We start from the raw sequence: 288,358 nt of genomic DNA on the forward strand, positions 1-288,358 counted from the left end.
GCCATTATTATTGTTATTATTCCCCGCCCACAATAAGCTTACAGTCTAGAGGGAGAGACAGGCCTTAATAGAAATAAATAAAATGACAAATATGGACAGATATGTGCAAAGCACTGTACTAAGTGTTCGGGAGAGCACAATATCACAATATGACAGACACAAGCACTTAGCAAATGTCGTTATTATTGTTATTATTCCCCACCCACAATAAGCTTAAAGTCTAGAGGGAGAGACAGGCCTTAATAGAAATAAATGACAAATATGGACAGATATGTGCAAAGCACTGTACTAAGTGTTCAGGAGAGTACAATATCACAATATAACAGACACAAGCACTTAACAAATGCCATTATTATTGTTATTATTCCCCGCCCACAATAAGCTTACAGTCTAGAGGGAGAGACGGGTTTTAATAGAAATAAATAAAATGACAAATATGGACAGATATGTGCAAAGCACTGTACTAAGTGTTCGGGAGAGCACAATATCACAATATGACAGACACAAGCACTTAACAAATGCCATTATTATTGTTATTATTCCCCGCCCACAATAAGCTTACAGTCTAGAGGGAGAGACAGGCCTTAATAGAAATAAATAAAATGACAGATATGGACATAAGTGGTGTGGGGCTGGGAGGGGGGATGAATAAGGGGAGAAAGTCAAGGAAATGCAGAAGGGAGTGGGAGACGAGGAAAGGAGGGCTTAGTCAGGGAAGGCCTCTTGGAGGAGGTGAGCCTTCAATAAGGCTTTGAAGCCGAGGAAAAGTAATTGTCTAGAGTCTAGACCGTCTACAGGGGCAGACAGGCATTAATATAAATAAAACAATCGCGGCTCGAGTCCAAACGGAAAAGTCTACAGAACTGTAGTTCCGTCAGCATCATTCAGGGGCCAAAATCAGCGTCAGATGATAAGAAAATCTGAAAGAGGAAGTTCTGTTATATAGACAGTCTCCTAACATAGAAGCTACGTTCACCTTCGTTGCGGGCGGGAACGTGTCTACCCCATTGTTTATTACAGTGCTTGGCACACAGTAAATTCCATAAAAAAAGGAAAACAGGGCCAAACACTGCAGACATTAATAGCAATATACAAGGAACAACTTTTTTGCGCACACAAAGCGGCCGGGACAATGGATCCTACAGTGGCCTTTTCAGTCAATTTAGTGGCTAGAGCTCAGGCCTGAGAGTCAGAAGGACTCGGATTCTAATCCCGGCTCCGCCACTTGTCTGCTGTGTGACCTTGGGCAAATCACTTCACTTCTCTGGGCCTCAGTTCCCTCATCTGTAAAATGAGAATTAAAACTGTGAGCCCTCTGTGGAATGGGGCCCGTGTGTCCAACCCGATTTGCTTGTAGCCAACCCAGCCCTTAGAACAGAACCTGGCACAAAGCAAGCGCTTAACAAATACGGCAATTATTATTATTCCAATCCGCCACTGCTCGAATCCTTTCTCGACCCCATTTCCCCATTCTGCAGCCAGGGAGGACAGGACGGATTCAACCGCGGGTTAGGGAGATACCCGTGTGAAGGAACTTCAGATCAATAGGAATTAGCCGAACTCATTTAAGAGCAGCAAAAATCCAAGAGTTGGAGGAAAGAAGAAGATACTTCCCGCAGCAGAACCATGAGAACCGGGGCAACGGGAGGAAAAGGGGGCGTTTTCAGGCCCACGTAAAGACACTGGATTAAATGGAGAACAACAGAAAGGTTATCAGAGGAGGAAATTTAGCCACCAATTTAAGGATTACACGCAAAAGACCCAATATTTGCTCACAGGATCAAACTGGCTGAGGGAGAAACTGATGGATAGTTTGCCTAACGGCCACCCTCCCTTTTTTCTTTCCTTTCAGATTCGTTTCTCTCAAACCAAGGTCCATTTAAAAGCAGCAGTTATTTTGCAACAGTCAGATTACTCAGAGCTGGAGAGGCAGAGCTGACTAGTGGGTACAGCAAGACATGGGAGCCGGAATAATAATAATAATAATAATAATAATAATAATAATAATAATAATAATAGTAGTATTCGTTAAGCACTTAGTATGTACCAAGCACTGTTCTAAGCACTGGAAGAAATACAAGGTAATCAGGTTGTCATTCATTCAATCATATTTATTGAGCACTTACTGTGTGCAGAGCCCCACGTGGGGCTCACAGTCTTTCATTCATTCATTCAATCGTATTTATTGAGCGCTTACTGTGCGCAGAGCACTGTACTAAGCGCTTGGGAAGTCCAAGTTGGCCACATAGAGAGACGGTCCCTACCCAACAACGGGCTCGCAGTCTAGAAGGGGGAGACAGACAACAAAATAAAATGTGGAGACAGGTGTCAAAATCGTCCCAACACATAGAATTGAAGTGGGAAGCGGGAGGTTCTTGGGAAGTTATCTCAGCAGGATTAATCCATCGATGGTATTTATTGAGGATTTATTGTGCGCCCAACCCTCCGCTAACCACTTAGATACAATGCAATCACATCATACCCAGTCCCTATTCATTCATTCAATCCTATTTATTGAGCGCTTACTGTGTTCTAGACTGTCTTCTAGACTGTGAGCCCGCTGTTGGGTACGGACTGTCTCTATGCGTTGCCAACTTGTACTTCCCAAGCGCTTAGTACAGTGCTCTGCACACAGTAAGCGCTCAATAAATGCGATTGATTGATTGATTGATTGACCCAATGAGCTAAGTGCAAACTCTCCAAAAGGCATCATCATCAATCGTATTTATTGAGCGCTTACTGTGTGCAGAGCACTGTACTAAGCGCTTGGGAAGTACAAGTTGGCAACATATAGAGACAGTCCCTACCCAACAGCGGGCTCACGGTCTAAAAGGGGGAGACAGAGAACAAAACCAAACATACTAACAAAATAAAATAAATAGAATAGACAGAAAAAAATCGGATTATACAGGAATTGGAAAAAATTTACAAAGATTCTTTTTTAAATAAAAGGTCAGTAGACGTTAATCCCATGAAGATAAACAATGAAAATTCTCAGGTTCAGGACCAGGAGAACCTACCCAACAGTGGGCTCAACACTTACTGTGTGAAATGCGCTATACTAAGCACTTGGGAGAGTACACTACAATCAATCATATTTATTGAGCGCTTATTGTGTGCAGAGCACTGTACTAAGCGCTTGGGAAGTACAAGTTGGCAACATACAGAGACGGTCCCTACCCAACAGTGGGCTCAACACTTACTGTGTGAAGAGCGCTATACTAAGCACTTGGGAGAGTACACTACAACGATAAACAATCACATTCCCTGCCCACAAGGAGCTTACAGTCTAGAGGGGTATTCTCTCCCAGCGCTTAGTACAGTAAACGCTCAACAAATATCACTGATTGATTGATACTACTTCCTCTTGCTCTCCAGTCTGGGGGGATCGAAGAAGAAAAGCGGGTTCGAATCCCGCCTCCCCCCCATGTCTGCTGTGTGACCTTGGGCAAGTCACTTCACTTCTTGGAGCCTCAGTACCCTCATCTGTAAAATGGGGATGATGACTGGGAGCCCCACGCAGGACAACCTGATCACCTTGTATCCCCCCAGCTCTTAGAACAGTGCTTTGCACATAGTACGTGCATAACAAATGCCATCATTATTATTATTATTATTATTATTAAGAAAAACGACCCAACGAGCCAAGTGCAAACTCTCCCAAAGGCATCCATTCCCTTCCAGTAGACAGAAAAAAATCTGATTATACAGGAATTGGAAAAAATGTACAAAGATTCTTTTCTAAATAAACTCCATGAAGATAAGCAATGAAAATGCTCAGGTTCTGGCTCAGGAGAAGCGAATCTTGGGCTGGAATATTTTCCATTCATGTTCTGGGAAGCCCCTTTATCGGTCTGGATAGACAAACGAGTTCTAAAAATAGTAGGCGCGCTTGGAAACCGGCTCTAGCTGATGGCCAAATAGCAGAGAGAGCTGGAACCAGTATCCAGGAATTAGCTTCCATCCTGGATGGTTTCCCAGTTTAGATAAATGGCACTGCCTTTACCCCAGACTAGCTTAATTTATTTCTGTAATAATAATCATGGTATTTGTTGAGCACTTACTGTCCAACCCAATAGGCTCGTATCCCCCCACCAGAGCTCCCCAGACTGGCGTCTTAATTTATTTCTGTAATAATAATCATGGTATTTGTTAAGCACTTACTGTCCAACCCAATATGCTTGTATCTCCCAACCAGAGCTCCCCAGACTAGCTTCTTAATTTGTTTCTGTAATAATAATCATGGTATTTGTTGAGCACTTACTGTCCAACCCAATAGGCTCGTATCCCCCCACCAGAGCTCCCCAAACTAGTGTCTTAATTTGTTTCGGTAATAATAATCATGGTATTTGTTAAGCACTTACTGTCCAACCCAATAGGCTTGTATCCCCCCACCAGAGCTCCCCAGACTAGCTTCTTAATTTATTTCTGTTATAATAATCATGGTATTTGTTAAGCACTTACTATCCAACCCAATATGCTTGTATCCCCCCACCAGAGCTCCCCAGACTAGCTTCTTAATTTGTTTCTGTAATAATAATAATGGTATTTGTTAAGCACTTACTGTCCAACCCAATAGGCTTGTATTCCCCCACCAGAGCTCCCCAGACTAGCTTCTTAATTTATTTCTGTAATAATAATCATGGTATTTGTTGAGCACTTACTGTCCAACCCAATAGGCTTGTATTCCCCCACCAGAGCTCCCCAGACTAGCTTCTTAATTTATTTCTGTTATAATAATCATGGTATTTGTTAAGCACTTACTATCCAACCCAATATGCTTGTATCCCCCCACCAGAGCTCCCCAGACTAGCTGCTTAATTTATTTCTGTAATAATAATCATGGTATTTGTTGAGCACTTACTGTCCAACCCAATAGGCTTGTATCCCCCCACCAGAGCTCAGTACAGTGAGCACATAGTAAGCGCTTAACAAAATACCAAAATTATTATTATTACGCGCCAGGCTCTGTACTATGCACTGGGGGGTAGATAATAATAATAATAATTCATTCATTCATTCATTCAATCGTATTTATTGAGCGCTTACTGTGTGCAGAGCACTGGACTAAGCGCTTGGGAAGTACAAGTTGGCGACATGTAGAGACGGTCCCTACCCAACAGTGGGCTCACAGTCTAGAAGCACTTAGTACAGTGCTCCGCACACAGTAAGCCCTCAATAAATATGATTGATTGATAGAAGGGGGAGACAGACAACAAAACAAAACATATGAACAAAATAAAATAAATAGAATAAATATGTACAAGTAAAATAAATCGAGTAATAAATACGTACAGACATATACATATATACAGGTGCTGTGGGGAGGGGAAGGAGGTAAGGAGGGGGAGGCGAGGGAGAGGAAGGAGGGGGCTGAGTGTGGGAAGGCCTCCTGGAGGAGGTGAGCTCTCAGTAGGGCTTTGAAGGGAGGAAGAGAGCTAGCTTGGCAGATGTGCGGAGCGCTTACTATGTGCAAAGCACTGTTCTAAGCGCTGGGGAGGTTACAAGGTGATCATGTTGTCCCTCAGGGGGCTCACAGTCTTCATCCCCATTTTACAGATGAGGTAACTGAGGCCCAGAGAAGTGAAGTGACTTGCCCAAAGTCACACAGCTGACAGTTGGCGAAGCCGGGATTTGAACCCATGACCTCTGACTCCAAAGCCCGGGCTCTTTCCACTGAGCCAAAAATCAATAATATTTACTGAGTGCCTACACGTTGTGGGCAGGGAATGTGTCTGATTATTGCTATATTGTACTCTTTCAAGAGTTTAGTACAGTGCTCTGCACACAGCAAGCGCTCAATAAATCCCCGCTCTGCCAACTATCAGCTGTGTGACTTTGGGCAGGTCACTTAACTTCTCTGTGCCTCAGTTCCCTCATCTGGAAAATGGGGATGAAGACTGTGAGCCCCACCTGGGACAATCGGATTACCTTGTATCTTCCCCAGCGCTTAGAACAGTGCTTGGCCCATAGTAGTAGTAATAAGCGCTTAACAAATCCCATCATTATGATTATTTTAAATAAGAAAACGCTCATTGATCAGGGTGTCTTGCGGATGATTGCCAAGAGGTGGCAGCATTCATTCATTCATTCAGTGGTATTTATTGAGCGCCTACTGTGTGCAGAGCACTGTACTAAGCGCTTAGGAAGTCCAAGTCGGCCACATATAGAGACGGTCCCTACCCAACAACAGGCTCGCAGTCTAGAAAGGGGAGACAGACGACAAAACAAAACATGGAGACAGGTGTCAGAACACATTGAATTAAAGTGAGAAGCAGGAGGTTCTTAGGAAGTTATCTCAGCAGGATTAATCCATCAGTGGTATTTATTGTGGATTTATTGTGAGCCAAGCCCTCTGCTAACCGCTGAGATAGATACAATGCAATCACATCATACCCAGTCCCTATTCATTCGGTCGTATTTATTGAGCGCTTACTGTGCGCAGAGCACTGTATTAAGCGCTTGGGAAGTCCAAGTCGGCCACATATAGAGATGGTCCCTACCCAACAATGGGCTTGCAGTCTAGAAAGGGGAGACAGACAACAAAACAAAACATGGAGACAGGGGTCAGAACACATAGAATTAAAGTGAGAAGCAGGAGGTTCAAGTTATCTCAGCAGGATTAATCCATCGATGGTATCTATTGAGGATTTATTGTGCGCCCAGCCCTCTGCTAACCACTGAGATAGATACACAATGCAATCACATCATACCCAGTCCCTATTCATTCAATTGTATTTATTCATTCATTCATTCAATCGTATTTATTGAGCGCTTACTGTGTGCAGAGCACTGTACTAAGCGCTTAGGAAGTCCAAGTAGGCCACATATAGAGACGGTCCCTACCCAATAACGGGCTCACAGTCTAGAAGGGGGAGACAGACAACAAAACAAAACATGGAGACAGGTGTCAGAACACATAGAATTAAAGTGAGAAGCAGGAGGTTCAAGTTATCTCAGTAGGATTAATCCATCAATGGTATTTATTGTGGATTTATTGTGAGCCAAGCTCTCTGCTAACCGCTGAGATAGATACAATGCAATCACATCATACCCAGTCCCTATTCATTCAGTCGTATTTATTCATTCATTCAATCGTATTTATTGAGCACTTACTGTGTGCAGAGCACTGTACTAAGCGCTTGGGAAGTCCAAGTCGGCCACATATAGAGACGGTCCCTACCCAATAACGGGCTCACAGTCTAGAAGGGGGAGACAGACAACAAAACAAAACATGGAGATAGGGGTCAGAACACATAGAATTAAAGTGAGAAGCAGGAGGTTCAAGTTATCTCAGCAGGATTAATTCATCAATGGTATTTATTGAGGATTTATTGTGCGCCCAGCCCTCTGCTAACCGCTGAGATAGATACAATGCAATCACATCATACCCAGTCCCTATTCATTCAGTCGTATTTATTCATTCATTCAATCGTATTTATTGAGCACTTACTGTGTGCAGAGCACTGTACTAAGCGCTTGGGAAGTCCAAGTCGGCCACATATAGAGACGGTCCCTACCCAATAACGGGCTCACAGTCTAGAAGGGGGAGACAGACAACAAAACAAAACATGGAGACAGGGGTCAGAACACATAGAATTAAAGTGAGAAGCAGGAGGTTCAAGTTATCTCAGCAGGATTAATCCATCAATGGTATTTATTGAGGATTTATTGTGCGCCCAGCCCTCTGCTAACCGCTGAGATAGATACAATGCAATCACATCATACCCAGTCCCTATTCATTCAATCGTATTTATTCATTCATTCATTCATTCAATCGTATTTATTGAGCACTTACTGTGCACAGAGCATTGTACTAAGCGCTTGCGAAGTCCAAGTCGGCCACATATAGAGATGGTCCCTACCCAACAACAGGCTCGCAGTCTAGAAGGGAGAGACAGACAACAAAACGAAACATGGAGACAGGTGTCAGAACACATAGAATTAAAGTGAGAAGCAGGAGGTTCTTAGGAAATTATCTCGGCAGGTTTAATCCATCAGTGGTATTTATTGAGGATTTATTGTGCGCCCAGCCCTCTGCTAACCGCTGAGATAGATACTATGCAATCACATCATACCCAGTCCCTATTCATTCATTCAATAGTATTTATTGAGCGCTTACTGTGCACAGAGCACTGTACTAAGCGCTTGCGAAGTCCAAGTCGGCCACATATAGAGATGGTCCCTACCCAACAACGGGCTCGCAGTCTAGAAGGGAGAGACAGACAACAAAACAAAACATAGAGACAGGTGTCAGAATACATAGAATTAAAATGAGAAGCAGGAGGTTCTTAGGAAGTTATCTCGGCAGGACTAATCCATCAATGGTATTTATTAAGGATTTATTGTGCGCCAAACCCTCTGCTAACCACTTAGATACAATGCAATCACATCATACCCAGTCCCTATTCATTCATTCAATCGTATTTATTGAGCGCTTACTGTGTGCAGAGCACTGGACTAAGCCCTTGGGAAGTATCCCACATGGAGCGCGCACAGTCTAATGGAGATGGAAAATGGGTATTTAGCCTCTATTTTGCTATTGAGGAAGCCGAGGCCCGGAGAAGTGACTACACAACAAGCAAATAATAAGAATAATGGCATTTCTTAAGCGCTTACTATGTGCCAGGCACTGTACTAAGCACTGGGTGGTTACAAGCAAATCAGGTTGGATACAGTCCCTGTCCCACGTGGGGCTCACAGTTTCAATCCCCATTTGACAGATGAGGGAACTGAGGCCCAGAGGTGTGACTTGCCCAAGGTCACGCAGCAGACAAGCGGCGGAGCCGGGATTCAAACCCATGACCTTGTGACTCCCGGCCTGTCGACCCACTATACCCTGCTTCTGGCAAGGCAGGGACTAAAACCCAGTTTCTTCGTGGCTCAGTGGAAAGAGCCCAGGCTTGGGAGTCAGAGGTAATGGGTTCTAATTCCGGCTCAGCTACTTATCAGCTGTGTGACTGGGCAAGTCATTTAACTTCTCTGAGCCTCAGTTTCCTCATCTGTAAAATGGGGATTAAGAATGTGAGCCCCAAGTGGGACAACCTGGTTATCTTGTATCCCCCCAGCACTTAGAACAGTGCTTGGCACACAGTAAGCGCTTAACAAATGCCATTATTATTATTATTATTTGAACCTTGCTCTTTCCACTAAGCCACCCTGCCTCCCTCAATAGTAATGATAATAACAATAATAATAATAATATTTGTTAAGAGCTTATAGTGTTCATTTGAGTATTACTGAATTTCAATACTGCTGCCATTCTTGGAGATAAAACTGCCAGGTTTATCTTGTCCTAAGCATCCCTTCCCTTTGAAGTGTTTTGACTGAACAAAATCATAAAATGATTAGAATGCATTTTAATTTAGCATAGATCAGAATAACAAATAATAATAATAGTAATGGCATTTATTAAGCGCTTCCTATGTGCAAAGCATTGTTCTAAGTGCTGGGGTGGTTACAAGGTGATCAGGTTGTCCCACGGGGGGCTCACAACCTTAATCCCCATTTTACAGATGAGGCAAATGAGGCACAGAGAATCAATCAATCAATCAATCAATCATATTTATTGAGCGCTTACTATGTGCAGAGCACTGTACTAAGCGCTTGGGAAGTACAAATTGGCATCACATAGAGACAGTCCCTACCCAACAGTGGGCTCACAGTCTAAAAGGGGGAGACAGAGAACAGAACCAAACATACCAACAAAATAAAATAAGTAGGATAGAAATGTACAAGTAAAATAAATAAATAAATAAATAAACAAATAGAGTAATAAATATGTACAACCATATATACATATATACAGGTGCTGTGGGGAAGGGAAGGAGGTAAGACGGGGGGATGGAGAGGGGGACGAGGGGGAGAGGAAAGAAGGGGCTCAGTCTGGGAAGGCCTCCTGGAGGAGGTGAGCTTTCAGCAGGGCCTTGAAGGGAGGAAGAGAGCTAGCTTGGCGGATGGGCAGAGGGATTGGGGGCATTCCGGGCCCGGGGGATGACGTGGGCCGGGGGTCGATGGCGGGACAGGCGAGAGCGAGGTACAGTGAGGAGATTAGCGGTGGAGGAGCGGAGGGTGCGGGCTGGGCTGGAGAAGGACAGAAGGGAGGTGAGGTAGGAGGGGGCGAGGGGATGGATGGACAGCCTTGAAGCCCAGGGTGAGGAGTTTCTGCCTGATGCGCAGATTGATCGGTAGCCATTGGAGGTTTTTGAGGAGGGGAGTAATATGTCCAGAGCGTTTCTGGACAAAGATAATCCGGGCAGCAGCATGAAGTATGGATTGAAGTGGAGAGAGACACGAGGATGGGAGAAGTGAAGTGAAGAGAAGTGAAGTGAAGTGACTTGCCCAAAGTCACACAGCTGACAATTGGCGGAGCCGGGATTCGAATCCATGAACTCTAACTCCAAAGCCCACGCTCTTTCCACTGAGCCACGCTGCTTCCCCCAATAAACAATAAGAGCAATAAGTGCGCTATTGCTCTTTATGGGTTTTCTTTGGCTGTTGAAGATTACATTTGGTAAATTAAGTACTGTTATTCACTCTATATAGCAAAAATTTATTAAAAATATTTCATGATTGGTACATCTCCCTATCGATATTAATCATGCAGCTTTAGCTATTGTGCTTTCTTTCATCTCTAATTTGTAAGGTTGCTTTTTGGGGGATCGTGGAAAGCAATTAGGGAACATTGTATTACTTGGGCTTTTCAGTTTTCCTAAGGAAAACTATACTTCTTAGTCTTAGACGTTATTTTCATTAATGTGAAGGTAACACAACCATTTAAGGAAAGAAAAACCTGGAGATTCCTCATGCCCTAATTTCCTCCTCTTTCACATTTTTGTGAAGCACATTGCATGGAAACCCCACATGCAGACTTGAAATCAGAATACCATTTCTCTAGAAGTCCCTGCCCTATGGGCCCCGTAGAGAAGTCTATCAATCAGTAATAATAATAATAATAATAATGGCATTTATTAAGCACTTACTATGTGCAAAGCACTGTTCTAAGCGCTGGGGGGGTTACAAGGTGAGCAGGTTGTCCCACGGGGGGCTCACAGTCTTCATCCCCATTTTACAGATGAGGGAACTAAGGTCCAGAGAAGTGAAGTGACCAGCCCAAAGTCACACAGCTGACAATTGGCAGAGACGGGATTTGAACCCGTGACCTCTGACTCCAAAGCCCGGGCTCTTTCCACTGAGCCACGCTGCTTCTCAGTAATATTTATTGAGCTGGGCTACGCTACGCTTTGAGGATGGTGGAAATAGTGGGCGGCCAAATGGGAAGGAGGAGGGAATTTGGGCACGAGGAAAGAGTCTTCAGTTTCTCCCTTCCTCAAATGGTCGCGTTACTTTTTCATTTTAATCCCACTATATCTTTAACTGATGAACAGATTTTTCAAGCACCAAATACCATCACTGTCTGACAGAGGCAGATGCCAAAAGGCAGTGGATCTTTTTCCCCAGACCCAAATCGCTTTGGATTTGTTGAGCTTGTGGCTAGCTGGTTCTGCTTTATGACAGGGAACAGATGCCCCGTGATGTTTACTCTATTGCAGAATATTTTTATTGTTATTTGCCTGACACGCCGTACAGCGATTAAATTAATTGGGCTCTTCCTATTGGACAAAACGGACGTAATCCCTACGTCCTCAATTGGGATCACATCGATGCCGGAACATCAGCAGTGGAGCAGCGTGATGTAATAATAATAATAATAATGGCATTTGTTAAGCGCTTACTATGTGCAAAGCACTGTTCTAAGCGCTGGGGAGGTTACAAGATGATCAGGTTGTGGGCTCACAGTCTTCATCCCCATTTTACAGATGAGGTAACTGAGGCACAGAGAGGTTAAGGGACTTGCCCAAAGTCACACAGCTGACAACTGGCGGAGCCGGGATTTGAACCCATGAACTCTGACTCCAAAGCCTGGGCTCTTTCCACTGAGCCACGCTGCCCACATCCCTACGGAGGATGCATCTCCTCCAGACTAACCCCCTCTTTTCCTCTCCTCCCACTCCCTTCTGCGTCGCCCTGACTCAATCAATCAATCAATCGTATTTATTGAGCGCTTACTGTGTGCAGAGCCCTGTACTAAGCGCTTGGGAAGTACAAGTTGGCAACATATAGAGACAGTCCCTACCCAACAGTGGGCTCACAGTCTAAAAGACTCGCAACCTTGGTCCTTCCCCCTCCAAGCCCCACACCACTTACGTCCACATCTGCCATTTATTTATTTGTATTAATGTCTGCCTCCCCTCCTCTAGACTGTGAGCCGGTTGCGGGCAAGGATTATCAATCAATCAATCGGATTTATTGAGTGCTTACTGTGTGCAGAGCACTGTACTAAGCGCTTGGGAAGTACAAGTTGGCAACATATAGAGACAGTCCCTACCCAACAGTGGGCTCACAGTTTAAAAGGGGGAGACAGAGAACAAAACCGAACATACTAACAAAATAAAATAAATAGAATAGATATGTACAGGTAAAATGAATAGAGTAATAAATATGTACAAACATATATACATACTGTGGGGAAGAGAAGGAGGTAAGATTGGGGGGATGGAGAGGGGGACGAGGGGGAGAGGAAGGAAGGGGCTCAGTGTGGGAAGGCCTCCTGGAGGAGGTGAGCTCTCAGTAGGGTCTTGAAGGGAGGAAGAGGGCTAGCTTGGCGGATTGGCAGAGGATTATCTGTCTTTATTGCTGTATTGCACTTTCCGAGCGATCGGCACACAGTAAGCGCTCGATAAATACGATCGAGGAATCGCTGCGCCATCCGTGTCAGGAACGGGCGTCCGCACCTCCGGGAGCCTGTGTCTTTTTATCCGGGGCCTTTCCCCAGAGGACACCCTGCCTCCCTTTAAAAGAGGTAAACACAAATCCTGCCAAGCCGGTCAGCAGTCCTTATGACGCTACTTCGTGACTTTCCCATTTACCTTTGTTTCCCAGAACCTAATTTATGACCGTTCCCAAACCCTCCAGCAGCTATTTCTGGAGAAGAAGTCACCACATGTCAACATAATGAGCCCTCCGAAGGCGGGGATGAAGGCGATGGGGGTGGAGAGGAAGGGCTTGACAGTGCTTCCCACCATTTCCCAGCCCATCCTGGGATCCTTCCAGATGGGCGTCTCCCCCAGCCCCAGCGAGACCCACCAGGGAGGCTACTGGATACCCCGCGCCGGCTGGTGGAACTGGCCCACCTCCATCTGGAACGGGCGCCCAGCAAGATGCCCCGTGAGGAATTTCCTTCTACTTGCTCATCACGTGATCCCCCCGCCGTCATGTTAGAACAAGACGGAGAGAGGAACCACCGATCCATTTTGGCTCCCTGCTTAGCCCAGATAATAAAGCTCTTTCTCCCGAGGAGCTCAAAGGACTGCTTTCATCCACCACCACCACCCTCCCGGCCCCCTTTTCCAGACAAACAACTCTGTGGTCCGTTGGGACACCACCCAGGAGTCCCTTCCAGTAACGATAATAATAATTATGGCATTTTTAAGTGCTTACTAGGAATGCTCAGCACACAGTAAGGGCTCAATACATACGACTGAACGAACCAAGGCACCATACTAAAGCAAATCGGGCCGGACGCGGTCCCTGGCCCACGTGGGGCTCAGGGACCGGGATCCATCCCGGGACCACGTTTCTCCTGCCGAGGAGACCTAAGGGGAGCACAATTCCAAGAAAAATCCTATCTTGATTGGGGATGTTTGCGGGGGGAAAAGACAGAGAATCAGGTAGAGAAGGGTTCTCCCATCATCCTCAATTTTAAGACAGGCCCTTTATTTTCCAGAGTCTGTTCAAGTGACACGTGAGGCACAATTGTTGTCGTCGTCTTACGCTGTCGAATCGTGTCCGATGCATAGCGACGCCCTGGACGCATCTCTCCCAGAACAATCCCCTGCCATCCACAATCGTTCTGGTAGCGTATCCCGGGAGTTTTCCTGGTAAAAATAGCATATCCGAGAGTTTTCTTGGTAAAAACTATGGAAGTGGTTTACCACTGCTGCCTTCCGCGCAGTAAAAGAGCGTCTGCCCTCGACTCCCTCCCGTGACGCTGCTGCCCAGCATGGGGGAGTTTTGACTTGTAGGTGATTGCCTTCCACTCGCTATTCATTCATTCAATCAATCGTATTTATTGAGCGCTTACTGTGTGCAGAGCACTGTACCGAGCGCTTGGGAAGTCCAAGTTGGCAACATCTAGAGACGGTCCCTACCCACCAGTGGGCTCACGGTCTAGAAGGGGGAGACAGAGAACAAAATAGTAACAAAATAAAATGAATAGAATAAATATGTACAAATAGAATAGAGTAATAAATACGGACAAACATATATACATATATACAGGTGCTGTGGGGAGGGGAAGGAGGTAAGGCAGGGGGGATGAGGTAGCTAGCCACTGCCCAAGCTAGGAATGAAATGGACTCTGCTCGACTCTCCCTCCCAAAGCCGAGACTGGTAAAGTACTGGAAACTCTCCAGCTGCGACCCTGAGACGGGGTGAGGCACAATAGGACAGGTATTCATTTACTCCATCTTCCTCGATGAATCAGATAGTCAATTGTACTTATTGAGCACTTAATGTGTGCACAGCACTGTACTAAGCACTTGGGAGAATGCAACACTAAACAGACACATTCCCTACCCACAACATGTATATATGTATCAATCAATCAATCAATCAATCGTATTTATTGAGCGCTTACTCTGTGCAGAGCACTGTACTAAGCGCTTGGGAAGTACAAGTTGGCAACATATAGAGACGGTCATAATATATGCATATATATATAAATACATATATATGTTTGTACATATTTATTACTCTATTTATTTATTTTACTTGTACATATTTATTCCATTTATTTTATTCTGTTGATATGTTTTGTGTTGTTCTCTGTCTCCCCCTTCTAGACTGTGAGCCCGCTGTTGGGTAGGGACCGTCTCTAGATGTTGCCGACTAGTACTTTTCAAGCGCTTAGTCCAGTGCTCTGCACACAGTAAGCGCTCAATAAATACGATTGAATGAATGAATGAATGAATGCACAAGCTCATATTCATTCAATCATATTTATTGAGCGCTTACTGTGTGCAGAGCACTGGAATAATCAATCAATCAATCAATCAATCGTATTTATTGAGCGCTTACTGTGTGCAGAGCACTGGACTAAGCGCTTGGGAAGTCCAAGTTGGCAACATATAGAGACAGTCCCTACCCAACAGTGGGCTCACGGTCTAAAAATAGTCTAGAGGAAACAGAGGCCCAGAGACGTGCCTGAGTACTCTTTCCCAGTGTTTAGTACAGTGCCCCCCACACAGTAAGCGCTCAATAAATACTAGTACTACTGCCAAAGTGGCTTTCCCGAGGTCACACAGCATGCAAGTGGGAGAGCTAGGATTAGAACCCAGGACCTCTGATTCCCAGCCTCGTTAAGGCCATGCTACTTAGACTGCAAACGCCATACTGGACAGGGACTGTGTCTAACTCTTTTATCTTGTCTCTACCCTTGGGAATGGTAAAGTACTTGGCAAATAATAATAATAATAATAATAATAATAATAATGGCATTTGTTAAGCACTTACTATGTGCAAAGCACTGTTCTAAGTGCTGGGGAGGTTACAAGGTAATCAGGTTGTCCCACGTGGGGCTCACAATTTTAATCCCCATTTTACAGATGAGGGAACTGAGGCCCAGAGAATAATAATGACATTTGTTAAGCGCTTACTACGTGCAAAGCACTGTTCTAAGAGCTGGGGAGGTTACAAGGTGATCAGGTTGTCTCACGTGGGAATCACAGTTTTGATCTCCATTTTACAGATGAGGTAACTGAGGCCCAGAGAATAATAACAATGATAATGACATTTGTTAAGCGCTTACTATGTGCAAAGCACTGTTCAAGCACTGGGAAGGTTATAAGGTGATCAGGTTGTCCCATGTGGGGCTCACAGTTTTAATCCCCATTTTGCAGATGAGGTAACTGAGGCCCAGAGAATAATAATAATGACATTTGTTAAGCGCTTACTATGTGCAAAGCACTGTTCTAAGCACTGGGGAGGTTACAAGGTGATCAGGTTGTCCCACGGGGGGCTCACAGTCTTCATCTCCATTTTACAGATGAGGTAACTGAGGCACAGAGAGGTTAAGGGACTTGCCCAAAGTCACACAGCTGACAATTGGTGGAGCCGGGGTTTGAACCCATGACTTCTGACTCCAAAGCCCGGGCTCTTTCCACTGAGCCACGCTGCTTCTCTGGCACATATTCAACGCTTAACAATTACCACAATTATCATTATTGTTATTATTAGGAAATCAAGTGATTCTCAGAGCCCAGGTAGAGGATGAGAATGATCCAATTTGGGGCAGTTCTTAAGGAAGCAGTGGATGGCTTTCCATTCATTCATCCATTAAATCATATTTATTATTTTTTTTTAACGGAATTCATGAAGTACATACTATGTGCAAGGCACTGTTCTAAGCGCAAGGTAATCAGGTTGGACCCAGTCCCTTATCCCACATGGGACTTAATCCTCATTTACAGCTGAGGTAACTGAGGCACAAAGAAGTAACTCGCCCACACTCATGCAGCGGACAAGTGGCGGAGGCAGGAGTAGAAGAAGGATTAGAGAAGCAGCGTGGCTCAGTGGGAAGAGCCCGGGCTTTGGAGTCAGAGGTCACGGGTTCGAATCCCGGCTCTGCCAAGTGTCAGCTGTGTGACTTCGGGCAAGTCACTTCACTTCTCTGGGCCTCAGTTCCCTCAACTGTAAAATGGGGATGAAGATTGTGAGCCCCCGTGGGACAACCTCATCACCTTGTAGCCTCCCCAGTGCTTAGAACAGTGCTTTCATTTATTCATTCATTCAATCGTATTTATTGAGAACACTGTACTAAGCGCTTGGGAAGTACAAGTTGGCAACATAAGTGCTTAATAAATGCCATTATTATTATTATTATTATAACCCAGGTCCTTCTTAGAACAGAGCTTTGCACATAGGAAGTGCTTAACAAATACTTAATACTTAAATACTTAAATACTTAATACTTAAATACTTAAGCGCTTAAGTGCTTAAGCGCTTAGTACAGTGCTCTGCACATAGTAAGCGCTCAATAAATATGATTGATGATACTATTATTATTATTATTACTATTATTATTACAGGCCCGAGCTTTTTCCACTAGGCCTCGTCCCACCTCCCGACAGCCTGCCCTCCACCACCCCACAAGCGGCACTTCCGCCAACTGAGCGCTTACTATGTGCAAAGCACTATACTGAACGCTTAGGAGGGTACAATATCAAAATAAACAGAGACATTCCCTGCCTTCAATGCAGGGCAGTGTGATGACCTCATCGCACTGAGTCCATGATGGGACTCATCCCATCCCATCCCAGTCGGGATGAGAAAGGAGAGGGAAGGGGAAGAGGGAGGGAAAGAGGAGGCTAGGGGGAAGTGGGGAAGGGGTGAAAGAAGGGAGGGAGAGCAGGAAGGAAAGGTGGGAGAAATGAGGGAAGGCCTAAGGACTTCCTTTTCCCCTGCCCCCTCCCCCAGGGACAACTCCCACCCCTATTTCACCTTGCTCAGTGATTCATTCATTCAATCGTATTTATTGAGCGCTTACTGTGTGCAGAACACTGTACTAAGCGCTTACCACACTCAAAACGCCGCCCCCTTTGGCTTTCAGATTGTTCTCCAGTCTTCCTATTATGGCCCGTGACCATCCTCCTATCGCCGGAGCCCCAGGACACCGCACAGTGTTACGCACACAGTAAGCACTCAATAAAGTACCTCGGTTACCTCATCTGTAAAATCGGGATTAAGACCCTGAGCCCCATGGGGAACAGGGACTGCGGCAGAGCAGTCAGACAACTGCGTCAGACAACCTGATTGTCTTGGAACCTCCCCAGCGCTTAGGACAGTGCTCTGCACATAGTAAGCGCTTAATAAATGCCATCATTTTTATTATTATTACATGCAGAGCACTGTACTAAGCATCTGGGAGAGTGTCCAACCTGATTAGCTTGTAAGTCTCCCAGTGTTTAGAACAGTGTCGGGCACATACTATGAGCTTAACAAATTCTGTTTAAAAAAAAGCGCTTAACGAATGCCATCATTATTATCATTATCATTATCATTATTATTATTATTATTACTATTATTATTATTACCTCCACCAGGCAGGGCCAGGAGCTTGGTATGGTGCTTTGCACACAGTAAGCGCTCAATAAATACGAATGAATAAAAAAAGGGAAAAGATCAAACGGGGGCAGAGATTTGAACCGAGAAGCAGACAGGCGTGAGGAATGGCCCTGGTGAATGGTAAGCAGGCTTAGAGAATCAGCGTGGCTCATTGGAAAGAGCCCGGGCTTTGGAGTCAGAGGTCACGGGTTCAAATCCCGGCTCCGCCAATTGTCAGCTGTGTGACTCTGGGCAAGTCACTTCACTTCTCTGGGCCTCAGTTCCCTCATCTGTAAAATGGGGATTAAGACTGTGAGCCCCAAGTGGGACAACCTGATCACCTTGTATCCTCCCCAGTGCTTAGAACAGTGCTTTGTACGTAGTAAGCGCTTAACAAATGCCATCATTTTTTATTTTTTTTTTAGAAAATAATTTAGTGTCCTTCCAAGCCTACTCAGAAGCTCAGGGGTCTTCACAGTTAGGGGTCGGGCCAATGGTTTGACGGAACGAATTGGTGGAACTGATAGAGAATCCAGTGGTTTTCACCCCAGCTGGAAATCTGGGGTGGGAGGGCACCTGTCCCCAACATCCCTGCAGGGGCTGAGGAGGAATCCAGGGGGGAAAACCAATCCCCAGATCCTAGTCTGGCTCCTTGGAGGCTGGGAACAGGGATAGATACCATGTGGTTTCTCTGAGAAGTGGAGAGTGGAATCTTGGAATATGACCGGGGCTCTGGGAAGTCTTCCTGAAGGACAGCTTATCATCATGGCATTTATTAAGCGCTTACTAGGTGCAAAGCACTGAACGGTGCAAATCTGAGGGCGAGTGAAGTGACTTGCCAAAGGTCACGCAGCAGACAATAATAATAATAATGATGGTATTTGTTAAGCGCTTACTATGTGCAAAGCACTGTTCCAAGCCCTGGGGAGGTTACAAGGTGATCAGGTTGTCCCACGGGGGGCTCACAGTCTTCATCCCCATTTTTACAGATGAGGGAACTGAGGCCCAGAGAAGTTAAGTAAGTAACTCGCCCAAAGTCACACAGCTGACAAGTGGCGGAATTGGGATTTGAACCCATGACCTCTAACTCCAAAGCCCGGGCTCTCATAATTCTTTGGAAACCGGAGAAAAATCTCTTCAGTTCCTCTTCGGTCCCAAGGGAAATAATAATAATAATAATTAAGTGCTTACTATGTGCCAAGCACTGTTCTAAGCACTGGGGGGATACGTGGTAATCAGGTTGTCCCGCGTGGGGCTCACTGTCTGAATCCCCATTTTACAGATGAGGGAACTGAGGCCCAGAGAAGTGAAGTGACTTGCCCAGAGTCACCCAGCTGACAATTGGCGGAGCCGGGACCTCTGACTCCAAAGCCCGGGCTCTTTCCACTGAGCCACGCTGCTTCTCATGAGGGAAGCACCCAGCTAGCAATTCCCAAACACCCGGGGCTCGGGACCCGGGATTGTCCCAGCCCGGATAGCCATAATTCAGCCACCGTCCTTCCCAGGCTCCCCGGGGGATCCGGTGAAGCTCACGGAAAGGAAACTGGACCTTCTCCGGGGGAGATTTCAGAGAGCGGCTGGGGTCACCTTTCTGTGGGCTTGGCCTTGGCAGAGAAGGCCCGGGAAGGGCGGAGGAGGCAACGGGAACATTTCCTTCGGGAGGTAAAACAAACAGCTGCCCCTGGGTCTCTTGCATAAGATGGAGTTGAGCCCAAGGAAGATGTTTCCTTGCACAATCTCGCCCGATAGTCCGTTCCTTACTCTCTCCGGAGCGCCAGCCATTTCGGAGGGTTGGTCAGAAACCACCGATCCACCTCCACTGTGAGGCAAGGGAAGGAGGCAAGGAGGTTTTCCTGATCCTTGGAGGGGTTGAGGCTCTGGGTTCTGGGTGGATCCTGATTCAACGCCACTGTCGCCATGACTGAGCCTAAGATTCCGTGGGGGAGCACGTTAATAGACACAATAATAATAATAATGGCATTTGTTAAGCGCTTACTATGTGCAAAGCACTGTTCTAAGCGCTGGGGAGGATACAACGTGTCTGCTGTGTAACCTTGGGCATCTGTAAAATGGGGATTAGAATTGTGAGCCCCCCGTGGGACAACCTGATCACCTTGTAACCTCTCCAGCGCTTAGAACAGTGCTTTGCACATAGTAAGCACTTAACAAATACCAACATTATTATTATTATTATTATGGTTCTAATCCCGGCTCTGCCAATTGTCAGCTGTGTGACCTTGGGCAAGCCACTTCACTTCTCTGCACCTCAGTTCCCTCATCTGTAAAATGGGGATTAAGACTGCGAGCCCCCCGTGGGACAAATTGATCACCTTGTATCCCCCCAGCACTTAGAACAGTGCTCTGCACATAGTAAGCGCTTAACAAATGCCGTCATTATTATTATTATTATTATTACAAGGTGATCAGGTTGTCCCATGTGGGGCCCACAGCCTTCATCCCCGTTTTCCAGATGAGGGAACTGAGGCACAGAGAAGTGAAGTGACTTGCCCAAGGTCACACAGCTGACAATTGGCAGAGCCAGGATTTGAACCATAATAACAATATTGGTATTTGTTAAGTGCTTACTATGTGCAAAGCACTGTTCTAAGCGCTGGGGTGGTTACAAGGTGATCAGGTTGTCCCACGGGGGGCTCACAATTCTAATCCCCATTTTACAGATGAGGTAACTGAGGCACAGAGAAGTGAAGTGACTTGCCCAAAGTCACACAGCTGACACTTGGCAGAGCCGGGATTTGAACCCGTGACCTCTGACTCCCAAGCCCGGGCTCTTTCCATTGAGCCACGCTGCTTCTCTAAGGCTCACAAGGCTCCATTCCTAGTGAGAGGGTCCCCAGGGCTCCAACTACTTCTCCATTTTCCAATTTGAACTGTACAACTTTGCTTATACGGTGGTATCGCTGCTGTTCGGTCAATCGCTGGTATTTACTGAGCACTCACTTTATGCAGAGCTGTGTAGTGAACTCTTACAAGAGCACAATAAAACAAGCAGTCACAATCCCCGCCTTCGAGGAGCTTGTAATAATAATAATAATGATAATAATAACAGTATTTGTCAAGTGCTTATATGTGCCAAGCACTGGGGTAGAGACAGGATAATCTGTACCATACTCTGTTGTATGATACTCTCCCAAGCACTTAGTACAGTGCTCTGCACACAATAAGCGTTCATAATAATGATGGCATTTATTAAGCGCTTACTATGTGCAAAGCACTGTTCTAAGCGCTGGGGAGGTTACAAGGTGATCAGGTTGTCCCACGAGGGCCTCACAGTCTCAATCATCATCATCATCAATCGTATTTATTGAGCACTTACTGTGTGCAGAGCACTGTACTAAGCGCTTGGGAAGTCCAAGCTGGCAACACATAGAGACGGTCCCTACCCAACAGTGGGCTCACAGTCTAGAAGGGGGAGACAGACAACAAAACGAAACATATTAACAAAATAAAATAAATAGAATATGTACAAATTAGAGTAATAAATATGTACAAACATATATACATATATACAGGTGCTGTGGGGAAGGGAAGGAGGTAAGGTTGGGGGGATGGAGAGGGGGAAGAGGGGGAGAGGAAGGAGGGGGCTGAGTGTGGGAAGGCCTCCTGGAGGAGGTGAGCTCTCAGTAGGGCCTTGAAGAGAGCGAGCTTGGTGGATGTGGGGAGGGGGGGCATTCCAGGCCAGGGGGTGTCTGGCGGATGTGTAGCGGGCCAAAAGCGAGGAAAATTGAGGAGCTGGATGTTCCCCAATACTGCAGGTGCGAGATCCAATTTTTCTTCATCAAACCGAGTAACTAAGCCGAAGCCATCATGAGGCCAAAATGAAAGGGTCCTGCTGAAGCGGTAGCAAGCCCAGACTAGATGGCTCCATCTTCCCGCCTCCTAAAGATGATTTCTTCAGGCATTGACTGAAAACATTTGTCTGCGGGGTGTGAGGAAACCGATCCAATCATCTGTTTTTACCGCCCAACTCCTCCTCTAAACTCCCTGTGGGCAGGGGTCCCATCGACTGACTCGGAGTGGACCCTCCTGAACGTTTTGGGCGGGGCTCTCCACAAAGCAAGCGGGCGCTCAGTACGTACCAGAGATCAATCGATAACCATCGATAGATAAGCAGTATGGCACGGGGACGGGGCACGGGCCTGGGATTCACAAGGTTTGCTGCCATTTGTCTGCTGCATGACCTTGGGTGAGTCACCTAACTCCTCTGTGCCTCAGTTCCCCCATCTGCAAAATGGGGATGGAGACTGTGAGCCCCACGTGGGACAGGGAGAGGGTCCAACCCGATTAGCCGGTTTCCACCCCAGCTCTTAGAATGGTGCCTGGCACGTGGTAAGTGCCTAGCAAACAAATTAATAATAACAATAATGATGGCATTTAGTAAGCGCTTACTATGTGCAAAGCACTGTTCTAAGCGCTGGGGAGCCCACTGTTGGGTAGGGACTGTCTCTATATATTGCCAACTTGTACTTCCCAAGCGCTTAATACAGTGCTCTGCACACAGTAAGCGCTCAATAAATACGATTGATGATGATGATCAGGATGTCCCACATTGGGGACAAGGACTCTGTCTGGTCTGTTGATCTTGTATTTACTGCAGTGCTTAGTACATTCATTCATCTCATTCAACCGTATTTATTGAGCGCTCACTGGGTGCAGGGCACTGTACTAAGCGCTTGGGAAGTCCAAGCTGGCAACATCTAGAGACGGTCCCCACCCAACAGCGGGCTCACAGTCTAGAAGGGGGAGACAGACAACAAATCAAAACATATAAACCAAATAAAATAAATAGAATAAATATGTACAACTGAAATAAAGCAACATCTAGACTCAGCTTGGTGTACTGGCTAGAGCCCGGGCCTGGTGCAGTGCTTGCCACATAGTAAGCAGCGGGCTCACGGTCTAGAAGGGGGAGACAGACAACAAATCAAAACATATAAACCAAATAAAATAAATAGAATAAATATGTACAACTGAAATAAAGCAACATCTAGACTCAGCTCGGTGTACTGGCTAGAGCCCGGGCCTGGTGCAGTGCTTGCCACATAGTAAGCAGCGGGCTCACGGTCTAGAACGGGGAGACAGACAACAAATCAAAACATATAAACCAAATAAAATAAATAGAATAAATATGTACAACTGAAATAAAGCAACATCTAGACTCAGTTTGGTGTACTGGCTAGAGCCCGGGCCTGGTGCAGTGCTTGCCACATAGTAAGCAGCGGGCTCACAGTCTAGAAGGGGGAGACAGACAACAAATCAAAACATATAAACCAAATAAAATAAATAGAATAAATAGGTACAAGTGAAATAAAGCAACATCTAGACTCAGCTCGGTGTACTGGCTAGAGCCCGGACCTGGTGCAGTGCTTGCCACATAGTAAGCAGCGGGCTCACGGTCTAGAAGGGGGAGGCAGACAACAAATCAAAACATATAAACCAAATAAAATAAATAGAATAAATATGTACAACTGAAATAAAGCAACATCTAGACTCAGCTTGGTGTACTGGCTAGAGCCCGGGCCTGGTACAGTGCTTGCCACATAGTAAGCAGCGGGCTCACAGTCTAGAAGGGGGAGGCAGACAACAAATCAAAACATATAAACCAAATAAAATAAATAGAATAAATATGTACAACTGAAATAAAGCAACATCTAGACTCAGTTTGGTGTACTGGCTAGAACCCGGGCCTGGTGCAGTGCTTGCCACATAGTAAGCAGCGGGCTCACGGTCTAGAAGGGGGAGGCAGACAACAAATCAAAACATATAAACCAAATAAAATAAATAGAATAAATATGTACAACTGAAATAAAGCAACATCTAGACTCAGCTTGGTGTACTGGCTAGAGCCCGGGCCTGGTGCAGTGCTTGCCACATAGTAAGCAGCGGGCTCACAGTCTAGAAGGGGGAGACAGACAACAAATCAAAACATATAAACCAAATAAAATAAATAGAATAAATAGGTACAAGTGAAATAAAGCAACATCTAGACTCAGCTTGGTGTACTGGCTAGAGCCCGGACCTGGTGCAGTGCTTGCCACATAGTAAGCAGCGGGCTCACGGTCTAGAAGGGGGAGGCAGACAACAAATCAAAACATATAAACCAAATAAAATAAATAGAATAAATATGTACAACTGAAATAAAGCAACATCTAGACTCAGCTTGGTGTACTGGCTAGAGCCCGGGCCTGGTGCAGTGCTTGCCACATAGTAAGCACTTAAATACCACAGTCATTATTATTATCTGTCTCCCACTTTTAGACCGTGAGCCCACTGTTGGGTAGGGACTGTCTCTATATGTTGCCAATTTGTACTTCCCAAGCGCTTAGTACAGTGCTCTGCACATAGTAAGCGCTCAATAAATACGATTGATGATGATGATGATTCCATTCTAATTAGGGCCAGCACACTCAGTGGTACCCCATCTACCCAACTCCAAAAGACCCTCCTCTCCAATAGCTACTTTAGGCTCCAAAAACACTCCCTTCCCCTGAAATATTTAGATGGCCAAGGTCAACAGTCGCAGCGTTCGTTTTTCCTGAACCCTCAGGAGAAAATAACCCTAAGATGACTGCGGAAACCCGACCCCCAAGACGTCCAGAACCCAAACATCGCCGGGATCCTAGAACCCTTCCCAGAAATTTTGTTCATCCCCCAAACAGGGAGAAGGTGCATTAAGCCACTTATAAATATTTACGTTTTCTTCTCACTAGATAAAAGCCCCAGCACAAAGATTTCAACTGTTCTGTTCCAGGTAGGCTTTAGAAAGGACAATGAAAGTCACTTTCTTTTGACCCTTTCTTTCCTGCTAGCCTTCTGCCCGCTGCCAAAGACAATAAAGAAATGGAAATAGAAGGGAAAAAACAAATGCCCAGGAAAAGCAACTGTATTAAAAAATGATCATTATCACGGCTAGAGAGAATCATCTGAATGGCAGGGCAGAGTCCGGAGCGATTCTGAGGATGCTGGGTGTGGGGGTGATGCTTGGGTAGGGACCATCTCTATATGTCGCCGATTTGTACTTCCCAGGCGCTTAGTACAGTGCCCTGCACCCAGTAAGCGCTCAATAAATACGATGGAATGAAGGAATAGGAGAAGTGAGGCCAAGAGAAAAGGGAATCAGACAGGGAAGGAGTGGGGCTGAATGAGAAAAGCCTGGGGCAGGGCCTCTGGTTTGGGGGCACAAAGGGTCAGGGAAGGGGATTCCCCCATCAATCAGTCGTATTTTTGATCAATCATATTTATTGAGGGCTTACTGTGTGCAGAACACTGTACTAAGCACTTCATTCAGTCATTCAATCGTATTTATTGAGCGCTTACTGTGTGCAGAGCACTGTACTAAGCGCTGGGGAAGTACAAGCTGGCAACACATGGAGATGGTCCCTACCCAACAGTGGGCTCACAGTCAGGGAGAGTACAGCGTGGCTCAGTGGAAAGAGCCCGGGCTTTGGAGTCAGAGGTCATGGGTTCAAATTCCGGCTCCGCCAGTTGTCAGCTGTGTGACTTTGGGCAAGTCACTTAACTTCTCTGGGCCTCAGTTTCCTCATTTGTAAAATGGGGATGGAGACTGTGAGCCCCCCGTGGGACAGCCTGATCACCTTGTATCCTCCCCAGAGCTTAGAACAGTGCTTGGCACATAGTAAGCGCTTAACAAATGCCATCATCATCATTATTATTATTATGCTATAACAGAATTGGCAGACACGTTCTCTGTCCACAAGGCTCTTCTAACATCCCTCGCTTTTCCCATTACTATCCCAAGTAAACATTTTCCCCCCTTTAAGCCCCCAAACACCACGGGTCAAATGCATTTCAATCAATCAATCAATCAATCGCATTTATTGAGCACTTACTGTGTGCAGAGCACTGTACTAAGCACTTGGGAAGTACAAGTTGGCAACATATAGAAACAGTCCCTACCCAACAGTGGGCTCACAGTCTAACTAAACCCTTCTCGACTAACGGCACAACTTCCTTTTTTTTTTTAATGGTATTTGTTAAGTGGTTACTATGCACCAGGCACTGTACTGAACACTGGGGTAAATATTATTAATTATCATTAATTTTTAGTCGCTTAAGTAATACCATTATTATATAGCTGGTCAGGTTGGACACAGCCCATGTCTCCCATGGGGCTCAAAGTCTAAATCCCTGTTTTACAGATGAGGTAACCAAGGCCCAGAGAATTATTATTATTATTATGGTACTTGTTAATAATAATAACAACAATAATAATAATAATAGTGTTTGTTAAGCACGCTGGGGGGATACAAGGTGATCAGGTTGTCCCACATAGGGATCACAGTCTTAATCCCCATTTTATAGATGAGGTCACTGAGGCCCAGAGAAGTGAAGTGACGTGCCCAAAGTCACTCAGCTGACAAGTGGCGGAGCTGGAATTAGAACCCACGACCTCCGACTCCCAAGCCCAGGCTCTTCCCACTGAGCCACGCAGCTTCTCTGTTAAGTTAAGCACTTACTATGTGCCAGGCACTGTTCTAAACCCCGGGGTAGATACAAGATAATCGGATTGGACACAATCCCTGTATCACAGTCTTAATCCCCATTTTACAGATGAGGTAACTGAGGCCCAGAGAAGTTAACCTTGGGCAGGTCACACAGCAGAGATGGGGCAGAGCCAGGATTAAAACCAGGCCCAGGCTCTATTCACTAGGCCAGGCTGCTGCTTAACACTTTCTGGGACAATAAGCTCTCCAGGTGAAAATCAGAATGATGCCAGGGGAAGAAGAGCCCAGCAAAGAGTCTCTCCTGAAGTCAATCAATCAATCAATCGTATTTATTGAGCGCTTACTGTGTGCAGAGCACTGTACTAAGCACTTGGGAAGTCCAAGTTGGCAACATATAGAGACAGTCCCTACCCAACGGTGGGCTCACAGTCTAAAAGGGGGGAGACAGAGAACAAAACCAAACATACTAACAAAATAAAATAAATAGAATAGATATGTACAAGTAAAATAAATAAATAAATAGAGTAATAAATATGTACAAACATCTATACATCTATACAGGTGCTGTGGGGAAGGGAAGGAGGTAAGATGCGGGGGATGGAGAGGGGGACGAGGGGGAGAGGACCAGCCAAGGAGACCTAGAAAATCCTACCACTCTTTGCCTCTCATGACAGCTGACTGTCTGGGGAAGGTGAAAGAGGAGGATGAAGAGGTCCAAACAGTTCCGGATTTGAATGTCTAGAATTTGTCTGTCACGGAACCAATCAATCAATCGTATTTATTGAGCGCTTACTGTGTGCAGAGCACTGTACTAAGCGCTTGGGAAGTCCAAGTTGGCAACTTATAGAGACAGTCCCTACCCAACAGTGGGCTCACAGTCTAAAAGGGGGAGACAGAGAACAAAACCAAACATACCAACAAAATAAAATAAATAGAATAGATATGTACAAGTAAAATAAATAGAGTAATAAATATGTACAAACATATATACAGGTGCTGTGGGGAAGGGAAGGAGGTAAGATGCGGGGGATGGAGAGGGGGACGAGGGGGAGAGGACCAGCCAAGGAGACCTAGGAAATCCTACCGCTCTTAGCCTCTCATCATCATCATCATCAATCGTATTTATTGAGCGCTTATTGTGTGCAGAGCACTGTACTAAGCGCTTGGGAAGTACAAGTTGGCAACGTATAGAGACAGTCCCTACCCAACAGTGGGCTCACAGTCTAAAAGGGGGAGACAGAGAACAAAACCAAATATACCAACAAAATAAAATAAATAGAATAGATATGTACAAGTAAAATAGAGTAATAAATATGTACAAACATATATACATATATACAGGTGCTGTGGGGAAGGGAAGGAGGTAAGATGCGGGGGATGGAGAGGGGGATGAGGGGGAGAGGACCAGCCAAGGAGACCTAGAAAATCCTGCCGCTCTTAGCCTCTCATCATCATCATCATCAATCGTATTTATTGAGCGCTTACTGTGTGCACAGCACTGTACTAAGCGCTTGGGAAGTACAAGTTGGCAACATATAGAGACAGTCCCTACCCAACAGTGGGACAGCTGACTGTCTGGGGAAGGTGAAAGAGGAGGATGAAGGGGTCCAAACAGTTCCGGACTTGAATGTCTGGAATTTGTCTGTGTCACGGGACCAGCCAAGGAGACCTAGAAAATCCGACCGCGCTTTGCCTCTCATGACAGCTGACTGTCTGGGGAAGGTGAAAGAGGAGGATGAAGAGGTCCAAACAGTTCCGGATTTGAATGTCTAGAATTTGTCTGTCACGGGACCAATCAATCAATCGTATTTATTGAGCGCTTACTGTGTGCAGAGCACTGTACTAAGCGCTTGGTAAGTCCAAGTTGGCAACTTATAGAGACAGTCCCTACCCAACAGTGGGCTCACAGTCTAAAAGGGGGAGACAGAGAACAAAACCAAACATACCAACAAAATAAAATAAATAGAATAGATATGTACAAGTAAAATAAATAGAGTAATAAATATGTACAAACATATATACAGGTGCTGTGGGGAAGGGAAGGAGGTAAGATGCGGGGAATGGAGAGGGGGACGAGGGGGAGAGGACCAGCCAAGGAGACCTAGGAAATCCTACCGCTCTTAGCCTCTCATCATCATCATCATCAATCGTATTTATTGAGCGCTTACTGTGTGCAGAGCACTGGACTAAGCGCTTGGGAAGTACAAGTTGGCAACGTATAGAGACAGTCCCTACCCAACAGTGGGCTCACAGTCTAAAAGGGGGAGACAGAGAACAAAACCAAATATACCAACAAAATAAAATAAATAGAATAGATATGTACAAGTAAAATAGAGTAATAAATACGTACAAACATATATACATATATACAGGTGCTGTGGGGAAGGGAAGGAGGTAAGATGCAGGGGATGGAGAGGGGGATGAGGGGGAGAGGACCAGCCAAGGAGACCTAGAAAATCCTACCGCTCTTAGCCTCTCATCATCATCATCATCAATCGTATTTATTGAGCGCTTACTGTGTGCAGAGCACTGGACTAAGCGCTTGGGAAGTACAAGTTGGCAACGTATAGAGACAGTCCCTATCCAACAGTGGGACAGCTGACTGTCTGGGGAAGGTGAAAGAGGAGGATGAAGGGGTCCAAACAGTTCCGGACTTGAATGTCTTGAATTTGTCTATGTCACGGGACCAGCCAAGGAGACCTAGAAAATCCGACCACGCTTTGCCTCTCATGACAGCTGTCTGGGGAAGGAAAGAGGAGGATGAAGAGGATAAGGCAACCAGCCAAAATCAAGTGTCATTGCCTGGGTCTGCAGCTTTGAACTGAACCTTCTGTCTTGTGTGTGTGAGTTTGCTTATCCTTGGGCGAATTTGATTTCCTTGTTGCAATGAACAAAGGTTTAAAGGGCCCCCAAAGCCCTTTGGCTATAAAGTGGGAAACTGGGCCAGGAGGCCAACAATTACCCTCCAGTGCCTCCACCCCACTCGAGGACTGTCTGGCCGGCCACAAAACGGGGCTTCTAGCCAAGACCGGGAATGAGCCAAACCATGGAGGGCATTAACAATAATTCCGGTACTCAAGTACCTCCCAAGCGCTTGGCACACAGTAAGCGCCCAATCAATACGATTGAATGAATGAATATTTGTACGGATTTATTACTCTATTTTACTTGTACAAATTTCCTATTCTATTAATTTTGTTTATAATAATAATAATGTTGGTATTTGTTAATGCTTACTATATGCAAAGCACTGTTCTAAGCACTGGTGTAGATACAAGGTCATCAGGTTGTCCCACAGGGGGCTCACAGTCTCAATCCCCATTTTACAGATGAGGGAACTGAGGCTCAGAGAAGTTAAGTGATTTGCCCAAAGTCACACAGCTGACAAGGGACGGAGCCGGAATTTGAACTCACAACCTCCGACTCCAAAGCCCATGCTCTTTCCACTGAGCCACGCTGCTTAATGATGTGCATCTAGCTTTACTTCTATTTATTCCGATGACCTGACACCTGTCCACGTGTTTTGTTTTATCGTCCATCTCCCCCTTCTAGACTGTGAGCCCGTCGTTGGGTAGGGCCCGTCTCTATATGTTGCCAACTTGTACCTCCCAAGCGCTTAGTACAGTGCTCTGCACACAGTAAGTGCTCAATAAATACGATTGAATGAATGAATGAATATTTGTACGGCTTTATTACTCTATTTTACTTGTACATATTTCCTATTCTATTTATTTTGTTAACGATATGCATCTAGCTTTACTTCTATTTATTCTGATGACCTGACACCTGTCCACGTGTTTTGTTTTATCGTCCGTCTCCCCCTTCTAGACTATGAGCCCGTCATTGGGTAGGGCCCGTCTCTATATGTTGCCGACTTGTACCTCCCAAGCGCTCAGTACAGTGTTCTGCACACAGTAAGCACTCAATAAATACGATTGACTGAATGAATGAATATTTGTACGGCTTTATTTATTTTACTTGTACATATTTCCTATTCTATTTGTTTTGTTAATGATGTGCATCTAGCTTTACTTCTATTTATTCTGATGACCAGACACCTGTCCACATGTTTTGTTTTATTGTCCGTCTCCCCCTTCTAGACTGTGAACCAGTCGTTGGGTAGGGACCGTCTCTATATGTTGCCGACTTGTACCTCCAAAGCGCTTAGTACAGTGCTCTGCACACAGTAAGTGCTCAATAAATATGATTGAATGAATGAATGAATAATAATGGCATTTATTAAGCACTTACTATGGGCAAAGCACTGTACTAAGCGCTGGGGAGGTTACAAGGTGATCAGGTTGTCCCATGGCAGGGGGGGCTCACAGTCTTCATCTCCATTTTCCAGATGAGGTAACTGAGGCCCAGAGAAGTGAAGTGACTTGCCCAGTCACCCAGCTGACAATTGGTGGAGCCGGGATTTGAACCCATGACCTCTGACTCCAAAGCCCGAGCTCTTTCCACTGAGCCACACTGCTACTCATTAAGCACTTACTATGCGCCAAGCTCCGTTTTAAGCGCTGGGGTAGATACAAGTCAAGCAGCTTGGACGGGGACTGTCCCACATGGGGCTCACGGTCCTAATCCCTATTTTACAGACGAGGGAATTGAGGCTCAGAGGATGATTCATTCATTCAATCGTATTTATTGAGCGCTTACTGTGTGCAGAGCACTGTACTGAGCGCTTGGGAAGTACAAGTTGGCAACATGTAGAGACGGTCCCTACCCAACAGTGGGCTCACAGTCTATAAGGATGATGATGATGGTGGCATTTGTTAAGCGCTTACTCTGTGCGAAGCACTGTTCTAAGTGCTGGGGGGGATACAAGGTGATCAGGTTGTCCCACGGGGGGCTCACAGTCTTCATCCCCATCTTCCAGATGAGGTAACTGAGGCACAGAGAAGTTAAGTTCTTCTAGACTGTGAGCCCACTGTTGGGTAGGGACCGTCTCTATATGTTGCCAACTTGCACTTCCCAAGCGCTTAGTACAGTGCTCTGCACACAGTAAGTGCTCAATAAATACGATTGATTGATTGATTAAGTGGCTTGCGCAAGGTCACACAGCAGACAAGAGGCAGAGCAAAGCCACCCAGCAGACACGGGGAGGAGCCAGGATTAGAACCCATGTCCTTCTGACTCCCAAGCCTGTGCTTTAATAATAATAATGGTATTTGTTAAGCGCTTACTATGTGCAAAGCACTGTTCTAAGCGCTGGACACTCCAGGAATCCCAGCCAGGTGGGAGTTGAGCCCACACGTGGGCCACGTAGGGAAGAGGACCAGGGCCACAGAAGGAGATGGGCCCCATGGAGCTCAATAAAACACGGCGGGCATTTAAGCTCATCTCTAGACTGATGGCAGGGAATGTGTCTGGTAGTTCTGTTGGATTGTACTCTCCCAAGCGCTTAGTACAGTGCTCTGCATAGGCGCTCAGTAAATACCATTTTTGGATTAACTGTATCGTGTGTCAGTGTGCCCATATACATTCATTTAATCAGATTTATTGGGCACTTACTGTGTGCATTCATTCACTCAATCGTATTTACTCATTCATTCAATCGTATTTATTGAGCGCTTATTGTGTGCAGAGCACTGTACTAAGCGCTTGGGAAGTACAAGTTGGCAACGTATAGAGACGGTCCCTACCCAACAGCGGGCTCACAGTCTAGAAGGGGGAGACAGAGAACAAAACCAAACATACTAACAAAATAAAATAAATAGAATAGATAAGTACAAGTAAGATAGAGTAATAAATATGTACATCATCATCATCATCAATCGTATTTATTGAGCGCTTACTGTGTGCAGAGCACTGTACTAAGCGCTTGGGAAGTACAATTTGGCAACATATAGAGACAGTCCCTACCCAACAGTGGGCTCACAGTCTAGAAGGGGGAGACAGAGAATCAATCAATCAATCAATCAATCGTATTTATTGAGCGCTTACTATGTGCAGAGCACTGTACTAAGCGCTTGGGAAGTACAAATTGGCATCACATAGAGACAGTCCCTACCCGATAGTGGGCTCACAGTCTAAAAGGGGGAGACAGAGAACAGAACCAAACATACTAACAAAATAAAATAAATAGAATAGATATGTACAAGTAAAATAAATAGATAAATAGAGTAATAAATCTGTACAAACATATACACATATATACAGGTGCTGTGGGGAAGGGAAGGAGGTAAGATGGGGGGATGGAGGGGGGAGAGGGAGAGGAAGGAGGGGCTCAGTCTGGGAAAGCCTCCTGGAGGAGGTGAGCTCTCAGTAGGGCCTTGAGGGCCTTGAGAGCTATACATGTACAAACATATATACATATATACAATATGTACAATATGTACAATATATACAATATGTACAATATGTATATTGTATATATGTCACCAAACATATGCACAAACATATGTACAATATGTACAATATGTATATTGTATATATGTCACCAACTTGTACTTCCCAAGTGCTTAGTACAGTGCTCCGCACACAGTAAGAGCTCAATAAATATGATTGAATGAATGAATAAAGACCATCACTATTATTATCGCTATTATCATTTTCATGCGGTGAAAAAACACACATTTCTACAATTTCCAGGACAATATCACCGGAACATCTGCTGGCCAATTGCCCGACTGGCAGTGGGCTGATCCAACCCTCCCTCCATCCCAGCCCAAGCGGGTTTTGGAGGCTTTAGCTGGGGGCTGGATTTAGTGCGGAACAATAAGCTCTTTGATCATTGTTTTCTATGTATCTGTGTTCATGTTGTAATAGTAAATAACTGTGTCGACCGGGTCGTTCATTCAGAATATTAATTGGCAGGCTCCAATACTTGAGGCCTCCAGGGATCACTACATCACGAAAAGAAGAAAGTCAGCTCCTTTGTCAGAGAGTTTATTCTCCACTTGGACTCACTTCATTGGTTTTGATCCCGTCCCCGCCATGGGTCTGCTGTGTGACCTTGGGCAAGTCACTTGGCTTCTCCGTGCCTCAGTTCCCTCATCTGTAAAATGAGCATTCAAAGTGTGAGCCCCACGTGGGACAACCTGATTACCCTGTATCTACCCCAGTGCTTGGCACATAGTAAGCGCTTAACAAATATTATTATTATTACGTGGGACAGGGATTGTGTCCAACCTGATCTGCTTGAATCCACCCCAGCAGTTAGTACAGTTCCTGGCACATAGAAAGCACTTAAATAATAATAATAATGATAATCAATCAATCAATCAATCAATCAATCGTATTTATTGAGCGCTTACTATGTGCAGAGCACTGTACTAAGCGCTTGGGAAGTACAAATTGGCAACACAGAGACAGTCCCTACCCAACAGTGGGCTCACAGTCTAAAAGGGGGAGACAGAGAACAGAACCAAACATACCAACAAAATAAAATAAATAGGATAGAAATGTACAAGTAAAATAAATAAATAAATAAATAAATAGGGTAATAAATAATGGCACTATTTAAACTCTTGCTATGTGCAAAGCACTCTTTAAAACACCGCAGTTATTATTATTATCAGGATGGAGATTTGGGGGGGTGGAGGCAACATCTGCCCCATAACTCAGTCAATGGTATCTGAGCACTGTACTAAGAAAAATACTATAGATTTGAAAGGCAGAGTCCCTGTTTTCAAGGCACTTACAGTTGAGCAAAAATACTCAACCGTATTTATTGAGCGCTTACTGTGTGCAGAGCACTGTACTAAGCGCTTGGGAAGTACAGGTTCGCAACATATAGAGAAGCAGCGTGGCTCAGTGGAAAGAGCCCGGGCTTTGGAGTCAGAGGTCACGGGTTCAAATCCCGGCTCTGCCGATTGTTAGCTGCGCGACTTTGGGCAAGGCACTTAACTTCTCTGGGCCTCAGTTGCCTCATCTGTAAAACGGGGATTAAGACTGTGAGCCCCATCATCATCATCATCAATCGTATTTATTGAGCGCTTACTATGTGCAGAGCACTGTACTAAGCGCTTGGGAAGTACAAATTGGCAACAAATAGAGACAGTCCCTACCCGACAGTGGGCTCACAGTCTAAAAGGGGGAGACAGAGAACAAAACCAAACATACTAACTTGGGACAACCTGATCACCTTGTATCCTCCCCAGCGCTTAGAACAGTGCTCTGCACATAGTAAGCGCTTAACAAATGCCATCATCATCATCATCAAGGCACTTACAGTTGAGCAAAAATTCACTACCTGTTCCTATCCATGTTAATCAATAAATGTGACCAACAACAGATCAACACTCTTTCCATCTTCAAAGACCTGCTGAAATTATACCTCCTTCAGGTTCTCTAGACTGTAAGCTCATTGTGGGCAGCGAATGTGTCTGCTTATTGTTGTATTTTACTCTCCCAAGCGCTTAGTATGGTGCACTGCACACAGTAAGCACTCAATAAATACGATTGTCTGACTGAAGACTTCCCAAACTAAACTCTCATTCCCTCAAGCACCCCTATCTTCCCTCCCTACTGCCTCTCCAGCCCTTAGAGAAGCAGCGTGGCTCGGCGGAAAGAGCCCGGGTTTGGGAGTCAGAGGTCATGGGTTCTAATCCCGACTCCGCCGCTTGTCAGCTGGGTGACTCTGGGCAAGTCACTTCACTTCTCTGGGCCTCAGTTACCTCATCTAGAAAATGGGGAAGCTCCATGCAGCCTGATTACCTTGTATCTCCTCACCATTGGCTTTAAAGTCCTCAATCACCTTGCCCCCTCCTACTACTTGTACTTCCCAAGCGCTTAGTACAGTGCTCTGCACACAGAATTATAAAGGTATGTAAATAACAAATACCGAAATTATTATTATTATTATTATTTACATACCTTTATAATTCTGTGCTTCCCCTGCCTGTAGTTTATTTTAACGTCTGACTCCCCATTTGAACTGTTTTTTTCCCCCCATACAAAAAACGTTCAGGCCATGTTTCCCCACTCCTCAAGAAACTTCAGTAATTGCCCATCCACCTCTGCATCAATCAATCAATCCATTGTATTTATTGAGCGCTTACTGTGTGCAGAGCACTGTACTAAGCGCTTGGGAAGTACAAGTTGGCAACATATAGAGACGGTCCCTACCCAACAGTGGGCTCACAGTCTAGAAGGGGGAGACAGACAGCGAAGCAAAACATATTAACAAAATAAAATAAATAGAAGAGATATGTACAAGTAAAATAAAGAAAAACTCCATTGGCTTTAAAGTCCTCAATCACCTTGCCCCCTCCTACCTCGCCTCACTACTCTCCTGCTACAACTCAGCCCCCACGCTTTGCTCCTCTAATGCAGAAGCATTGAGAAGCAGCGTGGCTCAGTGGAAAGAGCCCGGGCTTTGGAGTCAGAGGTCATGGGTTCAAATCCCGGCTCCGCCACTTGTCGGCTGTGTGACTTTGGGCAAGTCATTTAACTTCTCTGTGCCTCGTGACCTCATCTGTAAAATGAGGATGTGAGCGCCCAGTGGGACAACCTGATCACCTTGCAACCTCCCCAGCGCTTAGAACAGTGCTTGGCGCATAGTAAGCGCTTAATAAATGCCATCATTATTAATGCCAACTTTCTCACTGTACCTTGACCACTCTACCCAAGTCCTGCTTTTTTTTTTTAATGGCATTTATTAAGCGCTTGCTATGTGCAGAGCACTGTTCTAAGCACGGGGGAGTTTACAAGGTGATCAGGTTGTCCCACGGGGGGGCTCCCAATCTTCATCCCCATTTTACAGATGAGGTAACTGAGGCACAGAGAAGTAACTTGCCCAAAGTCACACAGCTGACAATTGGCAGAGCCAGGATTTGAACCCATGACCTCTGACTCCAAAGCCCAGGCTCTTTCCACTGAGCCACGCTGCTTCTCGCTTCTGGCCTGGACACCCCCCTACCCTCCTCAAATGCAACGGACAACGGCTCTCTCCCCCCTTCAAAGCCTTATTGAAGGCACGTCTCCTCCAAAAGGCCTTCCCTGATTAAGGCCTTCCCTCTTCTCCCTCTCCCTTTTTGAGTCGCCCATTCATTCATTCATTCATTCAATCGCATTTATTGAGCGCTTACCGTGTGCAGGGCACTGTACTAAGCGCTTGACGTGCTCCCTTCATTCGACTCCCTCCCCTCCCAGCCCCACAGCATCTATGTACATATCTGTAATGATAAATAAATACAACCTGATCACCTTGTAACCTCCCCAGCGCTTAGAACAGTGCTTTGCACAGAGTAAGCACTTAATAAATGCCATCATTATTATAGTATGTTTGGTTTTGTTCTCTGTCTCCCCCTTTTAGACTGTGAGCCCACTGTTGGGTAGGGACTGTCTCTATATGTTGCCAATTTGTACTTCCCAAGCGCTTAGTACAGTGCTCTGCACATAGTAAGCGCTCAATAAATATGATTGATGATGATGATGATTATTCTCTAGACTGTAAACTCGTTGTGGGCAAGGGACTTGCCTACCAGCTCTGTTAGATTGTATTCTCCTGCACGCTTAGTATCCTGCTCTGCACACAGAAAGCGCTCATTTGATGTCATTGATTGATTTGCCAAATGCTTCTACCCAAGCCCCCAGAATCCTCTTTCAGGAAGGAATTTCTTTCATTTTTTTTTTTTTAATGGTATTTGTTAAGCTCTCACTATCTATCAATGCCTGTCTCCCCTTCTAGACCGTAAACACCTTGCGGGCAGGGAATTTGTCTGTTATATTGTCCTCTCCCAAGCACTTAGTACAGTGCTCTGCACACTGTAAGGGCTCAGTGAATAGGACTGAATGACTGTAAGGTCCTCGAAGGCAGGGACTCTGTTTACCAATTGTATGGCATTCTCCCAAGTGCTTAGTACCCAACTACATGTCAATAAAAACCACCGATTGACTGATAAGGAAGAGGTCTCCTGGGGGGGATTGAGGCATTGTATATATGTTTGTATAATAATAATAATAATGGCATTTGTTAAGCGCTTACTATCAATCAATCAATCAATCGTATTTATTGAGCGCTTACTATGTGCAGAGCACTGTACTAAGCGCTTGGGAAGTACAAATTGGCATCACATAGAGACAGTCCCTACCCGATAGTGGGCTCACAGTCTAAAAGGGGGAGACAGAGAACAGAACCAAACATACCAACAAAATAAAATAAGTAGGATAGAAATGTACAAGTAAAATAAATAAATAAATAAATAAACAGAGTAATAAATATGTACAACCATATATACATATATACAGGTGCTGTGGGGAGGGGAAGGCGGTAAGGCGGGGGGATGGAGAGGGGGACGAGGGGGAGAGGAAAGAAGGGGCTCAATCTGGGAAGGCCTCCTGGAGGAGGTGAGCTCTCAGCAGGGCCTTGAAGGGAGGAAGAGAGCTAGCTTGGCGGATGGGCAGAGGGACTGGGGGCATTCCAGGCCCGGGGGATGACGTGGGCCGGGGGTCGATGGCGGGACAGGCGAGAGCGAGGTACAGTGAGGAGATTAGTGGTGGAGGAGCGGAGGGTGCGGGCTGGGCAGTAGAAGGAGAGAAGGGAGGTGAGGTAGGAGGGGGCGAGGTGATGGAGAGCCTTGAAGCCCAGGGTGAGGAGTCTCTGCCTGATGCGCAGATTGATCGGTAGCCATTGGAGGTTTTTGAGGAGGGGAGTGATATGTCCAGAGCGTTTCTGGACAAAGATAATCGGGGCAGCAGCATGAAGTATGGATTGAAGTGGAGAGAGACACGAGGATGGGAGATCAGAGAAAAGGCTAGTGCAGTAGTCCAGACGGGATAGGATGAGAGCTTGAATTAGCAGGGTAGCGGTTTGGATGGAGAGGAAAGGGCGGATCTTGGCAATGTTGCGGAGCTGAGACCGGCAGGTTTTGGTGACGGCTTGGATGTGAGGCGTGAATGAGAGAGCGGAGTCGAGGATGACACCAAGGTTGCGGGCTTGTGAGACGGGAAGGATGGTAGTGCCGTCAACAGAGATGGGAAAGTCAGGGAGAGGACAAGGTTTGGGAGGGAAGACAAGGAGCTCAGTCTTCGACATGTTGAGCTTTAGGTGGCGGGCGGACATCCAGATGGAGATGTCCTGAAGGCAGGAGGAGATGCGAGCCTGGAGAGAGGGGGAGAGAGCAGGGGCAGAGATGGAGATCTGGGTGTCATCAGCGTAGAGGTGATAGTTGAAGCCGTGGGAGCGAATGAGGTCACCAAGGGAGTGAGTGTATATTGAGAACAGAAGGGGACCAAGCACTGAACCTTGGGGAACCCCCACAGTAAGAGGATGGGAGGGGGAGGAGGAGCCTGCAAAAGAGACTGAGAAAGAACGACCGGAGAGATAAGAGGAGAACCAGGAGAGGACGGAGTCTGTGAAGCCAAGGTCAGATAACGTGTTGAGGAGAAGGGGGTGGTCCACAGTGTCAAAGGCAGCTGAGAGGTCGAGGAGGATTAGGACAGAGTATGAGCCGTTGGATTTGGCAAGCAGGAGGTCATTGGTGACCTTTGAGAGCGCAGTTTCCGTGGAATGAAGGGGACGGAAGCCAGACTGGAGGGGGTCGAGGAGAGAGTTGTTGTTGAGGAATTCTAGGCAGCGCGTGTAGACAACTCGTTCAAGGAGTTTGGAAAGGAATGGTAGGAGGGATATGGGACGATAACTAGAAGGTGAGGTGGGGTCAAGAGAGGGTTTTTTACTATGTGTAAAGCACTGTTCTAAGCGCTTTGTACATATTTATTACTTCCCCACAGCACCTGTATATATGTATATATGTTTGTACATACTTATTACTCTATTTATTTATTTATTTTACTTGTACATATCTATCCTATTTATTTTATTTTGTTAGGATGTTTGGTTTTGTTCTCTGTCTCCCCCTTTTAGACTGTGAGCCCACTGTTGGGTAGGGACTGTCTCTAGACGTTGCCAATTTGTACTTCCCAAGCGCTTAGTACAGTGCTCTGCACATAGTAAGCGCTCAATAAATACGATTGATGATGATAATGATTATTTATTTATTTTGCTTGTACATACCTATTCTATTTATTTTATTTTGTTAGCGTGTTTGGTTTTGTTCTCTGTCTCCCCCTTTTAGACTGTGAGCCCGCTGTTGGGTAGGAACTGTCTATGTTGCCAACTTGGACTTCCCAAGCGCTTAGTACAGTGATCTGCACCAGTAAGCGCTCAATAAATACGATTGATTGATTGATTTCTTTATTTCCCCGTTGTTCCACACAATAGCAGCTCAGAAGTTCCAGGTCTCCAGCAGGTCCAGCCCCTGGCTCCCTCCTCCCCAACTTCTCCCACCCCACCCCTGGGACCTGGAAATTCCCTTTTGCTTCATCCATGCACCTTGATCGGTGACCTTTGAGCATTTGGTATTCACCCCACCCTCAGTCCCACAGTACTTACCTACCTTTCTTTAAATTGTTTGTATTTATGTCTGGCTCCCCCCTATAACAACAGTGGCATTTCTTAAAGCGCTAACTCTGTGCCAAGCAATGTCCTAAGCCCTGGGGTAGATACAAGGTGATCAGGTTGTCCCACGGTCAGAATCCCCATTTTACAGATGAGGTCACTGAGGACCAGAGAAGTGAAGTGACTTCCCCAAAGTCTCAGGGCTGATAAGTGGTGGAGGCCGGATTAGATTTTTAGACTGTGAGCCCACTGTTGGGTGGGGACTGTCTCTATATGTTGCCAGTTTGTACTTCCCAAGCGCTTAGTACAGTGCTCTGCACATAGTAAGCGCTCAATAAATACGATTGATTGATTGATTGATTGATTGATTGGTTAGAACCCACGGCCTCCGACCCCCAAAGCCGGGCTCTTTCCACCAAGCCATGCTGCTTCTCTGGCTCTGCCAATCGACCTCGACAAGGCTTTGTTGCCTAGTGTGGAACAACGGGGGAATAAAGAAAGCCATAGGGAGGGAACTAGGGCAGACTACTAGCCCACCCAGCCTCAATCAATCAATCAATCGTATTTATTGAGCGCTTACTGTGTGCAGAGCACTGGACTAAGCGCTTGGGAAGTACAAGTTGGCAACATATAGAGACAGTCCCTACCCAACAGTGGGCTCACAGTCTAAAAGGGGGAGACAGAACAAAACCAAACATACTAACAAAATAAAATAAATAGAATAGATATGTACAAGTAAAATAGAGTAATAAATATGTACAAACACATATACACATGTATATATATACATATATTGATATATATACACATATATATGTATAGATTGATATACATATATCAATCTGCCCCCGCCCCCCCCAGGATACCTCTTCCTTCTCAGCTGTGTGACTTTGAGCAAGTCACTTCACTTCTCTGGGCCTCAGTTACCTCATCTGGAAAGTGGGGATTAAATGTGAGCCCCCAGTGGGACAACCTGATCACCTCGTAACCTCCCCAGCACTTAGAACAGTGCTTTGCACATAGTAAGGGCTTAATAAATGCCATCATTATTATTATTATTCTCTAGACTGTAAACTCGTTGTGAGCAAGAGACTTGTCTACCAGCTCTGTTAGATTGTATTCTCCTGCATGCTTATAATAATAATGGCATTTATTAAGCGCTTACTATGTGCAAAGCACTGTTCTAAGCGCTGGGGACGTTACAAGGTGATCAGGTTGTCCCACAGGGGGCTCACAGTCTTAATCCCCATTGTACAGATGAGGTAACTGAGGCACAGAGAAGTGACTTGCCCAAGTCACACAGCTGACAATTGGTGGAGTCGGGATTTGAACCCATGACCTCTGACTCCAAAGCCCAGGCTCTTTCCATTGAGCCACACGTAAGCGCTCATTTGATGTCATTGATTGATTTGCCAAATGCTTCTACCCAAGCCCCCATAATCCTCTTTCGGGGAGGAATTTCTTTCATTATTTTTCATTTTTAATGGTATTTATTAAGCTCTCACTATGTATCAAGCACTGTCCTAAATCTGGGGTAGATCTGCATTTAGCTTTAATTCTATTTGTTCTGACGACTTGACGCCTGTCCACATGTTGGGTTTTTGTTGTCTGTCTCCCATCTAGGCTGTGAGCCCGTTGTTGGGTAGGGACTGTCTCTATATGTTGCCAACTTGGACTTCCCAAGCGCTTAGTACAGTGCTCTGCACACAGTAAGCGCTCAATACGATTGAATGAATGAATGAATCAGGTCGGACACAGTCCCTGTCCCACGTGGGGCTCACGTCTAAGTAAGAGGGAGAACAGCGTGGCTCAGTGGAAAGGGCCCGGGCTTTGGAGTCAGAGGTCATGGGTTCAAATTCCACCTCCACCCCTTGTCAGCTGTGTGATTTTGGGCAAGTCACTTCTCTGAGCCTCAGTTACCTCTTCTGCAAAATGGGGATGAAGACTGTGAGCCCCCCATGGGACACCTTGTAACCTCCCTAGCGCTTAGAACAGCGCTTTGCACATAGTAAGCGCTTAATAAATGCTATCATTATTATTATTAACAGGTATGCACATAGTAAACACTTAATAAATGCTATCATTATTAACAGGTATTCATCAATCGTATTTATTGAGCGCTTACTATGTGCAGAGCACTGTACTAAGCGCTTGGGAAGTACAAATTGGCAACATATAGAGACGGTCCCTACCCAACAGTGGGCTCACAGCCTAACTGAATCCCCATTTTGCAGTTGAGGAAACTGAGGCACAGCGAAGTTAAGTGACTTGTCCAATAAACGAGTATATAAACAGTCTGAGCTCATCAGTTCCGGATGGTTTGGTCATGGATTTGGCAATTCATGCCCCTCCGTGCTCTTCGCAGGGAAGTCCACACCAGGTTCATGGACTGGGTCACTTGAGGATTCTGTACTTCCCAGGTGCTTAGTTCAGAGTACCCCTCCACGTAATAATATTACTGAAATGCAGTGGGTTTTGGGCAAAAAGCACGGGCTTGGAACTCAGAGGACCTGGGTTTTAATCCCACCTCCCACATCTGTCTGCGTGACCTTGGGCAAGTTACTTCACTTCTCTGGGCCTCGGTTACTTCATCTGTAAAAGGGGGATTGCAACTGAGAGCCCCACTTGGGACAAAGACTGTGTCCAACCCCACTTGCTTGTATCCACCCCAGGGCTTAGTTCAGTGTCTGGCACATAGTAAGTGCTTAACAAATACCATCATTATTATCATTATTACTATTTAATACCCAAATTATCTCAATTGTCAGCTGTGTGACTTTGGGCAAGTCACTTCACTTCTCTGGGCCGCAGTTCCCTCATCTGTAAAATGGGGATTAAGACTGTGAGCCCTCCGTGGGACAACCTGATCACCTTGAAATGTCCCCAGCGCTTAGAACAGTGCTTTGCACATAGTAAGCACTTAATAAATGCCATGACTAAATACCATCGCTATCATTATTACTATTTAATACCCAAATTATCTCAATTGTCACCTGTGTGACTTTGGGCAAGTCACTTCACTTCTCTGTGCCTCAGGGACCTCATTTATAAAATGGGGATAAAGACTGTGAGCCCTCCGTGGGACAACCTGATCACCTTGTAACCTCCCCAGCGCTTAGAACAGTGCTTTGCACATAGTAAGCACTTAATTAATGCCATCATTAAATACCATCATTATTATCATTATTACTATTTAATACCAAAATTATCTCAATTGTCAACTGTGTGACTTTGGGCAAGTCACTTCACTTCTCTGTGCCTCAGGGACCTCATCTGTAAAATGGGGATAAAGACTGTGAGCCCTCCGTGGGACAACCTGATCACCTTGTAACCTCCCCAGCGCTTAGAACAGTGCTTTGCACATAGTAAGCACTTAATAAATGCCATTATTATTATTATTATTATTTATTACTACTACTATTACTACCTGGCAGCTAAAAGATGACTCATCTCTGCAGAATAACCTAAGTGAAGATGCACAATCAACGAATGAATATTTACTGAGCACCTGTATTCAGAGCATCATCAATCGTATTTATTGAGCGCTTACTATGTGCAGAGCACTGTACTAAGCACTTGGGAGAGAGTGCAATCTAACACTATAACAGAGTTAGCAGCGCATGACCCTGCCCACATCAAGCTTACAGTCTAGAAGGGGGACTTAATGAAACTTACTGAGCGCTTACTGTGTGCGCAGCACTGTACTAAGCGCTTGGGAGAGGACAATGCAACAGAGGTGCTCACCCCATAACGGATCACCTATAGTCATTATTGGTAATAATCACAACCAGCACCTTCCATTGAGAAGGCATTTTAAAATGGGAATTGATTAATAAATCAAAGTTAATGAGTAATTCAGCAATATCAACACACTTCTTGCCAACTCTGTAAGAGTTCAGTTGGAAGAGGGAAGGAAATAGATAAGAACCCTTTCCTTCTTGGAATCGAATCATCCAAGGACACATCATCATCATCAATCGTATTTATTGAGCGCTTACCATGTGCAGAGCACTGTACTAAGCGCTTGGGAAGTACAAATTGGCAACATATAGAGACAGTCCCTACCCAACAGTGGGCTCACAGTCTAAAAGGGGGAGACAGAGAACAAAACCAAACATACTAACAAAATAAAATAAATAGAATAGATATGTACAAATAAAATAAATAAATAAATAAATAGAGTAAAAAATATGTAGAAACACAACATGAAGGAATATCAGGATGAGACGGAAGAAGGTTTGCTCCTCAGAGCCAGAACCCAGTTGGAGCACAGATAATAATAATAATAATGGTATTTATTAAGCGCTTACTATGTGCCAAGCACTGTTTTAAGCGCTGGGGAGGTACAAGGTGATCAGATTGTCCCATGTGGGGCTCACAGTCATCATCCCCATTTTACAGATGAGGGAACTGAGGCCCAGAGAAGTGAAGCAACTTGCCCAAAGTCACACAGCTGACAAGTGGTGGGGCCAAGATTTGAACCCATGACCTCTGACTCCAAAGCCCGGGCTCTTTCTATTGAGCCACGACGCTTCTTTCTCAAGCGACTCTCCCTTCCACATGATATCTATTTTTTTTTACTATATTTGTTAAGCCCTTACTGTATCATCATCATCACCAATCGTATTTACTGAGCGCTTACTGTGTGCGGAGCACTGTACTAAGCACTTGGGAAGCACAAGAATGGTTTGAAAAGAAGAAAAAAGAAGAAAGGAAGAATGTATGTCAAGCACTGTTCTGAGTGCTGGGGTAGATCATCATCAATCGTATTTATTGAGAGCTTACTGTGTGAGAGCACTGTACTAAGTGCTTGGGAAGTCCAAGTTGGAAACATATAGAGACAGTCCCTACCCAACTATTGGGCTCACAGTCTAAAAGGGGCAAATACAATCCAATCACTTTGGATCTTTACTTATTTATTACTCTATTATTACTCCATTTATTTATTTATTTTTCTTGTACATACCTATTCTATTTATTTTATTTTGTTAGTGTGTTTGGTTTTGTTCTCTGTCTCCCCCTTTTAGACTGTGAGCCCACTGTTGGGTAGGGACTGTCTCTATATGTTGCCAACGTGTACTTCCCAAGCGCTTAGTACAGTGCTCTGCACACAGTAAGCGCTCAATAAATATGATTGATTGATTGATTGATTGATTTATCTCCATACAGAGCTCACAGTCTTAATCCCCATTTTACAGAGGAGGTAACTGAAGCACAGAGAAGTTAAGTGACTTGCCCGAGTTTATATAATAATAATAATGATGATGATGATGATGGTATTTATTAAGCGCTTACTATGTGCCAAGGCACTGTTATCAGACAAGCGCTTAGTACAGTGCTCTGCACATAGTAAGCGCTCAATAAATACGATTGATGAAGTGGCAGAGCTGGAGTGATAACCTAGGTTCCTCTTACTCCCAGTCCTGGGCTCTTTCCACCAGGCCTGCCCTCTCTCTTTTTCTGCAATTTCACATTTCCTCCTGCCTTCAGGACGTCTCTACTCCCTGTGGGCAGGGAAAGTGTTTACCAACTTTGCTATAGAGGACATAGCATATACATATGTATATTGTTTGTATGTATTTATTACTCTATTTATTTTATTTGTACATATTTATTCTATTTATTTTATTTTGTTAATATGCTTTGTTTTGTTCTCTGTCTCCCCCTACTAGACTGTGAGCCCACTGTTGGGTAGGGACCGTCTCTAGAAGTTGCCAACTTGGACTTCCCAAGTGCTTAGTACAGTGCTCTGCATGCAGTAAGCGCTCAATAAATACGGTTTTGAATGAATTGAACGAATGAATAGAGGATGTACTGTGCTCTGTACAGAGTAAGTGCTCAAATACCACTGATGGATTGTAGGTCAGCTTTCATTCATCCAGTCCTATTTATGGAGAAGCAGCGTGGCTCAGTGGAAAGAGCCTGGGCTTTGGAATCAGGGGTCATGGGTTCGAATCCCAGCTCTGCCAATTGTCAGCTGTGTGACTGTGGGCAAGTCACTTCACTTCTCTGGGCCTCACTTCCCTCATCTGTAAAATGGGGATTAAGACAGTGAGCCTCCCGTGGGACAACCTGATCTCCTTGTAACTTCCCCAGCGCTTAGAACAGTGCTTTGCACATAGTAAGCACTTAATAAATGCCATCATTATTATTGAGTGCTTACTGTGTGCAGAGCACTGTACTAAGCGCTTGGGAGAGTACAACCTAGCAATAAGCAGATACTTTCCCCGCCCACAATGAACTTTCTGTGCTATGGTCAGGGCAGAAGTGCTCCTGTTTCTCATAAGCTGCTCTGAAAGATGGGCAGGCATTTAGCAGTGTGGCCTCACTGAACGACCACTGGCTTGGGAGTCAAAGGCTCTGGGTTCTAATCCTACCTCTGCCACTATCCCGCCCTGTGACCTTGGGCAAATCACTTCACTTCATAATAATAATAATGGTATTTGTTAAGCACTTACTTTATGCAAAGCACTGTTCTAAGCAATGGGGAGATTGCAAGGTGATCAGGTTGTCCCACGGGGGGCTCACAGTTTTAATCCCCATTTTACAGATGAGGTAACTGAGGCACAGAGAAGTGACTTGCCCAAAGTCACACAGCTGACAGTTGGCGGGGCCGGCATTTGAACCCGTGACCTCTAACTCCAAAGCCCGTGCTCTTTCCACTGAGCCAAGCTGCTTCCCTTATTTCCTCCTCTAGGAAAAGGAGATTCAAGACCTGTTCTCCCTCCCGGCTTAAATGGGGAGCCCCATGTGGGATAGGGACTGTGTTTGACCTGATTAGCTTGGATCTACTCAATTAATCATATTTATTGAGCGCTTACTGTGTGCAGAGCACTGTACTAAGCGCTTGGGAAGTACAAGTTGGCAACATATAGAGATGGTCCCTACCCAACAGTGGGCTCACAGTCTTAATACGGTGTTTGACACGTAGTAAGCGCTTAACTATTCCGGAGTTATTACCATCAATCAATCAATCAATCGTATTTATTGAGCGCTTACTATGTGCAGAGCACTGTACTAAGCGCTTGGGAAGTACAAATTGGCAACACATAGAGACAGTCCCTACCCAACAGTGGGCTCACAGTCTAAAAGGGGGAGACAGAGAACAGAACCAAACATACCAACAAAATAAGATAAATAGGATAGAAATGTACAAGTAAAATAAATAAATAAATAAATAAATACATAGAGTAATAAATATGTACAACCATACCATCATACTGATGCAACAATTCAGCTAGGTTCCAAGTTTGGCCTAGGAAAATTCGGTTTGCCTTCTGACCTAGAGAAGCAGTGTGGCCTAATGGATGGAGCAGAGTCACGGAAATCAGAAGGATTTGGTTTCTTAACCCAGCTTCTATCTACCCAAACATCTAGAACAGTGCTGGCCCATAATAAGTGCTTAACAAATACCTCAAATAAGCAAATAAATCTTCCTACTTTGAATGCAAAGCCTTTGTATCGAGAGCAATCGCTTAGTGGCCCTTGAGGGCAGAAGTCTACCAACTGCATTGTGTAGTACTCTCCCAAGCCCTTCCTTCAGTATACAGTAAGAGCTTAATAAATACCATGGATTGATTGATCACCCCCAGGGAAGAGATTATGCATCACCCCGAGGTCCGGAAGGAGAATCATCTGATTGATCCAGGGTGGAAAACTATAAAAACATTTATAAGAACACAGCAAATGTCAATAGTTTACAAGTACCAAATGCATCCAACTGTTTTCTCAAGCAAACAAGCAAACAAAGAGATGACCCTGAGCCACCCTTTGTCAAGGAATACCTTTATATATGTATACGTTTGTACGTATTTATTACTCTATTTTATTTGTACATATTTATTCTATCTATTTTATTTTGTTAATATGTTTTGTTGTCTGTCTCCCCCTTCTAGACTGTGAGCCCGCTGTTGGGTAGGGACCGTCTCTATATGTTGCCAACTTGGACCTACCAAGCGCTTAGTACAGTACTCGGCACACAGTAAGCGCTCAATAAATACGATTGAATGAATGAAGGGAAACTGAGGAAGAAGGGCTATCGCCTATGTTAAACAATACTGAGAGAGCTGACACCCCATTCATTCAATGGTATTTATTAATAATAATGACAGCATTTATTAAGCGCTTACTATGTGCAAAGCACTGTTCTAAGCACTGGGGAGGTTACAAAGTGATCGGTTGTCCCACGTGGGGCTCACAGTCTTCACCCCCATTTTACAGATGAGGTAACAGGCACAGAGAAGTGAAGTGACTTGCCCAAAGTCACAAAGGTGACAATTGGCGGAGCCGGGGTTTGAACCCATGACCTCTGACTCCAAAGCACGGGCTCTTTTCCACTGAGCCATGCTGCTTCTCTAGTAAGCACTTAACAAATCCCATTATTATTATTACTCTGTGTCAAACACTGTTCTAAGCACTGGGGTAGGTACAGGTTAATGAAGCCCATGTGGGGTTACAGTTTAAGTAGGAGGGAGATGGGGTATTTAATTCCCATTTTACAGTTGAGGAAACTGAAGCACAGAGAATTTAAGTGACTAGTCCAAGGTCACACAGCATACAATTGGAAGAGCTGGGATTAAAACTCCGGTTCCCTGAGAATTTAAGTGACTAGTCCAAGGTCACACAGCATACAATTGGCACAGCTGGGATTAAAATTCTGGTTCCCTGAGATTTTGAGTGACTAGTCCAAGGTCACACAGCATACAATAGGCAGAGCTGGGATTAAAACTCGGGTTCCCTGATTCCCAGGCGGCTTCCCCACTCTTTCTCATCCTTTCCCTCTCTCGTCTATTTTTTTTGTCTACTCCACCTGCCCCTTTGACTATCCTCTTTCTCCACCCCAACTTCATCTATCTCTTCCTCTTTCCTTGCCCTGCCTGTTCCTTTCATTTTTCTCACATCTCTGACACTCCCCCATTGACATGCCACCTCAGCCCTTCCTTTTCCCTTAGGAAAATATGGCCCTGTTAAATTATTATTAAGACTGTTTTGAATCACTCCACCTAGTCCCTGAGAATTTAGGACATTTTCTTTTTCCGTATGCTTACCTTTCAAGTCCTCAGCCCTACGAGAGGTCAAATTAGTTTGTTTTTTGGGGGGGTATTCAGAGATATTCCTTTCTGGTTTGAATTCTTCACAGGATATGAAAAGGGAGCTATCTCGCAGGAGGGTTGTGGTCTCTGCAGGTGGGAGCGATCTCTCCTGATGGGAAGAGTCTCTGCCCATGGGTGCAGTCTCTCTAGATCAATCAATCGTATTTATTGATTTATTGATATACTAAGCGCTTGGGAAGTATAAGTTGGCAACATATAGAGACAGTCCCTACCCAACAGTGAGCTCACAGTCTATATCATATATACTATATATAATATATAATATAATATAGATGGGAGCAACAGAGAGGTGAAGTAACTTGCCCAAGGTCACCCAGCGGGGTATTGGAAGACTGGGATTAGACGCTCTTTCTGCTCTTAATAAACTCATAGTGCGGAATAAATACTATTGCCACTATTACTGACAATGGACGTGATCTTAATTCAAGAAAAATGCACTCCGGCTTTTTAAAGGGCAGAGATTCACATTCTGCACAGCTGCAGAAGGTAAACACCTTGAAATCACTATGATCTTCTCATTGACACACCTTTTCCATATCAATGAAAATATGGCCCTGTTAAATTATTATTAAGACTGTTTTGAATCACTCCACCTAGTCCCTGAGAATTTAGGACATTTTCTTTTTCCATATGCTTACCTTTCAAGTCCTCAGCCCTCCGAGAGGTCAAATTAGTTTGTTTTTGTGGGGGGTATTCAGAGATATTCCTTTCTGGCTTGAATTCTTCACAGGATATGAAAAGGGAGCTATCTCGCAGGAGGGTTGTGGTCTCTGCAGGTGGGAGCGATCTTTCCTGATGGGAAGAGTCTCTGCCCATGGGTGCAGTCTCCCTAGATCAATCAATCGTATTTATTGATTTATTGATATACTAAGTGCTTGGGAAGTATAAGTTGGCAACATATAGAGACAGTCCCTACCTAACAGTGGGCTCACTGTCTATATCATATATACTATATATAATATAATATAGATGGGAGCGACAGAGAGGTGAAGTTACTTGCCCAAGGTCACCCAGCGGGGTATTGGAAGACTGGGATTAGATGCTCTTTCTGCTCTTAATAAACTCATAGTGTGGAATAAATACTATTGCCACTATTACTGACAATGGACGTGATCTTAATTCAAGAAAAATGCACTCCGGCTTTTTAAAGGGCAGAGATTCACATTCTGCACAGCTGCAGAAGGTAAACACCTTGAAATCACTATGATCTTCTCATTTACACACCTTTTCCATATCAACGAAAATATGGCCCTGTTAAATTATTATTAAGACTGTTTTGAATCACTCCACCCAGTCCCTGAGAATTTAGGACATTTTCTTTTTCCATATGCTTACCTTTCAAGTCCTCAGCCCTCCAAGAGGTCAAATTAGTTGGTTTTTGGTGGGGTATTTAGAGATATTCCTTTCTGGCTTGAATTCTTCACAGGATATGAAAAGGGAGCTATCTCTCAGGAGGGTTGCGGTCTCGGCAGGTGGGAGCGATCTCTCCTGATGGGAAGGGTCTCTGCCCATAGGTGCAGTCTCCCTAGATCAATCAATCGTATTTATTGATTTATTTATATACTAAGTGCTTGGGAAGTATAAGTTGGCAACATATAGAGACAGTCCCTACCCAACAGTGGGCTCACAGTCTATATCATATATACTATATATAATATAATATAGATGGGAGCGACAGGTGAAGTAACTTGCCCAAGGTCACCCAGCGGGGTATTGGAAGACTGGGATTAGATGCTCTTTCTGCTCTTAATAAACTCATAGTGCGGAATAAATACTATTGCCGCTATTACTGACAATGGACGTGATCTTAATTCAAGAAAAATGCACTCTCCGGCTTTTTAAAGGGCAGATATTCACATTCTGCACAGCTGCAGAAGGTAAACACCTTAAAATCACTACGGCCTTCTCATTTACACACCTTTTCCATATCAACCACGTCATCAGAGCCACCAGAGCACTGAGTAGGCCCTTAAGACCCATAAGGAAGCAAGAGTTGTTATCTTTGTCTAATGGACCTGATCTAATGTGTTTGAACAAACTCAGTCAAGATTATCTTCCTGAAAAGTTATGCTGTTCCTTCATTCGGAGTATTTATTGAACGCCCACTGGGTACAGACGAAAGACGAGAATGAGTCACGGGGATTAAGGTGTGAGGGAGGTGAAAGGAAGGGAATTTAAGGATGGATTGAAATATCAGAGGAGGAGCAATGGCTTGGGAGGCGGAGGTGCCTGCTGTGTGACCTTAGGCAAGTCACTTCACATCTCTGTGCCTTGGACTTCCCAAGCGCTTAGTACAGTGCTCTGCACACAGTAAGCGCTCAATAAACACGATTGATTGACTGATTGATCTGTGAAATGGGGATTCAATCTCTGTTCTCTTAGACTGTGGGTCAATCAATCGTATTTATTGTGCACTTACTGTGTGCAGAGCACTGTACTAAGCACTTGGGAAGTACAAGTTGGCAACACATACAGACAGTTCCTACCCAACAGCGGGCTCACAGTCTTGTGTGGGACAGGGACTGTGTCCCACCTGATTAACTTGTATCTGTGCCATAGCTTGCAATGGTGCCTGACACATTTTATAATAATAATAACAATAATTAAGAAAACATGAAAGGGATGAGCAACAAAAATTTGAGCAGCAGATTGGAGATTATTCTATATAATAATAATAAATAATAGTAATGGTATTTGTTAAGCAGCGTGGCTCAGTGGAAAGAGCCCGGGCTTTGGAATCAGAGGTCATGGGTTCTAATCCTGACTGTGCCACTTGTCAGCTGTGTGACTTTGGGCAAGTTTCTCTGGGCCTCAATTCCCTCATCTGTAAAATGGGGATGAAGACTTTGAGCCCCCTGTGGGACAACCTGATCACCTTGTAACCTCCGCAGCACTTAGAACAGTGCTTTGCACATAGTAAGCACTTATTAAACGCCATCATCATTATTATTATTAAGCACTTACTATGTGCAAAGCACTGTTCTAAACGCTGGGAGGATACATGGCGATTAGGTTGTCCCCCGTGGGGCTCACAGTCTTCATCCCCATTTTCCAGATGAGGTAACTGAGGCCCAGAGAAGTGAAGTGACTTGCCCAAAGTCACACAGCAGACAAGTGGCGGAGCCGGGATTCGAACCCATGACTTCTGACTCCCAAGCCCGGGCTCTTTCCACTGAGCCACACTGCTTCTCATCGACTGTAGACTTCATGGCGTAGTAGGCAGAGCCCAGGCCTGAGAGTCAGAAGGTCATGGGTTTTAATCCTGGCTCCGCCATTTGTCAGCTGTGTGACCTTGTGCAAGTCACTTCACTTCTCCGGGCCTCAGTTCCTTCATCTGGAAAATGGGGATTGAGACTGTGAGCCTCACACGGTATAAGGACTGTGTCCAACCCCATTTCCTGTACCCACTCCACCGCTTAGTACAGTGCCTGACACGTAGTAAGCACTTAACAGATCCCACAACTATTACTATTGGGGTCTTGGCTCAATTCTGCTGCTGTGTGGCAACTTGATGCCAGTCACAAACTCTCTGGGCCTCAGTTTCCTCATCTGTAAACTGGGGAGGAGGAGACCTATCAATAATAATTAGTAATAGTAATTATGGTTCTTGTTAAGTGCTCCGTGTCAAGCACTGGGGATAATAATAATAATAATAATAATGGCATTTATTAAGTGCTTACTATGTGCAAAACACTGTTCTAAGCACTGGGGAGGTTACAAGGTGATCAGGTTGACTCATGGGGGGCTCACAGTCTTAATCCCCATTTTACAGATGAGGGAACTGAGAGGTCCAGAGAAGTTACGTGACTTGCCCAAAGTCACACAGCTGCCAATTGGCGGAGCAGAGATTTGAACCCATGACCTCTGGACTCTAAAGCCCGTGCTCTTTCCACTGAGCCACGCTGCTTCTCTATGTTTATTCATTCATTCATTCAATCGTATTTATTGAACGCTTTCTGTGTGCAGAGCACTGTACTAAGCGCCTGGGAAGTACAAGTTGGCAACACATAGAGACGGTCCCTACCCAACAGTGGGCTCACAGCTAGAAGATAATGTTCAAGTTAATCATGCATTCATTCATTCATTCAATCGTATTTATTGAGCGCTTTGTGCAGAGCACTGTGCTAATCAATCAATCATATTTATTGAGCGCTCACTGTGTGCAGAGCACTGTACTAAGCCCTTGGGAAGTACAAGCTGGCAACATATAGAGACGGTCCCTACTCAACAGTGGGCTCACAGTCTAGAAGATAATGTTCAAGTTAATCACGCATTCATTCATTCATTCAATCGTATTTATTGAGCACTTACTGTGTGCACAGCACTGTACTAAGCACTTGGGAAGTACAAGTTGGCAACATATAGAGACGGTCCCTACCCAACAGTGGGCTCACAGTCTAGAAGATAATGTTCAAGTTAATCATGCATTCATTCATTCATTCAATCGTATTTATTGAGCGCTTACTGTGTGAAGAGCACTGTGCTAATCAATCAATCGTATTTCTTGAGCGCTTACTGTGTGCAGAGCACTGTACTGAGCGCTTGGGAAGTACAAGCTGGCAACATATAGAGACGGTCCCTACCCAACAGTGGGCTCACCGTCAATCAATCAATCAATCAATCGTATTTATTGAGCACTTACTGTGTGCAAAGCACTGTACTAAGCGCTTGGGAAGTACAAGCTGGCAACATATAGAGACGGTCCCTACCCAACAGTGGGCTCACAGTCTAGAAGATAATGTTCCAGTTAATCAGGTGGGACACAGCCCCTGTCCCATATGGGGCACACATTCTTATCCCTATTTTCCAGATGAGGTAACTGAGGCCCAGAGGGGTGAAGTGACTTACCCAGGGTCACGCAGCAGACATACGGCAGAGCCTTCTGAAGCCCAGCCAGCGCTCTATGCACTAAACCACAGTCTTCCTAGTTCGCAGGGTTGTGGCAGGGGGGTCATATAGGGTAAACCTACACTTTAGGGAAATAAATGTGTTATCTACACGTAAGACTGTGAGCTCCACCTGGGACAACATGATTACCTTGTAATCAGGCCCTTAGAACGGTGTTTGGCACATAGTAAGCACTTAGCAAATACCAAAATTATTATTATTATTATTGTATTTATTGAGTGCTTCCTGTGTGCAGAGCACTGTACTAAGCGCTTGGGAGAGTGCAATAAAATAAACAGACTCATTCCTTATTTGCCTCCGGCCTGGTATGCCTTCCCTCCTCATATTCTAGTGGGTAGAGCACAAGCTTGGGAGTCAGAAGGTAATGGGTTCTAATCCCAGCTCTGCCACTTGTCTGCTGTGCGACCTTGGGCAAATCACTTTACTCCTCTGTGCCTCAGTTCCCTCATCTGTAAAATGGGGATTAAAACTGTGAGCCCACCGTGGGACAGTGCTTAGAACAGTGCTTTGCACATAGTAAGTGCTTAACAAGTACCATTATTATTATTATTATTATTATTATTATTATTATTATTATTATTTCCCTCATCTCTAAAATGGGGGTTGAGACCATATGGGGCAGGCTCTGTGCCCAAACTGACTTGCTTGTATCCCTCCCAGTACAATGCCTGACACACAGTAAGCGCTTAACAAATACCATAATTATTATTATAATTTTTAATTACTCCCCGCTCCCCCCACTTCAAAGCCTTATTCATTCATTCATTCATTCATTCAATCATATTTATTGAGCGCTTACTGTGTGCAGAGCACTGTACTAAGCGCTTGGGAAGTACAGGTTGGCAACGTCTAGAGGCGGTCCCTACCCAACAGCGGGCTCACAGTCTAGAAGGAGGAGACAGACGACAGAACAAAACATATTAACAAAATAAACAGAATATGTACAAATAAAATTAATAAATAGAGTAATAAATACGTCCAAACATATATACATATATACAGGTAAGCACTGTATTGAAGGCCCATCTCCTCCAAGAGGCCTTCCCTGACTAAGCCCTCCTTTCCTCTTCTCCCACTCCCTTCTGCGTCACCCTGACTTGCTCCCTTTATTGATTCCCCTCTCCCAGCCCCACACCACTTACGTCCCATACCTGTCATTTATTTATTTATATTCATGTCTGTGTCCCCCTCTAGATTGTAACCTCACTGTGGGCAGGGAATGTGTCCATTTATTGTTCTATTTTCCTCTCCCAAGTGCTTGGTCCAGTGCCCTGCACACAGTAAGCGCTCAATAAATACGATTGAATGAATAAATGAATTAATAAGTGGTCCCTCCCACCAGATTCTGGCCCGACTCCCTCCCTCTGCTCGACCCCCTGTGTGTATATATACATATTTATTATTCTATTTATTTTATTAATGATGTGTATATATCTATAATTCTGTCTATTTATATTGATGCTACTGATGCCTGTCTACTTGTTTGGTTTTGTTGTCTGTCTCCCACCTTCTAGATTGTGAGCCCGTTGTTGGGTAGGGATTGTTTCTATATGTTGCCAACTTGTACTTCCCAAGCGCTTAGTACAGTGCTCTGCACACAGGAAGCGCTCAATAAATACGATTGATTGAATGAACGAACGAATACCCCTGCCACCAGACAGCTCTTCGCTTCTTCCGGAGCCAAGCCCTTTGTGAGCAGGGGTTATGCCTATCAACTCCGCTGTATTGTAGTCAGTCACTTAATCATATTTATTGAGCGCCTACTGTGTGCAGAGCACTGTAGTATCATCATCATCAATCGTATTTATTGAGCGCTTACTGTGTAGTGAGCGATCGGGAGAGTACAATATAACAATACAATAGACACATTCCCTGCCCTCGATGAGAAAGCAAGGAGGAGGCCAGGGTTTGGGTGGGAAGATAAGAAATTCTATTTTAGATGGAAGCCCGTTGTCGGTAACGATTGTGCCTGTTTTTTGCTCCGTTGTGCTCTCCCAAGCGCTTAGTGCAGTGCCCTGCATGCAGCAAGCGCTCAATAAACACGACTGAACGAAGGAATGAAAGTTTGAGGTGTCAGCAAGCGCTTAGTCCAGTGCTCGGCACACAGTAAGCGCTCAATAAATGCGATTGATGATTATGATCTAAGTCGAGACGTCTTGAAGACAGGAGGAAACGCGAGACTGCAGAGAGGGAAAGAGATCACAACTGGTGATGGAGATTCGGATATCATTCATTCATTCAATCGCATTTATTGAGCGCTTACTGTGTGCCGAGCACTGTACTAAGCGCTTGGGAAGTACAAGTCAGCAACATATAGGGACGGTCCCTACCCAAAAACGGGCTCACAGTCTAGAAGGGGGAGACAGACAACAAAACATGTAGACAGGTGTCAAAACCGTCAGAATAAACAGAATGAGAGCTATATGCACATCATTAATAAAATAGAGTAGTAAATATGTACAAGTAAAATAAATAGAGTAATACATCTGTACAAATATATACTAGCGCTGCGGGGAGGGGTGGAGGTAGGGTGGGGGGGATGAGAGGAAAAAGGGGGCTCAGTCTGGGGAGGCTTCCTGGAGGTGGTGAGCTCTCAGTAGGGCTTTGAAGGGAGGAAGAGTATCCGCATAGAGGTAGTTGAACCCTATGTTTAGAACAGCGCTTGGCACATAGTAAGCGCATAATAAATACCATCATTATTATTATTATTGCCAAGCACTCAGCACAGCGTCCCGCAGACAGTAAATACTACTGATGGATTGGTCAGTCCATCAGTCGTATTTATCCAGGAAACGGGTCCGCACACTTACTGTGTGCAGAGCACTGTACTAAGCGCTCGGGAGAGTACATTATACCAATACAATCCTCCTTGCAGAGGCTTAATGGATTTCAGTTCCCTCCCGGCCCGGCCGGAGCGGCCCCCGGGTTGGATTTCCGGGGCATCCGGGGCCATCGGAGGGGCCTCGGCATTTGGACCAGACGAAAAAGAGACTCGTGTGTGAACTGTGATCGGAATAGCAATGAGGCAGAAGCCGCAAGTGCAAAATTTCCCCTCTCCCTGACTTCCTGGAAAGGAGATGACGTGGCAGGGGTGAGGAGGCCAGCCAGGAGGAGGCTCCAAGGAGGCGGTTCACGCGCCTCCACCTCACCCCTCATTTCCTCGTTGATTTATTTCTACGATCAATAAGAATAATGACCGTAGTAATAATAATGATGGCATTTATCAAGCGCTTACTATGTGCAAAGCACCGTTCTGAGCGCTGGCGGGGGTTACAGGGTGATCAGGTTGGCCCACGTGGGGCTCACAGTCTCCATCCCCATTTTTACAGATGAGGGAACTGAGGCTCAGAGTAGTCAAGTGACTTGCCCGAGGTCACACAGCAGACTTGCGGTGGATCCGAGTTCGAACGAAGCCCGTGCTCTTTCCACCGAGCCACGCTGCTTCTCAACGGTGGTATTTGTTAAGCTCTTACTATATAATAATAATAATTGGCATTTGTTAAGCTCTTACTATGTGCAAAGCACTGTTCTAAGTGCTGGGGACGATAAAGGGTGATCAGGTTGTCCCACGTGGGGCTCACAGTCTCCATCCCCATTTTTACAGATGAGGGAACTGAGGCTCAGAGAAGTCAAGTGACTTGCCCGAGGTCACACAGCAGACTTGCGGTGGATCCGAGTTCGAACGAAGCCCGTGCTCTTTCCACCGAGCCACGCTGCTTCTCAACGGTGGTATTTGTTAAGCTCTTACTATATAATGATAATAATTGGCATTTGTTAAGCGCTTACTATGTGCAAAGCACTGTTCTAAGCGCTGGGGGAGGATACAGGGTGATCAGGTTGTCCCACGGGGGGCTCACAGTCTTAATCCCCATTTTACAGTCTTATATTCCAAGCGCCGCTCTAAGCGCTAGGGTAGAAACAAAGTAATCCGGTCAGACACAGTCCCTGTCCCACGGGGGGTTCACAGTCTTAATCCCCATTTTACAGATGAGGGAACCGAGGCTCAGAGAAGATAAGTCATGTCTGTCTCCCTCTCTAGACTGGAGGCTCTTGGTGGGCAGGGAATGCGTCTGTTATAATGATGATGATGATGATGATGGTGTTTGTAAAGCGCTTACTCTGTGCCAAGCGCTGTTGTATTGTTGTTTGTACTCTCCCAAGTGCTCAGCCCAGTGCTCTGCACATAGTAAGTGGTCAATAAATAAAATTGATCGATTGTTGATTGCCCTCTCCGCCCTCCTCTCTGCCTCCACTATGTACTTGGCCGGGCAGCCCTTGAGCCCTTTGATAATAATAATAATAATAATAATAATAATAATAATGATGGCATTCGTTAAGCGCTTACTATGTGCAAAGCACTGTTCTAAGCGCTGGGGGGATACAGTGTGATCAAGTTGTCCCACGTGGGGCTCCCAGTCTTAATCCCCATTTTTACAGATGAGGTAACCGAGGCTCAGAGAAGTTAAGTGACTTGCCTAAGGTCACACACCAGACTTGTGGTGGAGCTGGGATTCGAACCCGTGACCTCTGACTCCAAAGCCCGGGCTCTTTCCACTGAGCCACGCTGCTTCTCTATATACTGATACTCACTCCAACCCCACAGCACTTGTATAAATATCCTTTTTCTTCAACATTTCCCCTATCTGTAATTTATTTTAATGCCTGTCTCCCCCCGGGGAATGTAAGCTACTTGTCAGGAAGTCTGTCATATTTATTGAGTGCTTAGAGACTGTGAGCCCACTGTTAGACTGTGAGTCTTTTAGACTGTGAGCCCACCGTTGGGTAGGGACTGTCTCTATATGTTTCCAACTTGTACTTCCCAAGCGCTTATTCCAGTGCTCTGCACACAGTAAGCGCTCAATAAATACGATTGATTCATTAAATACGATTGATTGATGGCAGAGCACTGTACTAAGTACTTGGGGGCATACCATATAATCATATAACAGGCACATTTCCTTCCCACAACGAGTTTACAGTCTAGAGGGGGAGACAGACATTAATAGAAATAAATAAATGTAGTGCTGTTTATTTATTTATTTATTTTACTTGTACATATCTATTCTATTTATTTTATTTTGTTAGTATGTTTGGTTTTGTTCTCTGTCTCCCCCTTTTAGACTGTGAGCCCACTGTTGGGTAGGGACTGTCTCTATATGTTGCCAACTTGTACTTCCCAAGCGCTTAGTCCAGTGCTCTGCACACAGTAAGTGCTCAATAAATGTGATTGATTGATTAAGTACGACTGATTGATGGCAGAGCACTGTACTAAGTACTTGGGGGAGTACCATATAATCATATAACAGGCACATTTCCTTCCCACAATGAGTTTACGGTCTAGAGGGGGAGACAGACATTAATAGAAAGAAATAAATGTAGTGCTGTTTATTTATTTATTTATTTATTTATTTATTTATTTATTTATTTATTTATTTTGCTTGTACATATCTATTCTATTTATTTTATTTTGTTAGTATGTTTGGTTTTGTCTCCCCCTTTTAGACTGTGAGCCCACTGTTGGGTAGGGACCGTCTCTAGAAGTTGCCGACTTGGACTTCCCAAGCGCTTAGTCCAGTGCTCTGCACACAGTAAGCGCTCAATAAATACGATTGATTGATTAAGTACGATTGATTGATGGCAGAGCACTGTACTAAGTACTTGGGGGAGTACCATATAATCATATAACAGGCACATTTCCTTCCCACAATGAGTTTACAGTCTAGAGGGGGGAGACAGACATTAATAGAAAGAAATAAATGTAGTGCTGTTTATTTATTCATTCATTTATTTATTTATTTATTTATTTATTTTGCTTGTGCATATCTATTCTATTTATTTTATTTTGTTAGTATGTTTGGTTTTGTCTCCCCCTTTTAGACTGTGAGCCCACTGTTGGGTAGGGACTGTCTCTATATGTTGCCAAATTGGACTTCCCAAGCGCTTAGTCCAGTGCTTTGCACAGAGTAAGTGCTCAATAAATATGATTGATTGATTACATACGATTGATTGATGGCAGAGCACTGTACTAAGTACTTGGGGGAGTACCATATAATCATATAACAGGCACATTTCCTTCCCACAACGAGTTTACAGTCTAGAGGGGGAGACAGACATTAATAGAAAGAAATAAATGTAGTGCTCTTTATTTATTTATTTATTTATTTATTTATTTATTTTACTTGTACATATCTATTCTATTTATTTTATTTTGTTAGTATGTTTGGTTTTGTCTCCCCCTTTTAGACTGTGAGCCCACTGTTGGGTAGGGACTGTCTCTATATGTTGCCAACTTGGACTTCTCAAGCGCTTAGTCCAGTGCTCTGCACACAGTAAGCCCTCAATAAATACGATTGATTCATTAAATACGATTGATTGATGGCAGAGCACTGAACTAAGTACTTGGGGGTGTACCATATAATCATATAACAGGCACATTTCCTTCCCACAACGAGTTTACAGTCTAGAGGGGGGAGACAGACATTAATAGAAAGAAATAAATGTAGTGCTGTTTATTTATTTATTTATTCATTCATTCATTCATTCATTCATTCATTCATTTATTTTACTTGTACATATCTATTCTATTTATTTTATTTTGTTAGTATGTTTGGTTTTGTCTCCCCCTTTTAGACTGTGAGCCCACTGTTGGGTAGGGACTGTCTCTATATGTTGGCAACTTGGACTTCCCAAGCGCTTAGTCCAGTGCTCTGCACACAGTAAGCGCTCAATAAATATGATTGATTGATTAAATGCGATTGATTGATGGCAGAGCACTGTACTAAGCGCTTGGGAAGTCCAAATTGGCAACATATAGAGACAGTCCCTACCCAACAGTACTCCCAGTACTTGGGAGAGTACCATATAATCATATAACAGGCACATTTCCTTCCCACAACGAGTTTACAGTCTAGAGGGGGAGACAGACATTAATAGAAAGAAATAAATGTAGTGCTGTGGGGCTGGGAGGGGGGGATCATCATCATCATCATCAATCATATTTATTGAGCACTTACTGTGTGCAGAGCACTGTACTAAGCGCTTGGGAAGTACAAGTTGGCAACATATAGAGATAGTCCCTACCCAACAGTGGGCTCACAGTCTAAAAGGGGGAGAAAAAAGGGGGATGAGTAAAGGGAGTGAGTCAAGGTGAAGCAGAAGGGAGTGGGAGAAGAGGGAAGGAGGGCTTAATCAGGGAAGACCTCTTGGAGGAGGTCTGGTCCCTTCTGGGACCCCAAGAGGGCCAGGGGAATTTGTTCTTTCCCTTGTGCTCATGAGAAGGACCCCCAGAGTCCCGGGAGCCCAGGAGGGGAGAATCCAGTCAACATCAATACTTTATTCTCGTCCAACCTTCAAAACAACCGAAGCATTTCCAGAACGTTCGGTTTAGAAAACAAAGAAAGAGAGAAAAACTCCCAGGCCTCCTTCGGCTCCCGGCTTTCCTCCCAGGAGAGCTGCCCAAAGCCAAGAAAACCTATGGAGCCCGGATCTAGAAGCAGCTTGGCTTAGTGGAAAGAGCTCGGGCTTTGGAGTCAGAGGTCGTGGGTTCAAATCCCAGCTCCGCCACCTGTCAGCTGTGTGACTTTAGGAAAGTCACTTAACTTCTCTGTGCCTCAGTTCCCTCCTCTGGAAAATGGGGATTAAGATTGTGAGCCCCCCGTGGGACAACCTGATCACCTTGTAACATCCCCAGCACTTAGAACAGCGCCTTGCACATAGTAAGAGCTTAATAAATGCTATTATTATTATTATTATTATTATTATTATTATTATTATTATTATTATTATTATTATTCTCTGGGCCTCAGTCACCTCATCTGTAAAATGGGGATGAAGACTGTGAGCCCCATTTGGGACAACCTGATCACCCTGTAACTTCCCCACCGCTTAGAACAGTGCTCTCTGCATATAGTAAGCGCTTAATAAATGCCATTATTATTATCATCTTTCGGACCCACAAAGGCCGGGAAGAGGAAGGGAATGGAGCAGGAAAAGCTGACCATGTCCCCCAAAGAAGGGCAAAATCATTCCCTGGACCTTTTTCTTTTTTACCCCCAAGCTGATGGAGTCTTGCATGAGCGAATAGGCTCGTTTTAAAGGTTAATTTGTGCAAATGAATGTTCCGCCAAGCGCATAAGCATCTCATAAGAACTCTCTCTTCCCAGTCACAAAGTTGTATAAATTCCTCTTATGAAACTTTTCCATTGTCGGGATGTGGCGGCTCCCAACTTAATATTCCCGCATTGAAAATGAGCTCATGCAGGCCACTTCGGCTGAAAGTCTGCTTTCTAGAGTGTGCCTTTTTAGAGTCAATTTGACTTCTTTAACAATTCTTTAACAGATTCTTTAACAATCTGAGCGGCGGGGTGGACAAAGGGGCTTTTTGATCAGAATTTTCATGTGGTTTCGGGCCTTAGGAGAAGCAGCGTGGCTCATTGGAAAGAGCACGGGCTTTGGAGTCCGAGGTCACGGGTTCAAATCCCAGCTCCGCCAATTGTCAGCTGGGTGAGTTTGGGCAAGTCACTTAACTTCTCTGGGCCTCAGTTACCTCATCTGTAAAATGGGGATTAAGACTGTGAGCCCCAAGTGGGATAACCTGATCACCTTGCATCCTCCCCAGCGCTTAGAACAGTGCTTTGCACATAGTAAGTGCTTAACAAATCCCATCATTATTATTATTATTATTATTATTAAGAGAGGCAAGACTTTGGTTGGTAGGATGGGCCCAGGGTAGATGAGGTGAGGGAGGACAACAACGGGCTCACAGCCTAGAAGGGGGAATGTGTTCTAATCCATCTACACTCACTCGCTTGGTGAACTCATTCATCCCACAACGTCAACTCCCACTGTTGGGTAGGGACCGTCTCTATATGTTGCCAACTTGTACTTCCCAAGCGCTCAGTACAGTGCTCTGCACACAGTAAACGCTCAATAAATACGATTGAATGAATGAATGAACGATCATCTCTACTGGGACGCAACCCAAATCTCAATCTCCTTCCCTGTTCTCCCTCCCTCCCTCCAGGCTCGCATCTCCTCCTGCCTTCAGGACATCTCTACTTGGATGTCTGCTCCCCATCTAAAACTCATCCTGTCCAAGAAAGAGCTCCTTATCTGCCCTCCTTTTCCCCATCTCCCTCCCCCATCATCCCAACTCATTCCCTTTGCTCTACTCTTCTAGACTGTGAGCCCACTGTTGGGTAGGGACCATCTCTCTATGTTGCCATCTTGTACTTCCCAAGCGCTTAGTACAGTGCTCTGCACACAGTAAGCGCTCAATAAATACGATGGAATGAATGAATGAATACTCCCCTCCCCACCACATTCATTCCATCGTATTTATTGAGCGCTTACTGTGTGCAGAGCACTGTACAAAGCACTTGATAATGATGGTATTTGTTAAGCGCTTACTCTGTGCAAAGCACTGTTCTAAGCGCTGGGGAGGTGACAAGGTGATCAGGTTGTCCCACGGGGGGGGGGGGGTGCTCACAGTCTTAATCCCCATTCTACAGATGAGGGAACTGAGCCCCAGAGAAGTTGTTATGTTGCCAACTTGTACTTCCCAAGCGCTTAGTACAGTGCTCTGCACACAGTAAGCGCTCAATAAATACGATTGAATGATTGATTGATTAAATGACTTGCCCAAAGTCACACAGCTGACAGTGGGCGGAGCCGGGATTTGAACCCATGACCTCTGACTCCAAAGCCCGTGCCCTTTCCACTGAGCCATGCTGGAGAGCAATATATATATACATACATATCTATAATTCTGTTCATTTATATTGAGGCCTGTTCACTTGCTTTGAAGTGTATATATCTTTAATTCTATTTATTTAATTGATGCCTCTTTACTTGTTTTGATGTCTGTTCCCTCCCCACCCCCCTTGTAGACTGTAAGCCTTGTGTGGGCAGGGATTGTCTCTCTTTATTGCTGAAATGTACTTACCAAGCGCTTAGTCCAGTGCTCTGCACACAGTACGCGCTCAATAAATACGATTGAGTGAATGAATAATCCCAACTCCACCATTTGGCGACTTTGGGCAAGTCACTTCACTTCTCTACGCCTCAGTTCCCTCATCTGTAAAATGGGGATCGAGATTGTGAGCAAAAGAGGGACATAGACCGTGGCCATCCGGATGACCTCGTATCCACCCAGTGCTTAGCACAGTGCTCGGCACTAAGTGCTTAACAAGCACTGCCTCAGTTCCCTCATCTGTAAAATGGGGATTAAGGCTGTGAGTCCTGTGTGGGACAGAGACTGTGTCCTAACTGATTTGCTTGTATTTCCCCGCCCCGGGCTTACTACAGTGCTTGGAGCATAGTAAGCGCTTCACAAATACCACAATTATTATTATAATTAAGTAGTTAAGGGGCACAGGCCCAAATGCATAGGCGATGCAGAAGGGAGGATGAATAGAGCCTTAGTGAGGATTTACAAAACACTCCCCTGGAAAATGCAAAAAACAAACCCAGGCCTTGCTCTCCTCCTGCTTGAAGTCTGGACTTTTAGACTGTGAGCCCACTGTTGGGTAGGGACCGTCTCTATATGTTGCCAACTTGTACTTCCCAAGCGCTTAGTACAGTGCTCTACACACTGTAAGCGCTCAATAAATACGATTGATTGGACTGCAGGGGGAAGCTGAATTATCCACATGGTTTAAGCTACTCACGAGCACTAATCTAGCCTCCACTACTTGTCTGCCCTGTGACCTTGGGCAAGTCAAGGAAGACACGCAAATCTGTATGTTTGTACATATTTATTACTCTATTTTATTTGTACATATCTATTCTATTTATTTTATTTTGTTAGTATGTTTGGTTTTGTTCTCTGTCTCCCCCTTTTAGACTGTGAGCCCACTGTTGGGTAGGGACTGTCTCTATATGTTGCCAATTTGGACTTCCCAAGCGCTTAGTACAGTGCTCTGCACATAGTAAGCACTCAATAAATACGATTGATGATGATGATGATGATGGTGATGAGGGGTCCCATATTTTTTTCTGTAATTCATTTATTTATGTTCAAGTCTGCCTCCCCCTTAAGAATGTGAGCTCACTGTGGGCAGGGAATGTGTCCATATTTTTTTCTGTAATTCATTTATTTATAGTCAAGTCTGCCTCCCCCTTAAGAATGTGAGCTCACTGTGGGCAGGGAATGTGTCCATATTTTTTTCTGTAATTCATTTATTTATAGTCAAGTCTGCCTCCCCCTTAAGAATGTGAGCTCACTGTGGGCAGGGAATGTGTCCATATTTTTTTCTGTAATTCATTTATTTATATTCAGGTCTGCCTCCCCCTTAAGAATGTGAGCTCACTGTGGGCAGGGAATGTGTCCATATTTTTTTCTGTAATTCATTTATTTATCTTCAAGTCTGCCTCCCCCTTAAGAATGTGAGCTCACTGTGGGCAGGGAATGTGTCCATATTTTTTTCTGTAATTCATCTATTTATGTTCAAGTCTGCCTCCCCCTTAAGAATGTGAGCTCACTGTGGGCAGGGAATGTGTCCATATTTTTTTCTGTAATTCATTTATTTATGTTCAAGTCTGCCTCCCCCTTAATCAATCAATCAATCGTATTTATTGAGCGCTTACTATGTGCAGAGCACTGTACTAAGCGCTTGGGAAGTACAAATTGGCAACACATAGAGACAGTCCCTACCCAACAGTGGGCTCACAGTCTAAAGAATGTGAGCTCACTGTGGGCAGGGAATGTGTCCATATTTTTTTCTGTAATTCATTTATTTATATTCAAGTCTGCCTCCCCCTAAAGAATGTGAGCTCACTGTGGGCAGGGAATGTGTCCATATTTTTTTCTGTAATTCATTTATTTATGTTCAAGTCTGCCTCCCCCTTAAGAATGGGAGCTCACTGTGGGCAGGGAATGTGTGTCCCTTTTTTAATTAGTCCCATTTTTAATTCCCATTTTACAGATGAGGTAGCTGAGGCCCAGAGAAGTGAAGTGACTTGCCCAAAGTCACACAGCTGATAAGTGGCAGAGCTGGAATTAGAACCCAGGACCTCTGACGCCTAGGCCTGTGTTCTTTCCACAACACCATGCTGCTTCTCAAGCTCCTCGTCAACTCCTTGTGGGAAGGCAAGAGATCCACCTACCCTACGATACTCTCTCTCGAGTGTTTACTACAGTGCTCTGTACATAGTAAGCACCTAAAAAAAATCCTAGAAGCATCATGGCTGAGTGGAAAGAGCACAGACTTGAGAGTCAGAGGTCGCGGGTTCAAATCCCGGCTCCGCCACTTGTCAGCTGTGTGACTTTGGGTAAATCACTTCACTTCTCTGGGCCTCAGTTCCCTCATCTGTAAAATGGGGATGAAGACTGTGAGCCCCACGTGGGACAACCTTGCATCCTCCCCAGCGCTTAGAACAGTGCTTTGCACATAGTAAGCGCTTAACAAATGCCATCATTATTATTATTATTAGCACGGTGCTCTGCACGCGGTAAGCGCTCAATAAATGTGACTGAATGTGAGCCCACTGTTGGGTAGCGACTGTCTCTGTATGTTGCCAATTTGTGCTTTCCAAGCGCTTAGTACAGTGCTCTGCACACAGTAAGCGCTCAGTAAATACGATTGATTGAAGTCACAACTTCTCTGTGTCCTCATCTGTAAAATGGGGGACTAAGAGTGTGAGCCCCACGTGGGGCAGGGACTGTGTCCGACCTGATTAGCTTGTATCATCATCAATCGTATTTATTGAGCAGCAGCGTGGCTCAGTGGAAAGAGCCCGGGCTTTGGAGTCAGAGGTCATGGGTTCAAATCCCGGTTCCGCCACTTGTCAGCTGTGTGACTTTGGGCAAGTCAATTCACTTCTCTGGGCCTCAGTTTCCTCATCTGTAAAATGGGGATGAAGACTGTGAGCCCCCCGTGGGACAACCTGATCACCTTGTCACCTCCCCAGCGCTTAGAACAGTGCTTTGCACATATTTATTACTCTATTTATTTATATATTTTACTTGTACACATCTATTCTATTTATTTTATTTTGTTAGTATGTTTGGTTTTGTTCTCTGTCCCCCCCCTTTTAGACTGTGAGCCCACTGTTGGGTAGGGACTGTCTCTATATGTTGCCAATTTGTACTTCCCAAGCGCTTAGTACAGTGCTCTGCACATAGTAAGCGCTCAATAAATATGATTGATTGATTGATTGATTTGCACATAGTAAGCGCTTGATAAATGCCATTATTATTATTATTATTGAGCGCTTACTGTGTGCAGAGCACTGTACTAAGCGCTTATATCTTATGTACTATGTACAGCTTATGTATAAGCTATGTATAGCTTATGTACTAAGCGCTTGTATCTACCCCAGTGCTTAGTACAGTGGCCAGCACGTAGTCAGCGCTTAACAAATAGCTTTAAAAGAAACAAAGAGATAAAAATCAGGGAGCCCTGTCTCTTTGTGCTTCCCCTGCCCAAAAGTTTTTGGTTTGGTTTAGCTCTCTTGGTTCCCCTCCCTTCAAGCGTTTAAAGAGAGGAGGCTGAACCTCCAAAGACCCTCAGCCAGCAGGAATCCTCCTCCTGGGAGGCCAATCAGTAGGTCAATAGTATTTATTGAGCGCTTACTGTGTGCAGAGCACTGTACTAAGCACTCTAGAGAGGACGATACAACAATAAACAGACCCTTTCCCTGCCCACAGTGAGGCAACGGTCTAGAGGGGGGAGACAGGCATGAATATACATAAATAAATGGCAGATGAGAAGCAGCGGAAAGAGCCCGGGCTTTGGAGTCAGAGGTCATGGGTTCGAATCCCGGCTCCGCCAATTGTCAGCTGTGTGACTTTGGGCAAGTCACTTCACTTCCCTGGGCCTCAGTTCCCTCGTCTGTAAAATGGGGATGAAGACTGTGAGCCCCACGGGGGACAACCTTGCATCCTCCCCAGCGCTTAGAACAGTGCTTTGCACATAGTAAGCGCTTAACAAATGCCATCATCATTATTATTACTAGCACGGTGCTCTGCACGCAGTAACCGCTCAATAAATGTTACTGAACGTGAGCCCACTGTTGGGTAGGGACTGTCTTCGTATGTTGCCACCTTGTGCTTCCCAAGCGCTTGGTACAGTGCTCTGCACACAGTAAGCGCGCAATAAATACGATTGATTGAATTAAAGTCACAACTTCTCTGTTTCCTCATCTGTAAAATGGGGATTAAGACTGTGAGCCCCATGTGGGGCAGGGACTGTGTCCGACCTGATTAGCTTGTATCTGCCCCAGTGCTTAGTACAGTGGCCAGCACGTAGTCAGCGCTTAACAAATAGCTTTAAAAAAAACCAGAGAGATTAAAAATCCAGGAGCCCTGTCTCTTTGTGCTTCCCCTGTCCAAAAGTTTCTGGTTTGGTTTAGCTCTCTTGGTTCCCCTCCCTTCAAGCGTTTAAAGAGAGGAGGCTGAACCTCCAAAGACCCTCAGCCAGCAGGAATCCTCCTCCTGGGAGGCCAATCAGTAGGTCAATAGTATTTATTGAGCGCTTACTGTGTGCAGAGCACTGTACTAAGCACTCTAGAGAGGACGATACAACAATAAACAGACCCTTTCCCTGCCCACAGTGAGGCAACGGTCTAGAGGGGGGAGACAGGCATGAATATAAATAAATAAATGACAGGTGAAAAGCAGCGGAAAGAGCCCGGGCTTTGGAGACAGAGGTCATGGGTTCGAATCCCGGCTCGGCTCAAGGGGGAGACAGACGACAAAACAAAACATATTAACAAAATAAACACAATATGTACAAATAAAATTAATAAATAAATAGAGTAATGAATATGTACAAACATACATACATATATACATAATAAATAAATAATAAAATATATAAATTCATTCACGGGCGGGCTGAAGAGATATATAACTTGTACTTCCCAAGTGCTTAGTACAGTGCTCTGCACACAGTAAGCGCTCAATAAATATGATTGATTGATTGATTGAGCGCTTACTGTGTGCAGAGCACTGTACTAAGTGCTTGGGAAGTCCAAGTTGGCAACATATAGAGACGGTTCCTACCCAACAGTGGGCTCACAGTCTAGAAGGGGGACAGACAACAAAACAAAACATATTAACAAAATAAATAGAATAAATATGTACAAATAAAATAGAGCAATAAATACATCTATCTATCTATCTATCTATCTATAAATAATAAATAAATAATAAATAATCAAATATATAAATTCATTCAATCGTATTTATTGAGTACTTTGTGCAGAGCACTGTACTAAGTGCTTGGGAAGTCCAAGTTGGCAACATATAGAGACGGTCCCTACCCAACAGCGGGCTCATAGTCTAGAAGGGGGAGACAGAGAACAAAACAAAACACATTAACAAAATAAATAGAATAAATATGTACAAATAAAATAGAGTAATAAATACGTACAAACATCTATACATATATAAATAATAAATAAATAATAAATAATAAAATATATAAATTCATTCAATCGTATTTATTGAGCGCTTACTTTGTGCAGAGCACTGTACTTAGTGCTTGGGAAGTACAAGTTGGCAACATATAGATACGGTCCCTACCCAACAGCGGGCTCACAGTCTAGAAGGGGGAGACAGAGAACAAAACAAAACATATTAACAAAATAAATAGAATATGTACAAATAATCAATCAATCAATTGTATTTATTGAGCGCTTACTGTGTGCAGAGCACTGTACTAAGCGCTTGGGAAGTCCAAGTTGGCAACATATAGAGACGGTCCCTACCCAACAGTGGGCTCACGGTCTAGAAGGGGGAGACAGAGAACAAAACAAAACATATTAACAAAATAAAATAAATAGAATAGATATGTACAAGTAAAATAGAGCAATAAATAAATAAATAGAGTATCCCCCCCGACCCCGAATCCTTAAATCCATCCAGATACTTCAACTGCTCTCCCTCTCTTTCCCCCAGCCCCTTCCCTAGTTCCCACCAATTCCCTGGAAAAGGGCAAATACAAAAAAAAATAATGTCGTCCCAACCTTTGGTAAGCACTAGTTGCCTCGGAGCAAATCACGGTCTCTTTCCTTCTTCCTCACTCACACTGAAGCTCTACCTACGTGCAAACATATATACATATATAAATAATAAATAATCAAATATATAAATTCATTCAATCGTATTTACTGAGCACTTACTGAGTGCAGAGCACTGTACTAAGCGCTTGGGAAGTACAAGTTGGCAACATAGAGAGACGGTCCCTACCCAACAGCAGGCTTATAGTCTAGAAGTGTTTAATAAGTACCACAATCACTATTAATTATTTTTGGAGATGGAGCACCATGGCAGGGAGGGAGATCTGATCTGTGCGGAAGGCAGGGCGAGGAAGTTTGATTGTGCCAATAAACACAACATGACCCCCAAAACTATGCACAAAACTTGCGTAGGCCACGTTGATGAGCTTTGCTAAGTGGAAAATCCCCGGCACGTTAGTCACGTTTTCAAGAGGATTCACCCAATGTCATCACTCCCCTCTCTTCCCTGGCTTAATTTTTATCCCTCGAAAATAACTAAATAAATTCAAACCGCTCCGGGATGTCGCCGGCCTGACCGGAAAAACGTTACGAGTCGCGGAACGAAGAAAACTCTACTGTCCAGTCCGGCGGGCTCGCGGTAGGCTGACGGGGTCAGAATCAATCAATCAATCGTATTTATTGAATCAATCAATCAATCAATCGGATTTATTGAGCGCTTACTGTGTGCAGAGTGCTGTACTAAGCGCTTGGGAAGTACAAGTTGGCAACATATAGAGACGGTCCTTACCCACCAGTGGGCTCGCTAGTTCTAACCCCAGTTCCTCCACTCAATCAATCAATCAATCAATCAATCCTATTTATTGAGCGCTTACTGTGTGCAGAGCGCTGTACTGAGCGCTTGGGAAGTCCAAGTTGGCAACATATAGAGACAGTCCCTACCCAACAGTGGGCTCCCAGTCTAAAAGGGGGAGACAGAGAACAAAACCAAACATACTAACAAAATAAAATAAATAGAATAGATATGTACAAGTAAAATAAATAGAGTAATAAATATGTACAGACATATATACTCATCTGCTGTGTGACCTTGCCAACTCACTTCGCTTTTCTGGGCCTCTGTTTCTTCACCTGTAAAATGAGGATGAAGACGGTGAGCCCCATGTGGGACGGAGACTGTGCCCAACCCAATTATGTTGTGTCTACTCCAGCCTGCTATGTAGTAAGCGCTAGACTTCCAGACTGTGAGCCCACTGCTGGGTAGGGACTCATCATCATTATCATCCTCAATCGTATTTATTGAGCGCTTACTGTGTGCAGAGCACTGTACTAAGCGCTTGGGAAGTCCAAGTTGGCAACATATAGAGACAGTCAATCAATCAATCGTATTTATTGAGCGCTTACTGTGTGCAGAGCGCTGTACTAAGCGCTTGGGAAGTCCAAGTTGGCAACATATAGAGACAGTCCCTACCCAACAGCGGGCTTACAGTCTAGAAGGGGGAGACAGAGAACAAAACCAAACATACTAACAAAATAAAATAAATAGGATAGATATGTACAAGTAAAATAAATAAATAAATAGAGTAATAAATCTGTACAAACATATATCATCATCAATCGTATTTATTGAGCGCTTACTGTGTGCAGAGCACTGTACTAAGCGCTTGAGAAGTCCAAGTTGGCAACATATAGAGATGGTCCCTACCCAACAGTGGGCTCGCAGTCTAAAAGGGGGAGACAGAGAACAAAACCAAACATACTAACAAAATAAAATAAATAGGATAGATATGTACAAGTAAAATAAATAAATAAATAAATAGAGTAATAAATCTGTACAAACATATATCAGCATCAATCGTATTTATTGAGCACTTACTGTGTGCAGAGCGCTGTACTAAGCGCTTGGGAAGCACAAGTTGGCAACATATAGAGACGGTCCCTACCCAACAGCGGGCTCACAGTCTAAAAGGGGGGGACGGAGAACAAAACCAAACATACTAACAAAATAAAATAAATAGGATAGATATGTACAGGTAAAATAAATAAATAATTAAATTGAGTAATAAATCTGTACAAACATATATCATCAATCGTATTTATTGAGCGCTTACTGTGTGCAGAGCACTGTACTAAGCGCTTGGGAAGTCCAAGTTGGCAACATATAGAGACAGTCCCTACCCAACAGCGGGCTCGCAGTCTAAAAGGGGGAGACGGAGAACAGAACCAAACATATTAACAAAATAAAATAAATAGGATAGATATGTACAAGTAAAATAAATAAATAGAGTAATAAATATGTGCATACATACATATATACAGGTGCTGTGGGGAAGGGAAGAAGGTAAGATGGGGGGGATGGAGAGGGGGAAGATGGAGAGGGACTGTATATGTTGCCAACCTGTACTTCCCAAGCGCTCAGTACAGTGCTCAGCACACAGTAAGCGCTCAATAAATACGACTGATTGATCAACAAATATCGCAATTATTTTTACCGCATTGTCCCAGAAGCATCCCTCTCCACTTAAGGAAACCCCCAAGCTTTTCCATCTTGCTAGAGGACAATCCCAGTGTTTGTACTATATTACTTTGTACTACATTAGTAAGCGCTTAACAAATACCACCATTATTATTCCCTCTCCTCCTGCCAAATCTGCTCCTTGGCACCATTGTGTTTGCCCATTGTTTTCTTCCTCCGTATCAGCTCCACCGATGTTTGTTCATCTTCTTAAGGAGATAATCCTGATCTTCAAAGAATATCAGCAGCAGAGCGCTTGGTTGGGAACCAGGGATGGCAACCTTCCCCAAGGCCTTGTTTTTTTTTTTTTTTGTCGTTAATGGTATCTGTTAAGCGCTTACTAAGTGCCTGGCACTATCAATCAATCAATCAATCAATCGTATTTATTCAGCGCTTACTGTGTGCAGAGCACTGGACTAAGCGCTTGGGAAGTCCAAGTTGGCAACATCTAGAGACAGTCCCTACCCAACAGTGGGCTCACAGTCTAAAAGGGGGCAGACAGAGGACAAAACCAAACATACTAACAAAATAAAATAAATAGAAAAGATAGGTACAGGTAAAATAAATAAATACAGTAATAAATATGTACAATAAATATGCACTACACTAAGTGCTGCAAGTTAATCGGGCTGGACGTTGAATCCAGTCCCTTTTGTGGGGATCATGCTCTTAAGTCCCATTTCACAAATGAGGCACCCGATGATGATGATGATCGCATTTATTAAGCACTTACTATGTGCAAAGCACTGTTCTAAGCGCTGGGGAGCTTACAAGGTGATCAGGTTGTCCCACGGGGGTTCACAGTCTTCATCCCCATTTTACAGATGAGGTAACTGAGGCCCAGAGAAGTGAAGTGACTTGCCCAAGGTCACACAGCAAGCAAGTGGCAGAGGTGGGATTAGAACCCGGATAATAATAATAATAATAATAATAATAATGTTGGCATTTATTAAGCGCTCACTATATCCCACCTCCCCCACATGTCTGCTGTGTGACCTTGGGCAAGTCACTTAACTTCTCCGTGCCTCAGTGCCACATGGGACAACCTCATCTCCTTGTATTCCTCCCAGCGCTTAGAACAGTGCTTTGCACATAGTAAGCGCTTAACAAATACCAACATTATTATTATTATTATTATGTGCAAAGCACTGTTGTCTCCCTCTTCTCGACTGTGAGCCCACTGTTGGGTAGGGGCCGTCTCTATATGTTGCCAACTTGGACTGCCCAAGCGCTTAGTACAGTGCTCTGCACACAGTAAGCACTCAATAAATACGATTGATTGAATGAATGAATGAATGAATGAATGTTCTAAGCGCTGGGGAGGTTACAAGGTGATCAGGTTGTCCCACAGGGGGCTCACAGTCTTAATCCCCATTTTACAGATGAAGGAACTGAGGCCCAGAGAAGTGAAGTGACTTGCCCAAAGTCACCCAGCTGACAACTGCTGGAGCCGGGATTTGAACCCATGACCTCTGACTCCAAAGCCCGGGCTCTTTCCACTAGGCCACACTGCTTCTCCTTCTGACCTTTCCCGCATAAGATCGCCCGGGTTCCGGTACTTGGCTGAAGGAGTCCGGGCCTTTCCTTCGGTCTCTGAGCCTTTAATGATGGCATTTATTAAGCGCTTACTCTGTGCAAAGCACTGTTCTAAGCGCTGGGGAGGTTACAAGGTGATCAGGTTGTCCCATGGGGGGCTCACAGTCTTAATCCCCATTTTACAGATGAGGGAACTGAGGCCCTGAGAAGTGAAGTGACTTGCCCGTAGTCACACAGCTGACAATTGGCGGAGCCGGGATTTGAACCCATGACTTCTGACTCCAAAGCCCGGGCTCTTTTCCATTGAGTCACGCTGCTTCTCTAAAGCCTGCTTCTCTGAAGCCTCCATCTTCAGCAGCTACACCGAAGCTGCCGGAGAGGGAGAAACCCAACCCTCAACTTTGATTCATTCATTCAATCGTATTTATTGAGCGCTTACTGTGTGCAGAGCACTGGACTAAGCGCTTGGGAAGTACAAGTGGGCAACATATAGGGACGGTCCCTACCCAACAGCGGGCTCACAGTCTAGAAGGGGGAGACAGAGAACAAAACAAAATATATTAACAAAATAAAATAAATAAGACGGCAAGGGGCTACTAGATTTTGATCTTTCAAAGGGAATCACTTTCATTTAATCGCTCATTAGTGGTCCTGTTGGCTCAGGGGGTGACAGCCAGCCCATTTCATTCAATTCATTCAATCATATTTAGTGAGCGCTGACTGTACGCAGAGCACTGTACTAAGCGCTTGGAAAGTACATTTCAGCGTGGCTCAGTGGAAAGAGCCCGGGCTTGGGAGCCAGAGGTCATGGGTTCTAATCCCGGCTCCGTCACTCGTCAGCTGGGTGACTTTGGGCCAGTCACTGTGCCTCAGTTACCTCATCTGTCAAATGGGGATGAAGACTGTGAGCCCCACGTGGGACAACCTGATCACCTTGTATCCCCCCAGTGCTTAGAACTGAATATTTTTTATTTCGTCGTCTGTCTCCCCCTTCTAGACTGTGAGCCCGCTGTTGGGTAAGGGGCCGTCTCTATATGTTGCCAACTTGTACTTCCCAAGCGCTTAGTACAGTGCTCTGCACTCAGTAAGCGCTCAATAAATACCATTGAATGAATGAATGAATGAATGAACAGTGCTTGGCACACAGTAAGCGCTTAACAAATGCCATCATTATTATTACAATTCAGCAACAAAATTTCACTTGCTTTGAAGATTAGTTTGCTCTCCCGTCTTCTTATAATAATAATAATTACGGTCTTTGTTAAGCACTTACCCTGTGGCAGCCACTGTACTAAGCGCCAGGGTTGGACACAGTCCATGCCCCACATGGGGCTCACAGTTTTATAATCCCTATTTTACAGATGAGGTGACTGAGTCGCAGAGACTTCTAGAGTCCCTTCTAGACTGTGAGCCCACTGTTGGGTAAGGGACCGTCTCTAGATGTTGCCAACTTGTACTTCCCAAGCGCTTAGTACAGTGCTCTGCACTCAGTAAGCGCTCAATAAATACGATTGAATGAATGAATGATAAGAGAGCATAGAACAAGTGCTTCGCACATAGTAAGCGCTTAACAAATGCCATCGTCATCATCCTGAGAGAGGAATTAATGCCTAGTGGCTTCGTTCTTGTCAACGAAGCCGTTGGCCAAGGTCATTCATTCATTCATTCATTCAGTCGTATTTATTGAGCGCTTACTGTGTGCAGAGCACTGTACTAAGCGCTTGGGAAGTACAAGTTGTCATTCAAAAATAGCACTTCTCGTGGCTTAACATATTTGATCCCGGAGGGAGTCTAGACCGTGAGCCCACTCTTCTAGACTGTGAGCCCACTGTTGGGTAGGGACCGTCTCTATTTGTTGCCAAATTGTACTTCCCAAGCGCTTAGTACAGTGCTCTGCACACAGTAAGCGCTCAATAAATACGATTGAATGAATGAATGAATAGTAACACCTGTCTCCCCCCCCCTCTAGACTGTCAGTTCATTGTGGGCAGGGAAAGTGTCTGTTATATTGTTAAATTGTACTCTCCCAAGCGCTTAGTACAGTGCTCTGCACACAGTAAGCGCTCAATTCATTCATTCATTTAATCGTATTTGTCGAGCGCTTACCGTGTGCAGAGCACTGTACTAAGCGCTTGGAAAGTACAATTCGGCAACAAATAGAGACAATCCCTACCCAACAACGGATTGACTGATTGACATGGACCACGGGCAGGATTTGGGAATTGGTGACATTGTACTAAGAGAAGCAGCGTGCCTCAGTGGAAAGGGCTCGGGCTTTGGAGTCAGAGGTCATGGGTTCAAATCCCGACTCCACCAATTGTCAGCTGCGTGACTTTGGGCAAGTCACGTCACTTCTCTGGGCCTCAGTTACCTCATCTGTAAAATGGAGATTAAGACTGTGAGCCCCCCCATGGGACAACCTGATCACCTTGTAACCTCCCCACTGCTTAGTACAGTGCTTTGCACATAGTAAGTGCTTAATAAATGCCATCATTATTATTATTATTATCATTATTACTAAACACTTCAGCTCATCGTGGGTGGGGAATGTTTATACTGTACTTTCCCGAGCGCTTAGCACAGTGGTCTGCGCACAGGAAGCGCTCAATAAATATGATGGAATGAACAGGTGAATTAATTAAAAATACAACAGAGTTGGTAGACGCCTTCCCTGTCCGCACCGAGCTTACCTCCGAGCGAATCCCGATCACGTCCGGAGCGGGTGTTTCGACTTTATTTCTGTTCCAGTTGGGAATAGACTTTTAGACTGTGAGCCCACTGTTGGGTAGGGACTGTCTCTATATGTTGCCAATTTGTACTTCCCAAGCGCTTAGTCCAGTGCTCTGCACATAGTAAGTGCTCAATAAAGATGATTGATGATGATGATGAGTAAAATCTTCCCTTTCTTTTCTTTCACCTTTTAACTGGGTCTTTTCTTATCTCTCCGGCATCTTTCCTTATTGACCGTCCGGACCTATTTCCAAGTGAAAGGAAAAGCCAATCTCATCTAGGCAAACAAATCTGTTTCCCATGGATTACTCGGAGGCATTCATAAAGTCGGAGAACCCTGTTCCTTGTGTTGAGGAAATAAGAAGCTCCAGTGGTGGGGTGGGGACGCCCCGAAACTGGTCTGGTGAGGATTCGTGGCCTTGTAGAAAGACCCCGGGCCTGGGAGTTGGAATAATAATAATAATAATAATAATAATAATAAAACAACAATAATAATAATAATAATAAAATAATAATAATAATAATCGTATTTGTTAAGCGCTTACTATGTGCAAGCACTGTTCTAAGCACTGGGGAGGTCACAAAGTGATCAGGTTGTCCCACGGGGGGCTCGCAGTCTTCATCCCCATTTTACAGATGAGGTAACAAAGGCCCAGAGAAGTGAAGTGACTTGCCCAAAGTCACACAGCTGACAAGTGGGGAGCCGGAATTTGAACCCATGACCTCTGACTCCAACGAATAATAATAACGATGGCATTTATTAAGTGCTTACTATGTGCAAAGCACTGTTCTACGCACTGGGGAGGTCACAAAGTGATCAGGTTGTCGCACGGGGGGCTCGCAGTCTTCATCCTCATTTTACAGATGAGGTAACTGAGGCCCAGAGAAGTGAAGTGACTTGCCCAAAGTCACACAGCTGACAAGTGGGGAGCCGGAATTTGAACCCATGACCTCTGACTCCAATGAATAATAATAACGATGGCATGTATTAAGTGCTTACTATGTGCAAAGCACTGTTCTACGCACTGGGGAGGTTACAAAGTGATCAGGTTGTCCCACGGGGGCTCGCAGTCTTCATCCCCATTTTACAGATGAGGTAACTGAGGCCCAGAGAAGTGAAGTGACTTGCCCAAAGTCACACAGCTGACAAGTGGGGAGCCGGAATTTGAACCCATGACCTCTGACTCCAACTAATAATAATAATGATGGCATGTATTAAGCGCTTACTATGTGCAAAGCACTGTTCTAAGCAGTGGGGAGGTTACAAGGTGATCAGGTTGTCCCAGGGGGGGTTTACAGTTTTAATCCCCATTTTACAGATGAGGTAACTGAGGCCCAGAGAAGTGAAATGACTTGCCCAAAGTCACACAACTGACCATTGGCAGAGCTAGGATTTGAACCCATGACCTCTGACTCCAAAGCCCGGGCTCTTTCCCCTGAGCCACGCTGCTTCTCTACCTGGGTTCTAATCCCAGCTCTGCCACTTTTTTGCTTCGTGACCTTGAGCCGGTCACTTAACTTCCCTGTGCCTCAGTTTCCTCATCCGTAAAATGCCTATTCTCCCTCCTACTGGGAGCCTCATGAGGGATGGGGACTATAGCCAACTTGATAAGCTTGAAGCAAGAGAAGCAGCGTGGCTCAGTGGAAAGAGCGGGGGCTTTGGAGTCAAAGGGCATGGGTTCAAATCCCGGCTCTGCCAAGTGCCAGTTGTGTGACTTTGGGCAAGTCACTTCACTTCTCTGTGCCTCAGTTAGCTCATCTGTAAAATGGGGATTAAGACTGTGAGCCCCTCGTGGGACAACCTGATCACCTTGTAACCTCCCCAGCGCTTCGAACAGTGCTTTGCACATAGTAAGCACTTAATAAATTCATTCATTCATTCAATCGCATTTATTGAGCGCCTACTGTGTGCAGAGCACTGTACTGAGCGCTTGGGAAGTACGTCGGCAACATATAGAGACGGTTCCTACCCGACAACGGGTCACAGTCTAGAAAGGGAAGACAGACAACGCAACAAAACATGGGGACAGGTGTCAAAATCGTCAGAACAAATAGAATTAAAGTTATATGTACATCATTAACAAAATAAAAAGAATAGTAAATATGTACTAAACGTTTTCCAATGGCTGTTAACACTGTCCAAATATTTCCTAACATAGTGCCATCATGATTATTATTAATCTGGATTCTCTGTACTAAACCTCAGTGTTTAGTACAATGTTTGGTGCAAAGTGCTTAGCAAATACTACTATAATTGTTATTATCATTATTATTATTATTATTGCTCCTTGGAGAATGGGCTGCTCAGGTTGAGAACACTTACTGCTCTGTCAAGCAATCAATCGTTACTTATCCTTCAATCAATCCTTCAATGGTATTTATTCGTTCATGCATTCATTCAATGGTATTTATTGAGCGCCTACTGTGTGCAGAGCACTGTACTAAGCGCTTGGGAAGTACAAGTCGGCAACATATAGAGACGGTTCCTACCCAACAACGGGCTCACAGTCTAGAAAGGGGAGACAGACAACGAAACAAAAAATGTGGACAGGTGTCAAGTCGTCAGAACAAAAAGAATTAAAGCTAAGTGCACATCTTTAACAAAATAAATAGAATAGTAAATATGTACAAGTAAAATGCACATATAGAATTAAAAATAGAATAGAAGGCACAAAGAGAATTAAAGCTAAATGCACATCATTAACAAAATAAATAGAATAGTAAATATGTACAAGTAAAATGCACACATAGAATTAAAAATAGAATAGAATGGACAAATAGAATTAAAGCTAAATGCACATCATTAACAAAATAAATAGAATAGTAAATGTGTAGCAGTAAAATGCACATATAGAATTAAAAACAGAACAGTCTAGAAGGGGGAGACAGACAACAAAACAAAACACGTGGACGGGTGTTAAGTCGTCAGAACAAATAGAATTAAAGCTAAGTGCACATCTTTAACAAAATAAATAGAATAGTAAATATGTACAAGTAAAATGCACATATAGAATTAAAAATAGAATAGAATGCACGAAGAGAATTAAAGCTAAATGCACATCATTAACAAAATAAATAGAATAGTAAATATGTACAAGTAAAATGCACACATAGAATTAAAAATAGAATAGAATGGACAAATAGAATTAAAGCTAAATGCACATCATTAACAAAATAAATAGAATAGTAAATGTGTAGCAGTAAAATGCACATATAGAATTAAAAACAGAACAGTCTAGAAGGGGGAGACAGACAACAAAACAAAACACGTGGACGGGTGTTAAGTCGTCAGAACAAATAGAATTAAAGCTAAGTGCACATCTTTAACAAAATAAATAGAATAGTAAATATGTACAAGTAAAATGCACATATAGAATTAAAAATAGAATAGAATGCACGAAGAGAATTAAAGCTTAAATGCACATCATTAACAAAATAAATAGAATAGTAAATATGTACAAGTAAAATGCACATATAGAATTAAAAATAGAATAGAATGCACAAAGAGAATTAAAGCTTAAATGTATATCATTAACAAAATAAATAGAATAGTAAATACGTACAAGTAAAATGCACCTATAGAATTAAAAACAGAACAGTCTAGAAGGGGGAGACAGACAACAAAACAAAACACGTGGACGGGTGTCAAGTCGTCAGAACAAATAGAATTAAAGCTAAGTGCACATCTTTAACAAAATAAATAGAATAGTAAATATGTACAAGTAAAATGCACATATAGAATTAAAAATAGAATAGAATGCACGAAGAGAATTAAAGCTTAAATGCACATCATTAACAAAATAAATAGAATAGTAAATATGTACAAGTAAAATGCACATATAGAATTAAAAATAGAATAGAATGCACAAAGAGAATTAAAGCCTAAATGTATATCATTAACAAAATAAATAGAATAGTAAATACGTACAAGTAAAATGCACATATAGAATTAAAAACAGAACAGTCTAGAAGGGGGAGACAGACAACAAAACAAAACACGTGGACGGGTGTCAAGTCGTCAGAACAAATAGAATTAAGGCTAAGTGCACATCTTTAACAAAATAAATAGAATAGTAAATATGTACAAGTAAAATGCACATATAGAATTAAAAATACAATAGAATGCACAAAGGGAATTAAAGCTTAAATGCACGTCATTAACAAAATAAATAGAATAGTAAATATGTACAAGTAAAATGCACATATAGAATTAAAAATAGAATAGAATGCACAAATAGAATTAAAGCTAAATGCAAATCATTAACAAAATAAATAGAATAGTAAATACGTACAAGTAAAATGCACCTATAGAATTAAAAACAGAACAGTCTAGAAGGGGGAGACAGACAACAAAACAAAACATGTGGACGGGTGTCAAGTCGTCAGAACAAATAGAATTAAAGCTAAGTGCACATCTTTAACAAAATAAATAGAATAGTAAATATGTACAAGTAAAATGCACATATAGAATTAAAAATAGAATGAATGCACAAAGAGAATTAAAGCTTAAATGCACATCATTAACAAAATAAATAGAATAGTAAATATGTACAAGTAAAATGCACATATAGAATTAAAAATAGAATAGAATGCACAAATAGAATTAAAGCTTAAATGCACATCATTAACAAAATAAATAGAATAGTAAATATGTACAAGTAAAATGCACATATAGAATTAAAAATAGAATAGAATGCACAAATAGAATTAAAGCTTAAGTGCACATCATTAACAAAATAAATAGAATAGTAAATATGTACAAGTAAAATAAATACAGTAATCAACCTGTACCAATATATATGCATGTATACATATATACATGCATACATATATACATGTATACATATATACACTGCTTGGGGAAGCAGCGTAGCTCAGTGGAAAGAGCCCGGGCTTTGGAGTCCGAGGTCATGGGTTCGAATCCTGGCTCCGCCACATGTCTGCTGTGTGACCTTGGGCAAGTCACTGAACTTCTCTGAGCCTCAGTTCCCTCATCTGTAAAATGGGGTTGAAGACTGTGAGCCCCCCTTGGGACAACCTGATCACCTTGTCCCCCCACCCCCAGCGCTTAGAACAGTGCTTGGCACATAGTAAGCACTTAACAAATACCATCATTATCATTATTATTAATTAAAACGCGATGATGATGATGATGATGTTCTATATTATTATAGGGATTATTTCTATCTGTTGGGGAATTGTACTTTCCAAGCGCTCAGTACAGTGCTCTGCCCACAGTGGGAATGAAGGAATGAAGGAAGGGTAATGCCATTATTATAAATGCACAAAGTAAGCGCTTAATAAAAATGCCATTATTATTATCATTATGTTATATATTATTATAGGGATTATTTCTATCTGTTGATGACGATGGTATCTGTTAAGCTCTTATGATGTGCAAAGCACTGTTCTAAGCACTGGGGGAACTGTACTTTCCAAGCGCTCAGTCCAGTGCTCTGCACACAGGGAGAATGAAGGAATTGAATGAAGGAAGGGTAATGCCATTATTATAAAAGCACATAGTAAGCGCTTAATAAAAATGCCATTATGATGATGATGATGTTATATATTATTATAGGGATTATTTCTAGCTGTTGGAGAATTGTACTTTCCAAGCGCTCAGTCCAGTGCTCTGCACACAGTGGGAATGAAGGAATGAAGGAAAGGTAATGCCATTATTATAAATGCACATAGTAAGCGCTTAATAAAAATGCCATTATCATTATTACGATGATGTTATATATTATTATAGTGATTATTTCTAGCTGTTGGGGAATTGTACTTTCCAAGCGCTCAGTCCAGTGCTCTGCACACAGGGGAATGAAGGAATGAAGGAAAGGTAATGCCATTATTATAAATGTACATAGTAAGCACTTAATAAAAATGCCATTATCATTATGTTGATGTTATATATTATTATAGGGATTATTTCTATCTGCTGGGGAATTGTACTTTCCAAGCGCTCAGTCCAGTGCTCTGCACACAGGGAGAATGAAGGAATGAAGGAAGGGCAATGCCATTATTATAAAAGCACATAGTAAGCGCTTAATAAAAATGCCATTATGATGATGATGATGTTATATATTATTATAGGGATTATTCCTATCTGTTGGGGAATTGTACTTTCCAAGTGCTCAGTCCAATGCTCGGCACACAGTGGGAATGAAGGAATGAAGGAAAGGTAATGCCATTATTATAAATGTACATAGTAAGCACTTAATAAAAATGCCATTATCATTATTATGATGATGTTATATATTATTATAGTGATTATTTCTAGCTGTTGGGGAATTGTACTTTCCAAGGGCTCAGTCCAGTGCTCTGCACACAGGGGAATGAAGGAATGAAGGAAAGGTAATGCCATTATTATAAATGTACATAGTAAGCACTTAATAAAAATGCCATTATCATTATGTTGATGTTATATATTATTATAGGGATTATTTCTATCTGCTGGGGAATTGTACTTTCCAAGCGCTCAGTCCAGTGCTCGGCACACAGTGGGAATGAAGGAATGAAGGAAAGGTAATGCCATTATTATAAATGCACATAGTAAGCGCTTAATAAAAATGCCATTATCATTATTATGATGATGTTATATATTATTATAGGGATTATTTCTAGCTGTTGGGGAATTGTACTTTCCAAGCGCTCAGTCCAGTGCTCTGCACACAGTGGGAATGAAGGAATGAAGGAAGGGTAATACCATTATTATAAATGCACATAGTAAGCGCTTAATAAAAATGCCATTATCATTATTATGATGATGTTATATATTATTATAGTGATTATTTCTAGCTGTTGGGGAATTGTACTTTCCAAGGGCTCAGTCCAGTGCTCTGCACACAGTGGGAATGAAGGAATGAAGGAAGGGTAATGCCATTATTCTAAAGGCACATAGTAAGCGCTTAATAAAAATGCCATTATCATTATTATGATGACGTTCTATATTGTTATAGGGATTATTTCTATCTGTTGGATTATTTCTATCTGTTGGGGAATTGTACTTTCCCAGCCCTCAGTCCAGTGCTCTGCACACAGTGAGAATGAAGTCACTGAACTTCTCTAAGCCTCAGTTCCCTCATCTGTAAAATGGGGTTGAAGACTGTGAGCCCCCCCTTGGGACAACCTGATCACCTTGTTTCCCCCCCAGCGCTTAGAACAGTGCTTGGCACATAGTAAGTGCTTAACAAATACCATTATTATTATTAATAAAAATGCCATTATGATGATGATGATGATGTTATATATTGTTATAGGGATTATTTCTATCTGTTGGGGAATTGTACTTTCCAAGCGCTCAGTCCAGTGCTCGGCACACAGTGGGAATGAAGGAATGAAGGAAAGGTAATGCCATTATTATAAATGCACATAGTAAGCGCTTAATAAAAATGCCATTATCATTATTATGATGATGTTATATATTATTATAGGGATTATTTCTAGCTGTTGGGGAATTGTACTTTCCAAGCGCTCAGTCCAGTGCTCTGCACACAGTGGGAATGAAGGAATGAAGGAAGGGTAATGCCATTATTATAAATGCACATAGTAAGCGCTTAATAAAAATGCCATTATCATTATTATGATGACGTTCTATATTATTATAGGGATTATTTCTATCTGTTGGATTATTTCTATCTGTTGGGGAATTGTACTTTCCCAGCCCTCAGTCCAGTGCTCTGCACACAGTGAGAATGAAGTCACTGAACTTCTCTAAGCCTCAGTTCCCTCATCTGTAAAATGGGGTTGAAGACTGTGAGCCCCCCCTTGGGACAACCTGATCACCTTGTATCCCCCCAGCGATTAGAACAGTGCTTGGCACATAATAAGTGCTTAACAAATACCATCATTATTAGTATTATTAATAAAAACGCCATGATGATGATGATGTTCTATATTATCATAGGGATTATTCCTATCTGTTGGGGAATTGTACTTTCCAAGGGCTCGGTCCAGTGCTCCGCACACAGTGGGAAGGAAGGGTAATGGTATTATTATGAATGCACATAGTAAGCGCTTAATAAAAATGCCATGATGATGATGATGATGATGTTCTATATTATTATAGGGATTATTCCTATCTGTTGGGGAATTGTACTTTCCAAGGGCTCAGTCCAGTGCTCTGCACATAATGGGAATGAAGGAAGGGTAATGGCATTATTATAAATGCATATAGTAAGTGCTTAATAAAAATGCCATGATGATGAGGTTCTATATTATTATAGGGATTATTCCTATCTATTGGGGAATTGTACTTTCCAAGGGCTCAGTCCAGTGCTCTGCACATAATGGGAATGAAGGAAGGGTAATGGTATTATTATGAATGCACATAGTAAGCGCTTAATAAAAATGCCATGATGATGATGATGATGATGTTATATATTATTATAGGGATTATTCCTATCTGTTGGGGAATTGTACTTTCCAATGGCTCAGTCCAGTGCTCTGCACATAATGGGAATGAAGGAAGGGTAATGCCATTATTATAAATGCACATAGTAAGTGCTTAATAAAAATGCCATGATAATGATGAAGATTATGTTATATATTATCATAGGGATTATTTCTATCTGTTGGGGAATTGTACTTTCCAAGGGCTCAGTCCAGTGCTCTGCACACAGTGGAAATGAAGGGCAATGCCATCATTATAAATGCACATAGTGAGCGCTTAATAAAAATGTCATGATGATGATGTTCTTTATTATTATAGGGATTATTTCCATCTGTTAAGGAATTGCACTTTCCAAGGGCTCAGTCCAGCGCTCTGCACACAGTGGGAATGAAGGAATGAAGGAAGGGTGATGCCATTATTATAAGTGCACATAGTAAGCATTTAATAAAAATGCCATGATGATGATGTTCTATATTGTTATAGGGATTATTCCTATCCGTTGGGGAATTGCACTTTCCAACAGCTCAGTCCACTGCTCTGCACACAGTGGGAATGAAGGAAGGGTAATGCCTTTATTATAAATGCACATAGTAAGCACTTAATAAAAATGCCATGATGATGACGTTCTATCTTATCATGGGGATTATTCCTATCTGTTGGGGAATTGTACTTTCCAAGGGCTCAGTCCAGCGCTGTGCACACAGTGGGAATGAAGGAAGGGTAATGGTATTATTATGAATGCACATAGTAAGCGCTTAATAAAAATGCCATGATGATGATGTTCTATATTATCATAGGGATTATTCCTATCTGTAGGGGAACTGTACTTTCCAAGGGCTCAGTCCAGTGCTCTGCACATAGTGGGAATGAAGGAAGGGTAATGCCATTATTATAAGTGCACATAGTAAGCGCTTAATAAAAAATGTCATGATGATGATGATGATGTTCTATATTATTATAGGGATTATTCCTATCTGTTGGGGAATTGTACTTTCCAAGGGCTCAGTCCAGCGCTCCGCACACAGTGGGAATGAAGGGTAATGCCATCATTATTAGTGCACATAGTAAGCGCTTAATAAAAATGCCATGATGATGATGTTCTATATTATTATGGGGATTATTCCTATCTCTTGGGGAATTGTACTTTCCAAGGGCTCAGTCCAGTGCTCTGCACATAGTGGGAATGAAGGAAGGGTAATGCCATTATTATAAGTGCATAGTAAGCGCTTAATAAAAATGCCATGATGATGATGATGTTCTATATTATTATAGGGATTATTCCTATTTGTTGGGGAATTGTACTTTCCAAGGGCTTAGTCCAGCGCTCCGCACCCAGTGGGAATGAAGGGCAATGCCATCATTATTAGTGCACATAGTAAGCGCTTAATAAAAATGCCATGATGATGATGTTCTATATTATTATGGGGATTATTCCTATCTGTTGGGGAATTGTACTTTCCAAGGGCTCAGTCCAGCGCTCTGCACATAGTGGGAATGAAGGAAGGGTAATGCCATTATTATAAGTGCACATAGTAAGCACTTAATAAAAATGCCATGATGATGATGTTCTATATTATCATGGGGATTATTCCTATCTATCTGTTGGGGAACTGTACTTTCCAAGGGCTCAGTCCAGCGCTCTGCACACAGTGGGAATGAAGGAAGGGTAATGCCATTATTATAAGTGCACATAGTAAGCGCTTAATACAAATGCCATGATGATGATGCTCTATATTATCATAGGGATTATTCCTATCTGTTGGGAAATTGTACTTTCCAAGGGCTCAGTCCAGCGCTCCGCACACAGTGGGAATGAAGGAAGGGTAATGGTATTATTATGAATGCACATAGTAAGTGCTTAATCAAAATACCATGATGATGATGTTCTATGTTATCATGGGGATCATTCCTATCTATCTGTTGGGGAACTGTACTTTCCAAGGGCTCAGTCCAGCGCTCTGCACACAGTGGGAATGAAGGAAGGGTAATGCCATCATTATTAGTGCACATAGTAAGCACTTAATAAAAATGCCATGATGATGATGATGATGATGTTCTATATTATCATGGGGATTATTCCTATCTGTTGGGAAATTGTACTTTCCAAGGGCTCAGTCCAGCGCTCCGCACACAGTGGGAATGAAGGAAGGGTAATGGTATTATTATGAATGCACATAATAAGTGCTTAATAAAAATGCCATGATGATGATGTTCTATGTTATCATGGGGATTATTCCTATCTATCTGTTGGGGAATTGTACCTTCCAAGGGCTCAGTCCAGCACTCTGCACATAGTGGGAATGAAGGAAGGGTAATGCCATTATTATAAGTGCACATAGTAAGCGCCTAATAAAAATGCCATGATGATGATGTTCTATATTATCATGGGGATTATTCCTATCTATCTGTTGGGGAATTGCACTTTCCAAGGGCTCAGTCCAGTGCTCCGCACCCAGTGGGAATGAAGGGCAATGCCATCATTATTAGGGCACATAGTAAGCGCCTAATAAAAATGCCATGATGATGATGTTCTATATTATTATGGGGATTATTCCTATCTGTTGGGGAATTGTGCTTTCCAAGGGCTCAGTCCAGCGCTCCGCACCCAGTGGGAATGAAGGGCAATGCCATCATTATTAGTGCACATAGTAAGCGCTTAATAAAAATGCCATGATGATGATGTTCTATATTATCATGGGGATTATTCCTATCTATCTGTTGGGGAATTGTACTTTCCAAGGGCTCAGTCCAGCGCTCTGCACATAGTGGGAATGAAGGAAGGGTAATGCCATCATTATAAGTGCACATAGTAAGCGCTTAATAAAAATGCCATGATGATGATGCTCTATATTATCATAGGGATTATTCCTATCTGTTGGGGAATTGTACTTTCCAAGGGCTCAGCCCAGCGCTCCGCACACAGTGGGAATGAAGGAAGGGTAATGGTATTATTATGAATGCACATAGTAAGCGCTTAATAAAAATGCCATGAGGATGATGTTCTATATTATCATAGGGATTATTCCTATCTGTTGGGGAATTGTACTTTCCAAGGGCTCGGTCCAGCACTCTGCACACAGTGGGAATGAAGGGTAATGCCATCATTATTAGTGCACATAGTAAGCGCTTAATAAAAATGCCATGATGATGATGTTCTATATTATCATGGGGATTATTCCTATCTATCTGTTGGGGAATTGCACTTTCCAAGGGCTCAGTCCAGCGCTCCGTACACAGTGGGAATGAAGGAAGGGTAATGGTATCATTATGAGTGCACATAGTAAGCGCTTAATAAAAATGCCATGATGATGATGCTCTATATTATCATAGGGATTATTCCTATCTGTTGGGGAATTGTACTTTCCAAGGGCTCAGCCCAGCGCTCCGCACACAGTGGGAATGAAGGAAGGGTAATGGTGTTATTATGAATGCACATAGTAAGCGCCTAATAAAAATGCCATGATGATGATGTTCTATATCATCATGGGGATTATTCCTATCTATCTGTTGGGGAACTGTACTTTCCAAGGGCTCAGCCCAGCGCTCCGCACACAGTGGGAATGAAGGGTAATGCCATCATTATTAGTGCACATAGTAAGCGCTTAATAAAAATGCCATGATGATGATGTTCTATATTATCATGGGGATTATTCCTGTCTATCTGTTGGGGAACTGTACTTTCCAAGGGCTCAGTCCAGCGCTCCGCACACAGTGGGAATGAAGGAAGGGTAATGCCATTATTATAAGTGCACATAGTAAGCGCTTAATAAAAATGCCATGATGATGATGATGTTCTATATTATTATAGGGGTTATTCCTATCTGTTGGGGAATTGCACTTTCCAAGGGCTCAGTCCAGCGCTCTGTACACAGTGGGAATGAAGGAAGGGTAATGGTGTTATTATGAATGCACATAGTAAGCGCCTAATAAAAATGCCATGATGATGATGTTCTATATCATCATGGGGATTATTCCTATCTATCTGTTGGGGAACTGTACTTTCCAAGGGCTCAGCCCATCGCTCCGCACACAGTGGGAATGAAGGAAGGGTAATGCCATTCTTATAAGTGCACATAGTAAGCGCTTAATAAAAAATGCCATGATGATGATGTTCTATATTATCATGGGGATTATTCCTATATAAAAATGCCATGATGATGATGTTCTATATTATCATGGGGATTATTCCTATCTATCTGTTGGGGAATTGTACTTTCCAAGGGCTGGAGCAGCCAGTGGGCAGGAAGGCCGGGAGTCCGGGTGGCAGGCAGCGGTGTGCCCGGGCGGGGCTGGGCCGGGGGAGGGCCGGGCCCGGGCTGGTCCCGCCCCCCCCCCCCCCCTCTCCCGGCCCCCGGGCCCCCCCACCAAAATAAAAGGCTCCGGTTCCCAGCCGGCCGCTCCTTGCCGTCCTGCGGGGTCCCGGGGCCCAGCGGAGCGGAGGGCAGGGCGCAGGGGGCCGCGCCCAGGCCATGGCCCCGCCGGCCCCGGCGCTGCCCCGGCCCCAGCCCCAGGAGGGGCCTGGGTTCAAATCCGGCGGCGGGCCCGCGGAGCCCCCCGGCTACCAGGTGGTCACCTTCAAGTGGCATCACGTCCAGGACCCCTACATCATCGCCCTCTGGATCCTGGTGGCCAGCCTCGCCAAGATCGGTGAGTCCTCCCGGACCCCCCCGGGGGGGGGGGAGCGCTTACTACAGTGCTCCGCGCACTGTAAGCGCTCAATAAATGCGATTGACTGATTGATTGATTGGTATACGATTGACATGGATGGATTGATGATTGATTGATTGGCTGCCAGTCCCCACCCCCAGGGCGCTGCTGCCGGGTGACCTTGGCCAAGTCCCGGCCCCGCGCCCGGCCTCGCTCTTCTAATCTGGAAAGTGGGTACGGGGCAGACCCCCTGGGCTTCGGCCCGTCCCAGCGCTTGGAACGGGGTCTGGCACACACGAACCGCTCAACGGCGCTTAGTACAGTGCCTGCCACCTAGTAAGCGCTCAACGGCGCTTAGGACAGTGCCTGCCACCTAATAAGTGCTCAACGGCGCTTAGTATAGTGCCTGCCCCCTAGTAAGCGCTCAACAGCGCTTACTATAGTGCCTGCCACCTAGTAAGCGCTCAACGGCGCATAGGACAGTGCCTGTTACCTAGTAAGCGCTCAACGGCGCTTAGTATAGTGCCTGCCACCTAGTAAGCGCTCAACGGCGCTTAGTACAGTGCCTGCCCCCTAGTAAGCGCTCAACGGCGCTTAGGACAGTGCCTGCCACCTAGTAAGCGCTCAACGGCGTTTAGGACAGTGCCTGTTACCTAGTAAGCGCTCAACGGCGCTTAGTACAGTGCCTGCCCCCTAGTAAGCGCTCAACGGCGCTTAGGACAGTGCCTGCCACCTAGTAAGCGCTCAACGGCGCTTAGGACAGTGCCTGCCCCCTAGTAAGCGCTCAACGGCGCTTAGGACAGTGCCTGCCACCTAGTAAGCGCTCAACGGCGCTTAGGACAGTGCCTGCCCCCTAGTAAGCGCTCAACGGCGCTTAGTATAGTGCCTGCCACCTAGTAAGCGCTCAACGGCGCTTAGTATAGTGCCTGCCCCCTAGTAAGCGCTCAACGGCGCTTAGGACAGTGCCTGCCATCTAGTAAGTGCTCAACGGCGCTTAGTACAGTGCCTGCCCCCTAGTAAGCGCTCAACGGCGCTTAGGACAGTGCCTGCCACCTAGTAAGCGCTCAACGGCGCTTAGGACAGTGCCTGCCATCTAGTAAGTGCTCAACGGCGCTTAGTATAGTGCCTGCCCCCTAGTAAGCGCTCAACGGCGCTTAGGACAGTGCCTGCCCCCTAGTAAGCGCTCAACGGCGCTTAGTATAGTGCCTGCCCCCTAGTAAGCGCTCAACGGCGCTTAGGACAGTGCCTGCCACCTAGTAAGCGCTCAACGGCGCTTAGGACAGTGCCTGCCACCTAGTAAGCGCTCAACGGCGCTTAGGACAGTGCCTGCCACCTAGTAAGCGCTCAACGGCGCTTAGGACAGTGCCTGCCCCCTAGTAAGCGCTCAAGGGCGCTTAGTATAGTGCCTGCCCCCTAGTAAGCGCTCAACGGCGCTTAGGACAGTGCCTGCCATCTAGTAAGTGCTCAACGGCGCTTAGTATAGTGCCTGCCCCCTAGTAAGCGCTCAACGGCGCTTAGGACAGTTCCTGCCCCCTAGTAAGCGCTCAACGGCGCTTAGTATAGTGCCTGCCCCCTAGTAAGCGCTCAACGGCGCTTAGTACAGTGCCTGCCACCTAGTAAGCGCTCAACGGCGCTTAGGACAGTGCCTGCCCCCTAGTAAGCGCTCAAGGGCGCTTAGTATAGTGCCTGCCCCCTAGTAAGCGCTCAACGGCGCTTAGGACAGTGCCTGCCATCTAGTAAGTGCTCAACGGCGCTTAGTATAGTGCCTGCCCCCTAGTAAGCGCTCAACGGCGCTTAGGACAGTGCCTGCCCCCTAGTAAGCGCTCAACGGCGCTTAGGACAGTGCCTGCCCCCTAGTAAGCGCTTAGAACAGTGCCTGCCCCCTAGTAAGCGCTTAGTACAGTGCCTGCCCCCTAGTAAGCGCTTAGTACAGTGCCTGCCACATAGTAAGCGCTCAGCAGCGCTTAAAGCAGTGCCTGGAACATACTAAACGCTCAACAAACAGCGCTTAGAGCAGCTCCTGGCCCATACTAAGCGCTGTTTAGAACAGTGCCTGGAACGTACTAAACGCTCAACAGCGCTTAGAGCAGTTCCTGGCACATACTGAGCGCTCAGAACAGTGCTTGGCACCTAGTAAGCGCTTCACAACGCTTACAACAGTGCCTGGCACATACTAAGCGCTCAGTAAACAGCGCTTAGAGCAGTGCCTGGCACAGCGCTTAGAACAGTGTCCGGCCCATAGTAAGCGCTTAGCAAACAGCGCTTAGAACAGTGTCCGGCCCATAGTAAGCGCTTAAGAGCGCTTAGAACAGTGTCCGGCACATAGTAAGCGCTTAACCAATATTATTATTATTATTATCGTTATTAGAAGGGGGCAAGTAGGTCGCCACTCTGACCCCTCCTTCCCCTCCCTGATCGGGCATCCCGACTGGTGGTCAGTAATAATAATAATAATAATAATAATAATAATAATAATAATAATAATAATAATATTTGTTAAGCGCTTACTATGTGTCAGGCATTGCACTAAACGCTGGGGTGGATCCAAGCAATCTTAAGCGTTTACTATGTGGCAGGCACTGTACTAAACGCTGGGGTGGTTCCAAGCAATCTTAAGCGTTTACTATGTGCCAGACACTGTCCTAACCGCTGGGGTGGATCCAAGCAATTTTAAGCGTTTACTATGTGCCAGACACTGTCCTAACCGCTGGGGCGGATCCACGCAATTTTAAGCGTTTACTATGTGCCAGACACTGTCCTAACCGCTGGGGTGGATCCAAGCAATCCTAAGCGTTTACTATGTGCCAGGCACTGCACTAACCGCTGGGGTGGATCCAAGCAATCTTATGCGTTTACTATGTGCCAGGCACTGTCCTAACCGCTGGGGTGGATCCAAGCAATCTTAGGCGTTTACTATGTGGCAGACACTGCACTAAACGCTGGGATGAATCCAAGCAATCTTAGGCGTTTACTATGTGCCAGACACTGTCCTAACCGCTGGGGCGGATCCAAGCAATTTTAAGCGTTTACTATGTGCCAGGCACTGTACTAAACGCTGGGGTGGATCCAAGCAATTTTAAGCGTTTACTATGTGCCAGACACTGTCCTAACCGCTGGGGTGGATCCAAGCAATGTTAAGCGTTTACTATGTGCCAGACACTGTCCTAACCGCTGGGATGGATCCATGCAATCTTAGGCGTTTACTATGTGCCAGACACTGCACTAAACGCTGGGATGAATCCAAGCAATCTTAGGCGTTTACTATGTGCCAGACACTGTCCTAACCGCTGGGGTGGATCCAAGCAATCTTAGGCGTTTACTATGTGGCAGACACTGCACTAAACGCTGGGATGAATCCAAGCAATCTTAGGCGTTTACTATGTGCCAGGCACTGTCCTAACCGCTGGGGTGGATCCAAGCAATCTTAGGCGTTTACTATGTGCCAGGCACTGTCCTAACCGCTGGGGTGGATCCAAGCAATCTTAGGCGTCTACTATGTGCCAGACACTGCACTAAACGCTGGGGTGGATCCAAGGTGATCAGGTTGTCCCTCGTGGGGCTCACAGTCTCACTCCCCATTTTACAGATGAGGGAACTGAGGCCCAGAGTAGGGAAGTAACGTGCCCAAGGCCACACAGCTGAAAGGGGCAGAGTCGGGATTAGAACCCATGACCTTCCGACTCGATCCACCACCACATTTAACAATTACCTGTTGCCGAACTGTACTTTCCAGGCGCTTAGTACAGTGCTTTGCACACACAGTAAGAGCTCAGTAAGTACGACTGAATGAATTTCTAGACTGTGAGCCCGTTGTTGGGCAGGGACCATCCATATATGTTGCCGGTTTGTACTTCCCAAGCGCTTAGTACAGTGCTCTGCACACAGTAAGCGCTCAATAAATACGATTGAATGAATTATTGTTATTATTATTATTATTATTGTTGTTATTCGAACTGGCGGAGCTCAGATAGCCGGGAGTCGGTACCGCTAATGCCTTAGACTGGGAGTTCCTTGTAATAATAATAATAATAATAATAATAATATATCATTATATATTATATATGTATAATATATTATATATTATATAATATATTATATAATAATAATATATTATTATTGTTATTATTATTATAATGGCATTTGTTAAGCGCTTACTATGTGCGAAGCACTGTTCTAAGCGCTTGGGGGGAATACAAGGTGATCAGGTTGTCCTACGCGGGGCTCCCAGTCTTCATCCCCATTTTCCAGATGAGGTCACTGAGGCCCAGAGAAGTGAAGTGACTTGCCCAAAGGCACCCAGCTGACAAGGGGCGGAGCCGGGATTTGAACCCATGACCTCTGACTCCCAAGCCCGTGCTCTCACCACTGAGACCTTCCCCTCAATCAATCAATCGTATTTATTGAGCGCTTCCTATGTGCAGAGCACTGTACTAAGCGCTTGGGAAGTCCAAGTTGGCAACATATAGAGACGGTCCCTATAACCTGCTTCTCCAGTAATAATAGTGGTATTTGTTGAGCGCTTACTATGTTCCAAGCGCTGTGCCAAGCGTTGGGGGAGATACGAGGTCATCAGGTTGTCCCCCATGGGGCTCACAGGCGTAATCTCCATTTGACAGATGAGATAACTGAGGCACAGAGAAGTGAATAATAATGATAATAATAAATAATGATGGTGTTTGTTAAGCGCTTATTATGTACCAAGGACTTTGGGGCTCACAGTCTAAATCCCCATTTTACAGAAGAGATAACTGAGGCACAGAGAAGTGAATAATAATGATAATAATAAATAATAATGGTGTTTGTTAAGCGCTTATTATGTACCAAGCACTTTGGGGCTCACAGTCTAAATCCCCATTTTACAGAAGAGATAACCGAGGCACAGAGAAGTGAATAATAATGATAATAATAAATAATAATGGTGTTTGTTAAGCGCTTATTATGTACCAAGGACTTTGGGGCTCACAGTCTAAATCCCCATTTTACAGAAGAGATAACGGAGGCACAGAGAAGTGAAGTGACTTGCCCAAAGCCACACAGCTGACAAGCGGCAGAGCGGGATTAGAACCCAGGACATCCGACTCCCAAGCCCGGGCTCTTTCCACTAAGCCAACCTGCTTCTCCAGTCATAATAATGGCATTTATTAAGCGCTTACTATGTGCAAAGCACTGTTCTAAGCGCTGGGGGAGATACGAGGTCATCAGGTTGTCCCACGTGGGGCTCACAGGCATAAATCTGTCCATTTGACAGATGAGGGAACTGAGGCACGGAGAAGTGAAGGGACTTGCCCAAAGTCACCCAGCTGATAAGTGGCGGAGCCGGGATTAGAACCCACGATATGACGATGATGATGATGGTATTTCATCCTCCTTCCCCACAGCACCTGTATATATGTTTGTACATATTTATTACTCTATTTATTTATTTAACTTGTACATATCGATTCTATTTATTTTATTTTGTTAATATGTTTGGTTTTGTTCTCTGTCTCCCCCTTCTAGACTGTGAGCCCGTTGTTGGGTAGGAACCGTCTCTATATGTTGCCAACTTGGACTTCCCAAGCGCTTAGTACAGTGCTCTGCACACAGTAAGCGCTCAATAAATACGATTGATTGATTGATTGATTGTTAAGCGCTTGCTACGTGCCAAGCACTGTTCCAAGCACTGGGGAGGACCAAGGCGATCAGGTTGTCCCACGGGGGGCTCCCAGTCTTTATCCCCATTTTACAGATGAGGGAACTGAGGCCCAGAGAAGTGAAGTGACTTGTCCAGGGCCACCCAGCTGACAAGTGGAGGAGGCAGGATTAGAACCCACGACCTGCTCTTGCCACTGAGCCACACTGCTTCTCATAACGCTGCTCCTCTGTCCATTTCCCAGGGTCTGGGGGAGGGGGAGAGAGAGAGAGGGGGGCCTGTTGCAGGGGTTTGGGGTTAGGGGCTCCCCTCCTTCCCCTCAATCAATCAATCAATCAATCAATCGTATTTATTGAGCACTTACTGTGTGCAGAGCACTGTACTAAGCGCTTGGGAAGTCCAAGTGGGCAACATCTAGAGACGGTCCCCACCCAACAGTGGGCTCCCTCCCCACGGCACTTGTACATATCCGGACATATTTATTACCCTATTTATTTGTACATATTTATTATTCTATTTATTTTATTAATGATGTGTAGATAGCTATAATTCTATTTATTCAGATAGTATTGACACCCGTCTACTTTGTTAATAATAATAATAATGTTGGCATTTATTACACGCTTACTATGTGCAAAGCACTGTTCTAAGCACTGGGGAGGTTACAAGGTGATCAGGTTGTCCCACGGTGGGGCCCACAGTCTTCATCCCCATTTTCCAGATGAGGTCACTGAGGCACAGAGAAGTTAGGTGACTTGCCCAAAGTCACACAGCTTTTAGACTGTGAGCCCACTGTTGGGCAGGGACTGTCTCTATATGTTGCCAATTTGTACTTCCCAAGCGCTTAGTACAGTGCTCTGCACACAGTAAGCGCTCAATAAATACGATTGATGATGATGAAGTGGTGGAGCCGGGACTTGAACCCATGACCTCTGACTCCAAAGCCCGGGTTCTTGGTCCGTCTTCCCCTTCTAGGCTGTGAGCCCCTTGTTGAGTAGGGACCACCTCTGTATGTTGCTGATGTATCCTTCCCAAACGCTTAGTACAGTGCTCTGCCCATAGTAAGCGCTCAATAAATACAATTGAATGAGTGAATGAATGAATGAAAGCCTTCCTGAAGGCCCATCTCCTCCCAGAAGCCTTCCCAGACTAAGCCCCACTTTTCCTCATCTCCCACTCCCTCCTGACTTGCTCCCTCTGCTCTTCCCCACTCTCCCCACCCCATAATCAATCAATCAATCGATCGTATTTATTGAGCGCTTACTGTGTGCAGAGCACTGTACTAAGCGCTTGGGAAGTCCAAGTTGGCAACATATAGAGACGGTCCCTTCCCAACAGTGGGCTCACAGTCTAGAACACTTATGTATGTATCTGTCATTATATTATTAATATATTATATTTATATTATTTGTATTGATGTCTCCCCCCCACTTTGTGGGAAGGGATTATCTCTCTTTATTTCTTCATTCATTCATTCAATCATATTTATTGAGCGCTTACTGTGTGCAGAGCACTGGACTAAGCACTTGGGAAGTCCAAGTTGGCAACATATAGAGACGGTCCCTACCCAACAGTGGGCTCACAGTCTAGAACACTTATGTATGTATCTGTCATTATATTATTAATATATTATATTTATATTATTTGTATTGATGTCTCCCCCCAACATTGTGGGAAGGGATTATCTCTCTTTATTTCTTCATTCATTCATTCATTCAATAGTATTTATTGAGCGCTTACTGTGTGCAGAGCACTGTACTGAGCGCTTGGGAAGTCCAAGTTGGCAACATATAGAGACGGTCCCTACCCAACAGTGGGCTCACAGTCTAGAACACTTATGTATATATCTGTCATTATATTATTAATATATTATATTTATATTATTTGTATTGATGTCTCCCCCCCACATCGTGGGAAGGGATTATCTCTCTTTATTTCTTCATTCATTCATTCATTCAATAGTATTTATTGAGCGCTTACTGTGTGCAGAGCACTGGACTAAGCGCTTGGGAAGTCCAAGTTGGCAACATATAGAGACGGTCCCTACCCAACAGTGGGCTCACAGTCTAGAACACTTATGTATGTATCTGTCATTATATTATTAATATATTATATTTATATTATTTGTATTGATGTCTCCCCCCAACATTGTGGGAAGGGATTATCTCTCTTTATTTCTTCATTCATTCATTCATTCAATAGTATTTATTGAGCGCTTACTGTGTGCAGAGCACTGGACTAAGCGCTTGGGAAGTCCAAGTTGGCAACATATAGAGACGGCCCCTACCCAACAGCGGGCTCACAGTCTAGAAGGGGGAGACAGACAACAAAACAAAGCATATTAAATAGAATAAATATGTACAAATATTGTACTTTCCCAAATGCTTAGTCCAGTGCTCTGCACACAATAAGCGCCTGGCTCAGTGGAAAGAGCCCGGGCTTTGGAGTCAAAGGTCATGGGTTCAAATCCCAGCTCTGCCAATTGTCAGCTGTGTGACTTTGGGCATGCCACTTCTCTGTGCCTCAGTTCCCTCATCTGTAAAATGGGGATTAAGACTGTGAGACCCCGAGGGACAACCTGATCACCTTGTAACGTCCCAAGCACTTAGAACAGTGCTTTGCACATAGTAAACGCTTAATAAATGCCATCATCATCATCATTATTATTAATAAATAGGATCAAATTGAATTGCATGAATGAAAAGGGGCTTGTTGCAGGGGTTTGGCCTCATTCATTCATTCATTCATTCAATTGTATTTATTGAGCACTTACTGTGTGCAGAGCACTGTACTAAGCGCTTGGGAAGTAAAAGTTGGCCACATATAGAGACAGTCCCTACCCAACAGTGGGCCTCACGACTTGTGATCCCAAACCATAATGATGGTATTTGTTAAGCGCTTACTGTGTGCCAGGCCTTGTACTAAGCGCTCAGGTGGATACAAGCAAATGGAGCTGGACACAGTCCCTGTCCCACGTGGGGCTCCCGGTCTCAATCCCCATTTTACAGATGAGGTCACTGAGGCACAGAGAAGTGACTTGCCCACGGTCACACAGCAGACAAGTGGAGGAGCGGGATTAGCGTGGCTCAGTGGAAAGAGCACAGGCTTTGGAGTCAATCAATCAATCGTATTTATTGAGTCAGGGGTTCGAATCCTGACTGCCAATTTTTCTCCCCCTCTCCAATCAATCAATCGTATTTATTGAGCACTTACTGTGTGCAGAGCACTGGACTAAGCGCTTGGGAAGTACAAGTTGGCAACATATAGAGACGGTCCCTACCCAACAGTGGGCTCTCCATCCCCCCGCCTTGCCTCCTTCCCCTCCCCACAGTACCTGTATATCTGTTTGTATGTATTTATTACTCTATTTATATATTTATTTATTTTATTTGTACATATTTATTCTATTTATTTTATTTTGTCAATATGTTTTGTTTTGTCGTCTGTCTCCCCCTTCTAGACTGTGAGCCCGCTGTTGGGTAGGGACCGTCTCTCCAAGTTGCCAACTTGGACTTCCCAAGCGCTTAGCACAGTGCTCTGCACACAGTAAGCGCTCAATAAATCATCATCATCATCATCAATCGTATTTATTGAGCGCTTACTGTGTGCAGAGCACTGTACTAAGCGCTTGGGAAGTACAAATTGGCAACATCTAGAGACAGTCCCTACCCAACAGTGGGCTCACAGTCTAAAAGGGGGAGACAGAGAACAAAACCAAACATACTAACAAAATAAAATAAATAGGATAGATATGTACAAGTAAAATAAATAAATAGAGTAATAAATATGTACAAACACATATACAATAAATACGATTGAATGAATGAACCCAAGTCCTTCGGACGCCTGGGCCCATGTTCTAGCCACTATACCATGAGTGCTTTTATTATTATTATTATTAAATAATAATAATTATTATTAAATAATTATTATTATTATTATTAGGACTCGAATTTTAGTAACCCTGGCAGAGCTTAGTGAGCTGGGAGTCGGTACCTCTCATGCCTTAGACTGGGCACACCTGGTAGACAGGGCACGTGTCTACCCACTCGATTATTGGGTACTCTCCCAAGCGCTTAGTACAGTGCTCTGCACATCGCATAGGGAAGCAGCATGGCTCAGTGGAAAGAGCCCGGGCTTTGGAGTCAGAGGTCATGGGTTCGAATCCCGGCTCCGCCACATGTCTGCTGTGTGACCTCGGGCAAGTCGCTTCACTTCTCTGAGCCTCTGTTCCCTCATCTGGAAAACGGGGATGAAGACTGTGAGCCCCCTTGGGACAACCTGATTACCTTGTAACCTCCCCAGTGCTTAGAACAGTGCTTTGCACACAGTAAGCGCTTAATAAATCCCGTCATCATTATTATTCATCGCAAGCGCTCAATACAGATCGCTGCCAATGCCGGCGAAAACCCCTGGCTCCGGCCCCTTGGTGTCCGGAGATGGGAATTTCGGGACGGGAAGAAAGTTATGAAGTCAAATGACCTTTCTTCTATTTCTCCTCTCCTCACAGCTCCCTTCCCACCCTCCCTAGTTCTGTTTTCTCTGAGGATGCTGAATTATAATAGTAATAATAATAATGTTGGTATTTTTTAAGCGCTTACTAGGTGCCAAGCACTGTATTAAGCGCTGGGGTAGATACAAGGTAATCAGGTTATCCCGCGTGGGGCTCAGCCTTCATCCCCATTTTACAGATGAGGGAACTGAGGCCTAGAGAATAATAATAATGATGGCATTTATTAAGCGCTTACTATGTGCAAAGCACTGTTCTAAGCGCTGGGACGTTAAGTGGCTTGCCCAAGGTCACACAGCTGACAAGTGGTGGAGCTGGGATTAGAACCCAGCCCGTGCTCTTTCCACTGAGCCACTCTGCTTCTCTTAATTATACTTCCCAAGCGCTTAGTACAGTGCTGTGCACACAGTAAGCGCTCAATAAATGCACTTGATTGAACGAATGAATGAATATTCCCCATTTCTCATCTTATCCAGTGCGGCTCAGTGGAAAGAGCCCGGGCTTTGGAGTCAAAGGTCATGGGTTCAAACCCCGGCTCCGCCACTTGTCAGCTGTGTGACTTTGGGCAAGTCACTTCACTTCTCTGTGCCTCAGTTACCTCACCTGTAGAGAAGCAGCGTGGCTCTGTGGGAAAGAGCTCACGGGCTTTGGAGTCAGAGGTCGTGGGTTCAAATCCCGGCTCCGCCAATTGTCAGCTGTGTGACTTTGGGCAAGTCACTTCACTTCTGGGCCTCAGTTACCTCATCTGTCAGATGTCTCCCCCATTTAGACTGTGAGCCCACTGTTGGGTAGGGACTGTCTCTATATGTTGCCAATTTGTACTTCCCAAGCGCTTAGTACAGTGCTCTGCACATAGTAAGCGCTCAATAAATACGATTGATGATGATGATGATGATGGGGATGAAGACTGTGGGGGCAACCTGATCACCTGGTAACCTCCCCAGCGCTTAGAACAGTGCTTTGCACAGAGTAAGCACCATTATTATGATTATTATTATTATCCCAGTGGCTTTTTCCTGTCTCTCCCACTGCTCCACTCCTCCCGGCTCCCAGCTCCTGCCCGCTCTGACCGTCCACTTAGCTCCCGCGGGGGCCGAGGACCAGGGCGGACTTAATCAGGGGTGGACCCTTCTATCCGTCAGTGGGCCGGCACCGTGAACTCTCCTTCCTGCAGAGAGGACTGTGGCCCTTGAATCTGGAAATGATTTCTGCAGGGCTCAAAGTGCTGGGCGGATCCTCCGCTCTGCTGAAGGAACATCATTCAATTCCAAGCAATTCCATAAAATAGGTCAGAGACCTGCCGGAAAATGGGTCCTATTTTCTCCCTCCCCACCCCTATCTTCCTCTCCCTGCCTTCCCTTTCTTCCACTCTCTCCGCCTCTTGTCTTCTCCCCTCCCTTTATTGGAACTAAGCTAGAAAATGATTTCCCTCAGGACTTTCCTTTGCTTTTTCCTTCTCCATTCCGGACTTTCTCACCACCCCACAGTGCCAAGGATTTGGACTTTAGTGGAAAGAACCAAGTCTGAAAGTCAGGAAGCCCTGATCCTCTATTTTTTTTAATCTCTATTTGCTAAAACACTATGTGCCAGGCTCTGAAATACGCCCTAAGGTCGATGCAAACTAATTAGGTTGGACACGGGCCCTGTCCGACATGGGGCTCACAGTCTTAATCCCCATTTTACAGATGAGGTCACTGAGGCCAGAGAAGTGAAGTGACATGCCCAGGAACCATGTGTCCATTTATTGTTATTTCTAGACTGTGAGCCCACTGTTGGGTAGGGACCGTCTCTATATGTTGCCAACTTGTACTTCCCAAGCGCTTAGTACAGTGCTCTGCACACAGTAAGAGCTCAATAAATATGATTGATTGATTGATTGATGTTGCCAACTTGTACTTCCCAAGCGCTTAGTACAGTGCTCTGCACACAGTAAGTGCTCAATAAATATGATTGAATGAATGAATAGTGTACTCTCCCAAGTGCTTAGTACAGTGCTATGGACACAGTAAGCGCTCCACAAATAGGATCAAATGAAGGAAATGTCTTAGCCTCTCTCTATCTGGATTCTGAGACTATCTGACCCTCCACCGAAGCAGCAGAAAGAACCCGGGCTTGGGAGCCAGAGGTCATGGGTTCTAATCCCGGCTCCGCCATTTGTCAGCTGTGTGACTTTGGGCAAGTCACTTCGCTTCTCTGGGCCTCAGTTACCTCATCTGTCAAATGGGGATTAAGACTGTGAGCCCCCGTGGGACAACCTGATCACCTTGTAACCTCCCCAGTGCTTAAGAACAGCACATAGAAAGTGCTTAACAAATGCCATCATCATCGTCACTAGGCCAGGCTGCTTCACCTAATATTAATCATAATAGTGATGATGATGATGGTCAGTATTGTTGCCTTGTTGCCACCGGGCCTCTATTGACCCTAGTGTCCCAAAACAGACCAGATTGGGGGTCACCATCCTTTATTTCACCAATCGCAGGATACCTGGCGGGGAGGAGGGGGGCTTTCTGGAACCCAGGCAGGTGCTCCCTTGGGCCCTGAATGAAATCTGGGAAAAGACTCGGATTGGATGTAGGGTGGCCCCTGGCAGGACTCAAATAAACCTGGAAGTAACATGGAATTATGTTGGGTGTGTTACTGGAGTTGCGTACTGCAGTGACCTCATGGAACCGTTTGTGGAAATCCACAGGACTTAAAGTGCTTAGTTGGGAGAGGCCCCGGACCACCTCCATCCCCAACTCACTCCAGAACCATAGGAATTCTCCATCAGGGTGTCTCCACAACCGCGGAAGTTGAGGGAGAGGAAAGCTCGGTACCGAATCCAGAATCTGCATCTCCCGCCCCAATCCCTCGGCCCTTCCTGTCTCCAAACCTCCCCGCAAACAGCCACCACCCTGGTCCAAGTTCTTTCCAACTCACAGTTCGATTCCTGGGTCACTGATCTCCCTATAGTAGTAACAGCATGGATTAAGTACTTTCTGTGTGCAGAACGCTGAACTAAGCACCGAGGAGAGAGTACGCCCGTGGAAATTAAGACAGGTTATAGTCTCTGTCCCTTAAGTGGCTTGCAACCTAAGAGCCCTCTCTCACCACTTCAGGCTATGTGATTTTAGGAGGGCTTTGAAGGTGCAGCAGAGAGAGAATGTGGGAAATGTGTCAGCGGTGAGATGAGAATGGGGTACAGTGAGTAGACCAGTGTTAATAATAATAATAGTGATGGTATTTGTTAAGTTCTTACTATGTGCCAAGTGTCGTTCTAAGTGCTGGGGTAGATATAAGGTAAGCAAGTTGTCCCATGTGGGGCTCACAGGCTTAATCCCCTTTTTATAGATGAGATAACTGAGGCACAGAGAAGTTAAGTGACTTGCCCAAAGTCACACAGCCAGAGCTGGGATCAGAACCCAAGACTCCAAGCCCCTGCTCTTTCCACTAAGCCACGCTGCCTCTCTTCTGGTTAGGGGAGCAAAGTGTGTGGGCTGGGTTGCATTAGGAGATTGATGTAAGGTGGGAGAAAGAGAGCTGATTAGTGCTTTAAAGCCAATGGTAAGGAGTTCCTTTTTGATGCCAAGGTGGATCTGGGGGGTTTTTGAGGAGTGGGAAGACATGGACTGCACAGTGAGAAAAATGATCAGAAAAAATCCAGGCAGCAGAGTGAAGAATGGACTGGAAAAGAGACGGTGGGGGGGATGGAGGAAGTCAGAGAGGAGCCTCGATGCGGTACTCAAGGCAGGTTATAAGTGCTTGAATCAAGGCTGTAACAGTTTGGATGGAGGTGAAAGGGCAATTTCTAGAGATGTTGTGGAGGTAGAACAGATAGGATTTGGTGGCAGATTGAATATGTGGGTTGAATGAGGGATATCGAGGGTAAAGCCAAAGTTAAAAGGGCAATTTCTAGAGATGTTGTGGAGGTAGAACAGATAGGATGTGGTGACAGATTGAATATGTGGGTTGAATGAGAGATATCGAGGGTAAAGCCAAAGTTTAGGGTTTAGGAGATAGGGAAGACAGTGATGTTACCTACAGCAATGGGAAAGTCAAGGGAAGGAAAGGATTTGGGTGGGAAAATGCAGGGATTATCCCTCACAAATTCCAGAATTTGTCGATGACTCTCTAGGTGACAAGAATCCCTGCCTAAATGAAATCTCTGCCTCATTATTTTATCATCATCATTACGTTCTATCATCGGTATTGAGCATCCCTTACGCAGAGCATTGTTCTAAGTGCTTGGATCAGAGGACCAACCATTCCTGACTTCAGGTCATTGACAGTCGAGAGGGGAGACAGACACTTTATATATGGGAGAAGGGAAAAAACATGCAGCTACACCACCTGGATTGGGAGAGCAGGAGTTTAAGGAGGAGGAAGGACATGTGTAATGGATGAGAAATAAGAAAGTCAAGCGAAGAGCAGGTAGGAGGTTTATCTAGGGCAGGTGTCTTGAGACAAGAGAACAGAAAACTATTCCTGAGTAACTAAATGATTATGGTTTTAGGCGCTTACTATGTGCCCAGCACTAGTCCTCCCTCCTACTTAGACTCTGAGTTCCACGTGGGACAGGGGCTGTGTCCAATCTGATTATCTTGCATCTACCCCAATGCTTAGAACAGTGCTTGACACATAGTAAGTCCTTAACCAATATGATAACAATAATAATAGGAGGGAGAGCGGGTATCGAATCCCCATTTTACAGAATAGTGAATTGAGGCCCAGAGAAGTTAAGTGATTTGCCCGAGGTCACACAGCAGGGAAGTGGAGGATCTGGGATTAGAACCCAGATCCTCTGACACAAAGGTCCATGCTCTTTCCACTAGGCCACACTACTTCTCATCAGTGATGGTCTGAGGGGCTTTTTGAGGAAACCGACCTGAGGTCAGCTTAACTGGGGAGGAAGAGAAGAGTTGCTTTCAAAATGGCATGGACTGCCCTCACGGATCCAAATTCCTCCCCGCCCCCGACTCCCTTTCACCCTCCACCCTACATGCCCGCCTTGGTCCTCCCACTTTTTGAGTCCCGGAGCAGCTGGCCACGGTCTCCTTTCCCACCCTGAGAATAAAATACTTCCTCCTGAAAGCCCAGCTCAATTCAAACTAAAGGAAAGCACACCTACCCTGCCATGAAGGCGAGGAAGAAGTTTCCAAACAACAGAGCCCGGACTCTGAAAAGATCACAAAAGGCTCTGGCTTTAAGGTGGCACCTCGTGATTCTTATTTTAAATCGACAAGGCACGCCCTGCGAAAAAAGCTCTGATTGCGTTTGCTAACCATCCTTTTGCACAAAAGCTATTATACCGGTGATAAAAGAGAACTTTCCACTCCTACGTGTAATAAGCCCATCCCAAGGTGGCTTGGGACAAAGCCTGGTCTCTGCAGGTCGGCCGGCCCTGCCCCGCTGCCCGAAAGGGACCAAACTCCCGGGATCGATGAGAAACCAGTTCCAAAGTCAGTTCCAAAGGCTCCCGTCCTCCCCCGTTGCCCACGGATGGTCCTGGAGGCTGGCATCTTTACCAAGTTGGGGCAGGAAAGGGGTGGGATCTTGGAGAAATGGCATCTTTGGAAACAGGAAGTCCAGGGTCCAAGATCCTCCGAGGTCCAACCCTAACTAGTTCTGGATATGAGCACTCAATCACCTCATTTAACCCCTGCCCTTTTCCTCCATCCAAACTGCTACCTTGTTAATCCAAGTACTTATCCAAGCCTAACTCGATTACTCAATCAATCGATTGTATTTATTGAGCGCTTACTGTGTGCAGGAGCGCTTGGGAAGTACAAGTTGGCAACATATATAGAGACAGTCCCTATCTAACAGTGAGCCTACAGTCTAAAAGGGGGAGACAGAGAACAAAACCAAACATACTAACAAAATAAAATAAACAGAATAGATATGTACAAGTAAAAGAAATAAATAAATAAGCCTCCTTGCTGACCTCCCGGCTTCCTGTTTCTCCCCACTCCAGGCCATACTTCCCTCCGCTGCTCAGACCATTTTTCTACAAAAATGGTCTTTTAGACTGTGAGCCCACTGTTGGGTAGGGACTGTCTCTATGTGTTGCCAATTTGTACTTCCCAAGTGCTTAGTACAGTGCTGTGCACATAGTAAGCGCTAAATAAATACGATTGATTGATTGATTACAAAAACGTTCAGTCCGCATTGCCCCCCCCCCCCTCCAGCTGTTGCTTATCCACCTTCACATCGAACAAACTCCTCGCCAACGGCTTTGAAGTAGTCAATCGCCTTGCCCCCTCCTACTTCGCTTCGCTGTTCTCTTCCTCCAACCCGGCCCGCACACTTCGTTCCTCTAATTCATTCATTCAATCGTATTTATTGAGCGCAACCTACTTCCCGTACCTCGATCACATCTATCTTGCCAACGTCCTCTCGCCCACGTCCTCCCTGGACAGTGGGAAGGGTTTTGGAGTGGCAGGTGTCACAGTGCTGATGGGGCAGAAAGAACTGCCCCAAACACAAACACCTCTGATCTTATCAGAGCCCTGGTGGGAGGGATGTTGGGGGGAGCGATAATGAGTACCCCTATCGTAGAGAGAAATCACCGGGGGCAGAAGGAGCCCATCACCCCGTGGAAATGGCACCCCTAAATCTTTCCCCTCTTCTCCTGACATTCCCTGGGGCCAGTTGCTGATTCAAAAGGATCAAATCAATCAATCAATCAATCGTATTTGAGCGCTTACTGTGTGCAGAGCACTGTACTAAGCGCTTGGGAAGTACAAATTGGCAACGTATAGAGACAGTCCCTACCCAACAGTGGGCTCACAGTCTAAAAGGGGGAGACAGAGAACAAAACCAAACATAGTCCCAAACCCTCTTGGGGCTGGTTGGATTCAGTCAATTAATCACTTATTTATTATTTATTGAGCACTTTATTGAGTGCTTACTACTGTAAGTACTAAGCACTTGGGAGAGTCCAATATAGCAATAAAACAGTCACAGTGCCTGCCCCCAATGAACTTACACTCTAGAGGGGGAGACCGACATGTGGGTAGGGAATGTGTCTGTTTATTGGTATATTGTACTCTCCCAAGTGCTTAGTACAGTGCTTTGCACAGACTGTTCAATAAATGCAGTTGAATGAATGAATATAAGTTACAGATGTGCATAAGCGCTGTGGGGCTGGGAGGGGGATGAATAAAGGGAGCGAGTCAAGGTGATGCAGAAGGGAATGGGAGAAGGGGAAAGGAGGATTTAGGACACAAGCTTCCATCTGAGCTGAGGGAGGCTTTCCTCCGGACTTGGAGGAGATACCGATTCTTTCGGGATTATCGGTCACTTGATATTTGGGCTTTGCTCGGATCTCGGGTAATATTTCCATGCTCTCTCTCCTCCTCCTCAGGGCTTCCTTAAGGAGCGCAAACCTCCTCAGTTGGGATTGCTGATTACTTGTACTGTGGCAGGGTCAATCAATCGTATTTATTGAGCACTTGTGTGCTTGGAAGAGCACAATACTGTAGAGTTGTTAGACATGTTCTTTGCCCGCAGCTAGCTCAGCTCAGACGACCATCAGCTCATCTTGGGCAGGGAATGGGTCTGTTTTATTGCTGTATTGGACTCTCCCAACCTCTTAGTAATAATAATAATAATGATGATGGCATTTATTAAGCGCTTACTATGTGCAAAGCGCTGGGGAGGTTGCCGCGTGATCAGGTTGTCCCACGTGGGGCTCACAGTCTTCATCCCCATTTTACAGATAACTGAGGCCCAGAGAAGTGACTTGCCCTAAGTCGCACAGCTGACAGTTGGCGGAGCCGGGATTTGAACCCGTGATCTCTGACCCCAAAGCCCGGGCTCTTTCCACTGAGCCACGCTGCTTCTGAGACCTGGCATTCCCTCGTGTTTCACTGAGCCTTTCCATCCCGGCAAATCCCCGGGTGAACTCCGCCGCCCCACTTTTGTAGGATTCTGGGACTTCTTACCCGCTGCCGGAACGACATGCATTTCGTATGGGTCCCAATGTATAACTGCGGCGAGTTAAAGTTAAACCTTGCCTCAAGAACAAGGGAGGGGGACCAAGGTCCTCTCCACTTTTTAATGTACAACAAGATGCATCCAATCAGATTCATAAACCACCCTCTGGTGCAAGGGGCATATATATAATTGGAGTCCCGGATCAAGTTGAGCCCCCTTGACCAAGGTCAGACCTACAGAAATGGATGAGATTTTTAATGGTATTTTTTAAGCGCTTAGTATAGTGCCTGGCACATCGTAAGCGCTTTAAAAATACCATTAAAAATCTCGTTTGTCAATCAATCAATCACTCAATCGCATTTATTGAGCACTTACTGTGTGCAGATCACTGTACTAAGCGCTTGGGAAGTACAAGTTGGAAACATATAGAGACAGTCCCTACCCAACAGTGGGCTCACTATACTATACTAAGCACTGGGGTGGATACAAGCAAATCAGATTGGTTACAGTCCCTGTCCCAGGTGGGGCTCACAGTCTCGATCCCCATTTTACAGGCGAGAGAACTGAGGCACGGAGAAGTGAAGTGATTTGCCCAAGGCCACACAACAGACAAGTGGCAGAGCTGAGATTAGAACTCATGACCTTTTGACTCCAAAGCCCGGGCTCTATCCACTGTGTCATGCTGCCTCCCCACTTATTATATATATTAGAGTTATATATATCTATTATATATATATTATATATAATAGTTATATTATACTCTATATGTATATATATATTATATATAATAGAGTTATATTATACTCTCCCAAGAGCTTAGTACAGTGCTCTAATAATAATAATAATAATAATGTTGGTATTTGTTAAGCACTTACTATGTGCAAAGCGCTGTTCTAAGCACTGGGGAGGTTACAAGGTGATCAGGTTGTCCCACGAGGGGCTCACAGTCTTCATCCCCATTTTACAGGTGAGGGAACTGAGGCCCAGAGAAGTGAAGTGACTTGCCCAAAGTCACACAGCTGACAAGTGGCGGAGGCAGGATTTGAACCCACGACCTCTGACTCCAGAGCCCGTGCCCCGCTGCCTCCTATTCCACGCTGCTCTATTCTATTTATTTTGTTAGTGGTGTGCATAGAGCTTTAATTCTATTTGTTTTGACGATTTTGACACCTGTCTACATGTTTTGTTTTGTCGTCTGTCTCCCTCTTCTAGACTGTAAGCCTGTTGTTGGGTAGGGACCGTCTATATGTTGCAGACTTGTACTTCCCAAGCGCTTAGTACAGTGCTCTGCGCACAGTAAGCGCTCAAAAAATACGACTGAATGAATGAACTCTCTGCAAATAGTAAGCACTCAGAGTTGAATGAGTGAATGAATGAGCCCCCCACCTCCATCCCTCAATCTAGCCCACAGTGGGGCTCACAATCTAGCCCATTCCCATTTTACAGACGAGGAAACTGAGGGCCAGAGACGTTGTCCATGGTCACACAGGAGGCCGAGGGTGGAGAAGGGACTAGAGAAGCAGCGTGGCTCAGTGGAAAGAGCCCGGGCTTTGGAGTCAGAGGTCAGGTTCAAATCCCAAAGCTGTGTAACTTTGGGCAAGTCACTTCACTTCTGGGCCTCAGTTCCCTCATCTGTAAAATGGGGATTAAAACTGTGAGCCCCCCATGGGACAACCTGATCACCTTGTAACCTCCCCAGAGCTTAAAACAGAGCTTTGCACACAGTAAGCACTTAACAAATACCATTGTTATTATTATCATCGTTATTATTATCATTATTATTATTATTAGAAGCCCAGCTTCCTGACACCCAGCCCTGGGAGCTCCACTGTCTTTCAGTCTTGAATTGTTGGGCAAGTTAGGAAATCTCCCTTTTCTTTGGGAAAATTTGCCCCAGTATCATGGGGAACTGGGAAGGAGAATTTGATCTACAGCATCAGGGCACCGGGCAACCAGCTGCTCCATCCTGCCCAGTCTGGAGGGCCTGGAATTAGGCGTCAATCCAAAGGTCCCCCAGCTCCTGCAGGACTCTCACCTCTTGGACCAGATAATAATAATAATAATAATAATAACAATAATAATAGCACTTATTAAGTACTTACTATGTGCAAAGCACTGTTCTAAGCACTAGGACATGGAGATCAGGTTGTCCCTTGGGGGGCTCACAGTCTTAATCCCCATTTTCCAGTTGAGGGAAATGAGGCAGAGAGAAGTTCTCATCTGTAAAATGAGGATTCAATACCTACATTCCCTCCCCTTTAGACTGTGAGCCCCATGTGGGACAGGAACGGTTTCCAACTTGATTATCTTGTAACTAACCTGGTGTTTAGTGCACTGCTTGGCACATATTACTTAAATACCACACTATTAAAATAATAATAATAATAATAATGGCATTTATTAAGCACTTACGATGTGCAAAGCACTGTTCTAAGCGCTGGGGAGGTTACAAGGAGATCAGGTTGTTCTACGGGGGGCCCACAGTCTTAATCCCCATTTTCCAGATGAGGGAACTGAGGCAGAGAGAGGTTAAGTGGCTTGCCCAAAGTCACACAGCTGACAATTGGCAGAGCTGGGATTTGAACCCATGACCTCTGACTCCAAAGCCCGGGCTCTTTCCATTGAGCCACGCTGCTTCTCCAATGCGCTTCTGCAGATGTTCTCCTGACCTCCCTTCTGTTTCTCCTGGAACTCATCAGGAGAAGCAACATGGCCCAGTGGAAAGAGCCCGGGCTTGGGAGTCAGAGGTCGTGGGTTCTAATCCCTCCTCAGCCACTTGGCAGCTGTGTGACTTGGGCAAGTCACTTCTCGGTGCCTCAGTGACCTCATCTGGAAAATGGGGATGAAGACTGTGAGCCCTACATGGGACAACCTGATTACCTTGTATCTACCCCAGTGCTTGGCACATCATCATCATCATCAATCGTATTTATTGAGCGCTGACTATGTGCAGAGCACTGTACTAAGCACTTGGGAAGTACAAATTGGCAACAGATAGAGACAGTCCCTAACCAACAGCGGGCTCACAGTCTAAAAGGGGGAGACAGAGAACAAAACCAAACATACAAACAAAATAAAATAAATAGAATAGATATGTACAAGTAAAATAAATAGATAAATAAATAGAGTAATAAATATGTACAAACATATATACATATATGCAGGTGCCGTGGGGAAGGGAAGGAGGTAAGATGGGGGGGATGGACAAACATATATACCTATATACAGGTGCTGTGATTTTGCATGGGACTAGGCATTTGCATAAGGTCTGCTTGTTACTACAAAACAACTGTACACTTTAAATGATCATTATAATAATCGTTAGGGTGTTTGTTAAGCGCTTACTATGTTCAAGCCACTGTACTAAGCTCGGGAATTGTCTAAGGAGAAGAGGAGGCTGCGTAAACTGGAATCTCAATCTCATAGTAAGCACTTAACAAATACCATTATTATTATTATTATTATTATTATTAATAATAATAATAATAATAATAATAATAGAAAGGTCCTGCCACTTCAAAAACTCCAGGAAGCTGGGTGATTTGGGGGAGGCTCCCCAGGTACCTTGAGCCCAGGAGAAGCAGCTTGGCCTAGTGGGTAGAGCACAGACCTGGGAATCAGAAGGACCTGGGTTCTGCTGTGTGATCTTGGGCAAGTCACTTTTCTTCTCTGTGCCTCAGTTCCCTCATCATCATCATCATCATCAATCGTATTTATTGAGCGCTTACTAGGTGCAGAGCACTGTACTAAGCGCTTGGGAAGTACAAATTGGCAACATATAGAGACAGTCCCTACCCAACAGTGGGCTCCCAGTCTAAAAGGGGGAGACACAGAACAAAACCAAACATACTAACAAAATAAAATAAATAGGACAGATACGTACAAGTAAAATAAATAAATAAATAAATAGAGTAATAAATATGTACAACCATATATACATATATACATCTGTAAAACAGGGATTAAGACTGGTTTAAGATTAAGATTAAGGAATCCGAAGCAGAAATGAAGCGACTTGCCCAGGGTCCCTACGTGGGACAGGGACTCTCTCCGACCTGATTTGCTTGTATTCCCCCTCAGCGCTTAGTACAGTGCCTGGCACGTAGTAAGCGCCTAACTAATACCAACAAGTTATTATTATCTTGACTCGGTTCTGGGCTGCCTCACCCCCTGAGGAAAAGTACAGAAAGTACAATTCATACCACAGGCCATCCGTCAAATGCTCAAACCCCCTTTGGGGTAGTGTCGCCTGCACCGCGGGGTGGGGAGGGAGGACAGCATTTGCAACCGGTCACCTGGTACTAACCCCTGAAACCACTCTCAAGTTGTCAATAATAATAATAATAATAATAATAATAATAATAATAATAATAATGGTATTTGTTAAGCACTATTATGTGCCAGGCATTGTATTGAGCACTGGGGTGGTTACAAACGTTGGACACAGTCCCCGTCCCCCATGGGGCTCAAAGTTTCAATAAGGGATGCTTCGCCTGCAGTAGTGTGACCTAGTGGGAAGAGCATAAGCTTGGAAAGACCTGGGTTCTAATCCTCACACCGCCACTTGTCTGCTGCGTGACCTTGGGCAAGTCGCTTCACTTCTGCTGCGGATTCCTTAGCTAGAAAATCAATCAATCAATCACCACGGAGTAAAGCCGGACACCAGGGCCCACCGACAGCAGCTCCCATTCATTCATTCAATCGTATTTATTGAGCGCTTACTGTGTGCAGAGCACTGTACTAAGCGCTTGGGAAGTACAAGTTGGCAGCATATAGAGACAGTCCCTACTCAACAGTGGGCTCACAGTCTAAAAGGGGATTTCATTTTCTAAAAGAAAATGAACTTTCTTTTAAGAAAATGAATTCAATTTCATTTTCTAAAAGAAAATGAGGATTAAATGTGTGTTCTCCCTCCTACTTAGACGACGAGCCCCTTGAGGGACATCGTCTGACCTAATTATCTTGTATAATAATGATGGCATTTGTTAAGCGCTTAGTATGTGCCAAGCACCGTTCTAAGCGCTGGGGAGATTCAAGGTCATCAGGTTGTCTCACGTGGGGCTCACAGTCTTAATCCCCATTTTACAGATGAGGGAACTGAGGCCCAGGGAAGTGAAGTGACTTGCCCAAAGTCACATAGCGGACAAGTGGTGGAACCGGGATTAGATTGTACAATAATAATGGCATATGTTAAGCGCTTACTATGTGCAAAGCACTGTTCTAAGCCCTGGGTTGGGGGGGATACAAGGTGATCAGGTTGTCCCACATGGGGCTCACAGTCTTAATCCCCATTTTACAGATGAGGGAACTGAGGTGCCGAGAAGTTAAGTGACTTGCCCAAAGTCACTCAGCTGACAAGTGGCGGAGCCGGGATTGGAACCCACGACCTCTGACTCCAAAGCCCGGGCTCTTTCCACTGAGCCACACTGCTTCTCTGTTTTGAGACTAAGATTAAGACTCTGCCCACAGTCTTAATCCCCTTTTTACAGGTGAGGTCACCGAGGCCCAGAGAAGTTAAGTGAGTGGCCCAAAGTCACAACAGCAGATGAGGGGCAGAGCCGGGGTTGAAACCCAGATTTTTCTGATTCCCAGGCCTGTGCTTTTTCCACTAAAACTACGCAGCTTCTGAGACAAGTATTGAACCCTGTGGCACTGCACTCTGAGCGGGCAGAGATCTCAAAAACCTGAAGCACCATTCTTGGGCCACGTTGGCATGGCTTCGTGAGGGGGTAAAACATGCCAACGTTCATTCCTCTCTTCCTCCCTTCAAGGCCCTGCTGAGAGCTCACCTCCTCCAGGAGGCCTTCCCAGACTGAGCCCCTTCCTTCCTCTCCCTCTTGTCCCCCTCTCCATCCCCCCATCTTACCTCCTTCCCTTCCCCACAGCACCTGTATATATGTATATATGTTTGTACATATTTATTACTCTATTTATTTATTTTATTTGTACATATCTATTCTATTTATGGTCTGGTATGGTATGGTCTGAGATTACAACGAAAGCTTAGATTCTTTATTTTATTTTGTTAGTATGTTTGGTTTTGTTCTCTGTCTCCCCCTTTTAGACTGTGAGCCCACTGTTGGGTAGGGACTGTCTCTATATGTTCCAATTTGTACTTCCCAGGCGCTTAGTACAGTGCTCTGCACACAGTAAGCGCTCAATAAATACGATTGATGATGATGATGATTCAATCGTATTTATTGAGCGCTTACTGTGTGCAGAGCACTGGACTAAGCCCACATGCCAGTTGTATGAGAATGTATGGTAGAGAAGCAGCATGGCTCAGTGGAAAGAGCGCGGGCTTGGGAGTCAGAGGTCATGGGTTCGAATCCCACCTCCCCACATGTCTGCTGTGTGACCTTGGGGCAAGTCACTTCACTTCTCTGTGCCTGAGTTCCCTCATCTGTAAAATGGGGACTGGGACTGTGAGCCCCACGTGGGACAACCTCATCTCCTTGTGTTCCCCCCAGCGCTTAGAACAGTGCTTTGCACATAGTAAGCGCTTAACAAATACCAACATTATTATTATTTTTATTACTGTACCCTGAGCCGACATGGATCAAGGTGAATGTGTGTTAGGTGGAAAGCCCAACACAGCTCAGGGAACAAGGGGAAAATGTTCCTGCCACCACCCTTCCGGGTTCCTCATTTCCCAACATCCCCTCACCCCCTCATGTACTAAGCGCTTAGTACAGTGCTCTGCACACAGTAAGCGCTCAATAAATACGATTGAGTGATCCCGAGGGCGGCATCCATGGCAGTCCTCAGCAGCCAGGCACTGACCAGGAACATTTTTTAAGGTAATTTATTAAGCACTTACTACGTGATGATGATGATGAGGGTACTTGTTAAGCATTTACTATGTGTCAAGCACTACTGTAAGTGCTGGGGTTAAGCACTTACTATGTGATGATGATAATGATGGTATTTGTTAAGCACTTACTATGTGTCAAGCACTAGTACTGGGGTAGATACAAGCTAATCAAGATGGACACAGTCCATGTGCTTCGTCCCCATTTTCCAGATAAGCTAACTGAGGCCCAGAGAAGGGAAGTGACTTGCTCAAGGTCACAGAGCAGACAAATGGCAGAGCTGGGATTAGGCCCAAGTCCTTTGGACTCCCACGCCCACGCTCTGCTTCTCAGTCTTGGCCATGAGGGGAAAACCCCCAAGCCATTTCCTCCCCTCCTCATCAAACATGTTAAGAGCCCTTCCGACCAGACTGCTCCAGTCTCTGAGCTGGTTGGATACCCTAATTATTTTCTGTGCCGCTTGTGTTTCAGGAGCCCGTAAAAACCCAAATAATCTTGCCCTTGTCTATTCTTTATGGCCCGTGATTTACTGTATAGCTCTTTGCCCTCTTGCAGCAAAGCATGAATATCAAAACTCCTGGAATCCATCACCATCACAATAGGTTGCAAATTCTGATCTGCAGGGAAAATTATTACATTTCTCAGCTGATTTGCTAGACAACTGCAGGCAACTGGAAGCCAACAGCCCTGGTTTCAGATCTGGTTTATCCAATCACCGCCATCTTGCTATCTGGAAGATTTCTTCCGGGAAAATTGTCGGGTTGGGTAATAATTTCAACCCACTTATCTCCACGAGGAAGGAATCTGCCAATTATTCATTCATTTCATTAGAAATGAATGACTAAGTTCCTTGGGCAATTCTCTCCTGCCCTTAGTACAGAGTGCCGTGCTCTGCCCAGAATAATCACTTAATAAAAGCCACTGGTTGGAGATTTTCTTCTGCCTAAGTACTTTGAGGCTCTACCATTGTTCCCACTATTGTCATTGCACGTAATCACTGACCAAAAGTGCCAGAATCCAAGGTGGATGCATTTTCCAATTCCCAAAGATTCCCTAGACTGTAAATTCATCGTGGGCAGGGAACATGCCTGCTAATTCTGTTGCATTGTACTCTCCCCAATGTTTAGTACAGTGCTCTGCACATAGTAAATGTGCAATAAATAGGATTGATTCCATGTGTTCTAATTGCAACACAGAGTTTGAAAAGGAAAACCTCCCAAAGCAGCTCTCCCCCTAAGCCTCTAATAATAATGATAATGATGGTATTTAGAATCCAAGGTGGATGCATTTTCCAATTCCCAAAGATTCCCTAGACTGTAAATTCATCGTGGGCAGGGAACATGCCTGCTAATTCTGTTGCATTGTACTCTCCCCAATGTTTAGTACAGTGCTGTGCACATAGTAAGCGCGCAATAAATAGGATTGATTCCATGTGTTCTAATTGCAGTACAGAGTTTGAAAAGGAAAACCTTCCCAAAGCAGCTCTCCCCCTAAACTTCTAATAATAATGATAATGATGGTATTTAGAATCCAAGGTGGATGCATTTTCCAATTCCCAAAGATTCCCTAGACTGTAAATTCATCGTGGGCAGGGAACATGCCTGCTAACTCTGTTGCATTGTACTCTCCCCAATGTTTAGTACAGTGCTCTGCACATAGTAAGCGCGCAATAAATAGGATTGATTCCATGTGTTCTAATTGCAGTACAGAGTTTGAAAAGGAAAACCTTCCCAAAGCAGCTCTCCCCCTTAGCTTCTAATAATAATGATAATGATGGTATTTAGGTGCTACTAAGCTATGGGGCAGGTACAAGCTAATCAGTTTGGGCAGAGTCCCTGTTCTCAGTCTCAGTCTTAATCCCATTTTACAGCTGGTAACTGAGGCCCAGAGAAGTTAAATGACTTGCCCAAGGTCACACAGCGGATAAGGGACAGAGCCCGGATTGTCAAGTAAATGAAGGTGGCCCTGGGCTACCTGGCTTTCCCAGGCCCCATGATCCCTCCTTCAAGCTCCCAGGACCAAGTTCAGCCACCCTGATGTATAGTAGCTCGTACTTCCCAAGCGCTTAGTACAGTGCTCTACACACGGTAAGCGCTCAGTAAATACGATTGAATGAATGACTAGTAGCTGGAATAACAATCCAGCCACTCTGACATTCCTTGAGCTGAAACTGAGCAATGCTTCATTCATTCGGTCGTATTTTTAATTGAGCATTTACTGCATGCAAAGCGTTGTACTAAGCGCTTGGGAGAGTACAATGCAACAATAGAGAGAAGCAGCATGATTCATTGGAAAAAGCCTGGGCTTTAGAGTCAGAGGGCATGGGTTCAAATCCCGGCTCCGCCAATTGTCAGCTGTGTGACTTTGGGCAAGTCACTTCACTTCTGGGCCTCAGTTACCTCATCTGTAAAATGGGGATGAAGACTGTGAGCCCTCCGTGGGACAACCTGATCACCTTGTAACCTCCCCAGCGCTTAATAAATGCCATTATTATTAACAAACAGACACATTCCTGCCCACAAGGAGCTCAGTCTAGAGGAGGAGCTCAGAGATTAGACCCTCCTTATTACTCAGCTGTGAATGTCCAACATTCAGCAGACATTTGTTCTCCTCAAAGAGGCCTTTCCTAACGAAGCCCTCCTCCACTCCTCCCTTCTGTCACCCTGATTTATTCCCTTTATTCATCCTCCCAGACCCACAGCATTTAAAACTACATACCTGTAATTTATTTATATTAATGTCCATCTCCCCCTCTAGTTTATAAACTCATTGTGCCTAGGGAGTGTGTCTGCTATCTTGTACTCTCCCCTGATCTTAGTAAAGTGCTGTATGCATAGTAAGCGCTCAGTAAATACGACCGACTGGATGAATGAACGAATTGGGCTCACTCACGGGGGGCCAATTCTTTCAAAGAATGGCCAACCGGGAGTTGTGGCTGACAGCTCAGCCCATTGCTAGACAGTTGTGTTCAGGTTGCTTGGGATGAGATTGTAAATTTGGCTGCTTTACTCCCTCTACTATGTCTCACTCAGTAGTGATAATTGGTTTTATTGACTGGATAGATTTGACTGCCAGCTCCCTGGGGATTTAAGATTTGATTTTTTTAAAAAATGGTACTTGTTAAGGGCTTAGTATGTGCCAGGCATTGTACTAAACACTGGAGTAGATATGTACTAATGAACACAACTTGAGGTTCGGTCTGTCTCCCCCTTCTAGACTGTGAGCCCGCTGTTGGGTAGGGACCGTCTCTATATGTTGCCAACTTGTACTTCCCAAGCGCTTAGTACAGTGCTCTGCACACCGTAAGCGCTCCATAAATACGATTGAATGAATGAATGAATCCCCATTTTGCAGATGAGGTAACTGAGGCACCGAGGAGTCTAAGTGACTGGCCCAAGGTCACACCGTGGATATGTGCCTGAGCTGGGATTAGAACCCACATCCTTTGATTCCCAGATCCCTGCTCTAACCATTAGGCCATGCTGCTTCTCTAAGATCCATCCCCCTTTTTCAGAGTTATGGCTTTTCTTCTCAATATTGCCGATAAACCTAAACCTGTAGACACTTCCTGTTATGAACTTTGCAAAACTGATCTTTCTCATGCCCTAGATGTACCCATGCAGTTGTAGTTCATATTGTCAGCTCCAACAACCGCCGGATAATCCGAACCTGCAGCAGAATGGACCATTCCCGGGTTTTAAAGTTGCCGGGATTCATCTCTGCAGGGGCTTTTGTGTGTGTCTCTTGCTGGGGTGCAGTTAAAGGCTCTGCAAATGATATGTGCTCGATAAATAGCATCGAAGAGTGGCGTTTCAGGTCTCGTTTTATGTCTCCCGCTGGCTGGGGAAGGGGTTCTCGGAAATATTATTCACTCTGGCCGGGTGTACGTGAAGTGAAATGGGCGATCGAGACAATTATCCCGATAATTCAGGCCCACAATCATTACCTGCTTCAGTGTCTCAGGCCACGGTTTACTTCCCCTGAACCGTTGAGGTAATGGCCTCCGTTCCCCTTGGCGAGGGTAGGCCCGCCTGGTCTCTCACCGTTTAAAAATGGAGTTTTAACTTTTCAGCGGCCAAATACGTTAAAGTAAAACCAAAGATTTACCGGACTATTCCATTTACGGGGATTCAGCTAAATCTGCCAATTAGCGCCAAGGATCACCTGAAGCCAAATGAGTTTCTCTGCGTAGCTGTGCCAGAGCAGAGCTCAAACGGTTCTAAATGGCGTCTTAATTAGTGATGGAATATTCTGATATTCTTTATGGAGACCTCAGGCAACCATTTTAGCAAAAACTGCTGCCCGGCCTTTGCAATTACTGCCCAGTACTACATTCGGTTATTACTGACCTTTTAACACCAGTTAGCGAGGTTTGTAATTAGAGCTAAATGCTTTGTTATCCTGTAGTTACTATACTGCAGCTGGACTACTTTGTGTTTAATTAGCTGTAACTCTTTCTTTCAGGACTCTTGCGTACAATAAGTTACTGCAAGGCTTTCTGGTTGTTACTTATTATCATGTCTGGATTTCCAGCTCCTCTGTTTGACTTTCAGGTTTCCTTAAACTCCGCGACTCAGCAAAACTCCCTCAAGAGAAAAGGACTTTTCAGTCATTTTTTCGTTCAAAACGACGAATATTATCAAGAACCCCACTGTTCTAAGCGCTGGGGTAGATACTGGATAATTATCGTCATCATCATCATCAATCGTATTTATTGAGCGCTTACTATGTGCAGAGCACTGTACTAAGCGCTTGGGAAGTACAAATTGGCAACATATAGAGACAGTCCCTACCCAACAGTGGGCTCACAGTCTAAAAGGGGGAGACAGAGAAACAAAACCACACATACTAACAAAATAAAATAAATTAGGTTGGACATAGTCTCCGTCCCACAAGGCCTTACAGTCGACGGAGGGGGAAAACAGGTATTCAATCCCCATTTTGCAGATAAGGTAACTGAGGCCGTGGGGAGTTAAGTGACTTGCCCAGAGTCACACAGATGACAAGTGGCAGAGCCGGGATTAGAACCCAGGTCCCTGCTCTTTCCACTAGTTCATGCTTCTCTGTCTCCCACAGTTCCCCGTAATACCTTTTCCCCATGGACGGTTCCACTTCTCTTCCTATGGAAAGCCTGCGAAACCAGAGAGTCTTATGCTTGGCCTAGGTTTTCCTGAAGAAAGGAGTCACCCCATGATTCACGTCTACATGCGAGAAGGAAATGGTGTCCCGGGGAGGAGGGCTAAGAGCAGATTTTGCTGAATTATCCTGATTCCTTCAGGATAAAATCAATCAATCGTATTTATTGAGCGCTTACTGTGTGCAGAGCACTGTACTAAGCGCTTAAAACTCCCAGAGGGCCAGTCTGCCAGCTTACTCCCTGTGGAGTTCATTAGCTCCCCTGCCTTCAACTATCCCTTCTACATGGATGACTCATTTACCTCATGAACTCTGACCTAACTCAAAGCTACATCTTCCCCAGCCTCCAGGATAGCTCTCCATAACTCAGTGCATTCAAAACTGCACGCCTCGCCTTCCCTCCCAAACCTCCCTACCTACCCAACTTTCCCATCGTAGTTGGCAACATGGCCACCCTACCCGAATCAAAAGCCCATAACCTCTGCGTTGTCCTTGATTCATTCATTCAATCGTATTTATTGAGCGCTTACTGTGTGCAGAGCACTGGACTGAGCGCTTGGGAAGTACAAGTGGGCAACATATAGAGACAGTCCCTACCCAACAACAGGCTCACAGTCTAGAAGGGGGAGACAGGCAACAAAACAAAATATATTAACAAAATAAAATAAGACGGCAAGGGGCTACTAGATTTTGGTCTCTCAAAGGGAATCACTTTCATTCAATCGTATTTATTGAGCGCTTACTGTGATTCTCCCCTTCTGTTCAGACTCCATATTCAGTCTGTCACCATATCCTTCCCTCGGCATTTCCAGAATCCACCGCTTCCTCTCCATCCAAAATCACCACCAGCACGGTCCAGGCACTCTTCATTCATTCATTCATTCATTTAATCATATTTATTGAGCGCTTGCTGTGTGCAGAGCACTGTACTAAGCGCTTGGGAAGTACAAGTTGGCAACTTATAGAGACGGTCCCCACCCAACAACAGGCTCACTGCCTAGAAGGGGGAGACAGACAACAAAACAAAACATGTGGACAGGTGTCAAGTCGTCAGAACAAATAGAAATAAAGCTAGATGCACATCATTAACAAAATAAATAGAATAGTAAATATGTACAATCAATCGTATTTATTGAGCGCTTACTGTGTGCAGAGCACTGTACTAAGCGCTTGGGAAGTACAAGTTGGCAACATATAGAGACGGTCCCTACCCAACAGTGGGCTCACAGTCTAGAAGGGGGAGACAGAGAACAAAACCAAACATATTAACAAAATAAAATAAATAGAATAGATATGTACAAGTAAAATAAATAGATTAATAAATCTATAAAAACATATATACCCGCTGTTGGGTAGGGACCGTCTCTATATGTTGCCAACTTGTACTTCCCAAGCGCTTAGTACGGTGCTCTGCACACAGTAAGAGCTCAATAAATACGACTGAATGAATGAATATGCAAACATTTGCACATATATACGCCCTTTCCTCTCCATCCAAACCGCTACCCTGCTAATTCAAGCTCTCATCCTATCCCGTCTGGACTACTGCACTAGCCTTCTCTCTGATCTCCCATCCTCGTGTCTCTCTCCACTTCAATCCATACTTCATGCTGCTGCCCGGATTATCTTTGTCCAGAAACGCTCTGGACATATCACTCCCCTCCTCAAAAACCTCCAATGGCTACCGATCAATCTGCGCACCAGGCAGAAACTCCTCACCCTGGGCTTCAAGGCTCTCCATCACCTCGCCCCCTCCTACCTCACCTCCCTTCTCTCCTTCTACTGCCCAGCCCGCACCCTCCGCTCCTCCACCACTAATCTCCTCACTGTACCTCGCTCTCGCCTGTCCCGCCATCGACCCCCGGCCCACGTCATCCCCCGGGCCTGGAATGCCCTCCCTCTGCCCATCCGCCAAGCTAGCTCTCTTCCTCCCTTCAAGGCCCTGCTGAGAGCTCACCTCCTCCAGGAGGCTTTCCCAGACTGAGCCCCTCCTTCCTCTCCCCCTCGTCCCCCCCTCCATCCCCCCGCCTTACCGCCTTCCCCTCCCCACAGCACCTGTATATATGTATATATGGTTGTACATATTTATTACTCTGTTTATTTATTTATTTATTTATTTTACTTGTACATTTCTATCCTACTTATTTTATTTTGTTGGTATGTTTGGTTCTGTTCTCTGTCTCCCCCTTTTAGACTGTGAGCCCACTATCGGGTAGGGACTGTCTCTATGTGATGCCAATTTGTACTTCCCAAGCGCTTAGTACAGTGCTCTGCACATAGTAAGCGCTCAATAAATACGATTGATTGATTGATTGATTGATTGACATCCCAACTGGGCTTCTGCATCAACCTCTTTGCTGCCTCGCTTCCAGTCTTACCTCTCCAGGCCACATTTCACCTGTTGCCTGGATGGTTTTTTTGAAAAACAATTCTCTGAGCACAGCTCCCCATTCCTCAAAGACCCACAATTGCGGACGTCAAAGAGAAACGCCTAGCCATTACCTCTAAGCCTTCTTCCTCCACTACGCTCCTATCCACATTCCTCTCGCCACAACCCAATTGACAAGCTCTCCCCGTCTCAAGCCAACCTACTCACTGTGCCTCATTCTTGTCTCTCGCCGTTGACCTCTTGCTCCCGTCCTTCCTTCTGCCCGCCCTCCCCCTTCATATACAACAGCCAGCTGCTCAAATTCTACTACAACCATCCTTCCTCCAGGAGACCTTTCCTGATGAATCTCCCCATCCCCAATCCCACCAGCTACCTCTTCGGCACGTCTAGTTTCTGCCTCTGCCACTGAATCGTCAGCTCGATACGGGCAGGGGACGTGCCTGCCAATTCTGTTGTAATGTACTCTGTCAAACGCTTAGAGAAGCAGCGTGGCTCAGTGGAAAGAGCCCGGGCTTTGGAGTCAGAGGTCAAGGGTTCAAATCCCGGCTCCGCCTATTGTCAGCTGTGTGACTTTGGGTAAGTCACCTCACTTCTGGGCCTCAGTTCCCTCACCTGGAAAATGAGGATGAAGACTGTGAGCCCACCATGGGACAACCTGATCACTTTGTAACCTCCCCAGTGCTTAGAACAGTGCTTTGCACATAGTAAGTGCTTAATAAATGCCATCATTACTACTATTATTAACAGTGCTTTGCACATAGTAACTGCTCAGTAAATACCTCTGATTTTATCTCCTTAAACAAGGATCTTGCCTGTCTATTCTATTGTACTCTGCCAATAGAGTATGTGTCCTAGATTTGGGAGCACCTCGGGCAGGGATCACGCCTTCTTTATAATACACTCTCCCAAGGGTTTAGCACAGTGCTCTGCGCCCAGGAGCTTAATAAATGAATCTATTGACCGACCGATTGACTGAAGTCTGCGCTTTAGTCGATGAATAAAGCAAACTCAAACGCTTAGGTCGATGAACGCGGCAAATGACCCGAACGCTTTAGTCGATGAATGCAGCGAACGACTCCAAACACATCAGTGGATGAATAAAGCAAACCCGGGAGTTGGGCCCCGTCTCTGTTCACTAGAGCCTCTGTTCCAGCATGTTCTGTCACCTGCAAGAGGGCACTGGTTTATAAAGCCCCTGGGGGCAATCGGGAGAGTTCAGATTCCTTAGCAAGTACAGGTCAGAAGTTAGTGACTCTCTGAAGGCCTGGCGGTGCCTTAGGCTTCGGAGTCCAACCAACCATCCCATTGAAAATGCTTTTCTCTTCGGTCATTTCATTTTGATGAAAAGCCTCATCTTGCCACTTCAAAGGGGCCACGAGGAGGGCGGTAGGCACCCGAGAATGTACCGAAGGTACTGAAAGTTCCCGAGGAATAGAAAGTAGTGTCGGGCAAAGTTTATGGTGACCGCAGGCAGAGATGAGCAGGATTTCCACGTGCCTTTCCCATCGGGGGCTTCCACGGACGAGTCCGGGGAGCGGGCGGGCAGCGGAGGTCAAAGGTGATCGGCGCGCATTGCTAAGCCACTCGGCCATAGGTGAGCCCTGGGCTGCTTATGTTGAGCCTTTTGTATTAGCCAAACTAGATGGGACATTTCTTGAACTCCTTGCCCCGTAAAAATGGCTGGGACCTCGCAAGGAGGAGGGAGTATTGAGGAGAGGGTAGAAAGCAGATAGCAGTGAAGCAGAGTTCAAAGGCATGCTGTCCCTCAGAAGAGCCTCTCAAGCGTGGATACGTATTCTCAGTCAATGGCACTTGAGCGCTTACTATGTGCCAAGCGCTGTACTAAGCACTTGGGAGAGCTCAATACAAGTTAGTAGTTAGTACTCCCTGCTCACAGTGCATTTACAGTCTACTGTGAGGCCCTCATGGGACAGGGACTGCGTCTGACCTAATTATCTTGTCTCTATTACCACCGGTCTACCAACTCTACTATAGTACTCTCCCAAGCGTTTTAAGACAGTGCTTTGCACACAGTGAGGGCTCAGTAACGAAGATTGAATTACTGAAGATCGGAATGAGCGAATTTGAGATCCTTTCCTTAGGACAGTGCTGCTTTGCACACAGCAAGGGCTCAGTAACGAAGTTTGATTTACTGGAGATCTGAACGAGCGAATTTGAGATCTTTTCCTCAGTCCCCATTTCCACTTCTAGGAAACCAGTTCCCCGTCTGCTGAAAATATTGGGCAAAGGTTTTGATTTCTTAATGTCTAAGTCCTTGATTGCAAACTCTGTCTCTGGATTACTCACTTTTGAACCTAGAAATTGCCAAAGGGCCCCTCACTCCCTAGGCCTTAAAGATAATGGAGCTTTTAGGGTACTAATCCGAAGATCCTGAGAGATTCCCCACCACCTATTGTTTTAAGTTCTGCTACTCTGACCCGTCACTGAACTTCTCCCCACAACTCTTCGTTTACCATTTTCCCAAGCATTTTGCGTCACCACACTCAAACAAAAACACGCTTTGCTAATTATGCATGTTTCTTTTCACTTTGATGTAAAAAGAGTTATAAGACTGGGCACAGAAGGAGATTGTGGTTGATGCAATGGCCTTAAACTAGTGATTCAGTTTTAAGAATTCAAGACAGGCTCAAGGTGGGGTGACCATCAATTCCTTTGACCCTCCTCACACAGGACTCTGTATGAGATACCACTTAAGCTGAACGGGAGCCCAAGAGAACATTAGCAGTTTTCATTTTATCTTTCTCTGAAGACGTCAGAGATCTCATTCCGGCCTTTTTTATACAGATGACGAGCCGATCAAGAACTCAGCTAGAGCTTTGTTTTAGACCCAACATTCAAGCTATGAAATATAACTCACCATCAGAAAGCTACCTCAGGATTTATTTCCTTCACCTTTAAAATGGTTTAAGTTCTCTGACTGGTGGGTATAATTTACCCAGGAGGTTTTAACCTCTTTCTGGCCTCTGAATGATAAATCTCCTGATCCCTCAGGTCAGAACTGGCTTTAAACTCTCTTTAGCCCCTTTCAAAGGTCCTATCAGTTCTCTCCTCCTACTTAACAACTCTCCCCTCTCCCCTTTTCACGCTCTTTGCTCTCCCTAAGCCCATCTTCTGCCCTCGTTTTTAAAATTATTATTACTACCACTACTAACAGTGGTATTATTAAATAACATATCTGTACATAGTAAGCTCTTAAAAATGTCATTATTTTAATAATAATGAGTCCCTGCCCCACATGGGGCCCAGTCTCTCCCCATTTTACAGATGAGGTAACTGAAGCACAGAGAAGGTAAGTGACCTCCCCAAGGTCACACAGCAGGCAAGTGGCGGGAGCCGGGATTAGAACCCATGACCTTCTGACTCTGAGGACAATTCTCTAGCCACTACACCAAGCCGCTTCAAGTGCTGCTTTAGCCTTAGTGGATCTTATTATTATTATAAATTATGATACTTGTTAAACGTTTACTACGTGTCAGGCCTTTTTCTAAGTGCTGGGGTAGATGCAAGATAATCAGGTTGGACCCAATCCCTGCCCCACGTGAGCCTCACACTCTTCGCCCCCATTTTCCAGATGAGGCAACTGAGGCCCAAGGGGCAAGGGGAGGATCCAGGATTAGAACCCAGGTCCTTCTAACTCCCGGCCCATGATCTATCCACTAAGCCACGCTGTCTCTTGAAGGGCGAGCCAGGTCAGCCTGAGAAGGAAGCAAGGCCGACATAAAATCTCTGGAAGCTTCCCTTAGGAGACGCTTATTCTCCTGGGCCTCAGTGGGAGCACTGGATTTGCCAGACTGAGCAGCGTGGGCAAGCGCTGGGCGTTCTGAACCTTAGATCAGAATCAGCCGTCCTTGGGTAGAACATCTGCTTCGAAATCTTTGTATTTCTGGCTGGCCTTCCTTCCCTAGCTAGGAACACTTTACATACTTTAGCTCCTTCATTCTTGGCATTATTTCGGGGACAGCAATGCAAGTTCAGGTTGCCATTTTCATTTTAGAGACAGGGCGATTGAAGCAGCAGAGGTCAAGGGACTGGGCTAAGGCGACCAGGTGGGTCAGGCAGTACAGAAGAACGACTGACGTCTCCCTGCAGAGTAAGCAGTTTCAGTCAGTCATTTATGGAGCGTTCACGCTGTGCAGAGCGCTATACTAAGAGCTCGAATTAACCCTCCCTCCACGATTCCTTTGAGGAACGAATGATAGAATTATTTATCAGTTCCAGAGAAAACCAATAGCTGTCCCTTCTGAACTCTGAAGAATGAGATGATCCATTAGTTCATACTAAGAGCTTGAATTACCCTCCCTCCATGATTCCTTTGAGGAACTAATGATAGAATAATTAATCAGTTCCAGAGAAAACCAATAGCTGTCCCTTCTGAACTCTGAAGAATGAGATGATCCATTAGTTCATACTAAGCTTGAATTACGCTCCCTCCATGATTCCTTTGAGGAACTAATGATAGAATAATTTATCAGTTCCAGAGAAAACCAATAGCTGTCCCTTCTGAACTCTGAAGAATGAGATGATCCATTAGTTCGTACTAAGAGCATGAATTACCCTCCCTCCATGATTCCTTTGAGGAACGAATGATAGAATAATTTATCAGTTCCAGAGAAAACCAATAGCTGTCCCTTCCGAACTCCGAACTCCGAACTCCTAATGATCCATTAGTTCAAGGCCTCACTAGATTTTTAACAATGGGCATTAAGATCTGGCTGACTAAACTGGTTTGTAAGGGCCCATATCTCAAGGTTCATTCATTCAATCGTATTTATTGAGCGCTTACCATGTGCAGAGCACGGTACTAAGCACTTGGGAAGTACAAATCGGCAACATATAGAGACGGTCCCTACCCAACAACGGGCTCACAGTCTAGAACACTTATGTATATATCTGTCATTATATTATTAATATATTATATTTATATAATATATAGGAGTTTGGGTAGATAGAAAAGCAGTGTGGCCTAGTGGAGAGTCCCCGGGCCTAAGAGTCAGAAGGACCTGAGTTCTTGTCTGCTGCTTGACCCTTTGGCAAACGTAGCTGCCCAAATCTCCAGAAAAGTGCTTTTCCAGCAGGGAGAATTTCAGCCCCAAAGGTGTGGACAATGAGGCAGAGGGGCAAGATGGATTGAAATCAAGCATTAATGCAACCCCCAGACTGTTAAGCTTGTGATGTGCAGCGAATGCACCTGCTAATTCTGTTGCATTGGGCTCTCCCGAGCTCTTAGCTAAGTACAGTTGAGAAGCAGCGTGGCTCAGTGGAAAGAGCCCGAGCTTTGGAGTCAGAGGTCATGGCTTCAAATCCCGGCTCCGCCAAGACTTTGGGCAAGTCACTTCACTTCTCTGGGCCTCAGTTCCCCCATCTGGAAAATGGGGATGAAGAGTGTGAGCCCCCGGTGGGACAACATGATCGCCTTATAACCACCCCAGCACTTAGAACAGTGCTTTGCACATCGTAAGCACTTAGTAAATGCCATCATTATTATTATTACAGTGCTCTGCACATAGTAGGTGCTCAATAAATACCATTGAATTCTACAGCCCAGCCCGCACCCTCTGCTCCTCGGCCGCTAATCTCCTCACCGTACCTCGTTCTCGCCTGTCCCGCCATCGACCCCCAGCCCACGTCATCCCCCGGGCCTGGAATGCCCTCCCTCCCAACATCTGCCAAGCTAGCTCTCTTCCTCCCTTCAAGGCCCTGCTGAGAGCTCACCTCCTCCAGGAGGCCTTCCCAGACCGAGCCCCTTCCTTCCTCCCCCCCTCGTCCCCCTCTCCATCCCCCCATCTTACCTCCTTCCCTTCCCCACAGCACCTGAATATATGTATATATGTTTGTACATATTTATTACTCTATTTATTTTACTTGTACATATCTACCCTATTTATTTTCTTTTGTTAGTATGTTTGGTTTTGTTCTCTGTCTCCCCCTTTTAGACTGTGAGCCCACTGTTGGGTAGGGACTGTCTCTATATGTTGCCAATTTGGACTTCCCAAGCGCTTAGTACAGTGCTCTGCGCATAGTAAGCGCTCAATAAATACGATTGATGATGATGATGATTGAATGCAGCCTCCTCGTTGACCCTGTCTTCAGTCTCTTCTCCAGTCCACGCTTCCCCCAGTTCAACAGATCACTTTTCAAACTGATTATGCCACATCTTCCCAATCCTCAAAGCTCCAGTGGCTGCCGCCTTGTCCACTCCACAACAAGCAGAAACTCCTGACCAGTGGCTTTAATGCACTGAAACAGCTCGTTCATGCTTAGCTACTCTCTGCTCCCAGGACACCCCAGTTTACACACTTCATTCCTCTCCAGCCAACTTGCTCATTGTACTTTATTTTGCCACTGACCTTGCTCCCACCCCTCCATCCTGCCTGGGATACTTTCCCCCTCACATAATAATAATAATAAGAAGAATGATGGCATTATTTAAGCACTTACTATGTGCAAAGCACTGTTCTAAGCGCTGGGGAGTTTAAAAGGAGATCAGGTTGTCCCATGGGGGGCTCACAGTCTTCATCCCCATTTTACAGATGAGGGAACTGAGGCCCAGAGAAGTGAAGTGACTTGCCCAGAGTCACACAGCTGACAAGCGGCGGAGCAGGGATTTGAACCCATGACTCCTGGCTCCAAAGCCCGGGCTCTTTCCACTGAGCCATGCTGCTTTCCTATCTGTCATTTATTTATATATCAATCAATCGTATTTATTGAGCGCTTACTATGTGCAGAGCACTGTACTAAGCGCTTGGGAAGTACAAATTGGCAACATATAGAGACAGTCCCTACCCAACAGTGGGCTCACAGTCTATTATATATAATAATGTCTGTCTCCCCCTCTAGACTGTAAGCTCGTTGTGGGCAGGGATTGTGTCTGTTGTCATATACTACTCTCCCAAGCACTTAATGCAGTGCTCTGCACACAGTAAACCCTCAATAAATACGATTGAATGAATGAATGAAAAGAGCATCTACTTTTCATGCTACTAAATCGTGCTACTAAATCCCAGATCCATGGCTCAACCGTTTGGAAATGCATAAAGCAGAGCTGGGCACTGAGGCCAGTCATTACGGCCGGATGATCATTTTCCAGCTACGGAGGATCCTGGATTGGGACGAGATTCTCCTCTTTGACCAAGTCTCTCCTGGAAGGAGATTCTGCCTTCACAATGGCTCTGAAAGGAGGAGCTTAGAGGGGAGGGATTTAGGTGAATGCAGCATCAGGTCTTTGTAGAGTGTAGCTCTGGCCCCCCACACCTGGATTAGGCTATCTAAGGTGCACATTGTAAAAGGGTAATGATTTCCCCATTCCAATTGTTTGGGGCTTTTTTGGGAGTCTTACCTTTTGCCCTTGAGTCCCTGAGTCCGTGGAGCCATTTTGATGAGGGGAAAGTGTGCTATGACCAAAAAGGTGGATTGCAAAACCCCACGTATTGACCCAGGGTCAGTCCTTCCCCTTGGGGGAGGAAAAACACTCATTGTGGGGTTCCCTCTTGTGGGGTTCCCTCTTGTGGGTTTTCCAGATCTGCCTGGATCATGCACGAAATGACCACATCTCCCTTCACCCCTGTCCACCCAGCTCGGCCCCCGGGTGTGTTTCTTGTTGTGAATAGAAATGGGATTAAAAAGGAACCTAATTGACTGTACACATCTGGTTTGGTGGATGGATGGATGGGTGGATGGATGTAAGGATGGATGGGTGAGTGGACTGATGGGTGGATGGGTGGATAGATGAATGAGTGATTGGAAATCTGGAAATCTGGATCTGTCTCCCCCTTCTAGACTGCCTGTCTCCCCCTTCTAGACTGTGAGCCCACTGTTGGGTAGGGACCGTCTCCATATGTTGCCAACTTGTACTTCCCAAGCACTTAGTACAGTGCTCTGCACACAGTAAGCGCTCAATAAATACAATTGATTGATTGGAAACTTCTGCATCCGCACCTCCTTAGCATTTTGATACCCATCCCACCCCAGCATTTATGTATGTATCGTTACACCCTACTGCTTCCCTTAATAGCTATCTCCCCGACTAGATTGTAAACTCCTTGAAATCAAGAAGTTTTGCTGACCTTGCCAAGTGCTCAGAACAGTGCTCTGCAGACAGCACGCAATAATGTAGGTTATTGGGAGGCAGATATTTTCCCAAAATCAGTCAATCAATCAATTGAGCGCTTACTGTGTGCAGAGCACTGTACTAAGCGCTTGGGAAGTCCAAGTTGGCAACATATAGAGACAGTCCCTACCCAACAGTGGGCTCACAGTCTAAAAGGGGGAGACAGAACAAAACCAAACATACTAACAAAATAAAATACATAGAATATTTATTTATTTTCCTTGTACATATCTATTCTATTTATTTTATTTTGTCAGTATGGTTTTGTTCTCTGTCTCCCCCTTATTTATTTATTTATAAATATACATATACATATTTATTACTCTATTTATTTTACTTGTACATATCTAGAGTAATAAATATGTACAAACATATACATATATACAGGTGCTGTGGGGAAGGGAAGGAGGTAAGATGGGGGGGATGGAGAGGGATGTTTGTGTCCATGACCTTGGAGCCCTGACCTGTCTCTAATCCTCCTGGATCACTCCTGCCTCCCCTCTTTCCCCTCCAGCAGCTGGAGGCTCTGGATGTCATCCATCCATCTTGCTTCTTGTCTACAGGCTGGCTCAAGATATATGACTGAATGAATGAACGAATGAATGAACGAATGAATGAATGAATGAATGAATGAATGAATGAATGAATGAATGAAAACTACCTCTGAAACAGCTTCTTTTCCCTCACAGTTTTCCACCTGTCCCATAAAGTCACGAGCATCGTCCCGGAGAGCGCCCTGCTCATCGTGCTTGGCCTCTTCCTGGGGGGCATCGTGTGGGCGGCCGACCACATCGCATCCTTCACCCTCACCCCGACGGTCTTCTTCTTCTACCTGCTGCCGCCCATCGTCCTGGACGCCGGCTACTTCATGCCCAACCGGCTCTTCTTCGGGAACCTGGGCACCATCCTGCTGTACGCCGTCATCGGGACCGTGTGGAACGCGGCCACGACCGGGCTTTCCCTCTATGGGGTCTACCTCAGCGGAATCATGGGTAAGTCACGTCACTCCTCAGTTTCCTCATCTGTAAAATGGGGATTAAGACCGTGAGCCCCACGTGGGACGACCTTGATTACCTTGTTTCTCCCCCAGTGCTCAGAACGGCGCTTGGCACATAGTAAGTGCTTAATAAATACCAACATTATTATTATTATTATGGGTAAGGGGGTGCGGACAGGGCCGCTCTCCAGAAACCCGTCTTCCTACGTCCTTTGCAGTCGTCATCCCCTTAGTCCAATTAGCCACGGACCCTGGTGACGTGAAGCAGCGTGGCTCAGTGGAAAGAGCGCAGCCTTGGGAGTCAGAGGTCATGGGTTCTAATCCCGGCTCCGCCACTTATCAGCTGTGTGACTTTGGGCAAGTCGGAAAATTCTTATTATACATTGCAGGCTTAAAGGCAGCCACCCATTATGAAAGCGTTAAAGCTCAAACCTTACTTTTATCCCTAATTCCCCAATCTTTTAACTACCACTTAACTTCTCTGTGCCTCAGTCACCTCATCTGGAAAATGGGGATTAAGACTGTGAGCCCCATGTGGGACAACCTGATCACCTTGTAACCTCCCCAGCGCTTAGAACAGTGCTTTGCACATAGTAAGCGCTTAATAAATGCCATCATCATTATTATTATGTGGGACAGATTGATTACCTTGTATCTCCCCCAGAGCTTAGAACAGTGCTTGGCACATAGTAAGCGCTTAACAAATACCAAAATTATTATTATCTGGAAAATGGGGATTAAGACTGAGCCCCATGTGGGACAACCTGATCACCTTGTAACCTCCCCAGTGCTTAGAACAGTGCTTTGCACATAGTAAGCGCTTAATAAATGCCATCATTATTATTATTATTATTATTATGTGGGACCGATTGACTACCTTGTATCTCCCCCAGAGTTTAGAACAGTGCTTGGCATATAGTAAGCACTTAACAAATACCAAAAGTATGATTATCACAACAGAGCCTATAATAGTAATGATAATAATAATGATGATGATAATCTTTGTTAAGCACTTACTACGTATAATAATAACTTATCCCAATTATTATTGTGCCAGGCTAAGGGACAGCGTGATCTCGTGGAAAGAGCAGGGGCCTGGGCATCAGAAGGATCTGGGTTCTAATCCCAGATCCACCGCTTGTCTGCTGTTGTGACCTTGGGAAAGTCACTTCACTTCTGAGCCTCAGTTAATTCTGTAAAATTAAGACTGTGAGCCCTGTGTGGAGTAGGGACTGCCCAACCCAATTACCTTGAATCTTCCCAGCGCTAGTACAGTGCCTGGCACAGAGTAAGCGCTTAGCACATAGCAGAATTATTATTAGCAGCCATCGTCTCCTTAGACTAACTAGCCACGGATTGGTGGCTAGACTGTGAGCCCACTGTTGGGTAGGGACCGTCTCTATATGTTGCCAACTTGTACTTCCCAAGCGCTTAGTACAGTGCTCTGCACACAGTAAGCGCTCAATAAATACATATGAATGAATGGTGATCACAATGGAGTATGGAATAATAATGATGATTAATAATAATAAGCACTTATATAAGTCAAGTCAGATTGCCTAGTGGATAGAGCATGCGCCTAACTCACGCTTAGTACACAGTAGTAAAGGGAACTCTGATTTGCTCCCTTTATTCACCTCTTCATCAGCCCCACAACACTTATGGGTAGGGACTGTCTCTATATGTTGCCAACTTGTACTTCCCAAGCGTTTAGTACAGTGCTCTGCACACAGTAAGCGCTCAATAAATACATTTGAATGAATGAATGAATGGTGATCACAATGGAGTCTGGAATAATAATGATAATGATGATGATTAATAATAAGCACTTATATAAGTCAAGTCAGATGGCCTAGTGGATAGAGAATGCGCCTAACTAGCGCTTAGTACACAGTAGTAAAGGGAACTCTGATTTGCTCCCTTTATTCACCTCTTCATCAGCCCCACAACACTTATGGGTAGGGACTGTCTCTATATGCTGCCAACTTGTACTTCCCAAGCGCTTAGTACAGTGCTCTGCACACAGTAAGCGCTCAATAACTACATTTGAATGAATGAATGAATGGTGATCACAATGGAGTCTGGAATAATAATGATAATGATGATGATTAATAATAAGCACTTATATAAGTCAAGTCAGATGGCCTAGTGGATAGAGCATGCGCCTAACTAGCGCTTAGTACACAGTAGTAAAGGGAACTCCGATTTGCTCCCTTTATTCACCTCTTCATCAGCCCCACAACACTTATGGGTAGGGACTGTCTCTATATGCTGCCAACTTGTACTTCCCAAGCGCTTAGTACAGTGCTCTGCACACAGTAAGCGCTCAATAACTACATTTGAATGAATGAATGAATGGTGATCACAATGGAGTCTGGAATAATAATGATAATGATGATGATTAATAATAAGCACTTATATAAGTCAAGTCAGATGGCCTAGTGGATAGAGCATGCGCCTAACTAGCGCTTAGTACACAGTAGTAAAGGGAACTCCGATTTGCTCCCTTTATTCACCTCTTCATCAGCCCCACAACACTTATGGGTAGGGACTGTCTCTATATGTTGCCAACTTGTACTTCCCAAGCGCTTAGTACAGTGCTCTGCACACAGTAAGCGCTCAATAAATATATTTGAATGAATGAATGAATGGTGATCACAACGGAGTCTGGAATAATAATAATGATAATGATGATGATTAATAATAAGCACTTATATAAGTCAAGTCAGATGGCCTAGTGGATAGAGCATGCGCCTAACCAGCGCTTAGTACACAGTAGTAAAGGGAACTCTGATTTGCTCCCTTTATTCACCTCTTCATCAGCCCCACAACACTTATGGGTAGGGACTGTCTCTATATGTTGCCACCTTGTACTTCCCAAGCGCTTAGTACAGTGCTCTGCACACAGTAAGCTCTCAATAAATACGATTGATTATGTAAATGTCTGTCTCTCCCTCTAGACTGTAAGCTTACTGTAGGCAGGAAATGTGTCTGTTATTTTGTACCCTCCCAAAGGCTTAGTACAGTGCTCTCCACACACTGAGTAAGTATGATTGATTTTGACTGATTCAACACATGATCTGCCGTCTGGCAGATTAGATATCGTCGGGAGCTCTAGCCCAGAAAACATTTCATCTTGATGATTAATTATGTTACTTGTTAAGCGCTTACTATGTACCAAGCACTGTTCTTAGTACAGTACACGTTCCTCAGCGGTCGGAAAGAGACAGGCCTGATTGGGGTCGGAGAAGGGGTGTGAAGGGCTGGAATCCTTTCCATCTTCACAGAAATGGTTCAGTTCATTCTCTGAATTCCTGGGACCATTGAAATATTTTCCTAAATGGGAAGCCAACTGCCGGCCTTCGGAGATCGAGCTTCGTGTGACGAAGGGATGGAAAAAAAAAGCCCACGCTGCGGAGGAGAAACGCGTTCTCCGACTTATCTTGTGAAGGAGGGGAGAGCCGATCCAGGGTGGAAAGAGATCGTGTCGGGGGTGAGAAACCAAAGCATTTGGCTCGAAATCAAAATGGTCATCAAACAGTGGGATTTACTGAACGCTCACTGTGTGTACGAAGCACTCGAGAGAGCCTGATAGAGGAAAGAAAATCACTGCCCTCATGAGAAGCAGTGTGGCCTAATGGAAAGAGCGTAGACCTGGGATCCGAAGGACCTGGGTTCTAGTCCTGCCAATTGCTTGCTGTCTGACCTAAGGCAACTCATTTAACTTCTCTGCCTTAGTTCAGCTGTTTTCCCTCATACTATGAGCCTCATCAGGGACAGGGACTGTGTCCCTTGCACGTATCCCAGTGCTTAGAACAGTGTTTGATACGTAGTAAGCGCTTAACACATACCATTTAAAAAAGGTAGTTTACAATCTTCCAGGAGCTGGATCACTGGAAACCCCAGTTCCCGTCAACCACCCAGTGCGTATCTGCATGAAGTCATCATCATCATCATCAATCGTATTTATTGAGCGCTTACTATGTGCAGAGTCCTCTTTCTATCAATCAAAATCAATCAATCATATGTATTGAGGACTTACTGCGTGCAGAGCACTGTACTAAGCACTTGGAGACTACAAAATAACAATAAACAAACACATTCCCTACCTACAGTGAGCTTACGGTCTAGAGGGGTAGACAGACTTCAATATAAATAAATAAATTACAGATCCTGATTCTCAATTACCTGACCACAATGGATTTCATTCACCTACCATTTTCTCATCAGTTTTTCCAGTGCCAAACTCTTAACTTTGTGAGATTCTTCCTATTTTTTAAGATGCCCATGCTTCTAAGCCTGGGTATCTATGGAAAGTCACTTTGTTAAATCCTTTCCCGTTTTTTAAGATGCCCAAGAAAATGTTTCTAAGCCTGGGTATCTATGGAAAGTCACTCCGTAAAATCCTTCTCCTCGTCTTGATATATAGTAAGCGCTTAACAAATACCATTTAAAAAAGGGAATTTACAATCCTCCAGGAGTTGGATCACTGGAAACCCCAGTTCCCCTCAACCATCAAGTGTGTATCTGCATGAAGTCCTCTTTCTAGCAATCAAAATCAATCAATCGTATGTATTGAGCACTTACTGCGTGCAGAGCACTGTACTAAGCACTTGGAGACTACAAAATAACAATAAACAGACATTCCCTACCCACAGTGAGCTTACAGTCTAGAGGGGGAGACAGACTTCAATATAAATTAATAAATTACGGATCCTGATTCTCAATTACCTGACCACAATGGATTTCATTCACCTACCATTTCCTCATCAGTTTTTCCAGTGCCAAACTCTTAACTTTATGAGATTCTTCCTATTTTTTAAGATGCCCAAGGATATGCTTCTAAGCCTGGGTATCTATGGAAAGTCACTTTGTTAAATCCTTTCCCATTTTTTAAGATGCCCAAGGAAATGCTTCTAAGCCTGGGTATCTATGGAAAGTCACTTTGTTAAATCCTTTCCCATTTTTTAAGATGCCCAAGGAAATGTTTCTAAGCCTGGGTATCTAAGGAAAGTCACTCTGTAAAATCCTTCTCCTCGTCTTTTTAAGATGCCCAAGGAAGTGTGTTTAAGCCTGGGTATCGATGGAAAGTCACTTTGTAAAATCCTTTCCCATTTTTTAAGATGCCCAATGATGTGTGTCTAAGCCTGGGTATCTAAGGAAAGTCACTTCCCTTAATCGGTCTTCGTCTTTTTAAGATGCCCAAGGAAGCGTGTATTTATGAAAAGTCATTTTGTAAAATCCTCAAGAACAGAATCAGGCAGTGACCCATGGAACATGTCGCCTCTTCTCTCTTCCTAGGAGAACTCAATATCGGCTTGTTGGAGTTCCTCCTGTTTGGAAGTCTGATCGCTGCAGTCGATCCAGTGGCTGTCCTGGCTGTGTTTGAAGAAGTCCATGTGAACGAGGTCCTGTTTATCATAGTTTTTGGGGAGTCGCTACTCAATGACGCCGTCACCGTGGTAAGCAAATTGCTCTGGGGAGTGTCCAATTCGTCCATCAGTGGCACTTATTGAGCACTTATTGCGTGCAGAGCACTGTACCGAAGCACAGTAGATTCGGTAGATTCAATTCCCCTCCCCTCGCTAGAGAAGCGAGATGGAAAATGTTTTAATGAAACAGCAGATCAGGCTGCCGATCTGTTTGAAAAATAGGGATTCCAGCTACATTTATTCCCCCAACTTCCACATTTTAGGCCAGACCTTGCCAGGATGGTCAGCCTGAAGCCCTGCAGAATTTAGATTCCCACTGCTGGAAAACTTTGCAAAAAATCCCAATCTGTTCTATTCCATTCCTTCCATCCCTTCTTCAATGTGCAAAATTCACGACCTCATCAAGGAATTGTTTTTAATGGATTTTTTAAAGTAATTACTACAGCCCCATTGGGGTAGATGAGTAGGAGGGAGATTAGGAAAACTGAGGTAAATGTACATGTGACTCCTCAAGTGGAGAAGAGAAGTAAAGTGACTTGTCCAAGGTCAGACAGCAAGCCTTTGTCTGAACCGGGATTAGAACCCAGGTCTGTCCTCTTTCCACCAGGCCCAGAACCTTCCCTGTGCAGCTTCACAATTTGCTTTCTTTGATTTATTTAATTTGATACTTCCGACCCTCAGTAACAAGGCTGATTCTCCAGTCCCTGACCACAGTAAATGTCATTCACCTACTTTTATTCTCATCAATCTTTCTAGTGCCAAACTCACTGAGATTGTCTCCCAAACAAGTGGGTCTAATACGATTGATGATGATGATAATGTCTAAGCTTGGATATCTGTGGATAGTCACTTTGTAAACTTCACTTTGTAAAACCCTCGTGGTCCTCATTTGGTAGCTCCTTTGGGGAGGTAAGACTTTCTGAGATGACAGGGATCTCTCCTGGCTCCTTCAGGAGCTGAACTGGGATGAATTAGGTCCCCCTCGCCCCAGTCTGATTCTGTTTGAAGAAACACAAGGGAAATTGACTGGGCTGGGAGCAGGACTCTGTCCACTGGATTCCTTCCCCCTGCTCCAGGGTCTCTCTCAGCTGCTCTGAGAAGGTTTCAGCGCCGAACGCAGTGGTGGCTTTACCTTAAAAATGTCCTTGGATCTTTTCCCACTTCTCCATCACCACTGTGGTTGATGATTAGAATATTAGAAAAAAAGAACGTCTCAGGACTGCAGCTATTCTGCGATCGCTATTCTGTATCCAGGCCCCAGAACCCACAGGGGAGAGGTTTGAGAATGAAACCGAGCCCTATATTACATCCATAGTGCGATTAATTCTGCCTCTACAATCTCCTTTCCTGAAGCAGGCATTGACCGACCCTCCTACTCATTCTGAGACTCCCAAGGCTCCTTTTGATTTCATAAATCAAAGCAGCATGGCCTCGTGGAAGGAGCATAGGCCAAATGTTCATTCGGTCATATTTATTGAGCACTTACTGCGTGAAGCACTGTGCTGAGCGCTTGGGAGAGTACACTATAATAATAAACGGACATTTTCTCTGCCCACGACGAGCTAACAGTCTAGAGGGGAGCAACTGTGAAGAGCAACCCAAAGTTTTGCAAATGCTGCACCATTAAGTAAGAAATAAGTGCTTTGGCTGTTTACAACTTTATCTTTCCCAAATAGACTCAGACCAACCCAGCCACCGCATGCTTTGCTCTCATTACTTACCGAAAGTGGCTTGCCTGAAAGGAGGAATTCGCACATCCTAAAACCCAGCCTGACACCTTAGCCTTTCGATTTGTTGAAATGGAGGAACACTCTGATATATTACAAGCTAATCGGGTAGGATGCAGTCCCTGTCCCACATGGGGCTCACTGTCTTAATTCCCATTTTACAGATGAGGGAATTGAGGCAGACAAGTGGCAGAGCCGGGGTTAGAACCCACGTCCTTTGTCCTTTGGTGCTCTGTCCGCTACGCCATGCGGCTTTTATGCTGCATTTGTAGTTCGGAAGCATCTTTCAATTTTACATCTTGTGTTTGCTCTTAGGTGCTGTACAATGTCTTTGAATCTTTCGTAGCGTTGGGAGTGGACCAAGTGACCGGAGTGGACTGTGTGAAAGGCATAGGTGCGTCTACTGGGGATACCCCCTACTTCCACTCTGGGTGGGCTCCCTGCTTCCACGAAATTCGTGTGGGAGTGGGTGGAAATGTGGCCGGGAGCTCTGCCGTCGGTTGGGTAGGGCAAAATTGGGGTTTACACCCTCCGTGGCACGCACGCCGCACTTCTCCTCCGGACACAAGAGATGGAAGCGCTCTGAATGACCGTTTGAAGGACTTGGTATCCCGAAAAGAGAAAGAGCCAAGTCAGCCCCGATCTTGCGCGGGACATTCCATAGCCGCAAGAATTTGGAGTGGGACTTTAGCCCACACCGGATCCTCTGGACACAGGCCCTTCCTACTCTAGCCGAACAGTAGGCTCACAGATCTAGTCTCGGCCTCGCCTAGTCTCTGCTGGGGGCTGATGAGAGAGGATCTTGGGGGATTCCGGTTGATGAGAATGCTATTTTTCAAGTGCTTAGTATGAAGGAAGCGCTGAACTGAGCGTTAGATCATCATGGGACTCAGAGTCTAGGGAGGGCAAGGCATTAAATCCCCATTTTACAGTTGAGGGGTGGCTGAGGCTCAGGGAAATTAGTGGATGAGCAGGGCTTAGAAATCAGGCCCTCTGACTTTCCACCAAACCACACTGCTTCTCAGTGGTTGACATATAGGAGTGACTGCCCCATCTCCTTCAGAAAATATGGGATTGGGCATCCTCCACACTCACATAGGGAGAATAATAATAATAATGATGGGATTTGTTAAGCGCTTGCTCCCACCCCTCCATCTTGCCTGGGATACTTTCCCCTCTCACATAATAATAATAATAAGAAGAATGATGGCATTATTTAAGCACTTACTATGTGCAAAGCACTGTTCTAAGCCCTGGGGAGGTTACAAGGTGATCAGGTTGTCCCATGGGGAGGCTCACAGTTTTAATCCCCATTTTACAGTTGAGGGAACTGAGGCTCAGAGAAGTGAAGTGACTTGCCCAAGGTCACACAGCAGACGTGTGGCGGAGCTGGGATTAGAACCCAGGACCTCTGACTCCTAAACCCGGGCTCTTGCCACTGAGCCACGCTACTTCTATTTTAATACCGTATTATTCATTCATTCAATCGTATTTATTGAGCGCTTACTGACAGTTGGCGGAGCCTGGATTTGAACCCATGACCTCCAACTCCAAAGCCCGCGCTCTTCCCACTGAGCCACGCCAGCCAGTCAGCGCTTAGAACAGTGCTTTGCACGTAGTAAGCGCTTAATAAATGCCATTAAGAAAAAGCAGAGAATACAGCATCTTGCTTCTGTCTCAGTAGTAGGTTGGGATCAGCGGGCAGTGGAGACGACCAGAGCCGCGGGGAACAATGAGCCCATTGACCGTGCTTGAAAGCCAGCGCGACAACCGGGCCCCTCCTCTCTTGTAGTGTCGTTCTTTGTGGTGAGCCTGGGAGGCACCCTCATTGGCATCATCTTCGCCTTCCTCCTCTCCTTGGTCACCCGCTTCACCAAACACGTCCGCATCATCGAGCCAGGCTTCGTCTTCATCCTGTCCTACCTGTCCTACCTCACCTCCGAGATGCTTTCGCTGTCTGCCATTTTGGCGTAAGTCCCCCGGGCCCCTCCCGCCCCGTGGCTCGCCGGTATTGCCGGCTCCGACGAGGGGCGGAGCTGGGATTGGAACCCAGGTCCTCCTGCCTCAATCGCCCGTGCTCCAGCCGTTAGGCCACGCTGCTTTTCAGCACGCTGTCTCCCGCAGCGCGGGCTATCCCGCCCTCCGACCCTCCCGCCGAGGCCCCGGATTCTCAGACACGGTCTTCCTTTCCAGGATTACGTTCTGCGGCATCTGCTGTCAAAAGTACGTGAAGGCCAACATCTCCGAGCAGTCCGCCACGACGGTGCGCTACACCATGAAGATGCTCGCCAGCGGCGCCGAGACCATCATCTTCATGTTCCTGGGCATTTCCGCCGTAAACCCGGACATCTGGACTTGGAACACGGCATTCATCCTCCTCACTTTGGTCTTCATTTCCGTGTACAGAGTCATCGGTGAGGAAAACGGGGCTTCCTGGTTGTGATGGAGGGGTGGATGGATTTTTCGGCAGGCCCAGAGAGTGACGAAGAATGGCCGACCTTAGCCCTCCGGGGATTATTGTGGTTATGGTCTCTTATTGACCGCGCAGCACATCCAGGTGGACTGGGAAGGGGAATTCTGGTGGCCGATGTGTCTTCCGCCACGTAGGTTCAGAGGGAATTGGATTGGAAAGGAGCTGGAGGCCTTGGGAGGGTGATCTTCCCCTGTTTGGTTTAGGTGCCTTTGCTTTGGCCTGGGTTCTAATCTGCCTCTGCCACTTGCTGTGTGATCTCTGGCAAGTCACTTGATTTCTCCGGGCCTCTGTTCGCCCATCTATAAAACGGGGATATAGAGCGTGAAGACCTAGGTGGGACAGAGACTGTGTCCAACCTGATTACCTTGTATCAATCAATCAATCAATCGTATTTATTGAGCGCTTACTGTGTGCACAGCACTGTACTAAGCGCTTGGGAAGGACAAGTTGGCAACATCTAGAGACCAGCCCTGCCATCAGAAAGACCCGAGCACTAGTCTCCTGTTCTCTGGGGCCCCCCAGCAATGGTGAACCTGATGGGAAGGGGGAGAGATGGCAGTGTATGAAGCCAAAGCTGATCCTCTGGGATTTTCCTTGTGGAATTTTCCTGGGGCGGCTATAGTGCGGGGAGAATTCCTGAGAAACAAACTTTCATTTTTAAATCCCAGACCACCTGGCTTTCCGTGTACCTCTCCTCCTTCCTTCCATCTCTATCTCTCCTGCTATCCCCCTCTTTCTCTCCCTCTGGGCCTCCCCAACTCTCCAACTCTCCTCCCTGTCCCTATTTCAATTCAATCTCGCCGCTGCCCAGATCAGCCCAGGGCGGAAGGGCAGATTGCTGAAACCTCACAGGAAGAGCTCCTAAATTGGACCATGAAAAACAGACCCTCTCCCGGACTTGACTGAATCTGCCTGTGGGGAGAAGGGGAGACACCTGAAGCCACGAGCCTTCTGAGACTCGTTCAGGAGGGAAGAAGATGGAAGGGATTTCCAGGGGAAAATAGGCTTGTCCCCTAATTCCCACTCCCACTCCGGCTTGGAGTTCTGGGCTCAAGGGCTTGCTGTAAGCTAATTTTCTGCTTGACTTCCAGCTTGGGATCCAATGAGGTAAGCCCATACAGGGTTACAGCTCAGGTTCACCTGTAGAAGCGGCAATCATTGCCAGGGACCGCTGAGGCACAAAAGCATCAAACGCCCACACCGCTGCACACATCCTAAACTCTGACGATCGTAATGCGTCTGGATTTGAGGGAAACTAGCTCCCCAGAGATTGGATCGAGGGGAGATGCGACTCATTTCTTGGGACAACTCCTGCCCTTTGGGTCGATTTCAGAGGAAAACTAATCCTGAGTGATTTAGCCCTTGAGGTCCTGTTTCGGTGGATTGCAAAATCCAACAGCCTCCCTGGAGCCCTGAGGTAAATCTACGTGCGTACTCAGCCCTTACACATATAGATCCGATTGTGTGTACAGTTAGTTGCTGCGCTCTTTCCTCCTGTCAAAATCTATGAGATCCCTACTCTTCCTCAATTTGGAAGTCATTCATGTCTGCCTGTCTACTTCATTCTTCTGAAAGCTCCCTGAGGGCAGGTGATGAATCTCCCAAGGGTTCCCCACATAGAGTAGGGTCTCAATAAATGCCACTGATTGATTGATTGACGGTACCCCCTCATGGTGCCTGAATGTCACATGGGTAATCAATCAATCAATCGTATTTATTGAGTGCTTACTGTGTGCAGGGCACTGTACTAAGCGCTTGGGAGGTACAAGTTGGCGACATATAGAGACCGTCCCTACCCAACAGTGGGCTCACAGTCTAGAAGGGGAGGCCCCTGTAGTTGTGGGATTGCAAGGTCACACAGCAGACAAGCGGCGGAGCTGGGATTAGAACCCAGGTCCTTCTGAGTCCCAGGACCGTGCGCTAGCCACTAGGCCACTATGCTTCCCAGGCAGATCAGAGAGGGACAAGGTAGACCTGGGGTCTTCACGGGAAGCAGTGAGCTTGGTGACTTCCTCCCCCTCCTCATTTAATGGGCCACAATCCTCACCGTGTGGAAAACACTGCATTGAGCCTTGGAACGAAAAGTCCATTGTAAAGTCACTATATAAACCCACTAGGTGCCTATCTTTAAATTGAATTTTAAATTCCCGATGTATTCGTGTCTGTCCCCCCTCCCTAGAATGGGAGGGAATGTGCCTGCTAATTCTGCTATATTGTGCTTAGCACAGTGCTGTGCACATAGTAAGCACTCAATAAATACCAGAGATTGATTGATTGGTTAAAGTTAGTTGGATAGTCCCTGAAAATCTCAATCTAAGGGTTAGAAGGCACCTCAGGAGGCTAAATATAACAATTTGAAAGTAATGATGGGAACAGTTCAGTTCAAGGAAGGCTCCTCAGGGTCTAAGTTCCGGCCCTGACACTAACCTGCTGTGTGACTTTGGGTGAATCACTTAACTTCTCTCTGCCTCAGACAGTGGTAAAATGGGGATAAAGCACTTCCTCTCCCTCCCTCTTAGATGGCGAACGCTGTGAGGGATGAGGACCATAGCCAATCTGATTACTTCGAATCTACCTCAACGCTTAGCATGAGGCTGTGCTGAGCTCTTAATCGATACCAAACCTTCATCGATAATAACAATGGTATTTCTTCAGCGCCGTAGGAGGGAGTAGGAAGAGGAAACGACAAACAGAGAGGTGACACAGACAGAGGGGATTAAAACCCAGGTTTTTCCGACTCCCAAGCCCACGAGGCCTCTCCTTCCCAGCTTTCTGGAGTGGTGATTTTCTGCCTGCGCAACTTCTGGTTAATCCCCATTTTACAGAAGAGGAAACTGTGGCCCAGAGAAGCTACGTCACAATCAATCAATCGTATTTATTGAGCGCTTACTGTGTGCGCTTGGGAAGTACAAGTTGGCAACATATAGAGACAGTCCCTACTCAGCAGTGGGCTCACAGTATGAAAGGGGGAGACAGACACACACCCAAGGTCACACCGCAAACGGCGGGGATGGGATTCGAACCCAGGCCCGTGCCCTTTCCACTAGGCCGCACTGCTTCCCCTTTCCTCTTCCGGATGCTCACGTCTCATTTTCGCCCTCTTCCTCCCCACCCGCCCCAGAAATCATCAGTCGGAGCAAATGCCCGCGGGGGAGCCACGGATTGGCAAGATGAGCAGGGGGAGATGTGTGTCGGGGGGGTGGCTGACCGTCTCGCATCCGTTTCGGCAGGGGTGGTTTTACAGACCTGGATCCTGAACAGATACCGGATGGTCCAGCTGGAAATCATCGACCAGGTGGTCATGTCCTACGGCGGGCTGCGGGGAGCCGTGGCCTTTGCCCTGGTAGCTCTCTTGGACGAGAACAAGGTGAAGGAGAAGAACCTCTTCGTGAGCACCACCATTATCGTCGTGTTCTTCACCGTCATCTTCCAGGTGAGCCGGCCCCTCCTCGGCCTGAAATCGGCAATGATAATAACGACGATGGCATTTGTTAAGCGCTTACTATGTGCAAAGCACTGTTCTAAGCGCCGGAAAGGGGATCTGCGCCTGCTTATCGTGGCGGCAGCGCTGACTCTGTGCCCAGCGCTGAGGAAAGTGCTACCCGATCAGGTCGGAGGCAGAACCTGTCCCGTCTGAGGTGGGAAAAGGATGGGGAGGGCAGGTGTTGCATCCCCATTTTACAGATGCAGAAACGGAGGCCCAGCAATTGGAATTCATCATCAATCGTATTTATTGAGCACTTACTATGTGCAGAGCACTGTACTAAGCGCTTGGGAAGTACAAATTGGCAACATATAGAGACAGTCCCTACCCAACAGTGGGCTCACTGACTTGCCCAGGGTCACCCAGGGGACCCTGTTGGAAAAGGCTGCGGTGCGCTAGAAGCCTAATTGGGCCTGGTAATTTTAGGAACGCGGAGCTCCTTTTGTAGGTTTTCATGCGGCCCCCCAAGGGACCCGACCCAATTTGTCCTGAACTCAAAAAAATCTCTCCCCTTCAACCTGCAGTTGATTAACAAGGCTCAGGTTAATGTTCCATCCGGCACCGCGGGCCTCTCCGACGGATCAAATGGCCAAGACCAGGCCTGGTTGGAGCCCAGGAATCCCAACGGGGGTCTTCCCTGGGGCTCCCCCTTCCTCGCTAGCAAGGGCAGAGAGGTTGAACTTGTAGCAGGAACTGTGGCCCCAGATCCGCTGGTGCTCCTCAGCACCCTGGGAGCGGTGAGGGAGAAAGTGGACGGGGGGGGGGAGGCAGGGGAAACACTCTCTGCTCTGGGGTACCTGTCAAGTACCCCGATCTTTGCCAAAACATCTAAGCGGCTTGGCCGAATCCTCCTCCAGCTCCAACACACTTTCCTCTTGTGCCCTAGTGGATAGAGCGTGGGCCTAGGAATTCCTATTTGTGCGTTTGTGTGACCTTGGCTAAGTCACTTCACTTCTCCGCCTTTGCCCTCTGGGCTCTTGACGCCTGCCTCTGTGCCCTTGGGTGACCCAGATGGATGAGTCAGGCAAAGTGAGGGGAGATGAATTAGTCCGTATAGTAAGTCCATATAGTAAGTCCATATAATTAGTCATCATCATCATCATCATCAGTCGTATTTATTGAGCGCTTACTTTGTGCAGAGCACTGTGCTAAGCGCTTGGGAAGTACAAGTTGGCAACATATAGAGACAGTCCCTACCCAACAGTGGGCTCACAGTCTAAAAGTCCATAATTAGTCCATATAGTAAGTCCATATAATTAGTCATCAACATCATCGTCATCATCAATCGTATTTATTGAGCGCTTACTGTGTGCAGAGCGCTGTACTAAGCGCTTGGGAAGTACAAGTTGGCAACATATAGAGACAGTCCCTACCCAACAGTGGGCTCACGGTCTAAAAGTCCATAATTAGTCCATATAATTAGTCCATATAATTAGTCCATATAATAAGGGCCTTGGCCTTTTAGAGCTCCTTGAGGTTCAGGGGTCAAGACATTTTGGTCTTGGCCATGCCGGGGGTAAATCGCTCACTTTGTTATGCATATGACCTCTCCCAGATCATTTGCAGGGCAGTAGAAGAGCAATTAGCTCAGATTGGTAAACTAGGCCAAGCCCAATCTGTTCCTTTATTTACCCACATAGGAAAACAGATTTGGATTGGCTAAAATTAATCAGGTGCCCCTGGCATCTGAAGTGGGCTTTTTGCCCAATTCAGGAGACCCCGGTCTCTGCTGAGCCATGGGGCTTCATTAATAGCAACACCAGGGTGAGCAAAAATACCACCCACGTCCAAAAGAACCACAGTTGGCCTTTGGGCTTTGTCATTTTGTCAGTACAGTGCTCTGCACACAGTAAGCGCTCAATAAATACGATTGAATGAATGAATTTTTATTTATTTATATTAACGTCTATTTTATAATATATATTTTAATGTCTGTTTAATATACATATTAAACAGACATTAATACATATTAATGTCTGTTTTCCCTTCTAGACTGTAAATTCGTTGTGGGCAGGGACTGTCTGTTTATGGTTATACTGTTCTGTTCTAAGCACTTGGTACAATGCTCTGCACACAGTAAGCGCTCAATAAATACGATTGAATGAATGAATTTTTATTTATTTATATAATATCTATTTTATAATATATATTTTAATGTCTGTTTAATATACATATTAAACAGACGTTAATATATATTAATGTCTGTTTTCCCTTCTAGACTGTAAACTCCTTGTGGGCAGGGACTGTCTGTTTATGGTTATACTGTTCTGTCCTAAGCACTTGGTACAATGCTCTGCACACAGTAAGCGCTCAATAAATACGATTGAATGAATGAATTTTTATTTATTTATATTAATGTCTATTTTACTATATATATATTAATGTCTGTTTAATATACATATTAAACAGATATTAATATATATTAATGTCTGTTTTCCCTTCTAGACTGTAAACTCGTTGTGGGCAGGGACTGTCTGTTTATGGTTATACTGTTCTGTCCTAAGCACTTGGTACAATGCTCTGCACACAGTAAGCGCCCAATAAATACGATTGAATGAATGAATGTATGAATGATTCCCCAAGCCCCCACACCCGATAAACAATCCCGCAGTTCCCACCTCATGAGAGGAGGGAAGCAGGAAAAGAGGGGGGAAAGCCCACAATCTGCTTCAGGACCCAAAGGTCGGTGCTCTGCCGCTTTGACCCCCAGCATACCCTCCGAAGTCCAGTCCAAATCAAATGTGACCAGCCTGAGATTCCCCCAAGCCTGGGATTTGCCCAGCAATCAATCAATCAATCAATCGTATTTATTGAGCGCTTACTGTGTGCAGAGCACTGTACTAAGCGCTTGGGAAGTTCAAGTTGGCAACATGTAGAGACAGTCCCTACCCAACAGCGGGCTCACAGTCTAGAAGGGGGAGACAGAGAACAAAACGAAACATACTAACAAAATAAAATGAATAGAATAGATATGTACAAGTAAAATGAATAAATAAATAGAGTAATAAATATGTACAAACATATATACATATATACAGGTGCTGTGGGGAAGGGAAGGAGGTAAGATGGGGGGATGGAGAGGGGGATGAGGGGAAGCACATACTAAGTACTTAACAAATGCCATTATCATGAGAGGGGGAGAGGAATCAATCAATCAATCAATCGTATTTATTGAGTGCTTACTGTGTGCAGAGCACTGTACTAAGCGCTTGGGAAGTACAAATTGGCAACATATAGAGACAGTCCCTGCCCAACAGTGGGCTTACAGTCTAAAAGGGGGAGACAGAGAACAAAACCAAACATGCTAACAAAATAAAATAAATAGAATAGATATGTACAAGTAAAATAAATAAATAGAGTAATAAATATGTACAAACATATATATATATATATATATATATGTATATATACAGATATTTATATATACGAGTCCCAGCAGGGACTCGCCTGCCATTGGAGGAGGCCTCCTGTGCATCCAGTCCATGGCATAGTGGACAGAGCACGGGCCTGAGAGTTAGAAGGTCATGAGTTCTAATCCTGGCTCTGCCACTTGTCTCTGTGGCCTTAGGCAATAATAACAATAATAATGATGGTATTTGTTAAGCGCTTACTATGTGCTGGGGAGATTACAAGGTGATCAGGTTGTCCCACGGGGGGCTCACAGTCTTAATCTCCATTTTTTAGATGAGGTAACTGAGGCACAGAGCCCAAAGTCACACAGCTGACAATTAGCAGAGCCGGGATTTGAACCCATGACCTCTGACTCCAAAGCCCGGGCTCTTTCCACTGAGCCACGCTACTTCGCTTCTGCGCCTCAGTGACCTCATCTGTAAAATGGGGGTTGAGACTGAGCCCCCTGTGTTCAACCCAATTTGCTTGCATCCTCCCCAGCACTTAGTACAGAGCCTGGCACATAGTAAGTGCTTAACAAATACCATTATTATGACTATTATATCCAGTGCTAAACACTCAGTACGGTCAAGTGAATGAATATCCACTTTGCTAGTATGTTTGGTTTTGTTCTCTGTCTCCCCCTTTTAGACTGTGAGCCCACTGTTGGGTAGGGACTGTCTCTATATGTTGCCAATTTGTACTTCCCAAGCGCTTCGTCCAGTGCTCTGCACACAGTAAGCACTCAATAAATACGATTGATGATGATGATATCCACATCCAAAGTCCTTGGGCCACGCACCTAATTTCAGCCTAATGTCTGGACGATGTTTTGGGTGTGCTACGGACCCAGTCTGGCCCAAGACCCTTATGGCCAGTTTTTGGGAAGCGCGGGGCCAGAAATCAGCCATAGGAGAGCTGCCTCCGTACCTGATAAATCCCCACCCTTCGTAGCCCCAGCTATAAAATGGGAGGGGGGTGGGCACCTTCCTTGCCCCCTAGAAGGGTTCTAGGGAAAGCCCTGCAATGCCAGGCTGACTTGGTTCTTACCTCCTGCTCAGTTGGCTCGCTGAATCCTGGAACCAAGGCCGAAACCGCATAAATCCACTGAGCCTTCTTCGAGGGGGTGGCTCCTGAGCGGATTCCCGTTTCTCCCGGTTCCGTCCGCGATTTCTCCGTCCTCTGCTTCTGCTCCGCTTCTGCAGGGTCTGACCATCAAGCCCCTGGTGCAGTGGCTGAAAGTGAAGCGCAGTGAGCATCGGGAGCCCAAACTCAACGAGAAGCTCCACGGCAGGGTAAGCTCCGGGAACAGAGCAGACTGGCCTGGCACAGCACCATGCCTGCCCGTGGCAAACAGGGCATCGGGGTTGGCTTCTCATTCCTCCTTCCCCGCCCCTCCCACTCAATCCCCTTGCCCCCCTCCTACCTCTCCTGACTTTCCTAGTAGAATCCAGTCAGCACACTTCGCTCCTCTAATGCCCACCTTCTCATTGTACTTCAATCTCGCTGCCAACATCTTGCCCATATCCTGCCTCTGGCCTGGAATACCCTCCCTCCTCATCTGACAGACAATTACTCTCCTTGTCCTTCAAAGCCTTATTGAAAGCACATCTCCTCCAAGAGGCCTTCCCCAACTCTTCCTTTCCTCTTCCACCTCTTTCTGTGTATATGTTGCCATCTTGTACTTCCCAAGCGCTTAGTACAGTGCTCTGCACAGAGTAAGCGCTCAATAAATCCGACTGATTGATTGATTTCTGTGTTGCCCTGAGTAGCTCCGTTTGGCATCCTCCCTCCCAGCCCCTCAGCACTTATGTCTATATCTGTAATTTATTTATGATAATGTGGGCAGGGAATGTGTCTGTTATACTATACTCTCCCAAGCACTTAGTACAGTGCTCTGTACCCAGTAAGCACTCGATAAACAATACTTGGTTGACTTACCAAGTTATTTCATCCACTGGGTCCTGCAAGCACGAGTCTTTGTATGTTTCTGGGAACTGGCCTCTTTGGCTTCCCTCAGTGTCCCAAGTCCAGGACATTTCCAGGTTGCCAAATGAAGAAATCACGTTCCTGAGCCCTTCTTCTTCAGCCCCACTTCATCCCTTTCCTCAGGCAGGCCCCAAGGGGAGCCAATGTTGTCTTCTAATCAATCAATCGTATTTATTGAGCGCTTACTGTGTGCAGAGCACTGTACTAAGCGCTTGGGAAGTACAAGTACCCCATAAAGGAATCCCACAATGATAGAGAAAAGTCAGGGCCCTAGGGCAGAAGGGGTAGATTGCTGTTTCCCCGGATGACAGTTTGGGTGGGAGACGTCTTCACGGGTCGGCTTTCTCTCCGAGCAGAGGATTTAATCGAGGCTGGGTCCGCAGCCAGCCCCGATCTTCTAGCCCTTGGCGATCTTATGTAGACGGGCCAAAAAGTTCCCTCAATAATCGCTCGAGTCTCGGCTCTGTCCATCCCTCAGCCTACAGAAGCGCAGGGTCCCACAGGGTCGACCATCATCATCATCAATCGTATTTATTGAGCGCTTACTATGTGCAGAGCACTGTACTAAGCGCTTGGGAAGTACAAATTGGCAACAATTTGTACGGCCAGATCTGAAACCCCCTTGGCAGCGTTCTTGACCCCTCTGCGGGAGGAAAAGGGGGATACGGTTGTGACCTCAAAGCGCGGAAAATCAACCTCTTCTGCCCAGTGCTAATCAACGCACCTTCATTTCTAAAGGCTTTTGATCACATTCTCTCTGCCATCGAAGATATATCTGGACAGATTGGACATCATTATCTGAGAGACAAGTAAGTGGCTTGGATTGCGTTTCCCTGAGATGGAGAAGAGGGGGAAAGATGAAAACGCTTCCTTTCGCTTCAGTTAGGGAGAGAAGCACGCCAGACTTTGCCAGATGTGTAAACTCTATTAAAGGGTACTTCCTCAGACCACTCCCTGCCACCTGCCCTGACTGCTGACTGCTTCTCTGTCAGAATTCCAGGGAAATAATTAATAATAATTTTACTTTTTATGGTATCTGTTAAGCGCTTACTGTGCCAAGCACTGTTCAAAGTGCTGGGGTAGATATAAGGTAATCAGGTTGTCCCACGTGGGGCTCACAGTCTTCATTCCCATTTTACAGAGAGGGAACTGAGGCAAAGAGTAGTGGCTTACCTAAGGTCTCACAGCAGAGAAGTGGCAGAGTCAGGATTAGAACTCACATCCTCTGATGCCCAAGCCCACTGTAATAGTAATAATAATAATAATGGCATTTGTTCATTCATTCATTCAATCGTATTTATTGAGCACTTACTGTGTGCAGAGCACTGTACTAAGCGCTTGGGAAGTACAAGTTGGCAACATACAGAGACGGTCCCTACCCCACAGTGGGCTCACAGTCTAGAAGACTGTGTTAAGCGCTTACTATGTGCGAAGCACCGTTCTAAGTGCTGGGGGGGATACAAGGTGATCAGGTTGTCCCACGTGGGGCTCACAGTCTTAATCCCCATTTTACAGATGAGGTAACTGAGGCTCAGAGAAGTTAAGTGACTTTCCCAAGGTCACACAGCAGACACATGGTGGAGTCGGGATTCGAACCCATGACCTCTGACTCCCAAGCCCGGGCTCTTTCCACTGAGCCACGCTGCTTCTCATGGTCCCCCTCGCCCCCTGACCAGAAGCTTTCCTACCCAGGAAGTTTTCCCTCATATTGGACACAGTCCATGGCCCACATGGGGCACACAGTCTTACAGATGAGGTCACTGAGGCCCAGAGAAGTGAAGTGACTTGACCAAGGTCACACAGCTAGCAAGTGGCAGAGCCAAGACTAGAAACCAAGTCCTTCGGACTCCTAGGCCCAAGCTCTATCCACTAGGCCCTGCTGCTTGTCTCATAATACGATTGAAAGTGATTCCCTTTGAAAGACCAAAATCTAGCAGCCCCTTGCCGTCTTATTTATTTTATTTTGTTAATATATTTTGTTTGGTTGCCTGTCTCCCCCTTCTAGACTGTGAGCCCGTTGTTGGGTAGGGACCTTCTCTACATGTTGCCCACTTGTACTTCCCAAGCGCTTAGTGCAGTGCTCCGCACACAGTAAGCGCTCAATAAATACGATTGAATGAAAGTGATTCCCTTTGAAAGACCAAAATCTAGCAGCCCCTTGCCGTCTTATTTATTTTATTTTGTTAATATATTTTGTTTGGTTGCCTGTCTCCCCCTTCTAGACTGTGAGCCCGTTGTTGGGTAGGGACCTTCTCTACATGTTGCCCACTTGTACTTCCCAAGCGCTTAGTGCAGTGCTCCGCACACAGTAAGCGCTCAATAAATACGATTGAATGAAAGTGATTCCCTTTGAAAGACCAAAATCTAGCAGCCCCTTGCTGTCTTATTTATTTTATTTTGTTAATATATTTTGTTTTGTTGCCTGTCTCCCCCTTCTAGACTGTGAGCCCTTTGTTGGGTAGGGACCTTCTCTACATGTTGCCCACTTGTACTTCCCAAGCGCTTAGTGCAGTGCTCCGCACACAGTAAGCGCTCAATAAATACGATTGAATGAAAGTGATTCCCTTTGAAAGACAAATCTAGCAGCCCCTTGCCATCTATTTTATTTTGTTAATATATTTTGTTTTGTTGCCTGTCTCCCCCTTCTAGACTGTGAGCCCGCTGTTGGGTAGGGACCGTCTCTATCTGTTGCCCACTTGGACTTCCCAAGCGCTTAGTGCAGTGCTCCGCCCACAGTAAGCGCTCAATAAATACGATTGAATGAATATAAGAGACATCCCGTCACCAACTTAGCATCCCCCGGCTTTGGAGGGACTGGAATTCTTTAAAACCTCGGTGGGAGGGAGAGGGAGGAGGAAGCGGGGATGGCAGAAGCCCAGCCCCAGGCACCTCCAGGAGAAAGGAATGGATCGACCAGAATCGAACTGACTTTCGATAGGAACACCAGGTGGGCGGTGGGAATTTCCTCTTCCCGCCGCCTCTGTTTCCACCCGCAGGTGGTCCAATTTCGACCGGAAGATCCTGAGCAAAGTCCTGATGAGGAGGTCGGCTCAGAAATCGCGAGACCAGATCCTGAATGTTTTCCATGAGCTCAACCTGAAGGACGCGATCAGTTACGTGGCAGAGGTACTTCCTGTCATCCTTCCCTAGGGCTCATAGAACAGTAATAGCAATAATTTAATAACTATTATTATTATTAGGGGCACATTTAAATTCATAGTAATAAATGATTTAATAATAAATCATAATTGTTAAGTACTTACTGTGTGCCAGGCCCTCCACTAAGCACTGGGATGGGTACAAGCAAATCGGGTTGGACACAGTCCCTGTCCCACATGGGGTTCCCTGTTCATAATAATAATAATAATGACATTTATTAAGCGCTTACTATGTGCAAAGCACTGTTCTAAGCCCTGGGGAGGTTAGAAGGTGATCAGGTTGTCCTACAGGGGACTCACAGTCTTCATCCCCATTTTACAGATAATAATAATAATAATGGCATTTATTAAGCGCTTACTATGTGCAAAGCACTGTTCTAAGCGCTGGGGAGTTTACAAGGTGATGAGGTTGTCCCATGGGGGGCTCACAGTCTTCATCCCCATTTGACAGATGAGGTAACTGAGGCCCAGAGAAGTGAAGTGACTTGCCCAAAGTCACACAGCTGACAATTGGCGGAGCCGGGATTTGAACCCATGACCTCTGACTCCAAAGCCGGGGCTCTTTCCACTGAGCCACGCTGCTCCTTTGCAGTTTCAATCGCCATTTCACAGATGAGGGAACCGAGGCCCAGAGCCGTGAAGCTCACAGAGCAGACAAGGGGGAGACAGAGAACAAAACCAAACATATTAGCAAAATAAAATAAATAGAATAGATATGTACAAATAAAATAGAGTAATTATCATCAATCGTACTTATTGAGCGCTTACTGTGTGCAGAGCACTGTACTAAGCACTTGGGAAGTCCAAGTTGGCAACATATAGAGACGATCCCTACCCAACAGTGGGCTCACAGTCTAGAAGGGGGAGACAGAGAACAAAACCAAACATATTAACAAAATAAAATAAATAGAATAGATATGAACAAATAAAATAAATAGAGTAATTATCATCAATCGTACTTATTGAGCGCTTACTGTGTGCAGAGCACTGTACTAAGCGCTTGGGAAGTCCAAGTTGGCAACATATAGAGACGGTCCCTACCCAACAGTGGGCTCACAGTCTAGAAGGGGGAGACAGAGAACAAAACCAAACATATTAGCAAAATAAAATAAATAGAATAGATATGTACAAGTAAAATAAATAAATGCAGTAATAAATATGTTCAAACATATATACATATATACAGGTGCTGTGGGGAAGGGAAGGAGGTAAGACGGGGGATGGAGAGGGCGTGAGGGGGAGAGGAAGGAGGGGGCTCAGTGTGGGAAGGCCTCCTGGAGGAGGTGATGAATGCGTAACATGTAACGAGCTCCGTTTCCCCCAAGGGAGAGCGCAGAGGATCCCTGGCCTTCATCCGCTCTCCCAGTACAGACAACATGGTCAACGTGGATTTCAGCTCCCGTCGCCCTTCCACCGTAGAAGCCTCCGTCTCCTACTTGCTGTGAGTGTTGAGAGACCGGGAGCCTTTGGCTGAGTAGCCTCGTCGGGGAGGGGAGGGCTGTTTTTATAAGCAGGGCTTGAGGTGCTGGGCCTCCGGACCCTCTTGTACCCGTCTCAGGCCACGCTGGCCTCAGACGACGCCCTCCTGACAGGATGCTGTGTGACCCTGGGGAAGTCACTTCACCCCTCTGGGCCTCAGTTACCTCATCTGAAAAATAGGGATAAGAATGTGTGCCCCATATTAGACAGGGGCTGTGTCCCACCTGATTAACTTGAACATTATCTTTGTCCAGAAACGCTCTGGGCATATTATTCCCCCCCTCAAAAATCTCCAGTGGCTACCAATCAATCTGCGCATCAGGCAGAAACTCCTCACCCTGGGCTTCAAGGCTGTCCATCCATCCCCTCGCCCCCTCCTACCTCCCCTCCCTTCTGTCCTTCTCCAGCCCAGCCCGCACCCTCCGCTCCTCCGCCGCTAATCTCCTCCCCGTACCTCGTTCTCGCCTGTCCCGCCATCGACCCCCAGCCCACGTCATCCCCCGGTCCTGGAATGCCCCCAATCCCTCTGCCCATCCGCCAAGCCAGCTCTCTTCCTCCCTTCAAGGCCCTACTGAGAGCTCACCTCCTCCAGGAGGCCTTCCCAGACTGAGCCCCTTCCTTCCTCTCCCCCTCGTCCCCCTCTCCACGCCCCCATCAGTATGTTTGGTTTTGTTCTCTGTCTCCCCTTCTTAGACTGTGAGCCCAATGTTGGGTAGGGACTGTCTCTATATGTTGCCAATTTATACTTCCCAAGCACTTAGTACAGTGCTCTGCACATAGTAAGCGCTCAATAAATACGATTGATGATGATGATGATGATTATCTTCTAGACTGTGAGCCCACTGTCGGATAGGGACTGTCTCTATATGTTGCCAACTTGTACTTCCCAAGCGCTTAGTACAGGGCTCTGCACACAGTAAGCGCTCAATAAATATGATTGAATGAATGAATGGGAACTGCTATCGGTGGGCCCTGGTGTCCGGCTTTACTCCGGGGCCCTCACCCCATCACCCCCTGCTCAGTCTACTCCGTGGCCATCACCCCTCATTGTGGCTGTAGCAATGAGGAGCGGGGACAGAAGGACGTGCGGCGGCGGGGAGGGGGGAAAAGAGGAAGGGACGAAGAGGCATTACCAGCCTGTGATGCCGCCCGGACCCCTGCGGTGGCCAAGAGACGGGTCAAGTGGTAGGGACTGTCTCTATATGTTGCCAACTTGCACTTCCCAAGCGCTTAGTACAGTGCTCTGCACACAGTAAGCGCTCAATAAATACGATTGATTGATTGTCTAAATCCTACGAGCGCTTACTGTGTGCTGAGCACCGAACTAAGCACTTGGGGCGTGTACGTTACAGCAGAGTACATTGGCATTCATTCATTCATTCAATCGTATTTACTGAGCGTTTACTGCGTGCAGAGCCCCGTACTAAGCGCTTGGGAAGTACAAGTCGGCAACATAGAGAGACGGTCCCTACCCAACAACGGGACATGATCCCTGCCCACAAGGAAATTACAGATTATTCATTCATTCATTCAGTCGTATTTATTGAGCGCTTACTGTATGCAGAGCCCTGTACTAAGCGCTTGGGAAGTACAAGTTGGCAACATACAGAGACGGTCCCTACCCAACAACGGGATATGATCCCTGCCCACAAGGAAATTACAGATTATTCATTCATTCAGTCAGTCATATTTATTGAGCGCTTACTGTGTGCAGAGACGGGACATGATCCCTGCCCACAAGGAAATTACAGATTATTCATTCATTCAATCGTATTTATTAAGCACTTACTGTGTGCAGAGACGGGACATGATCCCTGCCCACAAGGAAATTACAGATTTATTCATTCATTCATTCAATCATATTTATTGAGCACTGTACTAAGCGCTTGGGAAGTACAAATCGGCAACATATAGAGACGGTGCCTACCCAACAACAGGCTCACAGTCTAGAAGGGGGGATTAGATTAGATTGATTCCTTTCCCAATCAATCGAACAACCCCATCAATCCAGCCATCTGCGGTCTTTTTTGAACATCTCCCGAAGGCTAAGCGCTGCACACTTTGCCGTTTTGAGATTCCAGCGATAATAAGAGCTTCCGACAGAAGCGAGTCACACCTTCCCCGTTCCTAGGAGCCTAAAGTTTTCCCCAAAACCGTAGTGACCGTGCTCTTCGGCTTGGCGTTCCAGGAGAGAAAACGTCAGCACCGTCTGTTTGGACATGCAGGCCTTGGAGCAGAGGAGGCGAAGTTTGCGAGACACGGAGGACATGGTCACTCATCACACCCTCCAGCAATATTTGTACAAACCCAGGCAAGAGGTAAGAGAGAGGAGGCCGCAAGCGGAATTGGGGTGGACCGTCACCTGCCCGGCGAAAAATGGGGATCGGTGGGAATCGTGCCTCCCATTTCTGCAGATGTGGAAACCGAGTCCCGCAGAGGTTGTGCCGCTTATCTTGAGATCCCACAGTGGGTCATTAGCACATCCCTGAGCTGAGCGCAGAGGGGCAGGGCTGAAGGGAGAGAGACAAAAGGGTGGAATCTAGACTAGAACCTCTAGGGAATGTGTCTGTATATCGTTATATATTCTCCCAAGCGCTTAGTACGGTGCTCTGCACCCATTAAGCGCTCAGTAAATACGATCGGCTGGCCGAGAATTTGCCCGAGGTCCAGTGGAGGTGAAACCGGTGATTCTGGTGATTCAGGATCCGGCCCACCCCCGCGGCTGAGAAACCGGGAGAGGGGTCCAAATCGAGGTGAAGGGAAGCTAGACCATTCATTCCGTCATCATCATCATCATCAATCGTATTTATTGAGCGCTTACTATGTGCAGAGCACTGTACTGAGCGCTTGGGAAGTACAAATTGGCAACATATAGAGACAGTCCCTACCCAACAGTGGGCTCACAGTCTAAAAGGGGGAGACCGAGAACAAAACCAAACATACTAACAAAATAAAATAAATAGAATAGATATGTACAGATAAATTAAATAGAGTAAAAAAATATGTACAAACATATATACATATATACAGGTGCTGTGGGGAAGGGAGGGAGGTAAGATGGGGGGATGGAGAGGGGGACGAGGGGGAGAGGAAGGAAGGGGCTCAGTCTGGGAAGGCCTCCTGGAGGAGGTGAGCTCTCAGCAGGGCCTTGAAGGGAGGAAGAATTTATTCTTCCCAATAGTCGTATTTATTGAGCGCTTACTGTGTGCAGAGCACTGGACTAAGTCCAAATTGGCAACATATAGAGACGGTCCCGACCCAACAGAAGGCTCACAGTCTGGAAGCGAGGACCAGAAGGTAGGATTTGGTGTGCGGGTGCGGTGGGAGTTGTCTGCGATAACACTGAGTCATAGAAAGCGTTCGCCACAGGACGCTATTTATCTGCCATCTTATTCTTGCTCTATCCTCCTTTCCCTCCTGCAGTACAAGCACCTGTACAGTCGACATGAGTTAACGCCGGACGAAGATCAAAAACAAGACAAAGAGATCTTCCACAGAACAATGAGGAAGCGGTTAGAGTCCTTTAAGTCCACAAAACTTGGAATAAACCAGACCAAAAAGACAGCCAAACTCTACAAGAGGGACCGAGGTCAGAAGAGGGTAAGTGCTGAGTTCGAGGTGAACTTTAGGGAGGGGGGGAAGGTGTCACGGCATCCGACGGGAAATTGAAGCCCTGGCTTCTATGTCCTGATATCTAGTCCTCCCACCCCGCCAATCTCCACTCATTTTTTAATTTTTTTTTTTTAAACAGCGAAACAGTAGCATACCCAATGGAAAAATACCAACTGATACCTCAGCGCATGATTTTGCTTTCAAGGAGAAAGGTAACGTCTGTGAAATATTCGGTCCCAGTAACACTGAAAGAAATCATGGGATTGCCTTGTGAGTGACTGAGCTGCTAGGACTTTCTAGGCCCCCTTTGGCTATCACACTAATAATAATAATGGCATTAATTAAGCGCTTACTACGTGCAAAGCACTGTTCTAAGCGCTGGGGAGGTTACAAGGTGATCAGGTTGTCACACAGGAGGCTCACAGTCTTAATCCCCATTTTACAGATGAGGGAACTAAGGGTCAGAGAAGTCACACAGCTGAACAAAAGTGGAGCTTATCTAAATGAACATGACCTCCTCCTCTACAAATTCTGCAAGGTGTTCCCAGCTGAAATGATTTTTTTTGGCCAGAGGAGCCCAGTTTCCAACTTGCAACAATCTCTTTTTGCTGAAAAGGGCCTCCTGATTTCTCTTCCATCTCTCCCACCATTCCTTTCCTCACCATGGCCCTACACCTTACCGTAGACAGCAAAAGCATAAATGACCCCATCAAAATAACTAAAGTGAATAATCCAATCGACCAGTGATAGTCATCGAGCATCTCCTGTGTGCAAAACACTGTTCCAAAAAAAGACCCCATCCCTGTTCCCAGAACTTACAGTTACCAGGAGGAATAGACATTTGAATGAATTTCAAGGAGGAGGGAGGGACTTGGATGCTTTCCTTAATAAGCACTGGGATAGCACAGTTACAATAAGGCTAGACACAACTTATCCCTCTTCAGACTCTCCATCTAAGTAGGAGGATACTGATGCACAATCAATCAATCAATCACATTTACTGAGTGCTTACTGTGTGCACAGCACTGTACTAAGCACTTGGGAAGTCCAAGTTGGCAACATCTAGAGACAGTCCCTACCCAACAGTGGGCTCACAGTCTAAAAGGGGGAGACAGAGAACAAAACCAAACATACTAACAAAATAAAATAAATAGAATAGATATGTACAAGTAAAATAGAGTAATGAATATGTACAAACATTTATACAGGTGCTGTGGGGAACTTGCCCAAGGTAGGATTAGAACACAGGTCTGTGCTTTTCCCGCTAAACCACACCACTTAGTTGTTCAAGCCCGACCGAAATTCCCCCGATTACACTGGGACATATGCTATTCCGTTGTACCTTCATTGACACATAAATGAGAAAAAAAAAGGACTATGTAGCCCTTCAGGTGGAGAAATAAGGCAGCAGAATGGCTTGTGTAGCCCCTCAGTTGGGGAAACCAGGTAGCGGTGTTTGGGACGTGAGGTATAGCTTTCAGTGGGGGGGGAATTAATCGGAGGGGTGGGTTGGAATTGGAGAAATAAGGTGATCCAGATCCCCGGATTTAGGCCCTAGAGGGATGGTTTTCAGAACATCCTCCCCCTGATCCTCTCCATTCCTGCAGAGCTTTGGTCCCCGGGGCTGATGTCCTCTGGCTGGCATTCGCCCAGCTGGCCGCGGATGCCACTCGATCCATTGCTGAATAACCCGGCACGGGGAGGGAGGACGGAGTCCAGGTTGGACCCTTGGACTAGGGGCTCCTGGAGCCAAGCGAGGCCGAGGAAATCCAAATCCGGCCACGACCCCGGGGGAGACCCATTCCGGTCCTCTTCCCCTTACCTCACGGCGGGCGGCGGAGACTTCGGGCGGTGCTGGGCAATCTCCGGGTGGGGTTAGGAGGGGATGGGCACCCCCAAACCCACGTCACGCCCCGGGCCTCCGTATCGCGGGAGCAGAAGAAAAAGCTTCACGTGCCCGGAACGGGAGCGTGGCGTAGGAGGGCAGTTGGCAGTCCTCCTGGGGTGATGGTTTTGACTTGCCACCTTACCCTCCATTTTAGAAAAAGCACTGGATTGGTCGGGCCCGGGCTCCGTTCACCCACCCTCCGTGTCCGAACCCTTCTGACCTTTCAAAGTCTGGTGCAGTTCAGTGGGAATCAGTCACCCCTTCCCACCTCCTTTTCCCCCGAGGAAAGCAGCGTAGCCTAGTGGATAGACCCCCGGGCCTGCTGTGTGACCCTGGGGAAGTCGCTTCACTTCTCTGGGCCTCAGTCCCCTCATCTTGGGATTGAAACTGGAAGTCCCACGTGGGACAGGGACTGCGTCCAACCCGATTTGCCGGTATCCATCCCAGCGCTTAGTGGCACACAGTAAGCACTGAACAGTGCTTTGCACACAGTAAGCGCTTAATTAATCAATCAATCGTATTTATTGAGCGCTTACTGTGTGCAGAGCACTGTATTAAGCGCTTGGGAAGTCCAAGTTGGCAACATAGAGAGATGGTCCCTACCCAACAGCGGGCTCACAGTCTAGAAGGGGGAGACAGAGAACAAAGTAAAATAAACAAAAAACAAAATAATGGCTTAACAAATGCCATTATTCTCAAGTAACACAAAATTATTATTATTCAGCGTGGCTTAGTGGAAAGAGCACGGGCTTGGGAGTCCGGTCGTGTGTTCTAATCCTTGCTCTGCCACTTATCGGCTGCGTGACAAGTCATTTAATAATAATAATAATAATGGCATTTATTAAGCACTTACTATGTGCAAAGCACTGTTCTAAGCGCTGGAGAGGTTACAAGGTGATCAGGTTGTCCCACGGGGGGCTCACAGTCTTAATCCCCATTTTCCAGATGAGGTAACTGAGGCCCAGAGAAGTGAAGTGACTTGCCCAAAGTCACACAGCTGGCAATTGGCAGAGCCGGGATTTGAACCCATGACCTCTTGACTCCAATCTTGGGCTCTTTTCCACTGAGCCACGCTGCTTCTGCACTTAACTTCTTAGTGCCTCAGTTACTTCATCTGTAAAATGGGGATTAAAACCGTGAGCCCCACGTGGGACAACCTGACTACCTTGTATCAACCCCAGCTCTTAGAACAGTGCTTTGCACATAGTAAGCGCTTAACAAATACCATAAATATTATTAATAATAATAATGGCATTTGTTAAGCGCTTACTATGTGCAAAGCACTGTTCTAAGCTTTGAGCCATAGGGTAGGATGACAGGAAGTACCTCTGCCACATAACTAATCGTGTTCTTCAGGTTTGTCTAGACTGTGAGCCCACTGTTGGGTAGGGACCGTCTCTATATGTTGCCAACTTGGACTTCCCAAGCGCTTAGTACAGTGCTCTGCACACAGTAAGCGCTCAATAAATATGAATGAATGAAAGGTTGAGCTCATGGAAAACATTCAAGTATCCGGTCTCGCGATTTCTGAGCCGATCTCCTCATTAGGACTCAGTACAGTGCTCTGCACAAAGTAAATGCTTAATAGTCAGTCACATGTATTTATTGATCAATCAATACCATCGATAAATCAATCAGTCGTCAATCTCCGCAGAAATGGAGCTCTCGGATCCGGAGGAGGCCGGAGAGTTCGATCCCATGCAGATGAGTGGAGGAATTGAGTTTCTGGCCAGCGTCACTCAGGACCCAGCCACCGACTCGACCACGGGTAAGGAAATTCCCAACCTTCCTCCCAACCAGGAAGACTCGGGACTGACTGGGGGGGGGGGGGGAATCCCCTTGGGAATTTTTCCTATCAAGCTCCTTCTGGGAGCCTGTGGTCTCTGAGGACGGAAACCGAACGGGGCGGCCGTTCCTATTTCTGGCCTCTGTTTCGGAGAGAACAGAAGCAGTCGTGTTCGGATGCGGGACGGCCTGGGCATAGCTGACGTGGAATGTCACATGTCAATGTATGGAAACACATCCCATTTTAAGCGTGGCTCAGTGGAAAAAGCACGGACTTGGGAGTCAGAGGTCCCGGCTTCGCCACTTATCGGCTGTGTGACTTTGGGCAAGTCACTTCACTTCTCTGGGCCTCAATTCCCTCATCTGTGAGCCCACTGTTGGGTAGGGACCGTCTCTCTATAATAATGGCATTTATTAAGCGCCTACTATGTGCAAAGCGCTGTTCTAAGCGCTGGGGAGGTTACAAGGTGATCAGGTGGTCCCACAGGGGGCTCACATCTTAATCCTCATTTTGCAGATGAGGGAACTGAGGCACAGAGAAGTTAAGTGACTTACCCGCAGTCACACAGCTGTGGCTGCATCATCACTTCACCCTCGGCCAAGTTCGGTGAATTTCTTGGACACGTGGATAGGAATCTGAGTGGACTGAATGACTTAGATGTTCTCTCTGTAATAGAAAAATCAATCAGTCAATCAGTGGTATTTATTGAGCGCTTACGATGTGCAGAGTCAGCTCTTTAGGGGAGGAGCTCTACTGTTGAAAAACCTCAAATTTGTTTTAAAATAATGGCTTCAACCAAGGTGCCCCTCCATACAGTCTTCCCTTACGCTGATTCTTTTTATTTTTTTCCCCATGGTAGCTGTTAAGTGTACCAGGCACTGTACTGAATGTTGCCAACTTGTAGTTCCCAAGTGCTTAGTACAGTGCTCTGCACACAGTAAGCGCTCAATAAATACGATTGAACTGTAAAATTGGAATTAAGACTTTGAGCCCCACGTGGGACAACCTGATCACGTTGTATCCCCCCAGCGCTTAGAACAGTGCACGGCGCATAGTAAGCGCTTAACAAATACCATCATTATTATTTAAGAACTTCCGAGGTCAACGTGGGTCTGTGTCGGCGTACTTGGGAGAGCCGGGAAAACGCCCATTCTTCCCGAGTCCTTCCTGAGCAGGTCATTGAGAAGCAGTGTGGAGCAAGGATCTGGGTTCTAATCCCGGCTCCCGGCCGTGTGACCTTGGGCCAGTCCCTTCTGGGCCTCAGTGACCTCATCTGTAAAATGGGGATAAAGAGTGCGAGTCCCACGTGGGACAGGGACTGTCCAACCTGCTTAACCTACATCTACGCTGAGAAGCAGCGTGGCTCAGTGGAAAAGAGCCCGGGCTTTGGAGTCAGAGGTCATGGGTTCAAATCCCGGCTCTGCCAATTGTCAGCTGTGTGACTTTGGGCAAGTCACTTCACTTCTCTGGGCCTCAGTTACCTCATCTGGAAAATGGGGATTAAGACTGTGAGCCCCCCCCGTGGGGCAACCTGATCACCTTGTAACCTCCTCAGTGCTTAGAACAGTGCTTTGCATATAGTAAGTGCTTAATAAATGCCATTATTATTATTATTATTATTATTATTATTATTATTATTATTACCCCAGCCAGAGGAGCCCGGTTTCCAACTTGCAACAATCTCTTTTTGCTGCAAAGGGCCTCCTGATTTCTCTTCCATCTCTCCCACCATTCCTTTCCACCATGGCCCCACACCTTACTGGCCTCTGAGCAGACAGCAAAAGCATAAATGACCCCATCAGAGTAACTAAAGTGAATAATCCGACTAATCAACCAGTGATATCAATCAATCAATCAATCGTATTTATTGAGCGCTTATTGTGTGCAGAGCACCGTACTAAGCGCTTGGGAAGTGCAAGTTGGCAACATATAGAGACAGTCCCTACCCAACAGTGGGCTCACAGTCTAGAAGATATGTTGCCAAGCGCTTAGTCCAGTGCTCTGCACACAGTAAGCGCTCAATAAATACGATTGAATGGACGAATATGATATGATATTCATCGAGCGTCTCCTGTGTGCACATAAAAAGCCTCCCCCCCCCCGGCCGCGGAAAACGCGAAGCCGCCCACGGGAACCCAACGGCCCCCGTTCCGCGCCGGGCCCCCGTTCCACCCTCGCCGCTCTCTTCCAGGAATCGATAACCCCGGGTTCGCGGCCGAGGAGGAGGAGGCCAGCAGCATCTTCACGCGGTTGCCGCCGTGGCTGTCCAACGAAGACACCGTGGTCCCGTCCCAGAGGGCGCGAGTGCAAATCCCGTACTCTCCCGGCAACTTCAGGCGCCTCACCCCCATCCGCCTCAGCAATAAATCGGTCGATTCCTTTTTGCTAGCCGACGGCCCGGACGAACGCCCGCGATCTTTCATTCCAGAATCGACGCATATGTAAATTTTTTTTTGACTTTTAACTCTCTTTTTTGTCCATCTGCCGCAGCCTTCTCTTCCTCCTCCCGGCTCGGGCTTTCTTTCTCTCCTCCTCTCACTACCTTCGTTTTCCTTTCTCTTTCCTCTCGCTGAGCTCTGGAAACCTGAACTTTGGCGGTCTGCTGCGGAAGTTCCTCCGACCCTCCGGGAAGTAATACGGCCTAGTGGTTAGGACAGGGCCTGGGAATCAGAAGGCCCTGGGTTCTAATCCCGGCTCCTTGTGGACATTCATTCATTCATATTTATTGCACACTTACTGTGTGCAGAGCACTGGACTAAGCGCTTGGGAAGTACAAGTCGGCAACATATAGAGTCGGTCCCTACCCAACAACAGGCTCACAGTCTAGAAGGGGGAGACAGACAACAAAACAAAATACACAAAACACGTAGACAGGTGTCAAACCACACACCTACCAAATCCCTTGGGAAGCACTCAACAAATACCACAGTAATTCAGATCACTTAAAAGAATCAGAGTTCAAGGACCAGGCTGCTTCGAGAGCCAATCAATCAATGGTATTTATTGAGCACTTACTATGTGCAGAGCACTGTACTAAGCGCTTGGGAGAGTACGATATAACAACTTAAAAGTTGGTAGACACATCCCCTCAGTCCCACCGCACTCATGTGCATATCCATATTTGATTTATAATAATGTCTTTCTTCCCCTCTAGACCGTGAGCTCCTTGAAAAGCAGCCCTATGTGGGACAACCTGATTGCCTTGTATTCCCCCACCACTTAGAACAGTGCTTTGCACATAGTAAGCGCTTAACAGATACCATTGTTATTATTATTATTATTACTTGTTAAGCGCTTACTATGTGCAATGCGCTGTTCTAAGCGCTGAGCAGGATACAAGGTGATCAGGTGTCCCACAGTCTTAATCCCCGTTTTACAGATGAGGTACCTGAGGCCCAGAGAAGCGAAGTGGCTTGCCCAAGGTCACGCAGCTGACAAGTGGGGGGGCTGGGATTCGAACCCATGACAGCTGTGTGACTTTGGGCAAGTCACTTCACTTCTCTGGGCTTCAGTTCCCTCATCTGTAAAATGGGGATTAAGACCGTGAGCCCCACTTGGGACAACCTGATTTATCCCAGTGCTTAGAACAGTGCTTGGCACATATTAAGCGCTTAACATACCATTATTATTATTATTATTATAGTGAGCAGGGAATGTGTCTACTCCCCCAAGGGCTTAGTATAGGACTCTGCACACCATGAATGCCCAGTAAATACTACTGATTATGATCGATTGGTACTGCCCACAACCCCTAGAGGTTCTTTTGTCTTTGGTTTCACCTTTAAGCCGTTCTTCTGAGAGCAAATTTTGCACTTGATAAAGGTTTATCTTACCATAAATATACGGTTGACTTTTGGCCCATCAGGCCAATTCCAAACAACTCTCCGATGTCGTCCTGATGAAATCTCTTTGGCCTGGCAGTCTCCGGCTAGGATCGCTTCAGTTACCATAAAACGGAGACGGGGGCTCTGTAGAATTGAAGGGCCGAGGAAGGGAAGATCGCCCGTTAGATGATCTTGAGCCCAAGGTTACTGGAGGAAGTCTGATTAGCCTGTACCTTCCCCATCATTAAGCCTCATAGCATATCACACGAGGCTTAATAGATTATGTACAGAGCAATTTTTTTATATATTAATGTCTGTCTCCCCCTCTAGACTGAGAATGGAAGAAGACAGCCATCTCCCTCATACTTAACCACTCTTTTCTTCCATTCTCAGTAGGAGGGAGATGGCCGATGCCTTCAAAGCCTTCTTGAAGGCTCCAAGAGGCCTTCAGTGCTTAGAACAGTGCTTCGCACATAGTAAGCGCTTAACAAGTGCCTCTTTCTTCCACTCCCTTCCACGTCCGTGCCTGACTTGCTCCCTTTATTCATCACCGCCCCCAGCCCCACGGCGCTTCCGTCCATAGCCGTAATTTTTTTTTATATTAATGTCCGTTTCCCCATCCAGACTGCAAGCTTGTTGTGGGCGGGGAGTGCGTCTGCAATACTGCCATACTGTCCTCTCCCAAGCCCTTGGCACGGTGCCGCACACAGTAAGCGCTCGGTAAATACGATCGACTGCCTGAGAGCCCCTGCAGCTAACTGCAAGGCATGTAAGAAAGGCAAAGATTAGCACCCCCTTATTCTACAGATGAGGAAACCGAGGTACAGAGAAGCTAAGCGACTTCGGAACTGGGACCTCTACCCCAGATTCCCCACCTTCTAGACCAAAACTCTGCCACTCCACCGAGTGGATTTGAGGCGATCAGTAGTTGCACACCCCCATCGAGCCTAATCTTCTCAGCCTCGGCTTTCCCCCCACTTTATTGATTCCTTCCTTGACTTGTTCTCTACCGCCGGGAAGCAATGTGGTTTAGAGTTTGAGGACTTGGGTTTTAATCCTGCCTCTGCCACTCATCCGCTGTGTGACCGTGGGCCCATCACTTCATTTCTTCGTGCATGTGCCTCAGTTCCCTCATTTGCGAAATAGAGATTCAATACCCGCTTTCCCTTCCGCTTAGACTATGAGCCCCACGTGGGCCCTGAGAAATCTTATCTCTACCCGATCGCGTAATATAATGCCTGGACCTAGTAACACTTTACAAATACCACAGTTGTTATTAGGGGAAAAGCTTCGAGATTCCCGTCAAGCACGTTTATATTCCACCCTTCATTTCGGTCTAAAACAGTGAGTAGACGAAGTACCAAGCTCAACCCCACCTTGGAGCTCCGCTTTCAGCTGTCATTGACTCATTCCTTTGGCTTTCCGTTCATGTGGAGGAGAATCTGGCTAGCAGAGAGGAAATATATTTTTAACCAAGCCCCCGCGTTGTCCTGTTTCTCCTTCAGACCCACTTGGGAACCCATCCCCTCATTCCAGTCTGAGAAAGAGATTGTGGGCCAAGGAGGAACTAGAAAATAAAAGGCTTTTCCTCAACTTAGGTGTGGTGCTGCAGATGGAATTTCACATTCACTTGAAATTAAATAGGAGGAGAAACAGGGTTATTTTTAACACGTCCCGGGCAAGCTGAAGCAGAGGACCCTGAGGGGTCTAATCAATTCCAGCTGGGGAAATACGGTTCTACGCTTTTCCCTGTTGGAATAGCAGTGAGTTCTGTTCTGGCAGGTCACTTCTATTTTTTTTTTAAATCAAAACACCAGGTCCTATTAATCCAAAGATATTTGCCATTGGAAATAGCTCTGCGTCTAATGCCAGGCACATTTCTTAATAAATGGCATCACTTCCTTAGCTGGCCTAAAGGTTTTTTTTCCTCAGAAGAGGCATTTGAAATCTGCACCGTTCTTTTTCTTTTGTTCCTTGCTAATCTGCTTATTAGAATTCCTGTCTGTGTGCGGATCCCCGTTAATGTGTCTGAGAACAATAAGGTGTTCACAAGGGTTTTTTTTATGTATTAAGCGCTTACTATGTGCCAGGCACTGTGCTGGGGTAGAGGCAACGTCTTGTCTCCCGGTATTCTTCTAGCCTGGAAATGGGGCTCGCCCTCCTGGTACCTAAGCAGGTGGCAGGAATTCAGCCTGGACTTTCCAGGCAGGGAATCAATCATTGGGAATCAATCATTGGTACTTATTGAGTGATTACTGTGTGCAGAGCACTGTTCTAAGCACTTGGGAGAGTATAATTCAGCAACGTTGATAGACACCATCCCTGCTCCCGTGAGTTTACAAGTCTAGAGGGGGAGAGGTTAATATAAATAATCGTCTAGGCTGTAAATTCATTTGGGCAAGGATACAATTCTGTTGTATTGCAGTCGCCCAAGTGCTTAGTACAGTGCTCTGCACATAGTAAGTGCTCAAATACCACTGACATCAGAAACTTGGGTCTCATTCTCCACATGTGTCTGAGGGAGGAGGGAAGGAAATGAGTAGGTAGGTTGCAAAGCTAGTTATCTCTACCGATAACAAATCTCCCTGCTTAGTACAGTGCTCTGCACATAGTAAGTGCTCAAATACCACCGATTGATTATACATCAAGAAACGTGGGTCTCATTCTCCACACGTGTCCGAGGAAGAAGGGAGGGAAATGAGTAGGTAGGTGGCGAAGCTGGTTATCCCTACCGCCGTGAGCCCACTGTTATTATTATTATTTTTCACCTCGTTGGGGAAAGTTTCCCCCTTTTAGACTGTGAGCCCACTGTTGGGTAGGGACTGTCTCTATATGTTGCCAATTTGTACTTCCCAAGCGCTTAGTACAGTGCTCTGCACACAGTAAGCGCTCAATGAATACGATTGATGATGATGATGATGATGATGATAACAAGTCTCTCCGCCAAGACTTCTGATGCCCTTGATTCTTGAAGATGCATATCGAGAAAGGGTTGTCTGCCCTTTAAGTGCCAAGAAGTCTATCGACTGGTTTTATTTGCTGTCTCAGTAAGAGCAATGGCAGACGCTCAAAGCTCCCCAATCCCCTTGTCAGGAGAGGGCTCGAGAAAGATGATACTTCTGACTGCGTGGGGTTTGACTCCCCGGAAAATTCAAAAGCTGCGACCTATCGATATTTCATTTGCTGTCCTCTCCTCTTCCTTCCAGCCTCCACCTCTTCCTTCCAGCCTCCACCTCCTCCTTCCTTTTTCCCTTCCCTTCCCCAGTTTTCCAAACCCTGACAATCTGTAGCATCCCCCTTCTGTGCGGGTTGAAATGATTAGCTTTTTGACTTTGGCTCAATCCTGTCATGTCTAAGATAAACCCGTACGGTCAATCCAAGAGGCAGCAGGGAGACGGAGCTGTCATTTCTCCCGGTTCTATTGGTGAGTGAAAGCTCTGGGGAGATTGACCCCGGGGGTAGGGCCTGTAAGGAAATTCCCTCAGAGACAACTTTGATTTTACAGAAAACTCAGGGAACCGTGCGCCGCTTCCTCTGGTTGTCCCTGCCACTCAGGGACTAAATGTGCTCAAAACATGAATGTTAAATCAGGGGAATCCGTGCCTCAAAAAGGGGATCGGGGCTACCGCTTAAGACCTCTGAGGCACAGCGAGAAATTTTCAAAACTGAAACGCGCGCAGCCCAGAGTAGATCTGTCTTTTACCCTTTTACCCAAACATTTCACGTTCGTTCTATCGTAGGTGAGGCCAACTCCGACGCGCCGCTGACGGGCTATCCTCCTCGGGAAAATCCGCCGTCTTGGAAAGCGGATCCTTCCGGCCTCCACGCCTGTGCCCCCGAAAAGCCCCTGCTCTTACTCCCCGCTTGCCTGCAGCGGCCGAGAACCCAGAACTACTCCTCTTTGGACAACCAAGGAGCCAACCTCCTCTCTCCCGCCTCCGAGTACACGGCCCCCTTCGCCCCCAAAGGGGCCGAGCCCGCCGTCGGCCAGAGCGAGCAAGCGCCCGGGAATTCCGGCTACGGCTCCGACACGAAGGAGGAGTCGGGGGATGCCAAGCCAAACCCCGCTCGAGCTCTGAAAGAGGAGGAGGCGGAGCCCTCCGTGAAAGCCGTCCCGGAGAAAAAAACTTTCTTCAACGTCCACGCTCACTTGAGGTCGGCCGCGGCCAGACGGGTCCAGAGCCGGCGCTCTTTCCATCGGCCCAAACCCTTGCGCTACCCCAAGCTGCAAAAACTAGCCTCCCTTCCTCAGTCTTGCCACATTCTGCCACATTCTCTGGAACAAGAAGAAACTCAGCTTTGATCCCCGGAAGCGTCGGCCAAACGAGCCGAGCCGAGAGCGCCGGACGAGACGGGCCGGGAGTGCGAGGGGATATTACAGTTCTACGTCTCCGGGACTGTCCGTCCGTCAGTCAGTCGTATTTATTGAGCACTTTACTGTGTTTAGAGCAGTGTATGAAGCGCTTGGGAGAGTGTAACAGACACATTCCCTGCCCACGGCGAGCTTACAGAACGACGGGAAAATCAAATCGTGCGGGGACGAGGGGGCGTCCGCTTTCTCCTCTCCTCCTTCTCGTGGCCCCTCCCCACTCACTCCCATCCCGTTAATCGTATTTCATTCAGTCGTATTTATTGAGCGCTTACTGTGAGCAGAGCACTGTACTAAGCGCTTAGTACGTTAGCACTGAGGAGGTCTGCAAGTCCAGCGAGAGGAGGCACGATGCGGTTAGGCCACTTAGGCACTTTCCGAGGACCGCGAGGAGACGACCTGCGCCCCAGATGCTGGGATGGTCTGGAAGTTTGAGTGAGTTAATGAGCCCTTAAGCCCACAGATGCCCATGATGAGACACCATTTTACCTCCAGGACCGGCAGATTCGGTCCTGAACAAGAACTAAGCGACCCCTTCCCCACCCCTAGCGCGGCTACAGCGAGAAGCCTGACCGATTTCTGACCGAGGGCTGGGGTTGAGGTTCATCACCAGCCCTGCTCGTCCCCAAAGGGATGAAGACCGCAGCACGGAAACACAGCAGGCCGCGGCCCCCTTCTCCCCAGCTTCTTTCTCAGCCTGACGGACGCCCTCTTCCCCTTCCTCCACAGGCCCCGGGCCCCACGGACTAGTGCCTTTTCCTTCCCTGGAAAACCAGTCTGGATTGATTTTTTTTTTTAATTTGGATTTTTCATCATTCGGTCCTCGAAGGCGTCTAATCGTGGAGGTTGGATTCCACGATGTACATTACCCCCCTTCCTTAGAGGTGCTCAATCAATTACCACCTAATTGCTCTCACACCCACCGAAACAGTAAGGACCGCAGACCTAATTGGCTCCCAGAAAGTCACAGCTAAACTGTTAGCTGGGCTGGGGGTCGTTATCTCAGTGCCCCCCAACCCCTTGCAGTCTCTGCATGACGTTACCACCTGCTGAAGTGAAAATAGCTGCCGTGTGGCCTAGGCAATAGTGGGAATGGCAAACAGAAGTCAACCGTGAAGGAAAGGATCACCGTTTCATCCGTACCACTTTGCGTCCGTCTTCCAGCTCTCCTGATGTTGATCCTTTCCCAACTTTTCACATGCTCATTTTCCGGTTGTTGGGTACGTCTCTTCTTGCCCTCGGTTGCGTGGTGCAAGTGCCAAGATCGACTCAGGAATCGAAGCCCCCGGCACTTTCCAACGAGAAGGTGGATGTTTGTGCACTGACAAACGTCGTGTTTCGCAGCCTTTGAGGGATTTCTCACCCAGCCTGGAGGAGTAAATGAACACGGACTTCAGCCAAATTGCCAAACTGTAGCAGAGTCCTGCCCCTTGGAAAGCACACACGAGCACACGCTAGGCTCTCTCAAGCATCTGGGCCTGGGGGGATGCGGTTTGGGGGATGGTGCCCGTGTTTGAGGTCTCCATTTTGCTGTTTCTGCCAATTGGATTTCTGGGGAACCTCAAGACATATCACTTAGCCTCCGTTTTATCGAAAAAGGACGATCCTAACCCATCACCGATCCACTTCCCAGAAAGGCATCGACTGCACTGGATGTGAGGTTTCTAGAGTTGGGAGTGGCGTCCAACACACCCCTCACTCACCCCTTTGGCACTAGAAGCAAAGAACTCTATCTGGGACTTTAAAGCGGTTTTCTTTTTCCCCTGAGGTTTGTTTTCATTAGCCTATCAATCACCCCCACGATCCCGAGAGAGTAAACCATGACTCGATAGAGAGAAGTTCGGCTCCTGCCAGGTTTCGAAGCGAGCAGTTGCTCCAAAGTCGGAAGAAGCGGGATGGCGGACCTGAGAGACATAACCCTTGCCTGGGGAGAGGGCCGGTATTCCCAGGGATGTGGGACGTGCTCAGGAACCCTCCCCGATTCCAGGTACCAAGCCGCCTAACAGGGAGGGAATTGTGTCATCGGGACTCGTTTTCCAGTTTCCGGGGAAGCGTCGGCGGCGGCCGGTAGCAAACTGGAGAAACACGACGGCGAAATACGTGGAAAGTGGAGATTGCAGGGCTTCCCTGCGGAAGGAAGCAGCGGGGACAATCTCAGGAGGCTGGAAGAGAGAAAAATCACATTGAGTGGGCCCAGAAATTTTGCACTAAAACCTTTCAGGATTGTTTCTCCCCTGCGGGGAGTAGCCGGGGCATAGATTGTGGGGACAGAGACCAGGGTGAGGGAATAGCTCATCCACTGAGCTAGCATCCTTTTGACCCGACGGACCAGGGAGGGTCGCCCATCGCCCGGTGAACAATCCCATTATCGATATTCCAGGAACTCAATGACTCCATCGTACATTTCCGGCTCCACCATACATTTCCAGGAGTGGATCGAAGCTAAAGTGACATATTCCTTTAAGCTATTTATGGAGTGAACAGAAAAAAGACTCCTGGCTCAGGAACATTCATTTTTTTATCTTTTTATTATGATTTGTGAGCAAGTCCGGCTAACCTAGGTTCCCTCAGTTCCTGCAGCTAAGGAGGAATGATTGAAAAAATCGTATTACTGTATTTTTTTGACTGCATCAGCTCCAGAATACTTGACTACCTGCCCGAAGACTTGCTTCGCGTCACTGACTTCAAAAACGCGCGGATTCGTCAACGAAAGGGAAATCAGCACAGAGGAATTGGGGCTGTGCGGATCACGATGATCTTTGCGCTTGCAAGTGGTTTTCCTCAACGTTTCCCAGCTGCCTCCTCGGAAATCGGCCGACTGTCGTTCATTCAGTCGTATTTATTGAGCGCTATGTGCAGAGCCCCGTACCGAGCGCTCGGCTGTCCTACCGGTTAGGTTGTTCGCTGGGAGAGAAGATGGATAAAGGGAGCCGCCGGCGCAGGACACCTCGGGCGAAACTTTGTGGGGCCAAAGAAGCCGATCCTCCTCGGCAACGTTCATTTGGGTCGGTCACCTCAGGAAGGACTTCCCGGTTTCAACGCCACCTCAGCTGCTGACGTTTCTCCCGACGTGACCATCGAAGCCGACATCTGCTTCAGGACGGCTTCCCCCCCTCGCCGATTTCTCTTCCCTCCCGCGAACGCATCTAGGGAGTGTTTAGTCTATTCACACAGTGTTATAAATCCTACTACTGTAGATACATTTCGTTAAGATCCCCTTTCCGTCTCCCTCTTACAATCCACGCTGTAAAAACCAGATTCTTCGGTGAATGTATATTCCTTAGAAAGAAATAGTTCCTATTTATTTAATACCTGACTCGGGCCTACTTTGTACAAAGTGTAAGGAATGATCGGTTCTTATTCTGCCTTGCTCCAAATTTAATTTTTTTTTTTTTTTACAACGTTCAGGATGCTGCAATATTAGTCCTTAAGGGGAAACTGTCGTGTTTATTTGGAAGAGACGAATGCTGTGTCTGTGTGCTTTCAAAACTAGTCGTAGGAAATGTTAAATTTACAGATGTGAGATCTAATCCCAACACTTGGTCACATCATGTGCCTTAAAAATGCCACTCTCCAGATCAGTCGGAGAATGGTTTGGGGGATCTGAAGGAACTCTCTAAATAGGGCTCGTAACTTAATAGTTTTTGAACGGGAATGCCGCTTGATAGATTCTTTATATTGAAAAAAAAAAGGTTTTCCACACACCCGACCTGAAAACTGCCTGTAAATGAAGATTTGGGGATAATCATGCTAAAGTGAAGGTTTATTGGTTTGGACATTAAAATTAATTTATTGAAAGCTGCATCTCCTGCGTCTCCTTCAAGACGGGGATGGGGAAATCAGGGATGGGGCAGTTTAGAGATCTAGAGTCCTCAACTGCCAAACACATACAACAATAACGGTATTTATTAAGCGCTTACTATGTGCAAAGCACTGTTGTACCTCCAGGTCTATTCTGAGGGGTCTGTTGTGAGGGCCACGGTTCATAATAATTATGGAATTTGTTAAGCGCTTACTGTATGTGAGGCACAGTGCTAGGTGAATTAAAATAGGGACTGTCCCCTTCCCAGACATTTGGCAAACAGAAAAGCTGACATACCCAATGCGTCAAGTAACCGATGCATGAATCAATCAATCGTATTTATTGAGCGCTTACTGTGTGCACAGCACTGTACTAAGCGCTTGGGAAGTGCAAGTTGGCAACATATAGAGACAGTCCCTACCCAACAGTGGGCTCACAGTCTAAAAGCAGCGAGACTCAGTGGAAAGAGCCCGGGCTTGGGAGTCAGAGGACGTGGGTTCAAATCCCAGCTCCTCCAACTGTCAGCTGTGTGACTTTGGGCAAGCCACTTAACTTCTCCGTGTCTCAGTTCCCTCATCTGGAAAACGGGGATTAAGATTGTGAGCCCCACGTGGGACAACCTGATCACCTTGTATCCCCCCAGCGCTTAGAACAGTACTTTGCACATAGTGAGCGCTTAAATACCATCATTATTATTATTATCACCACCTTGTAAGCTGTCTTCCCCATAAGCTGTGGACTGTAAACTTGTGGGCACAGAGCAGGTCTACCAACTCAGTAGCAATGTACTGTCCCAGGCGCTTAGTACAGTGCTCTGCACAGAGTAATGACCCAAAAAATACGATCAACTGGGTCTCCCGCGCGGCTCCTCCCTCAACGCTCTCTGGCCTTGCCCGCCGATCCCTCCCCGAGCCATGGCCGGCCACGTGCTGGACTCTCAAAAAATCTCAGGGTCCCTTTCTTGGGATTTAAGTCCACAAACACCGAGATTTCAGTTACTATTCCGGCAGTCGACAATAAAAATCCTTTCGGTAGTCCAGCAAAACACGGGAGGATTTCAACCTAGGACTTAACCTGGTTCAACATTTACTCCCTTTTTCTCGCTCTCTTGGGACTTTTTAAGACCCCAAACTCCAACGTTTCAGCCACCGTTGAGGCTGACGACGATAAAAAAACCCCTTTCGGCATTTTGGCAAAATGGGTGCTAGGATTTCAACCTAGGACTCTAACAGTAAACAGCCCGCTCGACACTTTCTCGCTGCCCGGGGACTTTATAAGGGAGGTTTCGGTCACCCGGCAGTCGGCGACGAAAACGCTTCCGGTATTTTGGCCAAACGGATGCTAGGATTTAATAGTGAAGTTTAACAGTTAGCCTGGTTGGACGTTATTTACAGAAAGGCGCCTCCGCAGTCCCCCGACTCACCCGGGGACCAAAAGCTGGGGTCTTGGGTGTGAAAACCGCCCCGGGGGGGGGAGATGTTGTCAGGCCCCCACCCTCCTGGGGGATTTGGGTCCCGGGTTCCTGGCCTACAAAAGGGTCCCCTTCACCCGCCAATCCTGGGACAGCAAATCCCGCAGTTCCCCGTCGTCCTCGCTGCCGGAGTTGTCGTCGTCGGCTTGGTCCTGGGCCGCTCTTAGCAGCAGGGATTCCCTCAGCTTGTCCTTGAAAACGTCCTGGCGGTGCCGCAGGGCTTCGATCCTCCGGTAACATTCTCTGCGGAAGCAGGAATCTCCGTCAGCCGGCATCTCTCTCCCTCCCCGTCCTGCTGGCCTGAGGGTCTGCCCTGGAAAAAGGCTTGGGAATCCCGGCTCCGCCACTTGTCAGCTGGGTGACTTGGGGCAAGCTGGGTGACTCTGCTCTGCACACAGTAAGCGCTCAATAATAATAATAATAATAATAATAATAATAATAATGGCATTTGTTAAGCGCTTACTATGTGCCAAGCACTGTTCTGAGCACTGGGGGGGGGATACAATGTGATCAAGTTGTCCCACATGGGGCTCCCAGTCTTAAATCCCCATTTTTACAGATGAGGTCACTGAGGCTCAGAGAAGTTAAGTGACTTGCCCGAGGTCACACAGCAGACTTGCGGTGGAGCCGGGATTCGAACCCGATTCCATAAATACGACTGAGTGAAAGCCACTTCTCTGGGCCTCGGTGACCTCATCTGTAAAATGGGGACTGGGCCTGGGAGCCCCACGTGGGACATCCTGAGTACCCTGCATCTAACACAGTGCTTAGAACAGTGCTTAGTAATAATGGCATTTATGAAGCGCTTACTATGTGCAAAGCACTGTTCTAGGCGCTGGAGAGGTTACAAGATAATAATAATGGCATTTATTAAGCACTTACTATGTGCAAGGCACTGTTCTAAGCGCTGAAGAGGTTACAAGATAATAATAATAATAATGGCATTTATTAAGCACTTACTATGTGCAAAGCACTGTTCTAAGCGCTGGAGAGGTTACAAGATAATAATAATAATAATGGCATTTATTAAGCACTTACTATGTGCAAAGCACCGTTCTAAGCGCTGGAGAGGCTACAAGATGATCAGGTTGTCCCACAGGGGGGCTCGCAGTCTTCATCCCCATTTTACAGGCGAGGTAACTGAGGCCCAAAGAAGTAAAGTGACTTGCCCAAAGTCACACAGCTAATTGGCGGAGCCGGGATTCGAACCCATGACCTCTGACTCCAAAGCCCGGGCTCTTTCCCACTGAGCCACGCTGCTTCTCTCAACAACTCTAAATAACTTGGCATATAGTAAGCACTCAACAAATACTATCATTATCATCATCCAACTTAGCCAGGGGCAGTTGGGCAGGAAGAAGCGGCAGCGAGAGTAGTAATAATAATGATAGCATTTATTAAGCACTTACTATGTGCAAAGCACCGTTCTAAGCGCTGGGGAGGTTACAAGGTGATCAGGTTGTCCCACGGGGGGCTCACAGTCTTCATCCCCATTTTCCAGATGAGGGAACTGAGGCACAGAGAAGTGACTTGCCCAAAGTCACACAGCTGGCAATTGGCAGAGCCGGGATTTGAACTCAGGACCTCTGACTCCAGAGCCCGGGCTCTTTCCCACTGAGCCACACTGCTTCTCTAAACAACTCTAAATAACTTGGCATATAGTAAGCACTCAACAAATACTATCATTATCATCATCCAACTTAGCCAGAGGCAGTTGGGCAGGAAGAAGCGGCGGCAAGCGTAATAATAATAATAATAATAATAATGATAGCATTTATTAAGCACTTATTATGTGCAAAGCACCGTTCTAAGCACTGGGGAGGTTACAAGGTGATGAGGTTGTCCCACGGGGGGCTCACAGTCTTCATCCCCGTTTTCCAGATGAGGTAACTGAGGTCCAGAGAAGAGACCTGCCCAAAGTCACACAGCTGGCAATTGGCAGAGCCGGGATTTGAACTCATGACCTCTGACTCCAAAGCCCGGGCTCTTTCCACTGAACCACGCAGTCGAAGCCGCAGGGTTGACTACGACACGGGGTTCTTCAGTAGATGGGGGAGAAGAGCGAGGCAGATCAGCTCCCCGTATCAGATCCGCAGCGCGATCTGCTGAGCAGCATGGCTCAGTGGAAAAGAGCCCGGGCTTTGGAGTCAGAGGTCACGGGTTCAAATCCCGGCTCCGCCAACTGTCAGCTGGGTGACTTTGGGCAAGTCACAACTTCCCTGTGCCTCAGTGACCTCATCTGTAAAATAGGGATTAAGACCGTGAGCCCCCCGTGGGACAACCTGATCACCTGGTAAGCTCCTCAGCGCTTAGAACAGTGCTTTGCACATAGTAAGCGCTTAATAAATGCCATCATTATTATTATTATCCGCACCATTTCCCCCCGATAACCCCAGCCCCAAATCACCTACAGCACTTCCGCCCACGTACTCTATTTAAGCCCTCACTCGCTTGCCCAAACTTTTGTTCCCTTGCCCCAGGACTCGCGGTAGACAAGTGACGGAGTTAGGATTAGAACCCAGGCCCTTCCGACTCTCAATCCATCAACGGTTTTTCCTGAGTGCTTACCCCGTGCAGAGCACTTTACTGAGCACTTGGGAGGGTACAACAGAATGAGCAGACGCTCCCTGCCCACAACGGGCTAACAGTCTAGAGGGGGAAACTGACGTGAAGGTAAGTTTACCTTAGAAAAACGCGTTCTTGTCGACGCCTGTCTCCCCCTCTAGACGGTGAGCTCGTTGTGGGCAGGGAAAGCGTCTGCTCATCTTGTTTTGTACTCTCCCAAGCGCTCAGTACAGTGCACTCTGCCCTCTATCCCACTGACGGCAGGCTGGGCCATGGATTTCCATCGACACACGGCTCCGCCGTCTGCTGATCTGATAACGGGGACCGCTCAGAGTGAGCCTGAGAACCCCGGCCCCCCGCGAGTCTGTACTGAACGCCCCAGAGGAAGGGCTTTGGGGTCTCCCTAGCGGGGCGACTTACATCTGTTCATCGATTTCACCAATCTGCCGATCCAGGCGCCCCTCCTCGTCCTCTTCCGCCACTATGGCTTCTGAAATCTAAATCAGGACACGGTAAGCGGCCTCACTCCCCCTCCCAGCGCCCTTTCATCATCAATCGCATTTATTGAGCGCTTCCTGTGTGCAGAGCACTGTACTAAGCGCTTGAGAAGTACAAATTGGCAACATATAGAGACAGTCCCTACCCAACAGTGGGCTCACAGTAAAGTCTATTCCTTCAAAATACCCCAGGAATGCAGACCGGAACCGCTTGGAGGACTAATAATTATGGTAGTATCTGTTAAGCGCTTATTTTAGCCCAGGCACTGTACTAGACGCTGGGGTGGACACGAGCCAATCGGGGTGGACACGGTCCCCTGTCCCACGTGGGGCTCACGGTCTCAATCCCCATCCCTGCTTTTCACCACCCCAAACCTCTCTGGTTCATTCATTCAGTCGTATCTATTGAGCGCTTACTGTGTGCACAGCGCTGTACTAAGCGCTTAGTTGAGCACCTTGGCTCCGACCAAACCCCCGGCCGCCCGCGTCAAAGACCTCGTTGCCACTCTCGGCCACCCCTGGCACAGTTCTGCTGCCCCTGAGGCTTCCAAGCTAATAACAGTGATAATAACGATGATGTTATTTGTTCAACACTTCCTATGTGTCAAGCACATCGCTGGGATAGAGTCAATCAATCAATCAATTGTATTTACTGAGCGCTTACTGTGTGCAGAGCACTGGACTAAGCGCTTGGGAAAAACAAGTTGGGAACAGATAGAGACGGTCCCTACCCAACAGTGGGCTCACAGTATTCATTCATTCATTCATTCAATTGTATTTATTGAGCACTTACTGTGTGCAGAGCACTGTATTAAGCGCTTGGGAAGTACAAGTTGGGAACAGATAGAGATGGTCCCTACCCAACAGTGGGCTCACAGCATTCATTCATTCATTCAATCGTATTTATTGAGCGCTTACTGTGTGCACAGCACTGTACTAAATGCTTGGGAAGTACAAGCTGGCAACATATAGAAACGGTCCCTACCCAACAGTGAGCTCACAGTCTAAAAGGGGACAAAACAGAACAATCAATCAATCAATCGTATTTATTGAGCACTTACTGTGTGCACAGCACTGTACTAAGCACTGGACTAAGTCCAAGTTGGCAACATATAGAGACAGTCCCTACCCAACAGTGGGCTCACAGTCTAAAAGGGGGAGACGGAGAACAAAACCAAACATACTAACAAAATAAAATAAATAGAATAGATATGTACAAGTAAAATAAATAAGTAGAGTAATAAATCTGTACAAACATATATACAGGTGCTGTGGGGAAGGGAAGGAGGTAAGATGGGGGGGATGGAGAGGGGGACGAGGGGGAGAGGAAGGAAGAGGGCTCAAAACAACAGCAACAAAACATATTAACAAAATAAAATGAATACAATAAATATGTACAAATAAAATAGAGTAATAAATATGTACAAACATATCATCATCATCATCATCAATCGTATTTATTGAGCGCTTACTGTGTGCAGAGCACTGGACTAAGCGCTTGGGAAGTACAAATTGGCAACATATAGAGACAGTCCCTACCCAACAGTGGGCTCACAGTCTAAAAGGGGGAGACGGAGAACAAAACCAAACATACTAACAAAATAAAATAAATCGAATAGATATGTACAAGTAAAACAAATAGAGTAATAAATATGTACAAACATATGTACATATATACAGGTGCTGTGGGGAAGGGAAGGAGGTAAGATGGGGGGCTGGAGAGGGGGACGAGGGGGAGAGGAAGGAAGGGGCTCAAAACAACAGCGACAAAACATATTAACAAAATAAAATAAATAGAATAAATATGTACAAATAAAATAGAGTAATAAATATGTACAAACATATCATCATCATCATCATCATCAATCGTATTTATTGAGCGCTTACTGTGTGCAGAGCACTGTACTAAGCGCTTGGGAAGTACAAATTGGCAACATATAGAGACAGTCCCTACCCAACAGAGGGCTCACAGTCTAAAAGGGGGAGACGGAGAACAAAACCAAACATACTAACAAAATAAAATAGAATAGATATGTACAAGTAAAATAGAGTAATAAATATGTACAAACATATATACATATATACAGGTGCTGTGGGGAAGGGAAGGGGGTAAGATGGGGGGGATGGAGAGGGGGACGAGGGGGAGAGGAAGGAAGGGGCTCAAAACAACAGCAACAAAACATATTAACAAAATAAAATACAATATGTACAAATAATAATAGAGTAATAAATATGTACAAACATAGACACGGGTCTCAATCCCCATTTTGTAGAGGAGGGAACTGAGGCCCAGAGAAGCGAAGTGGCTTGTCCCAGGTCTCCCAACGGACAGTCTTCTCGACTGTGAGCCCACTGTTGGGTAGGGAACGTCTCTATATGTTGCCAACTTGTACTTCCCAAGCGCTTAGTACAGTGCTCTGCACACAGTAAGCGCTCAATAAATACGATTGATTGATTGATGGACTGGACAAGCGGCGGAGCTGGGATTAGAACCCAGGTCCTTCTGCCTCGAAGGCCTGGGCTCTACCCTCTAGGCCGCCCTGCTTCTCCAAACTCCGTCTGCCGCAAGCTTCCCAAGCTTCCCACCTCCCGTTCCGGGCAGAGCGGCTCCAGTCGGAGGGGGAATGCGGGACCTACCGTGTTGACCTGCCTCATGGCCTTCTGAAACTCATCCCACTCTTTGTCCATCTGGTCCTTCGGAGCGTCCACCTTGCGGACCTGGAGGAAGGAAAGCGAGGGCGGTGAGGGACGGTTTTCCGAGAAAAGGGGCTCCCAAAGATGGGGAAGCGGCGCGGGGGGCTCCGTTTGGCTTTGGGAGGAGTCCGAGGAGGAAGTCTGAAGACCTCGCGGTCCATGGAGAAGCAGCGTGGCTCGGTGGAAAGAACCTGGGATTTGGAGTCAGAGGTCATGGGTTCAAATACGATTGAATGAATGAATGAATAGGGACCGTCTATGTTGCCAACTTGGACTTCCCAAGCGCTTAGTCCAGTACTCTGCACACAGTAAGTGCTCAATAAATACGGTTGAATGAATGAATGAATAGGGACCGTCTCTCTATGTTCCCAACTTGGACTTCCCAAGCGCTTAGTCCAGTGCTCTGCACACAGTAAGTGCTCAATAAATACGGCTGAATGAATGAATGAATAGGGACCGTCTCTCTATGTTGCCGACTTGGACTTCCCAAGCGCTTAGTCCAGTGCTCTGCACACGGTAGGCGCTCAATACGTACCATTGAATGAATGAATGAATAGGGACCGTCTCTCTATGTTCCCAACTTGTATTTCCCAAGCGCTTAGTCCAGTGCTCTGCACACAGTAAGCGCTCAATAAATACGGCTGAATGAATGAATGAATAGGGACCGTCTCTCTATGTTGCCAACTTGGACTTCCCAAGCGCTTAGTCCAGTGCTCTGCACACAGTAAGCGCTCAATAAATACGAATGAATGAATGAATTTGGAAGTCTACCAACTGGCTTGGAGGATGCATCGAATGTCTGGGGGGGCGGTCCGCTTGCGTCCCACCGTGTCCCCCGAAAGAGGCTTGGTATGAGCCCTCGGGGCGCGGCGGCAACGGCCAGCAAACGTCTTCCACTTACCTTGGCATCCACTTCAGGGTCGTCAAAGAAACCCTCCGGTAAAGCTTCGGCAGTGTTTTCCTTCCTGAAAGGTTGAGAGAGTCGGTGAGGTGGAGAGGTTCGAATTATATTACTGCTTATAGCAACAACTGTGGTATTTATTAATAATAATAATAATAATAATGATGGCATTTATTAAGCCCTTACTATGTGCCAAGCACTGTTCTAAGCGCTGGGGAGGTTACAAGGGGATCAGGTTGTCCCATGGGGGGCTCCCAGTCTTCATCCCCATTTTCCAGATGAGGTAACTGAGGCCCAGAGAAGTGAAGGGACTTGCCCAAGGTCACACAGCAGACAGGTGGCGGAGCCGGGATTCGAACCCCTGACCTCTGACTCCAAAGTCCGGGCTCTTTCCATTGAGCCACGCTGCTTAAGCGTTTACTAAGTGGCAGGCGCTGCACTAAGCGCTGGGGTGGAGAAGCAGCGTGGCTCAGTGGAAAGAGCCCGGGCTTTGGAGTCAGAGGTTATGGGCTCATTCATTCATTCAATCGTATTTATTGAGCGCTTACTGTGTGCAGAGCATTTCATTCATTCATTCATTCAATCGCATTTACTGAGCGCTTACTGTGTGCAGAGCATTTCATTCATTCAATTGTATTTACTGAGCGCTTACTGTGTGCAGAGCACTGTACTAAGCGCTTGGGAAGTCCAAGTTGGCAACATATAGAGACGGTCCCTACCAAACAGCGGGCTCACAGTCCAGAGCCGGGTTCAAATCCCGGCTCCGCCAACTGTCAGCTGGGTGACTTCGGGCAAGTCACTTCACCTCTCTGGGCCTCAGTGACCTCATCTGTCAAATGGGGATGAAGACTGTGAGCCCCCCGTGGGACAACCTCATCACTTTGTATCCCCCCAGCGCTTAGAGGGGGGACACCCTAAGTCTGACACCCTAACGCCTTAACTGAGTTGTGGGGAAACCAAGTCAGGGTAACCAGGAAACCAAGCAGCGCGGCTCAGTGGAAAGAGCCTGGGCTTTGGAGTCCGAGGTCACGGGCTCGAATCCTGGCTCCGCCACATGTCTGTTGTGTGACCTTAGGCAAGTCACTTAACTTCTCTGAGCCTCAGTTGCCTCATCTGTAAAATGGGGATTAAAACTGTGAGCCCCACGTGGGACAACTTGATCACCTTGTACCCCGCCCAGCGCTTAGAACAGTGCTTTGCACATAGTAAGAGCTTAACAAATGCCATTATTATTATTATGATTATTATTATCTCCCCATCCTAAATTTTATACAGGTGCAGGGTGCCTGCTGTTGAAAACAGGAAAGATGTTTTTTCTTTGTGAAGCAACTAGGCAAGCAATCAATCAATCAATCGTATTTATTGAGCGCTTACTGTGTGCAGGGCACTGTACTAAGCGCTTGGGAAGTCCAAGTTGGCAACATCTAGAGACGGTCCCTACCCAACAGTGGGCTCACAGTCTAGAAGGGGGAGACAGACGACAAAAGCAGCTCTGAGCCCCCACACCTCCATCAGCCAGTCAATCAGTGGTATTTACTGAGCACAGCATACTGTACTAGGCACCTGGGAAAGTACCACAGAGTTGGTAAACATGTTCCCCGCCCACGAATCTCGAAGGGGAGATGTACATTCAAATAAATTACGGCTCGGTACATAAGTACTGTGGGGGTGAGGATGGGATGAATATCAAGTGCTTAAAGGCTACAGATCTAAGTACGTAGGCATTGATTGCGGCACTGAGCCCCTTCCTTCTTCTCCCCATCTCCCCTCCCTCCCTCCTTCCCCTCCCCACAGCCCCTGTATATAAGTTTGTACATATTTATTAGTCTATTTATTTATTTATTTTACTTGCACATATCGATTCTATTTATTTTATTTTGTTAGTATGTTTTGTTTTGTGGTCTGTCTCCCCCTTCTAGACCGTGAGCCCGTTGTTGGGTAGGGACCGTCTCTAGATGGTGCCAACTTGGACTTCCCAAGTGCTTACAGTATATATATGTATATATGTTTGTACATATTTATTACTCTATTTATTTATTTTACTTGCACATATCGATTCTACTTATTTTATTTTGCTAATAAGTTTTGTTTTGTTGTCTGTCTCCCCCTTCTAGATGGTGAGCCCGCTGTTGGGTAGGGACCGTCTCTAGATGTTGCCAACTTGGACTTCCCAAGCGCTTACAGTATATATATGTATATGTATGTATATATGTTTGTACATATTTATTACTCTATTTATTCATTTTACTTGCACATATCTATTCTATTTATTTTATTTTGTTAATATGTTTTGTTTTGTTGTCTGTCTCCCCCTTCTAGACCGTGAGCCCGCTGTTGGGTCGGGACCGTCTCTAGATGTTGCCAACTTGGACTTCCCAAGCGCTTACAGGATATATATGTATATTATATGTATATATGTTTGTACATATTTATTACTCTATTTATTTATTTATTTTACTTGCACATATCTATTCCATTTATTTTATTTTGTTAATATGTTTTGTTTTGTGGTCTGTCTCCCCCTTCTAGACTGTGAGCCCGCTGTTGGGTAGGGACCGTCTCTAGATGTTGCCAACTTGGACTTCCCAAGCGCTTACAGTATATATATGTAAGTATATATGTTTGTACATATTTATTACTCTATTTATTTATTTATTTTACTTGCACATATCTATTCTATTTATTTTATTTTGTTAATATGTTTTGCTTTGTGGTCTGTCTCCCCCTTCTAGACTGTGAGCCCGCTGTTGGGTAGGGACCGTCTCTAGATGTTGCCAACTTGGACTTCCCAAGCGCTTACAGTATATATATGTATATTATATGTATATATGTTTGTACATATTTATTACTCTATTCATTTATTTTACTTGCACATATCTATTCTATTTATTTTATTTTGTTAATATGTTTTGTTTTGTGGTCTCCCTCCCCCTTCTAGACTGTGAGCCCGCTGTTGGGTAGGGACCGTCTCTAGATGTTGCCAACTTGGACTTCCCAAGTGCTTACAGTATATATATGTATATTATATGTATATATGTTTGTACATATTTATTACTCTATTTATTTATTTATTTTACTTGTACATATCTATGCTATTCATTTTATTTTGTTAATATGTTTTGTTTTGTTGTCTGTCTCCGTGAGCCCGCTGTTGGGTAGGGACCATCTCTGTATGTTGCCAACTTGGACTTCCCAAGTGCTTACAGTATATATATGTATATGTGTGTATATGTTTGTACATATTTATTACTCTATTTATTTTACTTGTACATATTGATTCTATTTATTTTATTTTGTTAATATGTTTTGTTTTGTTGTCTGTCTCCCCCTTCTAGACTGTGAGCCCGCTGTTGGGTAGGGACCGTCTATGTTGCCAACTTGGACTTCCCAAGCGCTTACAGTATATATATGTATATATGTTTGTACATATTTATTACTCTATTTATTTTACTTGTACATATCGATTCTATTTATTTTATTTTGTTAATATGTTTTGTTTTGTTGTCTGTCTCCCCCTTCTAGACTGTGAGCCCGCTGTTGGGTAGGGACCATCTCTGTATGTTGTCAACTTGGACTTCCCAAGCGCTTACAGTATATATATGTATATATGTTTGTACATATTTATTACTCTATTTATTTATTTTACTTGCACATATTGATTCTATTTATTTCATTTTGTTAATATGTTTTGTTTTGTTGTCTGTCTTCCCCTTCTAGACTGTGAGCCCGCTGTTGGGTAGGGACCGTCTCTCTATGTTGCCAACTTGGACTTCCCAAGCGCTTACAGTATAAATATGTATATATGTTTGTACATATTTACTACTCTATTTATTTTACTTGTACATATCGATTCTATTTATTTTATTTTGTTAATACGTTTTGTTTTGTTGTCTGTCTTCCCCTTCTAGACTGTGAGCCCGCTATTGGATAGGGACCGTCTCTCTATGTTGCCAACTTGGACTTCTCAAGCGCTTACAGTATATATATGTATATATGTTTGTACATATTTATTACTCTATTTATTTTACTTGTACATATCAATTCTATTTATTTTATTTTGTTAATATGTTTTGTTTTGTTGTCTGTCTCCCCCTTCTAGACTGTGAGCCCGCTGTTGGGTAGGGACCATCTCTGTATGTTGTCAACTTGGACTTCCCAAGCGCTTACAGTATATATATGTATATATGTTTGTACATATTTATTACTCTATTTATTTATTTTACTTGCACATATTGATTCTATTTATTTCATTTTGTTAATATGTTTTGTTTTGTTGTCTGTCTTCCCCTTCTAGACTGTGAGCCCGCTGTTGGGTAGGGACCGTCTCTCTATGTTGCCAACTTGGACTTCCCAAGCGCTTACAGTATAAATATGTATATATGTTTGTACATATTTACTACTCTATTTATTTTACTTGTACATATCGATTCTATTTATTTTATTTTGTTAATACGTTTTGTTTTGTTGTCTGTCTTCCCCTTCTAGACTGTGAGCCCGCTATTGGATAGGGACCGTCTCTCTATGTTGCCAACTTGGACTTCTCAAGCGCTTACAGTATATATATGTATATATGTTTGTACATATTTATTACTCTATTTATTTTACTTGTACATATCAATTCTATTTATTTTATTTAGTTAATATGTTTTGTTCTGTGGTCTGTCTCCCCCTTCTAGACTGTGAGCCCACTGTTGGGTAGGGACCGTCTCTATATGTTGCCGACTTGGACTTCCCAAGCGCTTAGTACAGTGCTCTGCACACAGTAAGCGCTCAATCAATCAATCAATCATATTTATTGAGCGCTTACTGTGTGCAGAGCACTGTACTAAGCGCTTGGGAAGTACAAGTTGGCAACATAAATATGATTGATTGATTGATTACAGTAAGCACACACAGTAAGTGCTCAATAAATGAGATTGAATGAATGAATGAATAAACGGTGCTTTGCACATAGTAAGCGCTTACTAAATGTCATCATTATTATTATTATACAAGATAATAGGCTTGGATGTAGTCCCTGTCCCACAGAGGGCTCATGATCACGTTTTTTTTTGCGCCGGCTTTACCTCTCCAACTCCTTTTCTTGGATTTCCGCTTTCAGAATCGACCCAGAATGGGACACTAGAGGAGCAGGCGGACCGCCTGTGTCGAAGAAATCTAGAAAACAAAAGTCAGAGAGATTCGTTCATTCACTCAATCGTATTTACTGAGCGCCTACTATGCGCAGAGCACCGGACTAAGCGCTTGGAAAGGACAATCGAACCCCAAATCTCCCGAAAAGATTCTGAAACTAGAGCATGCTTCCCCTTATCTTGCCGCCGCCTTCCGAACGTCAAAGATCTATGGAAAGGAGGTCACGTTTTCGTTTATTAGCTATCTTGGGAACTCACAGGGAGAAAAAGTACTTTATTTATGCTAGTCACTGTCAATAATAAATCTCTTCCACCAGAAATCCAGCCACCGCGGAGGCTTGAGGACAACAACGGGGCGCCTTTTCCGGACGCAAACCCGAGTCAATCAATCAGTCAATCGTATTTATTGAGTGCTTACTGTGTGCAGAGGACTGTACTAAACGCTTGGGAAGTCCAAGTTGGCAACATCTAGAGACGGGCCCTACCCAACAGTGGGCTCACAGTCTAGAAGGGGGAGTCCAAGGGAAACTGTGCCTCGTTCTTGCCTGTCCCGCCGTCGACAGATACAGATTTATTACTCTATTTCACTTGTACATATTTACTACTTTATTTTGTTAACTCTTCTAGACTGTGAGCCCACTGTTGGGTAGGGACCGTCTCTATCTGTTGCCCACTTGGACTTCCCAAGCGCTTAGTACAGTGCTCTGCACACAGTAAGCGCTCAATAAATACGACAATTGTGCATATAGCTATAATTCTATTGATTCTGACAATTTTGACACCCGTCTCCATGTTCTGTCTTGTCGTCCGTCTCCCCCTTCTAGACCGTGAGCCCGTTGTCGGGTAGGGACCGTCTCTATACGTTGCCCACTTGTACTTCCCAAGTGCTTAGTCCAGTGCTCTGCACACAGTAAGCGCTCAATAAATATGATTGAATGTGCATATAGCTATAATACTATTGATTCTGACAATTTTGACACCCGTCTCCATGTTTTGTCTTGTCATCCGTCTCCCCCTTCTACACCATGAGCCCGTTGTTGGGTAGGGACCGTCTCTATCTGTTGCCCACTTGGACTTCCCAAGCGCTTAGTACAGTGCTCTGCACACAGTAAGCGCTCAATAAATACGATTGAATGTGCATATAGCTACAATTCTATTGATTGTGCCGATTTTGACACCCGTCTCCATGTTTTGTCTTGTCGTCCGTCTCCCCCTTCTAGACTGTGAGCCCGCTGCCGGGTAGGGACTGTCTCTATCTGTTGCCAATGTGGACTTCCCAAGCGCTTAGTACAGTGCTCTGCACACAGTAGGCGCTCAATAAATACAACTGAATGTGCATATAGCTATAATTCTATTGACAATTTTGACACCCGTCTCCATTCATTCATTCATTCAATCATATTTATTGAGCGCTTACTGCGTGCAGAGCACTGTACTAAGCGCTTGGGAAGTACAAGTTGGCAGCATATAGCTATAATTCTATTGATTGTGCCGATTTTGGCACCCGTCTCCATGTTTCGCCTTGTCGTCCGTCTCCCCCTTCTAGACCGCGAGCCCGCTGTCGGGTAGGGACCGTCTCTATCTGTTGCCCACTTGGACTTCCCAAGCGCTTCGTACAGCGTTCTGCGCGCAGTAGGCGCTCAATAAATCCGACCGAATGAATGAAAAAGGTGAAACTTCAGGTTTGCGCAATATCGCCAAAATGACTTTGCGACCGCGGGCCCGAGAACGCTTCCTCAGTTTACCCGGCACGAAAGGGGACGTTACCGGCTGGGAGCCCGCTAGGTGCCTCCTTCTCTTGAGTGGGAGGAGGAAATTCAGATTTCTGCCCCTTGGGCAAGATTTGGCTAGAGCCGCTCTTTTCTTTTCCTTCCTCCTCTTCATCCTCCTCCTCCTCTTCTTCTTCTCCGCAGCTCGCAGCAATTAAAGACAGCCCCGAAACTTTCGCGGACTCCTTCCCTGCTCTGTCAAAAAAGTCTGTGGGCAATCTGCAACAGAGAAACAGGCTGGTTTGCTTTTTCTTTAAAAAACCTTTTACAAAAGCTGTTCAACTGGAATCCGTCCCTTTTTCGGGGGGTGCTGCAAGCCTCCTCCGAGAGGCCTTCCCTGCTAAGCCCTCATTTAATAATAATAATGGGGGTATTTGTTAAGCGCTTACTATGTGCAAAGCACTGTTCTAAGTGCTGGTGGGGGGGCTACAAGATTGTCCCACTTGGGGCTCAGTCTTAATCCCCATTTTACAGGTGAGGTAACTGAGGCACAGAGAAGTGAAGTGGCTTGCCCGAGGTCACACAGCAGACAAGTGGCAGAGCTGGGATTCGAACCCATGACCTCTGACTCCCAAGCCCTCACTCTTTCCACTGAGCCACGCTGCTTCCAATTCCTCATTTCCTCTTCTCCCGCTTCCTTCTGTGTCACCTTTGCGATTGGATCCCCCCCCCCCCGCCTTACCTCCTTCCCCTCCCCACAGCACCTGTATATATGTATATATTTGTACATATTTATTACTCTATTTATTTATTTTACTTGTACGTATTTATTCTATTTTATTTTGTTAATATGCTTGGTTTTGTTGTCTGTCTCCCCCTTCTAAACTGTGAGCCCGCTGTTGGGTAGGGACTGTCTCTATATGTTGTCAACTTGTACTTCCCAAGTGCTTAGTCCTGTGCTCTGCACACAGTAAGTGCTCAATAAATACGATTGAATGAATGAATATTTGTTTGTACATATTTATGATTACTTATTTATTTTACTTGTACATATTTATTCTATTTTATTGTGTTAATATGCTTGGTTTTGTTGTCTGTCTTCCCCTTCTAAACTGTGAGCCCGCTGTTGGGTAGGGACCGTCTCCAGATGCTGTCAACTTGTAGTTTCCAAGCGCTTACTACAGTGCTCTGCACACAGTAAGCGCTCAATAAATATGATTGAATGAATGAATGAATATGTGTTTGTACATATTTATTCTATTTTATTTTGTTAATATGTTTGGTTTTGTTTTCTGTCTCCCCCTTCTGAACTGTGAGCCCGCTGTTGGGTAGGGACCATCTCTGGATGCTGTCGACTTGTAGTTCCCAAGCGCTTAGTCCCGTGCTCTGCACACAGTAAGCGCTCAATAAATACGATTGAATGAATAAATGAATATATGTTTGTACGCATTTATTACTCTATTTATTTTACTTGTACATATTTATTCTATTTATTTTGTTAATATGTTTTGTTTTGTTGTCTGTCTCCCCCTTCTAGACTGTGAGCCCGCTGCTGGGTAAGGACCGTCTCTCTACGTGTCAACTTGTACTTCCCAAGCGCTTAGTCCAGTGCTCTGCACACAGTAAGCGCACAGTAAATACGACTGAATGAACATGTTTGTATGTATTTATTACTCCATGTATTTATTTTACTTGTAAATATTTATTCTGTTTATTTTGTTAATATGTTTTGTTTTGTTGTCTGTCTCCCCCTTCTGAACTGTGAGCCCGCTGTTGGGTAGGGACTGTCTCTAGATGTTGCCAACTTGGACTTCCCAAGCGCTTAGTACAGTGCTCTGCACACAGTAAGCGCTCAATAAATGCGATTGAATGAATGAATGCCAACTTGTACTTCCCAAGCACTTAGTCCCATGTTCTGCACACAGTAAGCGCTCAATAAATACGACTGAATGAATGAATACATATTTATTACTCTATTAATTTTACTTGTCCATATTTATTCCATTTATTTTATTTTGTTAATATGTTTTGTTTTGTTGTCTGCCTCCCCCTTCTAGACTGTGAGCCCGCTGATGGGCAGGGACCGTCTCTAGATGTTGCCGACTTGGACTTCCCAAGTGCTTACTGTGTGCAGAGCACAGTACTAAGCGCTTGGGAAGTCCAAGCTGGCATTCATTCATTCAATCGTATTTATTGAGCGCTTCCTGTGTGCAGAGCACTGGACTAAGCGCTTGGGAAGTCCAAGTTGGCAACATATAGAGACGGTCCCTACCCAGCAGTGGGCTCACGGTCTAGAAACCCAACCCAAGACCTAACGTCCTGTTTACAGAAAGAGGTCGGGCGCTCCAATGGGCAACAACAGAGGTCAGTCAGTCAATCGTACTTACTGAGCGCTTACTGTGTGCACGGGACTGCGCTAAGCGCTTTGGAAGACCACAATATCTGTCAGTCGATGGGATTTATTGAGCACTGTAGGCAGAGCACTGCGTGCTCAGTGGAAAGAAGCCAGGCTTTGGAGTTCAAATCTTGGGAGGTTTCCCGGGCTCTTTCCACTGAGCCACGCTGCTGCTCATGCTGCTTCGATAGTAATAATGATGATGATGATGATGATAATAATATAATCATATGATGGCATTTATTAAGCGCTTACTATGTGCAAAGCACTGTTCTAAGTGCTGGGGATGATGCAAGGTGATCAGGTTGCCCCACGGGGGGCTCGCAGTCTTAATCCCCACGGACTCGAGAGAAGGAGCGTGGCTCAGTGGAAAGAGCCCGGGCTTTGGAGTCAGAGGTCATGGGTTCAAATCCGGCTCCTCCAACTGTCAGCTGGGTGATTTGGGGGCAAGTCACTTGACTTCTCTGTGCCTCAGTTCCCTCATCTTTCAAATGGGGATGAAGACTGTGAGCCCCCCGTGGGACCACCTGATCACCTTGTAACCTCCCCAGCGCTTAGAACAGTGCTCTGCACATTGTAAGCACTTAATAAATGCCATCATTATTATTATTATTAAGGGGAAGAGCCAGAACTAGGACCAAGAAGTGGGAGGTTACTTACCCAGATGACGACACCTGTGCCTGGTTACTCGAGCCTGTTAAACGACCAAGAGCAAATGGAGTCAACGATTGCCGTCGCTGGGGAAATGACAGACGCTTTCATTCATTCAATCGTATTTATTGAGTGCTTACTGTGTGCAGAGCACTGCACTAAGCGCTTGGGAAGTACAAGTTCGTAACATATAGAAACGGTCCCTATTCATTCATTCAATCATATTTATTGAGCACTTACTGTGTGCACAGCACTAGACTACACGCTTGGGAAGTACAAGTTGGCAACATAGAGAGACAGTCCCTATTCATTCATTCATTCAATCGTATTTATTGAGCGCTTACTGTGTGCAGAGCACTGGACTAAGCGCTTGGGAAGTACAAGTGGGCAACATATAGAGACGGTCCCTATTCATTCAATCATATTTATTGAGTGCTTACTGTGTGCAGAGCACTGGACTAAGCGCTTGGGAAGTACAGTTTGGTAACGTATAGAGATGGCCCCTACTCATTTATTCATTCAATCATATTTGTTGAGCGCTTACTGTGTGCAGAGCACTGGACTAAGCGCTTGGGAAGTACAAGCTGGGAACATATAGGGACGGTCCCTATTCATTCATTCATTCAATTGTATTTATTGAGCGCTTACTGTGTGCAGAGCACTGGACTAAGCGCTTGGGAAGTCCAAGTAGGCAACATATAGAGACGGCCCCTATTCATCAATTGCATTTATTGAGCGCTTAATATGTGCACAGCACTGGACTAAGCGCTTCAAGTTGGCAACATATTTATATATTTTATTTGTACATATTTATTCTACTTATTTTGTGAATATGTTTTGTTTTGTTGTCTGTCTCCCTCTTCTAGACTGTGAGCCCGCTGTTGGGTAGGGACCGTCTCTAGATGTTGCCGATTTGTACTTCCCAAGCGCTTAGTACAGTGCTCTGCACACAGTAAGCACTCAATAAATACGATTGAATGAATTTACATATTTTATTATTTATTCATTATTTATATATGTATATATTTGTACACATTCATTACTCTATTTTACTTGTACATATTTATCCTATTTATTTTGTTAGTATGTTTTGTTTTGTTCTCTGTCTCCCCCTTCTAGACTGTGAGCCCACTGTTGGGTAGGGACTGTCTCTATATGTTGCCAATTTGTACTTCCCAAGCGCTTAGTACAGTGCTCTGCACATAGTAAGCGCTCAATAAATATGATTGATGATGATGATGAGCCCGCTGTTGGGTAGGGACCATCTCTAGATGTTATCAACTTGTACTTCCCAAGCATTCAGTCCAGTGCTCTGCACACAGTAAGTGCTCAATAAATACGATTGAATTTATATATTTTATTATTTATATATATGTATATATTTGTACACATTCATTACTCTATTTATTTATTTTACTTGTACATATTTATCCTATTTACTTTGTTAATACGTTTGGTTTTGTTCTCTGTCTCCCCCTTCTAGACTGTGAGCCCACTGTTGGGTAGGGACCGTCTCTAGATGTTGCCGACTTTAACTTTCCAAGCGCTTAGTACAGTGCTCTGCACACAGTAAGCGCTCAATAAATATGATTGAATGAATGAATGAATAGGGACCGTCTCTATATGTTGCCGACTTGTACTTCCCAAGCGCTTAGTACAGTGCTCTGCACACGGTAAGCGCTCAATAAATACGATTGAATGAATGAACCAGCATTATTATTATTATTATTATTATTATTATTAATAAATACGATTGACTGAATGATTGAGCAAACAGGGCGCGGAGCGAACCCCCCGCGTTCAGGACGGGAGAGGAGCATCATCATCGAGCGCAGGGGAAAGGTGCTTGGGAACTTCTGCTTCCCAAGCGCTTAGTCCAGTGCTCTGCACACAGTAAGTGCTCAATAAATACGACTGAATGAATGAACCAACATTATTATTATTATTATTGTTAATAAATACGATTGACTGAATGATTGAGCGAACAGGGCGCGGAGCAAACCCCCCGCGTCCAGGCCGGGAGAGGAGTGTCGTCGTCGGGCGCAGGGGAAAAATGCTTGGGAACTTGTGCTTCCCAAGCGCTTAGTACAGTGTTCTGCACACAGTAAGCGCTCAATAAATATGATTGAATGAATGAACCAACAGTATTATTATCATTATTATTATTATTATTATTAATAAATACGATTGACTGAATGATTGAGCGAACAGGGCGCCCGCGTTCAGGCCGGGAGAGGAGTGTCATCGTTGGGCGCAGGGGAAAGGTGCTTGGGAACTTCTGCTTCCCAAGCGCTTAGTACAGTGCTCTGCACACGGTAAGCGCTCAATAAATACGATTGAATGAATGAACCAACATTATTATTATTATTATTATTAACAATAAATACGATTGACAATGATTGAGCGAACAGGGCGCGGAGTGAACCCCCCGCGTTCAGGCTGGGAGAGGAGTATCATCGTCGGGCGCAGGGGAAAGGTGCTTGGGAACTTCTGCTTCCCAAGCGCTTAGTACAGTGCTCTGCACACAATAAGCGCTCAATAAATACGATTGAATGAATGAACCAACAGTATTATTATTATTATTATTAATAAATACGATTGACTGAATGATTGAGCGAACAGGGCGCCCGCGTTCAGGCCGGGAGAGGAGTGTCGTCGTTGGGCGCAGGGGAAAGGTACTTGGGAACTTCTGCTTCCCAAGCGCTTAGTCCAGTGCTCTGCACACGGTAAGCGCTCAATAAATACGATTGAATGAATGAACCAACATTATTATTATTATTATTAATAATAAATACGATCGACTGAATGATTGAGCGAACAGGGCGCGGAGCGAACCCCCTGGGTTCAGGATGGGAGAGGAGTGTCGTCGTTGGGCGTAGGGGAAAGGTGCTTGGGAACTTCTGCTTCCCCAAACGCTTAGTACAGTGCTCTGCACACGGTAAGCGCTCAATAAATCCGACTGAGTGAATGAATGAATGAAAAGTGCCCTCTTTTACCGTTTTTCTTCTTTGTTCCGTCGAGTTCGGCGTCGCCAGCTTTTCTCTTGGCGGGATGAGGGGGCGAGGGGGCAGCGGGGCCCGGGACCGTGTCTTTAACGCCTTTGAGCTCCGCTACTTTCTATAACGGGGTGAGGAGGGAGAGAAACATTGGTTGGAACAACCAGAAAACGCCACACCTGTTCTAAATAACAACAAGAATAACATTTATTAATTACTTATTAATTAATAATAATTATTATTATCATTAGTAATATTATCACCTCTATTTTTTGCCAACTTGTACTTCCCAGGCGCTCAGTACAGTGCTCTGCACACAGTAAGCGCTCAATAAATACAACTGAATGAACGAAGTGCTTACTATGTGCCAGTAAGTGCTCAATAAATACAATTGAATGGATGAATGAATGAAGTGCTTACTATGTGCAAAGCACTGGATAATAATAATGATGGTACTTGTCGAGCGCTTACTGTGTGTCAAGCACTGTTCTGAGCGCTGGGGAGGTTACAAGGTGATCAGGTTGTCCCATGTAGGGCTCACAGTTTCATCCCCATTTGACAGATGAGGGAACTGAGGCCCAGAGAAGTGAAGTGACCTGCCCAAGGTCACATTGCAGGCATAATAATAATGACAGCATTTGTTGAGCACTTACTACGTGCCAAGCACCGTTCTAAGCGCTGGGGAGGTAACAAGGTGATCAGGTTGTCCCACGGGGGGCTCACAGTCTTATCCCCATTTGACAGATGAGAGAACTGAGGCCCAGAGAAGTGAAGTGACCTGCCCAAGGTCACACTGCAGGCATAATAATAATGATAGCATTCATTGAGCGCTTACTATGCGCCAAGCACCGTTCTAAGCGCTGGGGAGGTAACAAGGTGATCAGGTTGTCCCACGGGGGGCTCAGAGTTTCATCCCCATTTGACAGATGAGGGAACTGAGGCCCAGAGAAGTGAAGTGACCTGCCCAAGGTCACACTGCAGACATAATAATAAAGAGAGCATTCGTTGAGCGCTTACTATGTGCCAAGCACCATTCTAAGCGCTGGGGAGGTTGCAAGGTGATCAGGTTGTCCCACGGGGGGCTCAGAGTTTCATCCCCATTTGACAGATGAGGGAACTGAGGCCCAGAGAAGTGAAGTGACTTGCCCAAAGTCTCACAGCTGACAATTGGCGACTGAGAGCTCACCTCCTCCAGGAGGCCTTCCCAGACTGAGCCCCTTCCTTCCTCTCCCCCTCGTCCCCCTCTCCATGCCCCCCATCTTACCTCCTTCCCTTCCCCACGGCACCTGGATATATGGATAGATGTTTGTACATATTTATTACTCTATTCATTTATTTTACTTGTACATATCTATTCTATTAATTTTATTTTGTTAGTATGTTTGGTTTTTTTTTCCTCTGTCTCCCCCTTTTAGACTGTGAGCCCACTGTTGGGTAGGGACTGTCTCTAGATGTTGCCAATCTGTACTTCCCAAGCGCTTAGTCCAGTGCTCTGCACATAGTAAGCGCTCAATAAATATGATTGATTGATTGATTGATTTCCACTGGGCCACGCTGCTACAAGCTGGTCAAGCTGATCAAGTACAAGTAACTTGCACTTCCCAAGCACTTAGTCCAGTGCTCTGCACACAGTAAGCGCTCAATAAATACGACTGAATGAAGGAATGATCAGGTTGTCCCCCCGTGGGGCTCACAGGCTTCATCCCCATTTTCCAGATGAGGGAACTGAGGCCCGGAGAAGTGAAGTGACTTGCCCCAAATCACCCAGCTAAGTGGCGGAGGCGGGATTCGAACCCACGACCTCCGACTCCCGAGCCCGGGCTCTTTCCGCTGAGCCACGCTGCTACAAGCTGATCAAGTACAAGTAACTTGGACTTCCCAAGCGCTTAGTACAGTGCTCTGCACACAGTAAGCGCTCAGTAAATACGATTGAATGAGGGAATGATCAGGTTGTCCCCCAGGGGGGCTTACAGGCTTCACCCCCATTTTCCAGATGAGGGAACTGAGGCCCGGAGAGGTGAAGTGGCTTGCCCCAAATCACCCAGCTAAGTGGCGGAGGCGGGATTCGAACCCACGACCTCTGACTCCCGAGCCCGGGCTCTTTCCGCTGGGCCATGCTGCTACAAGCTGATCAAGTACAAGTAACTTGGCCTTCCCAAGCCCTTAGTCCAGTGCTCTGCACAAAGTAAGCGCTCAATAAATACGACTGAATGATCAGGTTGTCCCCACGTGGGGCTCACGGGCTTCACCCCCATTTTCCAGATGAGGAAACTGAGGCCCGGAGAAGTGATGTGGCTTGCCCAAAGTCACCCAGCTAAGTGGCGGAGGCAGGACTCGAACCCACGACCTCCGACTCCCGAGCCCTTTCCCCTAGAGCCCCGCGGCGTCTCCATTTGTGCTTTCCAAGTGCTCAGCCCAGTGCCCCGCACATAGTAAGCGCAGCGTGGCTCAGTGGAAAAGAGCCTGGGCTTTGGAGTCGGGGGTCCTGGGTTCAAATCCCGGCTCCGCCACTAGTCAGCTGGGTGACTTTGGGCAAGTCACTTCATTCGTTCAATCGTATTTATTGAGCGCTTACTGTGTGCAGAGCACTGTACTGAGCGCTTGTGAAGTACAAGTTGGCAACTTCACTTCTCCGGGCCTCAGTGACCTCATCCGTAAAATGGAGATGAAGACTGTGAGCCCCACAGGGGACAACCTGATCGATCAATCGTATTTATTGAGCGCTTACTGTGTGCAGAGCACTGTACTAAGCGCTTGGGAAGTACAAGTTGGCAGCTTCACTTCTCCGGGCCTCAGTGACCTCATCTGTAAAATGGAGATGAAGGCTGTGAGCCCCACAGGGGACAACCTGATCAATCAATCATATTTATTGAGCGCTGATCAATCAATCAATCGTATTTATTGAGCGCTTACTGTGTGCAGAGCACTGTACTAAGCACTCGGGAAGTACAAGTTGGCAACTTCACTTCTCCGGGCCTCAGTGACCTCATCCGTAAAATGGAGATGAAGACTGTGAGCCCCACAGGGGACAACCTGATCAATCAATCAATCATATTTATTGAGCGCTGATCAATCAATCAATCGTATTTATTGAGCGCTTACTGTGTGCAGAGCACTGTACTAAGCGCTTGGGAAGTACAAATTGGCAACTTCACTTCTCTGTGCCTCAGTGACCTCATCTGTAAAATGGAGATGAAGACCGTGAGCTCCACATGGGACAACCTGATCAATCAATCAGTCGCATTTATTGAGCGCTTACTGTGTGCACAGCACTGTACTGAGCGCTTGGGAAGTACAAGTTGGCAACTTCACTTCTCCGGGCCTCAGTGACCACATCTGTAAAATGGAGATGAAGACTGTGAGCCCCACAGGGGACAACCTGATCGATCAATCGTATTTACTGAGCGCTTCCTGTGTGCAGAGCACTGTACTAAGCGCTTGGGAAGTACAAGCTGGCAACTTCACTTCTCCGTGCCTCAGTGACCTCATCCGTAAAATGGGGATGGAGGCTGTGAGCCCCACAGGGGACAACCTGCTCACCTTGTATCCTCCCCAGCGCTCAGAACAGTGCTCGGCACGTAGTAAGCGCTTAATAAATGCCGTTATTAAATATGTCATTATTAAAAAGCACACCACAGGGACTAAAACCTGTATATATGCTTGTATGGATTTATTATTCTATCTATCTATTTATTTATTTTACTTGTACATATCTATTCTATTTATTTTATTTTGTTAATATGTTTGGTTTTGTTCTCTGTCTCTCCCCTTTTAGACTGTGAGCCCGCTGTTGGGTCGGGACCGTCTCTAGATGTTGCCAGCTTGTATTTCCCAAGCGTTTAGTACAGTGCTCTGCACACAGTAAGCGCTCAATAAATACGATTGATTGATTGAGCGCTTCCCCCCGCCTTACCTCCTTCCCTTCCCCACAGCACCTGTATATATGTATATATGTTTGTACGGATTTATTACTCTATTTATTTATTTTACTTGTACCTTTCTATTCTATTTATTTTATTTTGTTAATATGTTTGGTTTTGTTCTCTGTCTCTCCCCTTTTAGACTGTGAGCCCGCTGTTGGGTTGGGACCGTCTCTCTATGTTGCCAACTTGGACTTCCCAAGCGCTTAGTCCAGTGCCCTGCACACAGTAAGCACTCAATAAATACGATTGATTGATTGAGCGCTTCCCCCCCGCCTTACCTCCTTCCCTTCCCCTCCCCACAGCACCTGTATATATGTTTGTACGGATTTATTACTGTATTTATTTATTTTACTTGTACATATCTATTCTATTTATTTTATTTTGTTAGTATGTTTCGTTTTGTTCTCTGTCTCCCCCTTCTAGACTGTGAGCCCGCTGTTGGGTCGGGACTGTCTCTAGATGTTGCCAATTTGGACTTCCCAAGCGCTTAGTACAGTGCTCTGCACACGGTAAGCGCTCAATAAATACGATTGATTGATTGATTGCTTCCCCCCCGCCTTACCTCCTTCCCTTCCCCTCCCCACAGCACCTGTATATATGTTTGTACGGATTTATTACTCTATTTATTTATTTTACTTGCACCTATCTATTCTATTTATTTTATTTTGTTAATATGTTTGGTTTTGTTCTCTGTCTCTCCCCTTTTAGACTGTGAGCCCGCTGTTGGGTCGGGACCGTCTCTAGATGTTGCCAACTTGGACTTCCCAAGCGCTTAGTACAGTGCTCTGCACATGGTAAGCGCTCAATAAATACGATTGATTGAGCGCTTCCCCCCCCGCCTTACCTCCTTCCCTTCCCCACAGCACCTGTATATATGTATATACGTTTGTACGGATTTATTACTCTATTTATTTATCTTACTTGTACATATCTATTCGATTTATTTTGTTAGTATGTTTGGTTTTGTTCCCTGTCTCCCCCTTCTAGACTGTGAGCCCGCTGTTGGGTCGGGACCGTCTCTATCTGTTGCCAACTTGTATTTCCCAAGCGCTCAGTACAGTGCTCTGCACACAGTAAGCGCTCAATCAATACGATTGATTGATTGATTGATTAAAACGCGTCTCCGGGGGGGTCGGCGGGTCCTCACCTCTTTGTGCTGTTTTCCGAGGACGTGCGTTTGCCATAAACGCTCCGTCTTCACCGGGGCGTTGCAGAGGCTGCAGCTCAAATGGCCCAGGCGGTTGTACGTGACGCCCCTCCGTCAAGGTAAACCGAGGCACGGGAAAACCGAGGCAAGGAAAACCCGCCCGGGGTGCCCGCCCTCCTTGGGGCCCCTTGCCGGGTAGGGGCCGCCTCTCTATGTCGCCCGTTTGGACTTCCCGGGCGCTCAGTACAGTGCTCTGCACACAGCAGGCGCTCAATAAATACGACTGAATGAATGAATGGTGCCGGCCCGCCCTGCGCCCACCGTCCCTGTGCCCGCGGGCAATAATAAAGATAATAATAATAATAACATGTATTAAGTGCTTACTATGTGCAAACCACTGTTCTAAGCACAGGGGGGATATTCATTCATTCATTCATAATAGTAATAATAATAATAATGATGGCATGTATTAAGCGCTTACTAGGTGCAAACCACTGTTTTAAGTGCTGGGGATATTCATTCATTCATTCATAATAGACTGTGAGCCCACCGTTGGGTAGGGACTGTCTCTATATGTTGCCAATTTGGACTTCCCAAGCGCTTAGTACAGTGCTCTGCACACAGTAGGCGCTCAATAAATACGACAATGAATGAATGGCGCCGGCCCCCCCTGCACCCACCATCCCTGTGCCCGCGGGCAATAATAAAGATAATAATAATAATAACATGTATTAAGTGCTTACTATGTGCAAACCACTGTTCTAAGCGCTGGGAGGATATTCATTCATTCATTCATTCATAATAATAATAATGATGGCATGTATTAAGCGCTTACTATGTGCAAACCACTGTTTTAAGTGCTGGGGATATTCATTCATTCATTCATAATAGGCTGTGAGCCCACTGTTGGGTAGGGACTGTCTCTGTATGTTGCCAATTTGGACTTCCCAAGCGCTTAGTACAGTGCTCTGCACACAGCAGGCGCTCAATAAATACGACTGAATGAATGAATGGTGCCGGCCCGCCCTGCGCCCACCGTCCCTGTATCCGCGGGCAATAATAATAATAATGATGGCATGTATTAAGCGCTTACTATGTGCAAACCACTGTTCTAAGTGCTGGGGGGATATTCATTCATTCATTCATAATAATAATAATAATGGTATTGTATTAAGCGCTATGTGCAAACCACTGTTCTAAGCATGGGGAGATATTCATTCATTCATTTATAATAATAATAATAATAATAATGATGGCATGTATTAAGCGCTTACTATGTGCAAACCACCGTTCTAAGCGCTGGGGGATATTCATTCATAATAGTAATAATAATAATGATGGCATGTATTAAGCGCTTACTATGTGCAAACCACCGTTCTAAGCGCTGGGGGATATTCATTCATAATAGTAATAATAATAATGATGGCATGTATTAAGCGCTTACTATGTGCAAAACACTGTTCTAAGCGCTTAGGGGATATTCATTCATTCATAATAATAATAATGATGGCATGTATTAAGCACTTACTATGTGCAAACCACTGTTCTAAGCGCAGGGGGGATATTCATTCATTCATTCATAATAATAATAATGATGGCATGTATTAAGCGCTTACTATGTTCAAACCACTGTTCTAAGCGCTGGGGGGATATTCTTTCATTCATTCATAATAATAATAATAATAATAATAATGATGGCATGTATTAAGCGCTTACTATGTGCAAACCACTGTTCTAAGCGCTGGGGGGATATTTATTCATTCATTCATTTATAATAATAATAATAATAATGATGGCATGTATTAAGCGCTTACTATGTGCAAACCACTGTTCTAAGCGCTGGGGGGGATATTCATTCATTCATTCATAATAATAATAATAATAATGATGGCATGTATTAAGCACTTACTATGTGCAAACCACTGTTCTAAGCGCTGGGGGGATATTCATTCATTCATAATAGTAATAATGATAATGATGGCATGTATTAAGCACTTACTATGTGCAAACCACTGTTCTAAGCGCTGGGGGGATATTAATTCATTCATAATAATAATAATAATAATAATAATGATGGCATGTATTAAGCGCTTACTATGTGCAAACCACTGTTCTAAGCGCTGGGGGGATATTCATTCATTCATAATAGTAATAATAATAATGATGGCATGTATTAAGCGCTTACTATGTGCAAACCACTGTTCTAAGCGCTGGGGGGGATATTCATTCATTCATTCATTCATAATAATAATGATGGCATGTATTAAGCGCTTACTATGTGCAAGCCACTGTTCTAAGCGCTGGGGGGATATTTATTCATTCATTCATTTATAATAATAATAATGATAATGATGGCATGTATTAAGCACTTACTATGCGCAAACCACCGTTCTAAGCGCTGGGGGGATATTCATTCATTCATTCATAATAATAATAATAATAATAATAATAATAATAATGATGGCATGTATTAAGCACTATGTGCAAATCACTGTTCTAAGCGCTGGGGGGATATTTATTCATTCACTCATAATAGTAATAATAATAATGATGGCATGTATTAAGCGCTTACTATGTACAAACCACCGTTCTAAGCACTGGGGGGATATTCATTCATTCATTCATAATAGTAATAATAATAATAATGATGGCATGTATTAAGCGCTTACTAGGTGCAAACCACCGTTCTAAGCGCTGGGGGGGATATTCATTAATTCATTCATAATAATAATAATAATGATGGCATGTATTAAGCGCTTACTATGTGCACACCACTGTTCTAAGCGCTGGGGGGATATTCATTCATTCATTCATAATAATAATGATGATGGCATGTATTAAGCGCTTACTATGTGCAAGCCACTGTTCTAAGCGCTGTGGGGATATTCATTCATTCATTCATAATAATAATGATGGCATGTATTAAGCGCTTACTATGTGCAAACCACTGTTCTAAGCGCTGGGGGGATATTCATTCATTCATTCAATCGTGTTTATTGAGCACTCAATAAATACTATTGAATGAATAAACGGTGCCGGCCTGCCCTGCTGCCCACCATCCCTGTGCCCGTGGGCCATAATAAAGATAATAATAATAACATGTATTAAGCGCTTACTATGTGCAAAGCACTGTTCTAAGTGCTGGGGGGGCTATTCATTCATTCAATTGTGTTTGAGCGCTCAATAAATACGATTGAATGAATGAATGGTGCCGGCCCGCCCTGCTGCCCACCATCCCTGTGCCCGCGGGCAACAACAATAATAATGATGGCATGTATTAAGCGGTTACTATGTGTAAAGCACTGTTCTAAGCGCTGGGGGGGATATTCATTCATTCATTCAATCGTGTTTATTGAGCGCTCAATAGATACGATTGAATGAATGAATGAATGGTGCCGGCCCGCCCTGCTGACCACCACCCCTGTGCCCGCGGGCAAAAATAATAATAATGATGATGACATGTATTAAGCGCTTACTATGTGCAAAGCACTGTGCTAAGCGCTGGGGGGGGCTATTCATTCATTCAATTGTGTTTATTGAGCGCTCAATAAATACGATTGAATGAATGAATGGTGCCGGCCCGCCCTGCTGCCCACCATCCCCGTGCCCGCGGGCAATAATAATAATAATAATAATAATTATTATTTGTTAAGCGCTTACTATGTGCAAAGCACTGTTCTAAGCGCTGGGGGGGGGGGGGGATACAAGGTGATCAGGTTGTCCCCTGTGGGGCTCGCAGTCTTCATCCCCATTTGCCAGATGAGGGAACTGAGGCCCAGAGAAGTGAAGTGACTTGCCCAAGGTCACACAGCTGCCAGTTGGCGGGGCCGGGATTTGAACCCAGGACCTCCAATTCCAAAGCCCGGGCAAGCCACAGGGAAGGCCCAGGGCCAAAAACTGCAAACTCGATATGGGCAGGGAAGGCATCTACTACATCTACTATGTCCTAATCTCTCCCAAATGCTTAGTCTAGGGCTTGGCACCCAGTGAGCGCTCAGCACAGTGTCCTGCACTCAGCAAACATTCAGCTCAGTGCTCCGCAAGCAGCAAACGTTCAGCACAGTGCTCCGCACTCAGCAAAGGTTCAGCACAGGGCTCCGCACGCAACGGACGTTCAGCACAGTGCCCCACACTCGGTGAACGTTCAGCACAGTGCCCCACACTCGGCGAACGTTCAGCACAGTGTCCCGCACGCAGCAAACGTTCAGCACAGTGTCCCGCACGCAGCAAACGCTCAGCACAGTGCTCTGCACGCAGCAAACGTTCAGCACAGTGCCCCGCACTCAGTGAACATTCAGCACACTGCCCCGCAATCAGTGAGCGTTCAGCACAGTGCCCCGCACGCAGCGGACGTTCAGTACAGTGCTCTGCACTTAGCAAACGTTCAGCACAGTGCCACGCATTGTGGACGTTCAGCACAGTGCCTCGCACGCAGTGAACGTTCAGCACAGTGCCCCGCACGCAGCGAACGTTCAGCACAGTGCTCCGCACGCAGCGGACGTTCAGCACAGTGCTCCGCACGCAGCGGACGTTCAGCACAGTGCCCCGCACGCAGCGGACGTTCAGTACAGTGCTCTGCATGCAGCAAACGTTCAGCACAGTGCCACGCACTCAGTGGACGTTCAGCACAGTGCCCCGCACGCAGTGAACGTTCAGCACAGTGCTCCGCACTCAGCGAACGCTCCTTGCAGTGCTCCTCACTCAGCGGACGTTCAGTACAGTGCCCCGCACTCAGTGAGCGTTCAGCACAGTGCCACGCATTCAGTGAACGTTCAGCACAGAGCTCCGCACGCAGGGAACGTTCAGCACAGTGCCCCGCACGCAGCAAACGTTCAGTACAGTGCTCCGCACGTAGCAAACGTTCAGCACAGTGCCCCGCACTCAGTGAACGTTCAGCACAGTGCTCCGCACGCAGCGGACGTTCAGTACAGTGCCCTGCACGCAAAATCGATGAGGACAGGGCCCCGCCGGCAGGGGGCGCTGAGCGCAAGGCCCCGCCGGCAGGGGGCGCTATGCGCAAGGTTTGGCCGGCAGGGGGCGCTAAACGCACGGTTCCGCCGGCAGGGGGCGCTAAGCGCACGGTCCCGCCGGCAGGGGGCGCTAAGCGCACGGTTCCGCCGGCAGGGGGCGCTGAACGCACGGTTCCGCCGGCAGGGGGCGCTAAGCGCACGGTTCCGCCGGCAGGGGGCACTGAACGCACGGTTCCGCCGGCAGGGGGCGCTCAGCAGGTAGCCCCGTTGGCAGGATATTTGGCGAAGGGCGAGTCCAGCCGCTTCCGGTCTTTGCCCTGGCGCTGCTTCTCCCGCATCAGCCGCCGCAGCTCCTCCTGCTGCACCGCCCGGCGGCCGCCCGAAGAAGCCGCCATCGCTGCCGGCTTCCCCTCCGTCGGCGCTTCCGGCGCGCGAAAAAGACGCCACTTCCGCCGCGCCGGCGCGAGTGCTCACGCGCACCCCTCCCGGCCGGGTGGGGGAGTCATAGAACGAGCGCGCACGCGCACACCCCCTCCCGGGCAGAGAGGTGCGCATGCGCACACCCCCTCCCGGGCGGAGAGGTGAGCACGTGCACACCCCCTGGCGGGCGGAGGCCGCGCGCCAGAAGTAGGCGCGCCTGAGGAGGCCCGCTCCCCACACTCACACCAACAAATAATCAATAATTATTAGCATCATCACACTAATATCGATAATAAAAATGGTATCTGTGAGGCGGTTGCTAGGTGCCAGGCACTGTACTAAGCGCCGGGGTGGGCGCAGGCCAAGGGGGATGAGCCCAGTCCCCACCCCACATGGAGTTCCCAGGCTTCAGCCCCATTTTCCACAGGAGGAAACTGAGGCCCAGGGAAGGGACTTGTCCAAGGTCACCCAGCAGACAGGTCTCAGTTCCCACTTTGCAGACGAGGGAACTGAGGCCCGGAGAAGGGAAGTGGTCTGCCCAAGCAGACAAGTCTCAATCCCCGTTTTCCACAGGAGGAAACTGAGGCCCAGAGAAGGGAAGTGACTTGCCCAAGGTCACCCAGCAGACATGTCTCAATCCCCATTTTATGGATGAGGGAAACTGAGGCCCAGAGGGGAAGTGACTTGCCTAAGGTCACCCAGCAGACAAGTCTCAATCCCCATTTTACGGATGAGGGAAACTGAGGCCCAGAGAAGGGAAGTGACTTGCCCAAGGTCACCCAGCAGATGAGTCTCAATCCCCATTTTACGGATGAGGGAACTGAGGCCCAGAGAAGGGAAGTGACTTGTCCAAGGTCACCCAGCAGACAAGTCTCAATCCCCATTTTCCAGATGAGGGAACTGAGGCCCAGAGAAGAGAAGTGACTTGCCTAAGGTCACCCAGCAGATAAGTCTCAATCCCCATTTTACGGATGAGGGAACTGAGGCCCAGAGAAGGGAAGTGACTTGTCCAAGGTCACCCAGCAGACAAGCCTCAATCCTCATTTTCCACATGAGGAAACTGAGGCCCAGAGAAGGGAAGTGACTTGTCCAATGTCACCAGCAGCCCTCCGTGGGACAACCTGTTCACCTTGGATCCTCCCCAGCGCTTAGAACAGTGCTTTGCACATAGTAAGCGCTTAACAAATGTCATCATCATTATTATTATTATTATTATTATTAAATACCATTAAAAACGTGACGGTGAAACGAAACGCGACAGCCACAGAAGTCGCTTCCAGGCTTCCTTCATGCTCCGTGCTCGTGGTGTTGGGAGGTTAGGATGATCCGGATCAAACTACCCTCTCATTAAGGGACGAGAAGCACAAAAAGGAACTCCATGAAAGTAGCTGTTATAGTGAAAATTATTTCCTTCCGGATCAAGCTACCCTCTCATTAAGGGACGAGAAGCACAAAAACGAACTCCGTGAAAGAAGCTGTTATAGTGAAAATTATTTCCTTCCGGATCAAACTACCGTCTCATTAAGGGACGAGAAGCACAAAAACGAACTCCGTGAAAGTAGCTGTTATAGTGAAAATCATTTCCTTCCGGATCAAACTACCCTCTCAGTAAGGGACGAGAAGCACAAAATCGAACTCCGTGAAAGTAGCTGTTATAGTGAAAATTATTTCCTTCAATTTCATCACAAACAGGTAAGGATATTTCGTTTCGAATCCAAGTGCGATCCCGACCGGAGATCAGGCCACCCAACGGCGCTTCCGACGTAGGGAAGCAGGAACCCGGCTCGAAATGGCATTTTAAATGGGACATTGGAAAGTCTTTCCCCTGCAAAAATCCGTCAGATGTAGCACTAATTATTCAAAATTCTCTCCAGATAGCCTGCATCGTCCTCCAGAGATATAAGCAGGATTGAGGGGTGAAGAATCTGCGCCACGATTATGCGTCAGAGCGGCTGGTAAATAAATTGGCATTTTCACTCCGTCTATTCATTAGTTACGCGTTTCAGCTCTTCAGTCCTGGACGTCGAAGTAGTCGATCACCGGTTCTTCTTTGGCTATTTTCTGTAAACCACTGCTCCCGGGATTTCTGAAAACGAAAATCCAGAAGTGACCACTCCAACTTTTCTTAAGGGAAAGGGAACAACTCGGTGTGGTTACATCGCTTTTAATTAATTCATTAACGACGGCATTTATTAAGCGCTATGTGCAAAGCAGTGATGGCATTTATTAAGCGCTTACTATGTACTGTTCTAAGCGCTGGGGAGGCGACAAGGCGATCAGGTTGTCCCACGGGGGGCTCACGGCCTTCATCCCCATTTAACAGGTGAGGGGACTGAGGCCCAGAGAAGTGACGCGACTTGCCCAAAGTCACCCAGCTGACGGTTGGCGGAGCCGGGATTTGAACCCATGACCCCTGATTCCGAAGCCCGGGCTCTTCCCACTGAGCCATGCTGCTTCTCTGCACTTTTGCCAGTGTGGAATCATCGTCATCATCAATCGTATTTATTGAGCGCTTACTGTGTGCACAGCACTGTACTAAGCGCTTGGGAAGGATAAAGGGGATTTATAATGATAATAACGATGATGGTATTTGTTAAGCGCTTACTATGGGCCAAGCACTAAGCACCGGGGAGGTTCCAAGGTGAGCAGGTTGTCCCCCGTGGGGCTCACAGGCTTCGCCCCCATTTTACAGATGGGGAAACTGAGGCTCGGAGAAGTGAAGTGACTTGCCCAAAGTCAGCTGACAACTGGTGTGGGCCGGGATTTGAACCCATGACCTCTGACTCCCAACCCCAGGCTCTCGCCACTGAGCCACGTTGCTTCCCGATTTATCACGTCATAGCAGCGGAGGGAAAGAGAATGTGAAATAACAATAATAATGGTATTTGTTAAGCGCTTACTAGGTGCCAGGCGCTGTAATAATAATAATAATAATAACAATGATAGGATTTATTAAGTGCTTACTATGTGCAAAGCACTGTTCTAAGCGCTGGGGGGTTACAACAAGGTGATCAGGTTGTCCCACGGGGGGCTCACAGTCAACTCCATTTTCCAGATGAGGGAACTGAGGCCCAGAGAAGTTAAGTGACTTGCCCAAGGTCACACAGCTGACAACTGGCAGAGCCGGGATTTGAACCCACGACCCCTGACTCCAAAGCCCGGGCTCTTTCCACTGAGCCACGCTGCGGGGTAGACGCAAGCAAATCGGGTTGGACACAGCCCCCGTCCCACACGGGGCTCACGGTCTCCATCCCCATTTTCCACACGAGGCAACTGAGGCCCGGTGAAGCGAAGGGACTCAATGCCAGGTCGCACGGGCAGACAAGGGGGCGGGGCCGGGATTAGAACCCAGGTCCTTCTGGCCATGCTATGTCTCAGTTGCAGCCAAAGCTTTCGGAAGCCAAATCTTCAGGTTTCCAAATGTAGGGCAACAGGGAAACTCCATTAACAGAATCAGGGCTTCTTCGGGACACAGCATGAAATTCCACTGTGCCGAAGCAATGCTCTTTAAAGCACAAAATGCAATTTTTACCGATTCAAATATATTAGAATTATATGATTTCAAATACATTTGTGCGTTTATATCCCTAGTAAGGACTAGGATTGTGCAGACAGTGTGACTCAATCAGCTTTTGGGTGCTGCTGCCCCAGACCTGATCATCACCACCACCATAATAACATTTGTTAAGTGCTTACTATGTGCCAAGCGCTGTTCTAAGCGCTGGGGTAGATACAAGGTGATCAGGTTGTCCCACGTGGGGCTCACAGTCTTAATCCCCATTTTACAGATGAGGGAACTGAGGCCCAGAGAATAATAATAATAATAATAATAATAGCATTTGTTAAGCGCTTACTATGTGCCAAGCACTGTTTTAAGTGCTGGGGTAGATACAAGGTGGTCAGGTTGTCCCATGTGGGGCTCACGGTCTTAACCCCCATTTTACAGATGAGGGAACTGAGGCTCAGAGAATAATAATAATGATTGATGGCATTTATTAAGTGCTTACTATGTGCCAAGCACTGTTCTAAGCGCTGGGGTAGATACAAGGGGATCAGGCTGTTCCACATGCGGCTCACGGTCTTAATCCTCATTTTACAGACGAGGGAACTGAGGCCCAGAGAATAGTAATAATAATAGCATTTGTTAAGCGCTTACTATGTGCCAAGCACTGTTCTAAGCGCTGGGGCAGATACAAGGTGATCAGGTTGTCCCACGTGGGGCTCACGGTCTTAACCCCCATTTTACAGATGAGGGAACTGAGGCCCAGAGAATAATAATAATAATAGCATTTTTAAACGCTTACTATGTGCTAAGCACTGTTCTAAGTGCTGGGGTAGATACAAGGTGATCACGTTGTCCCACGTGGGGCTCACGGTCTTAACCCCCATTTTCCAGATGAGGGAACTGAGGCCCAGAGAAGTGCAGTGACTTGCCCAAAGTCACCCAGCTGACAAGTGGCGGAGCCGGGATTCGAACCCACGACCTCCGACTCTCAAGCCTGGGCTCTTTCCACTAAACCGTGCTGATTCTCTAGCGTATCTTCCCAAGATTGCTGTAGTAAAAATCCAGAGAGTCAAGGCTACCTCATCTGTAAAATGGGAATTAAGACCGTGAGCCCCCCGTGGGACAACCTGATCACCTTGTAACCTCCCCAGCGCTCAGAACAACGCTTTGCACATAGTAAGCGCTTAATAAATGCCATTATAAAAAAAAAATAAAATAAAGGCTGAGCTACTCTGCCAAAGCTCTCTAGAGCTCAGGGTGTACCTTTAAACCTTCCGGAAATTTTCCAAACCGCCTGCCAAACAAACCGGAAAAATGCTTACTTATTAGTCTGATGCTTATGATGAGGAATTGGTGGCGGCGGTTGTCGTGACTGGAGCTCTTTCTCCAACACAGCTGTCAGGGTAGTTGTGGGACACACGGATTTCCCTCTAGCAAAAGAGAAGCCGAAATGTTAAAAAAGGATGGAAAAAGAAATAGTTCAATTTAAAAAAAAAAATTTACAGGCCTATCTGAATTCACTTCCAGCCGCTCAATTATTTACAACCTTGTGCTCAAATACCATTTTACGGGACCGACTCTATATGTTGCCAACTTGTAGTTTCCAAGCACTTAGTCCAGTGCTCTGCACACAGTGAGCGCTCAATAAATAGGACTGAATGAATAAATGAATTTTACCCCCGGATCCCTTTTTTCTATTCATCTAACACTCGCTGTTCCACCTCTTTCGCTCCGTGGCAACGGCCTAAGATCTGTAATGCTCTCTTCAGAGGAAAATCCTTTTAAGACTCTGGAAGCGGCGTAGCCAAGTGGAAAAAGCACAGGCCTGGAGTCAGGAGACCTGGGTTCTAATCCTGAAGCCCTCACTTGTCTGCTGTGTGACCTCGGGCAAGTCGCTTCACTTTCCTATGCCTCGGTTGCCTCACCTCTAAAATGGGGATTGAGACCGTGAGCCCTATAAGAATAATAATAATAATTATGCCATTTGTTAAGAGCTTAACTATGTGCCAGGCACTGTACTAAGCGCTGGGGTGGATCCAGCGTTTAGAACAGTGCTCTGCCCATAGTAAGCGATTAGTAAATGCCCGCATTATTATTATTGTATGAGCAAATTGGGTTGGACACAGTCCTTGTCCCACGTGGGGCTCGCAGTCTCAACCCCCATTTTACAGATGAGGCCCAGAGAAGTGAAGTGACTTACCCACGGTCGCACAGCAGACAAGTGGCAGAGCAGGGACTATGTGGGACAGGGACTATGCCCAACCCCATCAGCTTGTATCTACCCCATTGCTCAGGACAGCGCTTACCACCTAGTAAGCGCCTAGACTGTGAGCCTTTTGTTGGGTAGGGACCGTCTCTATATCATCATCATCATCAATCGTATTTATTGAGCGCTTACTATGTGCAGAGCACTGTACTAAGCGCTTGGGAAGTACAAATTGGCAACATATAGAGACAGTCCCTACCCAACAGTGTTGCCGATTTGTACTTCCCAAGCGTTTAGTACAGTGCTCTGCACACATAAGCGCTTAATAAATTTGACTGAGTGAATGAATGAATGAAGTGACCCACAAACACCATTAAAAACAAAAAAAAGCTTCCCTCTGCCTCAATTTCCTCAACAGAAAAACGGGGATTCAACGCCTGTTCTCCCTCCTCTTCGGACTGTGAGCCCCACGTGGGACAGGGACCGGATTACCTTGGATCTACTGCGGCGCTTAAAACAGTGCGTGACACAGATAAGCACTTAAATATGGTAATAATAATAATATTAACGTCCCCACGTGCTTATTGAGTTGCCTATATTCAGTAGATGCTCAGGAAGAGATTGCAAAAAAAGCGAATTTCCCTGACATTCAAGGAATCTTCAGTGTCCCATGAGAACTCAGTTGTAGACACAGAAAAGTAGCAGTTGGCAGGGCTTAATTTGCCTCCTGGCAATAGGGAGGCTTGTGGGCTCTTTCAGACCCTCGATGCATGGCAGGCATCAAACTGTCCGCTAACCACCCGAGAATAACAATAATTTTGGTATTTGTTAAGCGCTTACTATGTGGAAAGCACTGTTCTAAACGCTGGGGAAGATTCAAGCTGATCAGGCTGTCCCCTGTGGGGCTCACAATCTTAAAACCCCCATTTTCCAGATGAGGGAACTGAGGCCCAGAGAAGTGCAGTGACTTGCCCGAAGTCACACGGCTGACAAGGGGCGGGTCTGGGATTTGAACCCAGGACCTCTGACTCCCAAGCCCGGGCTCTTTCCACGGAGAAGAATAACAGCAGGCCTCCTGAGAAATAAAAGGAGAGCCGCGGAGGAAAGAGCCTGTATACTCCGCAGCCAAATGGCTTCTTCGGCGTCTAAAATAAACGAGCGGAATGAAGAGAACGTACCTCACCGCGATGATGACGACGTTGCGCTTCGGTTCGCTGTCATAGCTCACGCTCTCGATGCCGTAAACTTGAGCTAACTCGTGAATGATCTTGCGGTGGTCTCTGTTCATGGGCGGGTAGCAGTAGCTTTTTTTGGGATTCCTACCCTGTATGGAAGAGACAAGCCCAGTGAAGTTTGTACAGGTTTATTACTCTATGCATTTTCCTTGTACGTATTTACGACTCTATTTACTAACTCCCCAACTGAGCCCAAATTCACCTTATAGCTTCCACGAAAACTCATCTCCTTCTCAACTTCAGACAAAACTCCCCAACTGGGCCCAAACTCACCTTATTTACAGCTTTCCACGAGAACTCTCATCTCCTTCTCAACTTCACGGACAAAAGGCCCTAATTCAGGCCAAACTCACCTTATTTACAGCTTTCCACGAGAACTCTCATCTCCTTCTCAACTTCACAGACAAAAGGCCCTAATTCAGGCCAAACTCACCTTATTTACAGCTTTCCACGAGAACTCTCATCTCCTTCTCAACTTCACAGACAAAAGACCCCAATTGAGCCCAAACTCACCTTATTTACAGCTTTCCACGAGAACTCTCATCTCCTTCTCAACTTCACAGACAAAAGACCCCAATTGAGCCCAAACTCACCTTATTTACAGCTTTCCACGAGAACTCTCATCTCCTTCTCAACTTCACAGACAAAAGTCCCCAATTCAGCCCAAACTCACCTCATTTACGGCTTTCCACGAGAACTCTCACCCCCTTCTCAACTTCACGGGCAAAAGGCCCTACTTCAGCCCAAACTCACCTTATTTACAGCTTCCACGAGAACTCTCATCTCCTTCTCAACTTCACAGACAAATTTGAAATCCTTCCTGCAATTGAAGGGAAGAGCGATCACCTCCCCTGTGATGGTACCCTGCCCCTATGCAGGTTAACGTTGTCACAGAGGTAAACTGAGTCCTCAGGTGACCAGATGACCCTCGCACTGAGCATCAAATACATGCCGCCTTCAAATCAGACTGCTGAACGTCAGCCCATCTGATGCTAACCCTGGAAATCTTTATCTCGGCATTCAACTTGGGCAGAATCCTCGGCTGGATGGTCATTTTCAAGCGCTTAGTCCGTGCAGAACACGGGACCGAGTGCTTGGGAAGAGCACAACAGAGAAGCAGAGTGGGCCTGGGAATCGGAAGGACCTGGGTTCTAATCCCGACTCCGCCGCTCGTCTGCTGTGGGGCACTGGGCGAGTCACTATGCTTCTCTGTGCCTCAGTTCCCTCACCTGGAAAACGGGGATTAAGACTGTGAGCCCCCCGTGGGGCAACCTGATCACCTTGCAACCTCCCCAGCGCTTATAACAGTGCTTTGCACATAGTAAGCGCTTAACAAATACTATCATTATCATCATCATCAATGGCATTTGTTGAGCACTTACTAAGTGCAGGGCACTGCTCTGGGCGTTTGGGAGGGAGTTCAACAAAGGGAATAAGCAGACAGGTTCCCTGCCCATAACAAGCTTACAGTCTAGAGGAGGAGACAGGCATTAATACAAGTAATTTAAAACAAATAATTTAAAGATACGTACATCCGTGCTGAGGGCTTGAGGGTGGGGTAAACAGCAAACGTCCCAAGTGCTCAACAAATACCGTTTAAGAGAAAAAGCGTATCGGCATTTTGCAGCTTCAAAAGAATATACGGACAGGCGGATTATCATCCCTCGATCTTACCTTGCATCTTCCTTCAAACTATCACTGTACTTGGACTCCGCAGAGCGGACGTTGAACGGGTCAGAATCGTCACTGATATTAAGAGCTTCGGCAAAACGCCTGGGATAGAAAAAGACACGTCTTTCGGTGTAATTCGCCAAGGGGTCAAAATTCACGTCGAGGGGGACGCACACGGGCTAAAAAGTTGGGGAGAAGCGTCCCGTTTCGGCGTTTTTTTGAGGGCTTGGCGATATGGGGTTGGGTGAGAAGATCTAAAGTCTTAAGGCCGTTTTGGAGAGGAAAACAGGTCATTTTAACACCAGAGAACGGTGCATAAAAGATCGCTGTCACGGGAAAGGGGCGGACATCTGGCAGTCCCTTCAAGCCTGACGGATGAAATCCAAGTGCTTCTTGGGGACGTAAAATCCCGGGAGTCAAAGGATGGGGACAATAAGCCGTGGAGACGATCTTAAGTGGTAAGGATGTAGAGTGGCAATCCTGCCTCTACTCTTTCTTGGGACCCTAGAGCACATAAAGGGATGATGGACCTCCAAAAATGACCAGAAATGTACCATCCTCTCAGTAAGGAAAGTTGGGAACGAAATGCTTTCCGCCCCTCTGATAATGTGCTTCTCTCCCTTCATTTGTTTCTAAAAGAACCGAATGAAAAGGGGGAAAATACTCAGAAAGCCGCTCACCGGTTTCTTTCTTGGGCTAAACAGCTCTCGTCGCACTGAAGCCTTGATCGGGAAGCGGGGGGAAAAGGGACGTAATCAGAAATGGGGTTTCGCGACACAAAGGACACAAAGTCACCAGCATAAAAACGTACTTTGAACCAACGGGCCGTGGGTTCAGTGAAACAAGAGGAAGAGGGAGCCAGCCCCTCAGCGAAACTATTACCATCTATTATCCCATTACCGTACCACAGAATTGTGTTAATTGGCCTATTTTCATTTTCTTGTATTTCCTTTGGCTGTTCCCGTGTCTGAAGCGCTAGTACAGTGCTCTGCACATAGTAAGCGCTCAATGAATACGATTGATGATGAAGTGTTCACCCAGTTTAGAGGCCCAGTTTAAGTCTTAACGTCTTTTTCCTTCCCCTCCACGTTCCCCTCGTCTCTTTACCTCGCTTCGCGAATTTCTTTTTTGGTAATCAGCTTGCTGATCTCCACTGAGTCTCCAAGCTGTAGGTCTGTTAGTTTGGAAGCCATGGAGATGGCGGCGATCCTGAAAACAGTGGAGGAAATGATTTACATTAGGTTTCTAAACAAAATCTGACCAACTGCGGGTCACCGCCTTTCCAAACGGCCAGTAGGCCTGACTCTAGGAATTCAGAATCGCTTCGAGGTATTTATTATCCACCTTTCTCTGTGAGTCAGTCCTGTCACTGAAGTCGGTCAAAGATCGCTTCCAAACGGACTAGTCAGTTAACCGCATTTACTGAGCGCTCACTGCCTTCAGAGCACTATACTAAGCGCTTGGGATGCCCAACTTGTACTTCCCAAGCGCTTAATACAGTGCTCTGCACACAGCAGGCGCTCAATAAATACGACTGAATGAATGAGAGTAAACTACAACAGACACATCCCCTGCCCACAACACAATCACAAAGAATGACACCCCCATTCTCCCCTCCTCGGATACTCCAACCCGAAGGCTGAAGCCCCGATCTATCAATCAATCAATCGATCGTATTTATTGAGCGCCTACTGTGCGCAGAGCACTGTACTAAGCGCTTGGGAAGTCCAAGTTGGCAACCTATAGAGACGGTCCCTACCCAACAGTGGGCTCACAGTCTAGAAGGGGGTGACAGAGAACAAAACAAAACATATTAACAAAATAAAATAGATAGGTACAAGTAAAATAGAGTAATAAATAGAGTATCCCCCCCCCCCCGAATCCTTAAATCCACCCAGATCCTTCAACTGCTCTCCCTCTCTTTCCCCCCAGCCCCTTCCCTAGTTCCCACCAACTCCCTGGAAAAGGGCAAATCCAAAAAAAAAATAAATAACGTCGTCCCAACCTTTGGTAAGCACTAGTTGCCTCGGAGCAAATCATGGTCTCTTTTCTTCTTCCGCACTCACACTGAAGCTCTACCTGAAATATTCAAGGGGGATGTTTGGAAAAGTAAATGCCTACATGATGTCCGTGTTTACATGGGAGGTGTCGGTTATGTTTTACTCTCCTGAGCGCTTAGCACAGTGCTCCGAAGGCAGTAAGCGCTCAGTAAGGGAGAGGGTTAAGGACCCCGGCCTCTGGAACAGGGGTGAGTCCTCCAGCGGGGAAACAAGGGGCGGCTACCTCCCGGCCAACTTTCCCCTACTACTTAAGAGAAGCAGCGTGGCTCAGTGGAAAGAGCCCGGGCTTTGGAGTCAGAGGTCATGGGTTCGAATCCCGGCTCCGCCACATGTCTGCTGTGTGACCTTGGGCAAGTCACTTAACTTCCCGGAGCCTCGGTTACCTCATCTGTAAAATGGGGATGAAGACTGTGAGCCCCACAAGGGACAACCTGATCACTTTGTATCCCCCCCCCCCCAGCGCTTAGAACAGTGCTGTGCACATAGTAAGCGCTTAACAAATTCCAACATTATTATTATTATTATTATTATTATTACTTGTGTGATGAGCCCGTCGTTTCTAGATCGCGAGCCCGTCGTTGGGCAGGGATTGTCTCTATCTGTTGCCGAACTGGACTATCCAAGCGCTTAGTACAGCGCTCTGCACACAGTAAGCGCTCAATAAATACAACCGAGTGGATGAATGCTTCTAAGATTCAGGAAGTCCACTAGGCTACATCCCAAATTCATTCATTCATTCAATCGTATTTATCGAGCGCTTACTGTGCGCAGAGCACTGAAGCGCAGAGAATAATAATAATAATGATGGCCTTTATTAAGCGCTTACTATGTGCAAAGCACTGTTCTAAGCGCTGGGAGGGATACAAGGTGATCAGGTTGTCCCACGGGGGGCTCACAGTCTTCATCCCCATCTACAGATGAGGTCACCGAGGCACAGAGATGTTGTGACTTACCCAAAGTCACACAGCTGACAGTTGGCAGAGCCGGGATTTGAACGTGTGGAAGGATGCTCGACTCAGTGAATGAATGCTTCTAAGATTCAGGAATTCCACTAGGCTACATCCCAAATTCAATCATTCATTCAATTGTATTTATCGAGCGCTTACTGTGCGCACAGCACTGAAGCGCAGAGAATAATAATAATAATGATGGCCTTTATTAAGCGCTTACTATGTGCAAAGCAAGCGCTGGGAGGGATACAAGGTGATCAGGTTGTCCCACGGGGGGCTCACAGTCTTCATCCCCATCTACAGATGAGGTAACTGAGGCACAGAGAAGTTCGTTCATTCATTCGATCGTATTTACTGAGCGCTTACTGTGCGCAGAGCACTGTGCTAAGCGCTTGGGAAGTCCAAGTTGGCAACGTATAGAGACGGTCCCTACCCAACAGTGGGCTCCCAGTCTAGAAGTCACACAGCTGACAACTGGCAGAGCCGGGATTTGAACGCGTGGAAGGATGCCTGACTCGGTGAATGAATGCTTCTGTGATTCAGGAAGCCCACTAGGCTACACCCCAAATGCATTCATTCATTCAATCGCATTTATCGAGCGCTTACTGTGCGCAGAGCACTGGACTAAGCGCTTGGGAAGTCCAAATCGGCAGCAGATAGAGACGGTCCCTACCCAACCGCGGGCTCACAGTCTAAAAGGGGGAGACAGACAACAAAACAAATAAAACTAAACAAGTAAATACTAATAATAATGTTGCTATTTGTTAAGCGCTTACTACGTGCAAAGCACTGTTCTAAGCGCTGGGGTAGATACAAGGTAATCAGGTTGTCCCACGGGGGGCTCCCAGTCTTCATCCCCATTTTACAGATGAGGGAACTGAGGCCCAGAGAAGTGAAGGGACTTGCCCAAAGTCACACAGCTGACAATATTCCTCCCCTCCTACACATACACACAAACACAGGGTATTTGTTAAGCGTTTACTATGTGCCAGGCCCTGTATTCAGCTCTGGGGTAGATACAAACAACCCAGATTGAGCGCAGCCCGTGTCCCACGTGGGACTGGCAGCCTTAATAATAATAATAATAATAATAATGGCATTTATTAAGCGCTTACTATGTGCAAAGCACTGTTCTAAGCGCTGGGGGGATACAAGGTGATGAGGTTGTCCCACGTGGGGCTCACAGTCTTCATCCCCAGTTTACAGATGAGGGAACTGAGGCACAGAGAAGTTAAGTGACTTGCCCAAAATCACCCAGCTGACAAGTGGCGGAGCCGGGATTTGAACCCATGACCTCTGACTCCAAAGCCCGTGCTCTTCCCCACTGAGCCACGCTGCTTTAATCCCCATTTTACAGATGAGGGAACTGAGGCCCGAAGAATAATAATAATAATGTTGGTATTTGTTAAGCGCTTATTATGTGCAAAGCACTGTTCTAAGCGCTGGGGGAGATACAAGGTGATCAGGTTGTCCCACGCAGGGCTCACAGTCTTAGTCCCCATTTTACAGATGGGATAACTGAGGCCCAGAGAAGTGAAGTGACTTGCCCGAAGTCACACAGCTGACAAAGGAAAGAGGGAAGCAGCATGACACAATGGCTGGAGCCCGGGCCTGGGAGACAACAAGTCACGGATTCTAATCCCGGCTCGGCTACTTCTCTGCTGCGCGACCTTGGGCAAGTCCCTTCACTTCTCCGTGGAAAGAGCCCGGGCTTTGGAGTCAGAGGTCACGCGTTCAAATCCCGGCTCTGCCAATAGTCAGCTGTGGGACTTCGAGTAAGTCACAGCTTCTCTGTGCCTCAGTTACCTCATCTGTAGATGGGGATTAAGACTGTGAGCCCCCCGTGGGACAACCTGATCACCCTGTATCCCTCCCATTCATTCAATCGTAGTTATTGAGCGCTTACTGTGTGCAGAGCGCTGTACTAAGCGCTTGGAAAGTCCAAGCTGGCAACACAGAGAGACGGTCCCTACCCAACAGCGGGCTCACAGTCTAGAAGGGGGAGACAGACGACAAAATAAGACATGTGGACAGGTGTTAAGTCATCAGAATCTATATGTTGCCAATTTGTACTTCCCAAGCGCTTAGTACAGTGCTCTGCACTCAGTAAGCGCTCAATAAATACGATTGATGATGATCAGAGTAAGCAGAAGTAAAGCTTGATGCACATCAGTAACAAAACAAATAGTAAATATCATCATCATCATCATCAATCGTATTTATTGAGCGCTTACTGTGCGCAGAGCACTGTACTAAGCGCTCGGGAAGTACAAATCGGCAACATATAGAGACAGTCCCTACCCAACAGTGGGCTCACAGTCTCAAAATGTCTAAATATGTACAAGTAAAAATAAATGGAGTAATAAATCTGTACAAACATATATACAGGTGCTGTGGGGAGGGGAAGGAGGTAAGGTGGGAGGAGTAGGGGGAGAGGAAGGAGGGGGCTCAGTCTGGGAAGGCCTGCGCTTAGAACAGTGCTTTGCACATAGTAGACGCTTAATAAAGGCCATCATTATTCTTATTATTCTTATTATTCTCTCTGCTTCAGTTCCCTCACCTGTCTAATGGGGATTGAGACGGTGAGCACCCCCGTGGGAGAGGGATTGTGTCCAATTCGACTTGCTGGTATCCGCCCCAGCGCTTAGCAGAGCGACTGGCACACAGTAAGGGCTTAGCAGACAACCTTAATTATTATTATCCCAAACCCCCTACGCTCTCCAGGCTGGGCGGCGGAGGCGGCTGTCCCCAATGAACCGGCAGGCACAGGGGTGTCGGGAAGGAAACGGCGCCATCCGTTCGATTTACCTACCTCGGCTTTACAGCGGGTCGTGGGGCAGGGGGAGGAGGGGTGGCACTCGGCCGTACAAGGGTGACCGCAGTCCGGCCTGGGCAAGGTGCAGGCCTGCTTGCAGCCTTCGTCGAGGAGGCAGTCCCCTTTGTGACAGATCCTTTGGCACTTATGCATGCCACACCGCAACGTCCGGTTGCAGCTCAGCCCGCAGGAGATGTCCGTCAGGTGACAGGGGATGTTGCTCCGCAGCTGAGGGAGACACATTTTAGCATTTCCCCCGATTCCGCAACGGTAAATGTTTCTCTGAACAACGCTCCCGCTTTCTAAACGGTGGCGGACGACGCCAACGGACAGTCGGGTGCTCGAAACCCCGGTTACCTCCGGCGTACGTAATCGCATTTATTGAGCGCCGTGTACACATCACCGCACTAAGCCCTTGGAGGGCACAATATAACAGTTCCCTGCCTGCCATAGCAGCGTGCAGGCTACTTGATTCGGGGAACTCTATCCAAACAGTCAAATCGTGCTTTTGAGACGACGGCTCCCTCCCGGAGTGAGGACGGCGATGAACTAAGGAGGTAAATCAAACGTCGGCTATCGGTGGCTGCCACCAAGCAAACTCCAGACTTTTTACTGAGCAGGAAGGAGGGAAACCCTCCAGGAGCAACTACAAATGATGCATCTGAAAAGGGTTAAATATTCTAGGGTGCTTGGTGATTCTAAAGATGACGAAGGTACCGACGAATCATCCCCCCGATACACTAAATGGACTTTGAACCACCCTAAATCACTAATTCTTAGCTGATCGGCGGTTACTGTAACACGACGTTCCTCACGCATCTAACCTCCAGGTTCAGGGAGAACTCCCCCTGTGTAGATGGCAATCGGGTGGCTCTTTAAGCAGATTTTTTTTGGGGAAAAGGAAGCACGTAAACAGGCAGAACGGAACTAGTGACAAGTGCTGCGAAGTGAAGCAAGTATCTTAAAAGCGTACACCTGACACGTAAAACGGATGTATTGAGGCCTTCCCAGACTGAGCCCTCCCCTCCCCACAGCACCTGTATATATGTTTGTACCTATTTACTACTCTATTTTATTTGTACATATTTATTCCATTTATTTTATTTTGTTAATATGTTTTGTTGTCTGTCTCCCCCTTCTAGACTGTGAGCCCGCTGATGGGTAGGGACCGTCTCTATGTGCTGCGGACTTGCACTTCCCAAGCGCTTAGTACAGTGCCCTGCACACAGTAAGCGCTCAATAAATACGACAATGAATGTATTGAAGTGTCTGGACTTGGAGAAGTATTACACAGCTGAAGGCACAGCTACAGGCTCGGCAGAGTAAACAACGAGGATGCTTGCGCTGCTTTTATCTTACCTGTACACGTTAACATTTTAGTGCTGAAATTCAACAAGTGGTACCTTTCCACATCGCTCTCTGGTCAGAGTTAACAGCGATGACTATTTATTGTGTTCTTTATTCACATTAAAAATATATTTATAGAGGGTCGGTGCATTTCTTGGACCTTGGGAACCCGGGAAGATCCTCCCCATTGTTTCCTACGGAAATGAGCAAGGACTTCATTGGGCCCTCGACTTACCCCTATTTTCACGGACCCAATTACGTGCGTCAACTGGGGTTTTTCCACACAACTAGACTACAGGCTACCAGTTACAGAACTCGGGTGTGGGAAACGCTTCTTCAGCTGGAGAAGTGAGCAATCATCAATCGTATTTATTGAGCGCTTACTAGGTGCAGAGCACTGGACTAAGAGCAATCTGGGCCAGAGACGTCTGGCTGGAGCGAACGCTCTTGGTTTACCCCCCAGGGAGCCGTCCTTACCTCGTGCTTGCCTCTGCACCATTTCTGAGTGAGGTAAGTACACGGAGGGCACTTCTCCTCGCTATGGCAGGAGTGGAAAACTGCGGGAAAGAGGCAACAAAATTCCCGACATTTTCGTTACACGGAATCCCCAAACAGAGGTCGCGTTTCCGCACCAGCCCGATCGCATCTGACGCCTGTCGCCTTCTGTCATTTCGCCTGTCACGGAAATAAGCCTATAATGAGTCGGTCAGTCAACAGTATCGAGCGCTTGCGGTGGGCACAGCACTGTACTAAGCGCTTGAGACCGTACTACAGAACAATGTAACGGACACCGACCCTGCCCAAAGCGAGCTTACAGTCCAGAGGGGGAATACGGGGTTTCGTTTTTCCAGGACGCGGTCAGTGTGATTTACACGAAGAAGCGGCAGAACCTCCGACGCTGCTGGAGATGTTTCAAAAAAGCCAAAAGGGGAAAATAAGGAAGCAAGAAGAAACAGAACCGCGGTTCCTCGCCAGTTTAGGCAGTCACCAGCTTGGAGACGGGAGCGGGTGTGACTCGACGTCACGACCAGTCACTCGTGCGGCTCAAAGCCAAGGAAACCCGGAGAGAATCGGGACTTACCAGGGTGATCGCAGTCATGGAGCCTGGTGCATGTGTTCTTACACTCCGGTGGCCTGGTACCACAGGGAACTGGAGGGAAAATCACCGACTCGCCACAATAGCAGGTTAACTCATCAAAGCCTGACGAGGAAGACAAAATGCAACCGTCCCATGACTGGACCTGCGCGCTTCGGCCGCCAATTAAAAAGTTTCACAGACAGCCCGCGGTTCCTCTTGGGAAAAGGAGGATGAAAGAGCAGGGCACCGCCCAGAACTCGAAAGCTACTTCTACAAACTACTCCAGTTCCAGTGAAGCTGGGGCTCATATTTAAGCGGCAAACTACTCCAAACTTGAACCCCAGGACAAGTTTTAAGAGCGAAGGTGACCGCTGAGATTCCACCAACACACTCACTTGTCTGCCAGCATGTTTGGCAGTTGCCGCGGTGACAAGGATCCTCACATCGATGAAGGCCACAATTGAGTTTGTGTCCACAAATTAGAGGACACCTGTGCTCTTTATCCTAGGAAGAAACATTAGGCGGTTAAACGAAAGGGACGGCTTTCTTCATTTCAAATCCTCACCGACGCTCAAGGCAAAAGAAAAACAGAAGCAATCCCATTTCTCGGACGGCTCAAATCCTGGACTCATTCCCAAATGGATTGCTATTGAGATTGCTACCGGGGGCTAGTGGGTAGAGCACAGATCTGGGAGTGGGAAGGACCTGGGTTCCAATCTCGCCTCCGCCACTTGTCTGTTGTGGGCCTCGGGCGGGTCCCTTAACTTCTCAGTGCCTCAGTCACCTCATCTCTAAAATGGGGATTAAGACTGAGAGCCCCATGTGGGACAAGGACTGGGGTCCAACCCGCTCTGTTTGCACCCACCCCTGCATTTAGTACAGTGCCTGGCACATAATAAGCACTTCGCCAATGCCCCAATAATGATTATTATTTTGCCACTTGGCCAGCTTTATCCTTTCACATACATTTAGCTCAACACAACTATTTCTGGTTTGGAGACTCACCACACAGCAAATGTCGCTGCATTTGTGCCGGCCACACGATCGTTTCTTATTACACCTCTTGTTGCAAATAAAGGTATCGTCGGCTGTTGGTCAGATTCAGAAAACACAAAAAGACAAAGCACTGTCAACCCCCAAAGGCGAAAGTCACTTCTTGACTCTGACCGATAATTACAAACACACAAGGGCGATTCATTGACACAGATAAACGCAATATTATGGTTCCAAAGAAATGTTTAAGGGAGTTAGGCGACTTAATGCTTCTCTCTAAAGAAACACCTCCCAACTACCTGATTAATTATGCAACTATCCACTAGAGGAGAGGCTGGAAAGGCCCGGACTTTGCTCCCTCCTGGCGCTCTCTTTTCTTAATTTTTTGTTTTCTCGATATTTGTTAACTACGTCGCTACGTCCCAGGTAGTGTCCTAGGATCATCGGGTTGGACACAGTCTGTGTCCCACATGGAACTCACAGCCCTAATTCCCATTTTACGGATGACACCCCCATCCCCACTTCTCTCGACCCCCTCTTTTACTTTCCCATCCTTTCCAGCAATATCTTCGGAGATCTCCTCCCTCCTCTCCAATGCCACCCCCCTCCACATGCACATCAAATCCCATTCCCTCCCACTTGATAAAATCTCCTCAACCGCTCACTCTCCGTCGGCTTCTTCCCCTCTGCCTTTAAACAGGCCCAAGTCTTTTTACAACTAAGAGTTCACGATTTAAAATGCGGCGAGTTAAGCACGTCGAAGAAACAGTGGTCACCAATGCTAACCCAGAGCTAATCATTTTATATCTGATGAACGGTTCCTTCTCTTCTGAAAATTCTTTCCCTCTAGCACGTGCTTGATGTCTGAAGAACTGTCAAAAAGACATCGGGTCCCCGCAGTTTTGTTACAAATGTCAACGGCATCCCAATATACCGCGCACCTCGCGTACGATACTTTCAGTTCTATTTCCTTTCCCACAGCATTTTTCAGCTTGCGGGTTTTAGCCGCCAAATGTCCTAGGTTAGAAATTTCCATGATCTTACTTACTTTGGGTTTTAAGGAGGGCGCAAGGAAGTTCCTAAAAAACAAAGAAATCGTCATCAGACTGCAGAGAAGACTGGCGTCTTTTTAACAGAACCGGGAAGGGAATTTTATCTTGAATTTACCTTCGTTTTGGAGCCACACCTACAGGAAATGTTGGAGGTGCGAGAGCAAGGACCGCAGTTTCCTTCATGACAGAGGCTCTCACAGGTGTGAACGAAATCTAAATACACACAGGAATTTGCCGAGTGACAAAAGATTTTTCACATTTTAGCACAGCTGTGGAAATGCTTATTTCCAACAACTACCCTTCCCCACAGCACCTGTATATATGTATATATGTTTGTACATATTTATTACTCTATTTATTTTACTTGTACATACCTATTCTATTCATTTTATTTTGTTAGTATGTTTGGTTTTGTTCTCTGTCTCCCCCTTTTAGACTGTGAGCCCACTGTTGGGTAGGGACTGCCTCTATATGTTGCCAATTTGTACTTCCCAAGCGCTTAGTACAGTGCTCTGCACATAGTAAGCGCTCCATAAATACGATTGATGATGAAATAACTTGCTCTCCCTCCGACCAGCGCCTGTCACCTTCCTCTCCCAACACACTCCTTGAGAGAAGCAGCGTGGCTCAGTGGAAAGAGCCCGGGCTTTGGAATCAGAGGTCGTGGGTTCAAATCCCGGCTCCGCCAACTGTCAGCTGTGTGACTCTGAGCAAGTCACTTAACTTCTCTGTGCTTCCCTCATCTGTAAATGGGGATGAAGACTGTGAGCCCGCCGTGGGACAACCCGATCACCTTGTATCCCCCCAGTGCTTAGAACAGTGCTTTGCACATAGTAAGCGCTTAATACCATTATTATTATTCCTACTCACTCAGGACAGGTATTGGAACGGGGGGGGAGGGAGAAGGAAGGAGGATGATAATAATAATAATAATATTAGGTGTTAAGCACTTGCTAAAGCACGGGGTGGTACAAGAGAAGATAATCTTAGATTATCTAAGATACAAGATAATCAGGTCCCATGTGGGACTCACGCTCTAAGTAGGAGAGAGCCCCATTTTGCAAATTAGGGAACGGAGGCACAGAGTACATCCCAAGCGCTTAGCACAGCGCTCTGCACGCGGTAGGCGCTCAATAAATACGACTGAACGGATGAAGTGACTTGGTTGAGGTCGCACGGCAGGATCAGAACCCAGGTCTTGATTTCCGAGACTTTGCTCTATCCCTCTGCCACGCTGCTTCTCTCCGGCCGGGTAGGGGACCTCCCCTCCACCTTCCCCTCTTTCCCCCTCCCCTTAAGGGACACCACAAAACCTCCGAGGAAACTTCAAATTCTTTTCAGTTACCTATGGAGCCACAAGGCAGGGGCTTGCCACAGATCTTTCCACAGGACGGGATGGGGTCCAGGCACGTTTTCCGTTCCGCGCTTCCGCATTCCGGTAATTTACTAAGAGGAGTTTGCCCACACGGGCAGAACTGCACTAAATGTGGGAGTCGTGGGCACGGATGGCAGGGCCGAGGGTGGCAGACTTGGGAACAGAGATGGTTTCCACATTTTAAGGCCCTGAAAAGACAACGCGATACCGCGTGACTATCGATTAAGACACAATTTCCCCTTTCACGTGTTGAAATAGAATCGAACCTTACTTGCCACATATCTTTAAGCAGCTGAAGTCCCCAAAGCCATCAGACGGTTTTGTGTTTGTTCCACATAACACATCTTGTGAGGTGCTCCCACAGTAACATACTTAAGAAAAACAGATTCCAAAAACAAAAGGTCATTAATTCGTTGTAAAGGGTTTTAAAACGCGTCTTAAAGCATAACAACTCAACCTGAAAACCCTAAAAAAACTTTCTGACCACGATGAGACTATTCCCTACACTGACTAATTACTCTAAATGCATTATATTCCGAGAAGTTGAATTTAGCGGGCTGTTTTCTAATGGGCCAAGCTGATCAGAAATCACCTCCTAAAAACGCAAATCAAAAATCATCCTTCCCCATGAGTCCTGAAGAGGGTATATAAAGTGGAAGATAGCCCAAATTCAAAGCGGTGGCTGAAGATGTGTTTGAAGAAGAGAAGGCGGGGGCCGGGACAGAAAACCTGGACGATGGGTGACCGAGGTGACTCTCTTCTCTTCTAGACTGTGAGCCCACTATTGGGTAGGGACCGTCTCTATATGTTGCCAACTTGTACTTCCCAAGTGCCTAGTACAGTGCTCTGCACACAGTAAGCGCTCAATAAATACGATTGATTGATTGAGGTGGGCTAAGAAATCCAGAGGAGCAAGAGATGACCTTAGACAAGAATGTAACAGAACCGGGTGAACTGAAAAACAATGCAGAATAATAATAACAGCATTTGTTAAGGGCTTAATACGTGCCAAGCACAAGGAGGTAGTTCTCTAGAAATTACTTATCCGTATTAATGCCTGTCTCCTCCCTCCAGACTGTCAGCTCTTTAGGAGCAAGGGATAATAACAACAACAATAATAATAATAATGACGGCATTTGTTAAGCGCTTACTACGTGCAAGGCACTGCTCTAAGCACTGGGCACTGCTAATTCCGTGGCACTGTACTCTCCCCAAGCATTTAGGACATAGTAAATCCCCAATGAATCTGTTTGACTCCTCGGTAGGGTAGGCCCAGATCGCTTGGAATCGAAGGTGAGTTCACGCAAAACCTTGCGTCGAGGAAAGCCAGAGCTGCAGTGTTGCCAGAAACGTCTCAGCGTGCCAAGCTCAGGCGGCCTCGTGTTCTTGGGAGGAATATCCCCTAATTCCCAACAGCGCTCTAGCCAAAGGCACAATGAGTGCGCTGGGAAACATCTGCTACGGCCCAACTGAATGTGGAATGTGTTGGACGGGAGCCCTGTCCTGAGGAACCGCGAAGGAAAGGGGAGGGGAGGAAAGTCCAAAGTCTTTATTCCGCTATTCTTCCTTCGCTCCTCAAAAGGAGCATCAGCCCCCCTGCCCAACGTCAGAATCTGGGGCTACAACTGGACCTGCTTGGAGTACTGTGGACGGTCTAATGAAAGATGTCCTCCAAAAACCGAAGGTCTTCTCCAAGACACAAACAGAAACCACTCGCCTCGCCCAACAAACTGGGAACTACTTTAGAAGAGGAAACGTGGAGAAGCAGAGTGGACGGGGGAGGCCAGTAGCTGCGAGTATCTGTAAGGACACAGTAGGTGGAAACAAAGTTGGACAGAAAGTTGAACAGAAAAAAAAGAACACCATTAGGTTCAGGAAGGATCTGCATAAATTAAAGGGAAAAAGGTCTATGAGTCACGAGGGAAAAAAGCTAGGGATGGGAGATGGGCCATTCCTGACCAGAATGATTTTCTAGGATGACATCCAATCCTATTCCTCTAAGAATCCTGGCTCGTTGACCCGAGATTGCTTATGTTACATAAAAACCGGCTGACCCAGATACCTTATTAAAAAAAAAAATGGGTGTGGGAGGAAAAAGAAATTTACGCATCCTTTTCAGTTCCAAATGACATTTTAAGGACTGTCAAACTGGAAGAGTATGTGTCTTCTCTGCCCATCCAGAAAACCTCATTAACACAAGAATAGCCCAGTATAAAACAGGGAAGAGCTACACGGGTCCCAGAAACATGCAACATGGGGTCAGCCAGGGGCCTACGAAAAAATAGACTGATCCATAAAATGATATAAACACTCAACTTCTCTTTCTAGTTTTTCTGCTTGGGCTCTCAGGTTGTGTGAAAGAGGGTGGAATGTTTGCAGACTGGAGAGTGGGAAGTGCCATGGGTGGTTTCTATGCGTGGTCAGAAATGGTTTCTCCGACTCCTCACAAAACTCATCTAAAATAATTCCGGAAGCCCGAAGATGCCCGAGATAATGACCTGAAAACCTTTTCTATAGATTTTGTCGTTACCTAAGAAGTCGGTCCATTTTGCGGACGAAGGAGCGGGGGGGTTTTCTCTAAAAACTCCCAGAGCGGGGATTTTCAAAGTCTATCCACAACTACATCCTGTGACAAGCCAGATTCCGATCAACTCCCCTCACCATCCCAAAAAGAAAAGCGGGCCTGGACGGCTTCCAGCCTTTTGAGAAGGAAAATGTTGGAATCCCCGTTCTGTCTACCCGCCAAAGTCACCGAGCTCCCTCGTCCACCCTGCAAGCCCTTGAATTAAGAAGGGGCTTCTCTAAAATAATTCTGCTGCCACAGGCATCCACTTCAGGGCATGAAGTCAGACAGCCCTTCTGGTCTCAAGACGATCCACGAGTTAATCAAATAAACAGGTTCCTTGGATCAGCCTGATGGTGATTCTCATTACGGACCCTAGACTAAACTCAGAAATGAGAAAAATCACACACCCTGGAACCCGCCAAACGACATTTTTACGTCGGATTGTAAAATTAGGATCTTAACCTACACCAATGATTGCGTGATGATTTCGGGGAAGAAAATCGAAACCACAAATACGTACCCTGCTGTAGTATAAGCTGGCAAGGTTGGCACTGGCCTCCATGGCACAATTCAGCACAGCTGTGCTGACCACAATTCAGAGGACTCCCACACACGTTAGAACAGTGAATTGTGTTGGCTTGTCCACAGCGAACTGAATGACTGAACACATCAAATACATCACCATTAGCCAGAGCTTTTTGAGCCTAAATAACTTAAACCTAAGGTTTGTAGTAGTTACTCTGAAACACACGTTCCCTTGGAGAATAATACGGATTTATTTTGATACCAACGATTCGAAATTCTACGGGCGAGCTTGTATTTGTAAATCAGACCTGTTGCGGATTTTAGGTTTGGAAACCACAGGCCTCCGTGTGACCCAGGGGACATGAACCCCGCCAAGTTTGCTTTTGGGAAACTTTGCCCCGACCTTTGTTTTAACCTTGTAGAAAATTTCCAAAAGCCTCGGAATGAGGACGGGGGAATACAGTGGCGTCAGAGAAGCAGCTGTGGCTTAGTGGAAAGATCATGGGCTTTGGAGTCAGAGGTCATGGGTTCGAATCCCAGCTCTGCCACTTGTCAGCTGTGTGACTTTGGGCAAGTCACTTAACTTCTCTGGGCCTCAGTTCCCTCATCTGCAAAATGGGGACTAAGACTGTGAGCCCCATGTGGGACAACCTGATAACCTTGTATCTTCCCCAGTGCTTAGAACAGTGCTTTGCACATAGTAAGCGCTTAACAAATACCATTATTATTTTTTTCCTGTATATATGTATATATGGTTGTACATATTACTCTATTTATTTATTTTACTTGTACATTTCTATCCTATTTATTTTATTTTGTTGGTATGTTTGGTTTTGTTCTCTGTCTCCCCCTTTCAGACTGTGAGCCCACTGTTGGGTAGGGACTGTCTCTATGTGTTGCCAATTTGTACTTCCCAAGCGCTTAGTACAGTGCTCTGCACATAGCAAGCGCTCAATAAATACGATTGATTGATTGATTGTCAATTACCAGAGACTTAAAAAGCAGATGTGAGGGCAAATGAAACCAGATGAAAAAAGAAGAGCCCGAATCTTGCAGAAGTCACCTTCAGGAGCACTATGAGAAGGATGGAAGTGCTCTTTCCTCGATACCGACGATGGCAGCACCTCAATCTGGAATGACCCCAGCCGTCATTCATCCATTCACTCAGTTATATTTATTAAGAGCTTACTGTGTGCAGGGCACTGTACTAAGCGCTTGCCCTGGCATGGAGATCACACCCAACCCCCCGCCTCTGCCTCCTGCCAGGATAGCTATGTCTTTGATTCATATCTGTAGATCACCAAAAACTGTATCTGTTGGGCATCTGCTATGTGCCAGGCACTGTCCTAAGCGCTGAGGTAGACACGTTTCAGTGCAAAGCACACCCATTTGGAAATCCGATTGAGAAAAAGATCGATCTTCATAATAATAATGACGGCATTTATTAAGCGCTTACTACGTGCAAAGCACTGTTCTAAGCGCTGGGGAGGTTACAAGGTGATCAGGTTGTCCCACGTGGGGCTCAGTCCTAATCCCCATTTTACAGATGAGGTAACTGAGGCCCAGAGAAGTGAAGTGACTTGCCCAAAGTCACAAAGCTGACAAATGGCGGAGCCTGGATTTGAACCCATGACCTCTGACTCCAAAGCCCGGGCTCATTGAACCAATGCACAGTCCAATGGTGTGGCCTAGAGGAAGACTGTGAGCACACTGTTGGGTAGGGACCGTCTCTCTATGTTGCCAACTTGTACTTCCCAAGCGCTTAGTACAGTGCTCTGCACACAGTAAATGCTCAATAAATACGATTGAATGAATGAATGGGAGTCAGAGGACCTGAGTTCTAATTCCAGTTCTGCCTCCTGTGTGTGACTTTGGGCAAGTCGCTTCACTTTTCTGTGATTCCGTTTCCTCACCTGTAATAAAGGGATTCAATCCTACTCATCATCATCATCATCATCAATCGTATTTATTGAGCGCTTACTGTGTGCAGAGCACTGTACTAAGCACTTGGGAAATACAAGTTGGCAACACATAGAGACGGTCCCTACCCAACAGTGGGCTCACAGTCTAAAAGGGGGAGACAGAGAACAAAACCAAACATACTAACAAAATAAAATAAAAAATAAAATAAAATAAAAATAAAATAAAACCCCCGCCTACTTAAGACTGAGAGCCCCATGGGGGACAGGGACTCTGTCCGCCCCGATTCGCCAGCGTCCAGTGAAAGGAAAAGGGGGAAACGAAAACTGAAGTTGTGAGGTAGACGGAAAGAGGAAATCCTAATTATTGTGGTATTTCTTAAGTGCCTTCTTTGTGCCAGGCACTGAACTAATCACGGGTGGATACAAAACAAGTCGGGCTGGACACAGTTCCCGTCCAGGTGGGGCTCACAGTTTCAACCCCTGATGAGGTAAGTGAGGCCCAGAGAGGTGAAGTGACTTACCCAAGGCAATACAGCAGACAAGTAGCGGAGCCTGGATTAGAACCCATGACCTTCCGACTCCTAGACCTGAGCTCTAGTCGTTATACTATACATCTATCCAATCCTCACTTGTACAGGGAGATGGGTAAGTATTAAACAGGGACAGACATCAGTTGGTCGGGGAATAATTCCAATCTCACCTTGTTCGTCCACATTCACAGGTTTTGATCATAGAGGCCGGGCAGGATGGGCAAGGTCCTGGATGGCAGAGACTTAAATAAATAAAAAAAAAAAAAAGGAAAGGCTAATGAACCCACCAATTCACAACCGTTTTGTCATATTCATGCTGCAGAATGTTTTCTATGTCTTAAAGATGCTAAAATATCTAGGCAATAAAGGCTATACTGATCCTCTTTATTCCTTGGGATGAAGTTGGTAATTAATGCCTTGAATTTATAATTTTATGTTCAATCCCGGAAACAGGGCCAGGGAAAACCGCTGAACACTGAGCCTAGTCCCGAATCCCTTTTGGCGAAGCGGGGGTGGGAGAGGGGTAAAGGCAGACTGACCGCTGACGGATTATTCGGGTCTCTGGGGGTCTGGGAGCAGGGCCAGTCAGCCAGTAGTATTTATTGAGCGCTTACTGTGTGCAAAGCGCTGTGCTTAGTGCTCGGGAGAGGACAATACAGACACAGACACATTCCCTGCCCACAACGAGCTAACAGTCTAGAGGGTGTGTGTGTATGCGTCAATATTCATTCATATTTACTGAGCACTTACTGCGTGCAGAGCACTGAACTAAGCGCTTGGGAAGTACAAGTCGGCAACTTAACAGGTGGGGTTTACTTCCATTTGACTCACAGAGCCCCAAGTCGGATGTTTTCCCATCAGAGAAACACGATTCCTTGGTCTTAGTTAAAAACGCCAAGGGGGGACCATCATCATCATCATCATCAATCGTATTTACTGAGCGCTATGTGCAGAGCACTGTACTAAGCGCTTGGGAAGTACAAATTGGCAACATATAGAGACAGTCCCTACCCAACAGTGGGCTCACAGTCTAAAAGGGGGAGACAGAGAACAAAACCAAACATACTAACAAAATAAAATAAATAGGATAGATATGTACAAGTAAAATAAATAGAGTAATAAATATGTACAAACAGATATACAGGTGCTGTGGGGAAGGGAAGGAGGTAAGATGGGGGGGATGGAGAGGGGGACGAGGGGGAGAGGAAGGAAGGGGCTCATCAGCCGGGAAATAGTGTCCTGAAAAGGCCCCGAAACCAGCCAGTCCACAGAACCACGCCACGGGTCCCAAAGATGCCGAGGAGGAATGGGAACGGCGCGCGGGGGGGGGGGACCCTCCTTCACAGCCTCGGGACCGCTCGGCCTGCGAACAGGCGGCGGAGGAAAGGAAAAGGTGACACCGTGAAAGCGTGAATGCTGAGACAAGGTACCACTTTCCCCCTACAGATCCAGATCTGATCTCCAGGGAAGGATGGGGTGTGTGTGTGTGGGGGGAACCTCTGCTACTCGGGTCTTAAACCCGGATTACAACGCCCGAGTCGGTTAGCCAATCTCCAATATCTTCCAGTTAAGTGGAAACAAGGAATGAGGAGGACACATTTCGAACGACTAACGTGTACTTACAGGTTACAGGGATGCGGACAGTCCTGGCCTGGCCGTTTCTTTCTACAGAGCTCACCACAGCTGTGGGGAATTTCATTTCTGTTCCATTCTGGATTCTTCACCTTGCCTAAAAACATATCATCATCATCATCAATCGTATTTATTGAGCGCTTACTATGTGCAGAGCACTGTACTAAGCGTTTGGGAAGTACAAATTGGCAACATATAGAGACAGTCCCTACCCAACGGTGGGCTCACAGTCTAAAAGGGGGAGACAGAGAACAAAGCCAAACATACTAACAAAATAAAATAAATAGAATAGATATGTGCAAATAAAATAAATAAATAAATATACATATCCATTTATTCTGTGAACGACACGCTGCACACCTGATATTCCCAAACAACACCTCATTTGAATAACAGTAAGAAAAGATGAAAAACGCAACTGAAGATGTCCACGGGTCTACAAATATAAAATGGAAGCAACAGGCAACCTGGTTTTGGGGCCCGGGGGACCCTGTGTGGGATAGCGACTCTGTCCAACCTGATTATCTTAGAATATCTATCCCAGTGCTTGACATGTAGTAAGCGCTTAACAAAAGCCACCGTTATCATCATCATCTAGGGGTTTGGTTGTAGCAAGAGGTTACTCTATCCCCTGCGTAGCAGCATCTTAAAGCCCCTGGGATATAACAATATGCAGTTTCAAGGCTGAGAGCCCACACTCTCCCAAATCCCCAAGCCCCAGGTCCAAGAATTTGGGAATGTTGGGATCCACTGACTTCCAAGGTCAGGGTCACTAGGATCAAGAAGCCCCTTCCACGATCGGGACTCGGGACGATCGCCCGATTGCAGCTCTACCTCCGGACGGACCCAAGAGTTTACATTTCAAACATGCTTCGCTGACCATTTTAAGCCTTCTGGGGAAGGAAGCCAGGGAAGGACCGGCTCCAGGTTTCTGAGGGAAAGTAAAGGAAAGGCATAAACCCAAGAACAAATATCAAAGCTGAGTGAAGTTCTAATTACTCTGTTGAAACACGGCCAATAGCTACCAGTTCTGTGACTCATTTATGGAAGTTCATGGTTTTTGGGGAAGTGTTACTAGGTCGATTCTGTTCAGAAGTCTGGAAGGATACGCTACCTTTGACATTTGGGGCTGAAACGCGCATTGGAGTACTGTTGCAAAGTAACACTCACCACAGAAACAAGTATACGTGCCGGGAACTCGGGCTGAGACGTTTTGACAAGCCGGGCATCGCCAACCGCTGTTCCCATCTGTCAAGAAAAACGTCAGTCGGGGTGGGTAAAAAATTAAAAACCGGCCCAACGTCATCTGTGCCGCGCGGCGAACGTCTAGTAAACAATTACAATTTCTGACTAGCTTCGAGTCGAGTTTATTCTTGCAATAACCCATCCACTGGGATTTTTCTTTCGACTGGTTACGCAGGAAGAGAAAGCCCACTAACCTTCCGCTTGGGCTGAGGGTGACCGTGCCCATTTCTTAATGCAGTTCAGGTGAAACACGTGGTAGCAGCTCTGACAGCTCCACACTGGAACCATCATCCGAATCACCTCGCAACACACCAGGCACTCGTATTTTTCCGAAGTGAGCTGCTCTATTAGGGATCCTTACGAAACGTAAGAGAGGACAACAGAAAAATCACTCCAGTCTTTAATGTCACGTGTTGAAATAAAACATGCAGTGGGGCACGCCCTTGAGAAGGGAAACCCAAAACCCAACTGGTTTTGAGAGAACCGGTCCTAGTGTTTAGTACAGTGCCTGGCACATGGTAAGCACTTAAATGCAATATTAAAAAAAAAGCAGTGTGACTTAGAATCCGGGTCCTCTGACTCCGGGGCTCATGCCCTTTCCACTAAGCCTGGTGTGACTATCAATCAATCAATCAATCGCATTTATTGAGCGCTTACTATGTGCAGAGCACTGTACTAAGCGCTTGGGAAGTACAAATTGGCAACACATAGAGACAGTCCCTACCCAACAGTGGGCTCACAGTCTAAAAGAAGTCAAGTCATTTACCTTCTCTGTGCCTCCACTTCTTCACCTACTATAAAATGGGATTCTTCATCTATAAAACGGGATTTCTTCATCTATAAAATGGGGATTCAATGTCTGTTTTCCTTCCTGCTTCAACCTTGAGCCTCGCCTGGGATAGGAACTGTTTCCAACCAGATGACCCTCTATTTACTCCACTGCTTAGCATATATAAAAAGCCCTTCACAAATACCACAAGTATTATTATTGTTGTTCTGAAGAGTGACTTTCAGAAGGGATTAAGCCATTATGCTTCATCCCTGGCCATGAGAACCGTGTGAATTTCCAGGCTTGTTGTGATGACCTAGGAAGAAGGGGAAAATGAATGAAGAACCTCTTCTTCTCTGTTGAAGAAAGGCAGGTAACAACCTTTAACAGCTGTAGTATCTGCCCTTTTTGTTGGTTGGTCGCCGCTTATGTGGGGCTAAAACACTTGGAACAGTGACCCAATCCTCAGCCGTAGTGTACAAATGCCCACTGTTGGGTAGGGACTGTCTCTATATGTTGCCAATTTGTACTTCCCAAGCGCTTAGTACAGTGCTCTGCACATAGTAAGCGCTCAATAAATACGATTGATGATGATGATGACGACCTCCACACGTGCAGTCCTGAGAGGGAAGGAGAGCTAGGCGGCAAGGCAAGCTAGGCAGGCTTTCCTCGTGAAGGCTTGTCTACCCTTCTGCTGATGTTGAAAAGTTTCAGAGCGGAAAACATTTGCCAAGAAAAAAAAATAAGAAAGAAGCACAGAACATTTCCAAAGAACCTACGGCATCCTAGTGCAAGGACTGAAGATGGGAGTTGTTGGGGAAGAAGAGGACTGAAAAATTTTAGACTGTGAGCCCACTGTTGGGTAGGGACTGTCTCTATATGTTGCCAATTTGTACTTCCCAAGCGCTTAGTACAGTGCTCTGCACATAGTAAGCGCTCAATAAATACGATTGATGATGATGATGATGATGATGATGATAGTAAGTGCTCAATAAATACGATTGATGATGATGATGATGATGAAAAAGAGGTGGGGAAAGGGACACCCGGTAAGTTCTAGCCCAGGACACAGTGACCTTTGGTCCCCTCCAAGGACACACCCTCTCTTGAATTCCCAACTACCCTAAAATAAGCCGACTCTGGAACCAAACAACAATCCAGGGGGTGTCACCGCTTCCTTGGGCGGGATGGGCTGACACCAGCTATCTGCTATGACCATGCCCTCCTTTAAAAAAAAAAAACCAAAAAACTATACTTGTTAATCGTTAATTATATGCCAGGCATTGTACTAAGCACTAGGGGGATACGAGCAAATCATCATCAATCGTATTTATTGAGCGCTTACTGTGTGCAGAGCACTGTACTAAGCGCTTGGGAAGTACAAATTGGCAACATATAGAGACAGTCCCTACCCAACAGTGGGCTCACAGTCTAAAAGGGGGAGACAAAACCAAACATACTAACAAAAAAAAATAAATAGAATAGATATGTACAAGTAAAATAAATAGAGTAATAAATATGTACAAACATATATACATCTATACAGGTGCTGTGGGGAAGGGAAGGAGGTTAAGATGGGGGGGATGGAGAGGGGGACGAGGGGGAGAGGAAGGAATGCGCTCAGTCTGGGAAGGCCTCCTGGAGGAAATCAGGTTGAACACAGTCCCTGTCCTACGCTGGGCTTCCAGTCTTAATCCCCTTTTCCCAGACGAGGGAACTGAGGCCCAGAGAAGTGAAGTGACTTGCCCCAGGTCACACAGCGGACCGGAGGCGGAGCCGGGATCAGAACCCAGGTCTTTGTGACTCCCAATCTTGGACTCTATTCCCCAAGGCCTGGGATCTTGGGGACCCCACGTGCATCCAACCTGATTATCTTTTACTTAATACAGTGCCCGGAGCCCGTTGTTGGGTAGGGACCGTCTCTATATGTCACCAACTTGTACTTCCCAAGCGCTTAGTACAGTGCTCTGCACACAGTAAGTGCTCAATAAATACGACTGAATGAATGAATGGTACAGTTAGTATACAACAAATACCATCTAAAAAAAAAAGGAGAGGGGAAGGAAACCCTCCCACGAGGAAGCTGAGGAACAGTCCCGTGGCAAGCAGTGTAGCCTAGTGGAAAGAGCAAGGGCCTGGGAGATGGGGGACGTGGGTTCCAATCCCGACTCTGTCCCGTGTCTGCTGTGTGACCTTGGGCCTGTCACTTCACGTCTCTGGGCCTCAGTTACCCCAACTGCAGAATGAAGATTCGATACCTTTTCTCCCTGTTACTTAGACCGTGAGCCCCATGTGGGACAGAGACTCATTACCTTGTATCCACCCCAGTGCTTAGGACGTAGTAAATGCCTAACAAGTAGCATTACGGGAAGAAAAAAAAAGGCAGCCGTAGCAAAAATGGAAGGAGGAATCCCACAAGATTGCAGCTTGTGGACGGCAGGAGTTTACCCAGAGTCTACCACCTCTACTGTACTCTCCCAAGCGCTTAGTACAGTGCTCCACACCAGTACACACCCAATAAATGCCACTAACTGATCCTTACTCCATTCTTCCTGGCTCCCTCCACGTAGCAAAACAGCGTGGCTCAGTGGAAAGAGCCCGGGCTTGAGAGTCACAGGTCATGGGTTCTAATCCCAGCTCCGCCACTGACCAGCTGTGTGCCGTTGGGCAAGTCACTTAACTTCTCTGTGCCTCAATTACCTCACCTGTAAAATGGGGATTAAGACTATGAGCCCCACGTGCGACAACCTGATCAGCTTGTATCCCTTCGGCGCTTAGAACAGTGCTTCGCACATAGTAAGCGCTTAACAAATATCATTATTATTATCTCCCATTACCCTTCCTTCCCTCTTCTCCCCTCTCCTTCGAACATTTTTTTTTTTCCTAGTTTAATCGACCCAGTTAAACTTACCTGTATAGGTTTCTTTGTTCTCCGGCACCTCACTCTTCTTTTTCCAACCAAGCTGAGTCACCCTGGGCTCCTTCTGCCTTCTCCCAGCGCATTTCTCCGGCTCAACCCCCGCGTGAAAGCCTCCGGTGATCGTCCCTCTCTGGTCAGTAGCCTTCTGCGGCCTTTCTTTGGCGACGCACGAAAGGGAGCTTTTGGCTCTCGTGTTTCTATTCCTTTTCCCCTCCTGCGGCTTCGGAATTTCTTTATCTGGCGGGGCCTGGCACCACTCGGACTCCCGGGAATCTCTCTTCTTTGGAAACGGAAGCCTCTTCTGTTCACCGCAACCAAGGGCACAGGCGTCGAAGCCTGTTTTTCCGTCTGCCGCTCGGGAAGGTTCGGCCTGAGCCGGACTCGCAGGGGGTGCGGCCTCCGACATCTCTTCTTTCCGCTGGTTCCATTCAGACTTGGCTTTTCCTTTCTCTTCCCTGCCCAACCCGTGCACCGGATGGGCTCTTTTCTTCGGTTTCGCTCCTCTGTTCTCTTCGTTACCGATATCCTTTTGGCCCTCGGAACAAGTCAAGCTGCCGTGCTCTTTGGGATCTACTCCCCGTTCTGATTCTGGCGCCGTATCTGAACGACCCGGTCTCGCGGCAGAATGGGGAAGAGTTGGTTTTGCCTGGGATCTGGAAGACTTCCTTCTGCCGGATTTCGGCCACTGATAGTGCTGAAACTCCTGGTTCTTGGACGTTTTGTTGAAAGTCCCGACCTTAGGAAAAGTCTCTTTGGCCCTAAACTTGTTTTCCGGATCACTGGGATCCTGCTGGTTCCCGATACGGGTCTCGGGGGCAGGATCCTGACGAGAAAATTGCCAGGGAGGTGGTGGGTTATTATTGCTATTATTTCTTCTCTGATTCTTACTGTAATCCAGTCTTCTCAGACTTCTGCAACTGGGATGAGAATTCCGACTCTCTCGAGGAAGTAAAGCCGCTGCCTCTGGATCAAAAGCCAAGAGATTGAAATGATTTTAATTACTAAATCGGTGACATTCACCGGATATCCCTAAGACTGAGGTCCAGGAGAACTAAATTAAGAGCAAGTACAAAGTCCCACCCAATCTGCCAGAAGTCAGAGCTGGAATGTTTCACTCCAATCAATCAATTAATCAATCAAACAATCATATATACATGACCTAATGAACAGAGCCCAGACCCAGGAGTCCGAAAGACCTGGGTTCTAATCCCAGCTTTGCCCCTTGTCTGCTGTGTGACCTTGGACAAGTCACTTCACTTCTACGGGCCTCAGTCACTTCACCAGTAAAATGGGAATTAAAACTGTGAGCCCCTTGTGGGACAGGGACTATTTTAGAGCTGCCCCAGCGCTTAGAACAGTGCCAGGCACGTAGTAAGCGCTTAAATGCTTTTATTATTACTGCTATTATTATGATTATTATTATTAGACACTTCTCTGAACCTCAGTTGCTTCACCTGTAAAAAGAAAAAGAGGATTAAGACTGTGAGCCCCATAAGGGACAGGGATTATTTTAGAGCTACCCCAGTGCTTAGAACAGTGCCTGGCACACAGTAAGCGCTTAACAAATGCCATTATTATTATTGCTACTATTATTAATATTATTAGTCACCTCTCTGGACCTCAGTTGCTTCACCTGTAAAAAGAAAAAGAGGATTAAGACTGTGAGCCCCATAAGGGACAGGGATTATTTCAGAGCTACCCCAGCGCTTAGAACAGGGCCTGGCACATAGTAAGCGCTTAACAAATGCCATTATTATTATTGCTATTATTATTAATATTATTAGTCACCTCTCTGGACCTCAGTTGCTTCACCTGTAAAAAGAAAAAGAGGATTAAGACTGTGAATCCCATGAGGGACAGGGATTATTTTAGAGCTACCCCAGCGCTTTGAACGGTGCCAGACACGTAGTAAGCGCTTCACAAATACCATTATTATTACTGCTATTATTATTATTACTATTATTATTATTAGTCACTTCTCTGGGCCTCAGTTGCTTCACCTGTAAAAAAAAAAAAAGGATTAAGACTGTGAGTCCCATGAGGGACAGGGATTATTTTAGAGCTACCCCAGCACTTTGAACAGTGCCAGACACACAGTAAATGCTTAACAAATGCCATTATTATTATTGCTATTATTATTATTACTATTATTATTATTACTATTATTCACTTCTCTGGGCCTCAGTTGCTTCACCTGTAAAAAAAAAAAGGGGATTAAGACTGTTAGTCCCATGAGGGGCAGGGATTATTTCAGAGTTACCCCAGCTCTTAGGACAGTGCCAGACACATAGTAAGCGCTTAACAAATACCATTATTAATATTGCTATGGTTATTATTACTATTCACTTCTCTGGGCCTCAGCTGCTTCACCTGTAAAAAAAAAAAGGGGATTAAGACTATGAGTCCCATGAGGGGCAAGGATTATTTTAGAGCAACCCCAGCGCTTAGGGCAGTGCCAGACACACAGTAAACGCTTAACAAATGCCAATATTATTATTATTATTCACTTCTCTGGGCCTCAGTTGCTTCAACTGTAAAAAAAAAAGGGGATTAAGACTGTGACTCCCCTGAAGGGCAGGGATTATTTTAGAGCTACCCCAGCACTTAGAACAGTGCCAGGCACTTAGTAAGCGCTTAATAAATGCCATTATCATTATTATTAATATTATCATTCACTTCTCTGGGCCTCAGTTGCTTCACCAGTAAAAAAAAAAGATGATTAAAACTGTGACTCCCATGAAGGGTAGGGATTATTTTAGAGCTACCCCAGCATTTAGAACAGTGCCAGGCACTTAGTAAGCGCTTAACAAATGCCATTATCATTATTATTAATATTATCACTCACTTCTCTGGGCCTCAGTTGCTTCACCAGTAAAAAAAAAAGATGATTAAGACTGTGAGCCCCATGAGGGACGGGGATTATTTTAAAGCTACCCCAGCATTTAGAACACTGCCAGGCACACAGTAAGTGCTTAACAAATGCCATTATTATTATTGCTATTATTATTATTCACTTCTCTGGGCCTCAGTTGCTTCACCTGTAAAAAAAAGGGGATTAAGACTGTGAGTCCCATGAGGGGCAGGGATTATTTTAGAGCTACCCGAGCGCTTAGAACAGTGCAAGGCACGTATTAAGCGCTTAATACCATTATTATTATTATTATTATTATACACTTTTCTGGGCCTCAGCTGCTTCACCTGTGGGAAAAAAAGGGGATTAAGAGTGAGAGTCCCATGAGGGACAGGAATTATTTTAGAGCTACCCGAGCGCTTAGAACAGTGCTAGGCACGTATTAAGCGCTTAATAAATACCATTATTATTATTGCTATTACTATTATTATTATTATTATTATCATACACTTCTCTGGGCCGCAGTTGCTTCACCTGTGGAAAAAAAGGGGATTAAGACTGTGAGTCCCATGAGGGACAGGAGTTATTTTAGAGCTACCCGAGCGCTTAGAACAGTGCCAGGCACGTACTAAGTGCTTAATAAATACCACTATTATTATTGCTATTATTATTATTATTATTATCATTATACACTTCTCTGGGCCTCAGTTGCTCACCTGTGGAAAAAAAGGGGATTAAGACTGAAAGTCCCATGAGGGACAGGAATTATTTTAGAGCTACCCGAGCGCTTAGAACAGTGCCAGGCACGTATTAAGTGCTTAATAAATACCATTATTATGATTGCTATCATTATTATTATTATACACTTCTCTGGGCCTCAGTTGCTTCACCTGTGGAAAAAAAGGGGATTAAGACTGTGAGTCCCATGACGGACAGGAATTATTTTAGAGCTACCTGAGCGCTTAGAACAGTGCCAGGCACGTATTAAGCACTTAATAAATACCATTATTATTATTGCTATTATTATTATTATTATTATACACTTCTCTGGGCCTCAGTTGCTTCCACCTGTGGAAAAAAAGGGGATTAAGATCGAGAGTCCCATGAGGGACAGGAATTATTTTAGAGCTACCTGAGCGCTTAGAACAGTGCAAGGCATGTATTGAGCGCTTAATAAATACCATTATTATTATTATTATTATACACTTCTCTGGGCCTCAGTTGCTTCACCTGTGGAAAAAAAGGGGATTAAGACTGAGTGTCCCATGAGGGACAGGAATTATTTTAGAGCTACCCGAGCGCTTAGAACAGTGCCAGGCATGTACTAAGCGCTTAATAAATACCATTATTATTATTGCTATTATTATTATTATTATAATACACTTCTCTGGGTCTCAGTTGCTTCACCTGTAAAAAAAAAAAAAAAGGGGGGTGGGGGATTAAGACTGTGAATCCCATGAGGGACAGGAATTATTTTAGAGCTACCCGAGCGCTTAGAACAGTGCCAGGCACGTATTAAGCGCTTAATAAATACGATTATTATTATTGCTATTATTATTATTATCACTATTATACACTTCTCTGGGCCTCAGTTGCTCACCTGTGGAAAAAAAGGGGATTAAGACCGTGAGTCCCATGAGGGACAGGAGTTATTTTAGGGATACCCGAGTGATTAGAACAGTGCCAGGCACGTATTAAGCACTTAATAAATACCATCATTATTATTTCTATTATTATTATTATACACTTCTCTGGGCCTCAGTTGCTTCACCTGTGGAAAAAAAGGGGATTAAGACTGAGTGTCCCATGAGGGACAGGAATTATTTTAGAGCTACCCGAGCGCTTAGAACAGTGCCAGGCATGTACTAAGCGCTTAATAAATACCATTATTATTATTGCTATTATTATTATTATTATTATTATTATACACTTCTCTGGGCCTCAGTTGCCTCACCTGTAAAAAAAAAAAAAAGGGAGATTAAGACTGTGAGTCCCATGTGGGGCAGGGATTATTTTAGAGCTACCCCGGCGCTTAGAACAGTGCCAGGCACATATTAAGTGCTCAATAAATACCATAATAATTATTATACCATAATAATAATAATAATTATTATTATTATTACACACTTCTCTGGGCCTCAGTTGCTTCACCTGCAAAAAAACAAAAAGGGGATTAAGACTGTGAGTCCCATGAGGGACAGGGATTATTTTAGAGCTACCCGAGCGCTTAGAACAGTGCCAGGCACGTAGTAAGTGCTTAATAAAATACCATAATTACTATCTCTATTATTATTATATTATTATACACCTCTCTGGGCCTCAGTTGTTTCACCTGTAAAAAAAAAAAAGGGGATTATAACTGTGAGTCCCATGAGGGACAGGGATTATCTTGGAGCTACCCCAGCGCTTAGAACAGTGCCTGGCACGTAGTAAGCGCTTAATAAATACCATAATTACTATCTCTATTATTATTATTATTATTATTATACACTTCTCTGGGCCTCAGTTGTTTCACCTGTAAAAGAAAAAAAAAGGGGATTATAACTGTGAGTCCCATGAGGGACAGGGATTATCTTGGAGCTACCGCAGCGCTTAGAACAGTGCCTGGCACGTAGTAAACACTTCAAAACCATTATTATTATTATTATTAATTGTTAATAACTGATATTAAGTGCGGTTCCCGTGGCTCCTCTTCGCCCTTCCCTCCTGCGGCTTGGTTTCTTCCCCCTTCTCCCGCCATCAGGCCCCGAACCGGCCTCCTCCTCCGTCCCCCAACGTGGCGAGGAAAACTGAGGGGAAAACTGAGGAAAACTGAGGGAAAAACTGAGGAAAATTGAGGAAAAAACGGAGGGAAAAAGGGAGGGAAAAGGCGGTACCTGCCCCAGGCTCCCCCTCCGCCATGATGGCCCCGCGGAGGTGGCCGAAGGCCTCCGCTTCCCCCACTGCGCAGGCGCAGAGACCGCCGCACCCTCCACCGCGCCTGCGCAGAGGCTGCTCTCGCCTCCGACGCGCTTTTCTGCCCATTGCGCATGCGCCGAGGCCGCTCTCGCCTCCGCCGCGCTTTTCCTCCCACTGCGAGTGCGCCGAGGCCGCTCTCGCCTCCGCCGCGCTTTTCCGCCCACTGCGCGTGCGCCGAAGCCCCTCTGCCCGCCTCGGCGCTTTTCCGCCCACTGCGCGTGCGCCTCCACCGCCCTTTTCTACCTACTGCGCGTGCGCCAAGGCTGCCTCCGCTCTTTTCTTCCCACTGCGCGTGCGCTGAGGCCGCTCTGCCCGCCTCTGCGCTTTTTCATTCATTCATTCACTCATTCATTCACTCATTCATTCAATCAATCGTATTTATTGAGCGCTTACTGTGTACAGAGCACTGTACTAAGCGCTTGGGAAGTACAAGTTGTATATATGTATATATGTTTGAACATATTTGTTATTCTATTATTTATTTTACTTGTACATATCTATTCTATTTATTTTATTTTGTTAGTATGTTTGGTTTTGTTCTCTGTCTCCCCCTTTTAGACTGTGAGCCCACTGTTGGGTAGGGACCGTCTCTATATGTTGCCGACTTGTACTTCCCAAGCGCTTAGTACAGTGCTCTGCACACAGTAAGCGCTCAATAAATACGATTGATTGATTGATTCTCTGTGCCTGTTACCTCATCTGTAAAATGGGAAGATTGTGAGCCCCCATGTGGGACAACCTGATCACCTTGTAACCTCTCCAGCGCCTAGAACAGTGCTTTGCACATAGTAAGTGCTTAATAAAATGCCATTGTTATTATTATTATTATTATTATTAATAATAATGATGATGGTATGTAGTCACTTCACTTCTCTGGGCCTCAGTTACCTCATCTGGAAAATGAGGATTAAGACTGTGAGTCCCCCGTGGGACAACCTGATCACCTTGTAACCTCTCGAGCGCTTAGAACAGTGCTTTGAACATAGTAAGCTCTTAATAAATGCCATTATTATTATTATTAATAATAATGATGACGGTATGTAGTAAGCACTTAAATAACTATTATTATTATTCATTCATTCAGTCGTACTTATTGAGCACTTACTGTGTGCAGAGCACTGTACTAAGCGCTTGGGAAGTACAAGTACTTATCATTAGTAGTAGCAGTAGTAATAATTATAATGATGGCATTTGTTAAGCGATTACTATGTGCAAAGCACTGCTCTAAGCACTGGGGAGGTTACAAGGTGATGGGGTTGTCCCACGTGGGTCTCGCAGTCTTCATCCCCATTATACAGATGAGGGAACTGAGGCACAGGGAAGTGACTTGCCCAAAGTCACCCAGCTGACAAGTGGCGGAGCCAGGATTTGAACCCATAACCTCTGACTCTAAAGCCCGGGCTCTTTCCACCGAGCCACGCCGGAATTGTAGTAAGTGCTTAAATAACACAGTTCATTCAATCGTATTTATTGAGCACTTACTGTGCGCAGAGCACTGTACTAAGCACTTGACGATTATTCAATGCCCTGGGGTCCCTGTCAGATAACAAACACGGGGTTGGCCAGACCGTTGGACTGACCCCCTGGTAGGTTCTTGGGCTTTAAAAAATGAAAATGATAACCCAATCTCGTGTTTAGCCTTTTATTGAAAAAAGAAACATGGACAATTCCCACTGAGGACCGTTTTTACATACCAATCAATCAATCAATCAGTCGTATTTATTGAGCGCTTACTGTGTGCAGAGCACTGTGCTAAGCGCTTACCAGTCGATGCTCGTGATGAGCGACACCAACGCATACGGAACAGATGTAAACCGGGAGGGGTTTGCCGATGGAAATCTCTACTTCCAATATAATTCACAAATTATAATTCCCTTTGCCAAATCCGTCAGGGGGCTCACAGTGTGAGAAGCATAACAATCAATCAACGGTATTTATTGAGCGCTTACAATGTGCAGAGCACTGTACTAAGCGCTTGGGAGAGGACAATACAATAATCAGCAGATAAGTTCCCTGCCCACAAGGAGCTTACTTTTCGTTTTTTTTTTTTGTCCAGAATACAATTCACCATATTTCTGGCTGCAGATAAAAGCAATTCTGGCCTAGAGTGGGTCTCCCGGCTTCACTACTACTAATGGTATTTGTTAAGCGCTTACTGTGTGCAAAGCACTGCTCTAAGTGCTGACTGCAATTCAGGAGACCCAAAGAGCATTCCTGTTTTCATCACAATGCCTTTACATTATTTTTTGGGGGGGCAAATTTTCCTTTCCTTTGAGAAAGGGAGTCAATGGATCTTTAAACGGTCCTTAATCGAAAAACGACGGACCACCAGGGTTAGTTTACGACTTGAGAATCATCATCAATCGCATTTATTGAGCGCTTACTGTGTGCAGAGCACTGTACTGAGCGCTCGGGAAGTCCAAGTTGGCAACATATAGAGACGGTCCCTACCCGACAGTGGGCTCACAGTCGAAAAGACTTTGAGAAGGCTTCAAAGCACAAAAGGAAACACACCCGAGGTGATTCCACATCCCCAACAGCTATCATCCTGTCTCTATATGTTGCCAATTTGTACTTCCCAAGCGCTTAGTCCAGTGCTCTGCACATAGTAAGCGCTCAATAAATACGATTGATGATGATGATGATCCTGTAGTCAATGAAGCTTTTGTCCTTTTTTTTTCAGTCCCTTGCCCCCCTTCAACGGTATCTTTTTCTAAATCGTGCGGATTATCACTTCCGACAGGTTTCGTTAAGGCGGCGTACAGATTTTCATCGATGGTGGAAAGCCAACAATTACCCCAAAAAGGAAGTTTCGTCACTTAGGGGAGAGAGCAGAGGCCTGGGCTCTACTCCCATCTGCGTGACCTTGGGTAAGTCATTTACCTTTTCTGTGCCTCAATTTCCCCGGCTGCAAAATAGGGATGAGATACTCATTCTCCCTCCAATTTTGACTGTGGGCCCCATGGGACAGGAATGCTAGGCAACCTGATGATTAACCGGTATCTTCCTCGGCACTTTCGAACGGTGCTCGACATGTAGTAAGTGCTTAACAAATACTGTTTTTAAAAAAATCAATCAAAAAATCAAAAAAGAGTTAAAAGAGGGCTCACCTATGCAGTTCTAAGGGAGCGAAGAGTAGGGATAAGAGGGGAACTCTACTACATCAAGAACAATCTCGAATGAGTGTGCCTTAATCCATATGTGCAACAATCAATGGTATTTATTGAACGCTATGTGCAGAGCACTGTACTAAGCGCTTGGGAGAGTACACTACAATAGTCAGCAGATAAGTTTATTCTATTTATTTTATTCTGTTAATATGTTTTGTTTCGTTCTCTGTCTCCCACTTCTAGACTGTGAGCCCGCTGTTGGGTAGGGACCGTCTCTAGATGTTGCCAACTTGGACTTCCCAAGCGCTTAGTCCAGTGCTCTGCACACAGTAAGCGCTCAATAAATACGACTGAATGAAGTTCCCTGCCCACAATGAGCTTACATTTTTTTTTTTTTTGGTCCAGAATACAATTCACCATATTTCTGGCTGCAGGTAAAACCTATACGCGACTGAAATTTCTAAAGCATGAGCTGCAGCCACGTTTCACCTTGGGAAGCAGTGTGGCCCGGTGGATGGAGCCCGGGCATCAGAAGGACCTGGGTTCTAATCCCGGCACTGCCACTTGCCTGCCGTGGGACCGTGGACAAGTCACTTCCCTTCTCTGTGCCTCAATCGCCTCATCTGGAAAATGGGGGTGGAGACCGTGAGCCCCACGTGGGGCGTGGACTGTGTCCAACCCGATGACCTTGTATCTACCCCAGTGCTTAGGATGGTTCCTGGCACATAGTAAGCGCTTAACAAATACTAGAAAATAAAATAATCACCATGGTGAATGGCTGCTCTTCTCGCCTACGGCGTGGACACTGTCATCCCAACAGTTCTGCCTCTATAGCACCAGATTAATTCAATTTGGGGAAAATAATAAGCCCAGGCGTTCTTGCTTCTTTGGGCCTCCTCTATGGATCGACAACTTTCAATTTGCCCCCCAAAAGCTGGAAAGACGCCCTGCCCCCCAACACAAGTTCTCCGCCGCCCCAGGAAAACGCGATATACGTCACAGCCCCCCCTCCGCAGAGCATTGTCATCCACTGGAAGATCAGTTTCCTTCGATACAGGCTTTCGTCTGAAAGAAGGGTCTTGAAATTATTCCATTGGAAGAGCATTAATAAATAATGATTTATTACAGCCAGTGTTAGGGTACATTTTTGTTTCGGATTAGGACCCCGGGGAAATTTCCAGGCGAAGCTTTCGGCGCGGAGGTTTGGGAGATAAACGGCAGGTCTCCCACCGCGACCGTGAAGTTCAGCCGCGATCGCGGAGAGGAGGAGCTACAACGGAAACAACCCTTCGCTGAAAGGAGGCTTCTCCAAGACCCTCTCCGATTTCCCAGCAGAGTACATATTTATACTGCGTTAAGAATTAAAATTGCACCAATAGCTCAAAATCGTCCAATAGTGTGACCGTGGAGAGAGCCTTATAAGTACATCAGCTCTCTAGGTAATACCACAGAATTACGTCCGACGGAGTTGAAAGAAAACACCCTCAGGCTTAACTATTCCAGAAATGCACATAAATAAAAGAAAGCAAAAGCCTTATTGAGCCACCAAGGGTGAAGAAAGCTACCGATTCCTTTTTTTTTTTTCTTTTTCAATCAGAAACTCAGCATACGAGACCTTAGTTCGAAGACAGGGACGAAGACGTGGATCCGCTACGGTGACCGTAGAAAGGCGAAGTGTTTCCCAGTTCCCGAAAGTGTTTTTGTTCAGTTGCATAAAGAGACTGGCCGTCTCACGTGCGCGCTGAAGGCTCGGGTCTAGGTGGCGGGGATCTGCGGCAAACCAAATTCATCCACCAGGACACCGTCCTGTGAAAAAGCCTGAGGTCAGTTTCGCTGTTTTCCAACCCCCGTCGCGTCAAGGGGCGTAGCCAGGTACCGAGAAAACCCTAACGCCAAGTGCTTTTCCATCTATTTATTTAAACGGGGGTTTGCCTGTAATAGGCCCGATATCCTCCCCCGTTACGGGGATGATAAACTCTCGGATGGCATTAAAGAGGTCACTTTTATAGATACGAATCGCTCAGAGCCACTGCAGTTAACTGCTGGAATGAAAGAACGCTCTCCCTTTTTATAAATTATAGCCTAAAAAGCTTGACTTTCCTAAAAGAGGTCACTTTCATAGATACGAATCGCTCAAGGCCACTGCAGTTGACTGCTGGAATGAAAGAACGCTCTCCCTTTTTATAAATTATAGCCTAAAAATCTTCCAAGTTCAAATGGGTAGGAACGGGTGGTGAGACCTACCAGCGACGCAATTTCACTCACGACCCTTCGGAGAAACTGAGATTTGAGCTCGACAAGCTTCTCAATCGATCAGGTATTTAAGGAGCCCTTCCTTTGTGCAGAACATTATACCAACCGCTTAGTACACCATAAGCGCTCCATAAATACAACTGCCTTCCTTCAATCGTATTTATTGAGCGCTGTGTGCAGAGCACTGTACTAAGCGCTTGGGAAATACAAGTCGGCAACATATATGACGGGAAAAATCTGCCGGATTTAGTAGACGAGTTCCCTGCCCACAAGGAGCCTGCAATCTAAAGGGGGAGACTAGAGTTCCCTAACCTCGGGACTAAAAGACTGTGATGTTAAAAAAGATAACCTCCCCTCGTCCCCCTCTCCATCCCCCCCATCTTACCTCCTTCCTTCCCCACAGCACCTGTATATATGTATATATGTTTGTACCTATTTATTACTCTATTTATTTATTTTATTTATACATATCTATTCTATTTATTTTATTTTGTTAGTATGTTTGGTTTTGTTCTCTGTCTCCCCCTTTGAGACTGTGAGCCCACTGTTGGGTAGGGACTGTCTCTAGATGTTGCCAATTTGTACTTCCCAAGCGCTTAGTACAGTGCTCTGCACATAGTAAGCGCTCAATAAATACGATTGATGATGATGATGATGATAAGACTGTGAGCCCCGTGTAGGTCAGGGACTGTTTCCAACCTGATTAACTTGTATCTACCCCAGCCATAAGCTCTCCATAAATACAACTGCCTTCCTTCAATCGTATTTATTGAGCGCGGTGTGCAGAGCACTGTACTAAGCGCTTGGGAAATACAAGTCGGCAACATATATGACTTGGGAAAAATCCCACGGATTTGGTAGACGAGTTCCCTGCCCACAAGGAGTCTGCAATCTAAAGGGGGAGACTAGAGTTCCCTAACCTCGGGACTAAAAAACTGTGATGTTAAAAAAGATAACCTCCCCTCGTCCCCCTCTCCATCCCCCCCATCTTACCTCCTTCCCTTCCCCACAGCACCTGTATATATGTATATATGTTTGTACAGATTTATTACTCTATTTATTCATTTATTTATTTTATTTGTACATATCTATTCTATTTATTTTATTTTGTTAGTATGTTTGGTTTTGTTCTCTGTCTCCCCCTCTGAGACTGTGAGCCCACTGTTGGGTAGGGACTGTCTCTAGATGTTGCCAATTTGTACTTCCCAAGCGCTTAGTACAGTGCTCTGCACATAGTAAGCGCTCAATAAATACGATTGATGATGATGATGATGATAAGACTGTGAGCCCCGTGTAGGGCAGGGACTGTTTCCAACCTGATTAACTTGTATCTACCCCAGCCATAAGCGCTCCATAAATACAACTGACTTCCTTCAATCGTATTTATTGAGCGCCGTGTGCAGAGCACTGTACTAAGCGCTTGGGAAATACAAGTCGGCAGCATATATGACTTGGGAAAAATCCGCCGGATTTGGTAGACGAGTTCCCTGCCCACAAGGAGCCTGCAATCTAAAGGGGAAGACTAGAGTTTTCCCTAACCGCTGGACTAAAAGACTGTGATGTTAAAAGATATAAGACTGTGAGCCCCGTGTAGGTCAGGGACTGTTTCCAACCTGATTAACTCGTATCTACCCCAGTGCCTGGCACATAATAAGCATCTAGCGAGTACCATTACTATTATTATTATTAGTAGTAATAATACTAATGAAAAAGGATTTAGCTGGTGTGACTGAAGTGAAAGTATCCGGGAAGATTACTGATGTCTCAGATGTTTTTCCCCGAGTCGACAGTCAGGTATTAACTTGCTGATCCTCAGCAGAAGGGGCAAACTCTTGAAAAGAGAAAGCTACTATCAGCTTCTCCGGACTGACCAGGGAATGGTGAACTCACCGCACTGAATCTTTCGCTCAGGGGTTGGAAAATTCGCTGATTTCGCTGGAGGATTTGGGGGAGAGGAATACCACGGTTAAAATATCTGAAGGAGAAGATCTCGGTCTGTCTGGACTGTGCTAAGGATCAAGGGAGGGAGCGTAGCCAAGGCTCAAGAGCTGATCAGAGAGAGGGAAGGGGCGGGAGTCTGACAAAATGGCATGGATAGCGAGAAATATTTTTAATACGTCTTGTCGGCTCTCCCTCCTCACGCACATCGCCTCTCAGCTCTCCACCTGGTAGCTGCTTGGGCAACCTTGATATCATCCATCCATCTCCTCCTCTTTTCCATTCAGAGAAGCTAAGTTGTAGTAGTTCGGTGGTAATCAATCAATCAATCGTACTTATTGAGCGCTTACTGTGTGCAGAGCACTGTACTGAGCGCTTGGGAAGTCCGAGTTGGCAACATATAGAGACAGTCCCTACCCAACAGTGGGCTCCCAGTCTAAAAGGTAAGCACTCAAAACACAATCGGACGAATAAGCATCGCCGTGACGCCGGCGAGCCCAGTGAGACTCTCTGCCAATTGTCAGCTGTGTGACTTTGGGGAAGTCACTTAACTTCTCTGTGCCTCAGTTACCTCATTTGTCAAACGGGGATGAAGGCTGTGAGCCCCCTGTGGGACATCCTGATCACCCTGTAACCTCCCCAGCGCTTAGAACAGTGCTTTGCACGTAGTAAACGCTTAATAAATGCCATTATTATTATTATTATTTCCCTACTGGGTTGGGTTGCTTTTGAGAGTCTGACATTTAAGGATCTTCATGAGACGCAAGATAAGGGAGAGGAATGACTCTACAAATTCCCACCAGAGCCGGATTCCCTTCCCCACAGCACCTGTATATATGTTTGTACATATTTATCACTCTATTTATTTATTTATTTTACTTGTACCTATCTATTCTATTTTGTTAGTATGTTTGGTTTTGTTCTCTGTCTCCCCCTTCTAGACTGTGAGCCCACTGTTGGGTAGGGACCGTCTCTATATGTTGCCAGCTTGTACTTCCCAAGCGCTTAGTACAGTGCTCTGCACACAGTAAGCACTCAATAAATACGATTGATTGATTGATTGATTGAGTGGGACGTTTACCAGGACGGGCTCCACAGGTTGAAGAACACAACAACCGGACCCTTGCTCTGCCCTGCCTGAGTCTTGCAGGCTTTCGCATCTGAGTCGCGGATGCCATTTTAAAACGCCGCCCCCCATCTCCAGCGTAAGGATGGAAAGGGCCCACCTTCATCATCATCATCATCAATCGTATTTATTGAGCGCTTACTGTGTGCAGAGCACTGTACTAAGCGCTTGGGAAGTACAAATTGTTTTGTACCTTGTTTTTCGTATCGGTAGGCGCTCCTTCCGGGATGGCCGGGGCGGACGCCGCCTCGTCTAAGTAAGAGGTGTCTTCATCCGCTAACAGCTCATCGCCCAGGGCATCCAGTTCTGGAAATGAAACCGTCAAGTTAGGCAGGGATGGAACAATTTCAGGAAAAAAATGAAAATTCACAGGAACGGCTCCCCCAGCGATCCTTTTGCCGGACGCCGTAGCTACTTTCGGCGGCGGGCGACGCTCTAGCAAAAAGCGAGATGTCGGGTGGGGTAGAGTTGCTGTAAAGATCAATCGTATTTATTGGGCGCTTACTATGTGCAGAGCACTGTACTAAGCGCTTGGGAAGTACAAATTGGCAACATCTAGAGACAGTCCCTACCCAACAGTGGGCTCACAGTCTAAAAGGGGGAGACGGAGAACAAAACCAAACATACCAACAAAATAAAATAAATAGAATAGAAAGATGGCTTTCTCGGAAGATCACGGGAGACACGAGGGGGCTTCGGGGGATGGAGAGGGTGAAGCGACAACAGAAACCCGGACAAAGCGCTTAACAAATAATAATAACAGCATTTGTTAAGCGCTTACTATGTGCCAAGCACTGCTCTAAGCGCTGGGGGGATACAAGGTGATCAGGTTGTCCCACGCGGGGCTCCCGGTCTCAATCCCCATTTTCCAGAGGAGGTAACTGAGGCTCAGAGCGGTTGAGTGACTCGCCCAAGGTCACACAGCGGACACGCTTAGAACGGTGCTTTGCACATAGTAAGCGCTTAATACATGCCATTATTATTATTATTGTTATGTGGCGGAGCTGGGATTCGAACCCATGACCTCTGACTCCAAAGCCCGGGCTCTTTCCACTGAGTCACAATACCAACGTTACAGTTATTATTTATTCTGATGGTATTGACACCTGCCTACTTGTTTTGTTGTCCGTCTCCCCACTTCAAGACCGTGAGCCTGTCGTTGGGTAGGGACCGTCTCTGTTGCCGAACTGTATTTCCCAAGCGCTTAGTACAGTGCTCTGCACACAGTAAGCGCTCAATAAATACGATTGAGTGAGTGAATCTCCGCTTCTCCGAACCCACGGGCCGGCTCTGCTTGGGCACGGTGGGTCGATGGAAAGGAAAGCGACGGAGACGATAAACGTTTCCCCTTCACACCGCTCCCGCGATCATTCCTCAGGGCCTCTGAGAGAGTCCCGGGCTGGAGTGACCCCTGGTCTGAGTCATCATCATCATCATCAATCGTATTTATTGAGCGCTTACTATGTGCAGAGCACTGTACTAAGCGCTTGGGAAGTACAAATTGGCAACATCTAGAGACGGTCCCTACCCAACAGTGGGCTCCCAGTCTAAAAGGGGAGACAGAGAACAAAACCGAACATACTAACAAAATAAAACAAATAGAATAGATATGTACAAGTAAAATAGAGTAATAAATATGTACAAACATCATCATCAATCGTATTTATTGAGCGCTTACTATGTGCAGAGCACTGTACTAAGCGCTTGGGAAGTCCAGATTGGCAACATATAGAGACAGTCCCTACCCAACAGTGGGCTCCCAGTCTAAAAGGGGGAGACAGAGAACAAAACCGAACATACTAACAAAATAAAATAAGTAGAATAGACATGTACAAGCAAAATAAATGAATAGAGTAATAAATATGTACAAACATCATCATCATCAATCGCATTTATTGAGCGCTTACTATGTGCAGAGCACTGTACTAAGCGCTTGGGAAGTCCAAATTGGCAACATATAGAGACAGTTCCTACCCAACAGTGGGCTCACAGTCTAAAAGGGGGAGACGGAGAACAAAACCAAACATACTAACAAAATAAAATAAATAGAATAGATAGGTACAAGTAAAATAAACGAATAGAGTAATCATCATCATCATCAATCATATTTATTGAGCGCTTACTGTGTGCAGAGCACTGTACTAAGCGCTTGGGAAGTCCAAATTGGCAACATATAGAGACAGTCCCTACCCAACAGTGGGCTCACAGTCTAAGAGGGGGAGACAGAGAACAAAACCAAACATACTAACAAAATAAAATAAATAGAATAGATATGTACAAATAAAATAAATAAATAAATAGAGTAAAAAATATGTACAAACATATATACAGGTGTTGTGGGGAAGGGAAGGAGGTAAGATGGGGGGATGGAGAGGGGGACGAGGGGGAGAGGAAGGAAGGGGCTCAGTCATACCACCATTTATTTACTTACAGGACGGACTTAAAAATCAAAGAGAACCAAGGCTGTGTTTCTGTTTCCTCCGAAAAGAGAGGCGATCTCTCGGGAAGACGGCCAGCCTTGTGCAGCCGTGTTATTAAAGGGAAAAGGCCGAGGGGGGGAAAATCGGTGGTGGCGGAAACTCCGCTGTCCCCGTGGTTTAATTACGCGCAACTAACCGGCTTCCAAGTCATCTTCATCGATCTCCGGCGTTCCGTAACTCCGGCTCAGTGCTTCCTGAATTTCATTTGCATCTTCCATCATATCCTCCAGCTGGTCTTGTATATCCTGGAGGGAGACTTTTTTTTTTTAATTATTTTTCTTTTTCTGTGAAGGTAACGACGCTCTAAACGAAACCGAAGCATCAGGAAGGGAACGGCTCAAGCCCAGTCGACAAAAAATGACTTGACCTTAGCAGGAACGTAAGCATCCTCTAGCTGACGGTGCTTTGCACATAGTAAGCGCTTAATGAATGCTATCATTATTGTTATTATTATTACTGCGCTCACCGCTACCGTTTCCTACTTAACGATCTACCGCTCACCTTCACAGCCCCTAAACTCTTCCTCCCGTAGGCACTTCAACTGATCCTGCTGGGCCTAGTTTAATAATAATTATCGTATTTGTTAAGCGCTTACTACGTGGCAGACACTGTTTTAAGCGCTGGGGTGGATGCAAGGTTGGACACAGTCCCTGCTCATTCATTCATTCAATCGTATTTATTGAGCACTTGCTGTGTACAGAGCACTGTACTAAGCGCTTTTTAGACTGTGAGCCCACTGTTGGGTAGGGACTGTCTCTATATGTTGCCAACTTGTACTTCGCAAGCGCTTAGTACAGTGCTCTGCACACAGTAAGCGCTCAATAAATACGATTGAATGAGAGTAAATTAGTCCATCTGGGATGGCCTGCGTGGAACCCACAAGTTGAAGAGGGGCTCCTCTCCATCCCCCCGCCTCACCTCCTTCCCTTCCCCACAGCACCTGTATATATGTTTGTACATATTTATTACTCTATTTATTTATTTTACTTGTACATATCTATTCTATTTATTTTATTTTGTTAGTATGTTTGGTTTTGTTCTCTGTCTCCCCCTTCTAGACTGTGAGCCCACTGTCGGGTAAGGACCGTCTCTATATGTTGCCAACTTGGACTTCCCAAGCGCTTAGCACAGTGCTCTGCACACAGTAAGCGCTCAATAAATACGATTGATTGATTGATTTTTCTCCTGCTGACAACCATTTCTATGAGAGGCTCCCCTGAAAAAGCGAAATTAAAACAGCCCCCCGATCCAAGCAAGAACGGCAGTCACCGTCTGACTACGTCAGTGCTCAGCCTGTAAGTTTAAGTTGTTCATTACGTAATAATGAGCCCTCCCCGCCCACCTCCGCCAAAAAAAAAATGGTTGAGAGGCGACGGACAGGTATAGTTTTTACTAGAAAAACATAATAATAATAATGATGGGATTTATTAAGAGCTTACTATGTGCAAAGCACTGTTCTAAGCGCTGGGGGGGTTACAAGGTGATCAGGTTGTCCCACGGGGGGCTCACAGTCAACCCCCATTTTCCAGATGAGGGAACTGAGGCCCAGAGAAGTGACTTGCCCAAGGTCACACAGCTGACAATTGGCAGAGCCGGGATTTGAACCCACGACCCCTGACTCCAAAGCCCGGGCTCTTTCCACTGAGCCACGCGGCTTGTTTTGTTTTGTTGTGTGTCTCCCCCTTCCAGACTGTGAGCCCGTTGTTGGGTAGGGACCGTCTCTATACGCTGCCGTCTTGGACTTCCCAGGCGCTCAGTACAGTGCTCTGCACACAGTAAGCGCTCAGTAAACACGACTGAATGAATGAATGACAGGGAGGAAAGACATCTGCAACCCGAGGGACGATCCTTTCAAAAGACAAAGATGCGCTTGCATCTGCTCGGCTTGGCTTCATCATCATCATCATCAATCATCATCATCAATCGTATTTATTGAGCGCTTACTATGTGCAGAGCACTGGACTAAGTGCTTGGGAAGTACGAATTGGCAACATATAGAGACAGTCATTGAGCGCTTACTATGTGCAGAGCACTGGACTAAGCGCTTGGGAAGTACAAATTGGCAACATATAGAGACAGTCCCTACCCAACGGTGGGCTCGCAGTCTAAAAGGGGGAGACAGAGGACAAAACCAAACATACTAACAAAATAAAATAAATAGGATAGATATGTACAAGTAAAATAAATAAATAAATACAGTAATAAATAAAATAAATAGGATAGATATGTACAAGTAAAATAAATAAATAGAGTAATAAATATCTACATATATACAGGCTTCAGCACAGGTCTTACCTCGATCTGATCAATTTTGACTTGCTTATAGGCTTTCTTCATTTCTTTCACCCCCAATTTCATAGCATCGACCTAAGAAACAAAAACCACGGGCAGATGTGTGTGGGCGTTATTTTTAAATAGGCCATTTGAAAAAAAAAAAAATATGGAAGAAAACAGCGTTTTCTCTCTACCGTAGTTTTGGTGTCCTTCAGGGACTGGATGGTGTAATTGGCCTGCTCCATATTAAAAGACTGCTGTGACAGATTATCCCGCTGCTGCTCGTACCTGTTGGCGTTAAATTGAGAATTTAAAACGGGACTGGCTTCGCTCATGAAAATCGCAAGTTCACGAAAGGCCGGCTGCAGGGAGAGGGATCATTTTCACAACCGGGAAGCAAGAAAACAGAGAGGTCTACCTACTTCCTAGTTCCCAGGAGAGGAAATACCATGGAGAGGGCGGGGTTTTGGGATTCCCTGGGAAGCCTGAAAGGCTGGGAGTCGGGTCGTGGGTTCTAATCCCGGCTCCGCCGCTTAGCAATAATGGTAATAATGGTATTTGTTAAGCGCTTAGCCCGGCTCCGCCACTGAGCAATAATGATAATAATAATAATGGTATTTGTTAAGCGCTTAATACGTGCCAAGCACCGTTCCAAGCGCTGGGGTACACACGAGGTAATCAGGTTGTCCCCCGTAATAATAATAATAACCGCTTAGCAATAATGATAATAACAATAATAATGGTATTTGTTATGCGCTTACTACGTGCCAAGCACCGTTCCAAGCGCTGGGGTACACACGAGGTAATCAGGTTGTCCCCCGTAATAATAATAATAACCACTTAGCAAAAATGATAATAATAATAATGGTATTTGTTAAGCGCTTACTATGTGCCAAGCACCGTTCCAAGCGCTGGGGTACACACGAGGTAAATCAGGTTGTCCCCCGTAATAATAATAATAATAACCACTTAGCAATAATGATAATAATAATAATGGTATTTGTTCAGCGCTTACTACGTGCCAAGCACCGTTCCAAGCGCTGGGGTACCCACGAGGTAATCAGGTTGTCCCTCGTAATAATAATAATAACCGCTTAGCAATAATGATAATAACAATAATAATGGTATTTGTTATGCGCTTACTACGTGCCAAGCACCGTTCCAAGCGCTGGGGTACACACGAGGTAATCAGGTTGTCCCCCGTAATAATAATAATAACCACTTAGCAATAATGATAATAATAATAATAATGGTATTTGTTATGCGCTTACTACGTGCCAAGCACCGTTCCAAGCGCTGGGGTACACACGAGGTAATCAGGGTGTCCCCCGTAATAATAATAATAACCACTTAGCAATAACGATAATAATAATAATAATGGTATTTGTTAAGCGCTTACTATGTGCCAAGCACCGTTCCAAGCGCTGGGGTACACACGAGGTAATCAGGTTGTCCCCCGTAATAATAATAATAACCACTTAGCAATAATGATAATAATAATAATAATGGTATTTGTTATGCGCTTACTACGTGCCAAGCACCGTTCCAAGCGCTGGGGTACACACGAGGTAATCAGGGTATCCCCCGTAATAATAATAATAACCACTTAGCAATAACGATAATAATAATAATAATGGTATTGGTTAAGCGCTTACTATGTGCCAAGCACCGTTCCAAGCGCTGGGGTACACACGAGGTAATCAGGTTGTCCCCCGTAATAATAATAATAACCACTTAGCAATAATGATAATAATAATAATAATGGTATTTGTTAAGCGCTTACTATGTGCCAAGCACCGTTCCAAGCGCTGGGGTACACACGAGGTAATCAGGTTGTCCCCCGTAATAATAATAATAACCACTTAGCAATAATGATAATAATAATAATGGTATTTGTTAAGCGCTTACTATGTGCCAAGCACCGTTCCAAGCGCTGGGGTACACACGAGGTAATCAGGTTGTCCCCCGTAATAATAATAATAACCACTTAGCAATAATGATAATAATAATAATGGTATTTGTTAAGCGCTTACTACGTGCCAAGCACCGTTCCAAGCGCTGGGGTACACACGAGGTAATTAGGTTGTCCCCAGTAATAATAATAATAATAACCACTTAGCAATAATGGTAATAATAATAATGGTATTTGTTAAGCGCTTACTATGTGCCAAGCACCGTTCCAAGCGCTGGGGTACACACGAGGTAAATCAGGTTGTCCCCCGTAATAATAATAATAATAACCACTTAGCAATAATGGTAATAATAATAATGGTATTTGTTAAGCGCTTACTATGTGCCAAGCACCGTTCCAAGCGCTGGGGTACACACGAGTTAATCAGGTTGTCCCCCGTAATAATAATAATAATAATAACCACTTAGCAATAGTGATAATAATAATAATGGTATTGGTTAAGCGCTTACTACGTGCCAAGCACCGTTCCAAGCGCTGGGGTACACACGAGGTAATCAGGTTGTCCCCCGTAATAATAATAATAACCACTTAGCAATAATGATAATAATAATAATAATGGTATTTGTTAAGCGCTTACTACGTGCCAAGCACCGTTCCAAGCGCTGGGGTACACACGAGGTAATCAGGTTGTCCCCCGTAATAATAATAATAACCACTTAGCAATAATGATAATAATAATAATGGTATTTGTTCAGCGCTTACTACGTGCCAAGCACCGTTCCAAGCGCTGGGGTACACACGAGGTAATCAGGTTGTCCCCCGTAATAATAATAATAATAACCACTTAGCAATAATGGTAATAATAATAATGGTATTTGTTAAGCGCTTACTATGTGCCAAGCACCGTTCCAAGCGCTGGGGTACACACGAGGTAATCAGGTTGTCCCCCGTAATAATAATAATAACCACTTAGCAATAATGATAATAATAATAATGGTATTGGTTAAGCGCTTACTATGTGCCAAGCACCGTTCCAAGCGCTGGGGTACACACGAGGTAATCAGGTTGTCCCCCGTAATAATAATAATAACCACTTAGCTAATAATAATAATAATAATAATAATAATAATAACCACTTAGCAATAATGGTAATAATAATAATGGTATTTGTTAAGCGCTTACTATGTGCCAAGCACCGTTCCAAGCGCTGGGGTACACACGAGGTAATCAGGTTGTCCCCCGTAATAATAATAATAACCACTTAGCAATAATGATAATAATAATAATAATGGTATTTGCTAAGTGCTTACTACGTGCCAAGCACGTTCCAAGTGCTGGGGTACACACGAGGTAATCAGGTTGTCCCCCGTAATAAAAATAATAATAATAATAATAACCACTTAGCAATAATGATAATAATAATAATGGTATTTGTTAAGCGCTTACTATGTGCCAAGCACCGTTCCAAGCGCTGGGGTACACACGAGGTAATCAGGTTGTCCCCCATAATAATAATAATAATAATAATGGCATTTATTAAGCGCTTACTATGTGCCAAGCACTGTTCTAAGCGCTGGGGAGGTTACAAGGTGATCAGGTTGTCCCATGGGGGGCTCACAGTCTTAATCCCCCTCCCCATCCCCCCGCCTTACCTCCTTCCCCTCCCCACAGCACCTGTATATATGTATATATGTTTGTATGGATTTATTACTCTATTTATTTGATTTGTACATATTTATTCTATTTATTTTATTTTGTTAATATGCCTTGTTTTGTCGCCTGTCTCCCCCTTCTAGACTGTGAGCCCGCTGTTGGGTAGGGACCGCCTCTATATGTCGCCGACTTGGGACTTCCCAAGCGCTTAGTCCAGTGCTCTGCACGCAGTAAGCGCTCAATAAACACGACTGAATGGATGAAGCAGCGTGGCTCAGTGGAAAGAGCCCGGGCTTATGGAGTCAGAGGTCGCGGGTTCAAATCCCGGCTCTGCCACTTGTCAGCTGTGTGACGCTGGACAAGTCCCTTCGCTTCTCTGGGCCTCAGTTCCCTCATCTGTAAAATGGGGATGAATCAATCAATCAATCGTATTTATTGAGCGCTTACTATGCGCAGAGCACTGTACTAAGCGCTTGGGAAGTACAAACTGGCAACATATAGGGACAGTCCCTACCCAACAGTGGGCTCACAGTCTAAAAGGGGGAGACAGAGAAGACTGGGAGCCCCTCGTGGGACAACCTGATTACCTTGTATCTATCATCATCATCATCAATCGTATTTATTGAGCGCTTACTGTGTGCACAGCACTGGACTAAGCGCTTGGGAAGTACAAGTTGGCAACACATAGAGACAGTCCCTCCCCAACAGCGGGCTCACAGTCTAGAAGGGGGAGACACAGAACAAAACGAAACATATTAACAAAATAAAATAAATAGAATAAATCTGCACAAATAAAAGAAATACACAAATAGAGTAATAAATTCATACAATACAATTCATACACGGCTTAGTGGACACAGCACGGGCCTTGGAGTCGGCAGGACCCGGGTTCCAGTCCCCGCTCCGACAACTGTCTGCTGTGTGACCTCGGGTGAGTCGCCTCACTTCTCTATCGCAGCGCTTAGAACAGTGCTTGGCACGTAGTAAGCGCTTAACGGATACCAACATTATTATTATGAATGAATCCCCATTTTCCAGACGAGGGAACCGAGGCCCAGAGAAGTGAGGCGACTCGCCCGAAGTCACCCAGCTGACAACTGGCGGAGCCGGGATTTGAACCCAAGACCCCGGGCTCCTCCCGCTGAGCCACGCTGCTTCTCAACGGAAGAGGGGCAACGGCGCCGCACCGATCGTTTGCACTGCGATCAATTCCTTCGCCCCGGGTCTCGCAGACTTACATTCGTTTCTGTTTGAGCACCCGCAGGGCTTTCTGTTTCACCATGTTCTGAAAGCAGAAAAGGGAGAGATTCAGATTTGACCGGGAAAAGGGGGGGGAAAATCGGCTCGGGATCGTAGCCCCAGCCGTCGACGTCTCCTCGGACCGTCCCCCGTTGCGCCGTTTCGCGGGGAAGGTGATCAGTTTGTCCCACGGGGGGCTCACAGTCTTCATCCCCATTTGCCAGATGAGGTAACTGAGGCTCAGAGAATAATAATGGCACTTGTTAAGCGCTTACTGTGTGCAAAGCACTGTTCTAAGCGCTGGGGAGGTTACAAGGTGATCAGGTTGTCCCAAGGGGGGCTCACATTATTAATCCCCATTTTACAGATGAGGGAACTGAGGCTCAGAGAATAGCAATAATAATGGCACTTCTTAAGCGCTTACTATGTGCCAAGCACTGTTCTAAGCGCTGGGGAGGTTTTAAGGTGATCAGGTTGTCCCACGGGGGGCTCACATTCTTAATCCCCATTTTACAGTTGAGGTAACTGAGGCACAGAGAAGTTAAGTGACTTGCCCAAGGTCACACAGCTGACACGCGGCGGACCCAGGATTAGAACCCACGACCTCTGGCTCCCAAGCCCAGGTTCTTTCCACTGAGCCACGCTGCCGCTCACAAAGTAAGCGCTTAACAAATACCATTATTATTATTATTATTACCAGAACAGTGTTTAAGCGACTGGTTGAAGGACTTGCTATTTATTCACCGCACGGAGGGACCAAATACCACCATCATTATTATTATTATTATTATTATTATTATTACCAGAACAGTGTTTAAGCAACCGGTTGAAGGACTTGCTATTTATTCACCGCACGGACGGACCAAATACCACCATCATTATTATTATTATTATTATCATTATTATTACCAGAACAGCGTTTAAGCGACTGGTTGAAGGACTTGCTATTTATTCACCGCCCGGACAGACCAAACACCACCATCATCATTATTATTATTATCATTATTATTATTACCAGAACAGTGTTTAAGCGACCAGTTGAAGGACTTGCTATTTATTCACCGCCCGGACAGACCAAACACCACCATCATCATTATTATTATTATCATTATTATTATTACCAGAACAGTGTTTAAGCGACCGGTTGAAGGACTTGCTATTTATTCACCGCCCGGACGGACCAAACACCACCATCATTATTATTATTATTATTATTACCAGAACAGTGTTTAAGCGACCGGTTGAAGGACTTGCTATTTATTCACCGCACGGAGGGACCAAACACCACCATCATTATTATTATTATTATTATACCAGAACTATGTTTAAGCGACCGGTTGAAGGCCTTGCTATTTATTCACCGCACGGACGGACCAAATACCACCATCATTATTATTATTATTATTATTACCAGAACAATGTTTAAGCGACCGGTTGAAGGACTTGCTATTTATTCACCGCACGGACGGACCAAACACCACCATCATTATTACTATTATTATTATTATTACCAGAACAGTGTTTAAGCGACCGGTTGAAGGGCTTGCTATTTATTCACCGCCCGGACGGACCAAACACCACCATCATCATTATTATTATTATTATTATTATTACCAGAACAGTGTTTAAGCGACCGGTTGAAGGACTTGCTATTTATTCACCGCACGGATGGACCAAATACCACCATCATTATTATTATTACTATTACCAGAACAATGTTTAAGCGACCGGTTGAAGGACTTGCTATTTATTCACCGCACGGACGGACCAAACAACACCATCATTATTATTATTATTATTATTATTATTATTATTATCATCATTATTATTATTACCAGAACAGTGTTTAAGCGACCGGTTGAAGGCCTTGCTATTTATTCACCGCCCGGACGGACCAAACACCACCATCATTATTATTATTATTATTATTACCAGAACAGTGTTTAAGCGACCGGCTGAAGGACTTGCTATTTATTCACCGCACGGACGGCCCAAATACCACCATCATTATTATTATTATTATTATTACCAGAACAATGTTTAAGCGACCGGTTGAAGGCCTTGCTATTTATTCACCGCACGGAGGGACCAAATACCATCATAATTATTATTATTATTATTATTACCAGAACAATGTTTAAGCGACCGGTTGAAGGACTTGCTATTTATTCACCGCACGGACGGACCAAATACCACCATCATTATTATTATTATTATTATCATTATTATTATTATTATTATTACCAGAACAGTGTTTAAGCGACCGGTTGAAGGACTTGCTATTTATTCACCGCCCGGACGGACCAAATACCACCATCATTATTATTATTATTATTGCCAGAACAATGTTTAAGTGACCGGTTGAAGGACTTGCTATTTATTCACCGCCTGGACGGACCAAATACCATCATTATTATTATTATTATCATTATTATTATTATTATTATTATTACCAGAACAGTGTTTAAGCGACCGGTTGAAGGCCTTGCTATTTATTCACCGCACGGAGGGACGTACCTTGGCCGGTCCCTCTCTCATCTTCTTTATCTGATCCTTATACTTCACCAGCTCGGCGTCCAGCCTCGCGATCTTCTTGTCGATTGACTCCGCCCTGCTGTCCACCTTCGGGGGGAAAGACGGAGGCGTTTAATTCAGTTCCGTACGCCCAGATGGACGCCTATTCCCGGTTCCCCACAACTACGTCGGCGACCAAAATCGGACAGGGAGAGAAAAAAGCGCGCCGAGACCGGGTTAGCTGGGGATCTGGGGGAGGAAGCATTCGTTCGTTCACTCAGATCGTATTTATTGGGCGCTTACTGTGTGCAGAGCACTGTACTAAGCGCTTGGGAAGTACAATTCGGCAACAGAGACGGTCCCTGCCCAACGACAGGCTCGCGGTCTAGAAGTGGGGAGACGGGCAGCAAAACAAGTAGGCAGGCGTCAGTACCATCAGAATAAATAAGAATTATAATGTTGGTATGGAGGCTCAGTGGAAAGAGCCCGGGCTTTGGAGTCAGGGGTCGTGGGTTCGAATCCCAGCTCCACCACATAATAATAATAATAATAATAATAATGGCATTTATTAAGCGCTTACTATGTGCAAAGCCCTGTTCTAAGCTGCTGTGTGACCTTGGGCAAGTCACTCAACTGCTCTGAGCCTCAGTTCCCTCCTCTGGAAAATGGGGATTAAAACTGTGAGCCCCGCGTGGGACAACCTGATCACCTTGTATCCCCCCCCCCCCAGCGCTTAGAACAGTGCTTGGCACATAGTAAGCGCTTAACAAATGCCATTATTATTATTATTTGTTAAGCGCTTACTATGTGCCAAGCACTGTTCTAAGCGCTGGGAGGCTACAAGGTAATCAAGGTCCCGCGTGGGGCTCTCAGTCTTCATCCCCATTTTACAGATGAGGGAAGCGAGGCCCACAGCAGCGTGGCTCTGGGGAAAGAGCCCGGGGTTTGGAGTCAGAGGTCATGGGTTCGAATCCCAGCTCCACCACTGTGTGACCTTGGGCAAGTCACTCAACTGCTCTGGGCCTCAGTTCCCTCCTCTGGAAAATGGGGATTAAAACTGTGAGCCCCCCGTGGGACAACCTGATCACCTTGTATCCCCCCAGTGCTTAGAACAGTGCTTGGCACATAGTAAGCGCTTAACAAATGCCATTATTATTATTATTTGTTAAGCGCTTACTATGTGCCAAGCACTGTTCTAAGCGCTGGGAGGCTACAAGGTAATCAAGGTCCCGCGCGGGGCTCTCAGTCTTCATCCCCATTTTACAGACGAGGGAAGTGAGGCCCAGAGCAGCGTGGCTCGGGGGAAAGAGCCCGGGCTTTGGAGTCGGAGGTCGTGGGTTCGAATCCCGGCTCCGCCAACTGTGTGACTTGGGGCAAGTCCCTTCACTGGGCCTCAGTTCCCTCGTCTGGAAAATGGGGTTTAAGACTGTGAGCCCCCCGTGGGACAACCTGGTCACCTGGTAACCTCCCCAGCGCTCAGAACAGTGCCTTGCACATAGTAAGTGCCCAATAAATACCATTATTATCGTTATTATGATTAGTGCCTTGCACGTAGTAAGTGCTCAATAAATGCCATTATTATTATTATTATTATTATTATTATTATTTTGCAGGGGAAGCGATGATGAAGAGCACACCCGGTGGGACAACCTGGTCACCTGGTAACCTCCCCAGCGCTCAGAACAGTGCCTTGCACATAGTAAGTGCCCAATAAATACCATTATTATCGTTATTATGATTAGTGCCTTGCACATAGTAAGTGCTCAATAAATGCCATTATTATTATTATTATTATTATTATTATTATTATGATTTTGCAGGGGAAGTGATGATGAAGAGCACACCCGGCCAGGCCTAAATGGGGCACCAACTGGCCTCCGGGCAGGGGCAACGACTTTATGTCTGCTCATTCTGTTGCACTGGACTCTCCCGAGCACTCAGTACAGTGCCCTGCACACTGCAGGTGCTCAGTGGAGCTTTGCACAGTGCACTCAGTGCAGAGCTCTCCGCTCTCCCGAGCACTCAGTACAGTGCCCTGCACACTGCAGGTGCTCAGCGGAGCTTTGCACGGTGCACTCAGTGCAGAGCTCTGCGCACAGTAAGCGCTCAGTACAGTGCTCTGCACATAGTCGGTGCTCAGCACAGTGTTGTGCACACGGCAGACGCTCAGCAAAGGGCTCTGCAACACAGCAGGCCCTCAGTATGGTGCTGTGCAGACAGCAGGGGCTCAGCACAGTGCTCCGCCCGCGGCAGACGCTCAGCGCAGTGCTGTGCACTCGGCAAGAGCTCAGCGCAGTGTTGTGCACACAGTAGGCGGTCGGCACAGTGCTGAGCAAGCTCCAGGAACTCAGCACGGTGCTCTGAGCACAGCAGGAGCTCAGCACAGTGCTGTGCCCACAGCAGGAGCTCAGCATGGTGCTGGGCTCACAGGAGGCGCTCAGCACAGCGCTGTGCCCCCAGGAAGCGCTCAGCACAGCGCTCTACACAAAGGAGGCGCCCAGCACGGCGCTGTGCTCACAGGAGGCGTTCAGCACGGCGCTCTACACAGCGGAGACGCTCAGCACAGCGCTGTGCCCACAGGGGACGCTTAGCAAGGTGCTGTGCCCATAGGAGGCGCTCAGCACGGTGCTCTACACAGAGGAAGCGCTCAGCACGGTGCCCTGCCCTCAGGAGGCAGTCAGCACGGTGCTGTGCCCACAGGAGGTGCTCAGCACGGAGCTGTGCCCACAGGAGGTGCTCAGCACAATGCTCTACACAGAGGAGGCGCTCAGCAAGGCGCTGTGCCCCCAGGGGACGCTCAGCAAGGTGCTGTGCCCATAGGAGGCGCTCAGCACGGTGCTCTACACAGAGGAAGAGCTCAGCACGGTGCTCTACACAAAGGAGGCGCCCAGCACGGCGCTGTACCCACAGGAAGCGCTCAGCACGGAGCTCTGCCCTCAGGAGGCGCTCAGCACGGTGCTCTACACAAAGGAGGCGCTCAGCACGGTGCTCTACACAGAGAAGGCGCTCGGCACGGTGCTCTACACAGAGGAGGCGCTCAGTACGGCGCTGTGCCCACAGGAGGGGCTCAGCACAGTGTTGTGCCCACAGGAGGCGCTCAGCACGGTGCTCTACACAGAGGAGGCGCTCAGCACGGCGCTGTGCCCACAGGAGGCGCTCAGCACGGTGCTCTACACAGAGGAGGCGCCCAGCACGGCGCTGTGCCCACAGGAGGAGCTCAGCACGGCGCTGTACCCACAGGAGACGCTCAGCACGGTGCTGTGCCCTCAGGAGGCGCTCAGCAAGGTGCTGTACCCACAGGAAACGCTCAGCAAGGTGCTGTGCCCTCAGGAGGCGCTCAGCACGGCGCTCTGCCCTCAGGAGGCGCTCAGCACGGCGCTCTGCCCTCAGGAGGCGCTCAGCACGGCGCTCTGCCCGCAGGAGGCGCTCAGCACTGCGCTGTGCCCACAGGAGGCGCTCAGCAAGGCGCTGTGCCCACAGGAGGCGTTCAGCACGGTGCTCTACACAGAGGAAGCGCTCAGCACGGCGCTGTGCCCACAGGAGGCACTCAGGACAGCGCTCTGCCCTCAGGAGGCGCTCAGCACGGTGCTCTGCCCTCAGGAGGCGCTCAGCACGGTGCTCTGCCCTCAGGAGACGTTCAGCAAAGTGCTCTGCCCGCAGGAGGCGCTCAGCACGGTGCTCTGCCCACAGGAGGCGCTCAGCACGGTGCTCTGCACAGACAAAGCGGTCAGCACGGTGCTGTGCCCACAGGAGGCGCTCAGCACGGTGCTGCGCCCTCAGGAGGCACTCAGCACGGTGCTCTACACAGGGGAAGCGCTCGGCACGGTGCCCTGCCCTCAGGAGGCGCTCAGCACGGCGCTGTGCCCTCAGGAGGTGCCCAGCACGGCGCTCTGCCCTCAGGGGGCGCTCAGCACGGCGCTGTGCCCTCAGGAGGCGCCCAGCACGGCGCTGTGCCCTCAGGAGGCGCTCAGCACGGCGCTGTGCCCTCAGGAGGCGCTCAGCAAGGTGCTGTGCCCACAGGAGGCGCTCAGCACGGTGCTCTGCCCTCAGGAGGCGCCCAGCACGGTGCTGTGCCCTCAGGAGGCGCTCAGCACGGCGCTGTGCCCTCAGGAGGCGCCCAGCACGGCGCTCTGCCCTCAGGAGGCGCTCAGCACGGTGCTGTGCCTACAGGAGGCGCTCAGCCCGGTGCTGTACACAGAGGAGGCACTCAGCAAGGCGCTCTGCCCTCAGGAGGCGCCCAGCAAGGTGCTGTGCCCACAGGAGGCGCTCAGCACGGTGCTCTGCCCTCAGGAGGCGCCCAGCACGGGGCTCGGCCCTCAGGAGACGTTCAGCACGGTGCTCGGCCCTCAGGAGGCGCTCAGCACGGTGCTCGGCCCTCAGGAGGCGCTCAGCACGGTGCTGTACACAGAGGAGGCGCTCAGCAAGGCGCTCTGCCCTCAGGAGGCGCTCAGCACGGCGCTCTGCCCTCAGGAGGCGCTCAGCACGGAGCTCTGCCCTCAGGAGGCGCTCAGCACGGTGCTCTGCCCTCAGGAGGCGCCCAGCACGGCGCTGTGCCCTCAGGAGGCGCCCAGCACGGCGCTCTGCCCTCAGGAGGCGCTCAGCACGGTGCTCGGCCCTCAGGAGGCGCCCAGCACGGCGCTGTGCCCTCAGGAGGCGCCCAGCACGGTGCTCTGCCCTCAGGAGGCGCTCAGCACGGCGCTCTGCCCTCAGGAGGCGTTCAGCACGGAGCTCTGCCCTCAGCAAGGTGCTGTGCCCACAGGAGGCGCTCAGCACGGTGCTCTGCCCTCAGGAGGCGCCCAGCACGGAGCTCTGCCCTCAGGAGGCGCTCAGCACGGTGCTCTGCCCTCAGGAGGCGCTCAGCACGGCGCTCTGCCCTCAGGAGGCGCTCAGCACGACGCTCTGCCCTCAGGAGGCGTTCAGCACGGAGCTCTGCCCTCAGGAGGCGCTCAGCACGGCGCTGTGCCCTCAGGAGGCGCCCAGCACGGCGCTCTGCCCTCAGGAGGCGCCCAGCACGGCGCTCTGCCCTCAGGAGGCGCTCAGCACGGCGCTGTGCCCTCAGGAGGCGCTCAGCACGGCGCTGCGCCCACAGAGGAGGCGCTCAGTACGGTGTACGTGTGAGTGTGTTTGTGCGTTTCCTGACCGTGCCGATGCAGTCGGTGAGGCTTGGCGGCGGCGCCTTGGGCTTGGCTTTCCCGAAGAACCGGTTCATGGCGGCGGGGCCGCGGCCGCCCGACCGGACCGGAAGAGACGCCGGAACCGGAAGTGACGACGGCGGCGGCCTCTGAGCATGCGCGGCCGGGGGCGGGGGCGGCCCCCTCCCTCTGCCTGGCCCCGCCCCCCCAGGTCCGGGCATGCGCAGGAAGGAGAGGCGAGGGGCGGGGCGTCCCCCGGCTCAGATCTGAGCATGCGCGGAGAGGGGCGGGGCGCCCGCGCGCAAGGCGTGGCCCCGCCCCCAAGGCTGAGCATGCGCCGAAAGAAGAGAGGCGGGGCGGGGCGTCCCACGCCTCTGCGTGGCCACGCCCCCCCAGAGCTGAGCACGCGTGGAGAGGGCGGGGCGTCCCCTCGCAAAGCGTGGCCCCGCCCCCAGGCTGAGCATGCGCGGGGAGGAGAGGCGAGGGGCGGGGCGCCCCCTCACTCTCTATGGCCCCGTCCCCCAAGCCTGAACATGCGCAGAAAGAAGAGACGAGGGGCGGGGAGTTCCCCCGGCTCTGCGTGGTCTCGCCCCCCAAGGCTGAGCATGCGCAGGGAGGAGGGGCGGGGCGCCCCCTTACTCTCTGTGGCCCCGCCCCCAAAGAAGAGACGAGACTCGTTCAGTCATTCATTCATTCGTTCAATCAATCAATCGTATTTATTGAGCGCTTACTGTGTGCAAAGCACTGTACTAAGCACTTGGGAAGTCCAAGTCATCAACATCTAGAGACGGTTCCTACCCAACAGCGGGCTCACAGTCTAAAAGGGAGAGACAGAGAACAAAACCAAACATATTAACAAAATAAAATAAATGGAATAGATATGTACAAGTAAAATCAATCAATACATAGAGTAATAAATCCGTATAAGCATATATACATATACACAGGTACTGTGGGGAGGGGAGGGAGGTAAGGCCTCCCAGGTCTGGGCATGCGCAGATAGGCGAGGGACGGGGCGTCACCTCCTGCTTCCCCCCCCCCCCCCCCCGCTTCCGAAGTCTGAGCATGCGCAGGGAGGAGAGGTGAGGGGCGGGGTGTCTCCTCACTCTCTGTGGCCCCGCCCCCAATTCTGAGCATGCGCAGAAAAACGAGGGGTGGGGCGTCCCCTCGCTTTGCGCGCCCCCCCCAGGTCTGAGCATGCGCAGAGAGAGGCGGCGAGGGGCGGGGCGTCCCCTGTCTGAGCGTGGCCCCGCCCCCAAGAGCTGAGCATGCGCGGAGAGGCGCGGGGCGTCCCCTCGTTCGGCGCGGCCCCGCCCCTCGGCTCCGAGCATGCGCAGAGAGGGGCGTCCCCTGTCTGTGCGTGGCCCCGCCCCCAAGAGCTGAGCATGCGCGGAGAGGAGCTGGGCGCGGCCCCGCCCTTCGGCTCCGAGCATGCGCAGTACGGGCATGAGCCGGCCGGTTGCGGCTAAGCCCCGGAAAGCGGAGTTCCGGGACGGGACGGGACGGGACGGGACCGGACGGGGGAGTTCGGTCCGGAGATCCGCTCCTGGGCTTCCCGGCCGCCGCCCTTTATATCCTGATGGCCGCCCCCCCCCATCCGACTCACCGTCACTTACAGTAAGGACTGGAGTGTAACATTCATAATAATAATAATGATAATAATAACAATAATGGCATTTATTAAGCGCTTACTATGTGCCAAGCACTGTTCTAAGCGCTGGGGACGTTACAAGGTGATCAGGCTTGTCCCATGGGGGGGCTCACACTCTTCATCCCCATTTTACAGATGAGGTCACTGAGGCCCAGAGACTAATGATAATAATGTTGGCATTTATTAAGCGCTTACTATGTGCCAAGCACTGTTCTAAGCGCTGGGGAGGTTACAAGGTGATCAGGTTGTCCCACGGGGGGCTCACACTCTTCATCCCCATTTTACAGATGTGGGAACTGAGAGAATAATAATAATAATAATGATGTTGGCATTTATTAAACGCTTACTATGTGCCAAGCACTGTTCTAAGCGCTGGGGACGTTACAAGGTGATCAGGCTTGTCCCATGGGGGGCTCACACTCTTCATCCCCATTTTACAGATGTGGGAACTGAGGCCCAGAGAATAATAATAATAATAATAATGATGTTGGCATTTATTAAACGCTTACTATGTGCCAAGCACTGTTCTAAGCGCTGGGGAGGTTACAAGGTGATCAGGTTGTCCCACGGGGGGCTCACACTCTTCATCCCCATTTTACAGATGAGGTCACTGAGGCCCAGAGAATAATGATAATAATGTTGGCATTTATTAAGCGCTTTCTATGTGCCAAGCACTGTTCTAAGCGCTGGGGAGGTTACAAGGTCATCCGGTTGTCCCACGTGGGGGCTCACTGCCTTGACCCCCATTTGACAGATGAGGGAACTGAGGCCCAGAGAAGTCAAATGACTTGCCCAAGGTCACACAGCTGACAAGCGGCTGAGCTGAGATTAGAACCCATGACCTCCGACTCCCAAACCCAGTCTCTTTCCACTGAGCCATGCTGCTTCCCGGATGGGGGCCCAGCCCGGACAGGGTCAGGGGTCAGGGGTCACTCTGATGGGGCCCATCCCGGACAGGGCCAGGGGCAGAGGGCAGATGGTGGCCTGGACAGGGTCAGGGGTCAGGGGTCACTCTGATGGAGGCCCAGCCCGGACAGAGACAGGGACAGAGGTCAGATGGTGGCCTGGACCGGGGTCAGGGGTCACTCTGATGGGGCCCAGCCCGGACAGGGCCAGGGACAGAGGTCAGAAGGTGGCTTGGACAGGGTCAGGGGTCACTCTGATGGGGGGCCCAGCCCACACAGGGCCAGGGACAGAGGTCAGATGGTGGCCTGGACTGGGGTCAGGGGTCAGGGGTCACTCTGATGGGGCCCAGCCCAGACAGAGACAGGGACAGAGGTCAGATGGTGGCCTGGACAGGGGTCAGGGGTCACTCTGATGGGGCCCAGCCCGAACAGGGCCAGGGACAGAGGTCAGATGGTGGCCTGGTCAGGGTCAGGGGTCACTCTGATGGGGGCCCAGCCCAGACAGGGCCAGGGACAGAGGTCAGATGGTGGCCTGGACAGGGCCAGGGGTCAGGGGTCACTCTGATTGGGGCCCAGCCCGGACAGAGGCGGGGACAGAGGTCAGATGGTGGCCTGGACAGGGCCAGGGGTCAGGGGTCACTCTGATTGGGGCCCAGCCCGGACAGAGGCGGGGACAGAGGTCAGATGGTGGCCTGGACCGGGGTCAGGGGTCACTCTGATGGGGGCCCAGCCCAGACAGGGCCAGGGACAGAGGTCAGATGGTGGCCTGGTCAGGGTCAGGGGTCACTCTGATGGGGGCCCAGCCCAGACAGGGCCAGGGACAGAGGTCAGATGGTGGCCTGGACAGGGTCAGGGGTCAGGGGTCACTCTGATGGAGGCCCAGCCCGGACAGAGACAGGGACAGAGGTCAGATGGTGGCCTGGACAGGGTCAGGGGTCACTCTGATGGGGCCCAGCCCAGACAGGGACAGAGGTCAGATGGTGGCCTGGACAGGGTCAGGGGTCAGGGGTCACTCTGATGGGGCCCAGCCCGGACAGGGCTAGGGACAGCGGTCAGATGGTGGCCTGGACAGGGTCAGGGGTCAGGGGTCACTCTGATGGGGCCCAGCCCAGACAGGGCCAGGGACAGAGGTCATATGGTGGCCTGGACAGGGGTCAGGGGTCAGGGGTCACCCTGATGGGGCCCAGCCCGGACAGGGCCAGGGACAGAGGTCAGACGGTGGCCTGGACAGGGCCAGGGGTCACTCTGATGGGGGCCCAGCCTGGACAGGGCCAGGGACAGAGGTCAAATGGTGGCCTGGACAGGGGTCAGGGGTCACTCTGATGGGGCCCAGCCCAGACAGGGCCAGGGGCAGAGGTCAGACGGTGGCCTGGACAGGGGTCAGGAGTCACTCTGATGGGGCCCAGCCCGGACAGGGCCAGGGACAGAGGTCCGATGGTGGCCTGGACAGGGTCAGGGGTCACTCTGATGGGGGCCCAGCCCAGACAACAGGGCCAGGGGCAGAGGTCAGATGGTGGCCTGGACAGGGTCAGGGGTCAGGGGTCACCCTGACGGGGGCCCAGCCCGGACAGGGCCGGGGGTCAGAGGTCAGATTGTGGCCAGGCCGGGGCCAGGGACAGAGTGAGAGCCGGGGCCAGGGGGCTGGACGGGGGGTGGACGCGGCCGGGGGTCATAAGGGGCACGGGGCCATCGACAGGAGGCTGGCCAGGCCCAGGGACGGAGGTCAGGTTGTGGCCATTCAGTCATTCATTCAATCGTATTTACTGGGCGCTTACTGTGTGCAGAGCACTGTACTAAGCGCTTGGGAAGTCCAAGTTGGCAACATCTAGAGACGGTCCCTACCCGCCAGCGGGCTCCCAGTCAGGCCGGGGACAGGGCCGTGGACGGGGATACAGACGGACAGCTTGGCAGACTGGGTTTTTAATCCCTGCTCCGCCCCTGGGCTGCTGTGAGACCTTGGGTGAGTCATTTCACTTCTCTGGGCCTCAGTTGCCTCATCTGGAATATGGGGGATTAAGAATCCGCGTCCCAAGAGGGTCACGGATGGCGTCTGACCTGATAGAACAGTGCTGGGCACACAGTGAGGGCTCAATAAATACGATAAATAAATAAATACATAAATAAATAAGCAGCGTGGCTCAGTGGAAAGAGCCCGGGCTTTGGAGTCAGAGGCCGTGAAATAAATAAATAAATGAATGAATGAATGAATGAATAAATAAATAAATAAATAAACAAATAAATAAATAAATAAATAAATAAACAAACAAACAAATAAATAAGCAGTGTGGCTCAGTGGAAAGAGCCCGGGCTTTGGAGTCAGAGGTCATGGGTTCGAATCCCAGCTCCGCCACATGTCCGCCGTGTGGCCTTGGGCAAGTCATCTCTGGGCCTCAGTGACCTCACCTGGGAAATGGGGATGAAGACCGTGAGCGCCACACGGGACAGGGTCTGCGTCCAACCCCAGCGCTCAGTACAGTGCCTGGCACATAGTGAGCGGTTAACGAACGCCGTAGTTATTCATTACCGTTGGGGAGGAAAGGGCCCTTAACACGTCTCTTAACACGTAGAGAAGCAGCGTGGCTCGGTGGAAAGAGCCCGGGCTTTGGAGTCAGTGGTCATGGGTTCAAATCCCGGCCCCGCCAATTGTCGGCTCTGTGACTTTGGGCAAGTCACTTCACTTCTCTGAGCTTCAGTTCCCTCATCTGTAAAATGGGGATGAAGACCGTGAGCCCCCCGTGGGACCACCTGATCACCTTGTAACCTCCCCAGTGCTTAGAATGGTGCTTTGCATAATAATGATAATATTTAATAATAATTATTATTACTATAATTATTATAATAAATTATAATATAATAATAATTATTATTATAAATAAACTATAATATAATAATAAATAAATTATAATATAATAATAATAATATATTATTATTATGTATCTACCTCAGGGCTTAGAACAGTGCCTGGCGCACAGTAAGCACTTAACAAATCCCGTGAATAATGATCTTTATTTTTTTTTTTTCCCTCGCAGATAATGAGAAGCACAACATTGAGATGGGAGCCCCGCCGGGAGACGGCGAGCCGACCCTCCAGGACTTGGCCGTTCTCGTCCAAAAAGCAACCGGGGTCCCGCTGCCTTTTCAGAAGCTGATCTACAAAGGTGGAGCATCCTCGGGGGGGTCTAAGATCGAATTGTGAGCTCGATTCTCCCCCGTTGCCCGTCCCAGCTGGCACTGGGCGCCCACTCAGTGGCTCCTTGGGAGGGTAACAATAATAATAATAACAATAATAACAATTATTACTCTATTTATTTTACTTGTACATATTTATTCTACTTATTTTATTTTGTTAATATGTTTTGTTTTGTCGTCTGTCTCCCCCTTCTAGACTGTGAGCCCGCTGTTGGGTAGGGACCGTTTCTATAGGTTGCCAACTTGGACTTCCCAAGCGCTGAATGAATGAATGAATGAATATATATATATATATATATATATATATATATATATATATATATATATGTTTGTACGTATTTATTACTCTATATTTATTTTACTTGTACATATTTATTCTACTTATTTTATTTTGTTCATATATTTTGTTTTGTCATCTGTCTCCCCCTTCTAGACTGTGAGCCCGCTGTTGGGTAGGGACCGTCTCTAGATGTTGCCAACTTGGACTTCCCAAGTGCTTAGTCCAGTGCTCTGCACACAGTAAGCGCTCAATAAATATGATTGAGTGAATGAATATATATATATATATATATATATATATATATGTTTGTACATATTTATTACTCTATTTTTTTGTCTGTCTCCCCCTTCTAGACTGTGAGCCCGCTGTTGGGTAGGGACCGTCTCTAGATGTTGCTGACTTGGACTTCCCAAGTGCTTAGTCCAGTGCTCTGCACACGATAAGCGCTCAATAAATACGATTGAATGAATGAATGAATATATATGTATATGTTTGTACATATTTATTACTCTATATTTATTTTACTTGTACATATTTATTCTACTTATTTTATTTTGTTCGTATGTTTTGTTTTGTTGTCTGTCTCCCCCTTCTAGACTGTGAGCCCGCTGTTGGGTAGGGACCGTCTCTATATGTTGCCGACTTGGACTTCCCAAGCGCTTAGTCCAGTGCTCTGCACACGATAAGCGCTCAATAAATACGATTGAATGAATGAATGAATATATATGTATATGTTTGTACATATTTATTACTCTATATTTATTTTATTTGTACATATTTATTCTACTTTTTTTATTTTGTTCATATGTTTTGTTTTGTTGTCTGTCTCCCCCTTCTAGACTGTGAGCCCGTTGTTGGGTAGGGACCGTCTCTAGATGTTGCCGACTTCCCAAGCGCTTAGTCCAGTGCTCTGCACACAGTAAGCGCTCAATAAATATGATTGAATGAATGAATGAAAGAATGAATATATATATAAATGTTGGTACATATTTATTACTCTAAATTTATTTTACTTGTACATATTCTATTTATTTTTATTTTGTTAATATGTTTTGTTTTGTTCTCTGTCTCCCCCTTCTAGACTGTGAGCCCGCTGTTGGGTAGGGACCGTCTCTCTAGGTTGCTAACTTGGGCTGCCCAAGCGCTTAGTCCAGTGCTCTGCACACAGTAAGCGCTCAATACATATGATTGAATGAATGAATGGATATATATATATATATGTTTGTACATATATATTACTCTATTTTACTTGCACATATTTATTCTACTTATTTTATTTTGTTAATATGTTTTGTTTTGTCATCTGTCTCCCCCTTCTAGACTGTGAGTCCGCTGTTGGGTAGGGACCGTCTCTATATGTTGCCAACTTGGACTTCCCAAGCGCTTAGTCCAGTGCTCTGCACACAGTAAGCGCTCAATAAATATGATTGAATGAATGAATATATATGTATATATGTTTGTACATATTTATTACTCTATTTTATTGTCTGTCTCCCCCTTCTAAACTGTGAGCCCACTGTTGGGTAGGGACCGTCTCTAGATGTTGCCAACTTGGACTTCCCAAGCGCTTAGTCCAGTGCTCTGCACACAGTAAGCGCTCAATAAATACGATTGAATAAATGAATGAATGAATATATACATATATGTTTTTACATATTTATTACTCTATATTTATTTTACTTGTACATATTCTATTTATTTTATTTTGTTAATATGTTTTGTTTTGTTCGCTGTCTCCCCCTTCTAGACTGTGAGCCCGCTGGTGGGTAGGGACCGTCTCTAGATGTTGCCGACTTGGACTTCCCAAGCGCTTAGTCCAGTGCTCTGCATGCAGTAAGCGCTCAATAAATACGATTGAATGAATGAATGAATGAATATAAATATACGTTTGTACATATTTATTACTCTATATTTATTTTACTTGTACATATTCTGTTTATTTTATTTTGTTAATATCAATCAATCAATCGTATTTATTGAGCACTTACTGTGTACAGAGCACTGTACTACGTGCTTGGGAAGTCCAAGTTGGCAACATATAGAGACGGTCCCTACCCAACAGTGGGCTCTCAGTCTAGAAGGGGGAGACAGAGAACAAAACCAAACATATTAACAAAATAAAATAAATAGAATAGATAGGTACAAGTAAAATAGAGTAATAAATATGTGCAAACTCTGCACACAGTAAGCGCTCAAGAAATACGATTGAATGAATGAATGAACAATGATTGTTACTTCTAACAAGTAATTAAACAATTACTCGTTTTGCTGTCTGACTCCCCCCTTCTAGACCGTGAGCCCGTTGTTGGGTAGGGGGGCTTGAAGAGGGGCTTAAAAGAGTGGTTGGCACAGAGTAAGCACTTAACAAATACCACCAAAAAAAAAATAATATCAAAATCATTTCCAGCCCGGGTGAAACCCAGAACTGAAAACCATCCTCCCCTTGAATCCAGTGATACCTTGAATCCCGTGTACGTCACGGATGCGGAATAACCCTGATGCAGATCCGAACCGGGCACTCAGGAATGCCCACCCCCTCTCCCGTTATATAATTTCCCAGGCCTGGAGGACGGGAATGCCATGAATAACGGAATACGGATCACCCTGCCCTTTTCACGCGTTCCACGGGAACGGATTAACCCGCTCCCGGCAGCGCAGTTGCAAATACCCAATTTCTTCCTCTTTTACAGGGAAGTCGCTAAAGGAGATGGAGCGAACGTTATCGTCCCTCGGAGTGAAACACGGCTCCAGAGTCATGTTGATTGGGAAAAGGGTAAGGTCATCTTCCCGGAAGCGAAGGAGCAGGCCACGCTGCTTCTGGGAGAGTAATAATAATAATAATAATAATAATAATAATAATAATAATAATAATAATAGCATTTATTAAGCGCTTACTATGTGCAAAGCACCATTCTAAGCACTGGGGGGGGTTACAAGGTGATCAGGCTGCCCCTGCTTCTGGGGAGAGTAATAATAATAATAATAACAATAATAATAATAATAATATAATAATAGTAATAATAATAATAATAATGATAGCATTTATTAAGCACTTACTATGTGCAAAGCACCATTCTAAGCGCTGGGGAGGTTACAAGGTGATCAGGTTGTCCCACGGGGGGCTCACAGTCTTCATCCCCATTTTACAGATGAGGGAACTGAGGCCCGGAGAAGTGAAGTGACTTGCCCAAAGTCACCCAGCTGGCTATTGGCAGAGCCGGGATTCGAACCCGCAACCTCTGACTCCAAAGCCCGGGCTCCTTCCACTGAGCCACGCTGAGTACAATGCAACAGAATTATCAGATACATTCCCTGCCCAGGGCAAGCTCACAGCCTAGAGGGGGAGATAGACATTAACATGAATAAACTATATATGTATTATAATTATATATTATATAATTATATATTATATAATATATAATTTAAAGATATATGCACAAGTGCTGTGGGGCTGGGTTGGCGGGGGGGGCGTATAGCAAATGTCCAAAGGTCACTGATCGATCTCTGATCTTCAGGCATCACGGGATGCTGAAAAAAAAAATAGCTTAGAAGAATCCTCCGCTTTGGGCAAGTCACTTCACTTCTCCGGGCCTCAGTGACCTCATCTGGAAAATGGGGTTGAAGACTGTGAGCCCCCCGTGGGACCGCCTGATTCATTCATGCATTCAATCGTGTTTATTGAGCGCTTACTGTGTGCAGAGCACCGGACTAAGCGCTTGGGAAGTCCAAGTCGGCGACATATAGAGACGGTCCCTACCCAACAGTGGGCTCACAGTCTAGAAGGGGGAGACAGACAACAAAACGAAACAGATTAACAAAATAGAATAAATAGAATAAATATGTACAAATAAAATAAATTCATTCATTCCTTCATTCAATCATATTTATTGAGCGCTTTGTGTGCAGAGCACTGTACTAAGCACTTGGGAAGTCCAAGTTGGCAACATCTAGAGACGGTCCCTACCCAACAGTGGGCTCACAGTCTAGAAGGGGGAGACAGAGAACAAAACAAAACATATTAACAAAATATGCTAAATAGAATAAATATGTACAAATAAAATAAATTCATTCATTCATTCATTCCATCATATTTATTGAGCGCTTACTGTGTGCAGAGCACTGGACTAAGCGCTTGGGAAGTCCAGGTTGGCAACATGTAGAGACGGTCCCTACCCAACAGCGGGCTCACAGTCTAGAAGGGAGAGACAGACAACAAAACAAAACACATTAACAAAATAGAATAAATATGTACAAATAAAATAGAGTAATAAATCCGTACAAACATTACACAAACAACACAAACAAAACACATTAACAAAATAGAATAAATATGTACAAATAAAACAGAGTAATAAATCCGTACAAACATATATACATATATACAGGTGCTGTGGGGAGGGGAAGGAGGTAAGGCGGGCGCTTAGGACAGTGCTTTGCACATAGTAAAGTGGGTCCTTCAATGTATATCTTTCCCCTTTTAGACTGTGAGCCCGCTGTTGGGTAGGGACTGTCTCTATATGTTGCCAATTTGTACTTCCCAAGCGCTTAGTCCAGTGCTCTGCACATAGTAAGCGCTCAATAAATACGATTGATGGTGATGATGATGATGATGATATCTAGGAGGCGCGACAGCGATCTGCTGATCCTGCCGACGTTTGCTTTATTTTACCCGTTACCTTTTCAGAATAGTCCCGAGGAAGAAGCAGAGCTAAAGAAACTCAAAGATCTGGAGAAATCCCTGGAGCAAATAGCCAACAAATTAGAAAATATTAATAAAGAGCTCAGCGGGATTCAAAGGGTAAGCCCTTTCCGTCCCGCGTCCCGACCTCTCCCTTTTCTGAAGCATATTTTACATATTGTACTTCCCAAGCGCTTAGTACAGTGCACTGCACATAGTAAGCGCTCAATAAATATGATTGATGGTGATGATGATGATGAAGCAGCGCTTACGGACAGTGGGAGGGAGAAAGTAATAGATCGCGACCGACGAGACGAGGCGGTTGCCTCCCGAGGTATTTTTCCGTTTAGAGCAGTGCTTTTCCAGGTAGGCGTCCTCAGGGGAGTTTGGATAATAATAATAATAATAATAATAATAATAATAATAATAATGCCATTTATTAATCAATCAATCAATCAATCGTATTTATTGAGCGCTTACTGTGTGCAGAGCACTGTACTAAGCGCTTGGGAAGCATATAGAGACGGTCCCTACCCAACAGTGGGCTCACAGTCTAGAACTTGTCAGCTGTGTGACTTTGGGCCAGTCACTTCACTTCTCCGGGCCTCAGTTAGCTCATCTGTAAAATGGGGATTAAGAGTGTGAGCCCCCCGTGGGACAACCTGATCACCCTGTAACCTCCCCAGCGCTTAGAACGGTGCTTTGCACAGAGTAAGCGCTTAATAAATGCTCTCGTTATTATTATTATTATTATCTGGAAAATGGGAGTGAAGACTGTGAGCCCCCAGTCAACCTGATCTCCTTGTAACCTCCCCAGCGCTTAGAACAGTGGTTTGCACATAGTAAGCATCATCATCATCAATCATATTTATTGAGCGCTTACTGTGTGCAGAGCACTGTACTAAGCGCTTGGGAAGTACAAGTTGGCAACATATAGAGACAGTCCCTACCCAATAGTGGGCTCACAGTCTAAAAGCGCTTTATAAATGCCATTATTATTGTTATTATTAATAGAAGTAGTAAGCGCTTAATAAATGGTATTATTGTAACCATCCCAGCGCTTGGTACAGTGCCTGGTGCATAGTAAGCGCTTCATAAATGCCATTATTATTATTATTATTAATAGTAGTAGTAAGCGCTTAATAAATGGTATTATTGTAACCATCCCAGCACTTAGTACAGTGCCTGGTGCATAGTAAGCGCTTAACAAATACCACAGTTATTATGGTTATTTGTGCCACCCTTCCTGGAGAGCTGCCGTCTCTGAAATGCCCGGAAACACCCTTCCTTGGTCTCACCACCGAGTGTCCATTTATTCATTCAATCGTATTTATTGAGCGCTTCCTGTGTGCAGAGCACTGGACTAAGCGCTTGGGAAGTCCAAGTCGGCAACATCTAGAGACGGTCCTTACCCAACAGCGGGCTCACAGTCTAGAAGGGGGAGACAGACGACAAAACGTATTAACAAAATAAAATAAATAGAATAAATATGTACAAGTAAAGTAAATAGAGTAATAAATATGTACAAACATATATACAGGTGCTGTGGGGAGGGGATGGAGGTAAGGCAGGGGGGAGAGGAAGGAGGGGGCTCAGACTGGGATATAGTTCTATTCTCACCTATTCTATTGTATTTCTCGCCTAGAATTGATTAAGCAGATAATTCTGTTCAATTTTGATTAAATATAGCATGCCCAACAGTAGTTCAGGACCCCATCTCCAATTTTTCAAACACTGTCGCTATGTGAAAAATGGCTTCGATTTACAGCATTCCAACTTCAGACTTAAGGTTTAAGGAGCCAATTGCATCCCCCCCCCCCCCAGCACCTGTATATATATTTCTATGTATTTATTACTCTATTTATTTATTTATTTATTTATTTATTTATTTATTCATTCATTCATTCATTCATTCATTTATTTATTTAACTTGTACATATTTATTCTATTTGTTTTATTTTGTTAATATGTTTTGTTTTGTTGTCCGTCTCCCCCTTCTAGACTGTTTTATTGGTACATATTTATTCTATTTATTTTATTTTGTTAATATGTTTTGTCTTTTCGTCCATCTCCCCCTTCTAGACTGTTTTATTTGTACATATTTATTCTATTGATTTTATTTCGTTAATATGTTTGGTTTTGTTGTCCGTCTCCCCCTTCTAGACTGTTTTATTTGTACATATTTATTCTATTTATTTTATTCGTTAATATGTTTTGTCTTGTCGTCCATCCCCCCCTTCTAGACTTTTATTGGTACATATTTATTCTATTGATTTTATTTTGTTAATATGTTTTGTCTTGTCGTCCGTCCCCCCCTTCTAGACTGTTTTATTGGTACATATTTATTCTATTTATTTTATTTCATTAATATGTTTTGTCTTGTCGTCCGTCCCCCCCCTTCTAGACCGTTTTATTGGTACGTATTTATTCTATTGATTTTATTTCGTTAATATGTTTTGTCTTGTCGTCCGTCCCCCCCCTTCTAGACTGTTTTATTTGTACATATTTATTCTATTTATTTTATTCGTTAATATGTTTTGTCTTGTTGTCCGTCCCCCCCTTCTAGACTGTTTTATTGGTACATATTTATTCTATTGATTTTATTTCGTTAATATGTTTTGTCGTCTGTCTCCCCCCTCCTAGACTGTGAGCCCGCTGTTGGGTAGGGACCGTCTCTAGACGTTGCCGACTTGGACTTCCCAAGCGCTTAGCGCAGTGCTCGGCACACAGGAAGCGCTTGATAAATACGATTGATGATGATGACGACAGTAAAGCGCTCAATAAAGACGATTGAACGAATGAATGAATTGTGGGCCCGAGGACCGACCGTAATAAAGACGATTGAACGAATGAATGAATTGTGGGCCCGAGGACCGACCATAGAAACCCACTGTCAAATGTTTCCTAATGCAGGGTTTCCTGGCGAAGGATCTGAAAGCGGAAGCGCTCGGCAAACTTAGCAAGAGGATAAAGGGAACCATGGAGCAGTTTATGGAGGTCCTGGAACAAGTTGATTCATTAGTGAGTCGATAGACGTCTTTGTTCTTTGTAGCCCATGCTCTTGCTTTCGTTCTGTGGCATCTTTGTATTGTGTTTGTTTTTTCTTGTAGACATTTGTGTGACGTGCCGTTATATGCGGGTCGCAGATCCGCTGCGTATGTACAAGTCTCTGTGTGTGTGAAAGAGAGAGAGAGGGTGTGTATGTTTGTGTGGGGATCAATCAATTGTATTTATTGAGCACTTACTATGTGCAGAGCACTGTACGAAGCGCTTGGGAAGTCCAAGTTGGCAACATATAGAGACGGTCCCTACCTAACAGCGGGCTCGCAGTCTAGAAAGGGGAGACAGAGAACAAGACATATTAACAAAATAAAATAGATATGTACAAGTAAAATAAATAAATAGAATAATAAGTACATACAAACATATATACATCTATACAGGTGCTGTGGGGAAGGGAAGGAGGTAAGGCCGGGGGGATGGAGAGGGGGAGGAGGGGGATGTGAGAGAGAAGTGACTTAAGAATCCAAATTAGAGCTCAAGGGCCATTGGACAATTTGAAACCATACTTGACGCTCAGTTATTTCTTTCTGAGATAATTTGGACCGTGAGCCCACTGTTGGGTAGGGACTGTCTCTCTATGTTGCCAATTTGTGCTTTCCCAGCGCTTAGTACAGTGCTCTGCACATAGTAAGCGCTCAGTAAATACGATTGATTGATTGGATCATCCATTCCGCCCCCGAAATGTTCAAAGGCAACACGGTCCAAAGAAGATTTGGTAAACATTCAAAACGTTACAGGCGGAGTTCGATTCCAGAGCTGTCGACGGAACCCGTATTGCACGTGTTCCCCCCCTTCTAGACCGTGAGCCCGTTGTCGGGTAGGGACCGTCTCTATATGTTGCCAACTTGGACTTCCCAAGCGCTTAGTACAGTGCTCTGCACGCAGTCAGCGCTCAATAAATCCGATTGAATGAATGAATGAATGCAAATTCAAACCCCAGAGTAAACCGTCCATGATGTTTTCAATGAATTCTCATCGTACGGTAGGAATCGCCTGTCTGGTTCCGATTAAATAGTCACCTCATTCATTCAGTCGTATTTATTGAGCGCTTACTGTGTGCAGAGCACTGGACTAAGCGCTTGGAAAGTCCAAGTTGGCAACATCATCATCATCATCAATCGTATTTATTGAGCGCTTACTATGTGCAGAGCACTGTACTAAGCGTTTGGGAAGTACAAATTGGCAACATATAGAGACGGTCCCTACCCAACAGTGGGCTCACAGTCTAGAAGGGGGAGGCAGACGACAAAACAAAACATATTTACAAAGCCACCTTCAGGACCGAACAGACCGACTAGGGGAGCCAAAGTGGAAATTCAGGATCTCAAAGACCTCACCCCGCGAGTTTAGGACGAGGGACACACTCAGGCCGGAAGCCGGTTGTCTTCCAGACCGTCCCGGCGATTCCGAACCGGGCCTCTCTCTCGCTCGAACCCTGCCCTTTCCCAGCCGGGGAAGCAGCGTGGCTCAGTGGAAAGAGCCCGGGCTTTGGAGTCGGAGGTCATGGGTTCAAATCCCGGCTCCACCAACCGTCAGCTGCCTAACTGTGGGCAAGTCACTTCACTTCTCTGGGCCTCAGTGACCTCATCTGGAAAATGGGGATGAAGACTGTGAGCCCCCCATGGGACAACCTGATCACCTTGTAACCTCCCCAGCTCTTAGTACAGTGCTTTGCACAGAGTAAGCGCCTAATAAATGCCATCATTATTATTATTATTCCCCGATAGAGCACCCTTCCTCCCTTCCCCAGCTATTTTACTTGTACCTATCTATTCTATTTATTTTATTTTGTTAGTATGTTTGGTTTTGTTCTCTGTCTCCCCCCTTCTAGACTGTGATCCCACTGTTGGGTAGGGACCGTCTCTAGATGTTGCCAGCTTGTACTTCCCAAGGGCTTAGTACAGTGCCCTGCACACAGTAAGCGCTCAATAAATACGATTGATTGATTGATTGATTCCCCACGATCCACTCAGGGCTGTTGGTTTATTTTTGCCGCAGACGCTGCCAGAAACCTTCAGCGACTGCAGGTTGAAGAGGAAGGGCTTGGTGCAGAAGGTGCAGGTGAGTTGCGGAGGACACGGCCACCGGCCCCCCAAAAACCTCCTCCCCCGGCCCCAGCTGGACCCACGAGCCGGGGACGCCCGTTGGGGCAGGATTCGAGCCCTGAGGTAACCACCCTGTTCCTCGAGGCCTCCTGGGTTGTTCTCCCTCTACATTCATCCAATTCTGCCCTGCTTGAGGCCCTCCATCCTGCCTTCTGCCCGGGCTTGGCCACCTCAGCTCATCAGGCCATCTGGGGGTCTTGCCCCGGGGAGGTTGGGGGTGGTCAAGGCTGCGAAAGATAAGAGGGGGACCCCAGCGGGTAACTGCTAGGCCGCGGAAAAGATCCCGGAAACGGGGAGATTAATTAACAGCGCTTCCTTCCATCGCTCTTTTCCTCCTCAACTCCCCGTGGACCCATAGATGTTGGTTGTGGGGGCTTTTTATGGTATTTGTTAAGCGGCTACTATGTGTCAGGTACTTAACTCTAGGGCAGGTACAAGCTAATTAGGCACATAGTAAGTGCTTCATAAATACCATTAAAAAAAACCCCAGCTCTCGCATCTAGCAGGGCCTGGTCCTGTCAATCAGTCAATCATATTTATTGAGCGCTTACTGTGTGCAGAGCACTGTACTAAACGCTTGGGAAGTACAAGTTGGCAACATATAGAGACAGTCCCTACGCAACAGTGGGCTCACAGTCTGAAAGAATTCGGTGGAAATGTGTATGCACCGTGGAGAGCGTGTGAAGGGCCAACGTGGAATTGTTGCTCACCAAATCCCACAATACCATCAGGAGGAGCTGGAAGGCGGCAGATTCCCAATTCAAAAAAAAAAAAGGAAACACGGGTTCTCCTGGGAGGTGGGAAGCATGTGAATTTCAATCCCATGGGAAGCTGTAAAGACATTGGTAGGATTAAGAGGAGTTGGGAGAGATTCACGGATGAGCAGTCCGAAGGCGGCAGATTCCCAACAAAACAAAAGGAAACACGGGTTCTCCTGGGAGGTGGGAAGCATGTGAACTTCATCATCATCATAATCAATCGTATTTATTGAGCGCTTACTGTGTGCAGAGCACTGTACTAAGCGCTTGGGAAGTACAGGTTGGCAAATTCAATCCCATGGGAAGCTGTACAGACAGTGGCAGGATTAAGAGGAGTTGGGAGAGATTCACGGATGAGCAGTCCACGTTAGAATGGAGAAGCTGCGTGGCTCAGTGGAAAGAGCCCGGGCTTGGGAGTCAGGGGTCATGGGTTCAAATCCCGGCTCTGCCAACTGTCAGCTGTGTGACTTTGGGCAAGTCACTTCACTTCTCTAGGCCTCAGTTCCCTCACCTGTAAAATGGGGATGAAGACTGTGAGCCCCCCGTGGGACAACCTGATCACCTTGTATCCTCCCACAGTGCTTAGAACAGTGCCTTGCACATAGTAAGCGCTTAACAAATACCGTCATCATCATCATCATTATTATTATTATTATTAATTCCATAAGAAAGTGAAGAATCTTGAGGGACCAATTAGGGAATTTAGAAAGTCTCAGTGGGATCAAGTTGGTTAATAAATGACAAATTGGCGACATTATAAAACGGACAGTTAAGGTTAGTAGAGCCTTATGAAAAGCACCAGAGATCACCAACGCTGTTGTCCTCTCCCAAGAGCTGAGTACAGCGCTCGGCACATAGTAAGCGCTCAATCAATACGAATGATCAAGCTCTCAATGAACACCATCAATCGATCCATCTCTGGGGACTCCCTCGGTGCCGGGTGGCCCGCCGTTCCCCTAAGCCCCCGTCCGCGTTTCAGGCTTTCCTCGCCCAGTGCGACACAGTCGAGAGAAATATCGACCAGGAGATGGAAAAGCTGCAGTCCAAGAACCTGGCGCTGACAGATTGAGGGTCCCGGCCCCCCCGGAGACCAGGAGATTACGCTCCGGGACCCTCGGACCAGCGGTTTCTCTCTCGGCGTATCGGAAACATAAACGGAGTTTCCGGAAGAAACTCGGGACGGCCCGGTGGGAGCGCGGGTGCTTCCCTTCTCAGCTGTTCCATCTCAGCGGCGAAGATCTCCATGGGGAGACATCACCCGGGACATTTTTTGGAAAAGTTTCGTCTTCCAGCAGCCTCTTGCAGCCAAACACAAGTTCCAATAAACCTGAAACTTACCGCGTTTGGTTTTTTCCCACCCCCGCCGATTAGGCGGATAAAGGTAAGAGCCGCGGATTCTCCCCCTTCCAGACGGTGAGCCCGCTGTCGGGTAGGGACCGTCTCTCTGTGTTGCCGATTTGTACTTCCCAAACGCTTAGTCCTGTGCCCTGCACACAGTAAGCGCTCAATAAATAGGACTGAAGGAATGAATTCCAAGCCGTGCGGTTAGAACGATCCACGGGGGACCATTTGGGAGCGATTTTCTTTTCTCTCTACAGAGGAAAGTTGTCGCTCTCTGTGCATGGAGTGCCAACTCTGCCTTGGATCATGCCATCTTGGAGATTTTCACCCGCACCGACCCCTGCCCAGCACTTAAGTACTTGCCCTTAATTTATTCTAACATCTGTCTCTCCCTCTAGACTGTAAGCTCCTCCCGGGCAGGGAACGTGTCTACCAACTCTGATGTACTGGACCAAACGCTTGGTACAGTGCTCTGCACACAGGAAACGTTCAATAAATACCACCGATTGATTGAAGGGAGCGTCTCCCTTCAGCCCTGGATTGTGCCGAGGGCTACCAAGGGCAGGAAAATGTGGGCACCCAAGGTTGGAGAAGCAGCGTGGCTCAGTGGAAAAGAGCCCGGGCTTTGGAGTCAGAGGTCATGGGTTCAAATCCCGGCGCCGCCAATTGTCAGCCGGGTGACTTTGGGCAAGTCACTTCACTTCTCTGGGCCTCAGTGACCTCATCTGGAAAATGGGGATGAAGACTGTGAGCCCCCCCCGTGGGGCAACCTGATCACCTTGTTAACCTCCCCAGCGCTTAGAACAGTGCTTTGCACATAGTAAGCACTTAATAAATGCCATCATTATTGTTATTACTATTATTGGTATTGCTAAACCAGGTCCCAAGAGGGATCTAAATTAAGAAGCAGTGTGGCCTAGTGGATAGTGGGAGTCAGAGGGATCTGGGTTCTAATCCCAGCTCCGCCACTTCTTCTCCTCTATGGGACCTTGGGAAAGCCACTTCACTTACCTCATCTGTAAAATGGGGATGAAGACTGTGAGCCCCACGTGGGACGTGGGCTGCGTCCAACCTGATTCGCTTGTAACTACCCCGGCGCTTAATACGGCACCTGGAACATAGTAAGCGCCGCTTAACAGAGACCATCAAAAAAGAAAAATGACAGAGCCAGGCGGGGAGGAGATGGACAAGAGTGGAGAGAAGGTCCCATGTTTCTGCCTGTCACTCATTCGTTCATTCATTCAGTCGTATTTATTGAGCGCTTACTGTGTGCGGAGCACTGGACTAAGCGCTTGGAAAGAACAATTCGGCAACAGATAGAGACAATCCCTTGGAGACTTTCACCCCAGCACG

General features: G+C 46.2%; 5 protein-coding genes across 5 annotated transcripts; 2 read left to right on the forward strand and 3 right to left on the reverse strand.

The window, feature by feature from the left end:
- The first annotated feature begins 50,232 nt into the window (after positions 1–50,232).
- On the forward strand, positions 50,233–171,452 carry SLC9A3 (solute carrier family 9 member A3). Its single transcript, XM_038770292.1, has 19 exons — positions 50,233–50,286; positions 50,921–50,980; positions 56,905–57,102; positions 89,659–89,791; positions 131,008–131,310; positions 136,617–136,777; positions 138,790–138,868; positions 140,267–140,444; positions 140,668–140,888; positions 144,178–144,380; positions 149,027–149,116; positions 150,549–150,619; positions 152,807–152,936; positions 154,294–154,409; positions 156,636–156,765; positions 157,871–158,047; positions 158,199–158,271; positions 161,602–161,715; positions 169,298–171,452. The coding sequence occupies exons 1-19, from the start codon at positions 50,233–50,235 to the stop codon at positions 169,858–169,860; spliced, it is 3,054 nt and encodes a 1,017-aa protein (XP_038626220.1). The 3' UTR covers positions 169,861–171,452.
- A 3,600-nt stretch (positions 171,453–175,052) lies between these two features.
- Positions 175,053–205,191, reverse strand: ZNF830 (zinc finger protein 830). Its single transcript, XM_038770344.1, has 10 exons — positions 205,059–205,191; positions 199,810–199,909; positions 194,740–194,860; positions 191,753–191,786; positions 188,756–188,976; positions 186,923–187,013; positions 181,857–181,920; positions 180,899–180,979; positions 178,185–178,261; positions 175,053–175,442 (listed from the first exon to the last, which is right to left on the reverse strand). Exons 1-10 carry the CDS (start codon positions 205,172–205,174, stop codon positions 175,256–175,258), a joined length of 1,092 nt encoding a protein of 363 aa, XP_038626272.1. The 5' UTR covers positions 205,175–205,191; the 3' UTR covers positions 175,053–175,255.
- A 1,660-nt stretch (positions 205,192–206,851) lies between these two features.
- On the reverse strand, positions 206,852–243,384 carry NFX1 (nuclear transcription factor, X-box binding 1). Its single transcript, XM_038770319.1, has 24 exons — positions 243,323–243,384; positions 237,587–238,558; positions 234,101–234,262; positions 233,832–233,909; positions 232,653–232,758; positions 231,200–231,271; positions 228,573–228,712; positions 225,758–225,857; positions 225,457–225,674; positions 224,227–224,324; positions 224,108–224,138; positions 223,072–223,154; positions 222,462–222,570; positions 222,070–222,189; positions 221,466–221,545; positions 219,639–219,869; positions 215,822–215,895; positions 214,924–215,025; positions 214,497–214,538; positions 213,820–213,918; positions 212,899–212,965; positions 212,089–212,234; positions 210,027–210,134; positions 206,852–207,285 (listed from the first exon to the last, which is right to left on the reverse strand). Exons 1-24 carry the CDS (start codon positions 243,345–243,347, stop codon positions 207,210–207,212), a joined length of 3,339 nt encoding a protein of 1,112 aa, XP_038626247.1. The 5' UTR covers positions 243,348–243,384; the 3' UTR covers positions 206,852–207,209.
- A 4,226-nt stretch (positions 243,385–247,610) lies between these two features.
- On the reverse strand, positions 247,611–269,127 carry CHMP5 (charged multivesicular body protein 5). The gene is made up of 8 exons (XM_038770463.1): positions 269,044–269,127; positions 263,907–264,011; positions 261,389–261,435; positions 256,780–256,873; positions 256,607–256,678; positions 254,448–254,556; positions 252,025–252,137; positions 247,611–248,320 (listed from the first exon to the last, which is right to left on the reverse strand). The coding sequence occupies exons 1-8, from the start codon at positions 269,110–269,112 to the stop codon at positions 248,270–248,272; spliced, it is 660 nt and encodes a 219-aa protein (XP_038626391.1). The 5' UTR covers positions 269,113–269,127; the 3' UTR covers positions 247,611–248,269.
- Positions 269,128–270,630: 1,503 nt separating this feature from the next.
- BAG1 (BAG cochaperone 1) lies at positions 270,631–287,001 on the forward strand (the record flags this gene model as incomplete). The annotated part of the gene is made up of 7 exons (XM_038770293.1): positions 270,631–270,652; positions 274,621–274,749; positions 277,751–277,833; positions 279,745–279,858; positions 282,652–282,759; positions 284,800–284,862; positions 286,644–287,001. Coding segments are annotated over 7 exons (609 nt in total), but the record flags the coding sequence as incomplete, so codon positions are not given.
- Positions 287,002–288,358: the final 1,357 nt, after the last annotated feature.

The sequence above is a fragment of the Tachyglossus aculeatus genome, chromosome X3 (assembly GCF_015852505.1).
Source record: "Tachyglossus aculeatus isolate mTacAcu1 chromosome X3, mTacAcu1.pri, whole genome shotgun sequence".
NCBI classification, from domain to species: Eukaryota; Metazoa; Chordata; class Mammalia; order Monotremata; family Tachyglossidae; genus Tachyglossus; species Tachyglossus aculeatus.

Bases quoted from the DNA above. Each gene is read 5' to 3' on its own strand.
- SLC9A3 (XM_038770292.1), top strand. From the start codon at position 50,233: ATGCACTCCGGCTTTTTAAAGGGCAGAGATTCACATTCTGCACAGCTG. The intron at 149,117-150,548 runs GTAAGCTCCGGG...TCATTTCTAAAG, and splicing joins ACGAGAAGCTCCACGGCAGG to GCTTTTGATCACATTCTCTC. The intron at 158,048-158,198 runs GTAAGTGCTGAG...TTTTTTAAACAG, and splicing joins GGGACCGAGGTCAGAAGAGG to CGAAACAGTAGCATACCCAA.
- ZNF830 (XM_038770344.1), bottom strand. From the start codon at position 205,174: ATGGCGGCTTCTTCGGGCGGCCGCCGGGCGGTGCAGCAGGAGGAGCTG. The intron at 187,014-188,755 runs GTAACGTCCCCT...TTTGTTTTCTAG, and splicing joins ACCTAGCGGGCTCCCAGCCG to ATTTCTTCGACACAGGCGGT. The intron at 178,262-180,898 runs GTAGGTCCCGCA...GTCCTGATTTAG, and splicing joins CCATGAGGCAGGTCAACACG to ATTTCAGAAGCCATAGTGGC.
- NFX1 (XM_038770319.1), bottom strand. From the start codon at position 243,347: ATGGCGGAGGGGGAGCCTGGGGCAG. The intron at 238,559-243,322 runs GTACCGCCTTTT...CTTTTGATCCAG, and splicing joins GGAGGGGGAGCCTGGGGCAG to AGGCAGCGGCTTTACTTCCT. The intron at 231,272-232,652 runs GTAAGTACACGT...TATTTATTTAAG, and splicing joins TGTCCGCATCCCTGTAACCT to TCTCTGCCATCCAGGACCTT.
- CHMP5 (XM_038770463.1), bottom strand. From the start codon at position 269,112: ATGAACCGGTTCTTCGGGAAAGCCAAGCCCAAGGCGCCGCCGCCAAGC. The intron at 256,874-261,388 runs GTAAGTCTGCGA...TAACGCCAACAG, and splicing joins GTGCTCAAACAGAAACGAAT to GTACGAGCAGCAGCGGGATA. The intron at 256,679-256,779 runs GTAGAGAGAAAA...TTTGTTTCTTAG, and splicing joins TGAAGGACACCAAAACTACG to GTCGATGCTATGAAATTGGG.